The 281,543-nt window shown below is 48.9% G+C and overlaps 9 protein-coding genes and 1 long non-coding RNA gene across 15 annotated transcripts; 7 read left to right on the forward strand and 3 right to left on the reverse strand.

Moving 5' to 3' along the window:
* Positions 1–101,993: 101,993 nt before the first annotated feature.
* On the reverse strand, positions 101,994–134,110 carry RHPN1 (rhophilin Rho GTPase binding protein 1). Of its 3 annotated transcripts, none has more exons than XM_074898333.1 (15): positions 133,577–134,110; positions 123,609–123,727; positions 119,525–119,653; positions 115,246–115,321; positions 114,784–114,861; positions 113,643–113,767; positions 112,497–112,663; positions 111,109–111,296; positions 110,783–110,939; positions 108,587–108,706; positions 105,588–105,782; positions 105,218–105,294; positions 103,847–103,993; positions 102,746–102,904; positions 101,994–102,588 (listed from the first exon to the last, which is right to left on the reverse strand). In XM_074898333.1, the coding sequence occupies exons 1-15, from the start codon at positions 133,676–133,678 to the stop codon at positions 102,394–102,396; spliced, it is 2,034 nt and encodes a 677-aa protein (XP_074754434.1). In that variant the 5' UTR covers positions 133,679–134,110; the 3' UTR covers positions 101,994–102,393. The 3 variants fall into 3 exon arrangements, with proteins under 3 accessions (XP_074754434.1, XP_074754433.1, XP_074754435.1); XM_074898332.1 differs by having other exon boundaries at positions 115,246–115,339; XM_074898334.1 differs by lacking the exon at positions 133,577–134,110 and adding an exon at positions 123,848–123,975 and having other exon boundaries at positions 115,246–115,339.
* Positions 134,111–145,357: 11,247 nt separating this feature from the next.
* On the forward strand, positions 145,358–159,197 carry TOP1MT (DNA topoisomerase I mitochondrial). 2 transcript variants are annotated; one of them, XM_074897553.1, is made up of 14 exons: positions 145,358–145,582; positions 146,727–146,842; positions 148,943–149,064; positions 149,847–149,969; positions 150,468–150,655; positions 151,418–151,562; positions 152,428–152,571; positions 153,071–153,256; positions 153,893–153,961; positions 155,045–155,159; positions 155,357–155,484; positions 156,231–156,325; positions 157,235–157,384; positions 157,803–159,197. In XM_074897553.1, exons 1-14 carry the CDS (start codon positions 145,485–145,487, stop codon positions 157,903–157,905), a joined length of 1,782 nt encoding a protein of 593 aa, XP_074753654.1. In that variant the 5' UTR covers positions 145,358–145,484; the 3' UTR covers positions 157,906–159,197. The 2 variants fall into 2 exon arrangements, with proteins under 2 accessions (XP_074753654.1, XP_074753655.1); XM_074897554.1 differs by lacking the exon at positions 145,358–145,582 and adding an exon at positions 145,883–146,122.
* Positions 159,198–167,576: 8,379 nt separating this feature from the next.
* Positions 167,577–169,206, forward strand: LOC141956750 (lymphocyte antigen 6E-like). The gene is made up of 4 exons (XM_074897552.1): positions 167,577–167,653; positions 168,323–168,442; positions 168,809–168,960; positions 169,077–169,206. The coding sequence occupies exons 1-4, from the start codon at positions 167,602–167,604 to the stop codon at positions 169,086–169,088; spliced, it is 336 nt and encodes a 111-aa protein (XP_074753653.1). The 5' UTR covers positions 167,577–167,601; the 3' UTR covers positions 169,089–169,206.
* Positions 169,207–186,571: 17,365 nt separating this feature from the next.
* LOC141956752 (uncharacterized) lies at positions 186,572–189,152 on the reverse strand. The gene is made up of 2 exons (XR_012633013.1): positions 189,039–189,152; positions 186,572–186,899 (listed from the first exon to the last, which is right to left on the reverse strand). It is a non-coding gene; the product is annotated as an uncharacterized LOC141956752 (long non-coding RNA).
* A 2,941-nt stretch (positions 189,153–192,093) lies between these two features.
* Positions 192,094–195,853, forward strand: LOC141956753 (lymphocyte antigen 6E-like). Its single transcript, XM_074897555.1, has 3 exons — positions 192,094–192,145; positions 194,672–194,791; positions 195,369–195,853. The coding sequence occupies exons 1-3, from the start codon at positions 192,094–192,096 to the stop codon at positions 195,575–195,577; spliced, it is 381 nt and encodes a 126-aa protein (XP_074753656.1). The 3' UTR covers positions 195,578–195,853.
* Positions 195,854–199,408: 3,555 nt separating this feature from the next.
* LOC141956754 (lymphocyte antigen 6E-like) lies at positions 199,409–204,638 on the forward strand. Its single transcript, XM_074897556.1, has 3 exons — positions 199,409–199,511; positions 203,664–203,783; positions 204,430–204,638. Exons 1-3 carry the CDS (start codon positions 199,460–199,462, stop codon positions 204,636–204,638), a joined length of 381 nt encoding a protein of 126 aa, XP_074753657.1. The 5' UTR covers positions 199,409–199,459.
* A 5,637-nt stretch (positions 204,639–210,275) lies between these two features.
* LOC141956755 (lymphocyte antigen 6E-like) lies at positions 210,276–215,234 on the forward strand. Its single transcript, XM_074897557.1, has 3 exons — positions 210,276–210,327; positions 214,126–214,245; positions 215,023–215,234. Exons 1-3 carry the CDS (start codon positions 210,276–210,278, stop codon positions 215,232–215,234), a joined length of 384 nt encoding a protein of 127 aa, XP_074753658.1.
* Positions 215,235–228,693: 13,459 nt separating this feature from the next.
* LOC141957240 (lymphocyte antigen 6E) lies at positions 228,694–235,326 on the forward strand. Its single transcript, XM_074898335.1, has 3 exons — positions 228,694–228,849; positions 233,254–233,373; positions 234,501–235,326. The coding sequence occupies exons 1-3, from the start codon at positions 228,798–228,800 to the stop codon at positions 234,707–234,709; spliced, it is 381 nt and encodes a 126-aa protein (XP_074754436.1). The 5' UTR covers positions 228,694–228,797; the 3' UTR covers positions 234,710–235,326.
* Positions 235,327–246,962: 11,636 nt separating this feature from the next.
* On the forward strand, positions 246,963–257,345 carry LOC141956756 (ly6/PLAUR domain-containing protein 2-like). 3 transcript variants are annotated; one of them, XM_074897559.1, is made up of 3 exons: positions 246,963–247,439; positions 255,360–255,479; positions 256,358–257,345. In XM_074897559.1, the coding sequence occupies exons 1-3, from the start codon at positions 247,337–247,339 to the stop codon at positions 256,567–256,569; spliced, it is 435 nt and encodes a 144-aa protein (XP_074753660.1). In that variant the 5' UTR covers positions 246,963–247,336; the 3' UTR covers positions 256,570–257,345. The 3 variants fall into 3 exon arrangements, with proteins under 3 accessions (XP_074753660.1, XP_074753661.1, XP_074753662.1); XM_074897560.1 differs by having other exon boundaries at positions 246,963–247,406; positions 256,358–257,344; XM_074897561.1 differs by lacking the exon at positions 246,963–247,439 and adding an exon at positions 249,579–249,715 and having other exon boundaries at positions 256,358–257,343.
* A 15,856-nt stretch (positions 257,346–273,201) lies between these two features.
* LOC141956757 (secreted Ly-6/uPAR-related protein 1-like) lies at positions 273,202–279,993 on the reverse strand. The gene is made up of 3 exons (XM_074897562.1): positions 279,879–279,993; positions 276,665–276,784; positions 273,202–275,386 (listed from the first exon to the last, which is right to left on the reverse strand). Exons 1-3 carry the CDS (start codon positions 279,928–279,930, stop codon positions 275,175–275,177), a joined length of 384 nt encoding a protein of 127 aa, XP_074753663.1. The 5' UTR covers positions 279,931–279,993; the 3' UTR covers positions 273,202–275,174.
* Between the last annotated feature and the right edge of the window lie 1,550 nt (positions 279,994–281,543).

Genomic DNA, 281,543 nt, shown 5'->3' on the forward strand with positions numbered 1-281,543 from the left:
GACATGAATCCTTTTGGCAACTGAGGGGCTTTCATGCAAAGAAAAGCTTGGAAGGCCCCAGGCTCTGGGAAACCCTTAAGCATCTGCTTTAATGCTTTGTTGGTGCAAGGGTCAATGGCCCAGCCTCAAAGCTGTTCAGCTATGAAAACAGCTGAGGTTAAAGGCAGAAATGCTTTGGAAATGCTTTTGGGCACCAGGCAGGATGGAGTCGAGTCACACAAAACCAGAGGAAGCTGCCAAGGAGGAAACGACCCCTTCCCTGCCTGGGGAATGATGCCATGTGTGGGGTATTGCAGCCCACTACCCAGTGTGGAAATTCAACCCCGGGACTGAAATTTGCTGAAGGAAATCTTTGTCATTCCAGCCTTGCTCAGCTTTGTACTCCCCACTGCTCCAGCAGCAAGCCGGGGTCAACCCCACTCCCTCTCCAGCTGGGCATGGGCCTCACCCCCAGGATCCAGCAGGATAAGGCAATGCACACTGCCTGGACTGAACACATGCAGCTCTCCCATCCCACAAGGTCTGCTCCTATTCAACCAGCATGTAGAATCAAAGCTCTTAAAAACTGTCAGGGATTAGTACTTAGAATTAGTGAAATCATCGATTCCCTGTTGGGGCATTAGGAATCAAAAAGGCTCTCCCAGCTTGCTTTTCTCGTGGCAACATCCTCATGCTCCCCACATGGCCCAAATCCCAACCGCTGCCTGTTCGTCACATCTCAGAGTATCCAACGGTCCCCACAGCCCTTCTCTGGGGTTCATTTCCCTTCTGAAAATCCCACAGATTTGTAGGAAGAAATTGAGGGAGGGGGAAGAACCCAGGGCCCTCCCCATGGCTCAGACTGCGGATGCCACGTCGCCTGGTACGCTCCTAATTTATTGCTTCTGTAATTGGGGTTAATTAGTGGTGACCAAATTTATCTTCTCGCCTCTCATTAATCCCAAACACAAAAGAACCCTGTTTGCAATCAATTGCTGTTTAATTACAGCACAATAGCTGCCTCCTGAGATCGAAATCCCTGCTGACTTGAGGTCTTGACAGCGAGGATGGGAGTGGAGAGATGCAGCTTGGAGGAGCTGGAGGATGAGGATGCCAGCTAGCACTGGCACCGTGTAATCCAGGGGTCACAAAGAGTACGACGTGAGGTCTCCTTGCCCTGGCTGAAGGATCAGGCAAGTGGGTTTCAACTGGGGAGAAAAGGTTGGATTTTTAAACAGATCTTCATGCAGTGGAAGGATGACTCAGCCCAGGGTTTGGAGGTGCTGGGCAGTCCTGGGATGCCTCTTTGACTATTAAAATCGATGGCCAAGATGCAGCTTCAGCCTCCACGGTCTTGCTTGTCTAGCGAGCCAAGGTACAGGGGACGTCCTGCTTGAGATTTGTGTCCTCCAACAGCAGATCCCATTGCTTGGCTGTAGACCTCAGAGGCTGTGGTGGATCCTATCGCAATCACAGCAGAGGCAGTAAAGCTGCCTGTGAGCTATAAAGGGCCCTGCTGGGACACTGATGGAAAATGTGTCTTTTTCCAAGGAACAAGTGATAGAACAGGCGGAAATGGCCTCAAGTTGCACCAGGAGCGGTTTAGATTGGGTATCAGGAAAAATCTCTTCACTGAAAGGATTATCAAGCATTGGGAGAGGCTCCTCAGGGAAATGGTTGAGTCCCCGTCCTAGGAGGTGTTTAAAAGATGTGGTGCTCAGGGACATGGGTTAGTGGTGGCCTTGGTAATGTCAGGTTAATGGTTGGACTCGATGATCTTAAAGGTCTTTTCCAATCTAAATGATTCTACGATTCTATAATTTGAGCACAAAACATGTTCCTCGTGTCTGACCTTGGAGAAACTGTTGGGAGAATATTTGGTCTACTCTCCACCTGAAGGCAACGGAAATGGAAACACCTTCAGCCACGAGGGCAAGGAAGCAAGGTCCCACCATTGTCCAGGGCTTTGTTGTTCAGACTGAAGGTGTCTGAGGTGATCGCATGATTACCCACAAGGGCATGAAAGGTGAGGGAGAAGGGGAAAAAAGTGGGAAAGCTCTGCAGGATTTCTCCAGACAAGGTCTGATTTCCTATTCTGGACCTGAGCCATTTCTAGGGACGGGCTGACTTGCCTACCTCAGGACCCTACCTGAAAGCCCCAGATAGGTTTTTTGCAAGGAGAAACATTCTCTTGGCAATGGTACCTGTCCTGCCCCCTCATTTACCCAGATAAATGTATGCTCGGTTAATGCTATGAGTATTAAATAAACTCCCCGCCTAGCCTGCCCGCCTCTCCCTCCTCGCTCTTTAGATGCCATCAATCTGCAGGATTATTGAGCCCAGTTTTGGAGTTAGTGGCGTGTTGAAAATGCTCTGGTCTTCCCTTTATCACTTTCAGATCAGCTCATCGGATGGGAATCCATCAGGGAAAGTAATGGGAGAGACTGTGCTGAGATATGGCTCTGTGTTACTGAATCAATCAGGCACTCGCCTCCCCTCCAGCATGGGGGCTGTGGGGGTCCAGGGATGGTGCTACTTGACTCCCTTCTCTTAAAACACCAGATTAATTAACATTTCCTGTTCCTGTAAGGATTTTGTCCTGGCATGTGCTGGAGATGCCCTGGATGTGATAAAATATCAGCTGTGTCAGAAGCAAAGTCGAGGGCTGAATTCCTCTTGGGACCTCAACCCCTGACTCTTGCTGACGCTTATTTATTGCATTTAGTATTTGGGTGGATTTAGGGGTTAGACAGCAACAAGAAGCTGGATGTTGTGCTTTAAATCCACCGTGCACCAAAACGCAGCTGCTACTAGGGTGAAGCAGAGCAGGTGCTGAGGTGGTACAGCCACCACCAGGGCCAGGAGTCAGGACCAGGAGCTGGTTTTTGAGCTGTTTTTCCACTTGGACATCAATAATCACCCTCTCTCCAGACCCTGTGCAGATTCAGAGGGAAGAGCACCACCTACTGAGTTTCCCTTACCTCTTTCTTTCTTCTTTTTTTTTTTTTTTTATTTTTTTTATTTTTTTTATTTTTTTTTTAATGTTTTATTTCTGTTTGTGTTCTCAGATAGCCTTTGCTTCATTCTGGGAAAGGCACATTTAACTCCGAGCAACCCTCCTGATCTCTCCAGACGTTTCTGCTTGCATCGTTTTTCTTGCTAAGCTGCTTGTGTTAATGAGACTTGTCTTCCTTGGGATCTTTCTGCTTCCTGCCTTTGTGAACTAACAGCTCCTCCAGCCTGATGCCTCCCCAGACCCGGCTGGGCTTTCTCTTGGAGTATGGGCAAATGTAGGAAATTAAATAACTTAGGTAGCTTTTGATCCAAAATCTAAGCTAAATATCAGATAGTTTGACTTATGAGGCACAGCCAGATGCAGCAGTTTATTTGTATACATTCATGCGTATGTGGGTGTGCATATGTAGGAACATGTGCCTGTAGTGTTTTGGCCTTGGCCAAGGATTTAAGGAATTAGCTAAAGACTTTCACATCTGGGTTCAGTTTCTCACCCTGACACAGCCCTCTCTTTTAATATTGACTAAGCAGTTAAAAAAATCCTCAAAAGCAGGCTGGGAGAAACCCAGAGAAATCTCCTCTGGTGTTTCTTGCATGTTTTTAATGGGGAGATGATTTGACTTTTTAGGAATCAGACCACTGTTCAGCTTCTGTAATATTCTCCCCAAAGGCCTTCATTTGCAAGCGGTGCAAAATTAGATTAAACATTAAATGTTCTGTTATTATTTCTCCCTGTTTATTCATTTGCACTATGAAAGTGTTTCTCCCCAGGGATGGCACAGGCTATTTTGCAATGATTTACAGATGTGGAGTCCTCAACCACTGACTCACTTCACCTGCCCCCAACCAAACCATCTGTGGTCTCAGCACTGTGGATATCACTAGCAAGAAGATCAAGGTGAGAGCGAGGAGAGTCAGCTCTTTGTCACTCCACAACTTTTCTTATTTTCTTCTTGTCTCATGTGAAACTGAGGGCTACCGGACCTTTGTATTGAGGGGGAAAAAAACCCCATAACAACCCTGTGGGTCAAATCTGCCTGACGTGGCAGTGCCAAGGACTGGCTGCACCCTCAGACACCAGCTCCTAGCACTGCTCAGACATGGATGTTTTATCTCCCACAGGTGACCCACCCCAGAGGAATCCTTCCTGTGACCCTCACACTCTCTGGGCATCCCCTGTGTAAGGAGAGGGGGAGTCAGCCCCGCCTCTGAACCCACCCTTGGTGAAGGGAAGATGAAGACCTGCTAAGAAAACACCATGAGGTGGCTCAGCAGTGCCAGGAAGACAGAGGGGACCATACAAGAGCAGGTAGAGCAGAGGGTAGAGCAGGACATGGGTTCTCAACCCAGTATGCCCTCAAGTCTGGGGTTGCTGAAACATCTTCTGCCAACAACCCCCCAGCCTTGTGTGCACCCGCAACAACATACAGCCTTCTGCAAACTGGGCATTGAACTGAGGAAAGGAGGAAAATGCAGCTGAGGAGCTGAGGCTGGAGGAGCCCGGCTTCAGAGGCACCTCTCGGGCCATTGGCAAGATGCTGGTGACCAGCTAACCAGCCAACTTGTGTAGGAGCTTGGGGTTCTGTAGTAAACCTCCTCAAAACCCACGAAAATATGGTCTATGAGGAAGGGTTGAGAAGACATGAGATTGTTTAGTCCAGAGACTGAAGGGAGATGGGATAACAGCCTGCAATTATGTAAAAGGCTTCTGCGAGAAGGGGAGGGACACATGTTTCCCTGTGGATAGGACAAGTAATAAGGAGCTTAAAAGCCAGCAAAGGAGATTTAGAGCTGTGGGGATAGAGAAGGGCTGGGATTAATTGCTGGGAGCGGGGGAAGGGTGGTATCACCAGTGTTGGAGGTTTGGAGGACAAAAGTGTCAAGAAGAGCTTAAAGAAAGTGGATCCTGCCATGGGGCGGGGGATATGGATGATAAACATCCGCCTGGCTGTCTTTTCCAGCAGTTTGACTGACTCACCAGGCAACACGAGTGAGTGCTGAGATATCTACAGAGGGCTGGTGGGTTTGGCAGTACTGGGGTTTCTCCTCCACGATGCTCATGCTCATTCCTTGGTGTGAGCCATGTAGTCTCCAGTGTCACGAAGAGTTTCCTCTCTAACCCTTGACCATCATTTTGCTCATGTCTACAGGACCCAAGGCGATCTGGCAATGTGTGTTTGCAGGTGCTGCATCTCAGCCTCTTTTCCCACCTTGCCCGTGCTTCCACCTTGACCCGCACCTTGGGAGCTGGAGATGGTTTTTGGGTAGAAAACACCCAGCCAAGCAGTGGTGATCCAATCACCCCGGGGAAGCAAACATGCTGACTGGGCACAAGTTGGAAATAAAACAGAAAAACTTGAGAAAGCTCTTGCTTCCAGTAATTCCCAGGGAGAGGTGTCAGCCATGATTTCTGGAAGCCACACGCAGCAGAAAGCAGGGGATTGCTGGCAGCACTAATGAAGTTACTGCCATCCGGCGATTAGGTTAGGAGATCCTCCGGGACTGGCCTGCGAGGTGATGGACTGAAAGCAGAACGGGAACTAAATTGCATTTCATTTCAATTTGGCCATAAATTTGATGATTTCGTCAGATAAGGAGTAAAGGGGGAAGGGAGGCGGGGGGGAGAAGAGGAGAGGAAGGGCTCTCTGCCTTAGGCACGGTCAGAGCAGGGAGGGAGCAGGGGAGAGAGCCCGACACAAGAAATTACATCGTTCTAGTTTGTACCATTGTAGATTATTAATCAGAAGTGTCAAAGGCTTTATGGATAGGATGTATATCACCTGATTTCTATAGACTATTCACTGAAGTAATAAGGGCTGGGAATATAGGTTATCGAACTGCCCTGGGATTTATGGGAGAGGATGCGATGGGTGAAGAGAGATGGGCCATTGTTTCCACTTTCGTGGGATGCTCCACTTGGCGTCAGTGGTTTGTGTCACCTGAGTCATCTGCAGAAAGCGCGTGAGCAGATGTGTCGGCAGGACTTGTGGTGCTGTCAGGCTGCAGCAAAGGTGGCAAGCCATAGAGCATGAGCGAGTGAGGCTTCCCAGTTCTCACTACCCAAACTGATTCATGATAACCTCAGTCACCAGACAAAGCAGACCCCGTTGCAGGGAGGTTACTCAATAATTGCACAGACACAGATAAGGGGACAGATTCAAACACCTTTCCATCATTGGAGCCTAATACTGTAGACCTTAAAGAAATGATCATGGTTCATTCAGTTTGCTGACACCATGTGATGCCAGGCTCCGACAAAAATCCCAAATTATCTCCTGGGAATGAGAAACATCGTAACAGCAGTATTACCCTGGGACAATACACCAGATCAGCTCACAGCCTGATGTCAGTGTCGTCTTGTCGTGATAACACTGCAGAGTGCTGTCATGGCTGGATAGCATCAGTCTATAGGATAGATCAATATTTGCATTGAAGGGAAATGCTGCGCTACATCTGCTTAGCATGCTGATGCTTCTGTAGTGGAATAATCCAGTCTCTGATGTGTTGAAATTTCCTTCTGGATTTTAGGACATCATGAGGTCTTGGCACATGCCATTTTTAGGCCAAAGTCATGATGTCTCCTCTCATCATTTCTGTTTCCTTCTGACAGCATGACATCCTAGCTGGGTATAGGAAGGGCTCTGTCCCAGACTGGTGGCATCCTTGCATGATGCCATCTAGAGGGACCTTGACAGGCTCGAGAGGTGAGCCTGTGATAATCTCATGAAGTTCAACAAGGCCAAGTGCAAGGTCCTGTACATGGGCCGGGGTAATCCCAAGCACAAATACAGGCTGGGCAATGAGTGGATTGAGAGTAGCCCTGTGGAGAAGGACTTGGGGGTGATGATTGGTGAGAAGCTCAACATGACCTAGCAATGTGTGCTTGCAGTCCAGAAAGCCAACCGTATCCTGGGCTGCATCAAGAGAAGTGTGGCCAGCAGGTCAAGGGAGGGGTTTCTCCCCTTCCGATCTGCTCTTGTGAGATCCTACCTGTAGTGCTGTGTCCAGCTCTGGGACCCCCAGCATAAGAAGGACATAGACCTGCTTGAATGGGTCCAGAGGAGGCCACAAGGATGGACAGAGTGTTGGAGCACCTCCCCTGTGAGGACAGGCTGAGAGAGTTGGGGTTGTTCAACTGGAAAAGAGAAGGCTTCAGGGAGACCTTAGAGCGGCCTCCCAGTACCTATAGGGGGCTACAGGAAAGATAGGAGGGACTCTTTATCAGGGGTGTAGGGATAAGATGAGGGGTAATGGTTTTAAACTGAAAAGTGTAGATTTAAATTAGATAGAAGGAAGAAATTTACTGTGAGGGTGATGAGACTCTGGCACAGGTTGCCCAGAGAAGCTGTGGCTGCCCCCTCCCTGGAAGGGTTCAAGGCCAGGTTGGACGGGGCTTTGGGCAACCTGGACTAGTGGAAGGTGGCCCTGCCCATGGCAGGGGGGTTGGAACTAGACGTTAAGGTCCCTTTCAACCTAAACCATTCTATGATTCACTAAGGTTTTAGTCTTCTTATTGTGCTGTGGCAGTGCCTTGCAAGTAGGGAGATTTTGAACACAAGTGGATGAAGGACTCATGTTTGCTTGCAGAGGCAGTCGGTGGGATATCTGGCTAAGGCATAATTTGTGGTAAAAAGGTGGTGTGATGTACAAGTCTAATTTCCATTACCAGGAGCTTGCCATTCCTCGACAAATGATGGGTGGATCTCAGATGATGGGGTTGGATGTAAGGTGACTTTGTGCCCAACTCCACTTCAGCATTTCCCCAGGGCAGACATGGGAGGCTGAACCAACTTCTGCCAAAGCCTTTCTTCATGGCTCCTTCTCTCCAACTTCTCCTGGCAGATGGAAAAGAGTCTGAGACCCTGCTGATCCCAGGTTTCTTCCAGCCTTTCAGATGCTGAATGCAGCTGCCTGGCCCTCTGGGGCTTCTTTATGCATCTCTGGAGGACCCCACACATGAAATCTGTAGGAACATCTTCCTCCGTGAAGGCTGGATGGGGAAAACATCTTCAAAACAACTGACCAACCCCACTCAGAGATGTGGTAAGGAAGTTCCAGTTGGATGTTGATGGTGAAATTGTCTGGGACAGTACCAAGCCCTGGGTCTGCATGAGTCAAGCTACAGAGCTGTGCTCTGGACCGTGAATCTTGGATCTACGGTGGCTGTCGGTGATCTCACGGAGCAACACATCTGCACGCTCCCCTGCACCCGACTGCCGTGGGGAAGGGATATAGAGGTTCTCCAGGACTAGCTCTGCTGAGCCTAGGAGCTGTTTTGTGCTGGTACAGCAATGCAAAATGTGATAGGAGCTTGGCCCGCCCTTGAGGCCAAAGCTTTTAAACTCATGCGAGAGAGAGGGGAATGATATTACCCATAAATCTTAACCCAGGCGCAGAAAGCCGGGCTCTGGCCACGGCAGGAATCTGAAGGCATGTGGCTATCAGACTACTGCAGGAGTTTGGCAGGCGGTTTTGTGATCATAATTTATACATGCAGTTGCCAGGAATTCACGTGCAGTCATAGAAATTTTGCCCACAAGTGCTTGTCTAGAGGAGTGTGACTTGCTGCTTCTGTGCCCGATTCCCCCAGCTTGTGTGTGCCTGGTACAGGCGGTGCTGGTAAACACGAGCCTGCGTTGCTGTGTCTGCATTGTATGACACTGTCTCTTCATCGTCGTGCTTAGAAAGTAATCCACGCAATCAAGGTGGCAGGGATGACTTCCAGGAATACCAAGCCCTCTACGAATTCTTTGGAAGTTGAACCGTATTTTGGATACTCCAAAGAGCAGCTGTGAATCTGCTTTAAAACTACTAAAAAAAAAAAAAAAAGAAGAATCTTGAGCTTCAACATGTTCAAAATGAGAGATTACAAGTGTTAAGAAAATAATGACCGGGAGGTACAAGAAAAAAATATGCAGAAATCTATTTCACATGCACAATAATTTACTTTTAGATGTGCAGTAAAGTTTTTATATGCACAATAATTTACTTTTACATGTGCAATGATGTTTTTACACATGTAATAATTCATTTTTATGGGTAAAAGCTGACCAATTAAAAGCCCGGGTGCTAAACACACCTCCGACCAATCCTGAATGTCTTTGTTTTGGCATACGACTTCGCTCATGCCTAACACCAACACCCTCCTGCGATATTATTGTTTATTTTGCAGTTGGTTCTGACTGACTCTGTGTAATGTACCTGATTCTGTTCCCGTTCGTCCCTGCAGAAAATAAGAGCAGACCCATGGGCTGTTGAGAAGGGATGTAAGGGAAAGATCACCTGATTTATCACCTGGTTTTCTTCATGACCCATCTCGGGCAGCTACATGTGTCTGTGGGAGGAATATGAGCCCCAGCAGACAGATCTGAGGAATATTTATCCTACTAGAAAACCAGAAAAAAATTAATCCCCGTTGGCCAACCGAAGTGACAGCTCTGTCCCTCTTTGCCCTTCTCACTGTGTTTTGCAACTTTCCGACTAACGGTCTTGATGGGATGAAGTTTTACACACCCTCAGCTGTAGGAGGATCCAACATGGTCTTCTATAATGGTCTTCTACAAGTTGGTGGGATTTTCGGTCAGTGGAGCTGAGCAACTACAAAAGAAATATAAAGACCCCAAACGGTTCATACACCTCAAAGCAACCGAGCTGAGCCAATGGGAAACTGCATCAAAGGCTGTTGAAGGACCAGCACAGGATCTTTGTCCATTCAGAGACCTTAGATCTGCTCTCATCTTCTTTTTCACCAGTCAGTTCACTTGGCTGTCACTTCTGAATCAGTCAGATGGGGTTTGAACCTCCCTCCCTCAGATGATCAGATAGCACAACTTTGGGGGGGTCTGTGTTTCCTCACTTTCTCCTGCATATTTTATTCCATATTTAAATAAAACACTCTGGTTCCCTGCATCCAGGATGGATGTGTTAACCTCCGGGATGCTGACGGGAAAGTGAAATGTCTCCTAATGTCTTTGAGACTTCATCCCCATGGGAAGCCATCTGCTGCACTGACCTGGCGAATTCACCTACCATAGGTAATTTCAGGGTGATCTGAAGGAATAAAAGGACTGAAGAAGTAAAGAAATGCCTCTCAATCTTCTGGCATCCCCCAGATTAAATGCACCAGCTCAGGCCAGAGGGTCACCTCCAAGCACAGCCATCCCGGTCATGCAGACTCTTTGCCACGTTAGTGGCGACTCAGTTACTTTGAGTGTGAATCTCAAATTACTGCAAGCCTAGCGGATTCGGGGGGAGAAGCAGTGGAAGGGACTAGAAATATAAATAACAGTCACCAGGAAAAACAAAGTTCACAATCTTTTTATTTGGACTATCTGGGAGAGGATGAAAGGAAGGGAAGAGGGTCGATGGTCAAGTGTAACAAAGCAATGCAAGCCAAAACACTTTCCCTCTCGCAAAACCCAAGCCTGAAAAATAAACTGGCTTAGAGTTCATAAATGTTTAGTGGAAGCCTGATGCAGCAGTAAGTGGAAAAAAATTCCTTTTCATCCAAAATTTCTATTTTTGCAAGAAAAAAATGCTTCCATGGAAACTTTTTGGAGGATACTATTCCACCAGCTTTAACCACTGGTATGCTTCCGTCTCTGGTTACAATGTGTTTTGAGCAAGCGAATGGGGGGGAATGGTGAATGTGTCAAACCAACGTTATCTGTTTGCAAGCCATGGGCAGCTCGATGCAAATGGTCTGGAATATTATGGGTCAATGTCCTAACAGACCCAACAGGACCTGGGCTAGTTGGTGGTGTCTGCACCTTGCCACCACCACCAAGTGGGCTGACCAGCACCTTAAACACTTACCTGCCATGCATAGGTGAGAAGAAAGTGGCTGCTGAAGGTATTTAATCTGGAGCAATGTGTGCTGGAGTTGTCAGACTGCCAGCTTGCAGATAACTTTGGGATTTTTTTTCTGTCAGCAGCTAGGCACCACACAGCTGCTTGCTCGCTCCCCCCTGGTGGGATGGGAAGAGAATCGGAAGGGTAAAAGTGAGAAAACTCATGGGTTGAGATAAAGACAGTTTAACAGGTAAAGCAAAAGCCACACAAGGGAAGCAAAAGAAAGAATTCATTCACCACTTCCCACCAGAAGGCAGGGGCTCAGTCATCTCCAAAAGCCGGGCTCCATCACACATAACAGTGACTTGGAAAGACAAACACCATCACTCCGAACATCCCCTTCTTCCCCCAGCTTTATATGCTGAGCATGCCAACACGTGGTCGGGGATATTCCTTTGGTCAGTTGGGGTCAGCTGTCCTGGCTATGTCCCCTGTCAACTCCTTGTGCACCCCCGGTCTTCTTGCTGGTGGGGTGGGGTGAGAAGCAGAAAAGGCCTCGACTCTGTGTAAGCACTGCGCAATAAGGAAAACATCTCTGAATTATCAACACTGTTTTCAGCACAAATCCAAAATATAGCCCCGTACTAGGTACTATGAGGAAAACAAACTCTTTCCCAGCCAAAACCAGCACAAATGGAAAAATGTGAATGATGACAGGGGATGGTTTAAAAAAACCTAACAAATAACAAAGTGCCCCCAGAGTAATAATCTCTCCACTAAGAGTGACACGGGTTTGAAAAACTGGCTTGGCTTACCGGCAAAGGGGAAGTGGCAAGAGACACATCAAATGAAAAAAAAAAAAAGGAATAGAGGACATTGAATTTGCACTAGAAATGTGGAAAATCTGTAAGATGAGCAAAAAGACATGAGACATCTCTGGCCAGTAGAGCTGAGGACAGCAAAGAGTTTAAATACTTTGGGAACAGAAGGAGCTATAATAACCATGGTATTGATTCCTCCTTGGAAGGGAAATGTGCAAAGCATGCATTTTCAATAGATATTTGTTTTATATTTTGGGGGAAAAGCAGATTTGTATCTGATTAAACTTAAGGGATGGTTTACAGGCCAGCATTAACTGCAGAACATACCAAATAGCCCCTCTTAAAAAACACTAAAGTTTCCGAAAACAGGTCTTAACTACATCCAAGTGTTTTGTAGGAAGTGGCCAAGGAACGTTACTGTTGGTTTTCAAGATGCCTCGGAATGTATGGGCAATCCAGGGGACTAGAAGAAAACTAATGTCCTGCTAGTAAGTTAAAATGGTATAAACAGGATGACTTGGATAATTATTGCCTGCCATTGATTCTAGGCAAAATGAAGGAACACCTCACAAGGACTCGATTAATAAAGAATTACAGGAACATGATGCTAATCAGCAAGGGGTTATGGGAAATCGGTCTTGTCAAATTAAGTAGCTTTTATAAATGCAATTACAAGAGGGAGGATAATTAACCACCGGAGGAACTTGCAAAGGGGTTGTGGTAGAGTCTCTTGGGTAGATGTTTAAATCAAGAAGTTTTGTTTCAAAAAAGTCATTTGTGCCGTGTGCAGAAAAATGGGGGTTTTGCTCATTCCTGGAGGGGTTGGAGTCAAAACACTTTAACCACAGACACCACAACTGCAGAGAATATTCATTCAGGACAGTGATACCCAAGTCATATCCATTCAGGTTATGACATCCAACATCTTGGAGAAGCTGATCACACTGGTGCTTCTTGGCATTCAAACCCATGTGTTTGCTGAAGAAATAAACTTCACCATGGCTTCTGCTGGATCCTCATAATGAAGGTAGCAGATGGCTGGTGATGGGGAGATCTACGACACCTGTAATCAAAAGGGAGAATTAGAAAATATTTTGTTATTGTGGGGTTGCATCTAAGCACAGGGATAAATTGTCTTGTACAAGTATTTGTTGTCACTGGTTTCCTACCACCCCTCAGCTGGCTGGTACAGAAAGCATCCAGAAATCCATCTTTCATTCTTTTTTTTTTTTTTTTTTTTTTTTTTTCCAGCCCTCATATGGTGTTTGGAGAGTTAGATTTTGTTCTGGGAAAGGTCTTGTTGCAAAAGGCTTTGCTGTGCTGTGTGCTAGAGAAGTCAAGGTTTATATCCCACAGGAAAGTCCAGGATGAGAAAGTCCATGGTTAGTCCTGGAAAAACACCACTACATAGACAAGGTTTGCTCTCTGGTCCCAGGGAACTCTCTTCTGTGTTCTTTGCTGCGGAGCTGAGGAAGTACTCTGGCGTTAGAACGAGTTTTTTTGAGGACCATGCACCCAGAAAAGAGAAATCCTTTTTTTTTTTTTTTATTTTTTTTTTTTTTTTATTTGAAAGCTAAAAAAAAAGGGGAGAGGACAGATCCGCTGCTCTCTCGGGGTCTGCAGTCAGAAGATGTGGTGACATATCCGTAGGCGTCTCTTACTCTGGGAAGTGACTGAAGTGGTTTATGCCGTAGCGTTGCGCAACACCCTCTCAGAACATCCGAAAGGGAAAGGACTCCTTCCCACAGGCTGCAAGATGAACATGTTTCATACCAGGCTTTCTGAATTTTAACCTAAGACCTCGTTATTTTTGCTGTAGTGCCGAAGTGGCTGCTGACAGTGCTGCCTTGTTACTCTAGAGTTGGCCGTGACCACTGGACCACATCCTGTGGGCTATGACTGAAGGGGCAATCAGGAGTGTCAGGCTACGCCGCTGATTTCTTATCGACCTGTTTGATACGCTCTCACATTTCCATGCATCTTCCCCTCCTGCACTCCATAAAACGCAACGTGAAATGTCTCCTCTCAATTGAGATGCTCTGTTTTATTTGGGCTGAGAAATCCACTTAAACCTTTTTAATTTGTCTTGTTTGGATATGGGTATAATTTTGGTTGTGTTTTATGGGCGCCCTGTTCATTTTACTTCCTGTAAATCGTCCCTTTAGTTACTAGGGCTTCTGGGAAGTTGTAAATTCTCCCTCCCATCTTCTCCATAGAGTTTACGTTGTTTTACAGTTTCATTAATAGGTTCTCTCCCAGCTAGGTTGATGAAAGTTATTGACCTAATCATAACCTATTAATTATGACAGTAAATCCCACTCTTGGAAATGTTTTACTGAGCAAATGTTACTTGGAAAATCTGTGGGTTAAACAGGAGATCCAAGAACTTTAAATCTGCTGTTCACCGCCCCAGTCACGAAGCCATGAGCGCAGTACTGCCAACTTGGGACAGAGGGTAACGCATGCCAAAACTCCTCCACCTCTGCTCCATCCTGGGCTGATATACTGGGAAAAAGCCTGTCAGATGCTGGACTGCGAGTGATGTGGAGGATTGTTGTGGCATCCCAGACCATGCAAAAACAAAAAAGGAAAAAAAAAAACAAAAAAAAAAACAAACAAAAAGGCATTTCAGAAATTCTTATTCAGGGAACACTGAGGCTTCCTGAATATAGGTGTTAGATGTTTGGGTCTAACATGGCAACAGGGGTGCATTCAAGCTTCTTCTTGTGGCTGATGGAGGAAAAGGCGATCAATAAGCAATATACTGACTTCTCACCAAGGCTTCAGCCCATCAGATGTAGGGGAATATTCCCAGTGTCTTCCACAGGTGCTTCCAGCATCCAGGACAGGTTTTCTGTTGGATGAACACATCTCCAGAAGACAAGATACTGGTTTAAAGCTGGACGGGTATCCCCTAAAGCCAGGGGAAAGGTTTTTCTTCTCCAAGTCACTTTCCTTCAGAAACCAGTTCTGCCCCATTGACCCTGTTGCAAGTGCCCCGTTAGGAAAAACCCTCCCTGTAGCACAGCTGCTGAGCGAGCAGCTCCCTTCTGCATCCTCAAACCTCTCGGGGAAACCACTTTGCTTAGGAGGCAGAGAGAGAGAGGTCTCCCAGGAATGCGAGTGCTTGCGTCAGCTTTTCTGAGTAGCCATCCGTGGTAGGAACTGCCAGAGGTCTCAGCTGGGTTTTGGGGCCCAGTTTAAATAAGCATTAGGTGTTCACACGTATGCACATACGTATTATATGGAGAGATGCACATGGTTATCTGTTTATGCAGATACTTCCAGGTATATCTACCTATATGTACCTACCTGTGTGCACACGCACATTCAGAGTTCATGCCCTGAACACACCATTGAAAACAAAGAAAATGCTAATGGGGATCTTCCTTGCTGGGGACCCCAAATTCACTGATGGTTGTCCTATTGCTGGAACACAGATGGGGAAAGTGCAAGGGATGGTCCCAAAGGGAGGAGGCGGCAGGTGTGAAGGGATAGCTGCTGCCCCAAATCTCATCCCAAGCCAGTAGCAGCCCTGGGATGCTCAAAAAAAAAGCTTGACTGATCTTAAGCTCTGGCTGTTTTGGAAGATGCAGCCTTCTGCAGTCAGCCCTGATTGACTCGGTAGAAGATCAAAAAGAGGGAGGTAAGAAAGAAAATGACTTTAAACTGCCCCAGGGGAGGGTCATGCTTGGCAGGAGGAGAAAATGTTTCCCAGCAAGAGTGGTCCGAGAGTGGAAGAGGCTGCCCAGGGAGGGGGGAGTCCCCATCCCTGGGGGGTTTCAGGGCCGTTGGGATGAGCTGTGGGGGATGTGGGGTAGGGGAGAACTTTGTAGAGTCGGGCTGAGGGTTGGACTCGGTGATCCCGAGGGGCTTTTCCAACCTGAAGGATTCTGGGATTCTGTGAAAAGATGAGAAAGGCCACAGGCAGAGGAAGGTGGTGGAGTGGAAATAGGAAGCTCTTCTCCAGGGCTTTTTAAAACAAAACTGAGCATGTAAGCATGGAGAAGACATGAGTGTCATCCCCTTGGCAGAGCTGTGCTCTAACTGTTTGCTGCATTTAGGACTTTTAAGACTAATTAAATAGCAAAGAGGAAAGTAACATCTGCAAAGAAGCCAAGATTTCACTGTAAGGGGACTCTCTCCACCATTTCCTTCACAGCAACCATCACATCTGCAGGAACTCACCCTGCCAGGTGGGTCTCAGAGATGGAGATGAAAGCACTGGCAGCGAGGGTCTGTCAGGGATAGGATGTGTTGCTGATTCTTTCAGCCCTTCGTGTCTTCTTTTGTCTTGAGACACAGAATCTCATTTGGATGCTTTAAAATTAGCCTTCACAGGCTATAAATCTGGAAATTATCCCTGACGATCTTCCGCTCTCATTTGCAAGGATTTTTAAAAAATATTTTTAAACAGTTTTCAAAATTTCCCTGAGGATTTCTGGCATTTCAGTATCCTCCTGGAAAGACAAAGTCAAAGCATGGCCACAGCAGTTCAGCTCCCCTCACTTTTCATGCCGCAGTCTGATTTCTATACCTGCCACATCATCCTTTCTCTTCACGATTCCGCAATGCAAGAGTCAGACTCAGCTACACCTCTTCAATCACCCTTACCATTTTACCTCTTAATTCACACTGGAGGCCCCAAGAACATTTCTTTTTGGCGACTGCGTGCTGCAAATGCTGAACTGTTTGGTCCTTGTTGGACTTGTTGCCTGTTGTTTCATGCACTGTAACTCCGTACCACTCTCTGAATACATTCCTGTGAATTTAAGATCTGTTTCCATTATTGCAATTTGAATAACTGAACTTGCACACTTCCCGACTTTGATATATCACAGCCACATTGCAATTTGCATACAAAGCACAAGGCACTTGAATCAACCTGTAGGCACCTTCTTTACTTAAAGCCATATTTTCAGCACGTTCAGCGCAGCTGGTCTCAGGGAGTAAGACCTTGTCAGGCACGATAACAAATGCTGATAGTTTTTTTCCTTAAAAACTTTGAGTAGGATTCATCTCATCGGGTAGAGGAGTCAACAGCAAAGTCATCCACATCTGAACTGTGTATCCAGGCTCCTGTTCTGCGGAGCCATTTGATATTGCCAGTGGAGTTTAAGGTGCATTTTCCCAACCTGATGTAGGTGTCTGTTTTCAGATGAGGGAATTGCTCCCTAATTTCACTGACCTTATTGTGACATTTCATCCCATCTTCTCAATATTCTTATTTTTCCTGTAGATGTGAAAGCCTGCCGTGTTGCTGACGTGCTCCATGGCCTTCAGAGGTTTTGTGGAGATGTGAAGGACCTCGAGGGATATTAGATGGCCCATGGGTGGAATCCCAACTCGTAAAATGCAAAAAATATCAGGTAATAATAATCTGAAGAGTAGATACAGTGCTGATTTCTCTCTCCTGACTACCAACTACCCACATGGCTAATTCTTCCTAGAGGAGACATTGATCTGACTATAGGGAAGTATCTGCTGTGCCTTCACCTGGGCTGGTTACCTTGGGCTCTCTCCGGAGTCAATGCAGACTGAACCAAGAGCTGGAGTTCAGGACACAGTTCACCTCACTCGTGCGTTTGTTCAGCTGAATCAGCCCAGAGCTGGTTCCCTAAGGGGAAGAAAATGGTGTAGAGTTGCAGAATTAGACAGATTGAAACTCTCTGAAGTGATTAACTGCCACAGTCCCCACTCTCTGAAGAAGAGTTCTGGATATGGGTGTTGAAATGTAAAAGAACATCTTTCATGTTGCGCTTAGACAATCCCCAAAGCTCTCTGTTTCTCTCCTGTGATGAGGGAGATGAGGAGTCCTCTTCCTCATACAGGACCTCAAGATTAGAAGAGAGGATCAACAGTTATGACCTGCAGGAACAGCTCATCAGGAAAAATCAGCCTTCCTCATCAGCCCTCCTCCCACTCTCAGTTCCAAAGGAAGGAGGAGCCTCGCTGCAGAGCATGCTACCAGCTACCATGGGCTACTGGTCTACAGTGGGGCAAAAAGAAGCATCAGAGGTCTGGGCAGCTTCCAAGCCAAAGTGAAAGCTGGGATTTTGGAGAAGTTACTCTTACTTCTGTAGTTAGAAATGACTCCCAACTCAGACTTCCATCTCTTTCCCAACCAACATTCATTACCTTTTTATTGGTTAAAATATAATGTTAATTTAAAAAATAATAATAGTTTGTAGCCTCAAATAGATGAATTGCTGTCAAGAGGTTTCAGCAGATGCTGCAATTCTTTTCTGAGCTTCCTCATATTTTTCCTTCTTGATAGCAAGAGGTGAAAACACAATGTATGTTTCTGGGCATCTCACAGCAATGGCAAGGGCAGGATTTGGCCCTGGGGCACCACAAATGCCACCAAGTATTTCAGAGTCATCGTTGCTAGGTGTGGAGAGAGGGTAAAGCAAACCCACTGGGAAAGGATCTGGTCTTTAGGAGCAGGATGTCAGCCCGTGGAAAGAAAGGAAAGAAAGGGAGAAGGTGAGAGTAAGAGGTCCAGGTTGATGAGACTTGGTAATAAGACAAACGCGGTCCTGAAGGCACTGGTCTCTGCTTTATTTCCTCCACTTAGGCTGAGATCTATGCAGCCCATTGCACATAGATCACTGCATAACGCTGGGTTGACGAAAACTCTTGGGTTTTCCATAAGTAAGCATGTCCCCAGTGCCCATGATAGCTAGAGACCATTCCCCTGACCCCATGGGGTGGGATGTCTCCAACAAGCTCCACCCATGCCAAGCGACCCCGGTGGGCAGCAAGGAGGGAGCGAGTCTTTCACCTTTCTCATTGCACCACCTGGAAGGGGCTGTGGATGTGGCTGGAGGTCACAGCTGATCTTGGTGCTGATGCCATGGAGACGTGAGTCCCTGCTGGCCCCCCTAGCAGTGCGCTCCCCCCTGGTCCCCCGCTGCTGGCTCTCCCTGCGAGACACGCTCCTTTCCGGAAGCAGGACTGGTTGGCGCAGACAAGCGCCAGGGCTGTCGAGAGATGAAATCAGAGACGCCCCGGCTTGGGTTGCAGGGACCGCTTTCTTTTCAGATTAATAATTCAGGGTTCCCCTGGGGGTGGGAAGATGACATCATATCCCACCCTGTTCCCATCGCCACCCTGCCTTTTCTTCCCTTTTTTCTCTTCATTTCTCTGTACCTGAAACTTCATGGAGCAAAAGAGTTGGGGACACCTTGGCACTACGTTGTGTAACCCCCTAAGAACACGTCTGCTAAAAATAGACTTCCCAGCCCTCTTTAGCCAGGGGTTTGGTCACCTTCAGCCATCCAGAGACGGAGAAAACAACCTGGGCATCATTTTCTGTCTCCAATCTTTCCTCGATGAGTTTGATCATCCCGTGATGGTTTTGCCAAGTCAGTGAGAGCAGCTTGGTGTTAGCTCTTCTTGGAAAGGGTTGTAGGGCAAAAAAGGATAAAGGTCTTAGAAAACTTGATGGTAGAAAGCAAGGCCTGATTCTCACAGCCAGAAGACAAAAAGTTAGTAAAGGAACCTGCGGTGTGGAGCAGTGTTGGAAGTTTTTCCTGATGGCTCATGGTGGCAATACAAGTTGTGTCTGAGGTTATAGAGGTGCAGGTTGTCACTATGGAGGATACAGATAAGGACAAGTTGTCCCGATCCGATATCGGGGGAGGGTTCTTAAAAAATCCCGAGAGCGAGATTAAGACACAAACGAGGTCAGATGCTGCATAACCTTATGAACTTTATTTCTATAACAACTAATAAGAGCGATAGGACAGAGAGGAAAAGAAAGGGAAAGGTTGGAATCCCTAAGCAAGAACACGGTAGAGGCGCAACTAATTACCACCACCACGACTGGGGATCCGGCGATGTTCTGTCGGTCCGATGATGCTCCACGTTCCTGGCTCCGAGTTGGTTCCCCTCTTCTCTGGAGTATGCAGTCCGCCTTTTATAGTCCCCGTCCCCACAGTTTGTCCGCCCATTTCCACGGGGCTCGTTGCGGTAGGTGCCACCCCGTGGCCCTCCGTGCACGCATGCCTGGGTGTCCATGGTGGTCGTGCTGGCGAGGGGCCGATCTGTCTCGCCGCGGTTTCCCCTCCACCCGGCTCACACGCTCGCGCGTGTAGGCGCAGCTCGATAGATGACTGCTGACGTTCTCGTCTAGGGCGGATGTGGTTTTCGTCGGGGACTGTGTGTTTGCTCCTTTACGTTGAGACAGGAGGTGGTCGTCGTGGAGACAGCGATGTTGAGACATACTAAAAGTCCAAAAAGTTCCTTACACAAGTGTTTTGAGGACACCTGAAGTGTGGCTGTCACCAGTGAACTGTTTCCTTCAGGTCCTCCAGCTGCTGCCCAATGTCACCTCCAGCTTATGCAGACCGAGCACTACCAGTCCTGGAGCCCAGCCATCCCCAGACAATGCAACTGAACCTCAGGGAACAAAAAATTTCTTGGGCAAGGATGAGTGCTTACCCAGTGCTGACAACTCAGACATTCCCCGACGGCTCTTCTTCCACTAGTTCAGTGAAACTCATGGCCTCTGGTGTCAAAGTTCACCCTTCTGGAGGTATCGGCAGTGTATGAGGGAGACCACGGGTTTGCCTACACATCACAGTGTGGATGCCTGAACTTGCCCACCCCAAGAGGGATGCTAGCAGAGCTCCTTGTGTAACACACATGGGATAGAAAACATCTTGGCAAGACGCAGAGAGACCAATGTATCTGTAGATACTTTGTGAACACCTTGTCAGGGTTGTGAGAGAAACACAACAAGGAGCGAACAACAGCTTTTCTTGGGAGAAGACTGAAAGACGTCTCGCATGTGACTTGTTGAACACTTCCTGCATTTTTTGAGACACTTAGATACCCCAAGTTTACTCCCTACTTTCTTTTTTTTTTTTTTTTTTTTTTTTCCCAAAAAATATGTTTTTCACATGGTATCAAGTTCTGTGGAGCTGTGGGACCAACCTGGCTAAAATCGGTACCACCCTAAGCACCTAGCACCAACTTCTGCCATGGCCAGGGGTATGGCAGAGCACTCGGTACCATGTAGCTCGCTTAAATACTCCCCACAGCTGGGTAGGTACGCATCAAGAGATGGGCCTGAAGGATGGGCTTGGGCCAACCTCGCCATGTGCATGGATGAAGCTGGCTGTGCTCAGCCCCACGTGTCCAAAATGCACAGAGGGGTTGAAGGGTGACGGGGACTTCAGCTGCTCTGAAGTCTGCACCTTGGTGCAGTCCTGCGTCTCAAGAAGGTGGCTGAGGAGCTGCTCTAGATTTACAAAAGGGTTTGGAGCTGAGACCCTCATCCCTTCCTTCCCCAAAGTCTTTCCCTTGAAGCTTTACTCGGGAGAAAGGGGATTTTGCTACATCTCTGCCATGAAATATTTTTACCCCATCTTTCACCACAGCCCAGAGAAACATTCCTGAAGCCTCAAAAACAGCTGAACAGCCCCAATCTCCCCTCGTCCCGTGTTTTTACTCTCCTGAGTGCCTCCTGATTTAGCCTATGGCTGCACAATACCAGAATCAGGCCCTGTATAGGTCATTTTTGTGCCCTGTTTAATTTCCCCATCTGGCTCTTTCTCCCCCCGGTCAGGGGATTTCAAGTGTTAACATAAAGAAGCTCTGGCTGAGCCGTCTGATTTATCATCTCCTAACCTTGACTTTATTTCATGGTCACGATTCTAACTGCTAATGTTACGTTACTAGTTTAACTGTCTGATTTATCCACACTCACCTCACACATTACTTCATGGTACGGGTTTTAAATGTTAATTTTAATAATAAAAGTTTTACGCCCCTGGTGCTTTCTGTGTGCGGTGTGCTAACACGGGGACATTATTTCATAGGACGAGGGTTTTAAAAGCTAATGTCATAATGCTAGTTTAATTGTCGGATTTATTCCTGGTAAGGCTGCTTCTGGAGCCACGCATGGGTAGGAGGAAATCAGTGGCTGGTGACAACGTTTCATCTGGTGTTTGGTGGGAAGAGCAGGCTCCTGCACCTGGTTTGAGATGGAGAGGTGCTGCTTTTACTAAGGAGGTATGTGAGGCTTCCAAAAGCAACACGATGCATCCAATACAAGGGTGACCATGCACGAAAAGGTCAGAGTGCAGCCCTGCCAGTGCAGATCCAGCTCTCCCTGCGCCTCTCTTGATCACTCCCCACCTCTCCCAGGGGAGGATGGCTCCAGGGACCAGAGCAACCCACCATGGGCGTCACCCAGGCTTGCAAAGTGGTGTCTGCAGCCAGGAATGTCTAAAGTATGTGTGGGATGAGAGGGGAACACGTGGTTGAAGGGTGATACTGACTCCCGGCATGTGTGTGAGCGTGGTACCGGTGGGGTTGATCCCACGGACACGTACCAGCGAGGGCAAGGCAGGAGGGCAGGGGCAGGGTCCTCCAGGGACAGTAGGTGTTGCGTATCTGAGCGGGGGTGAGGACGTTGGTGGGCAGCGTGCCCAGAAGGAGGCGTGCGAACCACTTGGGAAATGGAGGGTCTTTCCCAGGTTTAGAGGATGGAGACAGGGTCTGCTCTGCATGGCCAGGACCGTGGCAAAGGAGGGACCAGCACCGTTAGGTGGTACCTGCCAGGGTCTGGTCTCCCTGCAGCATAGGTGGGACTAATGGAACAAATGTTCCTGGATATTCTGCACGCCCAAATGTCAGAAAGGAAGACCGAGGGCAGCAGGCTGAGTAGGAAGTCCACATCCAATGGCTGTCGAGCTGCACATCGCTGTCCATCACTCCCCACCTCTCCCAGGGGAGGATGGCTGGACCCACAGCCCTACTGCAGTGAGCCCCAGGCAAGCTGATGAGGGATAAATGTGGGGTTCAAGGCACAGCTGGGGCAAAGCGTGGAGTTGTTGGGCTGGGAGACAGCACTGAGGGGTTGTCTGGTGGCACCAAGGCACATTCACCCGTGGTGGCTTGACCCAACTGTCTTCTCCCAAATTGCTACCGAGGATGATTGGATTGCTCTGACGGGAACTGGGGAGCTGCTGATGCAGAGAACAAGGGTCCTAAACCTGCACTGCCAGCAAAAAGCCATCCTGATGTGTCAGAGAGACAGACCCAGCGCAAGGAGAACTTCTGCTTCAGCACGTTCACCCAAGCTGTCCATCAGGCTGAGTATGACCTTTCTCTGCCTCCAAATCAGCCAAGCCTATTTTTTTCTTCCACCAAAGAGGACCCAGACTTGGTGTCTGTCCTGTGAGGCTGGATGGTTGCTGCGGTGCCTGCATTTGGGCATCTAACTCATCCTGACACAATGACCCTCAGTGGAGGGAGAAGGTGTGTGTGCACCATCACAAGGGCTCGAGCACCGTGGTCCACTCTCTGCCTGCTCGTAGGCTTCGGAGGGCAACAACATCGAGCTGTCTGAATGTGACCTGTGCATGTCACTCACTGTGAAGGACTTGCCTGGCCTATTTTATTTGCTGCCACAGGTACAGAAAGCGCATGGGGCTGTGTGTGCCCCGGGGGTGTGAGCACCAGGGTGTGTGTGCACGAGGCTGCAGGTGTCTGAGCACCTGCAGATGTGCCGGTAGTTTTGAGACACCGGAAAAAGGGGTCGCACCCATTTCTCCGGTGGCACAGCTGCACCCTATGCCCAAGACACCCACCTGGGCATCAATATATGAGTGAAAATAACAAGATTGAGCCCTTCGCCTTCCTGTGACCTCTGCGTATTTGCTGTCAACATCAGAAAGAAGCAGCTTTGCTTTGGATCCTGTTTCTCTTTGTTTTCCCTTGGATTAAGAAATTCTCCCATTACCAAAGCCACTTAACGTGGAGGGGAAAGTAAGTGAAAATTCAATTGAATAAACAGTGTGGGCACTTCTTTCTTGCTATCTGTCGTAAAGAGCAGCCTGCCGAGGCAAAGAGGAAAAGCCAAACCAGCAGGAGTGAATGTTCAATTGAATAAATACCAATAACACTCATTTCCATCCTTCATTTTGGTTCATCTGGCTTACGGTACAGAGATAGTGAAAATTCAATTGAATTTTAATAACAATAGGCCCCATTACCAAAAATACAACCAAAAGGCAAGAGAGAGACCCTGACTTAAAATCAATGGCAGAAAAGATAGGCGACATCATCAAAATTATATTAGCCTTAATAGTCAATCAATTAATTAAATCTCCCAGTTATTAAAAAAATAAAAGCCCTTGGAGGTTTGTTGTTTGGTTTTGTTTGGTTTTTTGTTTTTTCTTTCCTGATGAAGTTTTCCAGCAGGATCTGAAAGCTTTTTGTCCCACTCCAGGACGTGGCTCTCCCCAGCTCCCACCTCCACCGCCCACCATTAGGGGCCGTTTATCGAAGTGACAGTTGCCTTTATAGTGAAACGATGGGGAATAACGGAGAGGTGGCTGCAGAGTGCTGAGGCCACTGGAAATGAAATGTTGCATAGATATGAATTTTGATAGCTAGTCAATACCCTCTGTCCGTTTCAATTAAAAAAGAGCAGCATACACCGAGGGCAGATGGGCAACATTTCAGAGCCCATAAAATCAAATGGGGGGATAGAGGAGAGGTCCAGCTGGACTTCAATCTCCTCTCCCTCTCTTTCATCCAGCTCTGACTGAGTGTATTTCACTGAGGTGGTTTCTCTTAACGCTTTGCCTGCTGGTCCATTCCTCCTCTGTCTGGGTTGCTCTTCTCCCCTGATGACCTGTTGTATGAGGTTTTCTAGGCATGCAGCTGGACCTCTCACCCATCTTTGAACCCTCCGGCCTGATAACAACATGTCCCTGTGGGGACAATCAACATGGTTACCTTGGTTGGCATAGTGTACTCGTCTGAGTACAGAGCTAAGTCACCCGTTTGCCAGGAGCTGGTTTAGAATCACAGAATCGTTTAGGTTGGAAAAGACCCTTAACATTATTTGTAAACCTAGCACTACCAAACGCACCATGAAGAGTGGCTCAACCTCTTCCCTGGGCAGCCTGTTCCAATGCTTGATAACCATTTCAGTGAAGAAATTTTTCATAATACTCAATTTAACCTCCTTTGACACAACTTGAGGCCATTTTCTCTTGTCCTATCAATTGTTACTTGGGAAAAGAGACCAGCACCGACCTCACTACAACTTCTTTCAGCTAATAGTAGAGAGTGATAAAGTTCCCCTCAGCCTCCTTTTCTCCAGGCTAAACAACCCCAGTTCCCTCGGGGAGTCTTCACAGAACTTGATCACTAGACCCTTCACCAGTTTCCTTGTCCTTCTTTGGATGTGCTCCAGCACCTCCATGTTTTCTTGTAGTGAGGAGCTGAGAAATGAAGAGAGTATTCAAGGGCAAGTGCTGAGTACAGGCAGACAATCCCCACCCTACACCTGCTGGCCACACTGTTCCTGCTACAATCCAGGACGCCACTGGCCTTCTTGGCCACCTGGGCACACAGCCGGCTCATATTCAGACACTTGTCAACCAACACCCCCAGGTCCTTTCCCGACAGGCAGCTTTCCAGCCGCTCTGCCCCAAGCCCGGAGCATCGCAGGGGGTTGCTGTGACCCAAGTGCAGGACCCGGCACTCAGCCTTGTCGAACCTCATACAATTGGCCTCGGCCCATCGATCCAGCCTGTCCAGATCCCTCTGTAGAGCCTTCCTGCCCTCCAGCAGATCAACACTCCCACCCAACTGGGTGTCAGCTGAAAACTGACCGAGGGTGAACAAGAGTTTGCCCTTGGATATCCTCTCTCAGTGCACTGCGGTGCTTCAGCTCATCACAGCCACACCAGGGAGCACCCCCTCTTCGCCTCTGCCTGAACCTCCCGTCAAAGGGCTGGCTTAAACCAAAGGGGAGGCTTCTTCATCCTCCCCTGCTAATTCCCAGCAAAAGATTTAACCCTTGGCTGTCACACATTTCAAGCTGTTGAGGAAACGCCAGCAGCAGGTCAGCTGCAGGAAATAAATGGCCAGAGGTCATCCGACCATGAAGGATGCCAGCTTCTCCCTCCCAGCCTTCTGTACCCACCCTCTCCTTGGGCTGCTCTTCTCCCCCTCCTCCCCCAGGAGTAACCCTATCTCCCCTCCTCAGTGTCACCTGAAAGCGGGGATCTGCTTTCAGCCCCATCCCGCCACCGCCGCTCTGTTACCAACAGCAGCGCATACTAAGTGTCTCTGTCGCCCTGCCGAAATCCTCAGCAGTATTGCTGGCTCCAGAGAGCTGTGCCCGGGAACTTCGGAGATACACCCAGATAACCACTGAAGAGGGTTAACTCTTTGGGGTCCTCCCTGCTTGGTCCTGCTCCCAGAGCAGGGGAGCAGGAGATCTGGCAGGGAGATGTGGTGAACAAGCTAGAGAGACGATTGCAAGAGGTGGGGAGATACCCCATGATCACAATGCTTCGTCCCGAGAGGCACAAAGGACAGGGGAGGACATCTCAAAACCAAAAAGGGAGATGGGAGAAGGTTTCATGGCATGAGAAAGACAACAAGAAAATGCCGTTTCACTCTGGCAGAAGATGCTCGAGGTAGAGAAGTGAAGGGATTGTCTTGGCTGGCACAATAACTTTATCTCCAGCTGTTTGAAGAAAGATTTTATGAAGCTGTGAAATACCTAATTTATGGATTCTTAAGGTTTTATTATTTTCTTAGACTAGAACAAGTGTTGTACGGCTTCATCCACGGACTCCAGTTAAACCAATGTTGCAAGCAGAGTTGATTTGGGAGTCCTAGAGCAGGATTTGAACCCATCTTCTTGCAGATGAGGCAGGAGCCTCAGTCAGCATCCATGGCACAATGTCATGCAAATTGAACAAATGAGTCTTTAGGAGTCACAAAACTACCCACCTAGATGGCTGCAAGGGAATTTCCTTTGGGCAATGTGTCTCTTACGATCCCCTCCATGCCATGTGCGTGGTCACTGACACCCAGGTCCACCAGCCTTTCCAATTTCCTTACCCCAAGGAATGAACCAGAGGGCCTGTGTATGTGTCTGGGTTGTCTCTACCCAGGAGGTGACGTGATTAGCCCAAGGTTTTGAATTCAAATGTATGGACCTCAATCTCCATATCCACCCAATCATGGAGAAAGAGTAAAGAGCTTGTCACTCACAACTTGTAAGTGAAAAACTGGACAGCTGTCAAGATCTATTGAAGACCCTTCTTGCTGTCATATCAGCTGTTCAGAGGATTTTCAGTGGCTCCCAAGCCTGGCAGTCCAAACTCAGCCAAGATCCCCTTCAGTGTTCAAACTGTCATATACTGAATGTCCCTTGGTGTTCATTGCCACCATCAGAATATGGTATATGTGTATTGCAGCCCCTGAGAGGACAGGTTTATGGTGAGGGGGGGGTGCAGAACAACTGCATTTGGTGGAAGTTTTCATTATGCTTTAAAGTTATAACATTTCCATTTTGAGGGAGGAAATGAAGAGATGGTTCCTGGGAGGGTGATGCTGCCAGCAGCCAGCATGAATGGGCATCTAGAAGTGCTTGTCATTCGTGTCTGGATGATCTGAAGTATCCCAAAAAGTCACATCCAGGTTTATCTGCTAAACCTGGGCTCCTGGCCCTTCTGCTACCCATTTGAGGGATGTTCTGGCTTCCAGCAAGTAGGTTGCCAACCGGACAGCAGGGTGAAGCCAGGGCACAGACCAGAGGTGGGCTAACACCCAGGGTGCTAGGGGTCACCCTAAAACAGAGATGGGAGAAGGCAGTGGGTGTGTGATCCAGTTTGGGCACTTGAAGCATTCCCATGACCCACAGAGCAAAAATAACTGAGGATCTCAGATACCAGTTGGAAGGTGAAAAGAACCCCAAAGCAACAAGAAAGTGTAGACACTTGCAGTCCCACTGAGCACAGCATGAAAATTTTGCATGGAGGATGTAGGAGCTGATGCCTCCTGTTTCGTTCATGGGGTTGCGCTGAGAAGAAGGGCTGTTGTGAACTCCAGACATTTCTAGCCAGAGTGTGATGCAGGTGTGGGGGTAAGACTGAACTAGATGTCTGCAGTGCTCATTCTGCAGCCTTTTGCAAAGCAAATACTCCAAGGATAGGAGGGAAACCAGTTCTGTAAAGATCTGCCTTGGCTTTTGGCCTGGAAATTAAGAAGAGCATTAACTCTAATGTGTTGGAGGCGGGGGGCAGGCACAAGGAATTTTGTTAAGTAGTTGATGGACACAGAATTTGGTCAGCTCTGTAGCACCGACTTTTGCTAACTCGGGGATTTTAGCAACCCTGTTGCAGGCTTGGATAGAAGTGCTCGGAAAGCAGACACCCTCTGACTGTGCACTGGGATGGCTGGGAGGGAAAAACCAGCAATATTAACTCAGAGACGGAGTCCCCTGACTGGGGAGCCTGTCCTGCCCGTGGCAGCGTGGTGGACATTAGCATCCCTTGCTCCATGAAACTCCACTCCTGCAGCATCCTTGGCTGGCATCCCTCTTTCGTTAGTCTGGGAGAGCTAATGAGATCACAACCCTTGGTGGGGAGCTGATAACAAGCGAGTAATTCCTTGGTTCCCAAGTCAGCAGAGGTTGGCATCAGTGGGTTTAAAGAAGACACCATTTGTGGCCAGAATTTTTAAGGATTCCACCGTCTTGCTTTGCCCTCCCTCCTTATTTTGTTCTGCCCCAAGAATTCCAGCATGGAGCAGCTGGAGAATGAAATGTGAACCTTTCTGGTTTGGTCTCCCAGGCTCTGCTGGAGGCTAAGTGAGGTTAATAACTGAACACACCGGGAGGCGTTGAGGAAAGAGACAGGGGAAAAAGCACCGTCCCTGATCTGATAGTGATAAACGATTGGAGATAGGATATCTGATTTCTTCTCTCTGGTGGTCTCTACAGTAACAGCTTCCAGGCAAGCATGTCAGCCATTCATTAAAGGAAAACGGCAAAGATTATCACTAATATCTTGAAGATTAGTTAGATAAATATATGCTGCAGAGGAACATGCAGAGGGCCAGGTCTTGTGGCTGCTGCTGCGAAACTCCCCGGCTTCATTGACTGAGCTAAACCAATTTGCATCCACCGCCGTGCACGGCGCTCATAAAGCTGATCCGCAGCGTTTGGATGTGTTTGTAAACACACAGCATGCACGCACTTAACGCACACCTGCTGCCTCCTTTTGCGGTTACAAACGCAGAAAATTTTTATTGGGGGAGCAGACTGCAAGAACAAAGTCATTTGTTAAATGATCCCCAGAAAGCCAACCGTGTGCTGGGCTGCACCCGGAGCAGGGTGGGCAGCAGGGTGAGGGGGGGATTCTCCTTCTCTGCTCTGCTCTGGTGGGACCCCCCTGCAGGGCTGGGTCCAGCTCTGGGGCACCAACAGCAGAAGGACACGGACCTGCTGGAGCGGGTCCAGAGGAGGCCACGGAGATGCTGGGGGGGCTGGAGCCCCCCCTCTGAGGACAGGCTGAGAGTTGGGGGGTTCAGCTGGAGAAGAGAAGGCTCCGGGGAGACCTCATGGTGGCCTTCCAGTACCTAAAGGGGGCTACAAGAAAGCTGGAGAGGGACTTTTTACAAGGGCAAGTAGTGACAAGACAAGGGGTAATAGCTTTAAACTGAAAGAGGATAGATTTAGATTAGATATTAGGAAGAAATACTTTACCATGTGGGTGGTGAGGCCCTGGCACAAGCTGCCCAGAGAGGCTGTGGCTGCCCCCTCCCTGGAAGGGTTCAAGGCCAGGTTGGACGGGGCTTTGGGCAACCTGGGCTAGTGGAAGGTGGCCCTGCCCATGGCAGGGGGGTGGGACTGGATGATCTTTAAGGTCCCTCCCAACCCAACCCAGTCTGTGAAACCCTGAGTGACATTTAGGAATGTTACAGATGACTAAATGAAGTGGTAAGTCAGCCAGGATGGAGCTAGTGGTTGCTGATGAAAACTCATCACCTGAATAACTTCTAGATGGTTGAAAAGTGTTGGGACACTTCCAAAAACACAGAGTAGGAGAGAAAGTTTTTCCTATGAAAAGTTGCAAATAGAAATCCTCTTGATAATTCTTTTTAACAGAACATTGATTTTTTTTTTTTTTTTCCCCCCAAGTAAAGTGCAAAACCCCTGCTCTAAGCTGGCGTTTCTTGAGAGGGAGGGGATTGGAGCAGAGATTTCCAGAGGTCCCACCCAACGTAAATCACTCCTGTGTATGTGGATAGGAAGCTTGTCTGCAAAGCAGCTTTCTGACAGAAAGGGATACCCAGCACTGAGTGTCAAATGTTGTTTTGTTTCCTTTTTAAAAACCAGCAAGCAGAAACACTCGTGGCGTTAAGTCTAAATGAGGCAAAAACTGTTGTTTCATATTGACGCAAGTGTCAGCTCCTGTTTCTCTTCTTTTAAACTTGAAAGCCAAAGTCACATTTTAAGTCAAAACAGAGGAGAAATGCAAAGGATGCTGGAAGGGAACCAGCGTTTGGAACCACCATTTTGCTGTGCAAGGAGAAACCCGGGGGAAAAGCTCCAGCCCTCGCTCTGTCCTTTGGCTTGGTTTGCTGTGGGAAAGGGGTGAGTGTGGCCACCTTGTTCTGGCACAGGCTGAACTCACCCAAGGATTTGGGGGATGAAACATCCACCCCTGAGCAAAACAAGATATTTTGTCCCCTCTGCATCCCTCTTGTCACAGAGGGATGTCCCTGGGAGAGTGAGACACTGATGTTGTCATTTTGGCCTGAGCTAGTTGCTAAACAATGCAGGAGGGTTCGTGGATTTTTTTTTTATTTCCTTAAATAATGAGCTTGCTGTTTTAATTATCATTTTAAGAGGTCCCTCCTTGCTCTTTTTTTTTTTTTTTTTTTTTGGTGCCTGACCCTCCTTGAGAGCGCACCCTTGAGCAGAAATTGTATCTGGCTGGCTGGAAACCCCTGATCTGGGGGGAGCAACAAGAGAGATTCAGGGCCCTGGGAGTTACCCCACATGTGGTCGCTGAGACCAGGGTTGTGGCTCTGTTGTCTCTTTACCCTGCTGGGTTATGAATTAGGTTGGTGAAGCATCTTAAGAAACCAAGAGAAACCATGGAGGCCTGGATTTTATGCCTGGCCAACCCTGTCCCCCAACCCATCTTCATCAATGCCCTTAAATATCCTAAAATAACTACAACCCGTTGCTTGACTTCTATCAAAACCACCAAATGGGGGGACGTTGTAAGGAAGGGAAAGGCTTTTCTTCAAGGTTTGCAAAAAAGAGGCTTTTGGGGGCAGAAATATGTATCCTCGGTAGACTCCAAGCACCTCGATAGCCCAGGGCTCTCAGAGACATCGCAGCTGCAAGGAGGGTCTGGTGGCCTCCAGGGTATGAAAACTGCTCCTGTGTAGGCACAAAATCCATGTGCTGCCAGCACAGCTGCAACAGAAAATAACCCACCTTTCCACAGCAAGGAATTTCCACTGGAGCAGGCAGGGTTGAAGCTAACAGGAAGATATGAGAGAGAAAAAAAAAAAAAAATAAAGAGGAAAAGAAAAAAAAGCAGGAAGATTAAAATGAAATAATGCAGTTTTTAACTTTTATCTCCCCCCACGTCTCCTCAGTGCTCCCCAATTTTCCTCCCCTACGCCACGGCCGCAGCCCTCCTTTCCCTGTGCAATAAATAGAGATAGCTGGAAAACAAAGAGCTGGCTTTTTTTTTTTTTTTTTTTTTTTCTTTTTTTTTTTTTTGCCACCTCTGCATTCAGATGGAGGTGGGATGCTTTGTGTATATGTGTGTGTGTGTGTGATGAAATTCAGGCCAAGCAGGCAGTGTACAGAATTCAGCCGCCCTCAGCAGTAAATACTAGCAGGAGCAGCAGGACTGAAAGAGCTGGCGGAGATGAGAAAAGAAAGGATGTGCGTAATTGCACACTCAAAATGCCACCTTCAATTGCGGCTGCAGATAAGCCAGCCTGTTCCCTGCCGCAGCCCCGCAGAGCATTGCCAGGGCACTGCCGATTCCCCGACACCGTCCTGCCTCAGGATATGATGAGTTCAAAAAATTCCATCATAAAATCAGCCTGTATAATTTTTTTTTTTTTTTTTTTTTTTTGTCCTCAGAGAAAGCTCCAGCTTCTGGAATCCTGGGATTTTGCTTTCCTTTCACTTACCTCCTGCCTCCGTTTCTAGCTACCTTCACAGCCAGCAGAAAAACAGTTTGCGAGATGTGACGGCAAATATTAGGAACTGCCGTGATTTTGTGCAATTGTTGCCTCATGTCTGTTTTTCTGGTGGATTGGGTGATCTCATCAGACGTGTAACAGTTCTCAGCAGACCGAACTGTCAGATACATGCACACTGGCCGGTTTGTTTTGGTTTGGTTTTTGGTTTTTGTTGGTTTGGTTTGGTTTGGTTTGGTTTGGTTTGGTTTGGTTTGGTTTGGTTTCTTTCTTCTGGGCTCCCTTCAAAAAGCAGAAAACTGCCCTTATCCCCAACAGAGTCTCTTCGCAGCACAATGGCTGCACTTTCTCCCCTGCTCTTGCTTTTCCAACCCCAAATTTAGATGCAGCCCTAGGGCTGCCTTTGCACTTCAGCACACGTTACGTCAATAAAATAAAGAGAAGGAGGGAAACTGAGGCTGGTTTGGGAGCATCCAGGGTATCTCTGCAGCCAGCCCTAGCTAGGAGCTTCACTTTCCGTGCCAGCCCAGTAGGTTTTGGCTCAGCCGTGGATTTGGCTCAGTCGTGCATGACCTTCATGTCCCTGGAGAGCAGTCATGACTCAGTCTCTCACCCTCTTGCTGTGGAATCGTTTTTCTCCTCAATTTTAGCTTTGGGAGATCTTCGTTTATTTTAAGGCTTTCATGATGCTGCTAGTCTTCGGCCAGAGCCCAAGCTCTGGACGGGCTCTCACCTCTCCACTGCCCTGAATTCGTCGCAGGTACCTTCCCCCTCCCCAAAGCGAAAACCTGGGAAAATCTTACAGTCCGTAGAGATGCAGCTTATACCCATCTCAGTAGTATTTGAAGCTGTGCCTTTGCGATAATGCCACAAAATGCTGGTCAACATTTTCTGATAGTGGAATTTTCTACCGGAAAACATATTCTTGTCAAAAAGCGTCTTGGGATCAGGCTGATTGTGGCGATTTTTTTTTTTTTTTTTTAATATTAAAAATACTGAAATGAGTTATTTCAACTGTCTCACTTCACTTTCAAAGCAACAAAATATTTTGTAATGCCAGGGGAAAACACACTGCTTCAGCTCTGCCAAGGCATCCTGGTTTCTCCGAGTATTTATAGTTAAACCTTGGATTTAACAATGTATTGGATTATAAAGTTGAGATTTCTGCCATGTTTCATTGCCAGTGAGATGGAACATTTTTATGTGACCGAACTAAAACAGTGTAACATCAGAACAAAATCTTTCCAGGTTGATTTTGTTCTGAGGATAAATTTCAAATTCTTATATGTATTTTGGCTTCAGAATGCAAACCCGTTTCCAGATGTCAGGATTTTCAAGCAGAATAAAATGTCATTTTCCAGCAAAATGCTGTGCTGCACACTTAGACAACTGCTCCAGAAATAATTCCAGGTTCCCGTGTGGGTTTTCCCCAGTCTTCTCTTGACAGGGTATTTTTTCTTAAGATGTTATTTTTTTCACGTGTGCACTTATGGGTGTGAGAGTAGTCTACATGCAAATGTGATTAAAAATCAGCAAAGGGGTCGATTGGGTAGAAAGGTCTCCCTGCTCCTCAGGCATCTCTCCTGGTGCAGTTGGACACTGCAGCCACTGCCTTGGGGCTCTCAGACACCAAAACCAGTAGGGTGCAAGAAAAAGGACTTCACGTGCCAGCTGGTTTGAAGTCCTTGCAAAAAGTAATCGAGCTTTTAATATTTCTTCAGAAGGGTCCTCGGTGTTTTTCTGCTTAATGTTATCTATATCCCAGGAGTTTTCGAGATGTGTGCTGGTCATCACTGCTTGTGCTAAATGAGAAAATTGGAGCCACGGTCAGAAAACAGCCCAGCACTTGGTGAGAGCTGAGCTAACCCTCGGTAAGGAAATAATTTCTGCTCCCAGGATCCTGCCACCTAAATAAAGAGATGGACCCTTAGAGTGGGAAGCACCAGGAGATGACACAGGACGTGCGTCTTACTCTGTGCCGTTCCCTCCCCCCTTGCTGGAGCGAGTCCCCTGAAGCCAAAACAGCTGAGGCAACAGAAAAGAAGAGCCAGACCCTACCTCAATGCTCAATAATTGATTTGCACTGTAATTATTTACCTCCTTGCCAGAACAAACCCAAAGTCCCTTCCCAGGAGGGCGATGCTCGTGTGGCCACATAAGCGTGCCCCCAACTGTGAGTGGGAAAAGAGCTCGGTGGGTTCAGTGCGAGGAGCCACACACACCAAATCAAGGTATTATTTGAGTGTTGGCAGAAACCAAACAGAAAATCCTTTGGAAAGGGCTGGCTGCAGTCAAATGCCAGAGCACAGAACGACTTTGCTTTTGTTGGGCGGGGGGAAGTGTGAATTTATTCTTATGGCAGCTCATAACATTATTATTTCTGTGCAGGGTCTGGACCAGGACTTTTTCTATCTTCCTTCCAGAAGAACAGAGAAAAGACACAGATTTATAACAGAATTTCCTTCATCTACAATACACAGGATTTATTTTACATTTTCGCGTGCATGTTTATTATAGACTGTACGGGTCTGTGTATAAAAGGAAAATCAGACTTTCTCTGCAGGAATTGTGTATTCTTATTCTACGTATATGATATCTACTTACATTATCTTCCCGTGACAGCACAGAGTTTAAAGGAAACCCTTTTTCTGGCAGGCTGGCAGTGAAGTCCCTGTTTCTACGAACACTTATGCACAAGTGTGGCTTTGATTGAATTGTGAAGCGAGGTACTACCGTTTTACAGTCACTTCTCATTCATTTTTCCCCAGCCACAAAATATTGCACAATTTAAAAAGGCAAGAGAGAGGCTGGAGCTCTGAATATCTGCATCAGACACACACACATGCTTATTTATACCTCCCGGTCTGGCAAAAGACACCCAGCTATGCTGGTGTAAAATCAGGAACGAATCCATCAATGTCAGCACTTTCCCATCGGTATAAAGGCAATACAGCTAAGCTCAAGCCCAGCCCCCAGCCTCCCGCTCCATCTGGATGTGCCCCTCGAAGGATACGAGGGAGCCAGAATTTTAAATCACCATTTATATTATGTCAAGCCTGTTTATTGCACTCGGTGGCTCCATAACAGTCCCATCTCGTATAAACCCAACATTATCCCTTTAAGATTCAAACTCCCTAATAAGTTTTATTTAAAGACGGAGCCCGTGCGTGCAACTGGAGCTTTTACCCAGGTGTCCGCAGCCTCGGCTTCTCTCTCCAGCCCCGAGTCCCTGTTGATGTGCTGATCAATTACTCATCAAATCTTAATGCGCGCTTTAACTCAACTGTGGCATCTTAATCAGAGCGTTGACTGCCGAGTGTCAGCCCCATCGACTTGGGGGATCTGGGACAAATGAGCCCATCGACTGCCTGGTTGGAAAGAGCATTTCTGCGAGCCTGACCTGCCGTCTAGTGGCTGCACGAGAAGAGGATGAATTAAGACATATGTGCGGGGTGGAAGGGCTGGTGAAGCCTCTTTGCAGGGTTGGGGTGGTGGTGGGTGAGTGAGGGGTGGGTGGGGGCTGGGAGGTGGGATCCTCACCCCCTTGATCTCCCTTAGGAGTAGGTTTTAGGGTAAGGAGGCTTCCCGTGCAGTTGGCTTCACTGGGAGCACTGGTAGAGCTGGGGGTGCGTGGCGGAGGGTGGAGGGAGTGTGTGTGGGGGTCTGTGTCCCCCGTGAGCAGGTTTGCCCACAGGTGTGGGACTGGATCAGCAGAGCATAGGGTGGGTGCTGGAGAATGTGTGGGTGCCCAGGGTGGAAAAGCAGATTATTTGGCATAGGGGTGTTTCTGTACAAGTGTCTGTGCGAGCCCGTGCGATGTCCGCACAAGGGTTGCAAGCCTGTGGAACAATTTCTGTTTGCACGTACCCGCCTGAGCATGGATGGGTCAGTGCACGTGTGTGTGTGTGTGTGTGTGTGCGTGAGCAGAGACTCCTGCCAGCACCCACAGGACTGCGAAGGCTGTCCCTGTGCAGAGGTACTGGTCTGTGGGACCCCAGGAGAGGAGGGACCCCAGGAGGCGCACTGCCTGGGACTGAGGACACAAGGCAGGGCTGGATGTGCGGGACAGAGTGCCCTCCATGGGGACAAAACTCTGTGCCGTGGGGCCTCATCCCTGAGCTGAGACCCTGTGGCAAACCACAGCAAGGACCCCAACCTGCTTTGGGCCAGTTTCCACATTGCCTTGCAAGCCTTTTCTGGTTGTTTGGGTTTTCGTTGGTTTTTTTTTTTTTTTTTTTTTTAGACTTTATTTCTCAATAGCATCAATTTGAAAAGCTGCTTAAAGGAACAACAAAGAAAAAGCTGACACAGACCTGAGCCAGTGAGAGAGAGCAGGTCAGGAGTGCTGCGCTCCTCTGGGGTGGCAATGATGTTTGCATCTGAGCTTGTATCTTAACAAGCCCTTGCCCTCCAGACACATCTCCTACAAACCTAGAGGAGACCCAGGGCACCTTTTTTTGCCGGGAGAGGGACTATCAGGTAGCAGGTCCAGCCCGTCCAAAGGAGCTGAGAGCACACCCTACCACCGAGAAGCAGCAGGCTGTGCTGGCTCTCTGCCTGACCCTCTCTGTTGGAATCAGAATTAGCTGAGGGCAAAAAATACTTTGAAGTCAGGTACTTGAGTTAAGTGCCGACAAGCAGGAGGGATGCGTCTGGGATTCTGGGCTATGTAATGCCTGGAAGAAGGATTTTTTTTAATTCTTTTTTTTTTTTTTTTTTTTAAGGCGCTAAGATGATCCCTGTGGGATGCTCTAGAGAGATCACAAGGGTTATGCAGCTGCTGTTTCAGTCCAGAAGGTTTTATGGGATTGGGTCAGTACCGTATGTGCATCGCTGCCTCCTGTCTGGAGCCCTGCAGGAGGTTTATTTTGGCTCATATAGCTGTACCCAACTCATGCCAGCGCTGTGTGGTGTCTCTGTACCTCCGGACACACCGTTCACAGCTGGTAGGTAGCAGTGTTGCTCATTACGCTTATTTCTTCATTTATTTTGCAACTGAGCTGAAGAGCCTGGCCCAGGACTGAGGTCTCCCCAGGACTCAGTGTGGTACAAATATTCTTCACCCCAAATCACCCCTTTTCCTTCCCCAGCACCCAGGAGACACTCGAAGGCTGAGGATGTCAACAGTAATATTCCTTTTCCACCCACCTGCCTCCTCCATGGTCACAGCACCCCCATGAAAACGAAGCAACTCGTTAATCACTGCTTTAAGCCATCCCATAAGACCTTTCCTCGTGGCACTGAGGGAACGGTGACAGCGTTTTGCTTGCAAGGATGCAGGATGCTGATGTGGGAGGGAAGAAAAGAGGGAAAGCACCAGGATGCATTTCCGAGGCAGGCGGGGAGTTGTGGCTGATGTAGGTTTTCTGCAGAGAACGATGTGAACTTGGGGCCCACCACCAGCACAGAGAGAGCAGTGTCTGAGCACTCCAGGTGAGACCAGAGCCTGGTAATTTTCCCTGTAGAGGAGCTCAGGGATGTCCATGTGCACAGAGATGGGGAGATGGGCCCTGTTAAAACTTTTCAAACCACCATAAAACAAACACTTTCTATGGCCTCATTGGTACAGCCACCCACCAAAGAGCTTACAGGCAGAGGAGGTCTTGCCTGGAGCTTACACTAAAGGGAAATGAATCCCTTTTGATGCCTTGGGCTGGTGCTTTATTGCTTTAACAAGCTTAGTGTGTTTCTGTGTTGCTGACTCAGATTTCCAACACTCGGATTTGAGGGGCTGTGAACCCTCGTTAAAAATAGCTCTACAAGTGGATGATGAAATGACTGTCAAAAGGGCCAAAGTCAGCATGGTCACTCCTGAGATTTATCCGTGGCCTTACAACATCATTGATTTACGAGAGCAGAGGGAAAGGGTCCATCCTGGCCAGAGCCCTCTTTCCAGTGGTGGCCCTAAGCAGGCTCTTTCAATGGAAAAATTAAGGAGAGGACAAATATCTTCCAACAATCTTCTGGGCTCCAGATGTTCTTAGCTCAGGGGATTTCCTGAGCCTGTTGTCACTTGTCCGTTTAATAACATTCAGTAGATATCTTTTCTTTTCCAAGAATGCGTGCAACCTCCTCTTGAAACCATTAACCGAATCCACAACATCCCCTGGCAAGCAGTTCCACAGCTCTACGATCTGATATGTGAGGAGCATCTGCCTTCTGTTAAAGCACCAGCTCTTAGATTTTATTTATATGTAATTTTTTTTAAAAAAATTATTATTTTTATAAGGTCATGTTCTAGATCTAATTGTCGACCTGACTGTAAACACATTCAAATACGGATCTTACCGACTGAAAGACATATCACATAAAAACTCAACATTTATTTGTTTTGTAAATGATGTGGTGTTTTGGGTAGATTCTTGATTTGGATGACTCAGTCCCTGATGTGGGGGCCATTGGTAGGGTTGTCAGGACTGCAGAAGGCTGCATGGTGATGCTTTAGCTTCATCCCAAACTGCCAGCATTTACAGACACATCCAACTGCCTAAACGCACATGATGCTGATTCAGGATTTAAGCGAGCGGGGTGAGATTGAGCCGTCAGTCAGCGTAGTGTCATCTCAAGGAAATGTAAAGACCTCCAGATCTGAAAAATTATTGGACAGGGCCTGCCACCTTGTCAATGAGTCCTTCCAGCCTCTTGAGGCACCCCTGGGGTATTGGGGCAGGGGATTAGAGTTAAAACCTTTCCAGCCCATGCTGCAGGAGGTGCAGGCACTTGGTGGAAGAGAAACCAGTGAGATGCCTGCTTGGGACACTGGGGCATTGAACCAAGCCCTGAAAGACTTGTGTCCCAGGTGCCACATCCCGCTCCACACCAGGCCACCCTGGGAAGCCCAGTTTCCTTCTCTGTTTAAAGGCCATAATCACCCCAAACTCCTTTACCTGAAGATGGGAGATCCGTGGCAGTCTTTCCCTTCATGTTACAATGCACAAGCCAAAGCCATGATCAACTCCAGGCTAAATTTGGAACATCCCGTACAGCAAAGGAGTAGCCAATATCCAGCCTCTGTGAACCAGATGACAATCACACTTGGTGCAGAGATAAAAACACAGTGATGCTGCCCAAAATGTCCTAGGCTGATATCTAGGTACCTTTTAAACCATGCATCAGCTTTCTTTTGAGTCCCACACCCATGGGGTGACTGCCTGGCTACAGAGCAGCAGCCACCAAAGCAAAACACGGAAGCTCACTGTTACATTGACTGGCAGCTTGGAGCGATGTTAACGCAAAGCGGCCCAGGGGCTCCAATCCTGCTAGCCAGGGGGAGAGAGAGACTGGACAAGACTGCTCAAAGCAATGGGAGGTTATACCAGCAATCCCAGGGGTAAAAACATCCCACCACTTCTCTTTTTGTAGTGGAAAGGGTGTCGGGGAATGGCCATAATGTCATCTGGGTTCTCAATGACTACAAGCTGCAGCAAGGGATAGTCCGATTAGATATAAAAAAACTAACCCCGAAGCCCCATGAGAGTGGTTAAGTAAAGAAAAAAGGATCCAGAGAGGTGATGGAGCCTCTGTTCCTAGTGAACTGAACCAACCAGGTCTTCAAGGACCTTTTTTCAGACTCCCATGTGCTTCATTTGGCTTCTTGCCCAGAATATGTAGATTCAGGAAAAAAAGCTCCAATTTTCTTCCAGAGACGTCATCATGCATAAAGAAGCTCTGAGAGTCTACTTCATGGATCAGCTCAATGTCTGAAGATAAGATGTCAAGAAAAAAGTTGGAGAATAATATTAAGAGGGAAAGAAAACTTCTACCTTGAGGAAGATCTTCAGTCTTCCTTGGTGGATGGATATGGAGACCCTTCTCCCGAGATGGGGTGAAACGCAACCAAAAATAAATAGGGCAAAGCTGGGGAAATGGCAGAAGCATCGGTTCCTTGGAAGAACAGAAAGGATACAGCGATTTCTCTGCTGTGGAGACTGTTTGTGTACAAAATGGAAAAGGAAGACGCGAAGCCCAGAGCAAGAGAAGCCACATCACATAACGGTGAACTGTACCCTGACACCACCACGTCTCTCCAGCTCCCCTGATAAATGGGGCCCTCAAACTCTACTTGACCAGAGATGCACAGGCAGATGAATGTCTCCCAGCCCCAGCCAAAGAGCTAATCTCTTCTTGCTCTAGATCTGGAGGCTCCTGGCAGCAGCGAGGGATAAGTGCACTCAGCGGGGTCCCAGGCTGGCCGGTGTGGAGGGGAGGCACTCAGGATGGCCCCGTGGGAAAGAAGCAATGGATTTGGAAAGAGTCCAAGGGGTCAACATGAAAAGTCTTTCCCCATGGGAATGGACCCGTGGGCTTCAACCACCCTTACCCAAGAAGACCTCTTTGCTTACAGCCTATGGGAGCAGGAAAGCAGACAAGGCAAAGGCTGGTGAAACGCTGACTGTCTTCATAAGGACGTGTGTAGCTGAGCTATCTATAGCTATATGTAATGAGGTTTAAACAGCCATGGCTTTTTAGTAACGTCTTTATACCCACCCATCCTGTCTCTGTGTTCAGGATCCTGTTCCTGGCCTAGGGAGACCTCTTGGCTGTGAAAGGGAGACACAATGCACGTCACAGCGACGGGTTTCCATCTCAGGTGGCCTTACGTTCTTGCTGCATTATAGGTGACAATATGGAATGTTTCAAGGAAGATACTGCAAACCTCTTGCCATTTGTATAACACATTGCCTGCTTTATTTTCAAGCCTTTCTGGTTAGGTTGGTATAATATCCCTGAGCTTAAGTAAGCAAAACCTGAGTTTAGGCTTGTCCCAAATCTCTGTGAAAACCTGAGCTTAAGTAACATGCCCAGTGTCAAAGAAGGAGTTTGGGGCAGACTTGAAAAAAGCATCCCAGGTGTTTGAATGTTGGTCTTTTGAAGAACAAGTTCTTCCCCAAAGTGTCCTGCCTCCATGTCTCCTTTTCTTTTCTTTTTTTTTTTTTTTTTTTAACACAAGGAGCAGTGGGTAAGGAACATTGCCCTGTGGAACCAGACAGCCAAACACCTGCTTTACCCAGGTATAAATATTTGCACTCATAGCAGTGGGAAATCGGGACTCCAAGGGAAGTGTGGAGACAGGCTGTCATTCTGCAGAGAGTTCAAAAGCACCTTGTTCCTGTTAAAAAAAAAAAAAAAAAAAAAAAAAAAAAGCATGGTTTCTGCTCTCTCGCTTTTGCAAGAAGAAAATTCAATTTTATTCCCTCTGTTCAAGTGTTTTCTTTTCACCTAAGCTGAAAAGTTCTTTGGATTGACAGTACAAGTCTGTTGGGTCTGGACAAACGCGGTGCTGGAAGGTACAGAGGTGCGATAAATTACCAGACCTTGTTCGTTAAGACATGAGATGCGTTAGTAAATCTGCAAACTGTCTCTCATAGCTTTCCCCCAGCATCCATCAAGCTCACCCTCTGATGGCAATTCGGATGGCTTCTCCTGTTTGTTTTGCCCATTGGTGACACCAGATTCTCCCCCTTCACAGTGCTTCTCTCCTGCCTTTTAGCTGGTTCATTACCTTGAACAGGCCAGAGGGATGTTCTGGGTGGTGTTTCAACAGCAACAAAATTCACAAGGTACGGGTTATTCCCAAGTTCATCTCCTTGCGGGTAGACCATCAATTGCAGCAGCAGAGACTTCAGGAACTCACACCGGCTCACGCACCCACGTGCTCACATGAATGCACACTCGAACCTTCAAGCTGCTGCAATTAACAGGACAGCTTTTAATTGGCAATTACAATTCCATTAAGCTGGGTCTGGCAGATCATTTGCTCTGTCAGGAAAGCCCTGAGGCAGGGAAGATTAGTGGCTGGCAGGATCCGGGCTCCTGCGCAGGAGTTGTGGAGGAAAAGACGACAGGTAACAGCTGTGCTTTCTCAGCCGGGGAAGGTGGGAGGGAGAATTACACTTGCTTGAAAACCACTTGTTTTCCCCACCCAGGGGAGCTGCATCCCACCAGAGTCCTTGGTAGGAAAGCTCAGAAGCACCAAGGATGGGGGAGGCAGATAATCAGACCAGGGTTCATGAAGCAGGATGAATTTCAGGCTCCAAAGCACCTGTAAAACCAATCCTGGAGCTTCTGGTCGGAAGGGGAAAAGCACATGTGGCTGGTTGTGACACTGTGGCCCCAAGGGATGTCCACTGTTGGAAGATTTGTGGGGTCTGGATATAACGTCTGGGCACTGCTGTGCCGTGGGCACCTTCGGGACATGGAGACTTTATCAAAGGAGGTTGTTCAGGAACTTTCCAAGTTTTGTTCCTGGCACTTCAGCAGACCATGGGTGTGGTGTTTAACCTCTCTGAGCAGCCACCTACACTAATGGAAATCCTGCCCTCAGCTTTGCAGAGCACTCTGAGATCCCACTGTGTTATGGTTCCCAAACCAGGGCTTGCACGGTCATCCCTGGTTTGCAGGACCCTGGCTCTGGTCCTGCCATGCTCCATAGATCCTGCTGAGCCCTCTGTCACACAGACCCACAGTCCCCTGGCTCTCCCTCACCAGTTGACCCAGCATGCTAAAAACATGCTCAGTGTGTCACCGGCATGAGCCAACTCATGTGTCAGGCATGGTGGTCTCTCATTTGAAGGCTTGACTTGGAATCTGGTTCAAAATCCTTTGGGCTTTCTCTTTAATGAGAAATATTCTTCCTCTTATATCTAAGTACTGCCAATATTCCCCTGGTTAAGAGCTTTTTTTTTTTTTCCTATAGATTGCCTGTAAAAACTCAGCTGTGATAACTTTATAACAGGCCAGATGAATATTGCCTGTCCAACCATCACCAGAGTTTGGGGGAGGCCGGAGGGTAACCCCAACCCAACTACACCATTCCAGGAAGAGTCCTGATTTAAAATAAAGTTTGGGAAGCAGAACAATACTTAAAGCTGGGCTTCAGGGCTTTCAGGATAAAGGCCACCTTAATGTGGTGACACAAGAGGGGTCATGGCACGGCCAAAAGGAGGGACCAGTTTCAGTCTCAGCAGAAGCTGTTGTCAGTTTGTAAGATGCAGACAGGAACCTGTTGTTAGAGTGTGTGAACTCCCAGGGCAACATTCTTCAGGTTTGGCAGAAAAAAGAGGGCTCTTAAAGAATTAATTTACTGAAAAACTGGTGAAAACACACAGCTGGGTAAAAGAGTCCACAGTGCCTCCATGGGGGTAAAGGCTGCACAGGCTCCACACAAAGAGGAAATGGAGAGGAGGAGGTTGGAAAGCAGAGGGACATCCGTGGACACGTGGATATTTCAGGCTCCCAAGAATCCCAGCAGGAGGCAGGAGACCAGAGGGAATGTTGACCACACCATTGTGGGACCGTCCATCAATAAATGACTCGCTCCACAAAGGCAGCTTGGTCCTGGAGCCTGTGGGCAGAGTTTGCTAGCCTGTGCGCAGCGCTGCTTTGGCAGATTTAGTGCATCAGCTACTTTTTTTCAGTCCGTTTGAGCTTTCAGCAGTCTGTCTCCATCCTGCCCCTCATCTCTCATTCACAGCCAGAAGATCAGTTCTCGTCTCCGATCAACCCAAGAGTGCAGATGCTATTGCTCCCTTTGCAGATTTTCATGCAGACAGATTGATGCTTTCTCTGAGATGGAAGAAACCTCACATGAACTTCTACAAAGTGGCCTCTTCGTTTTTTGTTTTTGTTGGTGTTTTGGGTTTTTTTATTTTTTTTCAGTCCCAGCACAAAATTCCTCTTTGATGAGATATTTGGAGAGTCCCCTAATTACTTGTGAGATACACGGTCTCTAAACTCTCCACTTTTATGTCATTGCTTTGAACTGTCCCGCCTGTCCATACCCATTGGAAGCCTTTTAAGGCCAGGACCTACTCTCCTCCATTTTTTGATTTGTTCTCAGCAGGGGTGTCTCTTTGTGATGGGCTGCTCACATGCTTATATACAAATAAACAACGATTTTCTCTATTGCTGGCAGATCTAACTCTATAGATGGATGGGAAGGAGAGCTACTGAGCAAGAATTCCATTTTAATACCTCTTTCTTGGTGTCTCTTGTGCTTCCTCACCTCTCAGGCACACAATTGTATGTTACCAACCCTCTGACAATATAAGAATATGCAGATTCTATTGACTTCTGCTATGGTCGGTTTCAAGATTTATTGACCTGAGAAGGGAATATTGACCTGAGATGAAACTGAGGTCAATGTGTGGATCTCAGGGGAGCATAAATTTCAAAATTGACCCACCAAACAGAAGTCAATAAATGAATGGTTAATATAAACATTGTCTTACAAAAATTAATTCTCGGTGACATGGGTTCACATGCAATTTTTATTGTGAAATATGGAAGGCAATATTGGTTGCCGTGTCTGAAGAATGTGAGTCAGTGTCTGATTATGGAGAGTAATGAAACTGCTGGGAATGGGGGGAAAGGAATTGGATTTGATTACAATTTAATCTCCAGTCAGTAATGGAGCAGCCTCTTGTTAGCTGGAGTGGGGATATGAAGATAACTCTTCAATGTGCTAGGCAGGATAAGGTTTAAGCCTCAGAGAGACAGTTTACAGAAGGTTGCGGCTCATGACATTGGTTCTCCTGAGCTGGGGCTCTTCACAGGCCTCAACAGAGCTAACGGGGGATCCTTCACTCCTTTCAGTGGAGATCCTCATTTGCAATCTGGTGTTTGTCAATTTAGACAGTCTTCAGTCAAGGTGGGCTATGGGAAAAATTGTGTTTCAGGTCTCCTGATGTCATCTGTGATCATGTGTGCATGCTGAGACCTGCAGAGCTTAATGGTCTCATGTACACTCTTGCAGTCCTTTGTTCCTAACCACCACTCCCCATCACAGACAAATACGTCCCACTTTTTAATCCATTTCCACGTGGAATTTCCATGGGAGCATCCACCAGTGGTTTTTTTGTGGCTCACAAATGACTGGCACATTCTGAAAGTGTTCAAAATCACCTGTAGTGGGAGATCTACAGACTTGATTCCTTCATCTTCTTCTACTTCACTCTAACATGGTCTCATGCCTTTGTGAGTTGGCAGTTCTTCAGCCCATGCAAGAGAGAACAAAATGCCACTTCAGTGTGGAAACTCATTACATGTGTAACCACATTTCTGAGACTTTGAATGTTGATAGATTTGGTCACAAAGGACAACTTTCACAACATTTGAAAAAGACATGAGAATTGGGACTACATGAGTTTTTTTTCACGATCTTCTTTGTCTTTCTTTAGGGTGATTCTCTCATTGCTACTGCTTATAGTCTGCAGCCAATAGGGTGGATATCTCATCGTGCTGGGGCTGTACTGGTCTCAGATCAAAAATGAGACTAGTAGGAATAAACAGTAACATGCAGAAAACAAAAGCGATCAGAATCTCGGGCGATTTCTATGGTGATTAGTATTAGTGGGAGAGAAATCCGTAGTGATACTGATCTGCTCTGGTACTGAGGATGGGTTTCATCTGACCAGTCGAGATACCTACAGTGTGCATATCTCAGGTGTTTCCCTCAAAAATAATTTGATTAATTTCTCTTTATATCTAATGAAGACTAGCACTATGATGGGGTGGCTCGTCCCACTTGAATGATCAAATAAATTCTGCCTGAGATGTGCCTGTTTCTGAACCACTAAAGCCATTCTGGTTTACAAAGCCCCAAGGTCGTTTTTTCACAGCAGAGAAAGCTGAGGGTTAGTCTGAGAACGTGGCCATTTGAATAGAAATCTCACTGTCACCAGAGGTGTCTCTCCATGGGCAGATTTTAGGTCAGGCAGCGACTGAAACTGGAGTAATCCTAGCACCTTCTGGTCTCTCCTTCACCCAGTCTAGAGTTGTCCTGGCAATGTCTCTGCGTCCCACTCCACACTTGGCCATCCACCTAATCACTGTTTCATAGGGAGATCTCTGGAGACTCTCAGTGCAAAGTGATGTCAGGTCCATGGGCTTCCAGGTCTGCAGTGCACAGCCAAATTGAACTCATCTATCTTGGCTTTAAATCACTGTCCAGATTGAACTTCTTTCAAATGTTTAAACCACTCCAAGGATTTGAATTGCACGACATATTTAAGAGTAACTTAAATTATTAAAGCCCTTAATGTTAGGTTGTTGTTTTTTTTTTTTTTTTTTTGTTTTTGTTTTTTTTTTTTTTTAAGATGCATTTTGGAGCTGTCAAGCGAACAATCTTAAATGACAGATTGATGAATTCATTGTCCCTTACCACATCTCCGGGAGGAGAGAGGAGTATGGCTCCCAGTGAAACCAGCTTTACTAACAGAGATACAAGTTGCTTTCTACTTCATGACCTTTTGGGTCATGAGCACACTTGTGCAGCAGGGTCTATGTCAGCCATGGACTGACTCAACATGCTGCTGCTGAGGGTTGACCCTGGGTAGGGCTCATCTTCTGGTGGTAGGGTCTCTGATTCAGTAAGACCCCCTGGGAAACTGCCTTTAGGGATAAGGGAGCAGAACAGAGCTGGCAGATCTTTAAGGACACTTTCCACAGAGCACAAGAGCTCTTGATCCTCAGGTGTAAGAAATCAGGCATGGAAGGCAATAGAGTGTTGTGAATGAGTCGAGACCTGCTGGTCAAACAAAAGGGCAAGAAGGAAGTGCACAGGCAGTGGAAGCAGGAACAGGTATCCTGGGAAGAGTATAGGGATGCTGCATTGTAGTGTAGGGATGGGGTCAGGAAGGCCAAGGCATGGCTGAATTTGGCAAGGGATGCAAAGAATAATAAGAAAGGCTTCTACACCTATGTCAGACAGAAAAGGAAGTTCAAAGAAAGTGTACACCCCCCTGATGAGCAAGAGTGGCAAACTGGTAACAACAGATGAGGAGAAGGTTGAAGTACTCAATAGTTTTCTGTCTCAGTCTTAACTGGCAACCTCTCTTCCCACACCTTTTGAGTGCACGGACCACAAGACGGGGACTGGGGGAGCAGAGTCCCTCCCGCTGTAAGAGAAGATCTTGTTCATGACAACCTGAGGAACCTGAACTTACATAAGTCTAATGGGCCAAGGGCTGGAGCAGCTCTGCTGGGGGGAAAGGCTGAGAGAGTTGGGGGGTTCAGCTGGGGGAGAGAAGGCTCCGGGGAGACCTTAGAGCCACCTTTCAATATTTAAAAGGGGCTGGTAAGAAAGATGGGGAGAGACTTTTTAATAGGGCCTGTTGTGATAGGACCAGGGATAATGGTTTTAAACTGACAGAGGGTAGTTTCAGACTGTATCTAAGGAAGAAATTTTTTACAGTGAAGGTGGTGAAACATTGAACCAGGTTGCCCAGAGAGGTGGTCGATATCTCCTCCCTGGAAACATTCAAGGTCAGGTTGGATGGGACTCTGAGCAACCTGGTCTAGTTGAAGATGTCCCTGCTCATTGCAGGGTGTTTGGAGTAGGTGACTTTTAAAGGTCCCTTCCAGCCCAAACTAGTCTATGTTTCTATGATTCTATGATGTAGAGATCATGTTTTCATTCTGTCAGGGCAGGCTTGTTCTGCCAGGCAAACAGCTCTGCTCCATCAGTGTAAACCAGTTCAGATCCACACACAAATGTCACATCCTCAAGACCTTGTGTTGACCTTCATGGACTGTTCCTCCTGCACGAAAGAAACTGGTCATATCTAAAAGGATTGGCGCAAACAATCGGAAAGAGTTTTGTGGAGTCTGTAGATATAAAAATCAGTTCTCTGGCTTATAGTTCAATTGCTTATTACCTTCAGCCTCTTCTTTGGGGTCTCACTTTCTGAGTTGAACATTTTAGTCCCATGAGTGACTTATAATGTTTTGGAAACATTCCTCATTCTTTGCATGGAAAGTAGGAGAGCCAAGGTCACTGGGACCACACTGGTACTAGTAAATTTAAGAGTTCCTGAGAGTGTTTCCAGCACTGGGACCCAACTGTTAAACTGGTCAGTTGTTAGAACAGTCTGGACATACTAATGACAGAGGATAAGTAGCCCTTTTTCAAATACTTCCCAGGAATCAGACACTGGCTGTTATCACCACGCAGTTGTGGACATCTTCTTTGAAGGGCAAGGGATTTTAATAACACAGCTGTGGGTTGTTCAGTGCTGGCTATCCTCAGTGCCAGGGGACCGTCCGGGTACATTTAATGTATAAGAGTAGTCTTGAAGTCTGGGCAAAGCCCCTGTTTGTTTGGGGTTTTTTTTGCAAATCTCAGCTCCCACTCTAGGAGCCACTCCATGAGCTGAGCCGCCTTCCGCAGCCTTCTGGAAATAACGAACAGCAGAAAGATCAAAAATCCCGGAGGGATGGCGGAGCTTCGACGTTAATGTATATGGAAAGTTGTGCTCATTTCTGGGCTTCTTCTTACCAGACAGATATTGTCAAATGGCAGGGAGTTCATATAAGAACAACCGACAAATGACTGAGGGCTGGAAGGATTGATTTACAAGGGCAAGATGAAAAGAGCTGAATCAGTACAGCAGTGATCAAGACGTGATGTGACATCTCCCTAAGTATCTGAAGGGCGTAAACACGGAGAAGCAGTGTCTTTGTGGGAAATGTCTTGTGTCTGCTTAACAGCCCGCTTCATTGAGATGTAGCAGGCTACTTAATGTCTATTAAAGAAGTGCCACTTGATCATTATCGGTGTATTTATGGAGGGTCTAATAGCTTTAATAAAGTGCGAATTGCAAAGGTAAAGAGCAGAGGAATCAAAGCCATGTCCCTCCCAGGTGAAAGAAACACAGCACCTGGTTTGGTTTTTCTTTTTTTTTTTTTTTTTTTTTCTTCATAGGTCTGTGCTCTGGGATGAAGTCATATGCCTGCAAGCGGGTTAGTTAACAGAGAACTAAAGAGAAGCTGTCGAGTGTGTGGTATGTCCTGCAGTGGAGTTCTTCATTCTTCTAATTATCTGTAAATGCCAAATTTTAGCTTTTGTACTTCAAATTCATGATGAAGCAGGGACTCGCTATGTCTCAGGTGAAACCGCTTTCCCTTCTAGCTGGGGTGAGGGGTGGGGAGTCGCAAGGGTGGAGGCAGCCTTTCCTAATTTTAGGTGCTCATCAATCCATTAACATGTCCTTGGGTTGAGTTTTCTGTGGACGTCGGGGTGTGAGTTGTCTCATCCTACTTGGGTCAGAGGAGCCCTGACCATATTTCACCGACTATCTTGGGAGTTCAGACAACTAACTAGCTTGCATGTTTTCTCAAAAATATTTTTAAGAATGTAATAATAATAATAAAAATATATTTCTTAAAATTAGGAAAGGTTAACTCCACCCTTGCCAGCTGGTCCCCATACAAGGAGAATAAGTTTTTTCCAGCAAAAGAAATCCTTCTTTTATCTGGATCATCTGTCCCTTGCTGTTGAAAGCTACAATTCAAATCTTTCTTTAGTGCATCCTCACTGTCCTCCTCTGCAGTATGAGGAGTTGGTAAGAACAGCAATGGGAGCTAATGCTGGCTGCTGTGAGAAAGGTTGATGCTGGGATTGTGCCATCTGACATGCCCATGGATTGTGCTGGATCCTTTAATAGCATGCAGAGGGTGTTAATTCCCTCTGGAGGTGAAGCTCATCTCTCTATTTTTCCCCCTCTATCCTTAGCTTGCCCCCAGGCTTTAAAGAGAAGCCACCTGGCTGTACTCCTCTCTTGCACCTGCTTTCCCCTGGATTACATATCGGCCGGAGTGGAGACACAAGTAACTTAAGAATGTTCCCTAATGGAGACTGTGCTGCCCTTATCTCCTCGCGACAGAGGCAGGAGTGTGTGAAATGTAACTCTCCGCTTGCCGCCAGCACGGGCAGACCCTTCGTGCCTGCGTGGAACTGGGCTGGTGTCGGGCGGCCAGAAGGAGACTGCTGACAGACACAAGAGCCAAGGGCATCCTGATTTGGAGCTGTCTCCAGCTTTTAAAGGACTAGGAACGGACAACAGCTCCCTCAGGCTCGTATCGCAGGGAGATGAAATCTCCTGTTACTTCTGCCCTGAGCCATGTTCCAACCCGTGAGCTCTCCTAGAGGACACCCAGCTCATTGCTGAGATAATCTATTGTTATTGTTGGAACAGCTGCATGCACACAGAGAACTTGTAGGCTTGGGATCTCATATACCCTGATCTACTTTGTAAGAAAGCCTGGAGAGTTTTCTCCACCGCAGAAGAGTGGTGCATAACTTGATTTGTCCACCTTCCCATATTTCAACACAATTTGGAGCAGAAGTCTCTTCACTTAGTCTTGAGGCAGTGGGAACTAGTGTCCCAAAGCAAGATCAGGGGTCCAGAGACTTTTCTGCTGTTGTACTCATTGTGTGTCCTTGGGCACATCACATATCTTGCCTGTATCTCAGTTTTTTGGTGATGTGGGGAATGGCCTGCGAATACTAGATTACACCTATTCCTACAGGAATTGTGAAGATCAATTCATTGTTCAACCATGACTTATTTTCAAACAAAGCTTGTGGGCATTTGCACTAAAAAGCGCTGGTCTCAAGCTCACTCAAAACAATCAAAGAGTCTCGGAGGCTGAACTGGGCTTTGAATCAAGCCTTAAGAAAAGCAACTTGGCCTTCTCCAAGTCTCTAACTAAAGAGCAGATGAACTGCACTCACTTGGTGAGTTCCCTGCTCCCCAGCACACCACGAGATCTCTTAAATTCCCATGATGAATCCCTGAGATTCTGGATTCTGCAGATGCAGAGCGAGGCTCTGAAAATCCCCGTAGAAGAGTGGATATTCTATTTCCAGCCTGACACTTTAAAATCAACCTTCTTGACTGCTTTCTCAGCCACGGTGTTGGATGGTTAGGTTAACCGTGAGCAGCTGAAGTGGGGGCTGCCTTTCTCTGAACAAACCATTACCATCTCCGGCGCTGCCCAAACCTCCTCCTTACCACGGCTTAGTTTAGAGACTGCCAGCCGGAAGCTTAGGGAGCTGAGATGTCTTCTCCTGAACCTGTGCACCATGTCATGCTTTGATCCATCCAAACCCAGAGTCCGGCCATGGGTGCTCAGGGCGGTGGGACCCCCCCGGGGGCTGGGGAGCAGAGCCTGTGGGCAACGCTCAGCACCACGGACAGAGGCAGGAGAAGACCCGGGGGGGGGCAAAGCCAAGCCTGAGGGTGAGGGTGAGTGGAGGTGAGAGCAAAGACCACAGACTTGTGTTGTAAACGGTGCTGGCGAGAAGCATCTGAACCTTGAAATACAGCCAGAGTGCACAATCACCCTCCCTTCCTCATCGACAGTTTCCTCTGGGACCTTGAAGGGGTGAATAAGTGGAAAACCACCAAGAGGGAAGGCTGGGGGGTAGGGCGCTCATATGTTTATGAGAAAGGATGAGGCTTCGTGCTTAAACCTGACAGTGATTCTGCTTATCTGTCTTCCTTGCCCCCATCCATCCATCCATCCATCCATCCATCCCTGTAAGATCACCTAATGTTCTCTTTCTCCATTCCTTGTTAGCTCATGAGCTTGTCTTTGCAGAAGCTGTTTGTAGGCCATATCAGCCCTGGACTCAGCCTCAGTAGGCTGCATTTCTGTCATTACTATAACAAAAACCATACACAAAAGCCAGATTCTTCCTGGACCCATCCCACTACTCTCCTACCCGTCTGATGCATATTTCTATCTAATCAGTCTGTTCTAACCCATTTCTGCCCACTCCTCAAGCTCAGGCAGTGAGACCGTAGAAAGAGACCTCGATGCTATGCTGAGGCCTGTGCCACCTTCTACCAGTGCTGTTCCAGTTTCCCCTCAGCTTAGCTCAGACTTATGGTCAACCTAAAACCTCCTTTCCCTCCCTTTCTTCCTCCCGTCACCCTCATCCTCTCCCTTTCCCATGCTGTCCATAGGGCAGCTGAGGGTGAGGAGCGTGAGATATGCTGAGGAAGAGCAGGAGAAGGTGGAAACGTTCAATTTCTTTACACAGCAACGCTCCTATGAGCTTCTATGATTCCTTGGAATCACACTGCTGACCTCAATACCAGATTTCTCCCATTAATTTTGCCGCAAGCGGGGTGGCTGCAGCCCCTGTTCATGTGAGGGGAAGTTGCATCGCCAGCACCTGTCGAACACCAGCCTAGCACTGGTATAAAATTTAATGGTCACTATGGGGAGAAAGGTACAAGCTTCCCCCCACCCCCTTTTTCCTTTAACGGAACATTATCTAAACAAACGCACTCCAAAACTGCTGAAGCGCAGGCAAATAATGACACGAGAGCAGGAGCCAGGCATTAAAAATTCATGTCGGCGAATATTAAAACTTTTTACTTCATCATGTCAAGGCACCAGGCAAATGCAAACAAATGAGACCCACTGAGCGCTGCCTGCATGGGCCAAGACAGAGACGAGCCACTCACACTGCTGGGGAGAGACCTGCATTGCGGTCCCTGTCTCTCCTGAGATGTCAGGCTCAGAGGGGGACGGGGGAGCCGACGGGGTAGTTAATTGCTTGGTGTCTCTAAATGAGCTCTGCAAACTGACAACTCTGAGGAAGGCAGCTCGCTGCATGAGCGGTGGGGCGGGAACGTGGTGGCCGGGAGCAGCCCCATCCCTTCCCACACGCTGTGCTGTCAAGGTTCCTGAAATGGGGGAACATTTGGCAGGGGGGACTCCAACCCCCTTGTTTATTTGGTCCTGTCTTTACTAATTAAGGCACCAACCCCTGCCTTTTCCTGACAACAGGCTTGTTCACCAGGGGTTGGGGTTGTGAGGGTACCCAGCGAACTCAAATCATGGAGCATCTCCCTGCCACCCTGGAAGGAGATGACTCTGCGTGCTGGTGTTTGCAGGCAGGGTGAGCCACCATGGGACCAGTTTGAATCCCCTCCTGGAGGGGATTATGTTGAGGAGGAAGAGGTTCCCCAGGAGGGTGAGCATAAACATCCACTCCTCTCCGAATATTGGTCTGGAGAATCTGAGCTCTTGCGCTCCAGCTGCAGCTATCAGCGCCCTGTTTGACCCCTGTCCTCTGCTATTTATGGCCCAGCTCACTTTTGCAGAGCTGAAGATCTGTGCCTGGGTCCCCTGAGGAGCAGGTGGAAGGATGCTCCAACCCCCAGCTGCTGTGTAACACCCGTATCGTTCAGACAGAGGCGGTGTAACGCGAAAGCAACCTTATTCAAGCCAAACGGTGATTTCACTGGCCACATTTTCAAGGCAAGGCATGAATCAGGCTGAGTAAAGTTGGTGAAAAGAGCTCTTCAATTAATCTGTTCCAGCACCATCCATCACTAATTAGGTAATTTTCCCTGTGTTATGCTGCACACACTTTTAGTGCACCCTGTTTACTTAATGACTCCTGTGATCCCCTTAACACAATTACTGGTAATAAGCAACTGATGAAGAAAAGGATTAGACCAGTAATCTCTTACTGTATGATGCTTTATTGGAAGTGCACCGAGCATCACATTTTGATTTTTAATAGATAACTTCTCTGAGTAATTGATTAATCATAAACTCACAGACTGCAAGAGCCAGAGATAATTTTATGGCACCTAAAAAAAGGAAAGGATCTAGATGATGTAATAACTAGCAATCTAGAGGCAAATAAAGGAGGAGAATGTTTGATTAAACATTCAATATATTTTTATCGCTTTCTGTGTTGCGGAACCGCCTTCATTGGTTTAACATGTGGGAAGAAACATCATAATAACAGTCGAGGCAGGTGTTCATGGAGCCAGATGCACCCTTCAGGGAGCGGGGCGCGAGGCTGGCAAGACAGTCAGAGCAGCGATTATGAGGATTATTTTAAATCATTCTGTCTCTGTAGCCCAGATAAGCTGTGAAAAATGAAGGCTACAGCAGGATGTGATGCTGTGTCACACCACGGGTAACATTTCAATGTGGTGGTGTCCCCAGCCCACACCGAGGCAGCCAGGTGCCCTTCAGAGTATCCTAACCAAAGTTTCCTGAATCTTTGCCAATGATTGTTGAATACTGGACAGTGAGTATTTAATATTGGAGGTAAAGTGGCCCTGCTTTGACAAGAAATACTAAATGGTGATAGACATGACAGAAAAGCTTAGACCCCTTCAGTGTAGACTGATCAAGGCTGAAGGACTCCTGGGCTTGTCCAGAAGCATTATCTGAACTATCTGGAGAACATCAATATTGGAAATCATGGTGTCTCCAGAACTTAGGTTTCTTCTAGGCCAGGCAAGTGCAGAGCTGCGGTTTGGAGAGTACAGATGTAATTTCTTCCAGGTTCTAACTCAAACCTTTCAAGCAGTGGAGAATCTCCCATTGACTTCAGGTGAGTCTCTCTCCAGGATTATATAGGTGTCCCAGAAAAGAAAAAAAAAAAAAAAAAAAAGCACTACAGAGTTATTTGGTGAAGGATAGCATTAGAAACGGGAGAGAGCGTTTGCAACTATGAGCTCTGACATGAAACAACTTGCCACACATCAGTCCTGGTAAGTGGTCCTGGACATACCATTAGCTCATGTGAATGATTTTTAATATTTTAATATTACTTATTTAATCTTTATTTTATTATTTATTAATTATTTAATATTAATGATTGTAAATATTTAAAAATCAAGCTGCACAAGGCTTGGAAAAGTGTTGTTTGGCCAACAGCCCTGTCCCTCACCTCTACTGCTACTGCTGCTGTCTTGGACCCCAGATCCTCAGTGACCACAGCCCGAGAGAGAGCAGCCTTGGTTGGGTTGCTGATGATGGCAGTGAGCGGTGAGCACCACACCATGAAGAGTCTCCTGGGATCCTAGGAAGGTTTTTCTGGGCTCTGTAGCCTGGCTGGTAGCTCCCTGCTGCTCCCTGCAGTCTCTCCATCATCTAGCAGGAGCTGCAGGCTTCTGGCTGTGTGCTGTGGCTCTTCCTCTCTGCTTCTCCCCTGAGCAAGCTCAGCAGATCCCCAAGAGCAGCTCCCTCAGAGGGTCCCCTTCAGCTCTCTTGTTACAGAAACGTAACACAAACAGGGAACAAACAAGTAGCAGAGAAAATGCCGGCTGCATCTTCTCACACCATCGAAGGTGAGTGGTTTCAGGGTGATAGAAGTCATTAGTTCAGGCAAGAATTGGGGAAAATTTCTCCTGGTTGTGCATACAGATGAATACTGATGCTCATACAGATGATACAGGCATGAATCTGATTGGCACAGGCTAATTTATATAACAGCACATGGATTTTTGTTCTTTTTGTACCAAACTTCCTCCAAAAACTTTCTTGGAGACTGCTCCAAGCACTTCATAGCCAGGCTTGAGGGCTGGACATAAAACAGGTCCCAGGCCTTGTAATCTTCTTCCCTAACCCTGCACCGGGGCTGACATGTGTCATGGGTACCATCTGATATGCTTCAGCCTTGGGAGCCTAATTCAGCCTTAGATGAAAGCCAGGGCTGAAAAAGAGTCTGTGAAAACCTACGTGCTGGCTCTGAGGACTACAGGTAGGAAAACAACCTGAGGCAGATGAAGAAGAGTTAATGATTGGGGTGCAGGGGAAGAGAAGGGGCTTGGATTACAACACAAATAATAGATAAATCAAACAGCAGGAGACAGTTTCTCCAGTGCCAGTTTATTTATCATTGTTTTCTCTGGGCACTGAGGGGCCACGGAAGATGGGGTGGGCAAGCAACATCATCTGACTTGATGGATGAGGCGTGGAAAGGGAAGAAGCTTCTGCCAGGCCTTGGAGAGGACAGAGGCAGGAGGCAGCCTGGGGAGGGGTGCACTGATGCTGGGGGGAGTGTGGCATGTTTGGCATTGGGTGGCCGTTCTCCTTCCCAGCCTTGACCTCGGAGAAGGGAGCAGCTGGTACAGCAGGCAGCAAACTGAGACCGGGTATCAGGTACTTGTCATTTCTGGAGATGTCCTGCAGAGAGAGGTCTGAGATCGAGGTGCTCTCAGAGCCAGGATCAGCATCCTCACTCCCTGCTGCCAGGGAGCTGGGCTTTACTTACATCTTTGCTGGACCCTAGAACTCTTCAGTGACTAAAATACCTTTCTACTAATTTTTTTCTTAGGTTCCCAGGAAACATGCTGTATTATGGCTTCAGGAAAAATGCTGTATTCAGTCTTCTGAGTGTTGTATACTCCAGGGAAAACACAAGAGCCCAGATCCTCAAAAGTCCTTAAGTCCCCTGTGCCTTTTGTGGGTATTCCTTCAGGCTTCTCCAGAGCAGATGCTCAGCTGCCATTTGAACCCAGAAAGGCTTAAATCCCAGTCTCTCAATGCATTCTTTTTCTTCTGAGCTTCTTAGAGCCCTGGCTCACCTAAAAACCTTGGAGGTCCAAAATCTACATACTCAGTCTTGGGATGGGGCACTGACCTCATGTGAAGACCTTAAAACTGGGCCTGCTCTCCAGTGAGGAGCACTCACCCAGAAAACCAGACATGGGAGAAGGGGCTGAAGGAAGGTGGGAGAGAGAAAAAAAGGCACATAGCTGCAAAAGTTCTGTCCCAGGAGAAAGACTTGGGATGCATACAGGTCTGTCTGCAAAAGATCCCAGGGATTTCACCCGTCACCTGCTGCTGCCTGGAGTGTGGAGTTAACATTGATATAACAAACCCACAAGACTGTGGCTGTTACTTGAGCACAACTCTTACTTGGTCAATGTTACTGTTGGCTTTTGTCTCTGTCAGGCATTTGTATTTTCTCCTTTGACCCTTCTCCTCAATGCTTGAGTGCTGGCTGGTTTAGCTGGCCACTCTCCAGAAGCCCCTCGTCAAGGATGAACATCCTGAGTAGGAGGCATTTAATGGCTTCTCATTGCTGTGTCAACCAAAGCAAGAAGTCAATGTAGCTCTGTTGGCCATGCTCCAATCCCCACGGATGAAATGTTTAAACTTGCCTGTCTTGGTTGCGGCTGATGCTCAGGACTCTCAAACTACACTTGGGATAGCTGTGTTTTATCTACCTGTGCCTATGACCCTCTACCCAAACCCTCATGGCACAAATCTCTTTTCCTCAAGACACTGACCTCTGGATCTTGGGGTTCTCTGAGGGGAACATCTGCCAGAAGGCCCTGCAAATCTTACCCTTGAAAGGGCAACTTCATCCTCTGCTAACAAACTAAAACCCATCTAGGCTTGTCAAGGCAAGAAAAATAGCAATGTAAAGAAGATCCAGCTACGACTGCAACAGGAACATGAGCCACCGCAAAGATACTGCTCCCTTTTGAAAGAACCAGGGTTACTTCCTCAACTGTATTAAAGCAAAGCAAAATTGGTGTAACAAGCTGAGTATCTTGCTGAAGGGAGCTGGTAAACACCAAGCGGGGCCTCTTTTTGCTCACTGTGGACCAGGCTGGATCTATCTCTCTTAAATACAGAGGTAATGAGCCATGACTGTAGCCACAGATTCCAGTCTTACGATAATTTCTGAGAGGCTCACAGATCCCTGCATTGGCTTGGGCTGACAAGGGCTCTGTGACCTTATAAACAATGACAATTTTGGTTCAGGTTCTGGCATTTTGTCACTTCAGTCTGTTTCTATTATTGGAACCCCCAAAGCAAAAATGATCCCTGTAAGGGACAAGGGGAAGGGATGGGGTGGGGGTCGTAGCAGTGAAGCTTCCAGACTCCTCCACAACTGTGGGGGGACTCATTTATTTAGAGAAATTCCCTTCTCCTCTACCAGAACTTTGCCATGCAGACCCCTAATTATGCATCTCTTGGCTGTGTTCACCTTTCCCCATCATTGGGAACCAAGCGAATCAATGCAGTCCTTTGGCAGAATTAAAAATAAAGGATAACTTTCTTCTAATGTCCCATTAAAGACCAAGGCAACACTGCCTGGCTTACTCCTTTTTCTCTCTTTTTTTTTTTTTTTTTCTTTTTAGTCAGCTGTGAGACAGCTTTCGGTGCAAAGAGGGATTTCAATAATTACCTTCCGATTCTGCCCCCGATACGGTACCCTATCCCCAAAGCGCAGGCCCTGCACGCCTGCCCTTCATCTAAAACTCCAAGGAAAGCAGTTTAACATGAAGCCACATTGATATTCAAATAGATTATCATGCAGGCAAATGGAGGTAGCATTCCAGCCAGCAGCGTGTGAAAGAGCAACTAATGGATTAGTATTTATGGTCGAGTATAATCCACATTTTAGGATACTGCATCTGGAAGGGACATATGATGAACTCCTTTTTTTTCCAGCCCCCCTCCATCCTTGCTTCACCCACCCTGTCTCTTCTTCTCTGCATCTCCCTCCTCCTCTCCGGACAGGATACAGCAGCCTCCTGGCACCGCTGAGCTTGGCAAAATTGATGACAGGACTTTAAGATCCATTAGAAAAACAAATTCTTAAACAGTGTCTTCTAAAATCAATCACTTTTACCTTTAGTGGAATTTATCGCTAGCCTGCCTGCCCCTTATTGCAAAGATTCATGTCTCCCAAGAAGAAAAAAATGACCAAATGGCTAAACTCAAGGCTAGAGGCACTGGCCTCTCCTTTTCTCCTCACAGAGGTTTTTTTTTCAGTGTGTGCAAGGGGGATGTCTGGGTTTACAAGGATTAGCAGTGGAGGCAGTAGATCCGGCTTTGTGGGGCCTGATCCAACGTAGATCTCCTAATAGAGATGTAGCACATCCCTCAGCTAGGCTCTCCGGTCCGGAGCTGGGCACCAGCAGCACTCCGGAATGGGGGGAAAGATGCTGCAAAGGTCGTAAGAATAGAGATATGGGGAAAATAACTACTGAACATTAAGGTGAGATGATTAGGAGCATTTCTTCCAACCTAATGGGTTTTCTGAATTAATCTCTGCTTGTACCAGAGAATTTATTTTAGATCAGAAATCTCCTGATGTGAAATTTGTAAGGGATGATAAATTCATGGGGAAGAAAAACAACCGGTTAACCAGAGTAGGAAGGGTCATAGCAGCAAGAAGAGGCTTCATGGCACTGGGTGCCATGTATAGGTGTAGGTACACAGAGCTGAAAACTCCAAACACAGAGACATACACAGGAGAGGGGAATAATGTCCCCAGGGATGGACTTGAGCAGCACAAGGGACAGCCCTGTGTAGATTTTGGGCTGCAGCTGAAGAGCTGCTCATGTCTTGTACCCCATGTGCGGGGACATTTCTTTAGGCTTTGGCTTTTATTTCACATTGCTGCATGTATGGCCAGGGGTATGTTTGGAGATTGTTTGGAAGAAAGGGAATTGTGGCCACCTAACACCAACACAACCATGTCAGCACGAAAAGCATCTCCCGAGGTCTCCTTCCGCTAAATATTGCAAAAGGTTTGAGATTTCACATCCCTGGGGAGGGAGAGAGTCTTGTTGGAGATACTAACATGGCTTTTCCCCCTGAACTGTTTCACTTAGTGGTCAGAGAAGTACGGACAATGTCTCCAGGGACGTGTTTTATGAAATATAAAAAGTTTACCAAAAGTATGACCTATTATTGAAAACTTGAAGGGACTAGGTTTGTTCCAGAGGTCCCTTGATTTCATTTTGCTTTGGACTCACTGATAAGAGAGATAACAAGGAAAACTCTCAGACATCTTTTTCCCAGGTGAGCCCGGCCTCCAGGCATCTAACCCAAGCTGGCACAGATGAGAGGTGAATTTAGCCCTTGGTTTTAACCTCATGATGTTTCGGTAGGGTCTTTTTTCTTCACTTTGATCTGGTCCAGCCCAGCACAGGAAGGCTGGGCTTGTTGGGTGACTTGAAATTGGAGAAGTTAGAAGAGGTAAAATACAGGGAAGAAGGAGGGCAGCATCCAAGAGGTGAGTCAGAGCCTCCCCAGCCCCAGGGCTCCGAGCATTCCCCCCCCCCCTCCTCGTCTTAGCTTCAGGGATGGGAGGAGATGATGCCAGAACATTAGTAAATTCAGAGAGAAGCTCATAATTCCTATCGATTCTCAACCAGCCAGTGCGAGGTGTATAAAAATGCTTGTTCTATCATTTAGAAAAATGGCAATGTTATGATAGAACTGATTGATTTTCCTCTTTAGGAATATTCATAAACACTGGTTCCAAGAACTGATAAATCTCCTTTCCCCTGCGCAGAGTAAATCACTCCCTAGTGCTTCCCAGAGCTTCAGGGGGCAAAGGAGGTTGTTATTTCGAATTCTTTTCAAAGGAGCTGTAAATGTGGTAAGTTCAGGGGTACAGGGGGTGTGGTGACCAGGTCACCCACAGCCCATCAATGCCAAACCTTTTTTCTAGGGGGATTTCAAAAGCCCATCTCTCCTGTTATGTCCGTGTCTGGAGAAGGCTAGTGAGAGAGGATGGAGAGCTCCTTCCTCGGTCCCCAGCTGGGAAGTACCTTTTACTCACGCTTCACCAGCTGCATGCATTTTTGTTTTGGCTGCAATTTCCAGTTTGCCCCCACCGCCATGTGATGATACTCAAATTTTTAACTCCAACTGGGATACAAATCCTCCTGCCTCAAGGACCTTGCCCTGGGGAGCATGTTATCTCATCGAGACCTTCGTTCCCTCAGGCACAGGACACTTTAGCTGTTCTCAGAGACAGGGCCACTGCCTGCATGTCTGGATTGAGCCACCCAGGCAATCCTGATCTCCTTAGATGGGATAGATAATAATGCTCCTGTCTAGGAGAACCTCCCTGAGCCCATCCAGAGGACCAACCCTGGGCACAACTTGTTCCCACCTCCCACTCCCTGCTCGGGTTTAAGCTGAGTTCCTTTTCCACTCCATGGCTCTACAGGCCACCTTCAGGCAGCTGCCCCCATCCAAGACCCATCATGTGGTCTCTGGAGTGGAAAAGATTTGGTGGAGCAACACTGCAGGTGCATCCCCACCTGAAACCCCTCCACTCTTAAGGGACTGTTCTCTGGGAGCTCACCAAGAAGAATTTATCCCAGTCAACCCTGTGAAACGCTGGGGTTTCAACCCCAAGCCCCACATTAAGGTTGACATGTGGGTGATTCCCACAGCCCTTCCCAAAGGGGGGTGAGTTTCCCTTTAGGCTTCCCTCCAGGGTGGGGCGGCCTTGCAGACAGAGCCATTGGGTCAGTGAGCCCCAGGGGTCCCGCAGTGAGTAACCCAAGGTCAGGTGTCCACTGAGGGGTAACAGCTGGGACCCCTGGCAGGAGGGGCAGTGTCTGTGTGTGAGGGGGATGCCCTGTGCAGAGTTCCCTGTTGGGGAAGGACCTCCCGCCTCCCTGGGACTGGGCTCCACTCAGGTCTGGCTTTTGTAAACGTGGGCTGTGTAGGGATTCAGTGTGTGGCTTCCTTGGTCTGATGTGTTTGGCTGGTTGACCTGGTTGTCTCCCGTCCCTTCTATGGGAGACTGCATGTCACTGGTTATCCCACCCATTGTTGGTCGTGCGGTGTCGTTGTTGGGGTCAGTGGCATTGATGTTGATTCTGTATAACCTGATTGACTTGTTTGTACCACCAGCGCTCACCCATGGACTGACCCTTTCGTATCAAATACAATTTGGTTATTGGTTCATCTTTATGCTGGCTGCGCCCTTTATGGCAGGCCTGATAATTGGCAAAGCACCCTGGAAATGCTGGGTCCTGCTAGACAAAGCTTGGTGGACCAAATAAAATATCTCCAACTGTGTTAGCTTGCTGTGGTTGAGAGAGACCTTACTCATCCTCTTCCCTGGGCTTGTGTGGTGGCATTGACCAGGAGGTGGATCCACTGTCTACTGGTGGTTTTGGGCTGCTGCTGGCTCAAGTGTCTCTGGATGTGATGGTTGTGCACACAGACAGTCTTTTCAGGCTGACGGAGACCACAGTCCATCACAAGTCACTGTGTTTGTGCCGCTTGTCAATTTTTTAGTCAAGAACCTGTGGTTACAAGCTGCTAAACAAGGCTCCTTGCGTGCCCTGGAGGTAACCCCAGAGGACACATTTCTCATGGAAAGAAGAAAAAAAGCAGTGGGGAAAACTAAAAATTCTTGCATCTCTTTCATCAAGGTATTTGGAGAGATAATAGCTTTTGTAGGACTTCTTGATACGATTAGAAAAAAAAACCAAGAACATTTTCAGGTTCATGACGTCTCTCCCTAGAAACCCAATCTTGCTTATGAGCTTTAGCTCATCTCGGCTGCAGTCGCATCACTACATTGCCTATATAAATTGCTGGAACTGCAAAAGAAGTAAAAATGAATGCATTCTTACTTTTCCAGGTCACTACTAACATCTTGCCTAGAGGGTAATACTGAAAACGTGGATTTTTTGATATCCAGAAATGAAGTTTTTCCACTGAGATACAGAGGGGGGGAGAAAATAAAAAAAAACATGTGTGTCCTGGTAAAAAATATTAGCAATTTTTATTACCTTTTAGATTTTACTTCTGCAGTAATCTATTTTAATGAGGTCAGCCTGCCTGGCACCAGGTACCCAGTCTAAGTGGAGTAGTTTAATGTCAGGATCAGGGAGGAGAGGAGCACCAAGGAGGGGGGCTGGCCGTCTGAGACACAAGGGCCCTATATCACATGAACTTACGGTGTAAAAATTGACTCGGTTTGCACATTTTTAACTGTGTTTGAAATCGACAAAAAGTGTAATTATAAAAAGGGATATATCTGCTGGGATAGGTGGGGAATTTGACGAAGCCACTTTGAAAGCCCTGGCTTTTCTGTTAGGAAAAATATGCTTATTAGTGCACAGTGAAGATTTATATGATTATTTATTAGAATATATGTTATGGAGAAGGGACTATATTATTTATATATTTCCTGTATCGTAGCTATACATAGTCAATATTAATGTTGCTGAAATTTAAGATTAGATTTTAGAAAGCCACTTTTACCTATGTTGTTCCTATCCTGTAGGGAGTAGTTATATGGATTGCAGCTGAAGATGGGAACATAAGGAAACTCTTCCTCTTTGTCTGCAAAACTGTAAATTTACACCAAAATGGTCTCTTCTACTAGAAACAGGGCTTGGAGCTGAGGCCGAAAGATGTTCACTGTGAGACGTGTAGGTTCAGATTTCTCCAAACTCCCTTCTGATCTTGGTCATGAAAAATGATTCGTGTCTACAGTGCCTGGAGTTATCCTGCACCCTCCTTGTTGTAAACTTTCAAGTAGGTGTGGACAGACCTTGAACTTGCTTCCAATGTGGATGGGCCAGGCTGACCCGGGTAGGACACGTTTGCCAGCATGCTGTCTTTCATCGTCAGCTGAAAGTTGTGGCTGCCCCCTCCCTGGAAGGGTTCAAGGCCAGGTTGGATGAGGCTTTGAGCAACCTGGGCTAGTGGAAGGTGGCCCTGCTCATGGTAGGGGAGTTGGAAGTAGATGATCTTTTGTTGGAACTAGATGATCTTTAAGGTCCTTTCCAGCCCAAATCATTCTATATGATTCTATGAACTGGAAAAGGACAGCTCCTTTGAGGGAAGTTTCTGCTCCTCCTTCCTCTCCTGCTTCTCTTTCTTCCCTTTTGCGCCCAGTTGTTGGCAATACAACTGCTCGGTGCAGGCTTGGACTCGCTACCCTGGGCTTTGGGGTCCACTTGGGGCTTTTCAAGCAGTGTGTGCCAGACCATGCGGGACAGGAAAGAGGTTTTATTGCCATTACTGTATGATATTTGCTAATACATCGGACTGTTCCTTACCATTGTAGGTCTGCTTGGTGTTACACGCCAGCTGGGACATGTAGAAGGGAGGGAGACTGACAGACATAAAATCTGATAGAGAAATTGATAGACATTGATAGTCAAGATAGGCAAATGACCGGAGGGAGATTTGAGAATAAATAAATATACTTGGGAGATAGATTTGGATGGATACTATCTGTCTCAGGTAAAGATCAATATATCTATAGCTCCTTTACGCCCATTGGTTTGCTATCGGTGACTACGTGACTTATCTTTTCTGTTTTGCAGGCCAAAAGAAACATTTTGCCTGCATCCACACGCATGCAAAGGAAAGTGAGAGCATCAGATACCCAAGAGACAGATGCCCCAGAATCCCTAAGCTATGCATTCACCCTCTGTCCTGTTTGCTCTGCTCTCCGTCGCTTTCTGCTGCCAACCTGGTGTTGACACCCATGAGGTGCCCAGGTCCCAGCACACCGAGTTTGGGAAGATGGGCTCCATCTATGCAGCAGTATTTTATCCAGGACTCTCATCCCCTGGCAGCACCAAGTCCTGCTGTTATTGTAAAGTCCAAGTAATAAGCCCCTGGGAATTGTGCAACAAATTGCTTAACTTGCTGTTTTCACTCCATGCTCTCCCCCTCATTTCTCTCACCCCCAGCCCCCATATACATGAGCCTCCCCCTGGGTTTGGCTGTTTATTGCCAGTGGAATCGATTACAGAGTGAAACCCTTTGGGATGGTTTCCTCCCCCTTCACTCTGCCCCCATCTCGTGCCCTCTCTTCTTGCTCCCATCACCTCTTCCAGCCCTTGTCAACACCCCCCCACACACCTTCCTCGAGCTCTGGTGAGCCCAGTCAATTCATCACCCTGTCAGACCTGTGTGACAGCCCTTCATAAATGCACCACAATGAGCCGAAATAAGCAACAGAGCAGCCCTCAGCCCAGCCAATTTAGCAAAGCAGGCAACATCTGAGAAGCTGAGTCCCAGCATGCCGGAGATTGAAATTGGGAAATTGGTTCTACTCCTCTTCGGCAGTGCATTTTTTTTTTTTTTTTTAAGTATACCTATATATTCTCTCCCTATATAGGTATATATTTAAGGTAATTCTCTCCCGCTTAAATCTCCAGTGCTTATTACAGACGGACGCTGCGGCCCAATTGCTCTCTCTCTCTCTCTCTCTTCCCTCAACAGTGGTAGATTATGAGAGGGTTTTATTGGTAAACTTGCTTAGTCTGCAGAAACGTGCTGGCTTCAGCAGATTGAGTCTGTAAGCAGGGCTGGACTCCTGGCTGCCACACTGAGCTCCCCCCAGCCATCTCGGGAGGCAGGTTGCTGGTCTTTCCTTCTGGATGCTTGCAATCATGCGAGGCCACTTCTCCCAGCGCTGCTGAGCCTTGCAGGAAAAGCCCATGTGGGGTGTGAGCACTTATTCCCACCCGGAGGGTAGGGAATGGAGTTAATGCACATTCTTTAGCCATCTGCAGTGGAGGCACTGATATCTGACCTCATCTGGGACCACTCTGTAGTCAAAGGGCAGCAACTCGGTGGAGATCATGTCATCCTGAAGCATGATGTCGGCACTGCTCGGATGAATGATGACCTGAGCCCCATTGACTTGATGGCCATCAACCATAATGGGTTCGAAGATAACTGGCATGGATGGACATACCCCTTTTGTAGGCACTTAGGGGAGATGAATCCCACATGCAGATTGAACTGAGAGCTTTTCAGAGCAGAGATGACCTTGTTAGAGTGTGGTTCTGCAGTGCTTGGCAGGAGGGGACTCTTGGTGTTGCCTTCTGGTAGCTCGCTGGTGGGTGAAGCTGAGGGTTTTGTGGTAGATGTACCTTGTGCATGGCACGGATGAGACGCAGATATTTGTTCTGAGTAGCAGAAAGATGAAGTGACAAAGGTAAGCTCAGAGCGGTGTTCTGACTCCAGATTAACTCCCCTGACACCTTCCCCCAGGGCTAGAGCTGCCCATGGCCTCTGCTAGTGGAGGGACTGTGCGACATGGCGTGAAATTAGCAGATGCCGGGGTTGAAACAGAACAGAAAAGTGGAGGTGGTGCTTCAGACAGCACATGGTTAAGCTGTGTCATGGGGTGTTGTGGGTGCTACACCTTCACAAGGGTTAAAAAAAATAGAAAAACTGGATAGATTAAGCTGGGAAAAATCTGTGAAGGGCTGTGAAATATGAGACTGCCTCTGGCTCAGGAGTTGCAAGCTGCATGTTTTCAAAGGCTGGGATGGTATTCTGGTGAGTTTTCACTAGGACCATCTTGTGCTTACACTCTCTGTGTGGTCGTGGTGGGAGATGAGCCGCTGTGGCCTTTCTTATGAGTTAACCTGAACGATGCGAGATGCTTGAGGTGTTTAACGTGAGTTCATCTAAAGGAGGCCACTTCTACTTTTGTTAGTTCTTGTGCTGTGACTCCTGGCCATGCCACCACATGTCAGACATGTGGACATCACCCCTCAAAATAATGTTTCATGGCCACTTCTGAACCAGACAGAGTGCAGGACAGCGTTGACTTGTGTTCAAAACAGGAGTTAACGTGCATCCATCCAGCTCTCCTCCCAGGTGCCTGGCACCAACTGAAAACAAAACCGCTGACTTTGTAAGTCATCATGTGGAGCTGACCTCCCACCGGTGGGGAGCACAGACTTGGATCTCACTAGGTCGTGGCTGTCACCTACATACAGGTTTTCTGACCAAGCAGGTACTTAGATGTGGTGTGGGTAGTTTTCAAAGCGTGTAAGACCTGAATCAGTTGCTACCAGAGCAGTGTCGTGCGAGGAAGCACCTCACCGAAACTGTAGAATATACCTCGTTCACCTCTTGCCACTTCAGCCATTAGATTATCAGCTTCCCTAAGAGCCCAGCGGCCTCTCCCTGGTGATCATTCATCCCAGCAAATTGTTAAGAGGCAGATAATTAATTGTTGCGAGTCACTAAAAAAATGATCATTCTTTTCAGAAAATTACCATGATGTTCTGCAGAAATGTTAATGCTTGCAGCCATAAAATGAATGGTGAGCTACAGCACCAGCTGCCAGGAGAGCTGTGAGTTATAATCCCACAATTGGATGCAAAGAGACAGAGCTTCCAGACGTTTCTGAAGAGAGGAAATGCATATTCACTGGATGGCAGTTTAGTTTTATGATTATTTTTTTCTGCCCCATAGTCTGGAATTGACTATTAATGACTGAACCAGGGATAAGAAATATTTTGCTGATACCAGCTTGGCATAAAGATAGTCTTCATATTTATTTCCCATCTGACTATTGGAATTTTACTCCAAACAGTTGGAAAAGAGGACTTGGAAAGTCAGGGCAATGCTGGTTGGACTATCAGAGTGGTATTCCACTGCCTTTTGAGGCTAAATAGCTCAGAGTTTAAGAACAGCAGGGAGTCAAAATTAAAATTACCGGGTCGGAGAATTAATTGTTGAGAGTTAACAACTCTTTGTATGTTCTCCAATCAATGACTAGCTGAGGCAGTTGGAAAGTTGGTCTGAACATAGTCCTTGTCCTGTCCTCATATCCAATAAATCCAACCCGATGAGGTTTAGGGAGCAATCTGGTAGGTCTCCAAAGATTTGTCTTTGGAGGCAGGATGACTCCTGACTCTGCATCGAGCAGAGAGCTCATCACTCACGATTCTAATGTTGCTTATTCAAGAACCTAGCCGAAGTGAACAGGTGTAAAGAAGGACACCGGGGTGTTTTTGCAAGGCATTTCTCTCATCCCTCTGCTAGATAAGACCTGACATATTTATTGATTTCCATTTGTTATGGACGAGCATTTGCATCACTTAGTGTTACTCCACAAATGGAATAAGGAGATGACTCAGGTCACAGCTGGTTTCCCAAATATGTTTTTTTTTTTTTGTTTTGTTTAAGAAATGTGCAGTTTCCAAATGACTAGCTCTTGGCCTTCTCTTCCATGCTTGTATTCCAGTGACCTCACCTCCCAGCAATGGGGTGGGTTTCCTGGCTGTCAGACCACTTGCCTACAGGAAAGTCTGCAAGTGATGCAGACACCACCTCCCTTCTCTTCCAAGCAGGGTTTTGTTTTCCCTGTTTTTCACACAGCTGGTTTTGGATTTATCTGTGGACAGCAGATCTAGGGTAGAAGGGAATGAAGGAACTAACCCTAGTCTTGTAGTGGAAGTGTGAGACCCAGCCTATCCTTGCCATATGCAAAGGAAAGGATATGCTGTTGGTTAGATAAAATTTGCTGAACAGAGGTTGAAACTTCACATTTCTGCATGGGATAAAGAAAAGTACAGAGAGAAGTGTTTCTGCTTTAGATGAACATTTCCACGTAAGAGTTCACCTCCTTCACACCAGTATTAGCCTCCCTATATCTCCAGTACCAACTGGTGTCTTTCCGACAGGGTGGGTACACCTGTAGGAAATGCCTGGCTGCTGAGGATACTGGTGGCGTGTCCAGTTTGGGGCTAAGGTGATGAGTTCAGAGACAAGCAGCCAGAATGATCAGGGAGCTACAGGGCAAGACTGCAAGGATTAGGGCTGTTTCTTGCTAAGAGAAGAACGATTGCCTTCAAAACAAATAAACAAAGCAGCAAGAGGGAGGGAATGGTTTGCTCTCTGTGTCCCTGGTGGGCAGGTTTAGAAGAGGATGCAGCAAGATTTAGGCTAGACATTAGGCAAAGCTCCCTAACTGGAAAGAGTGAAGCAATGTCTGGGGAGGAGGGGGATCTCAAACACGGGAAGAGTTCAAGGCTGGGTCAGGAAAAACACCTCTCAAGAGCAGCATGGGTCTTGCTACTCCTACCCCGAGGAGAAGGAACGACTCCATGACCCTACAGCGCCCATCCCAGCCCTGTTTTCCAGGGATTGCAGACTATGTTTCCAGGTAACCAGAACCCAACCAGAAAACAGCCTTTGCGCAGTCAGACCTTTGGTTTTTACTGATCAAAGCCAGACTCGGAGGACTGATTGAGAGCTTACTGACTCCATGGCTGATCACTCTTCAATGCTTTCAGCTTTAATGAGCTGTCTGCGAGGAGGAAAGGGAGACATGAAGGTGCTCTGCCATATTGAGGTGACACAAACATGTCACTGATGCCTTCTTTGATGGCCTCTTACTTGGGGGATGTGCTGCAGGGAAGCTCAGCTTATTTGGGGTTTGTATTTTCTGCCCCTTATCATTATCAGTCTTTGACATGTGACAGCCACGGGCATCACCCGATGGAAACAGAAATCATGCAAAGCCGCACCAGCAAAGAAGCAAGGACAAATGCAGCAGGAAGCCCACACAAGAAGGCCTTGTCTGCAACCCATCCACCTCCGTTCAGCACAGGCAGGTGGCACTGAAGATGAATAGCAACGGCAGGGCTGGCAGAGCAGGCAGAAATGCTCAAAGACGGTGACATCAACAGTCACAGCCAATTATAGCAGAGCTATTGAAAAGGAGCTTCTCTACTTACGCTGGTCTTCTCCAGATGGGGCAGCCCGCAGGTCCCAAGACTGTCTCCTCCACAACGTGTCTAGATCTCTTCTCTGATGTGGCAACAATCCGTGCAGATGTCACTTTCCTCTCTACATACACAAATCCGTCAATATTTTTCAGTAATTTCCAGCCCAGCATCCAGAGTCCCTGTACCAGGCAGCCTAAGGTAAGACAGAGATATGTTCGGGAGTTGAGGTCATGTCTTCCATTAAGTCCAGGAGAGACAGCACTCCCAGAAACCCACCCAGGGTACACCACGTGAAACTCCACCTATACACCTAAAGCATATTGGGATCGACTATGCTCCAGGCAGAATCTTGGAAGAGCTGAAAATAGGAAACAGCACAAGCTGAGTAGCAGGATTGTGAGTCTGAGTGGAACCATTTGATTGGAGACTGGCAGATGTAGTTGCTGGCTTAAGAATAGACTAAACTGGGCAATTACAGGGCTCTTAGCCTGGTCTCAGGGGCATGCAAGGAGCCACTTATCGAAGACTTGGAGTAAATGATAAGTGAAAGGAAATACATTTATTAAAGATAGGTAGTTGCCTTCTCTCTTGAGATCTTCCTTGGATAACAGATTTTCCAAGAAAAGCAGAATACAGCAGGTCTCGTCTACCCGGATTTAGCAAAGCACATGATGTGGCACCTCATGGATAATTACAGATGAAGCTGGAGAAGATAGGATCTGTATGAGAACTGCGAGATGGGTAAAGAACTTTCAGACAGTGAGAGAACAGTGGCTGAAAGGGAAAATATCAGGCTGAAGGGAAGAGAACTAGTGGAGTTCCTTAAAGATTTCTTTGGAACCACTTTTATTTCACAATTTCATGCATGACCTCATTTCAAAGAGGAGGAGTCTGCAGATGAAATCTGCTGATGATATGAGTTTAGGAGGCAAAACTCCTGTCCAGGAAAGTGCTGGATGACCTTGAGAGATTGAAAAAGGAGAAATGGGCTGAAATGTAATTATGCAAAGCACAGGATGATGCATATATGGACTTACAACAACATTCTCTGTTATAACCTGGAGAAAAAAAAAGAAAGGGAAAGCCTTTGGTTAGCCTTGACTTGATGCTATGAGATGGCACTACATGTGACCATGAAAAAAGGTGAATGTGACTGTAAGATATACCATGGCAGGTATTTTTCTTAAAATTGGTCAAGAAAGAATGCTTTTGCTTGAGGTTACTGTGGCAGAGCTGATATTGAACTGGGACAGAAGGATGAGATAGGGCTAGGGGAAGGAACAACTCAGCTTTAAGGAGTAAGCAAGAAGGTTTTGGCTTAATTAGTCAGCAAAGGGTGATCTGAGAGAAGTTGTGGTTGGTTTCTAAAAATGGAATGGGAACAAACATGAGGAAGGGAAAAGAATTGTTTGGACTCAACACTGTAATGTAAAGATATTAATATAAACTGTCCAGAGGGGTTACAGAGAAGTTGGATTCAGATTCTTCTTGGAGATACACAGTGATAGGAGGAGAGACATGGATGTTACAGTATAGGAAATTTTATCTTGATACTAGGATAAAAATTAGCTTGTGAGGGTATTCAGATGTCACACTAGGGACTCAGAGGAGTGGGATCTCCATCCTCGAAGGTATCCAGACCGCAGCTGGAGAAGGCCCTGAGCATCCTGCTCTGACTTTGAAATTGAATCCACATTCAACGTTGAGATGCTTCAAGCAGAGGTTTGGACAGGAGGTTGCCAGGGGTCCCTTCCGACCTCCACTGTCTTCAGATTCTGTAATGTCAAAAAAAAAAAAAAAAAAAATATAAAATTGGTTTTAATTGTCAGATTAATGAACTATTAATGGGCCTTCAAGGGTATCCTGCCTACCCCAGGTTATAACACATTTCCAAACCACCCGCCCACCTCAAAGTGTGATTCTGCTAATCAGTTTGCATTTCCTCAGGATGCAATCATGTCTTATTAATTTTAAATTGCACGGGTAGTTATTACCCTTGCAATTGTCTGCTTAGTAAATACACTGATCCCCAAGGGCTTCTTGAGGCTTATCTATTCCTAGGTGACCTGCGTGGGGTATTGATTATTTGCTTGTTAGTCCTCATTAAGTATGGTTTTTAATAAACAATTGGAAGATAATCAAGAAGCAAACAGAAGCTTTTCTTGGGAGACATTGCACACCTACTTCAGATGGGCTGTCTGAATAGAAGATCATCGTGTTCATTTGCAGTTCTTCAAGGGAGAAAGACTGAATCTTGGATTTGATTTCCTGACTTTTATTTTTAAATGACCTGGGCTTATTTCTGCTTTATGGTTTCCTCCAACAGGGTCCTCCCATCAGGAAAACAACCTGAGTCACACAGATTGTAGCCTCTTAGAAAATTCAACTCACTTTCAGTGGGATCCCTGGCCTCGGCAGGCTGGATGTGATCAGAAGTCACTGACACCCTGTATCTAACAAGCTCTGCTCCAGGATTGAGGCAATATCAGTGTTAATAAAGCTCTTTGTTCCAGAGATGATGTTGTAAGCATAGTGGATGGAGAAGATCCTCTGCCTCGGGAGAACGAGTGAGGTCCCCCTCTGTCCCTTGCCTTGTTCACCAGATGGTGAGACTGGACTAGTGCCCCTGAGTCTGCAGGACACAGAGGCACTGATGGTGCTGGATGTGACTTGGGAGAGGTGAACACAGCTCCTGCCTCTGCCTTTCCTCCCCAGAGTAGCTCTCTCACCTTTTCTGCCCAGGATTCTGGTGCTATGGGCTCAGTTTAGAAACACTGGGGTATCATGTGTCATCTGAGTTGCCTCAAGGCATGTGGGACACCCTCCTGAGGCTGGCAGATGTTTTATAGGACCTGTAGGGAACCCTCTTGACCCTCTCTGGATCAGAAGATGGAGGTCAAGCTGAGGAATGGAAATGGATAAATACTTGAGAGCCCCATCATTCTCACCCCTTCTCCTCTTGCCTGTTTCCTTCTTATGACTGGGGGCAGTTCTCCGACAGGCCAGCCTGCCATAAATTCAGCCCAGCTCACTGGGAGAGAGTTTGTATTTGGGGTGCACTTAGCTTATGAAAGCACGAGGGGTGCAGGATCCGTGTGCAATTTTTTTGAAGACGAATGGTTTGTACAAAACAGGTGACAGGACTGGAAATGAGCGTATGCACATGGGTGAGGGCAGGCGTAGAGGTGTCTGGGCATCCACATTGTGAACGAGTCAAGGGAAGGACATAATACTCTGCTGCAAGTGGAGCCGTGGCCTCTCATCAGAGCACTGCTGGACAGGGGTGGTGCAGCGCTTCCAGCCTGGAAGATGCGAGGGGGGGAATTCTGAATGTGAGGTTTCCACCTCTTCCTTCCCAAAGGCACTGGGAAGCACTGACTTGCCTTTCTGTCCAGGGGTGCATTTAAAGACAGAATTATGAAGGAGGGGGGAGAGAAAGAAAGATTTCCCTTTTTTTTTTTTTTTTTTTTTTGGGGCCACATTAATGAAAAATCAATTCAGCCTCAAAAATCCATTAATGGTGATAATGCACTTGTTACGTAGCAGGAGCAAGAGCTGCAGCGAAATCCAATAGTGCGAGTTAAAGTGGGTCTCTCACACCTTCCTGCAGTCGTTGTAATTTGTGGGGGATCATGCAAGAGGCAGCAGATTCAGAAGAGCACAGCAGTCTCTTCGCCTCCTTCTAAGATGTCCTGGCTTCACACTGTGGCCATGCACGAGCCTCCCGTGCCAGCTCCCGCCTTGCCCAGAGCGTGATGCTCTTGTGCACGTGCATTTGTGGGACGAGAGTCCACGTGCGAGTCCATGTAACATTGATGTGGGTGATATCGCAAGCAGAGGCAGGGCGAGGACTCCCATCCTCAAATTAGCTGCAAAAATTCCCTCACTCTGCAGAGCAGAGATTACTAACTCTGTCCTTACTTGCTCCTTACTTCTCATCATGGCTGTTTCCATGCAAGTAGAGACACCTTGATGACTAGTCAGTGTTCACAAGCAGGCTAATCTCTACTCCATGTCCCTCTCCTCTTCACTCTTTGCTTGGCTGAGTAAAGATCTCTCAGGGGTGTTTGTTCTGCAAGGCTTTGCTCCTCTCACCCAGCAGCCAAGTGGTCCATGGGTCACTAAAAGGAGGATGTGATTCATTTTCTAGAGGAGGCCTCTTCCTGGGTGTACCAGGATAGAGACAAATCCATCCTGCCCTCAGTTTGGGACACCCTGGGATCTGTGACAGGCTGGATCCAGGCTCTCCCAGAGTCCTAGGGTGCTCCAGACACCCTCATGGAAACAAAGCCTGGTCTGCTACTCCCTATCTGCTTGGCTGACTTCTCCAGGGGTAGGATCCAGGGGAAACAAGGTGGGCTCTGGACCCCAAGCTCAGATGACCTCCAGCCCCCACAAACCAGCATGTCCAAGTGTCCCTGCCCTTCATCCTCACTCCATTATGGACCTTTCCCAGTGCACATGCGATGAAAGCTGCCTGGCAGCTCCATCCAGACACATGGAGGTTGCCCCTTTCCCCCCTCCCTCCCCCAGCCCAGTCTGCTCCCCCACACCCCACCTCACCAGATCGCTGAGATTTATGAGCCAGACTTGCATTATGAGGTGAGTGACTTATCGGTCTGTCAGGGGGAGCGTTTTAAGACAGAATTATATGGGAGAGGGAAAAGATTTTTACCAAATTAATGAAAAATCAATCCAGCCTCAAAAATCCATTAATGGTCATAATGCACTGGTTACAGATAGAGAGATACCGCAGAATCCAATAGTGCCTGTTAAATACCTCTCCTGGAATGGAGCGTCTGGGATATAACTCATTCATTAGGCTGCCTATGTTTACTTTTTAAAGTGACACCAATCTCTGTCCCTACAGGACTCCATGCAGCATTTATAAGCCACGTTCCCCCAGTGCCCATCTCTGGGGCCAGACTGGCCTCTGCGCTGAAGGAATTGATCCTCTGTTCCCTTTTCTCCCCCTCCCTGGGACAATCCCTGCTGAGACAGTGCTGGGCTGACTCCGTTCCTATAGCTGATGGTTTCCACCCTTCCCTAAATGCTGGCTTTCACCCCAAATAGCTCTCTCGAGGTCCGACCTGCAGCTGAGTGTGTCTCCTCTCCACTTTCCAGGTCTTAGTTTAGTGCTTGACTTTATTTCTCCCCCCAGCCATGCCGGCAGTAGCAATACTGCTCATCCTGGGGACTGGCCCTGCTCCCAGCCCAGCGTCATCCAGCCACGGAGAGTGGTGATGGGTCTGGGGAGACGCAGTTGCCTCCTGACTGTGAACTGTTGCTGGTGCTCCCCCACCTCTCAGCTCTCTGAGGTGTGTGCTCTCAACCAGATGAGCAACTTGACATTTGGTTCGAAGGGTCAACATGGGCCACCTCATCTCTTGGAGAGCATTCTCTACCCCTTTTCTCCTTGCTTCTGCATGTGGGAGTTGCTGTGTACTCTTTGCCTTGCTCTGTCCCACACTTCAACCACCCCAGTTGTTCCAGCCCTCATGAGACTGGTGGGACTGGTTGTGAGGCCTCACGTCAACCCCATGAGTTGGCAGCCCAGACCATGCCAGCAGGTGGATCTCAGGAGGCTTCTGATCGGAGCCACCCTCTCCACATCTGTTCAGCTGCTCTCACTCACTGCATGGTGGAAAATTTGGCAGAGGTAAACAGCACAAGTCAGAGCCACAATCAAACTAAGAATTGCAAATGTCTGGAGACTTTCAAACCTCTCCAACATAAAATCCCCCTGCAGTGGCGAAGATATGTGTCTAAGAGACCTTAACAGGCAGCAGTATGTACCTTGAAAGAATGGTTCATACCATTCCTCCTCCCTTACTGAATCTCGTAGAGTGGTCTAATCTTCTACATGCTGCAGAGGGCACTGCAGAGGGCCCTAGTCATGAGAAAGGCATAGCACTGTGGTGTGTCATGGTAGCTTCAGGATCACAGAATCAAAGAATTGTCTAAGTTGGAAAAGCCCTTGCAGCTCCTCCAGCCCAACCATGACCCTCCCCCTGACCGTTCCCAACTCCCCCAGATCCCTCAGCGCTGGCTCAGCCCGACTCTTCAACCCCTCCAGGGATCCCGGGGACTCCCCCCTGCCCTGGGCAGCCCATTCCAATGCCCAACAGCCCCTTCTGCACAGAAATCCTTCCTCAGAGCCAGCCTGACCCTGCCCTGGGCAGCTTGAGGCCATTCCCTCTTGTCCCATCACTTACTACTTGGATGTTGAGCAGTCTCAGAGATGGAAGAGAAGATGTCTTCCTTCTGCAAGAGTGCTTAATCTCCCGAGTAGACAACTTGTCTAAGAAGATCATTGCTCAGCGTGAGGGGGAGTTGGATGAACCACTCCCACTGCCCAGTGTCTTCTGAGACCCCACCTGCAGTACTATGTTATAGCTCTGGAGCCCCCAACATCAGAAGGACATGGATCTCCTTGAGCAGGTCCAGAGGAGGTCGTGAAGATAATCAGAGGGCTGGAGCACCTCCCTTATGAGGAAGGCTGAGAGAGTTGGGGTTGTACAGCTTGAAGAAAAGGCTCCACGGAGATCTTCAGTGGCCTTGCAGTGCTTAAAGGGAGCTACAGGAAAGATGGGGAGGGACTCTATCAGGGAGTGCAAGGATGGGACAAGGGGTAATGGTTTTAAACTGAAAGAGGGTGAATTTAGATTAGATATGAGGAAGAAATTCTTTACTGTGAGGGTGGTGGGATGCCCCCTCCCTGGAAGGGTTCAAGGCCAGGTTGGACGGGGCTTTGGGCAACCTGGGCTAGTGGAAGGTGGCCCTGCCCGGGGCAGGGGAATTGGAACTAGAGGATCTTCCAGGTCCCTTCCAAACCCAACTATTCTATGATTCTATGATTCCATGTCCTGACCACAGACGGGAAAGGGGTGGGAATTCTCCTTTTCCCATGAAGGTGAACCACAATGCAGCCAAGGGTGCAGGTATTAAGCAAAGACAAACAAGAGGGACTCTGATTCTACAGCCTCAAAATGGAAACATTTCCCTTGAGGGGGGTCTCACTTATATCTTGCCTTTTGCTCCTGTTATGGGGATCCTCAGAGATCACGGGATCAAACGCATCCAGCTCCAGCTTTGCGCTGACATTAAAGCACAGCTCTGTGCGTTGGACACGTGTCATGTGTGTTGCCTTTATCAGGCCTCGAAAAATCTCTTCCTCCCACTGTCACAGAAAAGTGCAGAATGTTAAATCTTGGTCTGTCTATGAGCCAGAAGTGAGTTGTGCATTTGGTGCGGCTCTGATCTCACCTCCCTTTGCTTTATGGCCCTGGGATTCCTGCACCTGCCACTGATCCACTCCTGATTTATGCTGGGCTGAGCAAGGATGGGATCAGGACCCAGCATGTTTCGGTGTGATGCCTGGATAGAGTCAGATACACATATCGACCCTGCTAAATGTCATAATGCACCAGGGTTTTGTTTCCTTTAAATCTTTTAAAAAGCAATAAAAGGACCCAGAATACTCGAAGAACCAAACATCTAGCAAAGTGACAGGCTGTCAAAGCTGCCTCACCAAGAAACCCTGGGCCCAGCAAATTTTAAGCAGGAAAATTTATTCCTGTGTCGCTCATCTCTCCGAGTGAAAAATGGCCAGGGCTCCTCTTTTGCATGAAGTCTTGAAACCACCACAGTGCTCAAACAAGCGGATCGGCCTGAAACAGAACCATTCATCATCTGGAACAGGCAGCTGCGACAAGCACCACCACCAAAAAAGAAAAAAAAAAAAATTAAGTTGTGGGTTTTATCCAAGCTTAAATGATCCTGCCCATTAATATGACACGACAGGCTGCAGAGCACGCTTTCTTGGCCTGGCTGGTAAGTGGCTTCACTGATATCTAACAGAGGTCTCCAGGAGAGCATCTCTATTAACTGGTCACCTTTGCTTCCATGTGCTCTGCAAGGGGTTTCCCAGTTCCAATCCCCTTCCCGGGGAATTTTTCTAGGGAATTTTTGTTTCCCAAACAATGTCTGTGCTGAGTTCGTGTTTTGTTGGCTTCTAGGATGGGGCTCAGAGTATGAGGGCAGGATGAAGACTGGAGAAGATTTGGAGGGAGCACTTTCTGAGCAGAGCTTTCTACCCCTGGGAAATGGGTTGGGGTACTTGGTCTTGACTAAGCAGGTAGACTCCAGATTGACTTTTTTTTTTTTATTTTTTTTGGCACTGCTTGTGCCATACTTCCAGCTTGACTGCTGTTTGACCATCTGCAATTTGGGATGGACTGCTCTTGAGCTTGGAGGAGATGGTCTCTGTAAAGTAACTAGTTGTCATGGACCCTTCTTCTTTCCAAGGCTGTATCCTACGGGATTAATCCAAACTAGTCCTAGGTCTTCTCTTCAGATGTCCAGAGCTGATCTTGCTTTTTGTCTTGTTCTCTTCCCTCAAGAGAGAGGTGGTGATCTTGCTTTTTGTCTTGTTTTCTTCCCTCAAGACCTTGAGTTTCACCATTTCACAGCCACTGCAGCCAAAGTAAATACGCTCTCCAGCTCCCTCAAGAGAAAAACCATTTACTCAGAGGCTGTGTGTGTCTTCTCCATCCACCTGATCTGAAGCTTAGTCTTAGTTCAGGAAGGTGGAGGACAAACAAACCAGGTTTTGTTTCAGGTTCATGACTCCAGATGTCCTGTCACGGCACAGAAAGCAAGCCATAATATCGGTATGCTCTTGGTCTGGGCGCCGCATTGCTGATGGCAATGCCTGAGCTAAGCATACCATTGCCAGGACACTGGTTGGTGGCACTGGCCCAGTCACACAGCCTTAGGTGAAATACTGAACAGGTGATAGCCAACTGAAATGCTGACCTGATGATAAACTCCCCTACCCAGTCTGATCCCAGCCCCTAAGCCCAGCTGAAAGTCACAGAGCAATGTTTGAGGTGAGAACACCACACTTGGGTCCTGCACAAGTTGTTTCTACCTATTCCCTGTGTGTCCCTGCCAGCGAGCGAGAATAAACTTCATGGAGATGGGCCACTGATGGTGGATGATAGTGGATGGAGTTTGGCACGGTGAACACAGAGGTGGACTTTTCCAGGAGGTGACAATGATGCAGCCAGATAGTCGTGGCTGCAGCCTGAAGGTCTGACCTTTGTTCTGGGCAGGGATGTGATGCTCTCTCCTCCTGCCCTGCTGGGACTTTGACAGATCCTCACACTCAGACCCGTCACGTGTAACACAACTGTGGCCACTTGCGGGGCAGTTCCACGGGCTACAGGCGGATGTGGATCAGGTTTTAATTTAGAAATGCTGACATATAAGAAGATTAGATCCAGCATCATGGGCAAGTATATCTTGTGGATCTTAATTCCCCTGGCAGTTTCAAATGCAAAAATAAAAAAAAAAAATTAAAAAAATAGAAGGAAGAAACCTTCACTTTCTTCCCCAAGTCCCCTGCTTTCAGAGAAAGGTTGTGTTAAAAGCTGTCTTTACAAAACAGAATCCCCAAAATATGCTATTGGTCTGCTCAGTGTCAGTCATGCAAGATGAAAGGATCATAATTTTTCACTCCGTTATCTTCTCCATCTTTCTTTGTGGAAGAAGCCCTCTGGAAGCACGAGTGAGCTGAGTAGATGGGTATTTCTGGTCACTACGTGCCATCCTTGCCCAGCCAGTGTTGTGCAGAAGGTCAGTTGAGACTTCAATGTATCTTTCTGGCCTCAAAATCCATTACCTTGTCAGCATTATTTCTTGTCTCATGCAAGTCCCCTGCTAAAATCAGTCCCCAGCTGTGCCTGACACTGCACAAAACCCAGGTCCTGGCCTTGCAAGTCGTCCTGTGCCTGGTCACAGAGACCCGAGGGGGCTGGCAGGGGATTTGTCTCCTGCAGAGCTACGTGCCACGGATCTGCGGTGACGTGGAGCTACCTACAGCAGAGCCGTGGTGACTCTTTGTCCCCCAGCCAGCTGGGGCTGTCCCACGTTTGCAGCCTCGTGTGGTGGCCTCTCTCCCCTTCCACAACCCCACGTGCATGTAAGATACTTTCAGGGTCTTGCACAAGGATGAAAATCCCCAACAGGAGCCTAACAACGAGTTTGCCCATTGTGACGTGACCCGTGGATGCAGACAGATTCCCACCACACCAACCTGGGGAGATCCTGGCAAGGTAAAGGTGCGGCAGCCCAAACCTAGACCTGTCACACAGCCACACAGGCAGAAACCTCACAGGCTCACACTTCTGCAGGGCAGATCTCTCCCTCCCCTTCCCCAGGACTTTCCAGCTCAAAGAGATGTAGGATCCTCTTTAGTTCATAATCTTTTCCATCTCTGTCCCGATCATTGTGAACCCAAGGATTCACTGACTGTGTTTTTGAGCAGAGCCTGGCATCTCGCCCTTGGCTGCGCCCTGCAGGGTAGAAATGATGCCGGGAGAGGTGGACAGGGAGCATCAGCACTGGGAACGGCACCGGTGATGGAATTGCTTTTATAGTGCTCCTCTGCTGTGTTAAAGCACATAACAAAAAAAAAAAAACAGTCCAACCTTTTATTTTAAAACAAAATCTATACATTGGGCTTAGCCAGACCTGAGAAGACCTCTTAATTTTTCTTTAAATAACAAGTTGAGTGCTTGCCAAGACAAGAGGAGGAGAAAAGGGAAAAAATCAAAAGCATCTTCCTAACGTGTTTGGGAAGCCGAGAAGTCCCCTATTACACAGTCGCAGTATCAAACAGCCTTTTTCCCCATGCAGATAAAATAATTCCCTAGATCTAATTTTAGACGATTTGCCATTTTGTGTGGAAGCTTAAAAAAAAAAAAAAAATTTAACTGGTGTCTCATGAAAGTCAAATCGAGTTGGGTCTTTTTCTTTTTTTTTTTTTTCTTTTTTTTTTTTCTTTTTTTATTATTAAAGATGATTTTCCCCTTTAGATTTTAATCCTTCTTGGTGTTCGCACTAAGTGAAGCCATGAACAAAGTCCTTCAGTGCAAAGTGAGCTCCTCCTTGGCTGCTTTCATGCTGTGCTCAAATATGAGAAGGGAATACATACATATATATATATATGTGCATGTGTGTGAGCAAGAGATACTTAAGAGACTGCTTTTCTTTTTTTTCAAATATTAATACTTAAGCTGACCCACCACTACCATCCACCTCATTATTCATTTCATCCACTTTAGAGATGGGGAAACGGAGACGCACCACCTGTGCCCACATTATGAGGGATCCTTCTTGCTCAGCTCATGGCCTTGCACCTTGGCTCTGCTTTTTGGGCTGGATCCTGGTCTCGAAGCACTCTTGACAGGACGAGCATCCTCCGGTGATGAGGTACATCCCTGGGCATCAAGGGTGTGTCATGAGGCAGAACTGCTCGGTGACACTGGCCCCGCACAGGGAGGTCCCTGTGGCTCCTGAAGTAATTTGTAAGCAATTGCTGACCAGTCAAGCATTTAAACACTTTGCAGACTCAATTAAAAGGTTTGGGGGAGTTGCTGGTTTTTGGGTTGTTTTTTTTTTTTTTTTTCCTCAAAGCCTTTTAAATACCAATAAGAAGGTCTTTATTCATTTCTGCTAGTGTGATTGGGCAGAGCTAGGATGCTGAAAGCCTGAGGTCATTTGGTGAGCCATTAATCCTGCTGGACATAAGCTTTGTTAGCAATATTTTCTTCTCCAGCTGGGTGAGATCCGACTGTCACTGAAAACCCCGTGAAGTCAGGCCCACCTTTGGTCTCAAGCTGGGGCAGCAAGCGTTAAGGTCATCAGCACAACACCAAGTCAGGCATATCTTTATCTCTCCCTGTGAGAAACAGCCTAGAGCTAAGACACAGGGTGTTGTGACAGCAGTTTCTCCTTGCTGGGATTTTCCTTCTCTCTTCAAGCACTGTTGCCCTCTCTCTTTGGAAAAACACAAAGATCTGGGCAAGTCTTGGCTGTTGGTTAATGCCGGAGGAGAGATGCTTTGAAGAGCCCTGATGATGGGCAGGGCTCTTCCAGTTGCTGGTTTAGCTGGCAGCATGAATTTGGGTCTCTCAGGTGACTGCTTCAGTTTTCCTTCCAGACTGCCGAATCCACAGGAGACACTTCATCTGCAGCATCACATGTATTTCACTCTGGCTTCATAGAAATCAAAACCTGAAGCGCTACAGCTCTCGGCAGCTGCCCACTGCAGGGAGAAGGCAGGACATGTTGTGTGATGGCTCGTGCTACTGAGGTCCTCACAGTGGCCAAGAAGTTATTGGCTGGCCAACCATCCGCTGGGCTGGAGAGGAAGGCAAAGTCACCCCAGATCCCTGCCAATCTGCCCTGGTGAGCGAGGTTGCTCCTCCATCACCCACCTGGGATTGGTCTGTCTCTGAGCACCCGCCAAGTGGTGGGAGGATGCCCTGAGTTCACCTTCGCTTCCTTTCCACGACATCATCTTTCCCACTTGGGCTCGTTTCCTGCACTTCTGGCAGTTTCGGAGCATCTTCAGGAAAAGCAAATCTTGTTCTTTCCTCTCCGCCACCCTCCACCACTGCCATCATCCCAGTCAGCCCAGGATGCTGTCCATAGCAATACTCATCATTGTCAATACTGTCTTTGATGGCTGGGTTCGCCAGGGTCAATACGGTCAGAATTCACCCCAGAATATTTTACAGTGGTTATTACAGATAAAATCAGTCAATTCATTAATGATTCATTACCAGCAAGTATGGGTTGGGCCTTCTGCATCCCATTGTGGTGTGAGATTGCTGGAGAAATTAATTTTGCCTTTTTCTTGCCCCACCTCATTCCCCCTTCAATCCCCTTCCCCCCCCCCCCTTCAAACATTCATATTTCCCATCCCAAGCCTCGGAAGGTGCCTCTAATGAGCCAGCTGGACTTCATAAGCTCTTAAGAAGCTCTGGACACGCCCACGTCACAGAAGCCACCACTGTGATAGCAGAGGTGAGCAGGACAGATTTTCAGAGGAGCTCATCTTCCACCGGGATGCTTCAAGGCTTGGGCAGACGTTGGATTAGGTGTTTATTATCCTCCCCCAGTTATAGCAACGCATAATCCAGGGATGATGCTTTTGACAGGCGGAGATGAGCGAGGGGACCCATCCCTCCTGCCACTAAGGAGCTTCCAGGGGCTCTGTAGAACAACCAGGCTCCCCATCATCCATCGAGGATGCTATCCCGACCCTGCCCTGGGGTTAGCTTGCTTCTGGTGAGGTCTTTTGCTGCTGCTGGACCATCTCCCTAGCCTTCAGGTGGAGATACTAAGTCCTTTTAATTTCCCATCGGGTTTATGAAAGGGTATCTAGTGGGACTGGAGGGTTTCCAGCAGAGAGAAACAGGAGGGACCATATCTAGGCACCCTTACCTCCCACCCCTGGGGACAGTGGCTTTGGGACACAGCAGCAAGCCAGCAGCTCCTCGGATTTTTCCCCTAGTGCAGCAACTGACTTGGCAATTTTGCATCTGTGTACTAACGAAGCAGTGATTAATTCCACCCAGCCACACTGGGATCTTACTAAAAAGAGAGCAAGCACATCCCGAACCTGTCCCTTTCTTGGAGTGGGGCTGGGCTCTCTCCTCTCCCCCCTCCTTGCTTTTCCACTCTGCCTTCTCTCTCCTACTAAATTAATCTCCATTGCTCCAAAGGTCTCTCTCACACACACCGCTGACCCAAGCTCAAATTGATTTTTTTTCCCTTACCCCTCACCCCCTGCTGTTTTCTGCTAGCAAAGCAGAGAGAGGATTTTTTTTTTTACTAGTATTATTTTTATTTTTTATTTTTGGAGGTACTAAACTTTGACCTTCTGAGGTCTGGGAAAAAAAAAAAAAAATTAGAAGTGAAAACTAATTATTTCAATGCAGGAACGTGGAGAAGGAGCCTGGAGGGTGAGGGCCCTTTTTACTGACGGCTTAAAGGGTGAAGTTATCAAGCCAGCTGCTGGGGTTGCATTCTTTCTTGGTTGCTCCTTGCCTGCCCCAATTCAGCTGTGGGTTGGGACCACTTATTTCTTCTATTTTAGACAGATTGGGCCAGCAGTGCCCTGTCTTGTGGCTCTGAGATGTTGTGATGGTCCGAGTTTTGGTAGGTCCTTCAAATTTACCCTCTTTGGTGGAGATGTGATGGTGACAATTGGGTTTTGAGCGGAGGAGCCAGGCATGATGCTCTGAATTATAATGACGCTGATAGCGGTCCCTCGGGAAAGAGCTTGTCTCTCTCCCCCACTCTCCACCTCTCGTTAGCAAAGAGGGCCCTTGCAATTAGGTCATCAGCTTGGGACCTGGGGATTTGCTGTGTGTCAGTCTTGGAGCTACCTGGGAGATGTTGCTGCCAAGACTCGGCACCATCTGCAATCCCGGTGCCGGTCGGTTTATCGGCTCAGTGGAGCTTGTCTCTTACCGCATCCCTCCTCAGTATCCCACTTCGCTTGGGGGCTTCTTGACGTGACAAAGAGAGACTAAGTGCTGCTGCAAAGCTCCCTTCAAGCAAAGACACTCAGAAATTGCCATTCAAATCCTCTTGTTGATAAAAAAAGGAGGCTACCTTGGCAAGTACCCGCTTTAGATGAAGTTCTTCAGGTCTCCAGGAAGAACTGGCGGTGGAAATGTTTCCTGCGAGAGGAAACCAAAAGTTCACATGTCTTTGTGACAAAGGCATTTAAAGCTTTCTATAAAAGAAGAAATCATCATGCCGATGTGTGGCAGGATGGTGGGGATGAGGGCTTGTCAGTCTCTGCTTTCAAATCGTTCCTCCGCAGAGAGGAGAATTCACTGGCACAGGCAACAAATGTCTGCATGGTGGAGAAGAAAATCTAATTAGCAGCCCTGTTCAGTGTTATGGCCTAATGAGGAAAACAGCAGGTTCACGGTGTTTAAGAAAACCCACAGGTTGTTGGTCAGAGTTGGTCTGACACCACCACCAGCCTGAAGGGGATGGCTCTGGTGATGATGGGGCAAAGCTGTTGGTGATACACAAGTTGGAGGAAACCCTTCAAGAGGTTTGTCCTGGTCTATTGGGGTACCTGAAATGTCCCTACGGCACCGGCCAACAGCTCCTTCACTGTCCGTGGGTGCGTTCTCTCTGTTAAGGGCAGGGGCAGACTACTGGGTGTAGGGAGCAGGAGGAAGGAGGAAAATCAAGGGGTGACTCTGATCCACTGGTCTCTACCTTGGGGTTGAGGCACCAGGGAGTCTCCTGGGAAGTCGGAGAGGGGTAGATGGGGCAGCTCAGGTCACTCGATTCAGCTTTTCCTGGCTTGCCCTGTCTTGTGGGAAGACACCAGGAGGGGCAGCATGGCTGTATCTGCCCTGTAAGCATCCTCCCGTGAGTTCTCCATCTCTTGTGGGGTCAAAAGTAGCACAGGGCGTGCTGGATCCTCCTCTCACTCCTGAGCTTTGTTTTACTTCTCCACTGAGTAAAACATACCACTTGCCATGGCAGGGCCTTTTCCCTCTAGGCACAGCAGCCCCATAAGGACTCTTGCAGGCTGCTCTTGGGCATGCAGACAGGATGTTCTGGAGTCTGTTACATGCAATGAGAGGTCTGATCTCAGCCTTGTGCATGAAATGGTTGCCTCACCTTGGTCAAAAAACAGAGGAAAATATGTGCCCACCTCTAGGGGCCCTAGAAGTCTTTCTTCTCATGCCAGTGTTTGGACAAGGGAATGGTCGTGCTCTTGGCAGATGCACTGAGGGCATTGTTAGTTAAACTGCATCAAGGCCCAAGGGATTTTGTGCTGACGAGTCATTCTGCTCTTCCTTGGTACAAGTGGGTCTAAAAAATGGGTGGAAAAGTTTGAAAGCCTGGCACGCTACAGATAAGAGCTCTGGGAGAGCAGCATCCTGGCTCTCCGCAGTGAAACTCCTCCCTGGCAGGAACAGGACGGTCAGACTCCTTCCAAGGGTCAACCTGGTGTTGGATTTCAGCTCCAGGGCCCAGGTGGGGAAGCTGGCCCCAAAATGCCTCCGTGTGTGAGCGCAGCCAACGCACCAAGTCAGCAGCTCAGGAACTGGCTCCTCAGCAGCTTCTGGGGGACGCCTCAAGGACGATGCTCCTGCAGAGGCCACATGGGGCTGGGACTCCAGGATGCCACACACGGTGTGGTGGCAGGGATGGAGCAGAAGGAACAGGGCAAGCAAGAAGTTTAGGGTGGACTTGTCCCTGAATCTGGTCTAAGAGCAGATCTGGGATAGGTGACTACTGGGTGAGTGACCCCTCTGCACGTGTCTTGGGGCCATCTGTCCATCAGACCATTTGTCTTCCTGCTGAGGAGCACCTCGGTCAGGGAGTGAGAGGTTCAGGGCAGCCTTTACCGTACCCTTAAAGCAGCACTTCTGGGGACAGCCCTGCATGGGGACAGCCCCTGCTTCAGGGACACCCAGTGCTCTTGAAAAGAGGAGGGGGGATGTGACCTTCAGGAGGGAAAGAGAAGCGACTGACCCATCACACAGGGACTCTGAGGCACCAGGGAGCATCATACATGGGTCACCAGAGTCCCAGCTTGGTGCATGAGCAGATGGGGATGAAAACAAGCAGTGGGTTGCTGCTAATCTTGACGTGAAGATCTGCCCTCGTTTTGCTGAGCTCTAAAGCTCTGGTGCTGTGACGTTGTCAAAGACAAAAACAGTCCAATGGAAGGATGAGACTGGACTTTCTAAATATTGAAAACAGCCCAAATTCCAGGCTCCTTTCTAGACTCAGACACAATCAAAACGGGACTTTTTTTTTTTTTTTTTTTTTTTTCCGCACTGAAAAATCATGGAAAAGCATTTCCTGGCCTGAAATGATATTCACAGCTTCTCTATCTTTCTTCCTCCAAAGAATTCTCATGTGGTCTGGAGGGTTTTTGCTCCTTGCACTCCACCAGAATTACCTTCCAGCCACCTCCACCTTGCAGCAGCCCATGAGAGAGTAGGGGAAGCCAGGAATAAGAAAAAGGAAGATATGGGGAGCAGTGGGGATGGAGTCAGCCATTCCCTGAGCTGTGCAAAGGTCCTTGCTCGGTGCTGGAGGAAACCAGCTCTTTCTCCTACAGTTCTTTACTGTTGACACTTCACAGCCTAGAGGTCAGTGGTTTCAGAAAAGGATTGAAGCATTCAGAAAAGAAAATGCTTTGGGGGCTCATCACGCAGGGCGAAACAGATCCAGGTGGTTATGTTGTGTCCTCAGAGGCTGCTCAGGTTTCTTCTGCTTTGCTGTGCAGAGCAGCCTGGCACTGGATGGCAGGGGAAGGGAGAAGCGGTAGCTGGGGTGTGGATGCTTCCCAGCAGAGCTGCTGGGAGACGTGTCCAGCTGCTGAACAATATGGGGATGTAAATGCCTGTGTGCTGCTGGCCTACAAATTCAGGGTTCCAGGAGTCAGCAGGGGAGTCTGCAGGGCAGGATGGAGGCTGCGAGCCATGGGGGCACAGTGAGGCTGGAGGAGTGCGTGTCGTGGTCAGTGCCTGAGGGGCACCAGATCCTCTGGGCTGTGTCCACATCACAGCCAAGTGTGTCAGTGTAGGTTGGTGCCCAGCTACCCTGGACACATTCCCATTGCCAGAGCCATCAGAGGGGGCTGATGGGTGATGGTGGGAAGGCAGTCAGCCATGCGAGGTTAGAGCCGGTCCAGGCACGCCAGAGGGATGCTGCAGTCCTGGCAGATACCTCGGTGTAGACATGCCCTTCACCTGCCCGTTTGCCCACGGCTCTGCTGTGCCGTGCAGCCGGGGCTGTGCAGGGAGGCCGGGTGAGCTGATCGTCCCCACAGCACGTGAAGAGCAGTGGGATTTTGGTGTACGGGTCCCTAGAAGACAAGGCAAGGCTCTCCCGTTCCTTAACAGAGCAGCTCAGCTCGAGATGCCCACAGTGTGTGCAGAAAGGAGAAACAAAAGGAAAAAAAAAAAAAACAAACCACACAAACAACCAACAAACCCAGCAACACGTTTACCCAGATGAAACATTTATGTGCCCATTTGATCTTGGAAATGTAATTACTGCTGCTTGCCCATTGATCGCAGCAAGGTGTATTGACCAGTCCTGGTGCTCGTGGAGTCCTTATCCGACTCCAGTGAGCAATGTAATGCTGAGGCCAAGCCCGGAGCCAACTCTCCTCATGGCTACAGCCCCTTACGGTAACCCCACCTTGATGTGCATCACCCTAGGGACGCTAAATGCCTTTTTGCTCTCAAAAAGGGCTGGTTTAGGACATAGCGTTGTTTTTCTTCCATCACCAGCTTTTTTTTCCCCTGGGGCCCGGGTGGACTGAACCTGCATCTCTTTGGGACAGGAGGGTCTGGGATGAGCCTTGCTGTGAAGCTGCTCAGCTGGAACCAGGGCAGGAGCTGGGGTGATGGAGAACAGCTGGTAAACAACGTGGGGTGTCGAGCAGCGAAGCTGGGACCACTGGGCACCTGGGCTCTCTACCTGAGGAGGAGATGCCCATTGCCCTGGTCTCAAGGATTCAGGAACTATCAACCTTCTTGAGGGCTGCCCGTGCACTTGTGGCGTCTATAAATGCACAGGGGGATCCCACACGTGAGGACGTGCGTGAGGTGGCTCTTCCGGAGCACACGCGCTTTTGGAACAAGTGGAAGCATCACCCCTGCTACGTGCCTCCACCTCCCACCCACCGCCGGCAGCCCTGTGGGGTTTGTGCCTGTTCTGCTGAGCTGGTTGCACTTGCAGCTGCGTGTTGGCAGGGAGAACAGCAAGCTCACATGAGAAGGTTCTCACTCTCTGGACATCCAGGTGCATCACTTCCCTTGGGTTTGGGATGGAAAAACCCAGAGCGAATTCAGAAAACTCCCCTGCCCCAAGGTTCACCGACCTATATAATCCCTCAGCTCTGCAAGGGTGAATAGTTGCACGCGCACACACACACACACACACACACACACACACATTGTGTGTTTCCCACCCTCCCCGCAAAGTCACGGCGCAATCACAGACAGGGGAAACCCTTTAACACCACCAAAACCCAGAATTGATCAGATCAGCCACTTTTTTGCACCCTGTTTGGACTAGTGAAGTAGTTTGTAAATTCAGTGATAAGGGCATGAATATCCGTGGCTTTACCGCAAGTGGTGTTTTCTCTCGTTTCTGTTTATTTTCCTTGAAGTTCTCCGTGTTTTCACTGCGACAATTAAAACGCAAAGCCTCAACTTCAAGATTTTTGATGAATGAAAACACTTTTTTTATAAAGAAGCCAGAAAGTAGGCGGTTAGTTTTTAACAAATGTACATATATAATATCTTGAAGGGGGTCAGTGAGATTTGGGCTTTTAAAGACTATCCGAACACCACTTCTTCTGGAAATTTTTCTTAGGTAACTAACTTCATTTCCCAGCTCCTTCTTCAGGTGGAGGTTTATGAAGGCTCTGGAGGGTTTTAATCTTTTTTTCCCCTTTCGTTTTCCTTTTCTCTCTTTATTTTTTTTTTATTTAAAAAAATAATACTATATTCATTTAATATTTCTGAAGGAAACCTACCGTTAATCTGTCCAAATGCCACAAGTAAGGGCAGCCCCGTGTGCGGTAACAGCCATCTCCCTTACAACAATAATGCTGCAAATGGATCCCTGAGGGGAGGTGAAAATCCTGATATACTATCAGCCACGAATCCCTTTCAGCAGAGACGTAACCATTTTACAACCAGGTAGGATCGTGGAGAAAGGGAGGAATGGGATCAGAAAGGGATGAGCGTGTTGCTACTTCATAAATACGGGATCGGGGCACATGCCTGGGACCTCTGGCTCTGGGTTTTTGGGAGTACAGGAACATAAGTGATGGTACTTGTACGGTGAAGTTGGGGGACATCATCCACTCTCTTTAGGCTTAAATCCATCCGAATTTGGTCACGCCACAAAAATCCTTCCTGGTTGTCACCAGTGAGCTCCACATTAAGCAGGGATGGGCATAAAGTAAAGACCCCACAGAGAGGGGTCGGATGGGGGGGAAAACATGAGTCGGGCTGCTAAGGGGAAGAGGTCAGGATGCTGAGGTTCATTTCCCAGCAAGGCTGCCACTGAAAAATACCCCTTTTTGCTACTGAATGCTCTGGGAAATGGGGTTCACGCCTACCCTGCGCCTCGGTCGCAGAAAGGAGTTCAGACCCCTGGCACTTGGCAGTGCTGCGGGACAGAGCTGCGTTGGATGTGCTCTGCAGGCACCTCTAGGTCTCTGGAATCCTGAATTTGCCTCCTCCAAAGCAAGGCAGCCCCATGGTGGGGCACATGGGGAGGTCTGAGGGTGTGCAGGTCTCTAAGACCATTCCCGGTCATGATCGCCCCATTGAGCTGGACCTGTCTGGTCTTGCACTTTCTGGTCTGAGTCTTGTATGAGCACTTCATGTGCTCAGGATGCAGAGGGATGAGGAAAGGGTTAAGAGAATTGAGAGTTTTGCTCGGGCCTCCCTGAGTGGGGCTGGCTGCCCCCCACCATGGTCTCCGGGTGGAGAGGAGGGCTGTGGGTTAAGGAGACCCCAGGGAAAGCTGTCTCGCACACAAACCATTTCTAGAGGCTTTTTCCAAGCCGTGCTTTATTTACCTGTTCAATATCAGAGAGCAATTCCCACTGCAGCCTTAACATTACACGCTACAAATTGCTAACTCCGCGAAACACAGCTACCTCTTAAAGGAGCACGTTGCCATAACACCCTGCACCCACCAGCACCTGGGGCACCTTTGCACCCCCAAAAAAAACGCCCCACGAGGGGCCTGCAGGCTGCACAAGAGCACCTGCATATGGATTTGCACACACAGCATCTTCCCAGGTGGACACAAACAGTGTATTTGCACGCTCGGAGGTGGCTGGCAGCCCCACGTGCACGCCAGCAGCAAAGCTCTGCTCATGGTGTGTTGCAAAGATGCACTGTGCACACACACACACACACACAGAGCTGGAGGGGAATTCGTTCAGATGCTGCCTGGGTGGGGGCTCCAGTGTGCTCATCCTGTGCCCATCTGGCTCTGAACACGTCCCTTGGAGGCTACCGAGGCAGGTAGGGATAAAGGAGCCTGCTGAAGCAATGGAGAGCCCCGGAAAAGCAGAGGACAACATATGAAGGGGAAAGGAGATGCATCCCAGAGTCCTGTGTGTTGCTATTATTCTTTTTTCAGTGGGGTCTGGGTGAGCTCCAGGCAGAAAAGGGGTTGAGAAACCACTGCCAGGGCAAGAAGATGCTGCAGGGTGGAAAGTCTTGTGATGCACTTTGCCACCAGCAATGTTCCTGTGACCCACGAGGGAGAGACAAGTCACAAAAGACCTTGCTCAGCCCTGGGTGTTCCCTGGGGTACACCAGCCCCGAAGCCCATAGGCAGCCAGGAGCCTTTGAGCCATCAGTGGATCCCATCTTGCAGTGTGACACCCCTGTCCCTCTCCAGCCCACTGATTCGCACCACTCTTGGTGGCATCCGCTGTGGTAGTGGCTCTTGTGAAACTCCATCTCCATCCTCACCGTCAGCCTTGGTCGTGTCCCAACGTAGGGAGGGGGATGAAGGCTCGTGGGCATCCCAAGCTGCGATTCTTCGCTGCAGCTCCATCATCCCCCAAACAGGTTTCTCTCCCTGGGAATCAGGATATTACCCAGGGTTTTCTGGTCCAGGGGAGGCCCTGGAGTCCCCCCTGCCTGCTGGTGACAGATGTGCTCATCTGCTGGCAGCTCTTGCTGCCGGTGGTTTCCCTCCTTGTACCAGGGTGATAAATGGATTTACCCTGCAGGAAATTGCTGGCAGCAGCTTGGATGATCCATCAGCTGCTCCTTACTCACCACCTTTCAGTTCCCCAGGTGATCCTGGTATCCACAGCCTTTCCCCGAGGCTCAGGAAGCCTGTGGACAGGGACAGGGACGGGAGGAGTTGGGATCCAGGAGAGCAGGGACCTCCTGGTGGGATTCACCTCATGAGCTTCCCAGGGCTTGGCATGGGGTTTCAGTGCTTGTAGACCAGCCAAAAAGCATCTTCACCCCCATATTTTTAATTCCAGATTTTTGAATTTGAAACTCTACCGGGTATTATCTCAGTTGTATGATAGGTCTTGTCCCCACGGAGAGCCTCATCCAGTGGGAGAATCAGCTCTGTCCTCCATCCCCGAGGCTGGCAGAGAGGTGGGGACACAGACTGTGGGGTGGCAGAGAGGGACAGTGGGGCTGGGGCGAAGCAGTGGGTCAGGGATCATGCTGGGGAGCAGCTCCCTGCCCTGGGCTCATGCTCATGCTTGGCAGAGCCGGGCTTAGCAGAGCCTGAGGGTTAATGCTTGTCCTTGAATTTCTGATGGAAACCTGTCTGCTCTGGAGGAGCCATCTTGCCTGGTACTTTTCCTGCTGAAGCCTGGATGCTGGGATGGGGAAAATTCTCCCTGAGAGGATGCTGCAAGGCGATGGGGAAGGTGATGGGGCTCCAGCCAAGCCGGGCTTGGGTTCTCCTTACAGCACGTGGCAGCAGCCATGGATGTCAGCGCAGTGGGGACGTTGACTTGGGTGTGGATGGGGATGTTCATTCAAAGGAATGGAGATGGTTGACAGCAGGACTGAAACCCGCAGCCACAGCCAGGAGAAACGTGAAATAAATTGATCCTGTGAAATCGTGGATGACCAAACCCTCAGCCAGGGCTTGAGGAAGTTATAAATGTCTCCACCAAGGGGATGTGCTGATTCACTTCCCACCTCCTCTCACCCTACACATCCATCCAGATCCTGCCTGCCAGGGCTGGGAGCCATTTCTTTCTCACCTGCAGCAGCAGAAGGGAAGGAAGAACAAGGACAGGTCAAAAGGAAAATTGCAGCTCGTGGACCAAGCATTGCACAAAGTCCCAGTCCAGCTGTGAGCAAAGACTCTCCTGTTCCCTGTGGGTGAGGTTCAAAAGACCAGCTGGGCTGCTCTGACAGCTCACAGGGAGCATCCTGGTGCCTCAGCAAGGGTGTCCCTGGTGAGGGGACCCCCAGGGTGCTGCACCCACACAAGCATTGCTCTTCGCCACCGTAGCACGGCGTTGGGGCTCAATCAATAGCTCTGGATACAAAGAGCCACAGCAGCAGCATCGGCGTGGGCTTGGGCAGGGTAATGGATGGGAAAAGCCAGTTCATCGAGAGGAAAAAAATAAAAAAAAAGAAAAGGAAAGAAAAAAAAAATCAATGGGCAGGATTGAGATGACATCATATCGCCATTATTATATCATCAGCCCCGCGCTGCTGATTTATCGCTTGGGTAATCACTCTCCTTCTGCACCCGCTGGCCCCGGCTCAGCATTTCCTGCCCTACTCACACCAGAGCTCTCAAAAAGCAGCTTTTGGGTTAAAAAGCAGAGAGCGGGGCCATTATGGGCCCCGTGACATCCCTCTGGCCTCCTCATCCTCCGCAGGTGGCCCCAGAGGGATTTGGGGAAAACAACGCTGCTGGTTTTTCACTATTTGCCTTTTTGCCAGGGCACACTGGCGCATCCTTCGGGGATGAGCCTTTGCTCGAAGGCTTTCCTGAGCCTGTGTTAATCTCTTCGCTCTAATCATGTTTTCATCGTTTGCCTTTCTGCTGAGGGAAAGATGGAAAGGAGAGTCCAGTCCCCTCTCAACGGCCAGATCCTTGGTGGGGAGATCAGAATCCTTCTTTCAAATCTTCTGATGCGTCATCTGTTCTACCTGTCCTGGTACTAGGATAGAAATTCAGCTTGTTGACTTCCACACTTCCCCAGCCTCCTTTCCCATCCCTTTCTGTTGAGTTCTGGTGGAGGTAACATCACCACGGCACAATTCCTGCAGCCTTTCGCTTAAAGGAAAAGGCCACGGTGAAGGTGCCACCTCCAGCTACACTTTTCTCTTAAATCACAGAAATAACCACGCTGGCCTCAGTCTGATTTAAATAAAAGACAATAATAATAATTAAAAAAAAAAAAGTCAGGAGAAAGCAAACACACCCCAAATCAGGTAATTAAGAAGTTCAAGTCTCTGTAGAAACATTAGCTTAGTAGCATTACGCATCTATGGCAGTTTTTAATGGTTGTTCAAGCAGTTTAATCTGCACTTTAATACATCTGTGTTCTCCACAATAAGGGGCCTGGGCAGGGAGGCTGATTTCGGCTCAGCAAGGATTAAATGATTTGGTTATATCGCATAAGCAGCTGAGGAAACGCCACCTCCCATCCCTCAACCTGGCGATTAGAGAAGATAAAGGGGCAGCAGGAGGCCCAGCCCAGCCAGCTGAACCCATGTGCCTCAGTTTCCCCTTTCTGTAGAACAGACTGCTCCAAGCAAGCGCCGGCACAAGAGATTTTGGGGGCCCTGTCTGGTGGGCCAAGCTGATTAGATATAGGGAAAAGCAAAATTTTCATGTTGAACTGAATCCGAGCAATGCCCCGCATCCTTGCAAAGCACAAACCCCACCTCCCTGTTTTTCAGAGCTCAGAGGCACCGTCCCAGCTGTTCCCACTGCAGGGACAGGCACTGAACGCCCCAACCCTCCCAGTCCCGCCACCTGCTATTAATTTTTGAGCTTTGCCAGGCAGTGACTCACTGGTTTTGCTCACACCCCGCTACAGCCCTGGAGCAGCCGCTGCTTCCCCTCTGCTGCTAATTTTGTTGCCTTGTTAACAGTAAAAACAAACCCGTGCCAATCATGTTCGGTTTTGGCAGGCCTGATTTAATTGCTGTGCTCCTGCCTCGCCGTTAAACCTCAGTTCGTTACCCGATCCCAAAGCTCAGCGCTCCCAGGCTGCGCCGGGGTTGAGGCCGCACAATCTCGTTGCACCCGACTCCCTCCCCAGGCTGCGCAGCATCCAGATGTGCAGGGCTCAGTGTTCGGCTGCGCTGGATTCAGTATCCAGCTGTGCCAGGTTCCAGATCCCCGTACAGAGCTCCGCAGCCAGCTGTGCTGGATCCACAATCCAGCTGTGCCAGGCTCCTCGTGCCTCTGCAAGACTCAGCACCAACCCGCGCAGAGCTCAGCGCCAGGATGAGCAGCATCCAGATGTGCAGAGCTCCGCAGCCAGCTGTGCTGGATCCACTATCCAGCTGTGCCAGGCTGCATATGCCCGTGTCAAACCCAGCATCAGACCACACAGAGCTCAGAATCATCCAGATGTGCAGACCTCAGCATCCAGCTGTGTCAGAGCCATATCCAGCTGTGCAAGGCTCCCCGTCCCTGTGTGGGACACATCACTGGCTTAGCACAGCTCAGCATCCAGCTGTGCAGGGCTCAGCACCAGGCTGCCCTGGGGCATCCTGCCTGCGCAGGGGAGCGGGTTGGCCGTGCGTTGGCCGTCCCCACTAAGGCAGGAGGCCAGGGAGAGGCAGAGACAATTCACAGCCGACAGCAGGGATTCCCTCCAGGGAGAGGGCAGGGAAAGTTTTGGCGGAATGGAAATGTTTCATCACCCAGATAGCATTAGGCTGAAATCTGTCCTCGGGAGAAGTTTGCTGGTTTGGTTTTTTTGTTTTTTTGTTTTTTTTTTTTTGTTTTGTTTTGTTTTGTTTTTAACAGAACATTTCCAATGGTCATTGCCTTGTCTGCAAGAGTTACCTGCACGTTATGGGTGTGTGTGGGGGTGATGGTGTAGTTTGGTTTTCTTTCAAGAAGTCAAGGGCCTTATGCTCCTGGGTATTATAGCATGCGAGGTGCTGCACGTCAAGGTATTCATCCACGCATCTCCTCTTGGCACCTTGCAGCATCGTCAAGGGGTTAATGAGGGGTGCAGGGGAGGCAGAAGGGACCTTTGTGACCCCACCAACTTGCTGCCTGGGTGCTGGCAGCCTGGGCTGTGCTCCCCAGCTGAGCTGGTGGCTGGAGGTGGCAGATGCCACCACCCTGCCCTGACACACGGCTCTGGAGGCAGCAATTTCCCCGGGGCTTGGCAGCACAAGGTTATGGACTCTCTGATTTTTAATTAATGCGATTGACTCGGTGCGTGTTGGGAAAGGGGAGGGCTGGGACGGGAAATTGTCCCTTCGAGGGACAAACCCTGACAACCTTGTCATCCCCAATTAGTGGGTAATTACCTCAATGACGTACATCTTTATTAATCCAATTAATAGAGCGGGTGGCGTGACCTCGGCAGATCTGCTGACTCAGGGTGATGCTCGCCAGGAGAGGACGCAGGAAGGGGGTGGAGGAAGGAGTGAACTCCTCCTGTCCCGACCCCTCTTCCTCATCACTAATTAGAGTGGCTGTTTGCGAGCCCACATGCTGGCATGGTTTGAGCAGACAGGGTTGTCTCCCAGCTTGTTCCCAACTGTTTCCTCTTTTGTTCCTCCCTTCCCTGTTTGACACCCATCTGTCTTCCTGTCTGTTTGTCCCCTTATTCATCCTTCTTCCAACAGACACTTCACTGGGGAGAAATAACCCTATCTCAGGGTGTTTAGCCCAGTAGTGGTGATCCAGGATATGGGGATGTCTCCCAACCTGGAGTGTTGGGCTCATCCCTGGCGACTTCTTTAAAGGGCTGCAAAGGTCTCAATGTATAAAGCTTCCCTGGATGGAGAAAAGCTCAGTGCTGGGTGACGGGACAGATGGAGAGATAGATGGATGGACAGATGGATCAATGGAAGGAAGGAGGCGGATAGATATATGGATAGATAGACTGATAGGTAGATAGGTGGATAGATGGACTGGTAGATAGATGAAGGGATAGATGGATGGAGAGATAGTTAGATAGATGGATAGGCTGACTGATGGATAGGTGGATGGAGGGATAGATGGATAAATAGGTAGGTAGATAGGTGGTCGGATAGACTGAGAGAGGTGAATGAATAGATGGATGGATATTGATGAGGCTGAAGCAAATGGATTGATTACGCCGACGTGTATGTGATTAGGTGTCTAAGAGCCCATGGGAATAGGTGGACAGACTGATGGGTGACTCGAAGGCCACGTGCAGGTCGGATGGGTGGGGAGACAATCAGCCCGATCATCCAGGCCACAAGTGAGGCCACTGTGCAGCACTGGCAGCCAGTGCTGCCCAGTATGGGTGGCAGCGCTGCCTGCACATGCTGATGGGCTTTGCGGACCATGGCTGCTTGTCCAGGAAGGGATGCATCACAAATGGGGGTGTCACCTCTCATGCAAGGGACAGTCCCAGGGGGCTGGTGGCCTCTCCCAGGGAGGGAACACTCTGCAGGTCCCACATCCCCAGGGCCACCACTGGGGGTGGGATTTGCTGGGCACTACCTAGGCAGGGCAGGAGCGGGGGAAGGTGGAGAGAGGTCTTTTTTTTTTTCATAGCTCTCTTGTGGAGCGACCTCTCCTCTGTCTTTCCCCACAGATGGAGCCTCAATTAAATTCGGAAATACATTTTTTAATAGGACTTTCACCTCAGCTCCCTCCCGGGCTATTAAAGCCATTATGGCAGAGTTAAGTAAAGAACTAGCAGCCAGGCAATAAGCTTGAGAGCCTCTGTTGCTGTCATCATATGTTTATGGCCCAGGCAATGTTTGCTTTATTAAAGATTCAGGAGCCATTTCCAAACGACTCAGTTCTGTCCTTCCCATTAAAGACTGGACCCTGGAGAAGGAGGCCCTTCGTGACTGCAGGGAAAAAGAGGAGGAGTGCTCCCGAGATGGGGAAAAAAAAATAGGATGAGTTTGTTGGGAGAGTCTAGAGGAATGGCAGGAGTCACTCTGTGGCAGGAGAGAAAGAGGCAGAGCAGGGAGATGCACCCCCCAGCGCTGCTTTGCATCTATTGCCCCTGGGTGCTACAGATACGGGCCCCCCCATACACTGCAGGGTTTATTGGCCCCTGGTCCCCAGGAGTTGAGTAGGACCCGCAGCTCCTGGAGGGTCGTGCAGGCTGACGGCTTGGCTCAATTCAAGGGTAGATCCCTGCCTGGCCCAGCTGCTGCCTCCAGTCACACCAGCTGGGCTTGCTCCGAGCCATGAGGGACCCCCACTGAGCACCAGGACCTTGAAATCCCCCTTTCCCCTCAGCATGACCCCCCCATTGCCCCAGAGCATGACCCTCTTGCCCTGCAGCATGTCTACCTTGCTCCATAGCACAGCACCCTTGACCTCATGCTATTAAGCACGACACTTTCTCAATAGCATGACCCCATTGTACTACACAATGATGTTCTTGACCAATAGCACGGCACTCTTGCTCCGTAGCATGACACACTTGCCTCCTAGCATGAGCCTCTTGCTCCAGAGCACGACGCTCTTTCAGCACAGCATGACCTCTTTGTCCTATAACATGTCCACCTTGCTCTGTAACATGACTTTCCTTCATCACAGCACGATCTCCGTGCCCCACAGCATGGCCCTCTTGCCCTCATTGCTTGATGTAGACCCAGACTCTTCTCCCTGCCGTGCGTGAAAGCCCCAAATCTCTGGTCTGGCCTCAGTTTCCCATGCCAGTGGACTTTGTGCTGCAGTGGAAACTTGCCCATCTCTTGTTGCTGCTTTTGCAAAGAGATTGTCAGCGGCAGCTCCTCTTATTGGGGTGCAACTCCCAAACTGGGGCAGGGGACTCTGTCTAGGGCAAATATTTTGCAGATTAAAATAAGGAAGAGGGTGCTGTGTGAAAACTAGTGGCTTAGAAAAGGTGACCCATACGCTTCAGGACAAATTCTGGAGATGAATCCAGTAGAGGACCAGCATCCTCTTCCATCTTCTTTTGGACTGCAAAGAGCAGACCCTTCAGAGACACTCATGTCCTCCAGAACATAGAGCACAAGGGATCAAAGATGTAGCCAGACCAGGTCCACCCTGAGCCAGGTCTGACTTGCTCCCACACAGGGAGCACCTCCTGTGCATGAGAAGGTGGTTGGGCACTCCCCAGGGGCCACTCAGGGATGGGAGTGGGTATAAAAGCCACCGTTTTTGTCCTGGCAGTAAATAGCTGAAGGATGATGGACCCTGGGGACAGGCAGGTGCCTGGCAGGTCCCTGCCCATGGCAGTTTGCCTTCCCTCCTCTCCCAGCAGCACTTGACCCGCTGGGCAGACGCAAGATGACTTGTCGGGCAGCATCGAGGCAACTGCAAGAGCAAGAGCTGACTTGGGTGCGAGCGCGTAGATCGGTTTGCACAGTCCTGTGTGCATGGAGCTACACGCATGGGAGTAAATGACAACTGGGGACACAAGCACTATCCCACCCTGTGCTGGGGTGGCTTGGGGTGACGAAGGGCTGGCTGGGCTGTGGGGAGCAGGATTCAGCGTGTACTGACTCTGCCCTCTAGTGCAACACTGCCAGCTTACGTCTCCACCAGCTACCGAACCTCCCGGTCTCTCTCCCCTGCAGCCCCCAGTGCCTTGACCTGAAGCCCAGCCTTGGCCCACCCGGCTCAGCTGCTCTGGTGGCTTCACACCCCTCCAGCACAGACCCTCTTTTGTGGCCTCGTGGCTGATGAGCCTCCCAGTGCTGTTCGTTGCCATGCAAGGCCACGCAGGAGGGTTGTAGCACCTCCAAGCTGCTGGGGAGCCAGAGCCAAGAGAGGACCGTGCAAATCTCAACGAGCACCTTGGCAGAGCTTTTAGGATCAGCCCAGGGGACCAAGTCCCCAACGCAGTCCCAGTGGGGCCCAAGGGGCAGCTTGTAGGAGCAGGATGGGTGCTCCCAGTCCTCCCAGTAAAATTTCCCCCTTCCTTTACAGGATGGATGGAGCTTGCTACGAACTCAGGGTGCTGTGCCCCAGAGGGTGCTGCACTGCAACGCTTGCCTTTATTGCTTGCACGCTTCCCCCATAAGGGCTTTGCAGGATATATGGTTTAAAACTACTTTTTATGCCATGCTTTGCGATGGGCTGGTCTCCAAAGCACCCCAGGGACACCTCTCCCCTCTCTGGGGTGGCAGCGTGGGTCGAGGGGTGCCAGCCTCGCTGGGCAGCTGTGTGGGGTGCTGGTGCTGCGAGGAGGGGGTGCGTTGGGCAGGGTGCTGCTGCCCTCCAGTGGGCTTAGGCTGGAAAGGAGGGTGGCTGTGGGCACCCTATTCCACAGCCAGCACAGGGGTGCTTGGGAGGGTTAAGGTGGGACGCGGGGTTGAGGATGGCACCTTCCGTGGGGTGGGGTGAGCACCGGACAAGGGACTAATCGGGCACAGCATCATTCTCCCTCTTGGGAGCAGGAGAAAGCCTGCTCTGCCCCATCCTTCACCCAGACTGACCCGCTCCTGGCCCAGGACTGTTGGAAAGAAGCACCAGGTGCTGCTGAAGGGCCTGATCCCATGAAAAAAATGGCAAATTCAGTGTAACAAGCAGCGGGAGCACCTTGCGCGGCTGCAGTGTCGCCGTGCCCGAACCACATTAGGGCTGGGGGGCATCAGCCCAGTAGCTGCTTTGCTTCTGTTGTCCCCAGGGACAGGCAGGAGCATTAATTTGTAGCTGGCGACAACTCCAGAGGAGCCATTATGGGTTACGGTGCCAACAAGCCGTGAAGCGAGGAGGCAGGCAAACGGCAAACGGCCGTGGCTTCCGACACCGCAGGTACTTTCTCCTCTTCTATTAAGAGAGCCGTTGCGTGCTTAATGGAGGGGAAAATCAAAACACCTTCCCACCACGCTGCAAGGGCTGATAGATGGTCCGGGAGGTTTTTATTATCGAGCATGAAGCTCCGAGAGGAGGAAAATTTAAGCTCAAAGGCACTAAACGGGGCTGAAGCCCTTTGGGTTTGCTGGGTTCTCCCTGCTGGGGTTTTGCAGGGTGGTGGGCACCACTGTTTTCTGTCTCAGTGGCCCTAGAAATCAAAAAGGGATAAAAATGAACCCTCTTTGCACCTCACCTCTGGTCATAAGGTGCCCCTAAGAGCTGCATTAACTAGTCCCAGCCCAGGATGCCAGGATTGTTGCAGATGGCCTTGGCTTTCCGCAGGGACAGTGGTTGGAGAGACCTTAAGTTCTTTCTTACTGTATTTTTTTTGCAATGGTTCTTGCGCTTTCTACCCATGTTGTGTCCTCCCTCCCGCAAGATCCTGCAGGGTCCCTCCATGTCCTGGTCCAGATGGAAAAGACAATCATGGAAAGATCCAGCTCCGTAACCCCTCAGCAGAGAGGGAGGGAGCAGCAGGCTCCTGCTGATGGAGCACACGTCTCATCTGAAAATGTATCACCAGAGGGGGAGGTGATCCTGGCTCAGGAGTCACGAGTTTCCCACATCCACTGAACGTAGGTGGGAAAAGGATCTACTGCAGCAGAACAACTTACTGTGGGCGGCTGAAAAAACTTGGTAGGGCTTTGAGGTCGGTGTTGGCGCGGGAGGTTTGATGAAAGGGGAAACACCTTCAAATTACAAAATTATGTCAAAAAAAAAAAAAAAAGAGTCAGATGCTGTTTTAACCCTGGCTTGGTAAAAAAAAAGAGGCTCCCCACCACCCTTTTATGTATTAACCCAGTGTTGAAAGCACTAGCCTGGGTTCAATCATATTTAAGGGGGTTTAAACCCACTTCTGTGTTTCTGAAGGAGAGTTACTCTGTCCTCTCACTCCTGTTGGGTGCACGTTGCCTGAGCAAGGGACTTGTCTGGCTGCCAGGACCCATGGTCCAGCCCCACAGCCATGGGCTTGGTCATCAAAGAATCATCTGGGCTGGAAAAGCCCTTGCAGCTCCTCCAGCCCAACCATGACCCTCCCCCTGACCGTTCCCAACTCCCCCAGATCCCTCAGCGCTGGGTCAACCTGCTATGTCATCCTCCCAGGATGGGGCAGGACCCAGGGAAACGTAAACTCCCGAGGGAAAATAGATGAGGCGGGAGTCTCACGTGAAGGCTTTGCTGTTTCCCAGCTAACAATGAGCTCCTCCAGCACAAGCGATGCCTTTGCTCCCACTGATGTGCTCTTCCCAGAGCAAAGCGTTTGGGAATCCTTTTTCGGAAATCCAAAAACAGCAGATCAAAACACTGTATGAAGCAAAGATGATTTTCTTGAATGGTTTTCTTTTTTTTTTTTTTTTTTTTTCCCCAGGAGAAAACCCCCACAGGATTGAGCCTGAGCCCCGCTCCTCACCTCCCACGTTACTTCCATGAAATAATTCATGTGACAAAGCCACCAGCGCCCATTACACCACGCTGGAGAGGGAGACAATTCATAAAGGGTTAATGTGGATGCTTAGGACCTTGGTTTGCCTTGGATCAGGCCATACTAGTGTCAAATCATCTCTCTCAATCTCAACAACTCCAGATTTATGTAAATATGACCCAAAACCCAACCAGGGCTCATTCCCCCGCCATGGCTGGGGTACCCAGAGACGTGCTCTACGAAGTGGTTTTGAATCAGTGCTTTTTAATCCATAAAAGGTGAGAGTCCATGTACAAATTAAAAAAAAAAAAACAAAAAACCAAAACCAAAACAAGACAAAACCACCGGTGTTAGGGAAATCATCCAACTCGCACAAAACACAACCCCTCCGCCAACAGAGGAGGAGTTGGGTGATGCGGGTGGCAATGCGACGCGCAGGCTCGCCGCTTGTGTGCCCTTCGTCTAAATAAATACATCTCCAGCTCGGAGACGTCCGTGTTGGCAACACGTTTAGGATTGGGGGAAGATGTTGCCGGGATGCTTTAACAGCAAAGTGGCCTTTTCTGTGAACCTACCCCCTTCCCTCACCACTCCCAGGCCAAGCAGCTGGCAAGATGACACAGAAAATCTGACTGCACCAGATGGCCTCGCGGTGGCAGGCGGACCCGTAATCCGGTCTGGCGATGTCTCAGTCTGTGGAGAGGTGTCTCAGTCAATAACAGAGCTAGAAGCCTTCCTCTAGTTCTCCTTAAATAAAACCGGGGCCAAAAGCTTGGCACGTGGGCATTGAGCCACCTAGAAGTCACGGTACAACCCCGGGGGGGATGCTCGCGCGACGTTATCCCGCTGCCAGCGCGCGTTCGCTTCGCCGAACTACCGCTACGAATTCGTCACGACTTAAAAAGTACAAAAATACAATTGCATCTCTGAAGGGTATTTTATACCTACCAAGATCATCCAAGCACTGAAGACCAGACAGCTCTTTAGCCTTCAGAAAAATAATGCACAAGGCAGAAATGGGATTGAGAAAATTTTGCCAATATATCTAAGTGCGTATCCGGAGTCTCCCAGCATTTCCAGTACATTACCAAGATGCATGTATCCATCAGCCCAGCTCGGGTATGAATGCTGACAGCACAGTGTTAGGGTATTAGCAACGTGTGCAAGATCCAATACTAGCACAAATTTAGTAGTTTAATAATCTGGAGGAGCTATCTTCCTGGAATTTTAATCTCATACCAAGAAGAAAAAAACCCAAGGCTCTTAGCTATTAATCTACTCACATATTTAGGGCAATCCACCTCTACTGATTAAAAATCGAGACAACAAATGCACGTTAAGTCTTTCCCTTTTCTTCCAAAGAAGTAGGCTGTGCAGCTGGGCTGTACTGGTGGGGCCAACCTGGGTGTCCATTAAAAAAAAAATAAAATAAAAAGCACTAAAAAATGGTCAAACCTATCCTAACTTCAACCCATTTCACTGGGACATCCCTAACTGGTACCGTGGCAGAGATGCACAGCCCAGTGCTGCCTGGGCAGGTCTGCACTGGACCCCATGATGGGGTCACCATGAATCATCGATGCCCATGCTATGCCCTCTCCCAAAAAAAGGGGAGTTGAAGGTGACCTCCAGCTGGAGCTGCTGAACGATTCGGCTCTGCCAGCAGCTCTCGGCGAGTGGTGGCAGAGGTGCCATCTTCTACCTTGCAGAGAAAGCCTAGGAGATGCTAAAGAAGGTTACAGCTTTTGCTTTAATGGCTGGGGCTTGGTTTGGCTGCTCCTTGCACCGAGCAGAAGACACAAACCAGTTCCTGCTTTATACCGAAGCGCAGCTCCCCATGACCCCTTAAGAGCGAAAGAAAATAAAAATGTAAAAATGAAGAATAAAAATCAGTGTTTCGCCGTGTTCTTTAGCTGAGGATCACTTAACACAGGAGTTGGGAGATGGAGGAGTCTGGTACTGTACGTCGCTCGCCTCTTCGGAGAGGATCCGACCAGCAGCACGTCCCCGGGGCAGGGGGGTCCTTGCAGCACCGACACCAGCGCAGCCAGGACGGGCCACCGGTGCTTGCCAGGGTTCAAGGGCAGCCAGCCCCGGAGCTCGTGGGATACAACCCGGCCCGGTGGCCGCTTCAGTACATGGCCTCGTTGTCTCCCACCGCGGTGAAGGGGACGCTGTAGGTGCTCTTCTTGCTCCGCTTGCTCTTCTTGCTCCAGACCAGCAGCGTGCTGGCACTCTTGCTGTTCATCAGGCTCTTCCGGCTGTTCTCCTTGTTGCTCTTCAGCATCCCACTGCCCGAGGACATCGCCGCTGCCTTTTTGTCTGCCTGTTTGGGAAGGGGAACGGAGAGGGGCGTGAAGCTGGGAGCAGCACCTGGGCTGCAGACGTGATGCCTGGCTTCAGCCCGGCACCTCCAGCCTGGGAGCAAGGCACTGGGGAACCTCCTCTGCAGTTTCCCACCCCAGGCTTGGGACGTGACTTACGGTTTTCGAACCCTCTGAGCCCTGCAGGGTTATCACACTGATCTCCACTCCCTCCTCCCCAGTGCTCTTCAGCAGCTGCACCACCTCGGCGTGCTTGGACCACTTGCAGTCCTTGCCGTTCACCGAGATGATGTAGTCTCCCTCCTTCAGCCCAGCTTCCTGCGGGGGAAGAGAGAAGATGAACGTGTTTGAGCTCACAGGTGCCAAGGTGAGAGGTCTGCCTCATGTCCACTCCACTCTGTAGGTCCCAATCCTGTGGGGGTACAGGCCACAGGGAGTGGTGGGGCCCACCCTTCACCCTCCACCCTCAGCACAAGACAATCGATGCTTTCATCATCCTAAACATTTTGCATCTGCTTTGCAGATTTTTGCATCCGCGCACAGAAGTGGGATGCTCTACAGACTAAAAATCTCTTTTGCAGCTGCTGGAAATGGCCACACTCGACATCCAACATGCTATAAACTCCCAGCCCCGTGACTTTTTACAGCCTTGCAAAAAGCACCTTCAGCTCCGACTCTTCGATAAAGGTTAAATGCTGCAGGTCTGTAAAAAAAAATATAAACCAACGTTGCCTGCAAGCCTCAGTCCTAGAGAAAACAGGCTCAGCAAGGTTCTTTGCACACCCTTCATCCATCAAGGCATCAACAAGTGCTGAGGGAGCAGGGAGACCTTTCAGGCGTCCCACCAAGATGCTCCAGCAAGCTTCTGCTGGAAAACAAAGTTGTCCCTGATACATCAGAGAGTTTTCGCTGAGATAACTCACATTTCAGACCTGCCATCTTGTTCCATCCACTGTCACTTCCCAAAATGGGGGAGAAGGGAGCTGGGTGCTTGCCAAAGGGAGGCTGCCAGCAGTTAAAAACTCAGCTAACCTCTGTCTTTTTTTCCTTAGCTGCCTCCTAAAAATATCTCAATTCTTTCACGACACCCATCTGCAAGCCCCAGGCTAAGATCCGCGAGTGATTAGTCGCTACCTAAGCACACCAGTGCGGTTACCAACTGAGTGTTCAGGCCTAAAACCACCCGGTACCCCTCGAGGCAACCCCTGACACCTCACTTCCAGCATCCCCACGGGGACAGAAAGAACCCGGGGTACTCACGGCAGCGCAGCCCCCCGGGATGACACCAGCAATGAGGACGGGGGAGTCTCCTCGCAGTGTGAACCCAAAACCGTTCTCTCCTCTCATCAGGTGGACTCTCCGTGCTGGGTACCATTTGTTTTTGGCTGAGAAAACTGAAAGGGGTCCCTGGGGTAAGGCAGAAACATGGAAAGCACTTTTCGGTGCAAGAACAACTCCCTGGGGACGTGCAATCTCAAAAAACACGGATGGGGAGGGAGGAGGCAGAGCAAGAAAACCTGTCTTTTGCATTTCTTTAAGGATGTGATTTTTGCGCCTTACCAGCGTTTTACGCTGCCTGCACGCCCTTAAATGCAGATTTATGCACTATAAAGCTAGAGGTGCTTAAAAATCCGTGTCAGACGCTGGCTTTATGAACAGCAGCAGCAGTTTTGGGTGAACTGGGAAGGACCTCAGGAGGTCTCTGGTCCAACCCTCTGCTCAGAGCTTAGGTTGGGACATCCTCTCAGCATCTCCCCGCTCCTGCAAGGCAGGAGGAGGAGGTCTCGGCACAGTCAGTGAGCTGGCATCAGTTTAGATACTATAATCCTGGCACAAACAAAACAGAATGCTCGGGTGGGCAGAGGTGGCTCCTTAATTCCCTTCAGGAAAAAAAAATAAAAATCATCACTGCTGCCTGGCCCTAGGGGATGCAGCCTGGCTGGGGGGGTCCAGCAGCAGGGTATGAGGCGGTGGGACAGGTCGCCTCTTCAGGGTCAGATCCCTCCCACCCAGATCTTTCCTATTTTCCTATCTTTTTCCTACTTTTCTATTCCCACGGGACCAGGATATACCTGCCTGCCCTGGGGCTGTTCAAAAGCAGAGATGCCCAACCTCTCCCTGGGGTGCTACGCAGCCCTTGGGGTGCCTGGGGGAGGGGGACAGCACAGCCAGGTCCCACAGCAGCCCCAAAGCTCAGCCCCGCTCCCCGGGACCCTGCAAGCCTAAAGAGGGCAGGGATAAAGATCCGGTGGGATTTTCCTGGTGCATCCCAGCTGGCCCCATCCTGCCCCCAAAACGCTTCCTCTGAAGGGTCCCTTCGGTCCTTCTCAGGTCAAGCCCACCCAAAATTCCTGTGCCTGCTCCCCTGTGTGCCAGAGGAGCTTCACAACCCATTTTTTGGGGGTGTGCAGAGACAGGTCTGTGCCCTCCCAGCCCTCCTTCTGTGGTCGGTCCCTGCCTGCAAGGAGGTGGCTCATCCTCCTTGGAAAGCCGGCTGCGAGCGCGGCGGCTGCACTGGGAGAGGGAGAAGAGGCTGCGGGGAGGAAGGAAACCAGGCAAGCAGAGCATGCAGGGGAGGAGGAGGAGATGTCTGCTCCCTCGGGACAACCTCTGTCCCAGAGCTTTACGTACCAGCCTGTGGAAGAGGTCGGTCACCTTCACCTGGGAGAAGTTGGGGGATTTTATCTCTGGTTTCTGGTGCGTTTTGGCTAGTGGTAGGGAGAGAAAAACACATACACTGGGGTGAGGTAGTCACGGCAGCTGCTGCCTCTACATCGTGCTCCCCGAGGAGCGGATGGTATGACCTGTAAGAGCTGGGACCTGCTCAGGCACCTGCCAGACAAGAAACCCAGAGCCCCCACTCCCACCTGCGACGCTCCACTGCTGTGCAGGGAGCTCTGGGTCCACAGCAACACGCCCTGAACTCACCGTGGAGTTTTCCCACCCCGTGCAACCTGCCACAAATCCCCTCTCCAGCTGCACCCCTAAAACAAACACTTACGGTGAATGTCCGGGGCATCTCCAGTTTCAAAGAAGTCTTCCTCATGGTCGATTTCTGAGTATTTACTCAGCGAGCGTTTGTGGGCGAAGGAGAGGACCTCCTGGAGGATATCCATCTTCCGCAGGATCTTGCACAAGCCGTGAATCCTCATGGCTTCCTCGTGCTTCATGATGGCTTTCTTCAGGTGAGCTTTGCCTGCAAGGGAGCAGAGAGATGGCAGCCCGAGCGGAGCAGCCCCGCCACTGCCGCCGTTCCCTCTCCGCTCGCTCGGCTGCCCACAGCTGACAGCAGCCTCCGCGGCTGTGTCACCCGACGTGACTCAGGGACAGCCCAGTCACGTTCGCAGCCTGCCAGCCGTTCAACGTGCACTAAATGGAGTAGGTCCCAGCCGTCAGCTCCAGCCCCCGATGTAGGGACCTTGAAGGGTGACCTACTTCACTCCCCCGGTGCCGGCAGCGGAGCTGGCAGATGTTCCCGAAAACCGACGGTGAAGGAGCCGCCACCACGTTGCGCCGCCCCCGAAAGTCCCTCCTAATGCTTAACCTCAATCTCATCTGCAAATTAACTTCTCTCTATCACCTTGCATCCCCTGGGGAGGGACGCAGAGGACAACTGAGCCCCGTCCTCCCAACGATAGCCTTTCAGCTTTGGGAAGATGCAACACGTCTCCCTCTTTTCTAGGCTAAGCAAAGCCTTCTCCTTGCCCTGTCGGTCCTGCTTTGCATTCCTCTTCAGCATCTGCTCTTGCTTTGCTCCTCTCAACTTGCCTTCAATGTGTTTCCACCCTCCTGAAAACAGAGCAGTCGAAAAACGGCCAGAAGAGATGAAATCACGATGACCCATGGGTATCAGTGCAAACATCTCCTTCGCAAGAGACTGCAACCAAGATACCCGTATCCAACGCTAAACTACCGAAGAAGCTATATATATATACACACACGTATCATAGAAACACGTGTGCCTGCAGCATTTCCAGTTTTAGGACACACGGTGGCAACATAACCCAGGGAGATGGTTGGAGTTTGCTCCCGACTTAATGAGGACTGCAGCCAGTGGTGTGAAGACCTCTGCCTTTCTCTCTCAGAAGACGCAATCGAGGAAATATATTGAGGCTGGATGGAAACCAGAGGGGAAGAGGCTCTCCAAAGTAATTGCATCAAATGCATCAATCATAGTTTCTCAAAGCACTCACTGTCAGCGAGAAAGCAACGAGGTTTTAATGACTATCAATGACTCCTGCTATTTCTGAGAGATTATGGGGAGTAGAGGTTGGGCATGGAATTTGTGCAAGCTTTTGGCTCCGCTCTAATTGAAGATGTTGGAATATATTATGTTTCGTAAAACATAATGTTATAAGACTAGGAGACAAGGGAAGGGAGGAAAAAAAAATATAAAATCCTTCCAGGGAGACGATTTTAATGCTACAAGCTTCTTCCCTTCCTATAAACCAAAACCAGAGCTGAGGCTGTTGTCTGCATGTTTATTTTTCACCACCAGACGTTGAACAGAGCCCGTTCTCCCCAGGAAGAGCAGGCAGAGCTGGGAACGGAGCTAATGCAAATCGAGAAACCAGATGACAGAAGCTGGGGGTGTTGGAGTGGCGTGACCATAACACTCCGGTTTGGGGGTTCGTTTACGGAGTCTCCTCACACACACCTTCCACCTCCCATCCCCAGCAGTGAAATATGCCCGAGCAGCCAGAAGGACTTTGCTGGGGCCAGAGACGTGACAAACTCATCCTTGGTGGGAACTGTCTCCTTTCACGTGTGTGCAACGAGGGCAAAGAGCACCAGGAGGCAGCTCATGGTAGAGGCAAACAGGAGATGACACCCCAAAATCAAGCTGAGCTTGCTCTCGCTGCAGCTTTGTTAGGGAGGGGCTGCCAAAACATGACTTCAGCTGAATAAGCAACACCCTGTTTTTCCCCTGAAGCTGAAAATCCGCATGGGAGGAAGCTCTCGTCTCCCAGGCCTTTCGATGAAGCTAAAAAAGCCACCCCCTGGCATCTGCTGTGTCTTCTTGTCAGCAAGCCAAGTCAACAGCAAGACCAAGCCAAACAGCTTCCAGGATCTCCATGTCCCTGCGGATTTCTCCATGCTGCGTTGGGTGACGTTACTTGGCACAGAACACCTCGGGGCCCAAGGTTTTACTGTCAAACTCGCCTGGACAGGTTGGTGCAAGCACCGTGAGTTGGTCCTCAACACCCTAATAGGGAACCATGATGCTTTCTTGCCTTCCAAGGAGGGGCTCTTTTCAAAGAAAGCCCAAAAAAAGGTGTATTTGCATGGAGAGAATCCCCCCAACAGCTCATCACATGTCTTCGTGGAGACCATGCCTACATGGGTAGGGGTATGACGGACCTCACTACCCATGCAGTGAGGTTTCACAGAATCCCAGAACCATCTGGGTTGGAAAAGCCCTTGCAGCTCCTCCAGCCCAACCATGACCCTCCCCCTGACCGTTCCCAACTCCCCCAGATCCCTCAGCGCTGGCTCAGCCCGACTCTTCAACCCCTCCAGGGATCCCGGGGACTCCCCCCTGCCCTGGGCAGCCCATTCCAACGCCCAACAGCCCCTTCTGCACAGAAATCCTTCCTCAGAGCCAGCCTGACCCTGCCCTGGGCAGCTTGAGGCCATTCCCTCGGGGCCTGGCGCTGGGGCCTTGGCTCCAGAGACTCATCCCCCCTCTCTGCCCCCTCCTGGCAGGGAGTTGCAGAGGGCCAGGAGGTCTCCCCTCAGCCTCCTCTGCTCCAGACTGAACCCCCCCAGTTCCCCCAGCCGCTCCCCAGCAGACCTGTGCTCCAGACCCTGCCCCAGCTCCGTTGCCCTTCTCTGGCCACGCTCGAGTCATTCAATGGCCTTTTTGGGGTGAGGGGCCCAGAACTGAACCCCCTCAGCAAGGGGCGGCCTCCCCAGTGCCGAGCCCAGGGCTCAGATCCCTTCCCTGTCCCTGCTGGCCACTGCAAGAACAGGGGGCTCTGCCCCCACCAAAGTGCTTACCCAGCTTCCTCCTCTCCTCGGGGTCCTGCAGCAGGATGGGGAGTGACGGTCCCTCTGGCATGGTGACATGGAACTGTATAAAAGCCTTCTCCTGCTCCGGCAGTTCATCATCTGACGCCGCTGTGTGAAATAAATGGGTGGGGAGGGGCTTAGAGAGAAGTCAGGACACTGCTCAGCCACCCAGCCCTTTGTGGCAGTGGGGACAAGGGGACCAGGAAGCCACATCCACGTTCATGTGGCCCCAATAACTTCAGCAGCAGCTTCCTCTCACCCAGCCACAGCCTGCACCAACCAAGACATCACTGAAGGGCAGAGGGATGAGTTCTCACACTCAAGGCTGCACCAAGCTTTGAAGATAAGTGCAGGATTTGTCCCGTGCACAGCACAAGTATCTAGCTCTGTTGCCTCCTTCCCTCTGGTCTGGAAGCAAGATTGGAAATTAAGAGCCCTGCCTTCTCCCCACCTGAAGGTTAGTGACACGGAGCCAAGTCAGACAACAACTAAAGCACAAAAGCAGAGCAAGATTAAAGTGTAACCTGGGAGCTGAGCCCTCCTTGCTGAGCCCGAGACCCCTGCATGGGCAGAGAACTTGCAGGGCAACCAAGGAGGTCCCTTCCGTGGAGAAACTGAGATGGATACGGCTTGCACAGGCACTCCAAGCACCATGCTGGGCTCTGTAGGTGTGATTTTTACACCTTCATTTCCAGTCAAAGCTGTTCTGAATCCCCTCTGGCTCACAGGGAGCTCGGGGTTCTATGGCAGCTTCCTTCCCCAGGCACAGAGTGCAATAAGGAGCAACCCAGAGGGTTCCAGGGAGCTTTGTGAACTTGCTGGTCCAAAGGGAAGATCCCAAAGCTTGGTGAGCACCCTGGCATCAGCATCCAGAGGGCTGGGAACCAGCAGCTCTGGGGCTGGCTCTCCCCGTGCCAGCTCTCTTGGTGCCAGCATCCCCTCTGGCGATTAAACTGCAGCGTAAGGAGTTTATTTCCAGCTGGAGCAAAAGATTTGTTGTTCTGAACAAGGGGGGGGCAGGGAGAGGCAGCAAGCGGGCACAAGGTCTCAACAGCATGGTCTGGATGGAGCAAAAAAAAAAAAAAAAAAAAAATTCCTAAACACCCAAATTAGGCATCTCCTGCAGATTTGTGTTTTCCTCAGCACCTTAGGTAATGAAGAGAGGCAAACGGCCTCAAAATTTTAGGGGAAAGTTTTGCCCTGTCCCTTGTAACCCCATGCAAACCCAGCCCCATCACTATCCTCCGTTGTTTCTGCCTTTAAGCCACTCCAGCCCCGCAGTACCCCACTCTCTCCCGTCTCTGCCCCGGCATCTCTCCCTGCTCAATCCTGGTTCTGCCAACACCCACGCAGCACAAGCCCGACAGCAAGATTCTGGGCAGGCTCCGGAGCGGGGGAGGATGCTGGGACAGTCTGGCAGCTATCGCCGTCACAGCACTGCTTTTGGTAGTCATCCCTCAAAAAGTCCCCCAGCCTGTCCTCAGCCACCCCACCAAATGATGGGTCGGCACCACAGGTCACAGCGTGCGTCGCCAGCCCACCCCCAGATCCTCTGCTTGACCCAAAATTCCTTGCATGAGTGTCAGTGATGGCACAGATGGAGATCATGGGTTGCATCCCACGTCCGTGCTCCAGCTGGCTCCCTGGAGCCACGTAAGCCCAGCTCTGGCACAGCCAGACATACCCTGGGATGCTGGCCATGAGGTTGGCAATTAAATTCAAGTAGCCCAGACCAGTTTGTCCAGGGATATCCTGTAGGTTTTTTTGCTTTATTTTTATTTTTGAAGCCCCCAGCTGGCTCGCCACATGGATCGGGGTGCCTCTGGAGGATGCCCAGCCGAGGACACTGGCACATGTGTGGTCAGCTGGCAGCTGACCCCCTGTTCATCCACCCAGTCCCAAAGGGGACAGCAGGTGACATCCCTACAGCACCTTTTCGGATTTTGCAAGTGCTGTGCAAACCAAAAATACAGGGGAAATCTGCCCTGTGCATGAATCACTGAGTCAGTAAGCAAGATCAACAGCTCAGAGCATCACAAAAACTTTAGGTTTTCTATCCACCTACTTTGGGCATGCCTCCCTTCACCTTTTTTTTTGGATTTACAATCCCTCCCAAACACCAGGCTACCACGTGACGCCAGCATGTGGCTGAGCAGACAGCTCCCTCCAAGCTGTAACACTCACCGGGGCAGTCGCAGAGAGCGATGGCAGCAAAGTAGTGGGAGAGGGCTTTGAAATGTTCTGACTTGACGTGGACCATGGTGGTCCAAGAGAAGGGAACGTAATCCTTCACGTGGGCCTGGGTCATTGTCTGGTGCACCAGTGAGTAGACATCTTCCACCTATGAGGTATCAAGAGACAAGCTGCTAAGCCACGGGGTGAGGTGTAGGACATCCATCAGGAGACAGCGACAGCAGGCTGTCCTCTCCTGAGGGGGTTCTGCCAACCACACAAGGAGCCTCTCCAATGGTGACAGCCCCATCAAGTCCTCTCCTCTCCGAGCTGCTCACCCTTGCTGCCTCCTGGGCCAGTTGTAGCCGGGCAAGGAAGTCATGCTGGGCACGCAGCAAGGTCATCTTCTCAAAGACACACTCCTGGACCTGGGCGACCATCAGCCGCACCAGCATATTCAAGGAGGCGGCGCTCATATCCAGGCTGGGAGCGTTGGAGAAGTTTTCCTTCAAGTAATTAAAGGCACCTGCAAGAGGGAGAAGCTCCTGGTAGCCACCGGGCTTGTAAGCGGGAAGGTCAGACTTTTGGACCACAAAGGTTTCCCCACTAGCAGAGGAGGAAGAGAAGAGCTGTCAACCCAGCTCATACATCAAACATCTCGCTATAACTGGTGGATAAAAAAGTCAGGGGTCCCTCCCTTGCTGTCTAAACCATCACTGTGCCCACAGCTTTCTTCTCCAGCGCCCCAGGTGATGGCAGTCCCAGGGTCCCTTTTTTCCCCAAGTGCTCACAGATGGATTAGCATCTCTCGGCTCCCCAGCTGGGACATCCCTACTGCCACGTGGTAAGAGAGAGCCCTTTGGGTGGCTGTTGGGTCATCCCAGCTCTTCTTCATAACCCCCAGAAGCAACATGGTGCTAAAGTTCAACTTCACAGAATCCCAGAATCATAAAGGTTGGAGAAGACCTTGAAGATCCTCCGGTCCAACCATGAACCTCCCCCTGACCGTTCCCAACTCCCCCAGATCCCTCAGCGCTGGCTCAGCCCGACTCTTCAACCCCTCCAGGGATCCCGGGGACTCCCCCCTGCCCTGGGCAGCCCATTCCAACGCCCAACAGCCCCTTCTGCACAGAAATCCTTCCTCAGAGCCAGCCTGACCCTGCCCTGGGCAGCTTGAGGCCATTCCCTCGGGGCCTGGCGCTGGGGCCTTGGCTCCAGAGACTCATCCCCCCTCTCTGCCCCCTCCTGGCAGGGAGTTGCAGAGGGCCAGGAGGTCTCCCCTCAGCCTCCTCTGCTCCAGACTGAACCCCCCCAGTGCCCCCAGCCGCTCCCCAGCAGACCTGTGCTCCAGACCCTGCCCCAGCTCCGTTGCCCTTCTCTGGCCACGCTCGAGTCCTTCAATGGCCTTTTTGGGGTGAGGGGCCCAGAACTGAACCCCCTCAGCGAGGGGCGGCCTCCCCAGTGCCGAGCCCAGGGCTCAGATCCCTTCCCTGTCCCTGCTGGCCACGCCAGTGCTGACACAAGCCAGGATGCCGTTGCCCTCCTTGGCCCCCTGGGCACACTGCTGGCTCAAATTTGGTTTGTGGTCCCTTGGAGATGCCCTGTCCCTATCTGTCCTTGCACAGCTGCTCCCTCCCCTTCTTGCACTCATGTGGATTATTGCCACCGCAGGGAAATGATGCCTGCACGTTCCTGAGGAGCTGGGGAAGGGGGTGAACCCACATACCAGCTGCCTTCTGGAAGGCATCGATGGCCTGGTTGAGCCCTGGCAGGGATGCACGGTCCTGCCGTGCTCCGATCTGGGTGTGCAGGGCTCCGATGTTGAAGAGCACACTGCCCTTCTCGAAGGCCAGTGCCCGCTGGTGGGATGGGACACCCGTCAACGAGTCGTACCTGTGGAAGGGAAGAGTCAACGCCTGCCCATCTCTTGGTCCCCACTCATGGATGCAGGAGGAGCCTGGAGGGTCTTCAGTGCTCTACGTGGGCTTGCAGACACTGTTCCCATCATGGCTCATCACCTTGGGGCACACACTTTCCCCTGATCCCCCTAACCAGCCCAACCCAGGACACCATCAAGCCCAGAGCAAAGTGAAAACTCGGCTCCATCTTTCACAGAATCATCTCAGTTGGAAAAGCCCTTGAAGCTCCTCCAGCCCAACCATGACCCTCCCCCTGACCGTTCCCAACTCCCCCAGATCCCTCAGCGCTGGCTCAGCCCGACTCTTCAACCCCTCCAGGGATCCCGGGGACTCCCCCCTGCCCTGGGCAGCCCATTCCAACGCCCAACAGCCCCTTCTGCACAGAAATCCTTCCTCAGAGCCAGCCTGACCCTGCCCTGGGCAGCTTGAGGCCATTCCCTCGGGGCCTGGCGCTGGGGCCTTGGCTCCAGAGACTCATCCCCCCTCTCTGCCCCCTCCTGGCAGGGAGTTGCAGAGGGCCAGGAGGTCTCCCCTCAGCCTCCTCTGCTCCAGACTGAACCCCCCCAGTGCCCCCAGCCGCTCCCCAGCAGACCTGTGCTCCAGACCCTGCCCCAGCTCCGTTGCCCTTCTCTGGCCACGCTCGAGTCCTTCAATGGCCTTTTTGGGGTGAGGGGCCCAGAACTGAACCCCCTCAGCGAGGGGCGGCCTCCCCAGTGCCGAGCCCAGGGCTCAGATCCCTTCCCTGTCCCTGCTGGCCACGCCAGTGCTGACACAAGCCAGGATGCCGTTGCCCTCCTTGGCCCCCTGGGCACACTCTGGCTCATTCTCAATCCCCCCAGTCCCTCTCTGACTGGCAGCTTTGCTGCCAAGGCAGAGATTCTGTCGTGGAGGTTTGGCCCCAGCTCCCTCCGCACTCATGATGCCCCAGGTGGGATGGGGAAAGCTGCACCAACCAGTGGAAGAAGACACCCAGGCTTTTGGTGGGAGGGAAGAAACGGCTGTCGAGGAAGTAGAGCTGGTTGTAATATTCCATCAAGAGCTCAAGCCCCGCTTCGTTGCGGCTGGGGGTGCGCATTGCCTGCAGGGACAGGAGAGGAGACACGTGGGTGGGAAAACAGGGGAAAACAGGAAGGGAAATGACGGATTTATGAGGCTGCACTTGCTGGCCAGCCCAGAGGGAAGAAACTCCACCCGTCATTAGATCGATAGAATCAGATCAATAGTGGATGAGATGCTGCGAAGCTGTGGGAGACAGCCCCCCTCAGCACAGGCTCAGCTGTGGAAAAGGTTGGGGAGGCACCAGTTAGGTACTGGGGCACCCAAATCCAGAGCCAGCAGCCTGGGAGCCATGTTGGAGGCAACACTTATCTAAACCATGTTGGGATTTATTTTTTTTTTTAAGAGAAATTCACGCAAAGGCTGATGTAATAAATTCTAGGGAAGAAATATGATTTTTCGCTCTTGAAAAAACCTTTGAAATTTTGACCTGGCATGGGGAGGAGGGTCAGAGCTCTCCTAACACCTAGTTTTAACCATGAACCTTTTTCCATCTTCTGGCTTTGCAGGGCTCCTCTCCCACAGCCTGAAGAGTGCGATCAGGCCCTCCACAAGGACTGGAGCAAGTCTCTTTCCTTCTGCTCTCCCAGATTAAAGCTTCCCAGCAAGGTAAAACTTGAAGTTACATCTGAGAGCTATTTCATAGGAGAGGAGAAAATTCACCTTTATCAGATTGCTTTATATTTCCTCTTCTCCAAGTGCTAGCTGGAGAGGGAGCAGTCATTTAGTCTTGCCGGGGGTGAACTAACATTCATAAACCAGTAATGGATTGCATTATAGTTTTTATTGCTGTTCAGTTCTAGGTTAGCAAGACATTAAAGGACAGGGAAAGAAAACAATTACTAAATGGCCTGTAATATTTCGTAAGCTATGAACCGAAGCTGAGGTGCTCCAGCGCAGGAATCCTGCACCCTGAGACACAAGAAGTTGTTTGCAGTTTGGAGAGAAGCTGAGGGGACCCTGGAGCAAAATGTGGCACCTCCAGTGAGCGTTTCTAGATAAGCCAAAGCAAGACTTTGCAATTCAAGGGACACTGACCTGCCGTAGCTCCATGAACTCTTTAATTTCTTTTTCAAACAAGATGCCTTCCTCTCCATAGTGTTCACTGATGAGATCCTGCATGGGGGAAAAAAAAGAAAACTCTGAGTCACCATTCAAAACTATTTTCATGATTTAAAGGGTGACTTTGGGCGATTCTGTAGAAGTAATTTGCCAGCTGTCCCTGCAAGGAAACCTGCACCAGGGTAAACCATCTCCTCCCCTGCCTGGCTCTCCAGCATCTCCAGACCCTCATCTCACACTTTCCCATACTTTAAGTCCAGCTCCTCCCCATAAATTTATTTTTTTGCAGCTGTTCCAAAACAGAAGATGGTTTGCAGTTGCTGCAGCATCTCCTCTACAGCACCCAACCGTATCCCTGTGCTGAAACATCCCTCAAAGTGCACGGTCACCCCTCCATCATCTCGCATCGCATCAAGTGTGCAAAACCCCAACGCTCACCTTCAGAGGTACCAGCAAATCCAGCTCCTTTGTCTCCTTCAGGCCCAAAGGGATCATGGGGACGCTGATGGACTCGCTGGAAGAAGACAGCGACCTGTTTGGTGGTTGGTTTAAAAGCCTTGGAGAGACCCTGTGTGTCAGGGACTAAAATAAAGCAGCTTTTGCCCTGGGCTTCTGCTGGGTAAAACTAGAGGAGGACCTGACTCCGCACAGTAGAGGGATTCTCTTCCCAGTGTGACGTTGCTAACGGCAGCGTGTGAGAGGAGCACAGAAAATGAAACCATCACCCTTATTCCTCCAGCTTCTGCTTTTCTCTCCATAACCAGGACAATAAAACCAGAATTAGCTCCAGCGATGAAGCTGCTTTAATTACCAGCCCTTGGGAACCGGGTGTGATGTGAGCACAGGTCATGGATTCACCCCCTCCTACGTGCTGATCTGGGTTTCAGCGCTGATAAGGACTTACTCAGACTGCAGTGCTGCACCTGATATTGAAATTTTCTACCTCTATTAAAAGCAGTGGTCTAATAATAGCTCTTATCGCAGAGCCCGGTCAATATCGTAAAATGCTGAAGATGATGATGACTCTGGGAACACCCAGTTGGGGAGCGGTTTGTGTTTCGACATTAAAACAGGGCAGTCGTGCAGCACCGAGGAAGAAGCACTGCAGGATGACAGTCAGGAAGAACCATCTTTTGGGGGATTTCGCAGCTATTTTGATTTCCTGCTGCCAAGAAGTTAAGAAAAAGTCTGTATAAGCAGCAGAGCCTGGAGCGGGCAGAAAATTACAGCCCTGTAAAGAGCCCCAAAGCCTGCACACAAAGATGGGGAACAGGAGCCCACTGTGGTACCTGCAGCTCTCATCTGCTCTGCAAATGCTTTTCCCAGTACCCATCTATCCCTCAGGAACGTCCCCAACCCTGGCACCGAGCCATGTTACTGCATCGCTCCCTGCAGAGAGACCTGGGCAGGCTGGAGCCATGGGCTGAGCCCAACTGGTGGAGTTTCACTGAGGGCAAATGCCGGGGGCTGCCCTTGGGCCACAACAACCCCCAGCAGGGCTACAGGCCTGGGGAGGAGTGGCTGGAGAGCTGCCGGTCAGAGAGGGGCTGGGGGGGGTGAGAATGAGCCAGAGTGTGCCCAGGGGGCCAAGGAGGGCAACGGCATCCTGGCTTGTGTCAGCACTGGCGTGGCCAGCAGGGACAGGGAAGGGATCTGAGCCCTGGGCTCGGCACTGGGGAGGCCGCCCCTCGCTGAGGGGGTTCAGTTCTGGGCCCCTCACCCCAAAAAGGCCATTGAAGGACTCGAGCGTGGCCAGAGAAGGGCAACGGAGCTGGGGCAGGGTCTGGAGCACAGGTCTGCTGGGGAGCGGCTGGGGGCACTGGGGGGGGTCAGTCTGGAGCAGAGGAGGCTGAGGGGAGACCTCCTGGCCCTCTGCAACTCCCTGCCAGGAGGGGGCAGAGAGGGGGGATGAGTCTCTGGAGCCAAGGCCCCAGCGCCAGGCCCCGAGGGAATGGCCTCAAGCTGCCCAGGGCAGGGTCAGGCTGGCTCTGAGGAAGGATTTCTGTGCAGAAGGGGCTGTTGGGCGTTGGAATGGGCTGCCCAGGGCAGGGGGGAGTCCCCGGGATCCCTGGAGGGGTTGAAGAGTCGGGCTGAGCCAGCGCTGAGGGACCTGGGGGAGTTGGGAATCGTCAGTGCTGGGTGAACGGTTGGACTGGATGATCTTCAAGGTCATTTCCAACCTAGACGATTCTGTGATTCTGTGATCTTTGGACACTTGTCCTCCCCAGAGACTGGTTTAAAGAGACAAGAAAGTCTGGCAGAGAGTGAGATGGGAGGTGGGTCAGACAGGATGAAGTCCTCGCCAACCCAGGTTTGCACAACAGCCCCCTCATTACCTCCAGAAACCACTGATGACTTGTTAACACATCACTCATTAGTCCAGGGAGGAAAAGAGGTAGAGTTGCAAAAACCTGGGGAACGGGACAGGGAGGTTGCACCCACATTTTAATCTGTTCATACTGAATAAACAGCTTCAAGAGCTATAATTAGTGCAGAAAAGCCATTATTGTTTGTTCCCTAACAAGATTTCCGCTTGAATCCAATGCCTAGAGAAAACAAAGGGGCTTTTGTTTGGTCTGGGCAGGGTTTTGGGGTTACTGCTGCTGCTGTTTTGTTTTTAAACCAGGGCAAATAAATGGTGGGCTGGAAAAGCTGAGAATCTCTGATAGAGGAGAACTTGGGGAGGAGGCATGTAACTCAGGAGATGTTCCATTCATCCCTACTTCTAGCACAGAACAAGGACCAACACCTCATTCAGAGACTGCAACAGACCCTCTGAGAGCAGCAAACACCCAAGGGTGCTGGAGATGTGGGCCCCCCTGGCTTTCTCCCCATAGGAGACCCCACGACCCTAACACAATCCAGGTCATCCTGGTCCTACATTTAATGTCGTTGCATCAACCTGCAGGATGGAGTCACTGATACTCCCCTGGTTTTTGCATCTTTCTCTGTCCCCAGTAGCATAGGAATCCTCCCCCAAGGAGGACCATGAGCCAGGAAAAGCACATGGAATGGTTTGGGGTGGGAGGGACCTTTGAAGATCATTCAATCCAAAGCCCCTGCCACAGGCAGGGACAGCTTCAACCATATCAGGTTGCTCAGACCCCATCCAACCTGGCCTTGGATGTTTCTAGGGAAGGGGCATCAACCACCTCTCTGGGCAACTTGGCCCAGTGTTCCACCACTCTCAAAAAAATTTCTTCCTTAGATCTAGTCTGAATCTGTCCTCTTTTAGTTTAAAACCATTACCCCTTGTCCTATCGCTACAGGCTCTACAAAAAAGCCCCTCCCCATCTTTCTTATCAGCCCTCTTTAAGTGATGGAAAGCTGCTCTAAGGTCTCCCCGGAGCCTTCCCTCCCCAGCTGAACCCCCCAACTCTCTCAGCCTTTCCCCCCAGCAGAGCTGCTCCAGCCCTCGGACCATTCCCGTGTCCCTCCTCCGGCCCCGCTCCAGCAGCTCCATGTCTGTCCTGTGCTGGGGACCCCAGAGCTGGACGCGGGGCTCCGGGGGGTCTCGCCAGAGGGGAGCAGAGGGGGACAATCCCCTCCCTCGACCTGCTGGCCACGCTGCTTGGGACACGGCCCAGCTTACAGTTGGCTCTCTGGGCTGCGAGGGCACATTGCTGGGTCATGTCCCATGTTTTACCCACCAGCACCCCCAAGTCCTTCTCCTCGGGGCTGCTCTCCATCCACTCCTCCCCCAGCCTGTGTTGATACCGGGGATTGCCCCGACCCCTGGGCAGGACCTTGCACTTGGCCTTGTTAAACCTCATGAGGTTCACATGGGTCCACTTTTCGAGCTTGTCCAGGTCCCTCTGGATGGCATCCCGCCCCTCAGGTGTGTCAACCGCAACAGGTAGTTGGTGTCACCAAATGCCATCCACCCATTCATCTCGGGAAGGGAAGGAGCAGCAGTGGCTCCCACGTTGCTGCAGCATCCCTGGTCTGTTCTGCCTCAGGGATTTCTGCTTTTCTCATCCAGTGAAACGGCGCTGCCGAGCCGCCCCGGCATGTTGGTTTGCTGCTGGCAAGTGTGCTAGGATTACTGCTCTGGTGAGTCAAGCCCAAGGTGGCTTGGTAAGCGTTTCAAAGCGACAGCGTTTCAATTAACAAAAGGTCTAACCTCGGAAAGAGAGAAAAATAACCTAATACCCTCGGTGGGAAAAGAAATCAGGGAATAATCTGCTCTGAGAACAGCTAGAACAGGAGGCTGGGCGCCTGAGCAGCCATGCTTTTAATTTCTTCTGCTAAATAGCCTGTTTCACCTGGTGGAAAAAACTGATGCTCTGGTGGGATGGTCAGGAAAGAGGGATGATGCAAGTGAAGATGGTTGTTTCTAACCTATTCTTCCTGCTTTGGGACATCAGTGTGCAAAGGATGCACCGTCCATCCCCAAACATCTAAGTATCTGCTGGGAAAAGCTGTTGAGCTTGCTCTCCTTGTAGCTCTACGAATAAAACACCAGTGTTCCCAGGATGAAGAACCATTTCCAGCAAATTTGGCCCATGCCCAAGTCCTCCCCTTTCCCCAGCCACCACCTCATGGTCCCTGCCAGAGGGTCAAACCCTGTGCAGAGCAGGGAGGCAGAGGATTGGGTACAAGGAGAGAGGTTGGCTTGCTCCCAGAAAAAGCGAAAATGAAATTATCCTAATGATAAAAGTAAAATCCCAACAGAGCAAGCTGCTCTTCCCACACCACAGGCAGCTGCCCGGTGTACCTGTCGTTCTGGTACACGTCCACGCTGCTGTTCAGCTCCTCCAGCTCCTCCTTCAGCAGCTGCAGGTTGGAGTTTACATAGCTCAGCTCCAGGGCAACCGTCTCTTTGACCTTATGGTTACTGGTGGCCCTGAAAGACAACACCGAGTGGATCAAACCTCCCCCATTTCGTCAATGACTATTTATCAATGCTGGGTTGCATTAATAAATAGAGATGAAGTTATCCAGCGATGCAATACCACGTGCATCCATCCAAACCTTCCCGCAGAACCATGCCTCTTGCTGTGCACGTGATCATCCAAGGGTTTGGGTTGGGAGAGACCTTTGGCGATCATCCAGTCCAACCCCCCTGCCATGGGCAGGGACATCTTCAACCACATCAGGTTGCTCAGAGCCCCGTCCAACCTGGCCTTGAATGTTTCCAGGGATGGGGCATCGACCACCTCTCTGGGCAACCTGGTCCAGTGTTTCATCACCTTCATCATAAAAAATGTCTTCTTAGATCCAGTCTGAATCTCGTCTTTTTTAATTTAAAACCATTATGCCTTGTCCTGTCTCTACAGGCCCTGGTAATACGTCTGTCCCCATCTTTCTTATAAGCCCCCTCTAAGTATTGAAAGGCCACTCTAAGGTCTCCCTGGAGCCTTCTCTTCTCCAGGCTGAACCCCCCCAACTCTTTCTGCCTTTTGCGACCAGGGAAGCCAGAGCATCCAGCATGTCGTGGAGGTTGAGGCCAGGCAAAGCTCATTACAGTGTTGCACCCTGCTCAGACAAACCTGCTATTTGTGCCCCAGAGCAACCCTCCCCTTGCCAATCCACGCTCCCACCTCCAGTGCTGATCCAGATCTGGCTGTGAGCACTCAAGGTTCTCACCCACATCAAATAAAAGTGTTTAATGGTTGGGTTTGAGGCGGAAAACTTATTTTCGGGTGCGAATGACCCTTCTGCAAGAGAAGAGGCTTGCCGGGCTTGCCCATTAGTCGAGCTGGACCCTGGTCCTCCCTTCCCCACTTTTGCACGTCGGTGGATGTAAACACCGCGGATTGATTTCAGCTGCCTGCTCCCAGAAAGACAAGCTCCCAGGCTGATATTAACCTTCTTATCTGCTCCGAAGGAAAGCAGGGAGAGATAACCCAGAGCTGACAGTGCGCAGTCATCGGATGAAAGGGGTCTGGCTGCTCGTGCTAAATCACGCCAGGCTCCAGGAAAAACAACACGTGCACGAGCTCTGCTCAGCCCGAGCACCTCTTTCACCCCCCTTTTGCAGAGCATGTTGGCTTTGACTTGCTCTTTTTTTTTTTTTGTGGCTAGCATCCTTCAGGGGCCTTGCCCTGACCTGGCTCAGGGCAGTAGAAGGAGCTACGCTGTTTTTCTTTTAAGATCCTTTAGCATCTCCTCCCCTGACTCCCCTCTGCTGGGATTTCCCAAGACCAATGCATTTTTTTATTCTGAAAAAAACCAAAGCAGAATCACAGCAGATCTCTGGGGATGCTTGTCTAAACATCCTTCAGCATTTCTGCAGTTCCCCATACAGTACCAGCACAGTAATGACCCTCTTTCCATATAAACCATTATTTAGTCACTATTTTAGTCCTCCACCCACCACAACACCTTCGGGACACTTTTCTTCCAATATGAATTAACGGGAGTTTCCCCTTCTTGATCCCAGCTGGCAACAATATATGTGTTTTGTTGTTTTTTTTTTAATTTCTTTCATTACCAATAGCTGATTAGCAACCCAGCAACACCAAGGTGAACATTTACATATAGACAGGATATATTTCTGAGCAGTGTTTTCACCCCTGTTCAGCAGCAGAAATATCACCCTCCAAAGCCTGACTGTGCTCTGCAGGATTTTTCACACACGTGCAAGATTTTCCAGGACTTGTCACTAGGTTTTAAAGCCCAGTGTGGCTTTGGGACACTTCAACCTGCCCTCTGCAAGCGCCACGTGCAGCAGCGAAGAGCACAGCACCTCTCAGAGGGGTAATTTAGGGGAGCGCTCGGTCATTTCTGTGAGCAAACCTTCACTGAGGCACTTTGTGCTCCTTGTCCAGGGCAAGCACTGATCTCTGTAGGAGCACACAGAGCCTACGTGTCTCCATCAGCCTCCTCAGTGAAGTTATCGGCTGTTTGCTTCGCTAACCTCAAACAGATTTCTGATTTTTTTTTTTTTTTTAATTTCTTTTTAAGAAACTGGTTTATTGGCGACACCTTTATCTCCCCGATTGCTTCGCCCAGTGCCAGTATTTGAACAAGAAAGGAAACTCTTTCCCCCTGCCTCTGCCTGTTTATTTATTCAGCAAACAAACCCTCTTAACACCACCGAGCAAACACCACGTACATTTTTTCCAACACACCACTCACAGCAAACTCTCCAGGAAAGGAGACTGATACGCCGAACAGAACAGCTCAGGCGATTTATTTTTTTTTAAAGTATTAAGAGACTTTTTTTTTTTTTTTTTTTTTCCACAGAGGCAAAGAAACCAGCAAATCCAGCTGTAAACTGCTCCACACTGGGCAACCCACAACTTTATTCTGTTTGCGTTTGGCTCTGGCATAGAGAGATGCAAAGGAAGTTTCTCCGTGCAACGCAATTTTTAAGCAATAACCTTTAGACTTACAACATAATCCCCTCCCTCAGCCTTTAATTTCAGGCACAACTTTGATTTTCTTTCTTTCTCCCCCTGAGATTTCCCACATTTCATAAGCTCTAAGCACCACAGCACCCAGAAACCCACATTATTACTCAGCTGACAAGTGGACTTGTGGGAGGGAGGAAAAGTGGCTGCTACCAAAGGACATTCAAAATGCTGATCCAGCGAAAAAAAAAAAAAAAAAGCCCCATCAACGCTCCCTGGCCAAGTAATTAAGATGTGTTTTGCATCACATTTTTGCTCACTCCCCTGCACATGGCTCTGATTCCCACTGTTTGCACCAAAACTGTGGCCAGGCACGTTTCTGCTGAACCAGCACATTTCCCCTTATTTTTTTTTTTTTTTTTTTTTTAATAATAAAGGGGAGTCTCGTGGAGCAGCACACATTGGGATTTCATGGCCTTTTTTTAATTAGATGAAGCAGCAGGGTATGAGGGCTATAACCTCACCTACCCCAGAAAGTCCCACTGTCCTCATCCACCAGTAAAATACCATTTCTTCCTCTAGTTTAGTGCAGCAACTATTACTCCCTTCTTCCAGATGCAACAGGCACACGACACTGCTGTTAAATCACTCAAGTTCACAAGTGAAAAAACAATTTTATTTTATTGTGGGGGTAGGGAATTAAACTGGTAAAATATGCCAAAAAAAAAAAAAAGCTATTTTAGGGCAGTCTTATGATTTTTTTTATATTGACACACCTGCCCACCCTGCATGTGTGCTTCAATATCCTACAGGAAGATGAGATAGAGACAAAAGGTACAAAAAAAAAAAAGGTCATCTTCAGGTTAACAAAAAGATAAAATAGCTGAAAAAAAAATAAATAAAATCATGTGATTGCATCAGGAACAGTCCACAGGGGAAGGCAGTAACACGCTGGCTCTACTGGTGCTGGACCAGCTGCAACCTGAAAGCCAATTTTTGCTTTGCAATGGTGCCAATTTTTGCACCACCCCATAAATGCATCTTCCAAGAGCGTGAAGAGCCACCGGACCGTGCCCGTTTGCACAGACGTTCCTGAATTTTCAGATTCTGCTCTGGTGGAAGCACTGGGATGAGGATTTTTTTTGGAACTTAAAGCTGGATTTGACCCACTCACTGGGGTTATCCAACAGGAGCTCTGCAAGTCCAAGCTCAATCCTAGTTAAACGTTTATTCCCATTATTCCATCTGCTCACACGCTGCTTTGTACCAGTCTTCCAGGACACTAAAATTATAATTTTGCATTAAAATGCATAGCATCAGCATTACACTGAACAGAGGGCAGGTATTTCCAGGATGAATCCTGCAAAGTCAAGGGAAGACTGAGCAAACCCCAACCACGGCCACGGCAGTGCCAGCATCAGCTCCCTCCATCAAGACCATATTTCCAGCCCCCCCTCGCCAAATCCCTGGGCCAGAGGGATGCTCCTGGGGACCAGGACTCACCTGAAGAGGTTTTCTGCCCCCGCTCGCATCCTCATCTCCTTGTTGATCTGCTGGTTAATCCGCGCCCGGCGATGCTGCAGTTTGCTGCGCTGGGTCTGGGCGAAGGGGTCACAGCCCTGCTGAGAGAGAGGCGTAGAGTCTCACCCAAAAACCCACTATTTTGGGATTCAAAATGGCACTTCCAGAGTTCAGCATTCACTGGAAGTCAGTTTTATTATCTAATACCACAAGGTGCTTACAACAATTTATTTTCCAAGCTATTCAGAAAAGGCTTCCCAAACCCAACTGCCAACAGGAACTAAGCATCTCCTTCGCAGGGTCTCACCATCCAGACACAAGAAAAGACCCGGGGGGCTACAGATGACTTCAGTATAACCCCTGAGCTCAGGAACAGATGTGACGATGTCTCTAAGTGCTCCCAGCTCCTGCCAGCTATAGGGGATTGAGTGCAGGCAGCAAGTCAAGAGTTCACGGGGGTGGAGAAACGAGTTGTAAAGCAGTAAATTAATTCCATCCCTGCCTCCTTCCTTGGTTTCAGCTTGGGCTTTCCGCAGACAGGGAAACATGTTTAATCTCCGACTTCAGGAAATAACAGACAGCAATATCCCTCTGTCTGGCAGGGGCAAAAGGTTATTATGGGATGCTGCGGTGAGGAGGTTGCCATGAGTAGGGTCACTGAATCCAGGGCCACAAAAGCTCTGCCCAAGCAGAGATGATTTCCATTGTGAGAGAAGGGATTCAGATGGATGAAATGAGCCTCCAAAAGACCCCTGGATAAATAAATAATAATTTAAAAAAACCATGTGGGAGGGTACAATGCTTGGCAGTTTAAGAGGATGGAGACACCTGAGCCTGCTTCTCATACACCAGTGCAAAGCATGGGCAGAGTCCTCCAAGAATATATTATGATCCACTGTAGCACTAAAAGAAATTCCCCAAAGCCACTATTTCACCCTCTTGCTTCCCTTAGAAAACCTCCACTTGTCACGCATATCAGTCTTACCCTGCTCCCCACTACTTTCCCCACACATCTAGAAGAGGTTTTACCACCCAAGACTCCACAGAGCACCAACAGTGCCTGCTCCTGTCCTGGCCAAAACACCTTCTCAGCTCATTTCTTCCACTTAGAGATCTCAGTGGGCTTCACCAGGTCTCACTTCATCCTCCACGATGAGTCACAACAGTCTCAATTCCAACAAGCCAGGGCAACACTTTGTCACCTCTCCAGAAAACACTGTAGGTCCCAGTGTGACTCCGGGAAAACATACTCCTAACAAATTATTTGATTCTTCTGGGGAAGTAGGAAAGAAAAAAAAAAAAATCCTTGCTCAAAATATAAGACCAGCTTTGATTCGTAAGTAGGGAGTGGAAAACTTGAAAACTTTGCCTTTTCATGGACTTCAGCCTTCTGAAAATTCATTTGTTGTATTTGAAGTCCACTAAGCGGTGCCCCCTTTGAAAAGGGTCAGACAATAACACTGGCATTTCTATTTAAGGGGAAAAGTTGAGCTCCTAATTGGTATATGGGAGACTGAGGAATCAGAGTCACTCCATCTGGTCCATAAATCTATAGGCTTAGTGCTTTACAGTAATCTATGAATTTGTTCCAATTACTGAAGGAATAAGCTGGAAGCATGAGACCTTGATTATTCCAGGAAAGCAATTAAGTGGGACCTTAAGGCAAACACCCCAACAGCTGCACAAATCTTGGGACTGAGACATTCAGGAGCAAATATAGGAAAGGCTGATCCAGAAGTACCACTTCTAGATTTGCTCCGGGGGAACCACACCCATCCTGCACATATTGGTGGCTCCCCAGGAAAAATAAATAGAGAAATTGTGAAAAAAAAAAAAAAAAAAAGGAATCACAAATTGCAGAGCCCAAGAAGGGACCATGTCAGGTTTTCTCCAGTAAAAAGGAACCGGGTCATCACTGAACACAGCCTTTGGGGGGGGAAAGAAAAATAAAACAATCCAACCATGCAGGCACTACTCAAATCTGAGCACCCAGAGGCTCTCAAAGCAAAGGAGGCAGCATCAAACTCTTGTCTAGAAAGTAGCTGCTCATGCAGATGTAAGATATTGCACAAGTGTTTCTGTCATTAATTAAAACTGATTACAAACATTGTGTCTTCAATGATGTTTCTTCACACAGCGCAAGATATTAACCTATATAGGGAAGTTAAAGCTCAAGGGAGGGAAAAGGAGCTGTAAAGATAAGGTGGTGCTTATTAAAATTTCAGCAGCCCTTCAGGTTTGCAGAGCGTGCTGTGTGTACTTGTCAGCTCCGGAGACACACAAGCCAAATGCATATGCAAATATATCCAAATACATGCAAGTGAGCAGGATCCAGGCCCTCTCTCTACCTCCAGAGCCATGAAAACCTATCCAAACTCAACAGCCCAGGTAGCAACTGTTGGAAGTGGAAGGTACCTCTTCTCCGCTGCCAGCTCTTCCTACAGGGGCCTTCATCAGCTTTGAGATCTCTCCACTTCTTGTGAAGATTTGCTTGAAAGCTATCAGAGGATTTTAAGATGATTTTTTTTGTAGGGGGGAAGAATTCCAAAAGACTACCTGAATACACGGGCAAGAGGCCAGAGGAAATGCAGATGAGAGATGACGGAAGAAGCACAAGTAGGAGGACTATCTGAAACCACAGAGAAGGTCCATGAACGCCTCCTTGTCTGGAGGTAAGAAGAAACTAAATAAGAAATGAAATCCAGTGTGGCATGAGAAGACACTAGGGTGGCTCTGCAAGACGGTCAAACGCAGTTAAACCTCTTCACTACAAAAGCAATTAAGGGGTTTAGCTAATTGACTTGGTAGCTCCCCACTTCTCCCATGCCCAGCTTGAGACAACACCAAGAAGCAAAACTCAAGTCATGACAGCAAAGCTGATGAACAAGAACCTTCTCAAGCATGCAAACAGAGCAGCACTGATCATCGTTAATCACTTTATCCTTCCACAAGGGCACAAAGGAGCTGCCCCCCAGGAATATTTACAAGCCCTGATGCAGATGGGGACCAAACAAGGCTCAACAATATCCAGGACATCGTGGCATTCGGGTTTAGCCCAGACTTCTCCCTCCAAGAGACACTAAGCTATTTGTAGAGCTGTGAGGGGATTTTTTGCCCCCTCCATCTGAACATTGGGTGTCTTCTCAATCAGATTTAACACGATAGTTATCAATTCCCATCCAGGCTTCTAAGCCAACAGCAAAAAGGTACCGGAAAGTCAGGTATTGGAGCACCTGACGTAATACCAAAGCCTTCGGAGGATGTTGAGTCAGGATCTCAAGACTTGCTGCCCTTAGGGACTTCATATGATCTCCCCACACCTTGCTTTCCTCCTCAACCTTTACAAAGTTGGGTAACTGCAGTAACCTGTGGGATTGCAGCACATCTCACCTCCAGAGGATCTGCTGTTGGTCCCAAAGCATCAGCCCTGGCTGGCATAGACCAATATAACCATTATGCCAAGGCCACTGTGAGGAACAACCAAGCCTAGTCCATAACTGCTCCTGAAGCACTGCAGGAGGGACGTTATTTCACAAATATTGGAGCAAGAAGGGAATTCAGCTTCAGAATAAGATGGACAGGTTAAGTTATATATGAAAGGAAACACCATCACAAGCAAAAAAGGCCATATTTAAATAAAAAGGTATTACAGATAGGGGAGATAGTCAAGAGGAGAGCACGCCCATCCTCCAACGGCTTGCATTCAAAGGAATCCAACACTTCACCTGCAATCTCCAAGTTACAACCAAAAGCTAAAAACCACAGCACAGAGTTTCTAAAGTGGTGATAGATTTAAGCATGACTTACATAAGGGGGGCATACGGGAAAAACCCCATCAAAACCCACTGTTAGGTTATAAAAGGGATTTTTCCTTGCTTAATTCTTCTTCGTACAAGCTCTTGAGGTCAACCCTTTTAGGTCAGAAGAAAGGTGTGTTATTTCAACTAGCCTCTCGGGCTTTGTGGTGCACCTAGGGGCATCCACAGAAGAGTAAAGTTGGGTTTCGGAAGGCCAGGTCAAATGTGGCATTTCTTAGCCTTCCTAGTTAAAAGCTTTTACAAAGGAGAAGCAAGCACATAACTCTTCCAGTAAGAGGTCATAAATTGTGGAGCAGCCAGGAAACAGCACAGCTTGTATGTACACAGAGGACAGCATGTTAAGAAAGCCATGAAAATGAATGAGGTGTGGGTCATTAATTTATATGAGTTGTGTCCAGCTCTAAAGTTTATTGCTTAGGACAAAGCAGGATTAGAGCCAGTATTATTGTAGCAAGGCCATTTTATGCTCAGAAGACATCTGCCAAATAACACCTCGTTCAACCCTTGGCATGGAAAGATGAGAGCGCTGCAGAAAGTGCTCAGCCAATGCCTCCACGTAAGGAAGAAGAGGGAAAAGGCCGGGAGACTCCTTCCAGAGGAGGCCAAGACAAACAGATCCCCTCTGAGGGATATCGAGGCTTCTGTCAACTCAATCTTTGCAGGGGACATATACAATGATGTAATGGCGGTGTTAACTCCCCAACACGTCTTCCAGTTCAAGAGCACCCATCTGGGGTGTTAAACAGGGCAATCACGTTTCCTTCTGGAAGCAAGTCCTTAGGGAAGGTTTGTTTAGAGATGATCACCGAGTGTACTTTGCTCTTCACATCTCCAGTAAACACAAGCGGATGAAGCCTGGGTATGTCTTGGGTGACAAGGCACACCTAGAGCATTATCTGTGACCCCAGTGTCACCATAATGCCACCACCTCCCAGATTACCCAGACTAGTGACAGACAAAACTAATCACCTGTAGGAAAAGGCAGATGCCAGCAAGTCCAAAGGGCAAAGCCAAGCACAAAGGGACTAATTTCTGCTCTTTTGTTTCCGCTAGAGCAGGAGCTGAGTCAGTGAAAGCAACTGAGCAAAACTTAAAGTGTATGACATGATCAAAGGATGACTGTGAACTGTTACCGTGACACCCGTGAGCAGGGAAAACGCGATCTCATTAAACAAGAGAGAAATGGAGATGCAGATCTGATTGCTTAAGGGGCTGTCGCATCCCTGGCTGGAGGAAGAGACACAGATCAGGAGCGTGCTGGTAAAAGCCAGCATGGATCTCTTCAGAGAAATGTGGAAGGGGTTTGTAGCTGGGACTTAAGTTATTGCCCCAGTGAGTATGGCAGCAAGAGCTCCTAGATACTTTAAGAGCTTGGCTGGATCTCAGGAGGTGTTCCACAGCCCACCTGCTGAAGCATGGCCCAAGCTGTGCCATCTTTAAGACCAGCTTTAGCCACCCAACAGTTACCACCAGGACTTTTGCCAATTAGAGCTGCTGGAGGGTGCCCACGGGATAGCAGGAGGAATTAAAGCAGCTTAATTTGCATATAGACTGGAGACATCCAGAATACAGCAGTGGTGAGTTGTCACCTGGTGCTGATTGAGGCTCTACGTTCTCTCTTCTCCTACAATCCTCTGATTTTCACTGAGGGAATAACCTGGTTTGATGAAAACCAAGTTATCTGCCCTAAGATTTGTCATTAAGGTCACGCACAGCACGCTGGCAGCAGCGCATCTGCACCACAGCCCTGGGACCCCGTGTCACAGACTCAGGTCCAGTCTCACAACACGGAATCACTGACTGCTTTGGGTTGGAAAGGACCTTAAAGATCATCCAGTTCCCACCCCTGTGCCACGGGCAGGGCCACCTTCCACTAGCCCAGGTTGCCCAAAGCCCCGTCCAACCTGGCCTTGAACCCTTCCAGGGAGGGGGCAGCCACAGCTTCTCTGGGCAGCCTGTGCCAGGGCCTCACCCCCCTCACAGGGAACAATTTCCACCTTAGATCTAACCTAAATCTCCCCTCTTTTCAGTTTAAAGCCATCACCCCTCATCCTATCCCTCCCCCTTGATGACGAGTTGTCCCCCCACACACCCTTTCAGCCCTGGGGGGCCGCTCTAAGGTCTCCCCGGAGCCTTCTCTTCTCCAGCTGAACCCCCCAACTCTCTCAGCCTGTCCTCATGCTTGACACAGCACCACCAGAGCTCAGGGACATCGCTGAGGACTAACGGCAGGACTAAGGCCATCTCAGCTGCCACTGCTCAGACCAGCTCAGGAGGTGGTGGATACCATGAGTATGTTAAGTGTAGCCCAGCTGCATTTGGCAAAGGCACCCGTGATGCTCATCTGCTACGTCCCTGAAGCCTTGCACAGCCTTCAGCGTTTCCATTATCCCAAACTGCTGCGTATGTTCCTTAAAGCCTTAAGGATTATTTTGTTTTAATTTTGTAAATTATACTCTCCCGGGAGTAGACATCTTTTTGCTTTTTTTAAGGGAAGGGAGTGAAAAGGCATCAAAAAGTGTCATTCAATCCTTTCCCAGGGAAGAAAACGGACATGGTTCAACTCTTCTGTTGGACAACCTGTTGGGATTTCATTCATTTGACCTCCAGTGCTCCCTTGTTCCTTCAACCAGTGGCTGAGATTGGTTGCTCGGGGCATAGATACACCCCTCAGACAACATGGCAGGAGCTCTGCTGGAGCCTGGCTCCCCATGTCTCACCTCCACTTCTCCTCCTACCCCAGCAGTTCCCACAAGAGCCACCCCAAGCGCTCCTACGTACACAGAGAGAGAACTGGCAGTCAGAATAAAACAAACTCCAGAGCCAAAGGCAAAGCCAAGAAAGGCTTCAAAACAAGCCTGAGATATCTCGGTTTGACACCCATGAGGGCCACGCTAACCTTTGGACATGAGTTATCCCATCTACAAACTGTTCTCTCATCCAGATGGGAATTCCCTTTAGGTAGGACCAGGATTCATGGGCAATGCCAAATCCATCCCAGTGCTGGATATGGTTTGCTGCTAACGGTAAAGGTCCCCAGTTAGTCAGAGTTGTCTGTGAAGTGTGTCCTAGGTGGTGAGCTCCTACCAGCACCCAACACCGCCAAATTAGTGACCAACCCACCCACCCTTCCAGCACTACCAGCCTGAGCTCACAATGCAATGAAAGAAAACGGCACACAAAGGAGCACGAGGTGCTATAGCACAAGGAAATCATACGCTTGCACCCAAGAAGCCTTCAACCCCAGCAAGAATGGTGCATGAAGAGCTGAATTCAGACCAGCGCTTAGGAGGGTCAAGCACCAACCACCAAGCGTAATTCAGGCAGAGGTGGGCAAGTCTATGGGTCAAGTCCAAGCTGCGTTTGCTCTCCACTAATTCACCCAGCTTGCATCAAGGCACGCTCTAGAATATCTGTAGTAAAAGCTAGAGTAAAACACGTGCATAGAGACAAGGAACAAAGACAACGACAATTCCTACAGCTCTAGGAAGCACCAGCACACCAGCTACCCCTGTCATTAACAGATGTACCCTCGAGACATGACCCCAACCCTTTGCGTTGCGCACATGGTCTCCAGGTACAACTTCAACCTTCCAGGTTTTACCCAGTAAAAGTTTACAACTTCTCTCACTCAAAAAAAAAAAAAAAAGAGAGGCAAGCACTTATTTTCATGCACTCTCAGGAGTAATAATATTTCCTAACACAGAGTTTTCTCCCCAGAAAGGGAGTTTTCCAAGTGGACAGGTGATCCAGCTGCTGGAAAACTTGCTGTAGAAACAGGGTAAGAAGAGCATCAAGCTCCCAGGACCTGTTTTATTTCCAGAACCACACTGGTTTATAAACAATTTTGATAGAGTCAGAGCTGTCAACCAGAATTATTATTCCTCTTTGTAACCCACAAGTTTTTGAGTCAGGCCAGCACAGGACAAGTGGCCAAGTGACCCTGATTTAGCCACGTTAGCCTGTGGGATAGAGAGGAAAACAAAAGCCACAGAACCACTCCACGCACAAAAGCAGGCTTTAAAATTCTCCTTTTTAAAAGATTATAGATAATTTCCTTCTCCTCCCAGCCAAGGGCATTTCAGAAAGTAACATGGGCTGTTGCTGAACGACACCCAGTAGGTCACAACAAACATTTTTGCTCCCTGAGCATCTGTTTTTCTATAAAAGTTCCTATCATGAAACTAATCTCATGAAGCACTCCGGCTGCAAGCTGTTTTTTCTGTGGGAGACATTACCAGCTAAAACCTCTAAAACCTTTTATTGAGAATATGGTTACATCACACAGCCTTTTAACAAATGAGCGGAGGATTAAGGTTTTAAATTTCCCAGTGAAGTGCCCTCACTGTTGGCTAATGCACTCAGCAAGAGGAAAGAAAAATAAAATGGGGGGGAAAAAATAAAATAAAATACAAGGGATTGGGTTTTTAAACAGCAAAACCTTCACCCAGAGCTTGAATTTTAGGAGCCTGAAACAGCTCCGGGGAGCTGGGGGAGGTACAGGGTATCATGAGAGCTGGGGCAGAGCGCCAGCAGGAAACAGATGTATTAAATCTTCAGTCCCAGTGCATGAACCTTGGCAAGAGAAAAAAAAAAAAAAAAAAAAAATCACCATCACGGCAGCACTGAGGATTCCCTGCAAGGGAGCAAACATGCAGCGGCCCCCTTCCACAGCCCCTGATGCTCTCAGGGTGAGGGAAAATAACTAGAAGAGGCTATACTGAGAGTTTCTTTTAAATAAAAAAAACAGATATCGTTAAGAGGAAATCTAATCAGGTGAGTTTTAAATTAAAATAAAAATCATGTTATGACAGATGCTGCATATCCTCTGCCAGTTTTCCCCCACTACAGCTTCGCAACATTTTCCTATGTTGTTCTCCTCTGTGCTACTGCCCGATAGATCCAGAGTAAACCAATTGCTCATACAAGGGAAATGGTATGTCTCTACCCAGAATAAATTGGGAAAAAAAAAAAAAGTCCTGTTAATCTTTCCTTACAAGCAGCACCTGCTATTTAGACAAGGCCCTGGGTAAATGCCAGCCTGGTTTAAGGTTGCAGCCTCTTTACCTGCAGTTGGAAAGGCCAGGCTCAAGTGACTCAAGATCAGATTGATCCTTGCAACCTCGGCTGAACAGTCTCAACCCTCGCTCAGGAAAAAAAAAAACAAAAAACAAAAAAACCACCTCTAGAGCCTGACTGAGTTTTGTTATTTTGATTGCTGGGAGTTTTTAAGGTGTTGGGGTTTTGGTTTGGGATTTTTTTGTTTTGTTTTGTTTGTTTTTTGGCCAAAGGGCTGCAGAAAGGCAGCTCTCTGCTGAAGAACAAGTTTTGAAAATTATATACTTGCAAGAAGAGATCAGATTACCGGGCAAACTCACTGCAGGTTTATAAAGCTGGCTCCTAGGGGACAGACCTAACGGGAGACACACTTAAACAGCCCCAAAATCTTCTGTATACCCTTTTTTTTTTTTTCCAAGAAGTAACCCTTTCAGAAGCCTCCTCAACCCCACGAGCGTGCATTGCCACCCAAGGGACGGCAGGGAAAGTCGAGCAGGGGGTCCGTGGCAGCCTGAGGACAATCCCCGTTGGTTTCACCCCGCTGTTACTAATTAAACGAGTGACGCCAGCGGAGCTATCGGCCCCATCTCGCACGCACAGCCCGGCTGGATTGCACCGACTTTCCTCGTGGGCAGCTCCTGGGGGAGGAAACGCGGCCAACGAACATCACCCTGCCTGGTACCTCCGATGGTGGGGAGGCAGGCAGGGCTTGGCTGGACCATCTTCCGACAGGCAGGCAGGAGAAAAAGGCAAAATACAGGAGTATTTGGCTCAAAGCAGTCACGGGGAAGCTTGCAGATGGAGATGTGACAGAGGAGCGGAGTTTAAGAGTTAAGCTACGAGACAGCTGTGTAGGTCTGCTCATGGATGAGCTCTTGGATCCATTTGGATGCCACAGGACACACCAAGCCCTTCGCCATCCTGCCCCGTGACACCCCCAGCACAGTTTAGTGGCCAGGATGGCCCTGCACCCCCACCCACGGGCACCCCCATCCTCACGGAGCAGACAGAGGTACCCAGGGAGCATCACTCGGGTGCTTCTCCATCCCACGCCCACCCATGGCCGTGTCTCACCTTCCGGGCGCTGCCGTACTTCAGGGCTCGCAGGAGGACAAGGTCACTGTCCCTGTCCCCTTCCCTGCTGCCGTCGGGGCTCTCCTCCTCGGGGGGCATCATCTCCGGGGGTGCAGCATCCACGGGCACAGAGGGGTGGGCCCGCGCCTGGGGGGCTCCTGCCTGACCTCACGGGGGGGGGGCTCTGGGGCTCCTCTGGTTCTCCTGGCCCAGCCCCACACCCTGCTAGCCCCCGCGGAGGGGTTCAGAGCCCAGCCCAGCCCTGCCCTGGGTGGGGGCTTAAACCCCCCCACTAGTCCCTGCTCCCTTATCGCCTCACGACTAACACCTGCCTGGACGGGAGCCCACAGCCACCCCGACAGAGATACCCCCGCTCGGGGGGGTGAACCCCCAGAGACACCCCCCTGACAGAGATACCCCAGCGCGGGGGGGTGAACCCCCAGAGACACCCCCCTGACAGAGATACCCCAGCGCGGGGGGGTGAACCCCCAGAGACACCCCCCTGACAGAGATACCCCAGCGCGGGGGGGTGAACCCCCAGAGACACCCCCCTACAGAGCTGCCCCAGCCAGGGGCCCCCCCAACCCCCTCACAGAGCTGCCCCCGCCAGGGGCAAACCCCCAACCCACCGGGTGCTTCAACCCGGGCCCCCCCCAGGCGCTGGGGCCCCCGCTCACCCCTCGCTGCCCCCCCACGCCGCTGCCGGCCGGGAACGATCGCGGCGCCGGCCCCGCCGCGGCGCGGAGCATAAGCAGGAGGAGGGGGCGGGACGGGGAGCCGAGGTGACCAATGGGAGAAGGGAACGGCGCGGATCGGCGGCGGCGCTGCCCAATGGAAGCGCGGGACGCGAAGAGGAGCCGCGGGGAGGAGCGGAGCGGCCCGGGGAGGGGAGGGGCGGAGGGGCCGTCGCCCGTGGCAACGGGGGGAATTAGAACGCTGATGACGTCACGGGAGGGGCGGGGCCTCGCGGGGCGCCGCGCTCCTCCCACGGGCACATCTGGGCGCCCCCAACTCCAACCGAAATGTGTGTGTGTCCCCCCCAAATCTGGGATTCTTTCCTCTCCCCCCCGTCACATCTGTACGACCCCAACTCCAAATAGAAGCGTGTGTCCCCCCATAATCTTGGTGCTGCCCCCCCCCCGCCACATCTGGACAACCTCAACTCCAAACAGAAACCGTTCACACACCCCCCCCACACCCCACACCCCCCCCGGGCCACATTTGGACGACCCCAACTCCAAGCTGAAGTGTGTGTGTGTTCCCCCAAATCTGGGCTTCTTCCCCCCCCCCCCCCCCTTGTCACATCTGGATGACCCCATCTCCAAATAGAAGTCGCCCCCCAAATTTTGGGTGCTGCCTCCCCCCCCGCCCATCTGGACAACCTCAGCTCGAAGGAGAAACATTGCTCACCCCAAATCCGGGTGCGCTCCCCCCACTTCAGACACCACAATCCCCCCCCCCCTCCACGTAACATCTGGGCTGCTGTGGTGGACACACTCCACTCAGCTCCAAGCTGCCCCAGGCGCTCCCCTTTGTGTGCTACATCACCCCCCCCAAAAAAAAAAAACCAAAACAACAAAAAAAAACAATCAACAAAACATCTGGATGGTGACAGTGCAGCTGGCACAGCTGGCAGAGCAATTCTGCCACACCTGGGGCTGCTGTGCCCTCGCCCTGCTACAGCCGTTACACGCTGCTCCTGGGCAAATCGCAATAAAATACGAAATGCAACACAAAAATCAAGGGAGAAATAAAATCAAATCCGCTTTTTTGAGCCAGAGAGAGGCAAATCCTACCCCATTTCCCCACCTCTGAGCCGTATTATTGGACTATAGAATGATTTTACTCTTAATCACACCCATAAAATAAGAGCCCGGCTGGGTGGCAGCATTAAATCCCGCAAAAATTTTGTGGAAAAGTGTCCAGGGGTTGGAAAAATCCAGTTTCCCGGCGTGTGTCACCACAAAAAGGTCTGTTAGTCCTCACTGGGGCCTGGCTTCGTTTCTCTAACGAAGTTAATGAGCCCACGCTTGTGCCTGATGAATCTCAGCCATGGCAATGGGGAACACGGTGCAGATTCAGCTGTTCAACGAGGAGGAAAAAAAAAATTAAAAAATAACCTGCTATGCATTAAAGCTTTTCTATTGCATGAATTTATTTTATAACGGCCTGAATGTATTAGAACATTTCCACCTTTCCCAGACAATTTTTCCTCGTCGGGACTTCAAGGATTGCACGTGATCCTGGGGAAAGGAATATGTTAGGAAGGACTTTTCTCTCCCGTCTAGATTTCCCAATCTGAAAGGAGCCGCTGGACTAGAAAGGTGGAATTTCTGTTTAATCAGGAACGGCAGCGAGATTTTTTTTTTTTTTTTATTTTTTTTTTTTTTAGGAATATCGCGGCAGTTTACAAAGAAAAGTTCTTTTAAGCGCATGGCCGCAACTCTCTGCACACTGGGAAGTGTGGAGGAGGAGATATTTATTTTTCTGCTGACAAGGGAGCTGCCTCCAGCCAACAATTTGTGACATATTGTCACTGATATGGCCCTTGACAGCTCGCCGTGGTGTCACCAAACAGCACGAGAACCCCCTTTGCAGCCTGGTTTTCCCCAAAGGATGAGCCAAATTCCCTTTGTGGTCTGTGTTTCCCCGCTGCAGAGCCTTGGATGGAACCATCCAGCTCCCATCTCTCCCGTGATGAAGAGTGTCTGCAAAGGGAAAATATGCAAAAATATAGAAAAAAACCCACATCTTAACTATACAGATGTTTAACCCAGCTTGGGAAGGATGTATAGGCAAAGTGGAGCTCATTTAGGTGGGGACAGGTTTCTCCCTGCTCATCCACCCTACAAACCCCATCGTTTTCCATCGTGGGTAGCCCAGCTGACATGGAGGGCTTGGGAGAAACCTTCCCCAAGCATCAGGGCTGAATGAATCTATATGGGACCTTGGGTGAAAATGGAAAAAAAAATCAAATATAGGCTGGGTAGAAGGAGGCCAAGGGTGGACAAGCCCCAGCATGAAGTCATCCTCTCCTGCTCCCTGCCCCGCGGCTGGCTCCCATCCCTGGACGGCTTTTACTCATCCAGCAAGAAAGGTGGCTTGGATGCCTTTTCCCAGGTGGTGCAACCGGGATCAAAGAGGCTTTCCCAGAGCCAGCCTTGCCTCTGGGGTTTTCCGCTCCCGGCCACAAACCAGGTGGCATCTTCCCAGGAGAACATGTGTCCCCGCTACTCGCCCCGGCCAGGGATCACAGAATCCTTCGGATTGGAAAAGCCCCTCGGGATCATCGATTCCAATCCTCAGCCCAATTCTACAAAATCCTCCCCTACACCCTCTCCCCCAGCATAGGGATTTGTGTTTTGTCCCCAACACGAGCATTTTGAGGAAAAGCTTTGCTGTGCAAAACCCCCGAGTCCTGTTTGCAGCAGCCCCTTCCCAGCAGCGTTGCTTGCACCAGACTGGGGATGTTTGGGACCATTCTGAGGCTCAGCTGGGATGAGGTGCTTGATGACAACGTTGTGCAGGTGAAAGCAATAGACTCACCTGCATGAATAGGGCTGGAGAAGAGGGGGGTGGGAGAGGGTTTCAGGATGGGGGTTGTGGGTCACAGTGTGCAGCATCCTGGGGTGTCTGGTCTCTACAGCCGGAGTCTGGACTCACAGTCCTCTCTAAATCCAACCGTGGGGCTCTGATGGGTGAGAGGCAGGTGAGAAAGGGGTGATTTTTAGGAATGATTTATTCATCTAATTACAGAGAGGATATCTTCTGGAAGGGAGACTTTCCCCTGATGTTTTTAAAGCAATGTGTTTGGCCTCATTCTCTGCTTAAGCTATGCAAAGTATTTCTCCCCCCCCCCCCCCCCCCCCATGGAGGATCTCCTTGCTAAAGAGATGCTGGCTAAGGGTTCTCCTTAAATTCAGTTTTGGGGCTAAAACTTCATTTCCCAGGGTGCATCTTGGGCCAGGGGCCTCCAATCAGGGAGGAGGGAGTCTTTAAATAAGTTGTTGGCAATGGGGTATTGCCCTTCGGGAGGCAGCTGGGGAAGGAGGGAGGTTTTCTCCAGTTGGGGTGGCTTTGAGGGAGCATGGCACCCTGAGTGTGGTCCCACTGGCAGCTGCAAGTGCTCGTGGCTTGGCAAAGGCTGGTAAAACATGGAGGTTTTCAATGTCTTTTCTCTTCCTGGAGAAGTTTGCAGGATGTCTCATGGTGCTCTGTAGCTTGTTTTCTCTTCCTTGCAAAGTGCCCCCCCCCTTTTTTTTTTTTTTCCCTCCATGGTGAAGGCCCTTCATAGATGAGGACTACCTTGGTCTTTGTTGAAATTTGAGCTTTATTTCTTGCATCCTCTGAGGCCTTGAGTTTCTAGGGGGAGGAGGTGATCTGGGGGGACCTGGCTACCTTGGCCAGGAGAAGGGAGGGAGAGGTGATACTTGGGTGATGGTGGCCCAGCTGCTTGCTTTTGTGGGGGGAGACAATATCTCACTTTTGCTCATCGCTTTGTTGTGGTTTGTTTGACTTCCATTGTTGTGGCTTTCTGCGTGTAATTAGGGCCTGGATAATACTTGCTGCATACCCTGGGCTGTTCTGAGGGGGTGCAAATCCACCCCGGCACACAGCCTGCATCTACCTACCTGGAGTTGTGGATTCCTGTACTATATGAGGGGGGCTTTCTTTTTATTTTAGCAGCAATTTTATTTTTACCACCCCCAACAGCAGCTCAGGGACTGAGCTTGAGGCTTTTTTGTGTGATGTTCTACTTGGATCTTTGTAAGGCTGAGCTTAACCCTGTAGGTAGCTGCGAACTTCAGGGTTGAGCTGTGGAGCGCGCATCTGCTGGGTTTTCCACTGAGAGAAAAACTGGGGTGCTACTGGCCACGTGTCGTCTCTGTCTCATTGCAGGGTCCGTTGCTGGCAACGCTGCCTTAACCCCGTGTCACATCTCGAAGAGCTGGTGGGTGACGGAGCCATGGGAGTCTCAAGGGCCCATGGGACAAAGAACAGCAGCAGCAGGTGGGTGCCATGGGGCATGGCAGGGGATTTTTGGGGGCCTCCAGCATTATATTATCATGGCTCTGTCAGACAGCTCAACCCTAAAATGACCAGTGGGGAAATCCACCCAAATTTCCTTTTGGAAGTGCTGCTTTGGTGCTGGTGGACGTCAGGGTCAGGCAGTGTGGCATCACTCCGTGGCCTATTTCCACCGCGAAGGTTGTTGCTGCAGGCTTTACCTGCTTGGCCTTGGCGGGGTGAATTTGCTCTCGTCCTCAGGAAGCGAAAGAGTGAGTCGGGGCAGGGGGAGGAGGTGCAGAAGGCACCCAGGAGAAGGGCTGTGAAGAAGGAGCCGGAGGAAATACCATGCACGGTGCAGGTACCACCCAGCCCTCTCCATGCCCAGGCTTTGGGGTGACTCCTGTGGCTGTCCCCAGTGTTTTGGGGGCATCACAACCCCTCCGTGAACTTCCTTTTCTCTTACACGGCTCTGTCCTGATGTACAGTCCCCTGCAATAAAAAGGAAGAAGAAGAAGAAATTGCCAGAGGTCAAGGAGAAGCTGCTGGAGAAAAACACCATCAGCAGGTAACTCCTCAGCTGGGTGGGGGGTGATGGTGGCAGGGAGCAGATGGCATCAGTGGGGCTTTACCCCCGCCATATTGGGGGTCCCCATCTGGGTTCGCCCCAGAGTTGTTGTGTGCAGGAGCACCGTGTCCAAATCTGCTCTCCTTGCCTGCTTTGACTATCAAAAAGTTTTCTTAATTGGGAAAAAATTTATATTCCTTCTGTCGTCTTTTTGGCCAAGAAGCTGTCTAAAGCAAGAGCCTCCAGAAGGGGCAGGTCTTGGCTTGAGCCTGAAGGATGGAATCCAAGCAGAGGAGGGAGCTGCATCTGGGTTGGTACGTGGTGGCCCCTCCACCGAGGGGTGAAGGAGCACTCGTGTGGCTTGCTTCCAGGGGAGCTGGGAGGATGGTGTCCCACGACCTATGGTTCTGTCCCAGTACTTAAAATGGATCCTTTGGGCATCTTGAATTAAATTAAAGACTAAATTGACCGGAATTCAGATGCATGTGGCATTGGGGTTGAATCAGTCACGTTTTGGTGTTGCACCAAGAGCATGAAGGGCCCTAATGGCGAGCAGCAGGACGTGGGTGACTCTGTCACTTCCCTAGCACGGGGCTGGGGTTGGTCTCATCCTGACAGCATCCCTTTCCGAGGCATCTGGTCTTTGCTGCTGTTTTGGGGATGATGCTGGGGAGTGCAGATCCCGGCTGACTTCCCCCTACGTGTCGCTTTGTCCATGTTAACATATTGTTCTTGTCCTCCTGGTGTGTAAAACCAGCAGAGATCCTTTTTCCTTTCCCCGTCATGAATCTCCATCCCTGTTGCAAACACGGTCTGAGATATCAGCAAACTCTCCTGGGTGCAGCTCCAATCGCATCCCGCCTTCAAACCCCCCAGGGGTGCCTGCGCTCAGTGTCCTGGTGTTGCCAGTGTTCCTGGTGCAAACACCAGGCATTTGCATGCAGGGTTTTTTTTTTGGAAGATTGTGGCTGTCTGCTCTTGAATTTACCAGCCTGATTTCTGACAGTGGCTGAAGGATTGTGAATATGAGAGCAGGCGTATTCCCAGGGAACAGAAGTGTATATTGCCATAACCAACCTATAATTAACTCAGGGTTGTTTTCTTTCTTCCCCCCTTAATGAGTTAACCCAGCAGCTTCTCAGCAGCAGCTTTCAAGAAAAATCCCTGTGTGGTTTTGGCCTCCCTTTAAAGTCTTCGAAAGAGAAACTTGGGGAAGACAGAATTTATAACAAGAGCCTTGATGCTTGGCAAGCATCGGGTGAAGTTGGGATGGGTTTCAGGGTGCTGAGTGGTTAGACATACCCTTACACAGCCAGGAGCAGAAGAACCTGACTTCAGATTTGAAAACAAGAGTGTGAACAGTGGGATAATATTTCTGGTGGCCACCATGGGTCAGCTTTTAGGGCTTTGAGGCCCCTCTGAGCTTACTTTCTTCTAGGTTCTGTCCCTATTTTCTCTATGCTGTGTTTTTTCTTTCTCCTTGCCTCTCGTTCACCTTTGTTGCATTTCTCACCCTGTGGCTTTGCCCCCCACCTCTCTTTCCCCCTTGCCATCTGCTCTAAGGGTCATTTAATCTTCTAAGGACCGAGCTGGTGTGGATGCACATAAGCTGTCATACGATGCATCTTTGTTTTGGAGACTTTCCAGCCCTTCTGCTCTTCTGGACGGGTGTCCCTGAAAGCATCAGCGCATCTAATGAGCACGATGGTTGAGGAAGGGTGATAGTTTTCCTATATTTGCTCTATAAAATATCTTTTCAGTGTTGTTAGAAGTAAGATGGGCATTTCCTAACCCTGCGAAACCTCAAAGCTCTCCTTGTGCTTGGAAAATCCTGCTGGTTCGGGCTCCTGGTTTCTAGCCAAGGTGGCTGAGGAAGGGTGAGGTGGTATCAGTGGGCTGTGGGTACTGTGGCCTGGCTGGCTTGATTGTTTGGGGGTGATGTTGCTATTGGGGTACCCGTACCAGCTGAACTCTTCCAGCTCAAGACTGTTATTATCTTTCAGGAGGAAATCGAATCAGCCCTCCACCAAGGGCCATCAGTGGGGCTGATGAAAGACTCTTCAGGGTAAGTTGGGCTACTTTCTGAATGCTCTTTGCCCAAGGAACTGGAAATTTGTCCTTTCTCTTCTTTCCATGTGCTTGCACAGCCCTGGCTTTTCCTTCTGTATCACTGAGACCACCCTGCTGCCGATGACTTCACTGAGCAGCTTGGCCATGTCCCGGTGTCTTCAGTGACCTTAGAGCTTGCCAAAAACATTGCAAGTAGAATTGGAGGCCCCATCCCGGGATTTGAGGGTGCAAAGGGAGGCTCCTGGCCCCATCCAACCTCCCTGAGGATGCTCGAGTCAGCAGGGTGCAGTTTCTCAGATGCACATACCTACATAAATAGGGAGGTAGGCGGTGGGGGAATGCTAGTGGGGACAACCAGCCTCCCAAAGCCTGGGAAAAGGGTGTTTCTGTCACCCCATGCTAGATCTGGGCAGAGATAGGGAGCTGAATTCATAAAGCTGTCCCCTAGCAGGCTAATCCTCTCTGTGTCTTAGAGGCAGGGGCTTTCATGTCCAGTGAGAGGCTTCTAATAAGACTCTGGGGAAGGTGCTGATCCCAAAAGGTGGCAGGACTTTGCCTTCTGAGTCATGAATCTGCTGGTGCTCGACTGCTAATGAGATTGGAGGGGCTGAGCTTGTTTTCCCTGGCCATTTGCCCTGATGAGTTTGTGAGATTGTGTCATGTGTGCTCCAGCTGCCTGGAAAAAGGATCCGTCCCCTGTGTTTTTTTTTTTAAGAACTTGCTGTCTCCATCCCAAACAGACTCAAAGGCTTTCCCGAGCCCTGTGTAGCTCTGATGCCCCACAGCCTGGTAATATAGCATCAGCCTAAAAGAACTTCTAGAAATGGGACAAAAATCTCCCTTTCCCCTGCAGAAACTATGTCTGTGGGATGTCTTGGTTGAAAGCAAATAATCATGGCTCTGCTCTCTTTGTGTTCATGTGGATGTGCAAGAGACACATCACCACCCTCCTTGGAAGGAGAAACATGGCTTTGGGGCAGGTGGCCATGCTTCCAAAGTGGCCCTGCTGGGGGGTACCAGGGGTGGGGAGAGGCAGGCAATGTGTCCAACCCATGGGCTGGTGCAAGGGCCTGAGCTTAGCTCCAAGCTTGCCGAGTGTGGGCAGGAGGAATGGGGCTCTGGTTGCTTTTCACTTTGCTGCCCTGACCTGCTGGTCTCAGAAGTTGTTTTTTTCCCTGTGGTGGTGCTTATCACAAGCTGGGGATGTGATGCTCTGCAGCCTGGAGGGCATGTCACTCTGTTAGGAGGTGGCAATGAGCCAGCAGGGACAATCCCAAGTTTCCTTGTGGGCAAGGGGACATCATCACCTTGACCCTATGGAGATGTAGGCTCAACCTACAAGATGTAGGCCTGGTTTAGGCTGTACTTGCTACTCCCTCATTCATCTCTTGCTTTGCTTTTTTGGAATGTGAGCAACTCAGAGATGAGGTTCCCAAATCCCTGCCTCATTTGGAGAAGCCTGGGAAGAAAGTATTTTTCAGGGGCAGGTCGGTGCTTTATAATGTTTGCAATTCCCACAGAAATCCTCAAAATTCACCTGACCTCTCTGACCAGGGAAAGATTCCTGCATTCCTCATCCATACTGCTGATGGTGGAGGTCATGGATCTGGACACTCCTGTTGTCCAGCTCGTTGCTCAGGTTGCCTCTGGGAAGGGAAATGGGGGAGCCTGTCCCCACAGTCCCAGGACATGTGTCGTATCACAAGAACTTCTCCAGTGCGTCCACGATGCTCTCCCTGATGCATCTCTGTCCCATTTTCTGATGGTGCTGTCAGACCTTATGAACATCGCCCCTTCTCTGGGCAGACGTGTCTCTGAGGATGTTTCCTTGGGGCCTTCCCCCATTGGGTTTGGAGACCTTGTGGTCCTGCTCAATTGAGCTTCCTCATCCCATAAGCTGCGACCTGGGGCCATCCTGTTCCTACGGGGGCTGATCGCTGCTGCTCTGGGATGTCTCCATTCACCTCAGCACCCAGGGTGCTGCCAGGCTCCAAGGGAAACAAGGGCTTGTTTGGGAGCAATCCCCTAACTTTGCATGTAAGAGGTGGAGGTTGCTGCTCAGCACGCAGTGAGAAGTGACTTTGCTTTTCTTGTAGGTCACCGTGTGAACCCCGGAGAGTAGGATCCGTGGCAGGACAGTGGCTTTTGGCAGTCAAGGCTGGAGTTGGGGTAGGAAACCCCGGGGTAGCCGTCATCCCCCAGACACAATCCTGCATGGGGCAGATCCTTTAGATTCTCCTTCATGCACTTGGGGAAACTCCTTTCCCTTCCCAGCTTCAACCTTTCTTCCCTTCTGACTGTTTTCCACAGGTCCCCTGTTCAAATGATGTTGTTGCTGGTGGGGCTGCATCCCCCTCTGGACAGCCTTGGGCTCTGGAGATGGATGTGGGGCTCACTGCTAGGAGTGGGGGTGAGGAGAAGGAGCTGGACCCTCCTGTCCCACAGCAAGAAGGGGATGCCCGAGACCCAAAAAGAAAAAAAGAGAAGAAACAAAAGCAAAATAAGCAACAGGAAAAGGGATTGCTGAGAAAAAGAGGAAGGAAGAGGGATGAATTTGAGGAAAGCCCTGGAGATGTGGAGGAGGGCATTGAGGAGGAGGAGGGTGCTGATCAGGGCAGGAATTGGGCAGGGGTATGGGGCAGAGCCAAGCGAGGGGACAGCAACAGCAGCCGGGGACAGGGTGACAGGAGGGAAAAGCAGAAGATGATGAAAGCAGAGAAGCGCAAGAAGGTGAAAGTGGAAGGAGTGGAGAAGATGGGGAAGAAGAAAAGAAAGAAGGAAAAAATGTTGGAAGAGGAGCAAGAGCTGGAGAAGACAGATGAGGAGGAAGGAGAGAAGGGAGATGAACTGGAGGAAAGGGATGGAGTGGGAAAGGAAAGCAAAGACAAAAAAGGAATAAAGGGGAAGGAAGACGAGGAGGTAGATGAGAAAGATGAAAGATGGGGAGAGATGCAGAGCGTAGAGACTGGGCAGGAGGAAGAGGATAAGGCGGGGAAGGGAGATGTGCCAGGGAAAGAGAAAAAGCAGAAAATCAAGAAGAAAAAGCCAAAGGAGGCAACAAAAGAGAAGATGATCAAGGAGAAGAGTGAAGAGGAAGATACCCCACAGAAAACCCGGAAAAGGAAGTCTAAGGAAGAAAGAGAAGAAAATAACAACAAAAAAGCAAAGAGAGAGTTGAAAAAGGAAGAAAAGAAAGAAGAGACAGGAAACAAATGGAAATGGTAAGTGCCCTATGTGCCTTTGGCCTGTGGGCAGGTTCAACACCAATGCAGTTGGGGTTTTAGTTTTATTTCTTAGGGTAAAACTGTGAAAAATCTTTTTTTTATTACTGTTTTTAAATACTCTGCTATATTAAGCCTTGAACTCATCACTCTTGGCAGGAGGAAGGGGTTTGAGATATAATGGGAAGTTCTGAATACACAGTAGTATTTGTATAATAGTTTTTTTTTTTTTATTTTTGTAACGGTGTATACAATATCTATTCTTCCTGAAATAGCTTTGCTGGTGCCCAGCCAGGGAAGAGAGATGCTCAAGGCTGGTGGAAGGAGATGATTTGCTCAAAACCCCCTATAATAAACACCTTCTGACACAACGGGGGCTGTAGAGGATATAAAGGGGCTATTTTTTTTTTCCCCCGCCCTGTCTTCAGCACTTTTTAGATGATCCAGGCAAGCTTTCTGGCAGGAAAGCGTGGCAAAATGATGTGTGAGTAGGTGTGGCTGCTGTACTTTAGGGACAGTCGCTTTAGCCACTTGGTGTCACTGTCTCCCAGAGCACCCCAATATCTGGGGCAGAGAAGGGGTGTTTAGGGGGCTGGATGCTTTGGAGCCTGTTGCAAACCTGGGCTGTTGGGAAGCTGTTGGGGTGTTATCCCAGACAGGGGTGCCCATGGGTGCCTGGACCTTTGGGACAGCTCTAGTGGGGCGCAGGGTGGCACAAAAAGTGGGACTAGGTGGCTTTTTTGTGGAGCAATGCTTCGTGTGGGGGGAGCTGGCGCGTGGCACAGAAAAGGAGTCTGGTACGTCATACCAGGTTGATTTGCAGCAGTTTTGACCCCAAAATATGTGCAGGACTACACTTCCCATAAGGCTGCAGTGCCTCGGCACGTGGGCAGTGTCACAACCTGGACTGCGTGGACTCAAGTGGTGGCTTCTCATGGCCATGCCTTGGGCCCCACCACCGCCATGCCCCGCTGTTGGGGCAAGATGCTCGGGGTGAGTCGGGCACCCCCCAGCCTCGCCGTCTCTCTGGGTGGTCGGTGGCATGTACCGTCGTCTCGCCACCTCGGTCCTTGACCGCAGGGTCCGTCACCCTCGGCTCGATCCCATTGGCCTCCGGCCAAGCTCGGGGGGCTGCGGCCGGTGAGTGTGGGCGATGCTCTGCCGGGGATCGCGTGGGTCTGGGAGGAGAGACGAAGCCCTTGCACCACCCTGCAAATCACCCTCACGATTGCCTGTCTCTGAGAGGCTTTCAGCCAAGTTTTCTGCAGCTTGTTGCTTTTTCCTTTATTATCTTTTCTTTTTTTTTCCTATGTTTTCCCGGCACAAGGCGCGTTTTGATGCGATTGATTTATTCCACCCCACTTCCCGTGAGGAGGAGAAAGGTCAGAAATGCTTCCGGGGCACTGCTGAGCAAGGAAAACTAGAGTGTTTGTTGCTTTGTTTTTTTCCAGGGTGAAATCTTGCTATGTTTTCCCAGCAATCCTTGGTTTGGTTTCTTTTTTTTTTTTTTCCAGAGGTGCTGGGGTTAAGGGACCAGTGCCAGCCTGGCTGGCGCTGAGCGGCAGCGTGCGGATCCCATGTGCTGCCGTCAGCAACGCTCTTCCTTTGCCCCTGACCTGGCTTTTTCTTTTAATTTTTCTTTTTTTTTTTTCTGTTAATGCTATACTCCTGATCTTCAGGGTGGGTACTTCGACTTTTTTTTGCGTTTAAATTTTTAAAAATTCATTTCACAGCTAAGGCTTGCAGTGACTTTAAAATCCCGGAGGGGGGGAGAGAAGTGCATGAAGATCTTATTTGCATTCAAATCATGGATATAAATAATCATGAATGTTGTGTGTTGCCTGTGTGCATATGCACGTGAACCTCTGAACCTCCTTTTTTTGGGTTCTCTTTAAAAAAAGGGAGCAGTGAGGGCTGGGGAGGGAAGGGGAGGGTTTATTTCAGTGCTTGCAGCCCCTTCTGTGCAAACTTTGTGGCTCAGCAGTGGGGTCTCTCTGCCTGTGCCTGTGAGTTTGATCCATTCCTTCACTCTTCCCTTGTGTCCCTCCATGTGACCGCACCAAGCGTGTCCCCTTCCTCAGGACACCTTTCCCTGGGTTACCCTGCAGTCTTCCTTGTTTCAAAGAATGGGGAAACTGAGGCAGCAGCACGGACAACAGGATTTTTATCTTCATTTTGTGGCAACAGTTGCTGCTCACAGAGCGTCTTCCCAGGGCGACCTGGGGAGAGGGTTTCAGACCCCAGGGTTGGGATGCTCTCATAGGTCCTTGTCCATCTGTCTCAGGTGGGAAGAGGAGAAGAAAGAAGATGGGGTGAAGTGGACCCAACTGGAGCACCGAGGACCCTACTTTGCCCCCCTCTATGAGCCGCTGCCTGACGATGTGCGGTTTTATTACGATGGTATGTCTGCTTTGTGATGGGACGTGTAGGGGTATCCTCTGCCTGGCCAAAGAGCTGGTATCTTCTCTTGGATGGAGGGGAAGTATTGCAGACCACAAATTATTAAAGGGCTTAAACATCCCCTTGGATAAAGCCTGAACCCTGAGTTAAAGCTGGAATGTCTTGCACATGGGTTACTGGGGAGCTAAGGAGCCCCTGCTGGTTGCAGGGTGCTTCATGCATCCCCCACCCATGAGGAGCACCCTGAGCAGGGTGAGGGCTCCTGTGTGGCTGCCTGCAGCTGGTTTTAGGGTGTTGTAATGCCACCGTGTGCAGAGCTGGGATTTGCAGGTCTGCTCCCAGCCTCTCCTGGCTGCAGGACATGCAGTGGTAGGGCCAGACCCTAAGTTTCACGAGGGGAAGCAGTGCGTGCCTGGAATCCTTGCGTACCTCTTCCGAAGATGGACTGAAGGAACAAAAAATAATTTACTCATTAAGATGCCTTTAGGGTTTGAGCTTTAAGTCAGCTCGTGCATGGTTTCTCCTCAAAAGCACAACCACGTTTTCCCAGCTTGAGAGCTGCGGTTTGCCTGTTCCATGGCCTCAGTGACTGACACATCATTTGCTCATCAAGATGTTGCAGGGCTTGGCTGGGCTGCTCCAAGCTCCTGGTCCTGGCTTCTGATGTTGTCCCCAGGGCCACCACCCATCATCTTACAGCAACTCGGTGCATCAGTGAAGGGAGATTGACAGGAGAGGTCCAGGTCTCTGCTGTCCTCCTTAGTTTCCTACTGTACCTGCTGGCCTGTCTCCTCCCTCCTCTCAGCTTTATCCTTGAGCTGTTTTCTGACAGATCAAGGCAAGGAGGCAACAAAAACCTTGGGGCTTGACCAAGTGATGCTGGAGATAGGAGGGAACCACTGTCCTATGGGGTCTTGGTCTTCCTCAGCCCACTCGGTGGGGCTTCCTATATGTGGTAGGGTTTTTACAGTAGGCAAAAAAAGGCTGATTTGGGGAAATGAGGTGTCTGTCAAAGCTGTCACCAGAGGGCACTGCTAGGACAACGATGGGGCTGTCGGATAACTTTTTTTTTTGGCTCTGTGAGGAAAAGCCCTGGCAGTTGTATATAGTCCTGCGTAGGGTTTAGACCTTGTCTGTGGCCTCTGAGCCTCTGGAGACCCATCTGCATGTTGTGTGCACCAAGGCTGGTGCTTTGGGCTTGGGATCTTGGGTGATGTGGCCTCGTTTGCTAAAAGGTGTCACCATTCCTGGGGGAAAGTTTGTTGTGGACAGGCACCAACCCTAAGCAGGAGGGGACCACGACTGGGCTGGTGTATGTAGGTTGTCATGGGGCTGCTGTAAGGCTGTGACCCACCATGCCCTGCAGCACAGGTGGGGGTCAGGAACCCCAAAAAACCAGTGCAGGTAGGATTAAACCATCCACTGGAGCTCTGTGGGGTTCTTTTCCTGCAGTTTGCCTCAGAAAGCTGTTTCAAAGCACCGGTTTCCTAGGAAGAGCCAAGATGTTCCTTGGATTCATTAGACTTCATTGCTCTAGCCAAAGAGCTGAGGTGAGGACAGAGGCTTTGCCACCTCCAAGAAATGATCCAAGATCCACTGGACAAACACGAGAGGCTCTTGCATCTGTATCTGTTGCACAAATCTTGGCTTGAGGCTTCCCATGATTACTCCATCTGTGTGGGAAAGTATTTGAGATAAAACCTCTCCAAGTGGGATTCCGGCTGTGATCATGGTCAGAAAGCAGCCCTTTCTGTGTTGTCCTGTGGAGCCATTAATTTGAGACTTGTCATGGTATGGTGGCTGCTAAAAGTCCTGTGGCTTAGTGACCTTAACATAAATCAGGTTTTCCATTCTCCTGGAAAAGAAAATAAAGTGTGTGATTGCAGATGGGCTGTGACAGCATCCTGGTGTGCCACGTGCTCTGCGTACTGATCCGCAGATGAGGCTGCGCCTGCTGCAGGGGGGTGCCAGACTCTTACCAATGTCTGTTCTTAACCCTGGTTGTTGTTTTGGCACTGTGGTGAGCATGGGAACTCGACAAACAACTACCTGGGGCGGTGGGGTTGGGTAACTGATGCTAAAGGTCCCCTCCCTTCCTAGGTAAACCCCTGAAGCTGAGCCTGGCGACAGAGGAGATTGCCACCTTCTATGCTAAAATGCTTGATCACGAATACACGACCAAGGAAATCTTCCAGAACAACTTCTTCAACGACTGGAGGAAGGTACCATCCTGTGAGGGCTTCCTTGCTCTCCACCCTCCACATTAAACACTCAGCACTAAAGCTGTTGTCCCCAGGCAGACCCTAGGCCACAGTGTGGGGTGGAGAGGATGAGGGGGTGTTTTTTTGTGTCCTTTATTTATAAACATATAATGATGAGATTCTAAATTACATGATGATTTTTCTTGCCTCCTGTGAGTTTGGGCTGGGGCTTCCTGTCTGTAACATCCTTGAGGTTGATGCTCGTGCTTCTCTCTGACTCTTAGCGGTGCTCCTTAAGGAAGCAGGTGCTGGGTCTTGCGAACAGCTTCACAAATGGGTTGGGGCATGTGTCCCTCCGAAGGATTAACCTCCTGCTCCCACAGCACCCCAAATAAAAGCAAGACCCCTACTAGAGCAAGTTTGTGCCCCCCCCCCCCCCCCCCCCCCCAATAGTTTTGGTGCTGCCTCTGCAGTCCCTGTGGGCTGCTTGCAGGCGTGCCTGGGAACCACTTGCTTCCACAGCAGAGGGTAGAGGTGGCTTCACCCTAGAGTTGGCTGAATTTTGCTTCTCTGTGGGTGCAGGCTCAGGTGTCCAGAGGCAGCCTGGCCTCTTGCCATGGCAGCTTTCTCCGCCCTCGGGTGGCTGTGGCTAGGATGCCTGGGGTGGCTATCCTGATTTTTCTAAAGAACTGACATGTGGGTCTCCATTTCCTTTTCTGTCAAGGAGAGGCATAAGGCAGCAGCCCCGTGCAGAGTCAGTTTTGCCTCCTGGCTTAACCCAGCCCCTCTCATCTCTTCCTCAGGAGATGACCTCAGATGAACAGAAGATAATCAAGGACCTGGACAAGTGTGACTTCAGAGAGATCCACAAGTACTTTGTGGACAAAAGCGAGGCACGGAAAGCACTCTCCAAAGAGGAGAAGCAGGTGAGGACTGTTTCTTGTGACATCTGGGACCAGCTGATATGTTTTGGGACCAGCTTGGGGTATTTTGGCTCCTGCTTGTCTCCTTTTTTTGGTGTTATGCCCTTACCTGGGACCTCTTTGGACCAGCTTTGTCTTCACAACCATCACACCATCTTCATTAAATTGATCTGCAGATGCTGTGTGTTTCGTGGCTTTGCAGGTACCAGTCATCCTTGGACCATGGTTTGCCCAGAGGATGGAGGACCTTGCTGAGGGGCTGGTGGTGCACGGGTTGTTCCATCAGCATATCATGCTGGGACAGCATCATCATGAGGGTCTGCAAAGTGGGCAGGGATGAGCCGTTTGTTGGGAGTGGGCTCGGACCTGTGCTCACCTCTTCCTCCAGCCCTTTGAGCTCTGCCTTTCCAGCCTTACTTTCTCCAGGAAAAGGAACGTAGTGATGGGCAGGCACGAGTCTTAGGGTTTTGGTTTCATCCTGTGGGATGGTGCTTGTTTCAGAAACTGAAGGAGGAGGCGGATAAGATCCAGGAGGAATATGGGTACTGCATCCTTGATGGGCACCGGGAGAAGATAGGCAACTTCAAAACTGAGCCGCCAGGGCTTTTCCGTGGCCGTGGTGACCACCCCAAGATGGGCATGCTGAAGAAGAGGATCATGCCTGAGGATGTTGTCATCAACTGCAGCAAGTGAGTTGCCGTGGGAAGAGCTGAACTCATGGGGCTGCTTTTGGAACTGGGGCAAACAGCACGTCTCTGCTGCCTGGAGCTGCCGTGGGGTTTTGTTATCTCCTGCAGCTGTGGCTTTGCTACAGACCTTGAGGTTTGAGCTCACTGGAGCCCTTTTACCACCTCCTGGTCATCTCCAGATGTCTGCTTTGTGTTTAGGTCTGATTTTTAGTTTTTCTGTGGATGTACAATGGCCAGGAAGCTGGTCAGCAGCTCCCATCTCTCACTCATGCCCATGCTGTTCACCTGACATCAGCTGCAAACGCTGCAGTGCTCCTATGGCCCCTCTGAAGAAGGGACATCTCTATATTCCTCCTCCTGCTCTCCTTCCAAATGAGCCGTTTCTCCTCATTTTTGGGGTCCCTCATGCTGGCTAGAAGCATCAGGAAGAGGAATTATCATTCCTGGAGGGAAAAAATACAGTGATTGGGGTAAGAGTGTTTGACCTCCAAGTTACATGAGTGGGATTGGGCTTATGCCACCCATGTGAAGTCTCTGTGGCCTTGATTCAAAAATTCCCCCCAGTCCAGCAAGTTCTCCCATTGTCCCAAGCATCCAAAGGATAAAGAACTGATCATGTTGCGGAGCAACTTTGGGTGGGCTGTATGTTTTCTGTAAATTGTGCTCTAATGTGTTGACTCTTCTTGGCTTGCTGTGAAGAAGCGGTTTGCTGCTGACCAGTTTCTTCATGGTCTGAGGGCTGTAACCCTGCTCTGCCCGCAGGGACTCCAAGATCCCTGAGCCACCAGAAGGGCACAAGTGGAAGGAGGTGCGCTTCGACAACACCGTTACCTGGCTGGCATCCTGGACAGAAAACATTCAGAACACTCTGAAGTACATCATGCTGAACCCCAGCTCCAAGCTGAAGGTTGGAGTGATGCTGCTGTTTAGGCTGAGCTGCTGCCTTTGGGCCCCTGGCTTTTTGCCAGGTGAAAAGATCAGGGGAAAGCAGAGATGTGGCACATCAGCAAAAAATGTACTTTCCTCCCCCACCCCCCCAAAAAAAAAGGGTGTAAACAAAATGAATTTTTGTGGCATTGAATGGGGAAGGGAAAAGGACAGAGATGGGTATTAAGCATTAAACCTGTTCCGGGGGATGGATTGGCACTAGCGGAGCCATCCCTGTGCTGTGCTGGTCGTGTGTGTCCAGGGAAGGCTGAAAGCCAGGCATGGGCTGAGAGGGCTGGCAGGGACCAGAGTCTGTGGGGCTGAATTAATTTAAACCAGTAAATGGAGGGTTAGGGAGGGGTGGGACCACCATCTGTAGTGCCATAGGAGGAAGGGAGTGAACACCGTGGGGAGGGAAGAGTGATTTAAAGCTATTTCCAGTCCTCAAAGCAGATAAGGAAATTGTGTAAGTTGGGCACAAGTGAGCAAGTGCATTGTGTCAGTCCACGCTGGTGGTGGCCAAGAGGCAGTGGCCATGGCCATGTAGTACTTGACCACTTGATTCCTCACTGGCTGTGTGCTGGCTGCTAGCTGGTGGAGGATGCCTCAGACCATGAGCAGCTCAAACTTGGGCAGAATCCCAGGTCCAGCACAGCCAGGAGAGGGCACAGAAGCCCTAGATGAGCTGTTTCTGCTCTGATTTTTTTTTTTCTCTTCATGGATTTTTCTCAAGAAAACGTGGTTTAAGCAGCATTTAGATGCAGGAGGTGTTCTCGGAACAGGGCTTGACTGGCGGGGGTGGAAGGAAGATGGGCCACTGGGTGAAAATGGCTCACTCTTTCCAGGGGGAGAAGGACTGGCAGAAATATGAGGTAGCCCGGCGTTTAAAGGATGTTGTCCACAAAATCCGTGCTCAGTACCGAGTTGACTGGAAGTCCAAGGAGATGAAGAAGCGGCAGAGAGCAGTGGCCCTCTATTTCATTGATAAGGTATCTGCAACCTCACCCTGGCCACTGGGTCCCCAATCCCTGTTGAGGTTTGGGCTTAGCTTACCTGATCTACCCCAGCCTGTAGGTTTTTTGGTTGTACTAGCCAGGGTTGCTCCTCATGAGATTTGGCAATGATCATGGAGGATGGTGACTCCTACCAGCTGCTGACGCTTGTGTGGGGACAGTTGTGTGGAGTGCAGGAGCTCTACTGTCCTTCTTGGACTTTACCTGCATGTGTGTATCTGTGTGATGGCAAAGACCCTACTGGGGAGCTGGATAACTTCACTCGGGGGATATTCTGGGGTTTCTTAGAGCACTGCAATAATCTGCTGGAGGCAATCACTGCTTGGTTCCCATCGGAGTCCCTGCAGCCATTCAGTGAGGCACTGTCCTGAGAAAGCTCCTTTTTCTCCTTGCCCTGGGTGTCCACATCCACTTTAATAACTTGGAAAGGAAAGTTGAGGAGGGCTGGGATGGATGACTTGCTGTCTCCTTCCAGCTGGCCCTGCGAGCCGGCAATGAGAAGGAGGAAGGGGAGACTGCGGACACGGTTGGCTGCTGCTCCCTGCGTGTGGAGCACATCAGGCTGCACCCTCAACTGGATGGGCAGGAGCACGTGGTGGAATTTGATTTCCTTGGGAAAGACTCGATCCGTTACTACAACAAAGTGTCGGTGGAGAAGATGGTGAGTGGGGCAGAAATGGAGGCAGCAGCCCATCTTGTGATTTGGTGCTGGGTTACTTGGGTGGCTCCGTTCATTCAGTGGTTGTCAGTCTCAAATCTGCATCTGAAACCTGTTGTAAAGATGCTTCCTTGAGCTTTAACACCGTGCTGACAGCACGTGTGTGAGATGCAACAGTGCTGGGGGTTGAGGACACATGTGCTGACCCTGTCTTGGAGAAGGAGGAGGAACTTTGGGGTAGGGCTTTCAAGGTTGTTCTATTAACTGTGAGAGAGAAGTCTTCCCTCCTGCTGGAGCATCCTTAGTTGACAGGTGAGCTTTAGGACTTGAAATCTCCTCACTGATATTTTATGTTTTGTTTTGCCAATGGGATAAATGATTTATGGGATAAATTATTTTAATGGTGTTTGTGGGGAAACTGGATTGCCAGGGATAGCAGAGATCTGGGAAAACGACCTGTGGCACCAGTGGCATTGAGGGCCCAGTGGCAGCCCTTAAAGTTGAGAAGGTGGGTGGTGTGGTAGGGTGTGTGCTACGCAAGTCTGAATCTGGATGAGGAAGCTGATGGTGATGAGGGAGACGTCTGGGAGCAGTTTGCTCCTTGTCCCTGACCAGGGCCATCCTTTTCTCCTCTTCTAGGTGTTCAAGAACCTGCAGCTCTTCATGAAAAACAAGGACCCGTCAGATGACCTCTTTGACAGGCTCAATGTGAGTTGTCACCTCTAAACTTTTGAAACAGCACTGATGGCCCAGAGGGAGCAGGAACAAACCCATGACACCCTTGTCCAGCCTTCAGGCTCCCAGGCTGTGGTGCTGTATCCGTGTCATCCCTTACCCTGGTTTTAACTCCCTCCTCTCCAGAGACACCACTGTAACAGTTTGAACACCCTGTAGGGATGCTGTGATACTCTTTGTCATCCTCTTTCTGCACTGGTAGCATCTCTGCTTCTCTGGATGTAGGCTTGGCTACCTACCTGGACCCATGAGTAACCCGTGTCCCTGCTAAGGCTGTAGCTTCCTGCTCCTTCCCTCCTCTAACTCATCTGCTTGGGCTTTTTTTTTTTTTTTTTAGCTTGGGAAGGCCTGCCCACGAACATGTTGCTCGAGGCATTGCTGGAGATGTCAAACCTCAGCTGTTTGACGCTTTAGCGCTTTGCCTGGGCTCAGCAGAAGCATGAGAGCCTGCCGGAACACAGGGGTGCTGGAGAGATGTGCAGCAGCCTTCCCTCCTGAGCTATTCCCCTGTAAAAACCTTCTCCCTCCTCTTCCTCAGTATGGGATAAGGGGTGCTGCCACACACTCTTCCCCTCTTCCTGCATCCCCTACAAAGCCACTTGCCCATCTTTCCTCTGAAGAGGCTGCTTCTCTCTGGTTATAGAAGATTTATCTGCCATAGGTTTTCTTGGTAAACCTAAGGCTTCCTCCAAACACTGGATGACTCTTCTTAGCATCTTCTGTGTCCACTCCAACTGCAGGCTTACATACTCTGTAAAACAGATATCAGATGTGATGCGTGTGAGATGTGATATTGGATGCAAAATGGACACAGGCGGCCAGAAATTGTTGACTTCCAGAGAAATTTTTGTGGGTTTAGGTGGAATTTGTGTCAGTTTTTGGTAGATGAAGGCCTGACCCGCCAAATAGATCTGCAAGCTACACAAGATTATTTTTTTTAATACCTAATCTGGTTGCTTAGGTAGAAGATGGTCTGAAAAACAACTGATTTATTGTCCTGGCTTCTGCTTGTTCGCTTCCTTTCCCCCTCACTTTGTCCTACATTTCTTCCTCCAGACATCCATCTTGAACAGACACCTCCAGAGTCTGATGGATGGTTTGAGCGCCAAAGTGTTCAGGACCTACAATGCCTCCATCACCCTGCAGGAGCAGCTCAAGGCACTCACTAACTGTGAGTTACCGGCAGGGTTTGTGGTTGTGGGGCCAGTGGGCTCGGCGATGTCCATCACCGCTTTCCACAACCAGTATTGCACTCCCCAGAGAAAGGGATGGGAAAGGCAAATAATGTCCTTGCTGTCGTTCTGGTCTGTTTCCTGCCTTTCCCACCTTCCAGAAAAGAGACTTAATGCTGTTTCCATTTATTTCCAGCTGAAGACAATGTCGCGGGAAAGCTTCTCTCCTACAACCGAGCTAACCGAGCTGTGGCCATCCTGTGCAATCATCAGAGGTCTACACCGAAAACCTTTGAGAAGTCCATGCAGAACCTCCAGGCTAAGGTGAGACAGACTAAGCTGAGAGTCCCCAGACCTGATCTCACCTCTGATCTTTTTTTGATGGGTGAGGAGAAGGAGGGTGAATAACCTGATGCCTATAAAAATCACATTGATCAAACATGGCAGGGAAAGAACCAGTAATAGTGTTGGGGTTTTTTTAAATTGGTGCAGAGACATCAGCAACCCAGAGGTGAAGAGTGAGGGCTAAGGTCAAATGCTGGATGAATCACACTTGTTATAGACTTTGTCTTGTTTTTTTCATCGCTTGGTGACTTCAAACCAAGTTGGGTGCTTTTGTGATGGTACAGCTTTGACATGGTTGGCGTGGGACCAGGGGAATTGGCTTTCCTGTCTGGCTGCTCGCAGGAGGACAGGCTGAAATTTCATGGGTCTGCTATGGAAATTCCTCAAACGACCATTTTTAATTGTCCCCAGCTTTTGTTCACGTTCTACTGGTGAGCTTGGGACTTTGCAGAGAGCTCAGTGCTGTCATGAGCTGTTCAATCTCGGGCAGTTTCACCAGATGAACAGATTAGAGCTGCAAGTGTTTCCGGCATCTGTGCTGTGAGGATCTTTTGCAAGACGCTGAGAGGTGCTTGAGCTCAGCAGGTGCTGCAGGGACAAATTGTTGGGGATGGAGTAGGGCTGGTAAGAAATTGAGGAGTGGTGTGGCAAACAAAAGGGAAGGAGGGAGGCAGCTGAAACAGGGAGGGCAGGAGCACAAATTGACTTTGTATTTACCTTCACAGATCGATGCCAAGAAGCAACAGGTGGAGGAAGCCCAGGAAGAGCTGAAAAAAGCTGAAGATGAGTTTGAAGACACAAAAGATGCCAAAGCAGAAGCGTGAGTGACTCTTCCTTACGATCCTCTTTGGCAGAGGGCCTGCAGGTGGGGCTGGTGCAGTCCAACAGCCTACGTGCAGCTCATCAGGGCAGAAATGCCCGTGTTGGGTATTGGGTGCCTCTTGTCCCATGGCAGCCTGGCAGATGGGTGGAGATCTTGTGTATTGTTCCTTGCAACAGTAGGACAGCACAAAGCTCACTTGGGGGGGATTTCTTTGGGATAGGGCACACCTCACCGAATACTGAGACTTCAACCCAAGCTGCTGGATGGAAATTATCCTATAAATGCCTTGGTACAAAGGATGCTTAGCTTGAAGGTGGCCGTGCACCGACTGGCCTTGATGTCTTCCTTGTGGGGTGGATCTTGAGTGATGGGTTGTGGCCTGTCTGATCTCTTCCGTAGTCATTGTATAGGGTCTGTTCAAACAATGCTCCCTGTTCCCAGAGCCCAAATGTGACTTAACTGTCCAGAGACAAGAGAAGGCTGAAAAGGAGAAAGAAGGGTTGTATTTTAAGTTTTACTCTGGGGTTTCTTGCACTCCGCTCATGCCTGGCGTTGCTGAGATGCGGAGGAGGCTGTCGGAGATGGTCACCTCTCATGGAGCCTGGCTTTGAGGAGGTGGTCTCTGCTGGGTGCTGGCTTTTGTACTTGCCCCACTTTGGTAATAATTCTGCTTTTAAAAGTGTCTTATGAGGTCAATGTACTTGAGAAATGGGTTAGTGGTGAATGGTGTCTTGCACTTTGCCATTCTAGAGTATTTATAAGGCTTGAGCCTACAGGACTTTGAGTCTAGAGGCTGCTCTGTGCTGAAGCTCGTTGACTTCCCATTGTGCTCCCAGGCTGTATTTCACTTCTGCTGCTTCTTCCCCTTTAACGTGCTGTCTGTGTTGCTCTTCCTTCTACCCTCAGCAACGTGGAGAAGAAAAAGAAGCTGTTGAAGCGGCTGGAAGAGCAGCTGGCCAAGCTGAACGTCCAGGCCACAGATAAGGAGGAGAACAAGCAGATAGCTCTGGGCACATCCAAGCTGAATTACCTGGACCCCAGGATTAGCATAGCTTGGTAAGTCTTGGGCATGCTATGGGGAAAATGTTCCTTTAGAGACATGCAGATCACCTAGCACTGCCTGGGGAGGGCCATAAACATGTGCCTGATTCTTTGGAGGAAAGGAATAAACTTTGTTTCTGCCCACTGAACCTGCCCAAACCCTGGAGGTGTTGGGGGAGGCCAGTAACATTAGATCTAAGGCTTTCCTTGCTGCAGATAACTGTTTGCAGGATGTTCCTTCTGGGTTTAGGGCAGGAAGGGGTCACTTTGCATGTCTGTATTGCCAGTGGCCCAAAGTTAACTTTTTAAAGAGCTTGGGGCAAAGGGGTTCGCGTGGGTGAAAGATGCTGTGCCCTGAGCAGAGAGGAGCGCTGTGGTGGGAGCAGGGTGTGATGGGTAGCACATCCCCACTGCTCTCCCGTGCTCTGTACAGGTGCAAGAAGTTTGGCGTGCCCATCGAGAAGATCTACAACAAGACACAGAGGGAGAAGTTTGCCTGGGCGATCGACATGGCCGACGAGGACTTTGAATTCTGAGACAATGCCTCTTCTGTACATCCTGCTCGTTTGGTGCTATGGGAAAGCTTTTTTTTTTTTAATGTGCTGCTGCAGTCCCTGCAGGGGTGGGGCTGGGGGGGGGTGTCTGATACAAGCTTTTTGTGCCTTCTTGTATACCAAGAAAACACCCAGTTTCTAGTTGAAACAGGTATTGCTGACTTGTGACACTCACCCTGACTGCAGTGACTTTGAAGTGAACTTCTAATTCCTCTTCAGAGTTCCCGAGTGCTTTGGATCTTTTCCTCTTCCGGAGTCTAGGAAGAAGATTGAATGAGAGCCTTAATTGTGCTGATTAAACAAAATTAGATCTAATCCCATCTCCTTGATGGAGTGGAGCTGTGCTGCCCTTTTCAGACTTTGTGAATTGGCTTGGGGGAAACGCAAGGCAATGACAGCACCAAAGCAGGCAGCTGCAGTATAAAACCTGGGCTTAGGTCAGGGGTGTGCTGGGAGGAAGGTAAGAAACTCGGAGTTTTACCTGTCAGGGTATTTTGTGCTCTTTTACCTCCAGGAGAGGAGAAAATTGTGCAATTGCACAAACGTAATCAAAATGGAAAAAATGTTGTGGGAGGGAGCGGATCACAAGGCGGGAGGAGGGAGGAGAGGATGATGCTGGATTAAAGAGCAGGTTTCACATTGAAGGGATGAAAAAATTCACCTTGGCATGAGGTTCTCTAATCACCCCTGTGCGGTTAAACCTTGATCTGAAAGGTGACCTCTCATTTGGGGCTGTCTTTTTTCCTTCTCCTACTTAACTTCAGTTGGCTCTGGCTCAGCTCACTATCTATAGCAGAAACTAAACCATCCAGCCCCGGATTTATCACTGGGAAAGGATGATGCTGGTGGTGGGGCTGGGTCAGACTACAGTGGGCTCTGAGTGTGCTGAGGGGGTGGTACCAACCTTGCTGGAGCTGTGCCTGTGTGGGAGGACAGCTTTTCCATCATGCTGCATCCTTGCCAGTCTGCTCCTGCTGGGCATGGAGCAGGCAGGGAGGGGTGCTATAAGCTGTTGCCTAATTTGCTGCTTTTCAGAGGGGGGGAAAAAAAAAAGTATCAGTATGTACCTGGCAAACAGTTAACCTACATACCAGTGAATCTCAGGTGTAAGCAAGCGGTTGCATTGGCAGCAAAGCCTTCTGGCATCTTAGGGTTGATGTTCAGGTCGCTACAGCCCAGAGCTCTCGGTGCTACTCATGTGTTCACTTACAGCCACTTGTTCTTGTGTTTATTGCTATTTTGGTTGGAAGTCAGGTACTTGAAATGCATTTCATTAAAACTAAAAGTGATTTTTTTTTTTTTTTTTCTGAGTATCGGTGACTGGAAGCTTTTTGCTGCTCCATCCAGGATGTGGTTCTGCTGTGAGCTGATGGGCTCAGGTCTGAGCCAGGGCTCAGTCTCTATAATGGGGTCTGTGTATGCTCAGCTGTCTGCAGGGGATCAGATTTGTTAAGCAATCCTTTGCCTTCAAGCAAGGAGTCTGCTTGCAGATCTCAAAACCCATTTGTGCTTGGTCCCTAAGGGCCTGGATGCAAAAGTGAGCCACCAAAATTGAATTGCTGCGTGATAGCGGAGTCATGACAAATGGAAGGGGAAAAGTACAGGTGAAGCCAGTGCTGGTTTATCTCGCATCCACACTGGGGTGTGCTCTACCACTTGGCTGAGATGTGACAGCTTATGAAACTCTAACTGGACTGTTCCTGCGAGCCCCAAGAGCTCATGTTGGTTTTAATGAGGCAACTGACTCCTAAACCAGGGATCTAAATCAATCTGAATGGTGGCAAATTTGTTTTTCTGGCAAATGTAGACCAGTTATCAGCTGCACAAGCAACAGGCAGGAGCTGCCAAGCATGCCTTGACCCTTGTGTTGGATTTGTACCTGTGACACAAAGGGAACCAGTTTGGTCCCAGTGGATGGAAATGGTTTTTCTGCCCACCCCACTGAATGCTTTCTGGCTTTTAATAGAGGTGAAAGCGAATATTTGCCACTAACTGTGGTGGAAAGTCTGTTCCATCACAAATAAGGGAGTAATTCTAGCCAAGCCCCTAGTGAAACAGTGCTCCTGTTTTCCAGTAGCAGCAAAAAGGAGCAAGGTGCAATTGGATGAACACTATTGGTGTTTTCATTGAGCCAATAGATGTCTCTTTTTTTAAGTATTTCCTGGAGGGGAAAAAAAAAAGTCTCAAGCACCATGTGAGAGAGAGATGCTGCTTTAGTAAGAGCAGCTTCAGCAGTTTGAACAGCTGCTGGGGGAGCAGTGGAAAATCACCCCAGAAAGCAAATCCTACTGCAGCTTTTGGGGGGAAATAAGTTGGTCTTTGGCCTCTTTTCCATCAGTGCCGTGATCCTCTGATGGGTTAATGGATGGTAAGACTGGGCAGCTGCTGTCCTACATGGTCCTTCCCATCCTCACCCTGTTTTTGCTGAGGCAGTGGAACCACAAAGTAGGTGCTTGGTGATATTTCATGCTTCCAGGGCTGGGCTTGCCTCACTAGCTCCGCTGTCTCTATTGAAGCATCCTGCTTTTCTCCAAAGGGCCGTGCTTGGAGAAAAGTTGAAGCGGTTCAACTCCACTCAGAGCTCAGCTAACAAGGCTGGAGGCCTCATGTTTGCCTCCTGTGCTGCAGCAGATGAGGAGGGCCAGGCTGGCAGACAGGCTCTGTGCAATACTCAAGGACTCACCGTCCATGCTTAGGATGTCGGGGCTGCAAGGACCTGCCAGTGTCAGCTAAACAGTAATTATTGGCTATTCTACGGGAGCTTCAATGAAGCATCCTTTCCCCAAAGGGTGTGTTGCCCTGTAAACCAGTTCTGTAGGGCTTGACCGTTTCTGTCAAAAAGCTCAGCAAAGCCAAGAGTAGAAATCTGAGTGGATGAGAGGTATGAAGCAAAAGCAAGGTGGAGAGTTCATGTGTTTTGCCAAGTATCAGATAACCTGTACCGGGCTGGGTAACACAATATGTGAAGCTTTAGAGAGGCTGATAAGTCTGGGGAGTGTCCTCCTGGCCCTTGGCCATAAGCAAGTGAGGAACAGGTTGGAGAATGAGCTGCTCACCATTGACATCACAGGGGCACAAACCAGCAGTCTGGCCTAATGCCCAATCTGTCAGGGATTTTTTCCACTGCTCAGGACCCTGTGGAGCGGGATGATGCCCCCATCACAGAAACCTGAGTAGGATTCCTCTCCCAGCCCAGTTTGGGGTTATTTGGTGACTCCAGATAAACCCTACCTGCCTGGGCCTTTGCAGGGATGTTTTCCACTCAGCTTCTCCCACAAAGTGTCTTTTTCTGTAGGCACAGAAAAATCTGTGCTTTAATGCCCAAGACGCTTGGTAGACCAAAGTCAAGACACTAGCATTTTTGCCAGTATTTAACTAATGAAATGAAAAGTTAAAAGTTTAGCACTTTTCCTTTGTAATGACTTCCTTTTATTTTAAAGAAGGAAAAAAAAATATAATCGCAAAAACAAAAGATCTGGTTTTAGGCAGAACCAGAAGTGGTACTTTCCCCTGTAACTTCTTGGGTTACCAATGTGCTTTTCGTAAGAGGCTGTTGTTCATATTGGTTGGGAGGAGACCTCAAGGCAAATTTAGGAGGAACAAAGCTGACGGCTCATGCTGTGATACTGGGATGGGCTTGGGGCTGCTCTAGTTACATAATGATCCTTAAAAGCCCTTCTGGGAGCTGGAGGGTTTGTCTTCCTGCCTGCAGGCTGAGGGTGTCCTGCCCTGTGTGATGGCACAAGAACAGCTCTGATGCTGTGGCTGTCTGATAAGATAAATCTCTGGCTGGTAGGAAGTAGTGAGAAGTTCCTCTTGCCCTGTTTTGGTATCTGCAGCCCATGCCCAGCCTCTTCCCAGAAATGCTGAGGTTGGGAAGGTTTCTGGAGGGTTCGAGTCCAACCTCCTGCTCAAAGGAGGGCCAACTTCGGGTTGCTCAAGGCTCCAGCCGAACATCAATATCAACAGAGAGGAGGGAGATTCTTCCACTGTATCTCAGGGTCCCTGTTTAGGCAGTTAATCATGGCCCCGGCAAACTAATTTTTTCTTTCTTATATCCCGTTGTAACTTGTTGCATCTTGTAACCAGCTGCTTGTTGTTTCTCTGTGAACCTTCAAGGAAAGTCTGGCTCTGGCCTCCCTATAGCCACCCCTCATTAAATAGCTGCAGGCAACAACTCCATCCCCTCTTATCCTGCCCCCCTCCAGCCTGCCCTGTTGCGTGGGGACGTTCAGCCCCACGTCTGGGACTTTGAGCTTTACCTTCCGCCAAACACCAGCCTGCTGAACCTCAGAGGGATGCGGTAGGACCTTGCAGCTGAAGGAGGTAGGACCGTCTCATTCTATAGCTTGGGGGTGACCAAGCAATGCCTCTCCCTGCAGAAGAGGTTGGTTGAGCAGCTGGAGGCTCTGATGGAGCTCTGTCCCTGCCTGTTGCTTCTTCATCAGCATCCTGGAGAGATGGGAACATAAAGCCCGCATGCTGGTACCTTTTGCAGGCGCTAAAGCCCTCGGTCGGACTGAACTGTGCTCATCAGAAACCTTCCCACGTCGTGCTTTCTCCTGGGGATGAGTCAAGCTCTTGATGCATGGCCAACAGATTATTGATCCTTGTTGATGAAAAAAAGTGCATCAGCCTTCTGTTTCTCAGAGCTGCTTTCCATGGCAGCGGGGCTGGCAGCACTGCTTCCCTGCCCAACAGGGATGCATGGGGTGGAAGAGGGGTCCTGGCGGGTGATCTGAGGAAGGGCAGTCATCAAAGTTGTTTAGTTGCTCTTTCATCTGCTTAATGACAGGGCCTTTGCTCACCTGTAGGTGGTTCAGAGAGATGGGCTTTTTGGCTGATTCATCTTAATTGGTGCAGAGAGGGAAGTGGGTGTGATGAAAACTCCTCAGTGAGGAGCGTTTGCTGTTGAACTGCTGCTTATGCTCTGCCTCTGCTCTCTGGTGAGTGATCAGATTAAGGGGAAAACAAAACAGCTGTAGTCTGGCAGACATGTGAGAGGTGGGAAACTCCTGTGGGGATGTGAGGAAGAGAAATGTGAAAGGCTTCCAGAGGGTTTTTTCCTCACCTCATTTCTTCCCTTGAGGTCTGATGTTGCAAAAATGAGAAGGGAAAAAAAAAAAAAGGAAAAATAGAACAGAGATTTTAAAGAGGAATGCTTTTTGTCAGTATGGATGAAAGGGGTAGAACAATATTTAAAATGAGATTATCATAGAATACCAGGTTAGAAAGGAACTCAAGGATCATCTGGTCCAACCTTTCTGGCAAAAGCACCGTCTAGACAAGATGGCCCAGCACCCTGTCCAGCTGAATCTTTAGTGTCCAATGGTGGGGAACCCACCACTTCCCTGCGGAGGTTATTCCCATGGCTGATTGTTCTCCTTGTGAAGAATTTTCATCTTGTGTCCAATCAGAATCTCCCCAGGAGTAACTTGTACCCGTTACCCCTCATCTTTTCCGTCTGACTCCTTGCAAAAAGGCAGTCTCCATCTTCTTTGTAGCCACCCTGTAAATACTGGAGCATGGTGACAAGGTCTCCCCTAAGCCTTCTCTTCTCAAGGCTGAACAAACCCAGTTCTCTCAGCCTTTCCTCACATGGCAGGTTTCCCAGTCCCCTGATCATCCTTGTGGCCTTTCTCTGGACCCTCTCCAGCCTGGTCACATCTTTTTTGTGTAGCAGGGACCAAAACTGAGCACAGTATTCCCGGTGTGGCCTGACAAGTGCTGAGTAGAGTTGGGTAATGATTTAATCTCTGCTGGCGATGCCCTTGTTGATGCAGCCCAGCACCCTGGTCAATCCTACTGAGCTTATTGTCCAGCAGGACCCCCAGGTCCCTTTCCACTGTCGTGCTTCGGACCCTCTATCTCTGAGCAGAAGGAACAAGCACAAGGAATGAACACATGCATTTCCTTTTCCAGCACAGTTTAGCAGAAGAGAAAATCCATGCTTGTGGTTTGGCATAAATAAGATGTGCTTAAGGAGTTCTCTGGGTTTACACAGTTGTACTCGGTGTCCATCAACAGTCAGCCGAGTTCAGACTGCTGTAAAACAAGCTCAAACTGGCCTGACATTAGCCCTTGCCACGTGGTTGTAAATGCTGCACTGGTGATGCCAAGGAGAGTGGCTGCAAAGGAAAGCAAGCGATTAACCTATGAGAAATTGGATCCCGGTAATAAAATGAAGGACGGTCTAATGAGGGAGACAGAGAGGGCTTTCAAGGCAAGGATCAAATGCCAGGATATCAAGTTTATGCCCTCCAAAGAAGAACTGGCACTACTTCTGTGTAGCTGTGGAAGGGGGATGGCTGCCTGTTGTGGGTGTCCCACAGGGAGTAAGTAGATAACATATAGGCTGGTTCTTACTACAACTTCTTTTTAGTCATACTAGTGATATTTTTGGCTAGCTGAAGATGTGCTACTCAAAAGGAAATAAAGAATCAGGAAGAGCTCAGCTTGGCTTGTCCCAGGCTCTGAGAACGGCTTCTCTAGACCTTTAATCCTGAGCCCCACTGCAAGCTGGGACATGAGGAATTCCAATAAATTATTTAATGAATATCCTTAATCCAAGTCTGGATTAAGTGTCAATTATGAGTGATTGTCTTGACTCAGAGATAAGCCTTTGAATAACTACTTTCATAGCTGCAGGAGGGCTCATATGTTCCTTCTGCTGCTGTGAGCCCGAGAAGAGCATGATGTGAAGTCTTTGCAAACTGAGGCAGCTTCCAGTGGTTCCCTGGGGTTGTCCCTGTATTGCAGGATGGATGGTGAGGCAGACAGCTGATGCCTTTCAGAAAAAAAAAAAAAAGCTGTTTCTAGTTTGGGTTCAATACAGACTGTTGCTTCTCTTGTAAACAGGGCAGATTATTTATCTGACAGGGTGGGCCAGACAAGGAAGTATCTAATCCCTTCCCACAGGTCACCTATACTTGAATGAGCTCTTTTGGTTTCGTGTTGTTTGTGGGTTGTTTTTTTTTTTCTTTAAATCTGTTCTGTGTCATCTCTTCCATCTATTTCTTAAGCCATAGCTGCACTCTTCAGCTCCTGAAGGCTTAGTTTGCCCAGGCGGAGAAGAATGGGGTGGCAATTATCACAAGCGGTTTTGATTAGAGCTTGTGCTTCCTTCTTAGTTGTCCCCTCAGCAGAAACAGTTCCTCACTTTCCCTAGTTCATTCCTGGTGCTGCAAACCCCACTTCTGTTGGAGAAAAGACCTGGAGGGGTTAAATCTCCACCACCTCCTCTCCTGTGCATCTTTGGACCCAGCACTGTCCCCATGTTTGCGTGGAGAAGGATTCCCCACAAAACCACGCATGGGATGACTTTGAGTGCCTGCAAAAGTAAATTCTGCTGGTTGCCTTTCCAGGGATGAGATTTGAAGGCAGAGAGAGGAGGTGAAGAACTGAACCCAGCAGATCTAGCCTCTCTTCCTAGCCCAGGCATGTGGCACAATTCCTTTTTTTGTTGTTGTTGTTTTGTATTCAGCTTCTATTCCTTCTTCCTTGGGACCTTGTATGGAATGGCTACAGCCTCATATCTCAGTCAGCTTTCTGCTTCATCCCTGTGTCTTTCATTGGGGGGTCACCAACCCCAGCTTTGTCCTGATGCAGTGATGTGTGCCACATGAGCATGCGATGGGGTCTTGGCAATGCCGGTGAAGAGCTGAGCATCTTTACCTTTTGGCATGTGGTCTGTGCTTCGGTCATGATTCCTTTTATCCTCCTTTACCGCTCTTAGTTATGCTTGGTTTAGGCTCACTTTCCCTAAAGCCAGGTGGGCAGGACTTGGAGCATGGCCCCTTTAGCAAGTGACATGCCTGGGCTGTGACTGCAAAACCCTTGACCCCCTTACTGTGCAAATAAATCATTTTTCTTTCCCCTTTTTTATATTATTGCCTTTGAAAGAACCTCAACATAAAGTTGTGCTGAGTTGTCCCCACGGTGCCTTCCTGTGTGTTGGGTTAAAAAAACACCGGTCCAAACCAGGAGATATAATTCTACGAATAAAATGGAGAATAACTCCATCCCATTTTTTCCCCTTCGAAAGTCTAAGACAAGATGGTTTGATATCCTTAAGCACTTCAGTTTGGTATTACCACTGCTAGTAACAGTCAGTAAGTTTAAAACTGAGTTTGCAAGACCTCGGGATTGAGTCTTGTTAGGTCTGCTCTTGTTGAGCTTGTCTTGACCTGCCTGAGGCTTTTGGTTTTTTTTTCAACTTGGCTGAGTGGTAAGACAGACCCAGTGGCTGTGGTTAGTTTGTTTTACTTTTGTGTATCTCTGTATAGTGCAGCTGTAGGTTTATATAGACAGCAGTGGCAAGCTGTTATTTTGTTTAGAACGAGGTATTTATGACTCTGACCCAAGGATGTCGTGTAGAAAAATTCAGGCTTGGTACAAGACCAAAGGTCTTGAGAAGTGGAGGTGTGGGATGTGGTGCAGAGAAGTGCAGGTATGGGGTGATGAGATGGGACCTGGGCTGGAACTGGAAGCACCACAGCTATAAACCACTCAGCTGAAGAAATGCAGACCTGGAGCTGGACTAGGCTGGTTTTAGGGGTAACAAATAGTCCCAAAGTAGTACCTAATATATGTAGAAGGCGCTGCATAGAGTAAACTGAGATGTAACACGCAGCTGCAGACCAGTGAAAAAAGCATGTAAAAAAAAGTTACCAAACATCATCAAAATCCTGGTGAGAGGAAGGAGCAGCCATCACTGTGAACATTTTTTTTCCTGCCACAGATGTTGACAACTCAGTGTAATGCCACCAGCATAAAACACACGAGAGTGGGAAGGGTGAGCGTAACACCAAGAAAAGGGGTAGAAACCACTAAGTGCGTGTAATAAATTTAATAATAATATCATTCTTCATACAGTTATTCTTTGTTTTCATATAATCTAGACCAACACTCATTTTTGGATGACAAGATTTCAATTATACTAATGATGTATGTACACACATTCACGGTGTGCTTTCTCTTTGTCAGTGAGGAGATTTTGAGGTTATAGCAGTGGCACAGGGCGTCCTTCTCTGCTTCTCTTGGGTTCCCCTCATCTTGCTGGTACCACATACAGCTTAGAGTTGTGGCAATGGAACTGGTAGAGCAGCACTTGGGGCCACATCACATGAGGGAAATGTGTAGCCACAGAGGGAACAAGCTCTCTAGTGCTAATACAAGGCACTAGGCTTGATCCTGACTAGGAAACCAAAGATTGACGTCCCGGTCCTCAAAGGTGGCTCCTCCTTGTTGAACCCAGTATTCATATCCCCTTTTCTCTAGGACCAAGGCCCATCATGCAAGCCCAAGAGTCACCTTCCCCCTTCTGGTGGCCTTGCTTCCCCCTTCTGGTGGCCTTGCTTCCCCCTAGACTGGTCACCACTTCCTACCCACCTTTTATCTCCTGCTCTCTGTCAAAGAGGAACTGCTGCTATCCTTTGGCTTATTCTGAGGTATTATGTAACATTTAGCGTGCTGCCTTTGCCTGAGAATGACTCGGACAGCAGATGTGTGTGCTGTGTCCCTGCAAGGTTCTGCAAGTACGTGTCTGTCCCCTGCTCCGGGCTGTGCAACACGTTGATCTGTGTCATCCTCTGCGTTGGCCACCCTCTCAGCTACACGACCCTGCGGAGGGGCGGGAGCTGCTTCCCCTGAAGACTGTGCAGGCAGAGAAGAGCAGAGATGAGGGCTTTCCTGATGGCGTGTCTGGCCGCTGTCCTCTACGTGGACGTTGGTGAGTTGTTCAGGATTGCTGCAAGGCTTGGACTGGGCTGGAGAGAACTGGCATCTTCTAGGGAGAAGTCACACCTGGAGTTTTTAAGTCCAGTGGTCTTTAAGAAGTCAGTAGATAATGATAGATAAAGGGTTGGTCTCCACAGTCAGCTCTGCCTCTCCTTTGTGCTGTCACATCTGTCAGGATTTGTGCTATAGACACGCTGCCTTGGGCTGCCCACAGAGCAAGCCAAAATCTTCCCCAAATCTCACGATGTGCCACCGGTAAGAAGAGCCCTTTTGGGTTTCTCTGCAAAGCCAATTGCTTCTTGAGATCTGCAGCTAATGATATACTCCTTGGATGGGGTTGCAATTAAGCTTTGACCTAGAAATTGAGCGCAGCCTTTACTGCTCTTCTGTCCCTGTGACCGTTTGCTAAATGCTGTAATGGGGTAGTTGAATATCAACATCCCCAGAGAGTCTCTGCGTCCTACTCCCCTGGAAGGAGAGTTTTTCTACAGGGTAGTGTGTGCTTAGTAATTCCAGGCATGGGATAGTAGAAAGGGTAGAACTGGCTCAGCTAAATCCTTTGTCTTATTCTACGTCTGGTGGTCTGCACAGGCACATGTCCAGCTGAGAAGGGGTTTCTTGCTTTGACCTCATGCACATGATTTATGTTCCCCTCCTGTAGCTAACTCACTGACGTGCTACACCTGCACCAACCAGACCAGTAAAGATCAGTGCCTGACAACTTCCCCATGTACCAAAAATGAGACAGCCTGTGCGACTCTAGTTGAGAAGAAAGGTGCTGGTGAGTCCTACCATCATGAGCTGCCTGGGCTGTGACCTCCCAGTTCTGCTGCCCAACGCTCCCGTGTCCCAGCCCTGCTCCCAGTGGCTCTGTGTCCTTCCCCCCTTCCTGCTCCAGTGTACTCGGGTTTAAAGCATTTTCCTTCCATGGGGCTTTGGGAGAACTTGAATAGTGTTGGGTTACAGATCAAACCAAATTATTTATTTTCTTGAGCAGCAAGGCAGAGGGTGGTTAAATGAACACCACAACCCACGTAGACTTCGGTGATCTCACATGCTGCTGACAGAGTAAAGTCAGGATTTGATCTTGGGAGAACGATTCATCGGTTGGTTTTATTTGACTTTTTTTTTTTTTTTTTAAATCCAGGCGTTCACCAACAGAAGTTGATCAGCAAAAACTGCGTTTCAGCTTGCGGTGCGTTTCAAGACCTTTACGAATGTTGCAGTCAGGATAACTGCAATCGTAATGAGGCATCTGGGATGAGCCCTCCCACGGTGGTGCTGGGAACTGCAGTTCTGGTCAGTGTTACCAGGCCCCTTCTCTGGACTGGACTGTAATCAAGTCCCTGTTGCAAGCTTCTTTAACCTATCCTGGTCCCCCAGCACCTCCAGTCATTTTGTCCTTCTGTTCCCAGAATATCTTCTGAACATCTGCTGTTCAGGCACGGAAAGGCTAATTTGAAGCTAGCTTGAGTCTGATGGAGAAGAGATCTCTGTTTTTCTTTTATTACTTCTCATGCAACAGGACTCTGCAGCCACCATTAAACAAACAAAAAAAAATAATCTTGGAAATGTTTGAGTGCTGACTCACAGCAGGACTGGAGTTTTGCCAGCAGCATGGTCAGGTTGTTCATGCAATTAGACAGAGTGCTAAACAAATGGAGGTGAGTAGGAGGATACAATCCTGATCAGCACAGACCCAGATCAGAGTTTGTCTCTTACTGTTTCAGCCAGGCAGAAATTGCTGAACTCTTATAGAAAAGGTCTGGAAAATAATGAACTTGCAAATTCAATGGTGGTGTTCTAGTCTGCTGTCAACAATCTGGTCCTGACAAGGTCTGGGACAGCATAGGGAAGGCATGTTAGCAAATGGGGTCAGCTGGTGCCCATTGTGTAGCTGAGCTCTCTTTCTCCAAAATCAGGTGGCTGAATCCAAAATACCAGTAGATCTGAAATTGTCAGGGAGGGTCCTAGTTAGTGAGGCCAGGAATGTGCTGAGGAGCATACTAACAATTAATGTGGGCAACTGTACATGGGCTCTCCGTGTATTATTGGCAAACATAGAATTAGCTGCCTCTCTGAGAGCTCTTCTGCAGCGTGGTTTCAGCCCCGGGGCAGCTGGAAAGGCTGGTGACCTCCTTTGGAGCTTGTGACACCTTGACATTGCTGCTGGATACCCCTGTTAATGCCCCCAAGTACAGGTATGATCCTGTGGGTAACTTAATCCAGACCCAACTGTGACTTTGGAGATACAGGAGTCCCAGAGGCACCATAAAATCAGGTGATAGTGGTAAACACAGATTTAAGATGCCCCTGGGACACTAATTCCCTGTCATGCTTGAGAGGAAGCCAAAGGGCAGGTTCTCAGAAGGATTTCAACACCTTGGTGTAATCTGGCTGCTCGCACTGTGTTCTTGAACTTGAGTATTTTTGCCCCACAGTGGGACTCTCGGGGCCAGTACTTAGTCACCTTCACCCAGGCATGGGGTGTGCATGGGAGGTGGGGTAGGAGCAGCCACAGGGTCTGAGTCCTTCAGTGATTTGGCATGCAAAGGGTTTAAGCCCACGTGAGTTTTCAGTAAACCCATCGGTGGGATTAGCCCCAAATTCACCTTGGCTTCCCTAGGAGTTAAGCACTGAAACATCTTTGAAGGTCTGAGGTGGGGACAGATCTGTGTCAGGGTGATGGTGGTGACAAGCTGTCCTGATTCTGAGATCACCACGACCAGGAAGGATATGAGGAACGAGCCCTGCAGGATCATCTACAAGTAAATCCCCAGGGAGGAGAAAGATGGAGAGAAAGAGCCGGAAGGAAAAAATCTTTCTTCGGCCGCTGTCATTGAACTTAAGGCTGGGAAGAGCTGTAGGCTGCCCTCACCCAGAGGATGCTCAAAACACAGGCCTGTGTCAGCATTTCCTAAGGTAATGTACAATCTGTCGTATTCCCTGCCAAAAACAAGTGGTATCATGTTGACCTGGCTTCTTCCTCCCCCCATAATCCCACCCATATGGCTGGGGAACATGACAGTGTTAAATTCTGCAGTTACTTCAACGGGTTTTATTTAGGGCTGGGAAATCCCTGGTGGTGCAATCATGGGAATCACTGGGGCTGGGAAAGTCCTTTAAAATCATCAAGTCTATCACTACACCATGTCCCTAAGCACCACATCTACACGTCTTTTAAACATCTTCAGGGATGGTGAGTCTACCACATCCCTGGGCAGCCTGTTCCAGTGCTTGGCAATTCTTTCCATGAAGAAATTTTTCCTAATATCCCATTTGACCTCCCCTGGTGCAACTCGAGGCTGTTTTCTCTCATTCTAGCACTTGTGGGCCTTGATCTCTCTTCCCAGGTAACATTATGCCTGATGCTGAGAATCAGTTCTGGCCTGGTGTCTTAAGAACTGGGTGGGAAACAGCAATACATACAGATTGGGATGATGCTGGGATAGATGGAAATATTTGCGAACCTTCTGAGATGCCACCTAAGGAGCGATGAGACAGATGTCGTGCTCTGCCCACAGGGAAGCTGAGCAGCTAAAAACTTCAGGGCAAACAAAAGGAAGGGAACCTATGACACCAAGCTATGATGTTTCTGTCCCTCCTCACTGATGTGGTTCCATACGTGGACACTTGTCCCAAGGCCTTTCATGGGAAGAGCCCAGTATGCGGCTCCCAGAAGCTGGGCAGATCCCTGGCTGACTTCTGTTCGTTGACTTCTGATCTTTGTTTTCCATCCAGGAAGACTCAACAGCCAGAACAGTGCAGAGGACAGCCAAATGCAGCCATGTTTATTAACCAGCTCTAACGCAGTTGTGTAGTGCGGTGTGGCACAGCCAAGAGTAAAATCAGGGCCCAAGCTCTCATCCTGAAGGATGTGATTCGTGTGCCTGAAAGGGTCTGATCGCCAAGGCTGAACCGAAGCAAGGGAAATAAACAGTTCCTGGGAACAAGCCCTGACCTGTATTATCATCATCCACAACATCTAATTAATCATTTTAATTGCTAGCATGTTCCCTGGCAGAGCTTTAACATGGACCAACTGCCATAGTCCCATGCAATGTCTGGAAAAAAAACAGGGGAGAGAGCACAAGGGAAGGACTATTCACAACAGGCCCTGTTGATGTCCACCTCTTGGCCTCCGTGGTGGAGACGGTCCTGGATGCATTTAATTTACTGCCTCATTTCTGCTCTGTGATGTTGGATACTGGGGTAGTATCCAATTTTTTTGCAGCTCTCTGCTCTGACCCAACCAAGCACTGCCTTCCGTGCTGCTTCCATGTGTTGGCCACTCAGGGTGACACGACCACCCTCAGTTTCCCAAGTGCCTCTGAGGAAATTCCAGCCGCTGCAGTCCCACACCTCACACACATGCATCAGACGTACCTAAGGCCAGGATGGTAACTTCCCAACTGTCTGGCTCAGTGGGCCACTGGCAACCCTCGAAATGCCAAGTGACCCATCGTGCGCCCCTGTCCATCATCATACTTGTCCATCAAACCACTCCTGCCAGCAGAGCAGTGGTGGACCACTTCCTCTGGCCTTGCAGACCATCTTCCTGCTGTCAGGGAGGAGCAGATTTGAATCCTTGGACCAGGTGACTCTCCTCCAGCTCTGTGTCAGAGGAAATGTTCATGCCATCAGTCCTTAGAACTGAGGGAATAGACTGAGTCAGACATGTTCTTTGTTTAAAAAAAAAAAAAAATGTTTAGAAATGCACGTTGTTAATCCTACTGAAGAGTAACACAATTGTTTTTTCCTTCTGCCTCAAAAAAACCCTCAGTCAAATCTAGATATTAAAGCAAACTGCTTTATCAGTGTAGACCTTTGCCAACGTGCTCCTGATGCTTCAGGAGCCTTGGCTTCCCAGGCTGATTCCCAGACTCCCCCAAAGAGTCACCCCTGCAAGAGGACACCACGCAGTGGATCACACCGGGCAATCCTTATTCGCTGAAATAGCTCTTTGGTGGCTGCCTTGTGACACCTGGGAGGGCTGACACACCTTCTGTGGCATCCGTGGTGGCGTGTGGCGCCTGGGTCTGGCAGAACTTCATCTGTTGGGCAAGCGGTGTGGCTTAGCCTCTCCACGCCCAGAAGGTGTATGTCCATCAGCAAGGAATGGTTAGTGCTGGGGGGCGTTATCAGAGCTGACTTCACCATCCTGTTGATCTTGATTTGTGTCAGGTGTATTGGCAGAGCCAGTGGTTTAATGCTGGTGTCAGAAATATCTGCAAACCAGCTGAAAAAAATCTCACCTCTTTCTTTTCAATTAAAAAAAAAAAAAAAAAAAAAGACACTATGGGTTTTGGCGTCCCTTGAACTTCCTCTGGCCATGCCTTCATTGTGATGAGCAATGACTGGTCCCATCAGCTGCTCTAAATGTCTCTGATGAGCATCACCCCTGCTTCAGGGATGCCTACTCACCTGACTGAACTGCCCAGAAACTAATGTTGGCCCCCAAACATTTTAGCCTTCCCCTCCACCTAATCTCTTTCTTCCACATGTTTTCTGAGCCTCTGCCTCTTCTCCTTCTTCATCTCCATTTTCTAAACCCCAGGTTGTGTCACTGCATCTGGGTCTCTGTTCTCTTTCCTGCAGACTGTGTCTTGCAGGGTGGAGAAGGAAGGGGCAAGCGGAGAGCTGATTGTCCAAGCAGCTTTATTCAGAGGGGCTGCTCCAGCTTCACCCTCTCTGCTCTTTGGTGAGTGGTGACTCATGGAGATGTCTGCTGATATCCAGCACCAAACTTCCTGGTAACTCTTACCTTGGAAGCAGAAGTGGGACAGGCAATCAAAAGGAGGCCCTAGAAGGGCTGAAATTATCAGCTCCAGCTCCACCCACATGTAAGCAGGCAGAGAAATTGTAAAGGCTGAAAACATTATACCTGGCTGGTATCTAGCAGGACTTTGAATTGGATGCTGGACATAGAATTGGGACAAAGATATTTTTACCTTTTGCTCAGATGTAGCAAAGGAAAGCTGTTGCAAAGCTGGAAACCAACCTCAGGTGTCCTGGTCTCTGCATTTGAACCCCAAAGCTGTCGTTCTCTTGCAGCAGCTGCTCTCAAGACAAGGATGCAGAGCATTTAGGACTTTGTAGGGAACCAGCAGCTTTTATAGGCAAACAGGAAATTATAAGACATTTCCTGTTTATATTGCCAATCGTGAATACGTAGCTAGAGTTAACCTGGCTGTAAATATCGGGAGTTCTCCAGGTCTAACCCTGGGAACGTGCTTGGCAATAATCCACCCAGATGAAGCCATTAATTTATGCAGCTTACTACCATTTAGCGTTGAGTAGCTGCCTTCACTCAGCTATCTGGCCACAGGTGCGACAATCAGATTGGAGCTAAACAGTACAAAAGCCCCGCTCAGCCTTCAGTAGCACTGCTAGCCTGACCATAGATAAATTGAAGTATTAAAAGCAATAAATGGAATGAATTGCCTTAGTGCTTTCACTCCTCTCTGGACCCATCAGATCAGCCTGAAGGCGACACCGAGGTGAGAGAACAACCCACATGCATTCCTCACCTCTCAACGCGTGATCCCTGCCCACTCTTTCAAAATCGTCTTCATCATCACTCGGTCCAAACGCGGGGAAGATATATATCCCGTCCCCAGGTGAGGGTGCTTTTTCCGGACTGCGGGCACAACTGAGAAGATGAAGGCTTCCCTCCTTGCCGTGCTGGCTTTGATCCTATGCGTAGATCAAGGTGAGGTGTCATGGTTCGCTGCTAGACAAAGAATAGTTGTGTTTTTTAAAGCCAGGGAGGCCTTGTAGCCAGGGAAAAGAATCATGGGAGAGGGTGCCTTAGCTCTTGCAATGGTGCATCTGAAGGACAAAGTGCTCCTCTTTGGGTTTCTTATCTGTAGTCTCAGCCCGGATGTGTGAAACATTTATTTTCCGTAGGGAAATTTCCCTATAGATGCACGTCACTACTGGATTTTTATGAAAGCGAGACAGAAAAAAACGGAAGCGGTTGCCACCGTTCTGCCTTTGTTAAGAGACTTTCTAGTGAGTTTGTTGAGATGATGCAAGACTGTGGTTATTTCTAAATCTTGATGAAGTGCTTCAGACTATGATAGCACAATACATCAGCAACTCTGTGCACCTGGTTCCTGCTGCAGTCACTGACGCCGTTTCTAGCAGCAGCGGGATAGGGCCAGATCTACAACATCTGGCTTTGTGCAGCTGCCTGATGAATGCTCCTGATTTCTGCCCATCTCAGAGACCCGGCAAGCTTGCTGATTTCAGAGATTTTGGGACAAAGTTGGGGAATTAGGGAGAAGTTGGGTTGTGGACTAAATGGGTTAAGCAGCCTTACGCTGGGATATTGGGTGGAGGTGTATATTTGCATATTATTTGCATTATAGATTATGTATTTTATTTCACAGAGAGATTGCAAATGAAATCAGAGCCCTCTTTAAGTATATGATCTTACAGCCTCTACAGACAAGACAGTTAAGTAACTGGAGAGAATAAACATTTTTCCTCATTTTGTGAAGTGGAACAGGGTTTGCCAGCACTTGGAAATTTGCCACGTTGTCTGGTGCAGAAAATAATTTCTTGGAATAGTTATTTCTGTCTCATTGTGGCCTAAGAATACCTTTCTGCTACTTAGCTTTGTTCACTTACCAGAATAACGATTCTGACAAAATTCCAAGTGTTAACAAGGCCCGGGGGACAGAGAGATTGTCTTCAGTACCAAAACGAAGACTGTCCAATCTGCATGAGATAACCTAGGCAGTAAAAATGAAATGCTAGACTGCACCTGTCGTCGGGCTGAATTCACACAGCAAAGAGTTAAAAGACAGTATTCTCACTTTTTTTTTTTTTTTTTTTTTAATCCAGGTAATATATATCTACATTTGAGGGCATTAATGTCCCGCCCAAAGACACAGGCCTGGGAGACTGACTTTTTTAGGCTGTTGAGGTCCGAATTTACCCCATTCAACGGCCAATGCTTACTGCCCAATTAGGCTATAGTCCTCCTTATAGTGTCTCCAGCAACTATGAAGCATGATCCCAAGCCCTGGGACATCTGTGTAGACCCTTCCCAGCTCCCTGCATCACATCAAAGCCAGTGCCCTGGGCCCATCGTGCTGTTGTTTGGAGTGCAGGGCAGGACGGGCAGGCTTGCACCAGCGGTGCGTGTGTGCAGAGCTGTGTGTGCCTGAGTGTATGTGGTGGGTGTAAACGTGCAAGTGTGCGGGCAGCAGAATACATTGGGGGTGGGTCTTGCAGCCCCATCGTTTTCAGCAGGCCTCCACCTCGTGCATTTAAGAGCCAACGGAAAGAAGGTGGTAATTTTTGCTACCAGGACTGGTGGCAATTTTTTTCTCCATCTGCCACATCCTTTGTCTCCTCCTGCAGCAAACGCCCTGTACTGCTACACCTGTGACTGGGAACAAAGCAACTGGAGGTGTTTGAAGGCGGAGAAGTGCTCGGACAAGGATGAGTATTGTGTGACCAATGTTGCCTCTGTAGGAATTGGTATGTGCTGGCTGTGTATCCTCTGATGGGGACTCGGGAATGGGATGTGGGGTTTTGACTGGATTTGTTGTGGCTGCCCTGTGTTGATGGATGGGCTGAGGAGTCATGGACAAGCACGTGTGGGAGGTGGAGCCCTTGCTAGCCCAGCCTGGCAGCGCTGAAATCCTCCTCCCCATCACACATTGAGATTGTCCTCTTTGGCCTTTGTTTTATGCCTGCATGGGAAGGCAGTGGACACCGAGAGAAGAAGGACAAAGAGAGGATCCTTCAGAGGAAGAACAAATAAATTTGAACCTTGATTAGACACAGAGATGAAAAGAAGCAGGTAGCCAGGATGGATGAGAGATATAGAAGGGAATAAAATTATTTCCTTCAAGCAAAGAAATCAGAAAATGTGCTTTCGATTCAAGCATAAACAAGGATGCCATTGTTCACTTAAAAAAGCCTTGACAGGAAGGTCCATGCTGGGAGGTGCCAGCTGCTCAGCAGGGATTTTGAATGCCTTGTGGAGCTGGCCACCAACAATTACTGGGCTGTGGTGGGGTTGGGGTGGGTCTCACTGGCCATGCTGGTCCCTGGGGCTGTGGGGGACGGGGGGACTCGTTAGCCCATCTCTGTCCTGCACAACATCAAGGAGCACTCAACAGCCTCTCATTGCTAATACTGCTCTCTCCCTCCTTTGGGCAAGGCTCTTTGTCTTTCTGGAAGAGGATCACCAAGAAGTGCTCTGAGACCTGCCCACGTCACAACTTCCTGCTGGGCCTGGTTTCCTACACCTCGTATTGCTGCCAAACCTTCTTGTGCAACCTCAGCGCGTGCCCAGGACCCAGGCTAGCTCGGGATTGAGATGGCAGGGAGGGTCCTGTGCCTGTGTCCTCCTTCACCTGCTCAGCGGTGGTGGGAGAAAGGGGCTCCTGAAGGCCTGAAGAGCACGGCCAGATTCCCCGAGGAGGGTATGGACACCAAGCATGCTGCAGAGGAGATAAAGTATTATGGTCACGACCTTCTGCCCTGTGTTGCCTCCTGACCTGTCGCTTCTCATGCTTTAGCTCTGTCGCCCTGGTAGGTTGGTGGAGAAGCGGCTGTGCTAAACCCTCTGCGCCCTGGGGGAGGGAGATGCTGCTTCTGCATGTCCTGCAAACCTCTAGAGGGGTTTCTTCTCTAGTCTGATCTCAGGAGCTGCTGGGAGCAACAGCAGAGACGGCTTCCAGGTTCAGGGAGAGGGGTGTAGAAAAATAACACCCCTTTGGAGCCGGCTCAGGAGGGAAAGTGTGCAAATGCACGGGGTTGCTGCTGGGGAAGAGAAAAAAATGCAGCTCTGTATGTAAAAGCCTGAGTCTGCACTGGGTGCTAACCACGACTCTCCCCCCTGCACCCCTCACCCTCTCCATCCAGACTCCCAGCCCCCAACTAGGGACAATGACATTCCCCTGTGCCCCATTAACAACCAGGTGTCCCAGCCACATACTTTTTCCTGTTGACTTCACCTGCGTCGCCACATTTTTATCAAAAAGATTCTTGTCTGCGCAGCCTGCGCACCTGTGCGTATCTGCAGGCTTTGTCCCCACCTCCACTTCCAGCAGCTGTCTTGGTTCATCGCTTTCACCGTGTTGCCCCGCTTGCTTGTGGCTGTTCGAGCTAAGTGGCAGTAGCCAGGGCTAGCACTGCCCTGGACCTACAGCTTGGCAGTGTGACCTCCAGCAAGCCGTTCATTTACCCTCCGACATCCCCCAAAGTAACGGCAGCATAATGAAAAGTATTTGCAGCATTTGGGTCGAGCTGCCGGAGAACAGTGGAGGGGTTTGTAAGAGAAGAATACAGATTTCAGAGAAGCCAGATATTTCATGTAGATGTTTCCAGAGGCTGCGGTGAAAGAGGGTAAAAGGAAGCTGAAAAAAATGACACAATGATGAGACCTCAGAGATTTTTCATAGCCAGAGGTGCTGCTGAATGCCTCTCCCTCCTCCCAAGCAGCAATTTTTGGAGGAGTTTTGCTCTGGTAAAAACATGGAAATGCTTAAATTTGGGTCAGCCCCAAATCTGCGAAACATTGCTCATCCAAGGGATGACGCTCCACGCTGTGCTCCGAACCCAGCCCTGGTAAACAAGAGGGACAAAAGGGGTTTTGAGCTGTGCCGAGTGAGTCTGCCTTGGGCTAGCGCCCGTGGCTGCTCTGGATGAATGCCTTCTTCTGAAGTGCTGCATAAGGGATGTGCGCTCTCTTTTATTAATCGACTTCTACTTTCCTCTACCCCCTCCTTCGCAGCGTTACGCCGTGCTGCCAGGGCAGATCTCCGTGCCGAAGGAGCCGAGCTGGGTGATGCACCTCCCTTTACCTCTTCATTAGACCATCATTTCTTTCGTACCCTATTTAGGAATTTTTATTTTTCTTCCTGAAGCAATCCAATTCCCCTCCTACCCCTCAGCCTGAATGCTCAAAAGCTCTAATTTACTCCTCACACAATATTTTCTCATTAAAAAAAAAAAAAAAATATATATATATATAAATAAAAAAAAGGGACTTGGTGTGTTTTCTTTCCTGTGTGCCGGAATTATTCAGCTCTCTGAAAGCACTGAGGAATCCCAGTTGGACAGGCTCTAATAATTAATATTTCATTGCATTGGATTTACACGTCCTGCAGTAGTGGAGACAGAGTCCCCCACAGCCTGCAGGAAAACACAGTCAAGTATTTTTTGCTGCTTTAAAGCAAAACTGGCTGCAGGTTGGTTTTTGTTTTTTTTTTTTTTTTTTTTCTTGGTTTGGTCTGCCTTTGCTGCAGGAAAGCATTCTTGTATCCCATGGCTAATATAAGGGGAAATAAATCATTCTGGGCATGGTTGAAGAGCAAAGGGTTATTACCCTTGCCCAAAGGGCACTGCAGCTCATGGACATGAAAATCTGCCCTCCTCCCATGGTGCAAAGCTACCTTGGTGGCAATTTCTTCTCTCCAATACATCTGAGATGTGCAGTGAAGAAGAAGAAGAGGTGGTGTGATTCCTAACCACTGATTCTGACCAGGAATTAGAGCCAGAGAGATGGCAGTCATTAAAACGTGGATGAGGCTCTCCGAAAAATTACCCTGTGCCCCTTGCTGTGTTGTGCAAGGCGGAATTCACCCCATGGGTTTGAAATTTAGTTGGAGGACCCTAAACAGAAAGGGGTTGTGCGCTGGGTGGAAAGGAACTAGTTGTTATCATGGTTATAGACGGCACTGAGCTCCTCTGACCACATTCAAAGATGTGACGGTGATGGGAGAGGTGGGAGAGAGGTGAAGAAGCCCTTCTGCAGGGCTCAGGTGCAACATCTGAGTGGTTTGGGGCATCCCCCAGTGCAAAAGAAACAGCTCAGCTGGAGATGGTTCAGGGTTTGGAAGAAAGATGCTACAGAGACGGTGTTTTGGGGCTTTTGGGGAGGGGAAACCCAACCAGGCAGACATGGGGAGAGAGGGGAGAGAGGGCTCTTGTCCTCCAAATGGGCTACCAGACCCTGGTGCAAGGCATGGAGAAAGAAGCGCCCAAGCACAGCACTTAGAAGAAGCAGCATAAAGCAAACACAGAGTCCTTTTAGTGGCTGGAGCTGGCAGGCACAGGCAGCACTGAGATGAAGCAACAAACAATTACAAATGGCGCAATAAATGCGTGGTTGCAGATAATAACCAGCGTTTTAAATACCTAAGAGACCGGTTGGATGGACGTCAGGGGGAGTTGTGACGCGGTTCTTTCGGGTCTAGGCTGTAGGACTGTTGGGCTCGCTGTGTGTGGTTGTCACCCTTCCCTTCTGCTATCAGAGCTACCTCGAACAGCCAAAGCCACGTGAAAAATTTAGCCCTGCGTCGAGTGGTGCGTGTGGGCAGGGCTGGAGGAGCGCTGGGAGGGAGGCTGCAAGCAGGATGGAGCTGGCAAGCCTTGCAGAAAGGGGCAGAGGTCCCCATGGGTGGTGGCCACCAAGCCTTCCTGTGGCCAGACACCCACGCCACTGAGATGAGTATCACACCGGGCAGGAAATCTCCAAACCTCCTTTCTGAAGAACAGCAGCCCCTGACGTTGCCTAATTCTCTGCAAGGCTTGGGGCGAGGTGGGGGGGTGAGGTCCGTGTTTTGTTTGTGGGGTGGCCAACATCATCGGGAGGCCGGTGAGACCTGCTGGGTCACCCAACCCGGGGAGAGAGGGTGGGAGGAAGAGGGGAGAAGTGACCCCTGGCTGTCCCCAGCAGGTCCCAGGGTGTGCTGCAGGATGGACAAACACCTCTTTGGACTTGTGACGGCTCCCTGCTGGGGGCTTGGGTGGAAATGCTGCAGGAAATTCAGCTCTGGGGGAGATTCCAGCTCTCTGGGGAGACCAGGAGTTTTCCAAACCAAAGCTAGAAGCTGAAATGACAGTGTTTTTCAGGCAGTGTCTGGGGGCAAGACACATTGTTTGTGGTACAAATCAAACTAGTTTGTCTGTTTTGTTTTTTTTTCTTTTAATTTTATTCTCCTTTCTTGACTTTTGATTTCACAAAACATACTTGATTTCAAGCACTGCAAACTGAAATGGCTTTTGAGGACTCATGCTGTGGCCTTCGTTCACTTACCTAATGCTGGATGCCTCAGTCTGTGTCTGCCCCCCAGGGTGCAGAGAGCTGGACACTTCTGGGGTGACTCCCCCCTCCCAGGACAGGCATCAAAGACGGTGCTTGAAGGGCTCAGTGGAGACCCTCAACTCTTTTCAGAGGCTCAGGGCAAGTGAATCAGAGAGAACTACCATTTACATGGCTAAATTAGTTGCTTTGAATTGCAGCCTCAGTGAGAGAGAAAAAAAAAAAAAGGGTGGCAAAATTATCAAGAAAACACGCCTGTGAGAAGAAACTTGATGGAAGTTGGCACATTTCCATAAAACTTCCATGTCTGCTGCACTAACAAATATTCTGAATTATGGTGGGGGGAACAACAGGAACAAAAAAATCACTTTCTTGGGAAATCCTGGATATTTTCCAGCGCAGAGAGCCAGACTAAGCCCACGAGAGGGAGCTGGTGCCTCTGTGCGGTGCCGGACTGGCCACAAAATGCTTTCTGCTGATGCTCCTGGAGCAATTTCCAGGGAAAAAAAACCCAGTAGCCATGGTGGGGGGATGAGGTGGTTCGGCTGGAAGCAGCCCTGGGAAGGATGGTTGCGGGACCACGCTGCTGGTGCCAGGCACGCTGAGCTCTGACAGCGGGCTCTGGCCAGCCTCCAGCGTCTGCTCACTCCCACGCCGGGGACGTGCCTTGGTTTGGCTGTGCGGGATAATTCGGGTGTATCTAATATCAGCTCTTGGGGTGCCTGTGCTAGAAGAGGTGGCATTTGCATCTTGAACCCCAAAGCTGGTGTTGAGACCCGCAAGGTTTCAATCCAGAGCCTGGGGCTATGGGCTGCTGCTTGGCAGTGGGGTGCAACTCTCTGTCCCACCCTCTCCTACGGCTCGGTGCTCTTGGGGGGTCCCCAGAATTGCTGGGCTGATGTTGGGCCGGGCCTGGGCAGCATGAAGGGAACATTATTTTCTTGGCATCTATGAGGTCCTGGTGATTAAAAAGGGGGATTGTATTCGAGGGTGTTGTCCTTTTCTGTCCCATTATGGGTGTCTCTGTTCCCTTTTTCTGATTTTCCTTCACATTCCCTCTTTGCAACGACTCCTTGAACATCTTCCCACCTTTCTAATACTGAACTCCCCTAACTTCATTCCTCTCAGAAATGGTCTCAGCCAAAAAAACAAGACTAGCACCTACAACCCACCAGACATGCAAATCAAGGAAATTCCACATTTTTCCTCCTCACCCGTGGGTTTTAACCCTGTCTTCAACCCACTGCCTGATGGCCTCAGCAACTGTATGAAAGTAGAGACAGGAAAAAGTCCACAAAGGCCTTTGGGGAGAAGGTGGTCAAGGCAAGACTTCAAACCAAGCCCTACCACCTCTTCCCCATGTCTGACCTTGGGAGAGTCATTCGCTGTCTGACTCACGGGCTGAAGCTGGAGATAGCAGCGCAGGGCTTCTCGCCCTGACCTGGAGGGCTCTTTGGATCCCGGCACTCAGCATCTCAGTGATGTTTCACGCAGTTGGTCCAGGGATGTCCTTACAGTGGGACCAGGAAGGTCCAGCCTGCCCACCCACTGCCGAAGTCTGTGCACTCAGAGCTTGCGTCTCCCAGGCCCCCGCAGCACTGTGCTGCTATAACCGGTGTGAACACTCATCCTCTCCAGAATGCGATGCAGAAACCTGTCATGGCAAAGCCGGGGCTGCTTCCACGTCACTCACTCCTCCAGAAATGCTGTTCTTTGACTCACTGTGGTGCCGAGGAGCTTTTGTTAGGAGCTCTATTAGAAGCAGGGCAAGCAAACAGAGCAGAAAGACATCTCTCCCCCCACTTTCCCACCACAAGGGAGCTTTTACAATAGATGGGTGTAGGCACGGAGGTGAGGGCAAGGCTGTGGGCTTTGCTCGGTGCGCTGGTCACTGGGACACTGGCCGATTTGTTGTCAGCAGTGTGAAAGGACTCATGATGGGCTGAGGCTGCTCAGTAGGTCTGATGGGGTCCAGGGCCAACTTCAAGTCTCCTAACAGTGCAAAAAGAGATGCTCCAGGGCCAGAACTCGGTCCCTGGAATGAGCCCAATGCCAGGATGTGGGGGCAGAGCCCCGTGTCCTCAGAAAGCCTTGAAAGGCAGCAGGAGGGCTACATGCTGCTGCTGGCCTGCCTCTTCCTTCAGCAAGAAGTCTGCCCTCCTCCCCAGCACTGGCACAAGGGCTAAGCCCAGCACAGCCCATGCTACAGCAGACAGGAGAGCAAGGAGGCGGCTTGGGGATGTGTCCTATCCTGCAAAAGCTGGGACACTGCCTTGTCTGCTCATCACCCAGCTCCCAGCTGCATGTCAGCAGTGGTGAGAAGGGATGGTGGTGCTTTACCCCCTCCCCACAGCAGAAAAACCTTCCCAGGCTGCTCTGTGTCTCTTCCCCGTGCTTAGAGCGGTGCAAAGCTTCCTCGGGGTATGTGGACCTTGCTGCTGGGGTGGTTGTACCTGGAGACAGATGCTCCACCCAAGGTTTGCTGCCTGCTGTGGGGGCTAAAGGATTCAGAGGAAGCAGAGCTTGATGAATTTCTAGGTCTGACCTTATTTCATTTCCCAAAATACCCACCGTCGCCAAGGCGCGGTGGCAGAAACCCAGTGCTGCCCGAGATGCTGTCCTTGCTTCCAAGGAAACCGGCAGGAGTGGTGCTCAGCATCTCCCAGGCATTACTGAAATGGTCCTACCTGCATGGCTCCATCCTCTTCTTTGGAGCAAGAGGGAGCTGGGTCGGAGGCTGTCACAGCAGCGTCCCTGCAGATAATCTCACCTCCCACTCCAGAGCCTCCATGCTAAATGCTGCATGCATGGGCAGGGGTGCTAAGGAGCAAACAGGTGAAACCAAGCTCCTGAGGCTAAATGCTGCAGGGAGAGGCTCCATCCAGACAGGTAAACAGCACAGAGCAGGGTCTGTCCTCCAGCCCTGAGGCTAGGCAGTATGGCATGCTTGTGACACCCTCTCCACCCCCAAAATGGGGTGGCTACCTCCAAACGGTCGATTGGCCCTGGGTTGTCCCCTGGGCATGGGCTGGGAGGTGTTTCTTGGCATGGGTGAGTGCTGATGGTGGGCAAATGTGCAAGCCTGTGCCTTGTCCTTGATTATTTACTGGTGTAGCAGTAGGTTCACAGCTCTTTTTTGTTCTCAGAGCAGTTGGTGGGTCCAGCCGGGATCCCACCGTGGCGTGTGAAAGCCAAAGGAAGCAAAGCCTGACTCCTGCACACACAAGGATTGCTTCCCCAGGTGGTGTGTTGCATCCTCCCCTCTCTGACCGCCCTTCCCTGGGGAAAGGAGACGGGATCTGACTGGGTGGGCAGGACCCATCCCACCATCAGGCAGTGGCAGCGAGGGCACCGGTGATGTCACGGCCTGGTTTTGGCTGTGGAGGTGACACCAGAGGCATTGCTTGGTGCTGTGGACGTGTCAGCGGAGGCGAGATACTCTGTACGTCTGCTGGGAAAGCCATACCCAGAGGGCAGGGGGTGAGGTTTTGGCTGAAGAATAGGTCTCATGGTGCTGAGCTCACCCCAGAGCTATTTCTGTTGGCGCTTCCTTCATCCCATCTCCCTTCCAGCTTGAACAAAGGTGGGGTTTCCTCCGCACAGGTAGGCAGGAGAGAGCGGCTGTGAGCAAAACCAGGGCCTGATGCCAAGAGCTGTGCTTAAAGCCCAGAAATGGGAGGGCACGTCCTTGGGCTTTGCTTTCAGAGGATGGAAAGCTTTGTGGGCCTTTTATCCCATCGGCGATCCTGTTTTCTTCCTTCTGCCCTGCTCCTTCAGCAGTGGTCACATCGCAAAGCAAAGCTGGCAGGAGCAGCGACCGCGGCTTCTACGGGCCGAGGAACAAAAGCCACCGCTCTCCCACGCCCATAACTTTGGGCATGCCTCTCCTCACTCAGCCTCAATTTTGAGGCTCTGGAAGCCTTTGCTGAAGCATCGTAAACTCCCTTCAAGACACGGCTGTCTTTTTTTCCTGACATTTTAACAAGTTGGGAGTAGGTCAAAGCCTGGTACACGGTGTGCGCAATCGAGATGGGGTGAGTTGTTCCTACCGTGCCCTTTCTTTGGCAAGCAGGAGGGTGTCTGCAGACCCAGGGTGACTTTTCCACCCTGGTATTGTTCCCTGGATCAGTGTGGGTGGCTTTTGGTTCCCATGCCCCTCCCAGGCTATCACCCACGAGGTTTACAAGACCTTGTTTGCGCTGAGTGGTTGATGAGCTGGGCTCAGAGGGGCTGCTCTGACAGTGAATGGGATCAGTCACGACATGTGGGCTGCTCTCACCAGACCCCGCGAGTGGTGGAGACGGGCTGTGAGAAGCCAAAGCCCAGCTGCAGTGTGCAGGGGTGGTCTTGAGGTGGACCAATGCCTTTCTCTTCTTCTGCCCTACCACCAGAACAATTGCATCCCAGAAAAAAACGTGCCCTGCTTTTCCAAAATAGTCATAATTTTAAAAGCCCAAACTGCACACACAGCCTTGAATTTTTGGCTAACCCTCTTGGGAAAACGCTCTTCTGCTTGCCTAGTGAGGAACATGATTGCGTTCCCAGGTATCACCCTGTTTGTTTCTCTGCCCTGCTGAACACACCCGCCAGGTTGGGATGGTTTCAGCCAGGATATGTCCTTGATCTGCAGCTTCTCCACATGCCGTGGGCTCTCCTCCTCCAGGGACAGCCCTGCTCTCCTTGCCCTCCTCAGCCGCAGTTGCAGAGGTTTCAGCATGGCTATTACCTGAGGCGTGACAGGTTTCTAGACGTAACGAGGGATGGCCCAAGCTCTTTTTCTCACTATGCAACTGTGGGGTTTTGATGCCCTACTTGGCTGGGTCAGCAGGAGTGGGCCAGGAAATAAACCGGAGCAGCCTGATCTTCCCACGCATGTGCTGAGGTTTTCCACTCCTGTTGAGTTTTTCCACTCTCAGACGGGACCCCCCTGTAAAAAATCAGAACCAGAGTTTCTAAAACAAATTAAGAGTAGAGAGGCTGTCTATGGAGCTTATCACAGCTTTTTCATGGACAGAGAAACCTACTTTTCTCATTTTACTCTCAGCTTTCGCCTAACCTTGGAAGTTTCAGCTATTGGGTTTCAGCGCAGGAGATCACTTTCAGGCCTCAAACACCCATCATGCAAATAATGAATCAAGAACCTAAAGCAAATTTTTAAAAAAATAAAAGAAAAAAAAGAGCCATTTTGAAAACCGTGGCTGTTGCCTTGCCTTCCAGGGCAGGGTGTGCTCATCTACCCTATTTAATGGGTAAACAGGGAAAATTTTCTTACAGAAGAGAAAAGGACGAGTAGACTAAGGTTCTCTTGATGTCCCTGTGGAGAGCTGTGGAGGCTCTCACAAGGCCAGCTGCTACCACAGCTGTGCCACAGATGAGTTTCTTTCACATGTCACCGCCCTGGCAGGTTCAAATGACTGCTCTCTACACCACCGTGTAACTCCAGGATCTTTTTGGTTTAAAAAAAAAAAAAACACCAACCCACAAAACAAACACAAAACCCCCACAGTGATCAGAAAGACAGTTGTGAAGACAAACGTGACAGCTGTCACCTACTTTTCTTCCTGGAGAGGCTAGCCAAAATCTTCGGTGGCTTTTCATAAGCATTTGTACTGGTGTTGGGGGAGGAGACACTCAAGCACACATACCCCATCCTAGGGGTTGCACGCACACCACCCGAGTCTTTCCTGATAGGACCAGAGTCCCTTTGCAGTGGGCAACTCCAGTGAGCCAATGGATGCCCCTTTCTTCTCCTTTCACACACACATTGTCACTCTCGAGCGCTTCTCTTTTCCTGAGGTCCAGCCCTAGGTTTCCCATAGCAGAGTCTCAGGCATCGAATCTTATAAAAATAATTTATTCAGATGGTGCAGCGGAAAAAAACCATCACGAGCTGAGTGCCTCTGGAAAGGAAACTCCACCAAAGAAATCCCTGGGCAATTATACACTTAGAATCAACGTACCCGCCCCTCACATGCCTTTCACACGCCTTCTGGTCCAGTGGTGATTTCTGGCCTGGAATCTTCTAGGATCCACCTTATTGGATTCCTTCTCTGTCTTCAGGCAGGCTGTTAACTGTTCTTATCTTGTCAAGTTGCATCTTCTGCTAACGGTTGCAGCCTCCTTATTTTCGGGTTTGCGGTGGCTCTGGAGACCCTCTTTTGCTTGCCTAGGTAAAAAGTTCAGCATATCTAGGTGAAAGTTCACAGTTTGTGGCCTAAGGCTTCAGCAAATCTAGCTACTGATGCTAAGTAATGCCAAGCAGCATACCAAACCGCACAACATTATGCTGTAACCCCTGAGTCCTAATGCTAAATGATCGACTCCGAGCAATTAATTCTATTTAAAACTTGCTTATTTAAGCTAAACGACTAGTCGTTCTTAACACTGGCACGGTTCAGATGACTATCGCAGCCCAAGATTTTCAAAGAAAAGCAGAGACTTGCTTGTCAGGACCAGTGTGAACATGCAGCAGAGAGGACAGTTCCATGGTAGTGCTGGCACGTTGACTGCTCGTGTCACGGAAGAGGATCAGGAGGGCTGGACCTTGGACAACGGGAAATTTCCACTTTTGGTGAAAAAGCAGTGACAGACGTGGGAATTACTAACTGAGCTGTGTTACAAGTGCAAACTTAAATACACCTGTGAGGATTTCTCCCCAAACACGGTTGTGGCCAGTGGTGTCTTCCTTGGAGACGACTGGCATTAACTCTTTTGGGGAAATCCCAAGAGGTTACTGGGTTTTTCTTTCTCACATCTTCCTCCTCCCAATGAACCTTCTTCACTGCCTGTTTCCCTTCAGGTCTCTAATATCCCCGCTCCTGGCTGCAGAGATACCAACACAGAATAATAAACCTTGGCCCTGGATCCAAGAAAGGTGATTCACATGCATCACCTCTACAAACAGGGTGGCTACATCCAAATTGCTTGCAAGGAGCAGCCCCGCGTCAGGGCACTGTCTGGGACAATGCTGGTTGGGGTGTGCCCAAGCCACGTTGATGGTCAAATGGCACGGATGGCGTTGGGGCTGGGCTTGTGCCCTGTTTGGTGAGCTAGCCTTGATCTGGCCCTTCAGGCAGGGCATTGGCGGGGATGTGAATCATCGTAATTGACTCCATGCGTGGTGGTGCTGTTTGATATCTCCCCATAAGCTTCCAAGCTGATGGGACTGAATTATCTCTTAGGACCTTGGAGTTAATTAAGGGAATGTGACAAAATGGATTTGGTTCCCTGTTGGGTGGTACCTGTGGCCCAGAGGACTCGGGTTCACAGAAACACAGAATCACACAGAATCAACTGGGTTGGAAAGGACGTTGAAGATCGCCTAGCCCAACCGTTAACCCAGCACTGACCGTTCCCAACTCCCCCAGATCCCTCAGCGCTGGCTCAGCCCGACTCTTCAACCCCTCCAGGGATCCCGGGGACTCCCCCCTGCCCTGGGCAGCCCATTCCAACGCCCAACAGCCCCTTCTGCACAGAAATCCTTCCTCAGAGCCAGCCTGACCCTGCCCTGGGCAGCTTGAGGCCATTCCCTCGGGGCCTGGCGCTGGGGCCTTGGCTCCAGAGACTCATCCCCCCTCTCTGCCCCCTCCTGGCAGGGAGTTGCAGAGGGCCAGGAGGTCTCCCCTCAGCCTCCTCTGCTCCAGACTGAACCCCCCCAGTGCCCCCAGCCGCTCCCCAGCAGACCTGTGCTCCAGACCCTGCCCCAGCTCCGTTGCCCTTCTCTGGCCACGCTCGAGTCATTCAATGGCCTTTTTGTAGCGCGGTTCCTCACACATTGTGACTGATAGCAAGGCTCCTGGTGGCCGTCACAGCTGTCTCGCTGAGATGGAACTCTACCCAGATCACCTTGTATTTCAGCCAGACATGGTGGATCTGGGCTACCCCCATCCTTCCTAGCTGGAGGACATCTGCCACCGGCCTGACTTGAGGAGCTCTGTCCTGTTGCTTGGAGCCCACCAGAGCAGCGACAGACCCAGATGTGCTTTGGGAAAGGGAAGAACAGAGCAGGATGCCTGCCACAGCCAGACCTTAGGTGGAAAAAGCAAAATACCACGCAGGTCTTCCTTTTTTCCTGGGGTTTCTGGATCCCATGATCTACCCTCTTCTGGTCCTTCACCTAACCCTGTTGCCGTTGAATGGCCAGATGAAGCAACCCAGCCCTCCCTGACCTGCCAAGGAAGTAGGAGAGGACACGACCAGATCAGCCCGATGCTTTTGGGCGCTGGGCTTGACCACCTGCCCTGCGTGCACCACCTGCATGACTCAGGGACACTGGAAGCACGACCCATGGCTGCAGCCTTCTCACCTTGTCCCATGGCCTCTCTTTTCCCTGTTGAGGCTGCAGTTTACAACCTTGAGCCGAAACGGAGTGTTTCCTCCCTGCGCCATGGAGGAGAGCTGCGATTGGAGCCACCCTCCAGAAAGAAAAAGGGAGAAAGTGCAGAGAGCTGACATCAAAACATCCCTGGACCTGGCAGTTTGCTCCTCCTCGCTGCTCCATCACGGGTTGAAAACACGCTTTGTCTGGCTCCAGTTACACAAAAGGGACAGGCCTTGCACAACACGCTCCCAAGGTCTGGCACAAATACACCGGTCAGCTGCCAAGCTCCAAGTGGGTTAAGGTTTCTTCCTTAAAACTCCCAGGCTCTGTTAACTGTTTAATACTTTTCATAACATCCATCAGGTTAACACCCACCCAGCCCTGTTTCTGCAGCATGATTCACCCTGCTGCCCTCCCCTCAATTTTTTTATGTCCCTGGGAATGGAGCTTTATCACCTCCATGCTGTGTTCTTCTGACACCATCTGCACTTCCCACTACCCCAGTTGTGTTTGCCCAGACTTTTCTTCCAGCTTTCCTCACCCCTTGCTTGAAAAAATAATGAGCTGCTCTCTGCTTTAACGGACACCCGTCCCCCACCCCACGGCTGTGGTGCTGGTTGGAGTCCAGAGTCCTTGCAGTGGCCCTGGGCGTGATCACAATATCAACAGCACACAAAAATAGCTGGTTTTGGGACCTGGCCAGACCCCAGTCTGGGTCCCAGAGCTTTTGCAGCCTTCTCCTTCAGGACACAGGGATAGAGGCCAGGTGATGCCCCAGATGCTTTCCCCATCCAGGCTCCACAGGACACCCCCCAGTTTGACTCCAGTGACTGGTTAAACTGGGACTTGGGGAGCTGTAAAAAAATATTCTTCCGACCCTGAAGGGCTGTGGTTAATCCCTGAACAGTGTCTGCACATTTTGTGCAGAAATGCCACCACAGGAGAAACGGTGAAGCATCGATACTTCCCTCCCATCCCATCTTATTTCTTACGCTCACTTTGCCCGTCTTTAATTATTTCCCCCCAAGCACTGTGTGTTTGCTTTGATTTATTTTTGCTTTGCACCAATATTTCTCAGCTCCCTCCTTCTCTCTTTCCAGTTCTGGGTGAAATATTAATCTTGTTTATTATTATTAACCTCCCCTCTCTCTAATCTATTTAAATGCTTTCTCACATTTCCACTTCCTACAGCCCATTTCTCACTTGCAGATTTTCTATTCAGCTGCACTTTGCTTTAACAGTATCATTTATTTACTGTTCCTTTATTTGTTTTAATTTCAAAGCCTTTCTTCTTTCTTGTTGTGGGCTGTGCTCATGCATTGCTCCTTTCTTCCTGCTGAGGAGCTGCATTTTTCTGCTCGGTTGGCTCCAAGATGAGCTGAATTCAGTGTGATATTTCAGTCTCATTTCTGGATTTTTGATGTGGATGGAGGGGAAGGAAGTTTTGTTTTCCATTTCTCTAGCTGGCTGAGAGAAGCCTGGCTATTATACAGAAAACAAACATGTAGAGTAATACCTTCTATTTCTCCCCATGCTCTAGCAGATCATGTTTTCTTCCTGATGTCATTCATCCATGTATTTATACAAAGTCTTGTTCAGAGACTATGGCCTTTACACAGATTATTTCTGAAGTATAGTTGCTACATTAGCTGTCACGTGGATCTCTCACATCCTTTCTAAAAGAGGAGCTAATTAAAGATTCATGCTCAAGGTCAAGGCAAATCCAGAGAACAGAGTTGAAGACTTTGAAAACTCGATGCTCATCCCCTCCACCCTGCTCTGGGCACACAGAGAGACAGAAATAGTCGGGGGCTGAAGCTGCTGTAAAAAAAAAAAAAAAAAAAAAAAAAAAGCATGAACTGGGCAAAGGAAGAATGACTGGAAGCAAAAAACACATCGCAGGGGGTGAGCATGGGGCCATCTGCCCAAGGTCTTGCAGACAGGTCATCAGAGGAAGAGCCTATGAACCAACTCCTTGGGGAGTAATTTGGGGAAAACAAAGAGCAACTGGATCTTCCTTATTCTGTTTCCACACCATTTGTGACCTTACAAACCTCGACTCTCAGCTCCCCACAGTCATTTCTCTCTCTGAAGACGAAGGGTCCTGTTCTGCTGAGATGTCTTCTTGACCAGGACTTGTTTTATTTCTCAGTCATTTTTGCTCCCATTAACTCCTACAGCTGTTCCCTTGCGCTTTGTGCCTCTTCTTCATCCTGAGTCATTTGGCAAGAGGAGGCGAAGTGGTTGTGGGAGCAGAAGGAGGGAACCCAGAAGGACTCAGAAGGTCATGAGGGACTGGAAAAACCTGATAGAGTCCAGAGTTGGTCTACAGGTATCAACAAACATTGTCACTTGGAAACCCTGGATGCTTCTGTTAGGGCAGAGAAGAAAAGTAAAACAAAAGCATCAGACCCCATCCCTGCCTGGATCGTGGGAGCCTCTGAGTGACAGTCTCCAGGCACAAATAGTGTCACTGCAGGAACGATACAAGCTGGTTTTCTGCCTTAGTACAAGTGAGATAATTCTGAATGGCTGCAGACAAACCAGCAAAAATCTTTTTTGCCTCCTCTCCTACTTCCCACAGATATGAAACTCTCATATCATGGTAGAGAGAAATGACAGAGGATGCCAGGTGGTACCTACTATCTTCCAAGTGATGAGCCACCCGAGTGGCACAGCTGCCTCTGCTTTGCTCCAGGTTTCGCCATTCAACCCGATGGAGTAAGAGACTCCCATGTTTGAATGAGATAAATTGTTCCCCAAATTAGCAATGCACACATGGTCAGCGGGAGTAGGCCTTGGAAAAAAAAAAAGATAGGATCTGAATGGGATGTAAAAAAAAAAAAAAAATTGCTATCTGGAGCCTCATAATAGGTTCCTACGCACAAACACACCCATCACTGATCACATCTTCTGTGCTGTCACTCCCCAAACCTCAAATTACTGTCATCTAAGGAAGTTAAAGTAAACGTGGTTCCAGTATAAAAACTTACTGTGGTGCATCATCCCACATTGTTCAGACTCTGAGGGCACAACGACCATGAAGGCTTTTCTGATTGCCCTGCTGGCGGCAGTCCTGTGTGCCGAGCAAGGTAAGGAGCTTTGGAAGCTGGGAGAGCCAGATGGAGAGGATGAAAATACCAGAAGAAAAAATAGGGATAACACAGGGACGAGAACGTTTGACAGCTTTTATTGCTATTGGTGAGGTCTTGGTAGTGCAGTTTTTCTTTGGCGTCAGCTGCGTCAAGCAATATTTGGTGTGGTTGAGTCTCAGTTGAGTTCTGCCGAGGTGTCCATAACCCAGAGAAGATGAGCTCACCGCTCTGGTTTCTTACACCCTCAAATATCAAGGTCCGACCACTCACGTCTGAAGATAGACATGTGAGCTGAAAAAAGCTAATAGGAATTAAGCTGGGCTCACAGTTTTGCCTTTGGTTTTATTTTGTTCCTGAATGAAACCAGAGTTGTTGATTATGGCTCGTATTGACACCCCATCTTCTGCCAGCGTATCACTTTATTTCCTACAATGGCATTACAATTAAGAAATTAGGCTGCTGGCAGATATTTGAAAGCCTAACAGCTCTTTGCTCGTGTGTGTGAAGAGATTTTTTTTTATTTAATTTTTTTTTTTTAAATGTCTGGGAGTGTGTTTGTAATGGGATCCACAATGCTCTGTGCTTGTCCTCTTTCAAAAGAAGTGCAGATATAATCAGATAATTGTGCAGAAATATCCAGTTGAGAGACGTTGGCTCTGTGCATGTATTTGCAATCTCGAGGAGCACTGCAAGCCTTTTTGCACCGTTAAGGCTATTTCTGGCTGCATTCACCAAACTAGAGCTAATGGAGGGTGGAGGCCAGATGCAGGGAAGGTTTTATAGCAGCTATAATGGTTTAAGCTGTTATTGTTTCCTGACTCGGAGGGATTTTCCTCGCATCACTCAGTGAACACAAGTGCGTAGCAGTTGCTTTTGCGCACATGCTGGGGTCTCGGCTCCATCTGCAGCAGGAAGTGGTTTGAACAACTTTGAGTGATTTGGCAGAAAAGCAGAACAGAAAATGCTACAAGGTCTGTAAAATGCACTAAGACTTGCAAGGCAGCGTGTCTGGGAGTGCTCTGGCATGGTCTGTAAAAGGGCAGTAGCTCACAGCTCGGGTTGGGGAACCTCCAGAGGAGAGGGGAACGCTTAACTCGTCCAAGCGATGGAGAAACAGCGAGTGCTGAATAGTCAGTTAAAGAGAAATTAAAACCAGGATGTAACAAGGATTTTATCTGCTGTTACGGAGAACACCTGCGCTCGCAACATCTGGCACTAGAAAAAAGAGCAACTGGGTACGTCTCAGAGCAAGACAGTCAGCCATATGCTGGCTCCAGAGCTGTACCCAAGGCACCTGAGCTCCCCACATCACAGAGGCGAGGCCTTTTCTTCTCCTACCTGGGGTAATTAGGGCCTAAAACGGCTTTTGATTCTCTTTTAGAACTGCTTGTGGATTTGTTTAACCAAGCATCATGTATAGGTTCAACTTCAGAGATGAATTTGAATCGACAGCAGCTGGGCTTTGGAGAGTCCCTTGGGAGGAGTTTCTTTGTTACGACCGAGTTCAGATTCAATCAGAAGGTTCTGTGCACAGAGAAGAGCCTTCCTGGGTTGAGAAAGCCAGGAGGAACAGAACCAGGCATATTTCAGCCTAAGAGAGGACGCCCCGTGGTTTGCAGTTTGTCACCTTCAACCCAGAGCTCTCCCCAGTGGTGACAATGGAGCGGGCTGTCCTGAGCGCGGCTTAACTGCCTCTGTCACCCCTGCTCAGGAACGAGAAGCGTTTCATGGCACTATGAACAGGAGGGAAGCAGTTTCCCACCAGTTGTGAATCCACCTCCAGGGAATGAGATGGCACACGCCTGTGTTTCTAACATGGCCAGTTGGCCAGCCTGGAAATTTGATTCAGTTTTGTTCAGAAATACGTATCCTACCTCCTTCTGGCTTTGTAATAGACTTAGTTTAGCCCTGCTAATAATATCACTGAGAACACATTGTTCCAGGCGCTGATAGAAATAATCGCCCTCTTGTCCGGAGCAACCTCTCCCAGGGAACTCCCTTTAACGTGGCTCCGTGCTCAGTAATTTAGCTCACAGGGGTGTCATAGGCTTTAATTAATTCATGTCTGTACAGGGTTTTTTTGCAGATGCAGTCTGAAAATACTAAAACTAAGCTCTCACCTGAGAACGGTGCCAGTTCATCCTCTCCTTGCCAGAGCTGTGCTAGACCCAGCTGGGCATGTAGCGAGCTCTGCTTTTGCAGGTTGGCTCTCAACTAGGTCACTGTGGACCTGGAGAAAAAGAAAGGTCACCCGAGAGTGCTGCTCGGGCTGAAAAAAATGTGTTTTCAGGTTTAATCACCGAAAATCTCAAGTAAAGAAAGAAAACTTGGTTTGTTCTGTTTGTTTGCTTTTTCAGCTTCATTAATCAAAGCCAACCTCTTATTTCGCTTATCATGAAAACTTGTTTGTAACGTACTTTTCACCTTGTATTTTCCAAGAAGGGACACGGCTTTTGACACTTTCTTCCCAGGAGGGCATTGCTGGAAACCACTGACATGTGTCATGTGCACTCCTCTTTCCAGCTTCCTCGCTGTTTTGCTACACATGCGACAACGAGCACTCCAACTGGAACTGTCTTAAAACCTACAAGTGTGAGGACCATGAGAAATACTGCATAACCACATACAGCTCGGCTGGGTTTGGTGAGTACCAGCGATACCTTAAGGCTTTTTTTTTTTTTTTTTTTTTTTCCCTCCAGAGAAACTGATGAGCAATAGGTTGGGTTTTTTTTTAGGGCAGTAGTTGGTCTTGTTGGAAAGAACTGATCGCCGAGGTTTACAGATCACCACACGTAACGCGTGTGAAACCCTCAGCCGTGCTTTGGGGTATGTTCCTCACCGCCTCGTGGCAGGGCTGGTTGAAGCACACAGATTTCAATGACCACACCCTCTTGCTTGATCTGAGGGCTTTGTGATGGAGGGTGGAAAAGGATTGGACGGGAGTGAGGTGGTTTTAGAAACCAAAAATGCGTTGGCAGTGATTTTTTGCCATCCTACATGAAGCATGCTGTGGGTTTCTACCAAGGGCTTTCTGGTGTCATGCAGCCGATCCAGGATGGGTGAACAATCACCCAGAACTCATCCAATCCACCGACTGCTGTTATTGCTGCACTGCAAATTAAGCATAATGCAGTATATCTCCTCCTATCGTCCTCTGGTCAGCTCTTGCGGAAGAATCTTAAATCACAGCTCTCCCCCTTCTTGTCTATTCTCCATCCAGGCAAGGACACAGGACACCGCATCACCAAGAAATGTTCTGCAGACTGTCCTGAGACGAACGTGAACTTCGGTATGGCGGCTTTTTCCACCAAATGCTGTGGTACCTCCCTCTGTAATTTCAGTGGTGCCAACAGTGTAAAAATCAGCTATGCCGTGATGTTCCTGGGAATTGTGGCTAGTTTGGTGTGCGTCATCAGGGCAGGATTGTGATGAGGGGTGGGAGAAGATGTGACAACCCAAGAACCTACAAAATATTCCCCAACTGAGAAACCAACATCCTCTGTCAAGTGTCTCCAACAGGGTCTATGTCTACCCTGTTTTTTCCAAGACACTGTTTCAGATCCCTTCCACAAAATGTCACGGCAGTGTAGTTCCTATTTTGTCCCCTGTATCATTTGTTGTTTTGTACTAATTTTCCCTGGGAAAGCTCTTTTGATAGCATGCGTGTGACAATTGTCAGACAAAATAAAGATTTGTGTTATTCTAGAGTGTGTTTGCTATATCCACGCTAAGATCCGCCTGAGGAAACAGCTCTGCCAGAAAGGTCCTGTAGTCTGAATCTCAACTTCACATTGAATTCCTCTTTTTAGCACCTGGGAGTCTTCTCCTGGCTGCCTTTCTCAGTTGACTCAGTTTCATCCAACAGCTCAAGACAGACACTCCAGAAGGCCAGATGTTCTGCCTGATCATTCAGTGCTAAGGAATGAAGGTGTCGCTCTGGAAAGATCAAAGATGTTTGTGCTGTTTCCATTGCAAACAGCAACGAGAATTGTTTTGTAACCGCTAGCGCACAGGACTGGGGGTTTGCCAGGTGTTGGCTGTGCTCCTCGCTCTGCTGAGAACTTCTTGTGTGATCTCTGCGGGGTGGATGTTTTCAGCTTTTAAAATAGGTAAAGGGCCCACACCAAGGTGCTGGAGATGTCCAAGATGAGGACGGTGCTGCTGGAAGCTGTTCTCATGGAAAGGGGAACTCCGTGCCTGCTCGGAGAACGCGCTGCTGAGCGATTGCTCATGAATTCCCTGCAAGGGACAGGGCACACGGGCAGAAAGAGCCTGGCAGAGGCAACGGGTGTCTGATCCAGGTCTCTGCTCCCTCCCTTTCCTCTGTCGCTGCTGCATTTCCAGGCTTGGGGATGAAGGAGATGGCGTGGAGATTCCTCACAGCTCTTGGAGTAGCGGAGCTGTAACTTCGATGGGCAAAATAGGTGCGCCCTTGGAGCCGGAGGGTGCGTAACACCTGGTTGAGCAGTTTATAAATTCAGTCCTGCATTTTGGGAGGGCTTGTATCTAAGTGGCACCTGGGAAAAAGCCTCAACGTTTGCAGCCCAGCTGGATTTGAGGGGAACCCTGCTGCAGCAGCGCTCAAGACATGCTGCAAAGCGCGTGTGTTTCTGTGCAGCGGGGAGAAACCACGGCGCTGGCTGGAGGCTGTGAGCATGGGATTAGGTTTAGTCATCCCATAAAAATTAAATTTCTGGGCAAGGAGAGTGTTTTGGCGTTTATTTAAATATGAGACGGGCTAACTGAATAATGGTGGTGTTCTACCATTTCTGTGTTGAGGGACCAACAGAAACTTGGGGTTTTTGTGCACTTCTTTTTAACCATGTGTCCCATCACTTTTCCTGTATGTTAATCCTAATAATTTCTGAAGTGATTCTCAAAGCTTTTGGCCAACCTGAAAATCCACGTTTAGTAAAAACATCTGAGTTTCGCAGTTACTTTCAAATTTCAGCTTTTCTTTCACGAAAACTACAAGTTTTCACAAAAATAAACGGTTTGCCCGTCTCACATGACAATTTCAACCAGGTTTAGAACACGATGAGCAAAATGCTCTTCTTCCTTCTCCACTCAGCAACTGTGTCAAGGGAAATAAATCTTTCCACCCCATCCTCCACTCCCAGTTAAATCCCTTGTTACTCTTTCCAAAAATCTTACTGAAGTTCATAGCTACCAAATACTTGTAAACTGTGATATTATCTTCTGCTTTGCCTCAGTCCCTCCAGTGTGTTAATCATCTGTGTCCTTTCTACCCCTATGGGTTCCTTTCAATCTATCTCACCCGGCACCGGCGAGGGATGAAGATAACCTTAATATCAGGGGGACATATGGGACCAGTTGGAAGAGTGCAGGACCATCTCATGGAAAATCTCGACTGTCAGAAATCCTGCAATAACTCCTTTAAGAAATACAGCCTTGCCATCTCAAAATCTCAGCAGCTTGCAGGAAACAAGAGATATTTTAGTTTTTGCTTGGATGAGACTACAAGGGAGGGGAAAAAAAAAAAAAAAAAAAAGTGCCTGGCTGAGCTGCTATTTCTGTACCTGTTAATGGATGCTGTTGGCTGAAATAAATCTGAATGTGGGCTGCCTCTGCAAGCTGCAGAATGGCATCGCCTTGTGACTAGAGCCCCCTTTTCTGCTATTACCTTAGATAGTCAGGAATAAAAGTTGATTTACCAATAAAGACTCATGAAATCTCTTCTGGACTGGGGAAAATAAAATATTTCACAAGGAAGAGAGCGTCGCACTGCCTGGCATGGAGGGTGCCAGCTTCTGTTTTCCTCCTGCCTGGTGCCTCACAAAGGCATCGGCCTTATGAAGCCAAACAACGCCCCTCCTTTGAGCTTTCTTGGTTAATTGCCACCTCTGTTCCAACTGAGTTTCATTCTCTACCTATTGAGAAAGCAGAAATTTCCTCACCTTAGTCATGCAGGTCTCCGTACTAACAATATTTATACGTCCAATTGAGAGGTGTTGGAAAGATTTACATCACCTCAAGAACAAGGCATGCCTTTTCAGCGAGATAATGACTGTAGGTGGGTCCTGTTGGAAGCTCAAATATTTAATGGGAGATGGAAATCTGAGCAACTTTGAGACTAAGGGAAAAAAAAAGGAAATAAAACAGATGGAGAGCAGCAAGGGGCAGAGCTGCTGGCAGAGGCTTGGGGCACACAGGTTGCTCCTGCAGCTCGGAGTGTCATGGAAAAGGGCTCCAGCTGGACCATTGCTGGGACTGTGCCTCCATCCCCATGACTAGATGGCAGAGAGACAATGGTGGGAGGAAAAAGCAACAGCAATCAGAAGATGGGAAAGATTCTGATTTTATACAGGGAGATAGGACGAAACATGATTAAAAAGGAGGAATAAAGAGCGCCGTATGGAAATCCAGTGGAGTTCTCCTATTTGGCATTTCACATAATCTTGGCTGGTTATAATTTTTTTTTCTTTTTTTTTTTTCTGAAGACTTAATGAGTTGAGATCCTTGATCAGGCAATCTCTCATTCTCCATGCTTTAAGTGGTTTGGGGTTTTTTTCTCCCTGACATTTATTTTTTATAATTTGTGGGAAAAAAAAAATAAATCACAGCTTGTTTAATGTGATGGGAGTGGGTGTTATTTCTATTTTTTAATTCAAGTGGTCATTTTCATTGCTCAATGGAATTTAGTTTTTAACAAGATAACATTTTCCCTCATAGAAAATATCCAATTTTTTAACAGAAACGTTTATGGTTCTGAACTGCTGTCTTAAAAAGGCCCACAGAAAATTATGTCTGCTCCCCTATGAAATGCAGTGAAAAGATACTGCTCTTCTGATCTAGCTGTATTGACAATCCTGGGAGATATTTTGTAGATGTTTCAATCCCAATTTCAATTTTCAATTCAATCAGTTCCCATGTGCACTAAAACAGTGCGTGAGGACAGGATTTTTAAGGATGCAGCCTCCTCTGAGACCCAGGCTGGCCTGGAAAGGAGAACACACTTCTTCTCACAGGGACACTATTTTGTTTTTGTGTTTGGCTTTTACTCCACTTATCCAGAATTAGAAATTGTTGCATAATTGACACCAGATGAACAAGTTGTATTGTGAAACAACTAAGGAAAAGAAGTGTGTGTGGGGGAAAACATGACACTTGTTTAGATTTCCAACAAAGCATACTTCCACATGCAAGCGTTGACACGTTACACTCAATTATCCACCATCTGACACAGCAACCCTATAGTTATTATCCTAGCATCAAAGCAAACACTGCTGGGGTATAAAACCTGCCCTGGGAGAGTCCTGCTTGTTTTGGAGGCTGCAAGACCTATAAAGGATGAAGACTTCTCTTCTTGTCGTGCTCGTCATTGCCCTGTGCACGGAGAGTGGTGAGTCTCCAAGGATTGCTTTGTGCTAGCGAGACCCCCCCAGAGGTGGGGCTCATCTTTGATATTAGAGGATGACAAGGGGATTTTGCAGCACGAATCGTAAAACGAGGCTCTAGACAATATTCCAGTCCTCAGGACAAGAAGCCAGGGGACGTAAAACGTAAATGAGGCTCTAGACAATATTCCAGTCCTCGGGACAAGAAGCCAGGGGATGTATCCCCACCAGAAGTTGGAATATGCTGAGGAGCTGAAGTGGGGGATGAGAAACCCACCTCACCTGACTCGTGCAGTCCCAGCCCAGCCCTTGGAGTGGCTCAGCGTAGGCAGCTGAGAGCCCTTGGTGCAGCTCCCTCGGAACGGGGCGGGTTAGCTGAGGGATATACAGAGCTGGGCAGGGAGAGGGCAATATGTGCAATAAAGCTGCAGATTTGACATAAACCAAACTACAGCCTGATTTTATTTGTTTCTTTTTTTTTTTTTTTTTTTTTTTTCACTTGCCTGCTTATTGGTTGCAATTACAAACCGTCATTAAATCGTTAGAGCTGGTCATGCCACAAGAAGACGTAATTCTGGCTCCCATCTCCTTCTTGCAGCTTGTTGCTTTGAGGTGCAACTTTGCCCATGTTGATCCCAGGACGCAGAGTCCCATTCTCATCCTGTTTTCTTGGGGGGGGTTTTGTTTTGTTTTTTTGTTGGTTTTTTGTGACTCTGCACTTTAACTTTGTCTGGTTGGGCTCTGCCAAGGACAGTTGCCTGTGCCCCTGGGAGCTGACCCCTTGCACAGGGGCAGGCTGTGGGTCAGGCACAAACCAGAGGGTGCAGCCCTGAATATCCCTCTGACTATTCCAGGGGAAGAGTTGATCCCCTCAGCTCAGGGGGCTTTTGCCTTATTGCAAACTGAATTTTTCTCAGGCTTTGCTGTAGGGTTTTACCTGCAAATTACTGGCCATTCTGGTCCTGGTCTAGCAGAGCACTTAGGCTCACACTTAATTTGAGGCTGGAAATGTTCTTACTGTGGGACTTCAACAAGCTTTAAACTTGGCATGTGCTAAACCATCGTGCTTAATGGTGTTGGGAAAGTTGAGCTTAATAAAAGGATTCTCTTTTTTTGCAGCTTATCAACTGTAATCGCATATTTTTACAAAGATCACATAATGAGACAGCAAACTTATCAAAGGAGTCAGTGAAAATTAACACAAAAGCACCACTTTGCTGTGCAAACTAGCCAGAAGGGTAGTTGCTGTTCTAATTAATCCCGAACCTGACGGATTTTAAGGGTGTAAATCCTGCATCTGCGGGCACTTGCGCTTGTTAACGCTTTACATGTGTAAGCTGTTTATCTGGGTGGCTCGAATTGTTCACACGAAAATCTTCCTTGAGGACTGTTCTTTTTCAGTTAGAGCAGAGGTCTTGGGGGGTGCAGACAGGAGACCTCCAAAGGCAGCCTGGTTTAACCCCAGGTGTGCATCCTGAGTGGGGCACACATTGAAAGAAATACTGGTTCTTTCCCCACTCAGCCCTCGTTGCAACAGATACCTCAACAGATGCAATAAAATCAGAAGTGTTTTTCAGTAGCGTGAGCAATATTGTCCTACCTGACTTCAGGGTCTTAACCGAGCCACCAGGTTAGGAGCCCATATGCCTCCAAAGTCCTCTATAGTAAATTGTGAGTGAGGTAGAAATCTCCTGAGCACAGAGAGAGGTTGGCAAAATCACCCCTGAAGGGTGCTCACCCCCTCTCCTGGCTAGAAGGATCCCAGGGCAACCAGACTCTGAAATCAGCAGCTTTGGGAGGTTGAAACAAGACTTGGGCGTGCAACAAGCTCTACTGTTTCCTTCACACACTCAGGAAGTTACTCCTGGAATGGGCTTGATTAAAGAAGCTGTATTAATTAAGGAATAAAATGAGCTACATGTCTGGAAAACCCAGTCTGGGGACTCTGCTCTAGCGTACGGTTATTCTGGGAAGAAAGGGTGGTTCCCAGTGGGGTGGAGCAGAAAGGTACCTGTATGGGCTTTGCACAAGATAAGAGAATGAAGCCACACCACTTTGTGTGCAGATGTTCTAAAGGAGGGTCCCAGACCTTTAAAAAAAAAATTAAAAAAAAATTAGCTTGCAGTGCCAAGACAATACTGAATGCAAGGACAGCTGAGAGGTTCTGGAGATAGAAACGACCAAGGGAAGGAAGCAAATTGCAATAGTTTTGGTGTCAAGTCAGAGCGAGCCGGGTGCCAGGGCTGAGGTTTTTGAAACCGTAAGGGTGTCAGGCATGGGAACAGAAGGAGATGGGCTGTGAGTCACTGCAAACCCAATCGCCTGGCCTCTGTGTCCTCTGCTAACTGCTCTTCATGAGAGACCACAGAGGGACAACAGGAACTGTGAGGACTACAGACCGCAAGAGGAAAGTGGAAGTCTGTGCTGGGTGGCCATGGAAAGGGTGAAGGGGCTGCTCACTGGAGTGGGGAGACAAGAGTTTCCACAGAGATGCAGGAGGATGAATAGTGCCTAAAAGGCATTTTTGAGGCTTCCTGTGAAATACTGATCACCTGATCTTACGGTCTGACCTGGGGCCAGGTCTGGGCTAGTAGGACACTAAGGAGCAGAGAGTCTGTTTGAGCCAGACTGAGCTTGTCTAAGGTCAAACAAGGGCAGCAATGAGGTTAGGACAGCGCTGGTAAAGGCACTAACAATGACAGAGAAGCTCCGGCAGGAGAGAAGAAGAGTGAGACAGATAAAGAGCAATGAAGGCAAAGCTAAAGGACAGTGCTGGTATAAGAATAAAACAGATATTAACTGGCCATGGGTGGCCTGGAAATGAGACGAACGAGTCTAATCTCCAGTGGGTGACATTACTGCAGGAGTGTTTGCTCCAGATAAACAGACATGTAGGAAATCTCCCTTATCGTGCAAAGAAACCTGCCCCAAGGATCTCTTTGCTATGAATGACTGCTTTAGGTTCCTTGAGTGCAGGCTGTTCTCATTTATTCGTATTAGCACAGCGCCTCGCAGACGCTCAGTGTTACAGATGTACGCAGCGCGTAGTGTTAGGCAGTCATCACCCACCGACGGCTGTAAAAAAAAGGGATCTGCTGCAACCAAGGGGATGGTTTGCTGAGCCCTGTCTTCTGCAGGAGAAGCTCTCCTGACACGAGAGAGCTCTGAAAAATGAACCAGCCAAACGCAAGCATTCATTTTCCTGAGAAGCAGATCTAGGTCACTTGTCCCTCGTTTGAGATATGTTGTGCGGGCACGCAGCAAACAGCTGGAGAGGGACTCATTATCGGGAAGAAAAGTGATAGGACAAGGGTAATAGTTTTAAATTGAAAGAGGGTGGACTTAGAGTAGATCTAAGACAGAAATTCTCCCCTGTGAGCGGGGTGAGGCCCTGGCACAGGCTGCCCAGAGAAGCTGTGGCTGCCCCCTCCCTGGAAGGGTTCAAGGCCAGGTTGGACGGGGCTTTGGGCAACCTGGGCTAGCAGAAGGTGGCCCTGCCCGTGGGGGGGCTGTGACTAGATGAGCTTTAAGGTCCCTTCCAACCCAAACCATCTATGATTCTATGAAAATATTCATGTCTAGTGCGGCCAGGGGCGTTACTCTTAGACACGTGTCTCCCATTCTGTATTAAAATTTTTAAAAAAATAATTCACTGTTGGACTGTGTATTCTGAGAAAGGATGTGTAGGTGAGGACTCTTCAGATGACTTGAAGATGTGAAAAAATGTGGACAGGAACCCAGTGGTCTCTTTCCATAGAACGACCAGTGGCCAGCAACCAAGGCTTGGAGGAGCCAGGTTGAAAAGAAACCAAAAGAGTTTCATGCTGCCAGTGGTAGTAGACTGGAGCGCTCTTTCCAAAAGCATGCTGGGGATGACAGATGTTTCAATGGACTCAAGTTAGTATCCAGAAGGAAGATCCCTTGGGGGTTACTAAATGAGCACACCACATCAGTGTCAGGAATCTGAGCTTAAAGGAATTTGCGTCCAGGAGAGTCGCTGGGGCCCAGTTTCACACACCCAGGAGGTTGTTTGCCTGTGGCTGCTGGGCTTGGCAGATCCTCCATCTGGACCAGCACCACCAGTTTTGTCCTCCTATGGATATTTTTAGAGGTGATTGATGGGTGTTGTGTGCTTTTTTTTTTTTTTTTTTTTTCAGCTTTCTCCTTGACGTGCTTCACATGCCAAGATGCATCTTCCAATATAGAATGTCTCAAACCAGCCACATGCTCTGAGCACGAGAAGTACTGTCTCACAACCTACTCTACCAGGGGATTCGGTAAGTGTGAAGCTTTTCTAAGGCTCTGGTGACAAGATGGGGTTCAGGTTAGGCTGACTCCAGAGCCTCCTCCCACCAGGAGGTGTGGTGGAAGAATTAATGAGGATCAGAGAACAGAGCATACCTTGCAGCAGGTGGGAACTCGGCATAGTCTGTCTCTGCTGCAAGATATTGTAACAATACCACACTTGCTGATTAAACATAGGAAAGAGACACATGGGAACAAAGAATATTTCTCTGCACAAACCCTTTATCTCCTCTCCATGCTCAAATATATGCTCATGAGGTGGTGGAGTCAGAAGGGGCCAGGTACTGTGGAAGGAGCAGTCCCGAGGCACAGTGACCGTGATGTCTTCAAGTCTTACCCTGTAGAAATGCGTTAGATCTCCTTGCCCTAGGTCGCGCTCAATTGGCCCTGAAAACAGGCGAGGAGTTGTAAGGCCTGAAGATGGTCCCCATGGGTCACATACACACAAATAACGATGCAGCGTGACAAAGCCCAAGGGAAAACCAACAGCATTAAGTACAGAACAACATACTCCCCACTGGATATTGCCCGGCAAATCTGTCATTGAAGCCTGTAAAAAATACACAAGATAAAGACTCCCAACTTTTCTTCCTGTTTTCTCTCTCTCTCCCACTTCAGGCGACAACCGTAACCAGCGTATTAGCAAGAAATGTTCTGCATTTTGCCCAACAATTGACCTGAACATCGGCATAGCCGGTGTTGCTACCAGCTGCTGTGAGACTTCCTTGTGCAACATCAGTGGTGCCAGCAGTGTGAAAACCAGCTACGCTATGATAGCTCTGGGTGTCTTGGCCAGTCTCGCCTGCATCCTCCGTTTGGGTTTTTAAAGGGGCTGGGGGGGGGGGGGGGCGGGGAGGAAGAAGCTGCTTGGCTTTGCCTACAAGGGGTCAAACTCCCATCTGTACAGTGTGAATGCTGCCCTGTTTTCTCCTACCTGGAAGGTCACATCCCATCAGCAAATATTTTTGCTCTTTCAGTGCTCTGATGATAACGCCCAAGAGCACAGCCCTACCTCAGAGTGGTCTTTGGAAGAGAAAGGCACGATGTGGAGCCCTACACATGCAGAAGGGCACCATATAGTGACTATCTCTCCTACTATTGGCCTTTACAACTCCACGATTTTTTTTTTTCTCCCCTTCATTTTGTCCCTGCCATTCTCTTGAGCCATTTTTCCCTTTATAACATTTTCTGGCCTATATTATTTTGGTCTGAGGAAGCCTTTAATATTAGAGTTGTTAAATAGAATCTGGGCACAATAAAGTCTTGTTTTATTCTATTCTGTGACTCTGTGGTATGGTACATCGGGCGTAGCAGCTGGATGCATCCATGTTAGCAGCAACGAAAGCAGAGGCCTCATTCGGCAAGTCCAGTTGAAATAATGCTGAATTATATTACCGTTGCTTTGCAGCCACTTCAGGAAGCCTCTCCCTAGATTTTATTTTCATTTTCTGCATTGGCAAAAGCGTTGTTTTGGTGACTCAATTTCAGAGTAAACTGTACTCTGTTTAACTTGCTTTCAGTTTCTCTTCTGGGTCAGCTGCCTGAAGAGAAATGGCTGTTGAGCTCTTCAGCAGGCAAACAGAGGGGGACAAGGCAGGACCTGACGTGAAAGGATCTTGAGCATTAAGTTTTCTTTAAACTGATTTAAGGCCTTCCAGTGGAAATTGCTTTATAAGCATTACGGATTATTTTGAAAAGGGAGAGAAGTATCTTGCATGGTGCTTAAAGGAAAATCATCAAAAAAAGACAGATGGTTTCTACCGTGTGTCTGCTGGAGTCTGGAAAAAAAATATTAACTTTGAAAATAAATCTTTTATGTTTGCTAGTCCAGTTTCCTATTGTGGTTAAAATTGAAGGAATTCATTCCCCTGCACCGACCTTGCTTGTGGATAATCTTAGGAATGAGAGTTTCGCTCACTCAAACCCTTCCGAAGCGAGTCACAGGAGGCTGAAAGGCTTTCTCCTGAGCTGAAGAAGCTCTCCACCAGGATTACCCCAGCGAAGATGTCCCAGTGTAATTAGCTGGGTGCAGCTCACCCAGCTGGTTTTCTCTCTGTAGACTCATTGCACAGGGAGAGAAGCTATACACCTTGCTCACTCTGCTGGGTATTTGCCGAGAGCAGAGGAACCGCAACACTTGGAAACAGCCGGATCTGTAGAACAGGTTTGCAAAGGAAATGTGGTCTCACGGCTCCAGCTCTCCCCAGCCTGCTCCTACCCCTTCCTGTCCACCCTTTCTCCCATCCATATCCAACCCCCAGCTATGCACTCCTTGTCTGTTTTCTCTTCCAGCCTTCCTTGTTGGCTTCTCCATCCAATCTTAGTCTGGGCTTTACCTCCAACCTCTATTTCCTTGCTAAAGCTTCAGCTCATTTTTTTTCTCCTCAGTGCAAATGCAAGGTTGGCCCAGGATGCTCTGTCTCTAGCCATGAGATTCTCTGTTGTCCCCACGGTTTCTATTGCACTGGCATCCCCCAGCTGAGCCGGCTTCAGTCTTCTGTCCAACCTACTCTTTTCACTTTTCTTCCCCTTCTGCCAGATTTGGAGATACTCAAGTGGCACACACATTTGAACACCTCAAATGTGCCAAGAAGTGCCTTGGGTGGCCATACTCCGCCCCACACCCAGGGGCGGGTGGTAACAACTGAACCATTTGAAGGAGTCTTCAGCCTTTACTTTCCACAGGTTTAGGATTTCTTAGGGACAACGCTGCTTGGCACAGGCAAAGGCCAAGCTGGGGCTAGTCCTGGCTTATTTTTGTGAATACAGACCCGCTCTTGGCATCCAGGTTTAAAATAAGGTCCTTTCTTATGCTACGTGAACTTGGCAGGTGCCTTCGTTTTGGGTTGGGAGGGAATCTGGCATGCAAAGGAAGGTATGAAAACACACGGGCAAAGGGGGTGAAGGCACATGGTAGAGCCTGCTGCTGCCGTGGAGGGTTTTGTGGTCTGCTTCTGGCTGTTGCATGAAGTTATGAACAGCACCGGGAAGCGGGGAGTCCCATCCTCAAGGGAGCAGCACCATCCATGAACCCCAGCCTGTCTCTCTCTTGTCTGGTTTCTCCCTGTTCCCGTAGGTTTTCATTCCCTACCGCCCAGCAACACAACTGTGCATGTGGGCCAAAGATTGATCCACATCTCAAATTACATAAAAGGGTCCTTATCTGGAAGTGGGAGCAGCAATTGCCCTGAGGCCCAGGAGGTCCTAAACCCATGAAAACTTCCTTAGTGAACCCTCCCTCGGCAACAGTGTTGTGTAAGAGGAGACTCCTCGCTGCCAGCCCTCCTGAGAAATCCTGATACGACATCTCCAGCAGATGTTGCTGCCTAATTCCACATCCCTCTGCCCAGAGTTTCTTATTTGTTGGCTCCCATGGTTGCATAGTCCTTGGATGAAAGTGGAGAGCAGAGACATTTGGGATGCCTGGAGGGCTCTCAGGAAGAAGGTGAGTGTTTCATTCAAATAATTGGGATTGCTTCTGAGATGTAGCTGGCTCTCTCTCTGTGGATCATCTAAGAGCTCGGGTTTTGCTGCTCCTGAATCACTGCACCAGGACCTGAATCAGCCAAGGGGGCCTTGCCCTGCCTAAAATAGGCACCTGGAGGACGTGGTTTACTTTGGCCCTTCTTTTCCCTTACTCAGGGCTCCATCACCACTGATTCTGAAGGACCTATGCTGCCTTCTGCGGTCCTCAAATAATTCGGCTGCCTTTTCCCTCACAACATGAAATTTCCTCCCTTTGTCCCTGTTTATTTGCCGCGATTAACACACAGTGGATCAATGACAAAGCAAGAGACAAGATGGATGCAAAAGGTCAAAGCAAGGTCTTCACTGCGTCTAAAAAGCTTCTGAAAGCCATGGAATATGACAAAAGCATCCCTTTTTCAAAGTTACCTGCTGCTCTCTGGTCATATACCCAAATCATGGCTCCATTCTGAGGTCCGCTTTAGTTTTTCTGAATGACTAGCAATGAGATGTATTACTCTACGGAGGTGACGCAGCTTCCTTGAATTTTTTTTTGCAGTCTTCCTCAACCTCACTTGGTGTCCCTTGGCTTGCCTGCTCCGGGCCCTCCTGCAGTCTGAAAGCTGTGATGTTGGGTGTTAAAGGATTTTACCAGACTGTTGGTATCTCTAGACTTGCTTTATTAACAACTCAGACTTGGGCCATCACCTCGGTGAGTGGCAACAGCTGACAAAAAGCATCCTCTATATATACACGATCTAACATACGATACAAAGAGTCTTTGGTGATTTTCCAGGAACTTTCAGCTCTCGATTCATCATCAGTTTCAAAAGTCCACTGTATTCCACAGTTTTGGCTAGTTATTGTGTCATTCTAATTCCTCTTGGGACACCACTGTTCTCTGATGTGGTCAGCATGGTTATTTATCTGCAGTATTGTTCCTAGAGCACCTGTGCTCTATTAATGAAACCTATAAAACAATATCTATTTATTAATTATTCCGGCTATTAACAATATCCTAAGAGAAAAGAGTTTTCTAAAGCTTGTTCCTTTTACACTGGGCAGCAGGAGACACCCTCCCTGTGCTGGCTGCTTAAGCGTTGCCTCTGACTGCATTGAGTTTTGTAATCTGTCCTCTTGAGAAATAAGGAATCACTGTGACCCAGTCACTGTGCTGCAAACTGACTGCTCTCCAGATGTGAGAAGAAGGCATGCTCCAGCACCACAGCGCTCCTACGTACTAACGAAGATGTTAATAACCTGAGGACAGCTCCCAGATAACAGTTTGACACAGAAGAGCTTGTTTCCTACTCAAATTTCTCTCCTTAGTACACATTTGTTGGCAGTGCTGGGGATGTCTTAGCCACACCACAATCTTTCAGAGTTGACTTGCAACATCTCATTGCATGAGGGTTCATGCAGAAACAAATGGACGTTGGTAAAGTCAACACGAAGGGGTGTATGGCAATAACTAGAGTGCTCTTTCACTCACGGAGGAAGGGAAAATGAAAATCTATCACAGAAGTCTATAGGATAATTAATAACACCAAAACAAGGAAAAAAGAGTTGCTTCCTTCTCCCCTCATTGCAAAATACCAGCAAGAGGACACACCCACTAATTACAAAGAACAACCTGTTTATAATCACTCGGGCAGTAAACTGAATTGCCCTCTGCAAAGCAGAAGGTTTGATTTGATCATCACCAGCACGTCCCCTGCTGACCTCACAAACCTCCAAAAATAAGAATGGGGATGTCTATTTTGGTATCAGGCTTGAACAACTCTGGAATTCACCACCTGATGATGTCATTCTAGGAGTTTAGGAGGGCCTGAAAAAGTATCACACGCTCTCATGGATAAGGAAATCAGCTGGTGTTGGGATGATTCATATTAGAAACAGACAAAAACGGTGACTTCTAGGGAACTGCCTGTTAAGTTATTCCATATTTGCCAGCAAAAGGTGGGTTTGGCAATTTTTTCTTTCATGAATTCTGCTACCTGCTGTCCAGGACTAATCTCACTTTGAAAGAAGCTCTGTGAGATGGCAGCTTGAGCTCTTACAAGATGCATCTTGTATGAGGGTCTATTTCCCAGAATGTCAGAGTCAGATTTTAAGAAATTCAGAGAGAGTAACACAGACGAATGAAAGAAAAGAGATTGATTTAAGGGGAGAGGTTGAAAAGGAGAGTTTGAGAGATGGCTTTTTTTCGAAGTAGAGCAGCAATTCCAGGATACCAATTTGTGGTAACGTAAATGGAGGCTTGATTTCCAGAAACTGTTGAGTGCGGAGAAAAGCCGAGCCTCTAAGGAATCCCTAAAATGGAAGCAAAATTTCATTAAATAAAGACTATAAGGTATTTGAGAATTACAGCCAAGGGAGGAGCGAGCAGAGGGATTAACTACAGGGAATGGAAAACTGATGAAGAAATTAAGACTGACATGAAAATTAGAGGAAAATCTTCTGTTTAACTAACCATTAGCTAATTTCATTTAGTGTAAACCACGCCGATTTTATCGGAGATAAACCAGCGTAGGCCAGCTGAGAGTCTGACCTTCTGGTTCTATGGAATAATTAAAGAAAACGAATGATATGAACCCTGGTATATCACACGCTGACAATCCAAAGGGATTAGGAAAATGCAGTGTTAGGACTATCTCCCCGTGCCTCCGGGCTCTGCTATTCCATCAGCACAGCTGCTGCTTCTGCTGGGAGGAAGGAAAGGAAGAAACCTGGAGAAGAAGAGAGCAGATCCGATTTCCCATCACTCATATGACCGGAAGAACAAGAAATGCGTTGCCAAAAGGACTTTTCCCCAAGGTGTCAGCTTGTTCCAAGGGCTCCAGCATGGAGAACTCCCACATGCACATTACACACCCTTGGGTTGATTTCATGTCCACCCCTGAGCCGTCTGGAACCTGTAAAACTGCTGCCACTGTTCAAAGGGTATATAACCCGTCCTCCAAACATCCTCCTTGCCCAGTGGAGAGGATCTGGTGGAGATGAAGACTCCTCTTGTCACCTTGTTGGCTGCTGTCCTGTGTGTGGAGCAAGGTGAGCCTCTAATGCTGCTACTAGTTATGATAAAGTATATAGAGAAGATGGTGAAAATGTTTCGTGTCGTAAAAATTTAGAGGGTTTTCGCCGACTTTGCAATACTGCCGTTTCAGCCATGCTGCCACCAACTTCCTTTTGCACCTTGATTAACATTTTGCTGCAGAAATAAGAGCCTGATAAACTAATTCTGCTTTCCAGCAGCAGTACTGAGTGAGAGAGCTCGAGTTGTATGGTGCTGGGTGCCAGATTATAGCCGCGCAGTGACCTATGGGATCGTCCCAAATGATGCAAATTGGAAGTGCCAGAAACTGTAACAAAACATATTTTCTTATCCATATGGGGTTTTGAGCATCTTACAGACTTTTCTGTACTGCTGCTTCCTCCATTGTGGCAAGCCACGTGGTTTGCCATGTGTCTTGCTTGCTAGGAAATGCACCAGTGAGAATTTTTTATAGATTATATCAGAGGCAGAGGTGAAAGAGCTTTGCTGTGCTTGTGTCATGTTAAAGGCATCCTTCTCCCAAAGGGAAGTCTGAGGTACTCTGGATGTGTGTCCTTCTTCTGGGACTGATACACGTGGTGTTACGTCGCTACGTGCACGTAGGAATAACGACCAGATTGACAACATTTTCCCCACGCCTGATAGTTTCCCAGAAACTATGATACATATCAAGCAGGGGTTGAGAAAGAGGCATCTAATTAATTCTTGCTCTCTGATGTATCAACCCCCCTACTCCTACATTTTTTGGACAGAGGGTTCTGTAGCACACCTGGAAGATCAGAAGCTTCGGCCAGTTTGGGGGTTGGAAAAGGAGTATTCGGTTCTAAAAAAAAAAAATAAAAAGGATGTTGTGCCCATAATTCCTGAATGTAGCAACACAACATGGACAAAGGAAAGAAATTATCAAAGGCAATGTCCCCAGTGTTACCCGGGATGAAGTGGAAAGCTAATAGAGATCCAAGACTCTGGTAGCACATGTTCGTGGTGGGATACCTTATTGCTGTAGGAGGCTTGAAGACATTTTATTTTGGCATCAGCTTCCAAAAGGACCTCGGGGCAGTCTTTCATAGGGCACCTTTTGGTAGCCCAGTCTAGATCAGAGGAAGCCAGTAATTCAGACATCAAGGCTTTCCCGTTCAAGAGTCAGAGATCACAGGGGGGTACAAGGACAAAGGAACACGTGGAGATAGCTGTTATTTGATCCTTCTCGTCTATCTGGGGTCCAATTCAAGACCCTAATAAGCAACTTTTACTCAAAATTCTTGATCTCTCAGCCCACCGAAGAGAGTCTGTTGCCATTTGCATCCAGGGACTCACCATTATAGCTATATTATGTCCAGAAGAAACCTTAAAGGGTCGTGATCCTTTTCCCTGCTCCAATGCTGGACCAAACCAGGCAGATGTTTGTTTCATGTGTCCTTGAAAGTTTTCAACAAAGAAGACTCCACAGCCTGGAATTACTCAGACTCTCATCCTTTTAGAAAGTTAGTCTTAATATCTCTTAACATCTCTTTTTGTAGAGTTTGCCTGTGTTTTCACTGTAGGATGTGTAGAACAGTATATTAACTTCTTTGTAGATACTTTTTGCTCTCATGAAGAAGTTTACTGTGTCTTCCTCAGCATATTCTCACTATGAATAAACAAGCTAAACGTTTCCAATATTTTCTACAAGGTCATATTTTCAAGATCTCCGACCATTTCTCCTCCCTCTCCTCTGGTCTCTCTCCAAATGCTTTGCATTTTTTTTGAAGTGCCGCAGACAGGTTTGGTCATTAGTGTTCCAGCTGAGGCCTTGCCAGAGTCGAAAGGCCACTTTGCATATCTTGCACATGACATTGGTGCCTGTGTTCCCTTGCGTGACATTTGTTTTCATCGCTGTAGTGTGACATGGTTGACTCCTGCTGTTTACGCTGCAGTCCTTAATTGTAACTCAACCAGTTGTTCCTCATCTGACTTTTTTTTTTTTTTTTTTTAAATCTCGGTGTAATGTATTTCTCTTTGAACTGCATCTATTCTTTTTTTTCATTCTTTTATTATACTCATCTGTCAGAATCACTTAGAACTCTACTTACAGTGTGTTTTCAGCTATTTTGTCCTTGGCATCACCTGAAAATGTGATGTGCATCCTCTATCTCATCCCTACTGTCACTAGCGATGATATTCTATAGACCTGAGCCCACAACAGAGCTCTGGAGAAACTTATGAGTTGCACTGCTCCAATTGGTTTGACCAATAAGCATTGCAAACTACCCTGTGAGGGTGTTTTCATGTCCGGCTTTGCACCCATTCTGTTGTATTTTCACTAGCTTGTGTTTCCTGGGCTTGCTTGTAACAACATCGCTCGAGATTGTGCCAAAATTTTGTAATATCTTATTGCATTTCCTGATGAAGATTCACATTTTTAGCAATGAGTGAAGGAAAAAAACTACACGGCGTTATGGACCTCTCAGCATCAATAGTTGATAACTTCCCTTCCCTTCCCTTCCCTTCCCTTCCCTTCCCTTCCCTTCCCTTCCCTTCCCTTCCCTTCCCTTCCCTTCCCTTCCCTTCCCTTCCCTTCCCTTCCCTTCCCTTCCCTTCCCTTCCCTTCCCTTCCCTCAGAAACTTCTCATTTCATGATCTCTCTGACCTACATTGCCCTTCTACTTTCTTACAGCCAGCTTCTTATCGGGCAAAACTGCACTCACAGGAACGTGTCCTCTAGTTGCTTTCTGCCCTTTCCATACCGACAGACTGTCCCCAGACTTACCAGGAACTTAGCAAGCATTCTGTGCTGTGCTTGCTTCCCTTTACAAAAAATGTCTGAATTTTTAAAGTAACCCATCCCTTTTCCTACACACAAAAGCTCATACTTTGCTCTGGGTGATTTTCCGAGCTCAGAACCCAGCCACCACCATAAAACCTATAAATCAATTAATCCGCCTAGCTGGGGAGCGTTCTGCAGACACTTTGGTGTGGTTTCTCATCCAGACTGTGTTTTTGCTTTTCTTCTTTTCTATCATTACTTTCCAGAGGCTTTACAGAGCTCTGTCCTACCACCTTCCGGATTTGAGGTCAAGAGTGTACGTTCTCGACAGACAGCTCATCGCTGCCTGTCCTTCCTGTCAGTTATCTTCTGTATCTGTATTGCAGATGTATGAATTATCCCTCCAAATCTGCACTTACCAGTTAAACCAAAGTTTGGTTAAGACTTCCCATTTATTCTCTATCTCACAGTAGTATGCAGAAGTTTGACAGAGCATCTGACTACTCTCGACAGACTTCCTAGGACTGAGGTTAGGCCAGTTCAGTTAGTGGCGTTAGACCACAAGAAAGGATACGTGACAGTAGTCTCCGAGCCAGATGAAAGAGAAGTAGGACACCGAGCATTGTCCACCTCCTCAAAATGCTCCAGGCATCCTCAAAGGTCTCCCTGGCAAGCCCTGCTTAGGCTTGCTCAGGAGAAACGACTGAGCAGTAATTGGCAATTCACGTGGCAGAGCTCTCAGGACAGAGGAGCTATTGCTCAGCAATAATCTCCATCATAAAAGACCCCAAATCCTTGAATTCCACTCACATCTAGTGCTGCCAGAGATTGTAAACAGATCGATAACACTTCGCCGTCTGAGACATATGAGACAGCGAGGGATTTAACATTGGTGTCATGGGTCAAGGGATAAAGAAAGTCACCAGTCATTCACACACATGCATTCATCAGTCTATAGCTAGGAAAATGGGGCTATCTGGATTGTAGGTATTGTGGTTCCTAAACCATGTAATGTGCTTTTTTTTTTTTTTTTTTTTTTCCCCCCTAGTTTACCCATTTATGTGCTACGTGTGCCAAGAACAGGAGTCCAACAAAAACTGTTTGACCATTTCCATGTGCGCAAAGGAAGACAAATACTGCGTGACTTTCCATAACAATGTTGGAACAAGTATGTTTCTGAACAACACCTTGTTTGTGCCGTAGAGGAGCAGTCCCAGGAATGGGCTGTCATCCTAGTCATGGCCACGTATGGCAACAATAGCCCCCAGTCACCAACTGTTAGGAAACACTGACCCTGTTGCTCGCTCTGGCAGTCGCTGCCTTGTCAATACATACTTGATATTGCTACCTGGAGTTGGGGAAATGCTGAAGATACATATAGCAGCACCAGAAAGTGAATTCAAGCCTGAGGTGTCACAGTTAGCTCCCCCCAGCTTTCTGCTGACCGCTCCACCAGGCTCTGTCTATGGCAATATTCACTCCCTGCATTGTTTTCAAAAAATGTTTTGAGGAAAAGTGCACCATGGCTGACTCCCCCTGCTGTGCATGATCTGTCAGGTCTGTCCTTGGGGATCCTCAAACACCTCCACCACGTGCCCTCAGACCATACAATACATTCTCCCTGGTTTTATGCTGTAGGAAATACATCCTGGTGGGCAGCGACCCAGCCTGGGCATCGCTTCAGGTAGCTTGAACTGAAAGCCACCCATAGATGCTAATTCCACTTTAGGGACACGTGAAGCATAGATCCCAGAGAAGAACCAGCATCACACTGCAGCAGCGTGGATCTGGCCAGACTGTTAGTCCTGAGCAGAGGATGTATTTGCTTTGGGGACTTGTGCCTGGCCTTCTTTTATCCACCAATGCAGATTGAACCATGCAAAAATTTTAACAATGATTCTTACATTCTCCTCTTTCTTCCCCCTCCCCTCCTCTTCTGCATTAGAGCCCAACAAACCTAAATACGTCATCTCTAAGATGTGTTCTCCAACGTGTCCGGCAACACGTCAGCAACAAAACCAAACCTATCAGAGGGTTTCTTGCTGTGAGAAACCTTTATGCAATGTGAATGGAGTCAGCAGCAAGCAAAGCAGCTATGGAGTGATGTCCCTGGGTGTCCTAGCCAGTATCACTTACATCTTTGCATGTGGACTGTGATGGGTTAGGAAAAGCTCCCCGTGATGGCATTGTTGGCTGAAATAAAAGTGTGTTGCTCTGGGATAATTACCGCTCTCAAAGAATCGTGCTTTGCAGCTGAGCTTCCCCTGGGATTTTTGAGATGGTCTAATTGGGTGCTGAACTCCCATTGATTTCCTAAGCCTACTCGAATCCTAAGTGTCCTCAGACATTCAAGTCACCTAAGAAAACACATAAAAGACAGACTTTTTGACATGTTCGGGCTTCAAATCTTTACAGCTCCGAAGAGATCCTTGAAGACATATTTTTGTCTCTTTGAGTTTCAAAGCACTGTGAGGAATAACAACCCACCCTGCCTGAAACACAGGTAATAGCTCAATAGTTATGTCAGCACGGAGGGGATGTTCAGTACCTTCTGTTCACAGTAAGTTGGCTATCACACATCAGTCAAGCAGTTCATAAACAAGTAAGTAGAGGTAAAGCTTATTTCTGGCAGTATTTTGGACATTGCTTCAGCCTCAGTGGGAAACAGTTTCTGGCTCCGCTGGCTCTTTGCTCTTGTAGGGGTGTTCCGTTTTGAAACGAGCACCCTTTCTCGCCCAGCTCTGATGTGTTGGCTGAGCTTGGGGAAAAGGCAGAGAGGAGCAAACGTGGCTGAGAGAAAGGCAGCAGCAGGGCACCGATGGGGAGATGGGAGGGAGAAGAGGGAGAGTCAGCATGGGAATTGCCCACGCGATGCCTCCTGGTGGACCTGGCCCAGCTGGAAGACAAGACGTCCCCATATCTTTTTCCCTCTATTTTTGCAGGGCCAAAGCAACCTGACAGCTTTGTCAGTCATTTAGAGACTGTGAGATGGTTTCTACAAAACCATGTTCCTGGCATAGAAATGATTGATCGTTCTGGGCTTTGTTTGGTTTTGTACTCCGGGCACTCTGCTCCCTTCTCTCCCTGCAAGAGCTGCAGCTGAGGGGAGACAGAAAAGCTTTGTAGGAGGCCTGGGGGTGTCTACAGAGAGGAAGAAGGGCAGGCAGCCAGAGACTAACACAAACAGCCCAGAGCTTCTTGGTCATAGCCCCTGCTGCAAGCTCGCTTTTCTGAAAAACAAAACAACAACAAAAAAAGAAGGAAAAATTTGGCAGCATCACTAGCTCAGCTGTGTTCTGGAGGAAACCAGAGCTCATCCAAACAATTCAAGGATGGGTTGTTTTGGGGTTTTTTTGGGTGGGTTTTTGGTTTGGTTTTTTTTTTTTTTTTTTTTGGATGAGATGTTGTATTTGATGGCTAAATGAGTTCTTCAGTTTGTCTGAAGCATTGCCTTGGAAGGCTGCTATGTTTTGGTCGCACATGTGGAAGGATGCACGTTGTTGAGATGTTTCGCACTGCCCGGATTACAAAGCAACTGGTTTCCTAAGAGGACGATCAGCCAAAGATCAGCTTCATGTTTTGGACTGTGAACTCTGAAGCCTGGTGACTGTCTTTAAACATTTTGTTTAAAACAAATGAAGGAGGTGACACCACGGTGCTGGGCAGGGACAAGATGATCCATTGATCCGAGCATACTGGTGAGTGTGCCCAGGGATGAGATGTCAAGAGGGACAAATGTGAACTTGCCAGCAGAAGGTGCTGTTAATTTTCTCTCTCCAAAGACAAACACAAAAGGGAAGGAAAGCTGTAACAGAGAATGGGTAGAAGTCTTTTTAAACTAAAAGGAAAGATGTCCAGCTGCTAAGGGCAGGGGCTGGCAGTGCTGGCAGGGGATGTGATGGTCGTGCTGCACCCTGATGTCATGACCATGTGCTCCATGAATACCCCACGCAGAGGGAAGGTATTTCCCTGCGATACATCAGGCGCTTTCAAATTTCAAAAAAGTTGATCTATGGGCCAAAGCTATTACTGACTTTACCGCCAGGCAAGCTGACACAAGAAAGGGGAAGCGGGAGGCAATTTATATCTCAACAAGATTCACTGGACATGAGAAGGCAAAAACCTTGTGGGTGAGACCAGGTGGCGGGGAGGGAATGCGTCAAGGGTTGAGACAAGTCCACTGAGGCCGGTGGCATGCAGGGGACCAGGATGGACAGGGCGAAGGAGGGAGATCTCAGGCAGATCTTTTTGTAGAGCAGTAAAGCAGGAGTTGCTGCAGGGTCTGGAGGGAGATGTGGTCTGTTCAGAGCCCAGCTGAGCCCAGCAACCACTACTGAGGACTTCTTTTTCTGGTTTTCCACTTCTTCACTGGGATCCCTGGCAGTCGGACACTTTAAAAAAGCTGCTTGGTTCTGTTTGCAGGGACTTTCTCCTGCTGGCATATTTCTGCATGCATCGTGCCCCCTTGCAGGGCCTTATTGTCTTCCTAGCTCCCCCCCTCCTCTTCACCACGTCAGTTTAAGTGCTGCCTGCTGATAGCACCCACATGGATGTTGCCTCCCACAAGATAAAATTGGATAGAGGGCTTCTAAGATCTCCGTGTCTACAAATTTAGAGGAACCCATTTTCTTGAAATTTCTGGATGCCAGAGCACCTGACCGTACCAGGATTATGCTGATCAATCCTTTGCAGGTGAAATGCCTTAAGGTTTTCACCGTGTTTAAAAGGATTTACTGCTTGCATGGCCAGTCATACCGCCTCCACCTGAATCCTGGACTGAAAGCCCACAGTTATGAACGAGGAGCTGAAGGTCTCTGAAAAGTGAGTATGGGGGGTAGGATGATGCTCTGAGTGGGAGATCACTGAAACTCCTTCAAATAAAGAAGGAAGAGGGACACTTAGAAGCTGTCCTTCTTGTTTGGGGGTGAGAAATGGGGTACATGTTGGTCTGGCTAATGACAAGGTCACAGCTCCCTGTCCACACCGGTCCACCTGGGCAGGAGGAAGCTGCAGGGAAAAGATCAGGGCTCCTGTAGCCCAGGAGTTTAGACACAGCCAGCCAAGTCTCCTCTTGCTCCATGGGGGGAATCAGTCCCATTTGCCTTTTCAAATGAAGCTGCAGTGTGACGTTGGGTTGGTGATGCTCTCCAGGCTTAGCTGCGCTTGCTGGTAGAAGACATCCAGGTGATGCTTGGGGGTGCCCCTTCAGTGTAGAATTTTTTTTTTTTTTTTTTTTTTACAATGTCACAGCGACATTGAGTCGTACACCTGGAGTCAGGACGATTAAAAGGGAAGACAATGTGTGGAGACACCAACCATATCTAACACAAGAGTAACAGAGCCACTTTGCTGCCGCAGATATTCCTTACGTTGACATGGATTAGCCAACTAACACATCACAAGGAAGAGCAGTAAAATGAAGCAGGGCACAGGTCTAAGTTAATAAAAGGTGGTGTTTTCAATATGAATATGCACATCGCTGAGGGATATCAGTCAAACTAAGCAATGTTTAGGCAGAGGCATTGGGAAAAGAAATCTTTGGCATCCATCACAAACTACCAAACCCAGCCTGCTTCACCTGCTCCTGTTTCTTCACAATAGGGAAATCTGGGTCTTTCAGAAGACTGGATACTCCCAAATGCAGCATCCATCATTAAAAAGGGGATGGGAGAGACTCTAGGAACATACAGAGCAGTCAACCCAGGCCCCAGTCTTGGAAAAAAACTCTGAAAGAAATCATCAAACAGCTTGCAATGATGTAGGGGCTACCAAGGAGATGGGGATGTAACAGCAAGAGCTTTGTGACAGATGGCTGTTATTCCCACCTGTAGCAAGATGGTAAAATCTGTAGTTAGGTTAAAAGTGGTAGCTGTCACATAGCTCAGTGTTAATAAACCTTATGACACCGTATCACATGACAGTCTGATAAGCAAAACTAAGAAAACACAGTCTAGCTGAAATCATGAGCAAATAACTGTCAACTGGAACGATCTATTAAATGGGGTCCTCCGCGGCTTGCTTGGCTCTGGTATGATGCAATGTTTTAATTACCAGTTTGAATGATGGATTAGAGAAGATGTTCATTGAGCTTGCAGGTGACAAGCTGAGAGAATCTGAAGATAGAAGAATTCTGGGTCACTCCGATAAATCTGAGCAATAGTCTGGGAAAGAGGATGTGATTTAGGAAGGACAAGCACAAAGCTCGACAGTTAGTGTGGACCTGTCATCCGCACAAATACAGGATGAGGAAATCTCCCTTGCAGCGATCTGGCAGAAAGAGAAGTCGAGGTGGGTGTTGTAACAGATCACAAGTTTAATGTGTCAAACTTAGGGAAAAAAAATTATGAAAAAGAAGGCGGCCTTGTCGGAACTCTGAAATCCCTTGGAAAGTCTTACACGTTGCACTGGGAAGTGTCAACTGGTGTGTGGTGGGCTGAGATCTTTCCAGTCTCTTCTCCAAAGGGAAGGCCTGGGTTGCTCTGTTCTCCTCACTTTTTGCTTCAGGGTTCAGACAGCAGTAAAGGAGCTTTTAGATAGGATCAGAAAGTTTTCCTAGCATCTAATGTATAGTGAAGAGCTGGAGAACTGCCTCCAGCATCAGCAGCTTTAGCATCATTATCAAGATGCATCGAAGTATGATAGAAAAATACTGTGCTCAGCATTTCATTAGAGTCTCCGCTGGGGCTGGAGGATGAACTCAGTTGCCTCTCCTGATTTTCCCCCTTTCCTTTCTGTCATTCCCATGTACCTGTTGTAGGTGTTGGTTCCTGTCACTAGAGCAGAATTGTGATCTGCAGGCTTGACTTTGTTTTATCATAGAATCACAGAGCTGTTTGGGTTGGAAGGGACCTTAAAGATCATTTAGTCCCAACCCCTCTGCCCCGGGCAGGGCCACCTTCCACAAGCCCAGGTTGCCCAAAGCCCCGTCCAACCTGGCCTTGAACCCTTCCAGGGAGGGGGCAGCCACAGCTTCTCTGGGCAGCCTGTGCCAGGGCCTCACCCCCCTCACAGGGGAGAATTTCTGCCTTAGATCTAAGCTAAACCTATCCTCTGTCAGTTTAAACCCGTTACCCCTCATCCTATCTCTCCCCCCTGATGACGAGTCCCCCCCCCTTTCCCGCAGCCCCTTTCAGCCCTGGGGGGCCGCTCTAAGGTCTCCCCGGAGCCTTCTCTCCTCCAGCTGAACCCCCCAACTCTCCCAGCCTGTCCTCACAGGGGGGCTCCAGCCCTTGAGCATCTTTGTGGCCTGCTCTGGACCCACTCAAGCAGGTCCATGTCCTTCTTATTCTGGGGGCTCCAGAGCTGGTCACAGCACTGCAGGAAGGTCTCAGAAGAGCAAAGGGGGAGAATCCCCCCCCTCACCCCACTGGCCACCCTTCTCTTGATGCAGCCCAGGACACGGTTGGCTTTCTGGGCTGTAAGCACACATTGTTGGGTCCCAGTCAGTTTTTCATCCACCAATGTCCCCCAGCCCTTCTCCTCAGGGCTGCTCTCAATCCACTCCTCGCCCAGCCTGTGTTTGGGATTGCCCCAGCCCATGGGCAGGACGTTGCACTTGAACATGAAGTTCACTCCATGAGGTTTGCAGGGTCCCCCCTCTCAAGCCTGTCAAGGTCCCGCCGGATGACATCCCTTCCCTCCAAGCATGTCAACCACACCACACAGCTTGGAGTCTCCTTGCAAAAGAAATTGCTTTCGCCCAATAATCTGGGATTGAGATATAAAAAACTGTCTGGCAGCAGAGGTGACCCGAAGTTGCTCTTCCACTGACATCATGTAGGAACTTCGCTCCAAATGGTGTTCAACCCCCAGAACACCTTCAGGCTTCCAGGATCTCAGCAAAAGCAATAGATATGCTGAGCCAGTGAGTGGAAAGACAGCTCTGTATAATATGAACGACACGGTTTTCTCCTCTTTCACCTGATTTCTCACCTAGGCAAATCCCTAAGCATCACAAAAAGCATTGTCATCATGCATGGGGGTGACATGGGTTCAATCTTCCTTGGTCTAGGAGGGCCAGGAAACAGTCACTGGCTCCTTGCCTGGTTCTCACAATAGCTCATCTGGGACCTGCCTCCAGCTCCAGGGCCTGCTCCAGCATTAGATGTTAATCAGCAATTAGATAACTTGCAGACACTGCTCCTGGGAACAAAAAAAACTCCCTTCTGCAGTCTACAGGAAATTAGTGTAATAAAACTTACTGCAAGATCTTCCGGGAGAAGAAAGCGATTTTATCATACAAAATCTCTAATAAGTTGATTTTGCCCTCTCACGCTCATCCTTACAGATTTCGTTTGATCACAAGCACCGACATGTGTGTGCCCAGCTGATCTGGCCAGTGTCACTTCGATGCCACAGGTAGGCAAGAGATGACAGCTATGCACTTCTCATCATGCCTCCTAGATGCTTGGCAGAGCATGACAAACCCATTTTGGACCTGCCCTTTACAGCCTCCAGAGAGAGAGAGAGAGAGAGAGAGGATGCTGTTTTGACTTGCCTTCCCTTCTATTTTACCCCTCTTAGGTGAAATTCCTGAATCTCCCAGTTCTTTTGTTTCCTTTATGTGGGTGTTTTATGGCTCCCCCCACCTGTCCTTCAACCTCTGCAGACGCTTATCTAAGGTCATTTTATTCCTCCTTTCCTTCTGAATCAAGTCAGACACAGGGTGCTCTAGAGCAGTTACATGCCTTTCCTTTTTAACCCTTCTTCTAGTGTTTCTTCTTGGTGCTTTCACACACTGGCACATCCCCACTCCTTTGTCTTTCATACCAGACTTAACATTTCTGCCACAAATCTCCACAAGCCCATGACCTTGCCTACATCTTCAGCACGGTTTGTGCAGCCCCCCTGGAGTCTGGTGAATTCCTTGTTTATACAGAGGCACGGTTTTGGTGGAGGGGATGGGGAAGGGCCTGAAAAGCCTCTTCCCTCCCCAAAACAACTGGGAGATGAGGTGTCTGCTGGGGGAGAGGAGATGCTCCCAGGCACAGGAAGCTTTGCAGGTTGCTGCAGAACCTCACTGATGGTTCAAAAGAGGCCAGGACTGGAAACAAAGGCTACAACATAAGGTCCAAAGTTCACCCAGGAGATGGAGATAGGGCTGGAGATGGGTATACCTACTACCTAAGTCAAGAGCCATCCAGCAGATAGGGTTAGAGACAAGGTCACAGCCTGAGGCCAGAAACAGAGCTGAAGACAAACCACCTACCACAGGAGTCCAAGGTCCATCAGGAGATGGCTAGTGACAGGCACACTTACAGCATCGCCCTGACAAGGACAAAAGGCTCAGGACTGAGGTTAAATGGGGTTCCTGACCCATGGGCATAGTCTTGAAGAGAGGTCCCTGGTGAGACTGGTCAGGGCAAATAAGAATTAAGGCCTATGCATGCACTCAGGGCATGACAACGTGAGCCCGTTTGTAGAGTCAGGTTTTCATGCTGGAGCGCTCTACAGCAACCTTTCTTCAGAGGTAGCTGGTTGCTCCAGACACAGACAAATCTTCTTCCAGCAGCCTGGAGAGATCACGGCAGCAATCAGAGTTTAACTTTATGCTGGAGCCATGACCCCTGCTTAAAGCTTCACAATTATTTTCACGTCAAAAGCCTAGAATAAACAAGCAAGGCAGAGGGTGAGTCATGCGGACTCTGGAAGGAGGAGGTGTGAGAATACCGATTTCTCAATACCAACTGAGCATGCACCAGCCAGGGAACCACCTTCACCTTAACAGCTCTGCCAGAGAAGGAAAACAGAAATGTTGACACCAGCCAGAAATGAAAGTTCATAAATCTGACAGCCTGATTGTGACTGCAGGTTGTGGTTTAGGTGGGCAGATTAAAGTCTTATTCCATAAACAGAGCAGCCCAAAGACGTACCTGGATATGCGTCCACACTTTCATGAACCTCAGTGGCTAACTGAGAGCTATCTCAGGTCTGTCCCCGTGGGCTACAGCAGAGAGCGGCCTGTCAGGGCGATGGAGGACAATGTAGTGGCACTGTAGAAGGCTCAAAGAAGCGCCTGTGGCTTGGTTTGCTCTTGAAAAACCTATGTCTGGAGCATCCTTGAACGATCCAAAACTGTTCCTGAAGGTCTTCTGGGCAGCTCTGATCCAGAAGGGGCTTCAGAAGGAGAAACATGCAGGGCTGGGATGAAGGGGAAGGGTTGGCGTATGAAGTCAGCCCTCTCGTTCAGGCAGGTGGAGCAGGACGGTGGGAGCAGGAGCCTCAGGCACGGTGCACCAGGGCTCCAGCACTCTGCAGTGTAAGAGGCTGTGCCAGCACCTGGGGCAGTGAGGGACTTCATGCCATGGCTACCTTGCAGCAGACTGCTTGCTACGTCCCACTCAGATGAGGCAGACAGGTGACTTAGATTCTTAAATCCCCAGCAGAGCGGACAACGGTGAGACAAGTCTCAAAGTCCAGACATTTATTAACTTCCCACAATGTACTAATTAGGTAAAAAATAACTGGCTCGCTATATAACGAGTTGTGGCAAGCAATACAGAATGTCTTGTGTTGCTTAATGGTAGTGAAGGAAAAGGGGAAAAAGGAAAGGAGGGAGATAGAATAAAAAAATAGAGATCATTTGTCTGGGTCCCTGAGTTGATCCCGCCAGTGAGGGTTCCAGGAGGCATCTGTCTTCTTCACTTCACTTCACTTCACTTCACTTCACTTCACTTCACTTCACTTCACTTCACTTCACACTCCAAACCCCCCCTCCTTGTCCCCCCTCGATTTATACCCCCTTCCCTTGGGTCCATCCCCTAGGTCGACCCACATACCTACATATCCCATGGGTGGGGAGGGGTCAGGTGTTCCATGGGATGATGTAATGAGCGTGATCTTGTTAGTCTTCGTTAGCATACCCAGGGCTGTTAACTTTAACATGTATTTTGTGGATAATGAAGCAAAGGTCATTCACCGGACAGATGGCCCTTGAAACTCAACCAGGTTCACCAGAGCAGAACCGTCCTGTGTCCAAAGGGCTCCCCCCTCCACCTGCACCCTGTGTTACTGGGGCAGCCCCATCAGCTTCGACCTCCACACTATCCCCCCCGTGACTATAGTTTCATTAATTGTGAGTGTTTGAAACGTTTCACAGCTCCGAGGGCATCCACTCCTCCTGCTATCCTTTATCTCCTTCTCAGGCTGTTTTTCTCAGTCTTTGTTTCTCTCGCAGGCCGGTTTCTTTCAGGATCTGTTTTTACAATGTTGTCTCTCACACTGTCCTGGGCAAAGAGACTTGACTGAGGGAAAACTGGGCTCCTGCTCTTTCAGGTTGGAGAACAGAGCACGTCCTCCCAGTCCTCTGCTCTGCCAGACTGATACTCCACATTTTACAGTGAGACAGCTTTGGCAGGTGGAACAGGGCTCTGCCACAGAGCAGTCACAAATCCCAGAACATCTGGGTTGGAAAAGCCCTTGCGGCTCCTCCAGCCCAAGCATGACCCTCCCCCTGACCGTTCCCAACTCCCCCAGATCCCTCAGCGCTGGCTCAGCCCGACTCTTCAACCCCTCCAGGGATCCCGGGGACTCCCCCCTGCCCTGGGCAGCCCATTCCAACGCCCAACAGCCCCTTCTGCACAGAAATCCTTCCTCAGAGCCAGCCTGACCCTGCCCTGGGCAGCTTGAGGCCATTCCCTCGGGGCCTGGCGCTGGGGCCTTGGCTCCAGAGACTCATCCCCCCTCTCTGCCCCCTCCTGGCAGGGAGTTGCAGAGGGCCAGGAGGTCTCCCCTCAGCCTCCTCTGCTCCAGACTGAACCCCCCCAGTTCCCCCAGCCGCTCCCCAGCAGACCTGTGCTCCAGACCCTGCCCCAGCTCCGTTGCCCTTCTCTGGCCACGCTCGAGTCATTCAATGGCCTTTTTGGGGTGAGGGGCCCAGAACTGAACCCCCTCAGCGAGGGGCGGCCTCCCCAGTGCCGAGCCCAGGGCTCAGATCCCTTCCCTGTCCCTGCTGGCCGCGCCAGTGCTGACACAAGCCAGGATGCCGTTGCCCTCCTTGGCCCCCTGGGCACACTCTGGCTCCTGTTCAGACTCCATCCTCTCCTGCAGAACAGAAGTCTGAGCACTTCTCATCTCTACAGCATTAACTATTGAAAAGAAAGGAATTTGTCCCCTTCCTGCGGCACCTACACAAGGTGGTTTTAGCAGGTTTGCTCCACAGACCAACTCTGCTCCACCAACTGGGGAAACACCCCATTCACAAACTCGACTGGGGCCTAAGTGCCCCCAGAGACCCTCGTGCACAGCCCTGGCCAGGCTCAGGAAATCTCACCCAAGCCCTGGAACAGAAACGTGGTGGCAAAGGAAACTCTCTGCATGCCACTGGCTCCACAGAAGCTGAGCAAGACTTTTAGCGGGCCCGTGTTTCCAGCTCAAATTCCTACAGGGCTAATTCAGCACTGAAGTCTTGCAGACCTAATAATTCTAGTTTTAATTGCTGCACCCATCTCTGCTATCCTGCTCCCTTGACCCGTGAAGGGAGCTGCCATTCTCTTTGTTTCCTGATTTAAAAATTAGCCATTCCTCCCCATCCTTCAAACAAACCTTGAAATATTTACTCTAGCACCAATTTGCTTCCTGATCTACTTCCCTATCTTCTTTTCCCTCAGGCATGCTTTTGTACCTGTGTCCACCTTTCCCCAGCACAGACCACATCCTCATTGCTGGATCCTACCCCTGCTGCCTGCCTTACCATCTCTCTCTTTTTGTGAAGATGCATTTTTTTTTTTGCCTTGCATTCACAGTATGAAGCCAATGGTTCAGCAAAGCCCTCCGACAACCTCCAAACTTGCAAGAAGAGGCTGGAGTATTCAGTGTGGCGCTTTGCTGGCTTAGAACAGAAAGCCCTGCCATGGGAACTGATGTGTTGAGCTTTGCCATCTTCTGTCCCACACCGTAGCCTCGGTAAGGAGGTGGGAGACACGGGCTTAGGCCAGCAAGCGTTCACAAGGGCTTCCTTACCTGGTGCATCTTCTATCATGGTGAACTGGTCCTCAATCGCTCTGCCCACCCCTTCCATTTGCAGCATCCTGTAATTAATTCTGTCCCCACCCAGCCGTTTCGGTAGTATTGGGATGACTCCAGATCCCGTGGTGAGTTGTGTCCCTGGATACTAATTAAACTCAGACACCAGAGTGAAAAGAACAGGCGTATTTTATTCAAAATAACTAAATAATAGAATAATACAGGAAACATACGGTAAGAAAAGACAGAACAGTGCACTTAAACAGGAAAATACAGGGTAATGCATCAAATCATTACTACCTGAATGAGAGAATAGTGATTAAGAAAGATCCATCACCACTTGCACACTTCACCATCATCCAGATCCACCGTCGCTGGGCAGCCCCAGTTGCAGCCAGGATTTGTTAAGCCTGTCCCAGCAAGCGGGAAATCCTACGCGGTGCATCCACCCGTAGCTGAGACTTCCGAAGTCGCTGCGAGTGGGTCCAGCCTTATATACTCAAAATCAACAAGCCAGAATAGCTGGCACCTTTGTTTTGAGCGGAACATCTGGTTTCACTCTCTCATTAGATTCCCCCAGAGCCTGGCTGGGGCTCAAGGGAGAAGCTCAGGGAGTTTCCCTGCTTATCTCATTTATTTATGTTCTTTTTAAAACAAGGCCACACGTCTGTCCCAAGGCCGGACAGCTGGCTTTATGGCTTTGTTAACTTACCCCTGCACAGAGAAGAAGAGAGATACGTTCAGGATAGACATGTTTTCATTGCATCCATCACCAGTAATGAGTATATGATATCTAAGCTACATCTTTCATTAATGAGCATACGTATTTCGTTAATGACTACATATTAAGTTAGCAGCTTCGGCTCGGGGCCCGTTGCTCAGGCCTTGATACCTCCACCTTTTACATCAGAATAGGTGGTTTGTTATAACTTAGTGTAATACCTATTAGCGCAAGGGTTATCAGTTATAAAATATATTCAGGGTTCATCTATAGGTCAAGTCTAGCTTGGGCCTGTTGTCCAAGCCTTAGCACTTCAGTCCCATGTGACTCTTAGGTCTTCCCTCTTCCTTCCCACCAGCTGATAAGTCCTCTCCAGGAAAAAGTGGATCTGATAATGTTAAGTTTGTGTGCAAGAGGAAAGCAGAATGCTGGAGGCTCTGTAAACTTCTTGTAGGGATGAAGGGAATGTATAAGACATCAGGGAGAGCTGAAGGGACATGCTATGCCTTCCTGATACCCCGAAATTAAATCCCATGTGCTGTACCTCAAAGCTGAGATAAATCCTGTGAGATTGCTCACACGTTAAGCTACAAAAAGATGAACATACTCTTACATGCACAACCAGAACTTGGCCTGTACGAGACAGGGGTCTTGTGAGTGTATCCCAATTATGGTTGCTCAGGATACCACAAAGATGAAACTTCCTATTTTTTTTTTAGTATTTGAGTTGTAAACCAGAGAATGAAACAGTCCCAGCTGCCCATTTCAGTGGAAGATAATAGACCACAGAAACACACTGCTCACAGTCAGTTCCTGCTAAAATAACTGGCAGGGACAAATAAAAACGAGCCATCGGAGAGAAAAAGGGAAGTGGAGGTTTTCAGGATTTGTTTTCCAAGTAGAGGGCTCTGGCTGCACTCTGGGCAGACAGGAGCTGGAATTCCTTCTGACAGATGCTTTTGCCAGGAAACGCTGATTCTGCAGAACGAAACCCATCTGTGGCATACACGATTTGTCGAACCTGCTCGTTCCTTGCTGGCTCACCAGCCGTCTCCTCCATTCCCAGGCTTCCTTGACAGCCAGCTTCTCAGGGTCCCTCCCCCAGTGCTCTCCCCGCGGCTCATTTCCTAAAGGATTGAGCTATTTCTCGGGGCGCACCTGGCCCACTCCAGCAAACCTTTCTAGCGAACCATCCTACGCTCTCAAGATCCGTCCTGTGCCACCCCGGCTGCTGGGCCCTCTCGTACCTTCAAGCTTCCCAACCCTGTATGTCTGATCCTGTTTAGACTCTGGGAAACGTCTAGAGAAGTTGGTTCTCTACGTGCTCGGGTCTTGCATGGGGTCTGTGCACGTGTGGGGGGGTTTTACATCAAGGGGGGGGGTGTGTGTCTTGCGTGCTGGGGGCCTGTGTATTGGCGGGGGGATCTTGAGTGTGAGATCCACGTGTGAAGGGAGTTTTGCACGCCCAGGGCGAGCGTGTGGATGGGGTGGTTGTGAATATATGGAGGGGGGGGCTGTTCTGTGCTCGGGGGGGGGTCTATGAATGACGAACCCAGGAGGGGAGGGGGAACGCAGCAGGTCCTCGTGGGTGAAGGGTCATGGATGCACTTGAAGAGGGCTGTGCGTGAGTGGGGTCCGGCATGCAGGGAGACTCCCCCCCCCCCCTCCTCCTCCTCCTCCTCCTCCTCCTCCTCCTCCTCCGGGCTCTTTTCTTCGGGGAATAAAGGCAGGGGGGGGGGAGGATGGAAAAAGCCTTTTGGGCCAGCGCCAGGGGAGAGGTGGCTCAGCTCCTGCGGGGCTCCCAGCCGCTGGCACCATGGGGACTCTGTGGGTTTGTGTGTGTCCCCCCCCCCCCCCTCCACTTCTCCGGCCCCGGCTCTCCAGAACGGGGAAACGAAACCGGGCGGGGCCGGGGGGAGGCGGTGGGAGGGAGGTGGCGGGGAGGGGCCACCGGCCTTTCCCCACCCCCGGCCCTGCCGCCAGCCCTGCGCGCCGCTCGCCACCCTGCGCATCTCGCTGGCCCCCGCCGCCTCACCATGAAGGCGCTCCTGCTCGCTGTGCTGGCTGCGGTGCTGTGCGTGGAGAGAGGTAATGGGGGGGGGATACCCGCGCCCCCCACACCCCTCACCTTCTCCTTCTGGCCACCATCACCCGGAGGTCCCCCCAGACACCCCCCCCCACCAGCCCTGGGTTTGGGGACAGATTGCCGGGTAGGGAGGGGGGGGGGTGAGGGGGGGGGGGCGTTTTGCGGAGTGAGCTCTAGAAGTTGGACGGTTTTTTTGAGGGGAGAGGGTTGTAAAGAGGCTGGGGGGAACAGAACTGAGCCGTGCTGGGGTTCGGGGGGGGGTGGAGGGGTGTTTTATCCAAAACCTGCCTCGCGGCAGTGTCCCTCTTGCAGCAGGAACTTCAGGGCGTCCGTGCCTGTCTGTGTAGGTGTGCGGCTCCAGCTCTGCACGTAGATATTTTGGAGCTTTTCCCAGTTAACAGCTCGAACAAAGACCAGGGCCCCAGCTCCGCTCTCCCCCCCCTCTTTTTTTTTTTTTTTTTTTTTTTTTTGGGGCGCAGCGAACCCAAAGGGGCTGAGATGCAGCCGAGGGGAAAGGAGGGTGGAGGGGAGATGGAGCCCAGCCCTGGCAATGGCTGATGGAGCAAAGTCTTGGGCAGAGCCACTCGTGATCTTGGCTCCTGTGTGTACCCCCCCCCCCCCTCCAACCTCCCCAGCATCCTTCGGGGCAAGCTGCGGTACCCAAGGTATGGGGAGGTGACCCCCAAAAGGGGACCAGCATCACCCTGGGGAAAAAAAAAAAAAAAATTTAAAAAAAAATGGGGTGAACGTGTTTGTGCCTCCCTGTAGCTGGGTGTTAAAGCACCGCAAGTTGTCGGAGTGGCGGGGGTCTGCAGTCCCCGCCTTCCCCGCGCCTCCATTTCTGACTACCCAAACTCCAGGGGGCCCTGCCAAGCCCCATATTGTTTCCATATGTCGATGCTTGGAGAAGCCCAAACAAAGAACAAACAAGGAGAGTTTGGGGCCCTCGGAGCCTTCACTCGGGAAACACGGGCCCTTCTTATCTCCTGAGGATACCGGTGAGAAGAAACTAGTTGGTTGCTGCCCTGCCTATTCCCCCCCCCCCCCCCCCCCCCTTTCCTCTCTCCATCAGCCCAGCTGGCATCTGCTCAGCTCCAGCTGGGATGGATGGGCTGTCCAGGCCAAGGCACTCAGGGTTTTCACTTCCCACCCCCTCCTCTTCCTCCTCCTCCAAAAAAAAATTCGTTGCAAAGTAAGTTCTTAGCCAGGCAAAAGGTTTGTGTTGTGGTTTTTTGGTTTTTTGTGTTTTTTTTGTTGTTGTTGTAGGTAGCTTTATCCCCAGACGCTTCCAGCGCATCCAGGGAGTCTTTTGCAGAAAGGCTTTACCCCCTGCTCCAAGTACCCCGAAGGTTTTCCGTAGGGTATATAAGAATCTTGTCAAACAGCGATGGAAAAAAAAAAAAAACCAAAAAAAAACGTTCGGCATAGGGACCGGATGGAAGAACTGCCGAAGCAACAGCATTTTTCATTTTTCACCCGTGCGGGCTTCTAAAGGCGCTGCTTTTTCTTTTTTTTTTTTCTTTTTTTCCCCCCCCCCTGCATTGCCCTTTCCAAGAATGGATTCAACCTCTTATCTGAGGAATTCCCCCATATAATCTGCTCTGTTTTGGGAGCTCTTTGTTCCTCCGAGGAGCTGAGCAGCAAACGAATAAACACATAAATTCTTCCTGTGGAAGAATGCTGCATTTTCGAGTTGCTGAAAACGAGGCTTCCCTTTTGCATTGTTCAGTCTTGGGCTTTTTTTTTTTTTTTTTTCCGCTTTTTTTTTTTTTTTTTTTTTGTAGCCTTGAGCTCCAACTCTTTGCCCTGTCTCCAGCTGTGTAAAATAATTCTACCACCCCTCTTGTGCCTTTTGTCTAAAACACTCAGCCTGCTTGCTCTCTTTAACTCTGCAGTGGGTTATTTACTTATCTCTTCAGCTGGGGCAGAAAGTGGCACTAGTTATGATTGAGTATTTCCTCTCTTAAACTACGTTGAAAGACTCGCCTCTCCTGGAAAGATTTTGTCTGTATTAAAACAAGGGTAATAGGTAGGTGTGACAAAGAAAAAACATCGGGCCAAGTAGGAGATGCTATGGTAGGAGCGTAGATTTAGTCACGTGGCAGAGAATTTTATGCCTAAAGGCATTTTTATGTGCATGTACAAATATTTCTGGTGTGTTTGTATCTGGAACCTCTAAGCCTTAATGAATAGCAGCACTGCACCACTCGAATTGTCTGTTCAGCGTAATGAGCAAACACGTATGAGGACATATGTTCTGCCGTAATGCCCACGGGAAGCCTATAATCCACTTCATTCCTGGTTGCAGGCAGCTCCTGTGAAATGGGATGAGTCAATTTGCCTCCTCAGTTTGCTCTCGGAGTGGTTGCAAGGAGAAGGTTTTGGGACAGGTCACCCGAGACTGGAGAGCAGGAACATGCTGAGGATGAGGGTTTCACTCCGAGGTCCTAGACTTGAGTTTTGACCAACCCATGGAAACGCTCTTGAGGGCTCAGCAAGGGACAGTGACAGGCTGTCCACTCGGCACCTGGCTCCATCCTCCTCCCACTCGCCTAGATCCTCTGATGAATCTCTCCTGGGGCTTTTGACTCAACTGGTGGCTCTGTAATCCTGTGTGTAGGTTGTGGCTGCCGCGTTGGCAGGCTCAGGTAACCCGGTTCTGTTGCAAGGATCCTTGGCAGACTGATGGCTGTTGGGGGATGTGTGAGACAGTCCAGGAAATTCTTGCTTAGGAGGTTGCGGTGTTGGCTTTGTCTCCAAAGCAGAGTCCTTTGGCTGCCCTGATGGTGACATTCAGGATCCCCAAGTAACCCGCTTTAATCTACTTCCTTGAGATTATGTTTTTGTTTTCTTTCCCTCCCTTGGCCGTGGCTGCTCAAAAGTCATTCCTCTGAGAACAACTGGGGTTTTTTTCCCAATTTTCTCGTAAAAAGCTTTTATCTTCCTGAGAGAAACGGGATCGAGAAGAGGTCACACAGACCCACGGCAGAGTGGGACAGCCGCTGACCAATATTTGTCCAATTTATTCTTCAGAATACTCCATGACGGGGGCTGCTGAGCCTCAGCGAGCTCTCCTAGGGCTTCCCCAACTTCACCTCCTTAGGATAATCTGTTTGTAGCGGGGCTGAAAGAGGTAGGAGCAGGAATGATGCTGCCTTGCACTTCCCATCCTGAATCGGCCCCCTGTGTTTGCATCCTGTAAACACAGAAGAGAAGGGCAGTGCCTCGTGGAAGGACTTGCTGTCCGAGGGCTCCAAAATCAGAGCCCGTGAAACATCGGGAGCAGACCTGGTCTGTCTGTGTATGTAGGTCAGCAATTGCAGTGCAGATGTGATGTGCCTGTACGTAAAATACAGAGGTATCTGTCCACTGCAAAGTGCTTATGTCCCTGCTGAGTCACCGGTCCAGGCTGTTTCTGCAACCATTTCCCACCACTGAATGCTATTTTCCAATCTTTTTCTCTTTCTTGGACAGATTTGAAGGATGAGGGATGGGAGCTGGCTGATGCAGTCCATCCTGCTGATGTAGGAGAAAACATGTTAGGGGACCTGCCATGGAGGAAGGCATGCTTTTTTTTTTTTTTTTTTTTGCTATCCCCCTGCTCCAAATTAAAAAGTTTGGTTGTGAATGCTGCCTTTATGTGCTATAACTCCCTGGGTAGCTGGACAGTGCAAGTCCTTGCAGGTCTTGCTGCAATTCTGGGCTCGCTGTAGCTGAGAAATCATTTCCACCACGTGCGCTACATCGATCGTAGCCTCAGCGTTGTGCCCTGCTGCCAAAAGCAAGTCATGGAAAACTCAAACCCACGGTCACGCCTGGAGCATTTCCCATCAGTGTCCATGGCAGCTGAGATGAATAAGCCCAGATCTCAGGTTCCAGGTTGCAGGCCTGAACTTGCCTCCATTGTTTAGTTTCAAGTGGGCAGTTGTAGCTTGAACCCACTCGTGGTGCAAACAGGGACATGCTGTAAGGCACCAGGCTGGCTTGTGGTGGTGTGGAGGCGTTAGGTGGCAGTTCACAGAACCACAGAATCGTCTAGGTTGGAAAAGACCTTGAAGACCATCCAGTCCAACCATCAACCCAACGTTAACAGTTCCCAACTCCCCCAGATCCCTCAGCGCTGGCTCAGCCCGACTCTTCAACCCCTCCAGGGATGGGGACTCCCCCCCTGCCCTGGGCAGCCCATCCCAACGCCTAAATTGATGCTGCTAAGAGTGTGAAATGTATCCCTTATGCTTGAACCCTTCACTTGGCCAGTTTTTTTGGGAAAAAAAAACCCTATCACAGCTGAAACAGCAAGCGTGACTGTGACCAGATGGGGTGTGTGCCCTGTGTCAGAAGTGGGGACCACCACGTGAGGAGGTCTTCCCACCAGCCCCTAACCAAGGTGTGCCTTTCTCTTGCAGCCCACACGCTCATCTGCTTTTCGTGCTCGGATGCATCCTCCAACTGGGCCTGCCTGAAGCCTGTCAGGTGTGGGGAGAATGAAAACCACTGTGTGACAACATACGTCGGAGTGGGAATCGGTGAGTGGTGACGGGATGTTCTGCCCCTCTTGGCTGCTCTCCCGGGTCAACTGCTGAGCTGCAGGAAGGTTTTTCCTTCCTTTGGCTGGAAAAATGGCAAAGTTCTGCTTAGCAGCTGAGTGTCAGACCATCCCAAGGGAATTTTTAGAAGGGACATGCTGCCAGACGGAGTCACGTTAAAGCCCACGTGCCTGCACCAATGCCGGGAATCCGAAGGGAATTTCGTGCTGGGGGCGGGGAGGTTGTTGATGAATAAGTGAAAGTGTGGAGGATGCTGCAGGCTTCCTCTGTAGGAAGCTCCAGGGTTGCCCTTCCTGCTTTCACCCTCTGTTCAAGTCGTTCACCCCCCTGCCCCGAGTCCCACCGTTGCTTCTTTGCTGTCTGTGGACGAGGCGGGGTTGCCAGGAAGGGAGATGTGGAGGATGCCTCCCTACGTGCCAGAAAGGATGTGGGGCAGTCGATGCTCCCTGGCTCTGGCTTGTCTCCTGGCACTATTGCAGAGTCCAGCCTGGCTCCCCGTGCCCTCCCTTGCAGGAGGGAGGGGCGTTGCATGCCCGAGGTGCAGGGTCTGCGTTGTGGGTGGGTCCTGCGTGTACACATGGAGCCTGGGAGCTTTTCTAAACCTGTTGTCTTAGCACCGTGTTAGCGTTTCCTATTTCCTGCTGCTGCACCTCTCGCAGCCTCAACGAAATGCAGAATTTGCTCACCCCGCTGCTCCGTACGCCCCGTGCTCCCTGTCTCGTTTGAGGAGTCCCAGGGTCAAGCTTCAAGTGGGATTCTTTTTTTGATTTTTTTTTTTTTTTTTTCACTGGAGCCGTTGCGGCCAAACTTGGCCGACAGCCTGGAAGGGGCGACCCTGGGGTGTTGCATGTTCTCTAAGGTATGTGTGGGAGGTTATCTCGGGCGTTCCTTGAAACGGGGTGGGCTGGCTGAGATTACTGTCGTAGCCTGACGCTGAGAAGCACTTCATCCTTTCCCTGTGCCGCTTGTGACACTTGGGCTATTTCAGAACTGTTATTTCCTTTGCAGAACAAGTGATCAGAAAGCCGAGAAACATTCTAAACTGTTCTCCTTTTGCTTTTTTTTTTTTCCCCCCTTCCTTTCCCCCTGCCCCAACCTAATTTCAGGCGGGAAGTCTGGCCAGTCCATCTCCAAAGGATGCTCCCCCATTTGCCCCAGCGCTGGGATTAACCTCGGCATAGCGGCTGCCTCCGTTTACTGCTGCGACTCCTTCCTCTGCAACATCAGTGGTTCCAGCAGCGTGAAAGCCAGCTACACGGTCCTGGCCTTGGGGGTCCTCGTTAGCTTCATCTACGTCCTCAGGGCTCGTGAATGAGGGGGCTGGCCGAGGAAGAGGTGTCTTCCATGGGCCGTCGCGGGTCTCATTAGCCAATATCTTCTCTGTCGCTGTCTGCAAGGAGATCCTCTACTTCTCAGCAGGCTTCCAAGGTGGTTGTTTCCCAGACTTTATGCTCTTCCAGCATTGGAGACCTGGGTGGTTTGGCCAAGCTGTTGTCCTCCTTCTGTGGACATACCCCACTGCACTCTCACACCTCCTTGGCAAAGGTTGGATCGTTTTGGAAGGGTTTCTGCTTTTATACCTAATTACCCCCCCTCCCCCTTAATTTCTAACGTTTAAAAGAAGGCTGGGACTCACCGAGAACCGATTAACCCCAGACACCACCCGGTCAAGCGTTCAGACGTTCCTGCCTCTCGCCTCCGGAGGTGCCTGGCACCGGCGTGCTCCGGCGCGTAGGTTGCCCGGACATCGGGAATGCATGACCCGAAGAGAGACACATTCCCGGCCCCTTGCAGCTGCAGTCTCTTTTTATAAAATCCTTTCGTTTCTTCTGATCCTGGGCTGACTTTTCTGGAAAACAAATGACGTGTACCTTGTCCTTCCAAGCTCTGTAAGTGCCAGACCTGAATAAACATGCTCCTGTTGTTACCTGAGATGGGACGTGTGCTGTGTGTGTTTCCTTGCTCCAGAGAGAGAGATTAGAAACGCTCTTGTGGAAAACCCAAATATTATGCCTGGCGCGAGGGCCTCTTCCCCTCTCAAGGAGCTTTTGAGTGCTTCATCTCGGCATTCCTTCCAGTTCACCTCTCAGCATCAAGTCCATCTTCTCCCTGTTGCTGTCCTTTCTGATAAACACCCCTGGGCCAGCTCGTTTCACCTCTTGAGAATTGCCTTTTCCAGGTGCATTTTAGTGAAAAATGCCACTTATTGGGGTCTGAGTCAACCCTGTTACTCCTCACGGAGCAAGCGCACTGGGAACAGGAGCTCTAAAAATTAGTCTGCGTGTTACAAAGACTTGGTGCCTCGATTTCCCCACTTCGGACTTGTGACGGTGATAGACAATAACATCGACCTAAATGATCCAGGGCAACGGGTCTGTTTGCAACATGTAGTGAAGTCAGAGGCAAAGATATCGATGCTCAGATCTTTAGGTTCAACCTGCAATCCCTGGTTGTTGTTGCACGCGGACTGCAGAAGGTGACTTCCCCACCAAACCTGCCACTCCTGCTGTCCCTCAGATCCCGGGATCTTCCCGGGTCTTTTGGCAGCTTTGCTCCTGGAAGTTCTCAGCCGTCCCATGGGAGATGTGTCCTTCTGCCAGCTCTGCATCGTGCTGGTTTCCTACCTGCTTTTGCCTACCTGTGGACCTGCTAGACACAAAACAATCCAAAATTGAGCCTTAAACTGTCAGGTGAAAGCTTGCTGTCACTTCCACTGATTGATCAGAGGTGCACTGGGCTGTTTTTCTCCTCTAGCAGTGAAAATCGGGTGTAGCATCAGCACTCTTTAGCCATGCCCTCCTCATACATGGTTCTATTTTGTGTCAAAAAAACAAAAAGTCCCTCAAGCTGCATGTACTGTTCAATTATACCTCTGTCCCCACTTAAATGAGTGATAAGTGGCTTATTTTGAAAGATAGTTTGCAGATGTACAGAGAAATATTTGCAACAAAAGTTGTTACGTGGTGTTTCTTTTCTTCTCCTTCTCCCCATCTTTTAATTAAAATGACGCAGATGCTAATGGCAGCCTTTACATCAGGAGGGACTGGTCATTGCCGTGTGACCCGCAATTAGGTGATGAGTTTGGTAAGAACGCATCGCTTGTCTCGTTGGTCCTCAGATGTGCCTTTCTCTGGTTAATTCATCCTCCCTCACCTGCCGGGACCACAGGGCTCGAGGTGTGCCACAACCCTCTGCTATGCACGTGTAGCACAGGGAAAATCGGCAAAAAAATTACTGGCCACGGGATAAATATCCCCTGTGCCTGAACCTTCCTCCCAAGAGGGTTAGAAATCTGGTTTGCAGGGTTAATTTTTTCCTCACCGCTTGCCGTGAGTAGATGCTGTAGCGAGACCAAGGCAGCACGCAGAGTATTCTACCTTGCAAGTAATGGGGCTGCAACTTTTTTTTTTTTTTTTTTCTATCCACCTGGTAAAAGGTACCTTGGTTTTGGACTCTACACCACCTCTGCTGTGAGCAAAGAGCTAAACTTCAAAGCCATCAGCATAGCTGTGCCCTAATGCCCCCTTCATGCCTTTGCGAGGCTCTTGAGGGTGTCACACTGGACAACCCCTTGGGCTAAAGTTCCCAGCAGGGTTATGAGACCTTGTGGCCTCCTCCAATGGCCATCTCCTTCCTATCTTGGCATTTCAGAGTTTGCTCGTGCCAAGAACTCGTGTATGCAAGGGAGCAAGGGCTGGCGGGAAGAGTATTCAGCAGGCTGCTTACCCTATACAAATAACAAGTTATATTAATGGTATTGCCATGGGACAGATCTGAAGGTCAGTTCTCACGTGTTCCTGAGCCTAGAGATGATGAATAGATTGCATATGGAGATTATTATTTTTTTTTTCCTCTTCACTCTCTTTTTGTCTTTCCTCCTCATGCGCTATATTCCTTTATGCTTAGTATATGGAAGAAGAGATATTTGCAATTTTTTCCTTTCGAACGCGCAGCAAAGATCTCTTTGATAGATATATGTATTTTTGAGAGAGAGGGAGGGGATGACAGCTTGTCAAATGCAAGAGATGTTATTCCGCAGTTTAATCCCAAGCATTTTATGATCAGTTCTGCCAACTCTCCACAATTTCTGGTCCGACTATAGATTATTTTTATTTACCCCTCAGATCCCCAGCGCCAGAAATCATGTCAGAACCTCAGCTGTCTTAAAGCCCAGGAGTGAAAGGCTTGAAAATATACAGCTGTTGTAATTAAAAACATTAATGATAAGAAGAAAATAAATAGCAAGAACCAGAATTTATTATAGAGCATTACAACTGGTGGCTTGTTAAACCAAACGCCTGATTTGGAACTTGAGGGCCACGGTGGGACAGCCGTTAAGTGCTTTGAGTGCGTTTACTGTGGAATTAGAGATGGAAATCTTAGCAAAAAACTCCAATCTTCACCTTTTCTGACAAGACGAGAGGTTACAAGGGGAGGCAGCTTTACTTCATACAAGCATAAAATATCCCGAGATGGTTTTCACTGGAAAATAAGAAGACCTTAAGACAAATACCTGCCCATTTTGGAGCATGCTAATGAGAAAATGGTTTCTGTGCTTCCATCCTGGTCATGGCTGTATTTCGACGGCAGCTGCTGCTGTCTACCACTACACTAACGTCGCAAGGGCTCTCGTTTTTGTGTACTGTCTGTATGTGCTCAAAGCTTACTGTGGCACCAGCCCTTTCCACCCAGGTGCGCTGGGTTTGCCGTTTGCCAAAAAGGAGGACTTAAAAATAAATACGGTTCTTCCAACTGTTTTTGAGAAATTTTTTTTTTTTTTTTTTTTGCAAAAGGGCAAAACTTTTCCTCTTGGAAAACAAATCTGATGTGACTTCCTTGCACAAACAGCCAGAATGGATAAGGCCAGTTGCTTAATCATTACTCAAAGGATCCACATCGTTACTCAAAGGATGTCCTTGCTTAGTGTTTATTTACTCAAGCTATGGGTTATTGGAAATGACTTGTCTCCCAGGGACCCTATTTGCTGTGAAGGAGGCTGTGGTCCCACCTCCCCTGTGGGAACCTGGGTGGCTGTGCCTCCGTGCTGGAATGAGGTCTCCTGTCTCTGGGAAAGGCAGATGTGGGGCACATCTGGATGCTTGGAGATTTAGGGCTCCTGAGATCCCGATGCTTTTGCGCCCTGAATCTGGGCTGTGCTTTCACTGTCATCCTCAGCGGTGAGGTCCTGCGGGTCTCGGCTCTTTGACATGAAGATGACTCTGAATCCTTCCTTGACCCTGGAGGAGTTATTTTGCCCCTGGCAAGCTTCTGTCTGAGGCTATCAAAGTGGATTGAGGATAGAAACACACAATTTTGCATTTTGGGAGCATCCATGGTGCCCAGGGAAGCAAAGCCCTGGGTCGGTCCTGCCATCTACTGGTTTTTGCCAGACTTGGTAGAGATTCTTCGAAGCCCAGATCTGCCAAGTCAAGGAGGAACCCTTAAACACGTGAAATTGGGAGCAGGGAGCCAAGGGCGAGCTACCTTTAACCAGAGAATTGCATGCAAAGCAGAGAATCAGAAACATCAGAGGCTGATCGAATGTTTTAATTTGTCCAACTCTGATCGTGTGAATTGAGAAATGAAAGGCTTAACAGGCTTGCCAGGTCCAACGCTTTCTGAGGGAACACCTTTTTTTTCCAGCCCAAACGCTACCATTTCATCCCAACTGAAACACTTCATGAAAATATAATAAGGCCAATAAAGTGTTGCGGAAAAATATATCGACACATTTTATTTCAGCTTCATTGGATGATCTCATTTCACTGAGACGGTCACACCGAAATGTTGATTTTACTAATACATATATGTGAGATTTGTAACTGTGTGTTACCTTTATTGTAACAGAATAAGCAGAATAAAGAAGCATTGATTCCTTTAAATATATTAACATACGTAGAAGTGTAGTGGATGTTGCATATTGTTTCTTATACTCTAATAAAAATATATATGGAATTAATAAAAAAAAAAAGTACACCCGGAACAAAATTTTTGGATGGTTCTGCAGGTATTACAGCTGTTACCCCTTGCTTTGTGTGAAAAGAAAGTGCTTGGGTTGTATTCAAAGCCCAGGGCTGGGGGTTGCAGGCGGGTCAAAAGGAGGACAGACACGAGGCTGAGCCTATAGGCTGCACGGAGGGATAAATCCATACATGCTGTCTCAAGTCCATTGAAGTCTCTTCCTGGTGATGGATAAAGACCCGGGGATTGTCTTTGCCTTCAATAGTCGTGCTCATAAATATCGTTGACTTGCCCGTGACCCTACTGGGAATGGAGATGGGATTTGTCCTTTGAGCCTGTGCTCGCCCTTGTTGGAGAGGGCAGCTATTTTGGGCACATAATGGCCCCTTGTGTGGGTGTCTGTGGGCAGCTGCTCCTCTTCCCGAGCTCCCCAGGGCTGCAGGGTCTGCTCTGGCCCCTTCTCCTGCCTGTGGACAGATGCACGCAAGGACACACAGATAGGGGGCTGGTTGCTCTGGAGACTCCCCCCTCCTCCCCTCCCTTTCCTAAACCGAGGAGCATTCATGCTGCTTTGCAAAGATGTGTCATTCTAATTTTTGTTTAAAGCATTATTATTTTCGGGAGCCCAGTTGGATCCCGTGGGAGAAGGAGATTATGCTCCCTGGGGAATGTAAGACAAATGCAGAATAACAGCAATGGGCTCTCGGGAGTTTCTTAGGAACAGCCACAGGCTGTTTGCAACAAAGACATAAAAACATACTTTATTTTTTCTGGATAACCCCAGCCTGGATTATCTCCTTCCTGGGAAAGGGTCTTCTCCACTGCTCTCCCTCTTTGCTATCTGTATTTTGCAGCCTCGCTTATAAGTGGTTTTGGAGATGGGAGGGCACCAATAGTGACAGGGAGTATTTTGGGGACTGGAGGATGTTGCACAGCAGGTGGTCATGGAAGAAATCTGTCCCCAAGAGGCTATGCTTCCCTCCTGCCTGGTGTTCCCATCCTTTCTTCTCACGTTGCCGCCCATGTGGCTGCTCCTGCTGCTCCGTGGGGACCTGTCTGTCTCCAAACAGGCCCAGGATGGGCTCTCCCACATTTCAGATGTTCAGAAAGTTCAGGGAAACGGTGCCACTTCTCCACATCTAAGAGGGGACACCATTAACGTTTGGACACAGGTGACAGAACTGCTTCCTTCGTTAAGGCCGATATTTCCAGGTGAGCCCTGTTAAGAAATGTAGTAATACCAAATGCCTGAACGTATTTCTGGAAACTAAACAACACGGGCTGTTGCCAGTGTTTCTGTTTCAGTTGGCTCTGCAGACATTTCTCACTGGCATCCAAAGGTCACGCTGATAGACTCGGGGTATGAGACACCATGTGCTAGCAAATGGGTCTGAAGCAGAATTCCAGCTTCCCCATCCCTGTGCTTTACTGTCCCTCTGGACATGCATCCGCTCTAGCCATGGCAAACACAGGTGTTGGAGGAAGAAATAACGCTGGGGCTAGAGGGGACTCTCCAAAAAAATGAGTTAATTTGCTAGTTTTGACGTGGAGGAGTCAAGAAAAGTGTGTAGGTAGATAGTTAGCAAGTGAAAATTTGAGTGGTGCTAAAGGAAGAAAAAAAAAAAAAAAAAAAAAAAGACTGAATCAAGAGCTCCACCTTCCTGCCAGTGCTAACCCTCTCCACTTTACTTCCTCCTGGTTCCTTTCGTCCGCAGTCCGTGGGTATTGAGGTCCACGTGAGAGGCCACGGGGAGCAAGGGGGGAGATGGCACCTCCAGGCTGCACTGCTGACCTGAGCAGCAGCTGAGATGGGAGGAGGCTGGAAAGACAGGAGGTGCTTTGCATGGCTGTGGGCACATGTTCCAATCTTGCTGCTTATCATCTCCCAAGAAAAAGAGATTTAAAATGATTCACAAGGTACCTTGGTCTCCCCTGGGTTTGGCGCTCTGGCCCCTCCTGTGACATGGGGGACACTTCAACATCCAAGCTGCCACCGAGGTAATAACTCTTGTCCTTTGTGTAGAAAGAGTTAATCTAACACCACTAAAATGTAACAGAGAGCATCAAACTCATGGGAGAAGAGGTGTGAGTAGCGTGCCTTGCTCTCCTCCGTGCCAATTAACACAAAGAGCAACTGGGTGTGTTGCATTTCACACGGATTCTTGTCATTTCTGCATCACCGAGAAAGCAATGTCACGTTGTTGTCCCTGAGCACCAGGTGCTCCTGGCTCCCATTCTGTCTTCTCATTGCTAAAATTGCGGGGATACAATCACCCATTCTCGCGTGAGAGCCTGAGTTTCGCACCAGGACCCCTTCCTGAGCTCCGACCAGTTAAACCTGCCAGTTCCAGGAGCAGCGCCCATCTAGAATCACAGTCCAAACTGTTAGAGGAAAGACGATAAAAACCAGATACGAGCACTCGATAGATATGGGTGGGTGGCATCTTGTGTGTGAGCACTTCGAAGTGCTCAGGTTCTTTCTAAGGGCAAGGTGTTGCTACTCATGGTGGAATTCAACTCATGGTCTGTTCAAGTCAAGTTAGATAGACTGAATTTTTCTCCCTTTTTTATTTTCGCGGGAAACCATCTCATCCTAAATCTGGTTGGAACAAAATGATTACAAAAGCCGAATTTTGGAAACAGTGAAAATTAAAAACTAAAAATTCCTCCCTTCCTTCCTTGGGAGATGGGCTGGGACCGGGTGTTTGCATTTTCTTCTCTCGTCGGAAGGTGGCAGCGGCAGGCCCCAGATCTGCCACTGCGGTCTCCGTAGGGTGTCCCGGGATGGGTGTGGTGACATACCAGGACCACAAGCGCCTTCTACTAAGGGACATGATGCAGAAAGAAGCCCACCTGGAACCTGGAGATGAGTGGAAGTGCGTTAGCTCAGCATGCTTTTCACTACATCCCAAGCATGGAGACACCACAGTCTTGCTGGTCTCCTGTTCCAGTTTTTGAACACTCAGAGGGAGACATAATTTCTGACCAGAATTTCTCTTCCTGCAACTTGTGGTCAATGGACACCCTCAAGGAGAGTCCAGCTCAGCCTTCTCTTTGACCATTTCGTATGTCAGATGCTGTCAGACCCCATGAGCCCTCTCTTCTCAGAGAGTTTCCAGGCTGAACAAACCCAACTCTCTCATAACTCCTCGTATTACCTGTGGTCAAGTCCCTGGCCTAACCCCGTGAAAGCTTGGGATCACAGGGACATGGTGGGCTAGGTCACATCACTGAGTGCTACCATGGCTGGATACAGACTGTTCAGGAGGAGCAAGTCAGAAAGGTGAGGAAGAGGAGTTGCTTTGTATGTGAGAGAAAAGCTGGAGCGCATGGAGCTCTGCCTAGAGTAGATGAGGAGTCAGCTGAGAGCTTACGGGTCAGGATGAGCAGGCAGAGCAGCATAGGTGAGGTAGCGGGTATCCCGATACAGACCACCTGATCAGAAAGAAGGACATGACAACTGGAACAAGCCTCCCATTTGCAAGTCCTCATCCTCATGGTGGGCTTTTACCACTCAATATCTGCTGGAGGAACAACACAGTAGGGCACTAGCGATCTACGAGGCTTCTGGAGTGCACTGGTGACAACTTCCTGACACGAGTGACTGAGAAACCAACAAGGAGAGGTGCTCTGGTGGACCTCATATTTGCAAATCATAGAACGGTTTGGGTTGGAAGGGACTTTAAAGACCATCTAGTTCCAAACTCCCTACCATGGGCAGGGACACCTTCCACTAGACCAGGTCTCTCAAAGAACAAGGAAGAACTTGTTGAGAATGTGAAAGTAGGGGCCAGCATTGGCTGCAGCGACCATGAGGTGGTAAAATTCAAGATCTTGAGAGAGGGAAACAAGGCAAAAAGCAGCATCACAACCCTGGAATCAGCATGGATTCACGAAGGGGAAGTTATGTCTCACCAGCCTGATAGCCTTCAGCGATGAGGTGACTGCCTTGGTGGATGATGTGGGAGAAGTGGATTTTTTTTATTTCTACCGTATTAAGGCTTTCAACACTGTCTCCCACAACATCCTCATAGATGAGCTGACAAATTATGGGTTGATAAGTGGGCAGTGTGGTGGTCTGAAAACTGGTGGAGTGACTGGGACCAGTGGCCTCCAGTCGGAGTCAAGTCACTGGTGGGGTACTGCAGGACTCAGTGTTGGGGTCCACACTGTCCATCATCTTTATTAATGACCTTGATGATGTGGTGGAGCTCACCCACACCAGGTTTGCAGATGATACAAAACTAGGAGTGGCTGATATACCAGCTGCGTGTGCTGCCATTCAGAGGGACCTGAGCAGGTTGGAAAAATGAACAAAGGAGAACCTCGGGAAAGTCAACAAATGGAAATGCAAAGTCTTGCATCTGGGGAGGAATAACTCCAGGCGCTGGGACAGACTGTGAGCTGAGTAGGATAGAAAGCAGCTTTGCAGAGAAGAAACTGAAGGTCACGGTGGACATCAAATTGCGCATGAAACAACAATGTCCCTTGGTGGCAAAGAAGACCACCAGCCTTCTGGGCTGTGTTAGGCAGAGCGTTGCCACCAGGTCAAGGGAGGTGATTCTTCCCCTGTACTCAGCACTTGTGAGGCCATGTGTGGAGTCCTCTGTCCACTTCTACGCTTCCTAGCACAGGAGATACATGGACATATTGGAGAGGGTCCAACAAAGGGCCATGAGGATGGTGAAGGGACTGGAGCATCTCTCCTCTGAGGTGGGGCTGAGAGATCGAGGACTTTTCAGTGTGGAAAACAAGGCTCAGGGAGGATTTTATCAATGTCTATAAATAGCTGAAGGGAGGGTGCAAAGAGGATGGAGCCAGGCCCTTTTCAGTGGTGCCCAGTGCCAGGACAAGAGGCAACGGGCACAAACTGAAACAGGAAACTCCATTTAAACATGAGAAAAATCTTTCTTTACTATAAATGTGGTTGAATGCTGGGAAAACCTGCTCAGAGAGCTCGTGGAGTTTCCTTCTTTGATGATATTCAAACCCAACTGGGCACAGCCCTGGGCAACCTGCTGTAGTGACTCTACTCTGAGCAGAGGGGTTGGACTAGTCAGTCTCCAGAGGTCCCTGCCAAGCTCAACCATTTTGGGGTTTGTGTGAATTCTGCTGCTGGGGGTCTTTGCTCTCCTCTGACTTGTGACCAATGCCCATGAGCTGGTCTTGTCTCCCACGGACCTTCCCTTGCCCATTTGTCAGGACCGTCAGACAGGGCGAACTGCTCATCTGGCTGGGAAATGTCATCAGAGAGCTTCTTCCCTTACCTTTACCAGGGAGAAATGCTCTGGGAGCCAGAAGCTTTTGGGTCAGAAGCATCTTCTGAAATCATCAAGCATCTGGAGAGCAAACCTGGGATGTTTCTTGTAGCGGGTGGGAGACAGGCTGAGCCCATCGCCTGGGCAGTGGAGATATCTTCAGGACACTTAGGTTTTCTACTGGTTTGGCCAGACTGAACTTGAGAACACACTCCTACCCGTCCTCAGCCAAAGACATGTGGATATTTCCAGCCTCAATGCCAAGCACTGCAGTATTAGAGGGAGATGAAAAGGGCCTGGAGGCAAAGCTGCTTCCTTTCAGTCAGGTCATTTACTGTTTTACATGTGTTGTCCTTGTTCTTCCCTTCTGGGTCAATGAGAAGTGACTCAGATAGGAAAGTATCTCATGTTCAGTGGATTAAGTCTTGGAGTAACATAGGGGATAATTAAAAGCAGGTGACAGCTAAGCTGAGCAAGTGATTTACGTTCCTGCATCATTAACAATGCCTTGGAAAGCTGGATGGAGCAAATAATCTCAAACCAAGTGATTATTGCCTCACTCAGTCAGGGTTGATGGGAAGGGAAAAGATACCAGCTTGAAAGCAAAAAGAAAAAAAGGAAAAGAGAAAAATTTGATAGGGAAGGAACACTAATTCCCACTAGTTATAAATATATGATCAATCCTTTTTATTCACGTGATGAACAGAGAGGGAGAACACACTTTAGTAGTTATTAACTCTCATAAGATTCACCCACAGGACCACTGTATCCATATGCTGGCCACTGGCCAGGCAAGTGATAAATATGAAGGTCCCACCTAGAAAGAGTTAAGTGCTACACAGAGGTTAATCTAAATAATAACCTAGAGATAGGAGGTACTTGCATTGGATTCAAAGGAAAAAAAAAAAGAAGAGTTGGAAAAAAAAAAACCCAAACAACAAAACAAGTGAATCGTTACATAGCAGGAAGAGGACTCCTTATAAAAATAAATCATCTTGTTCCCCACCTTCCTGTCTGGGGCAGAGGGGAGGGCTATAGTGAGGTCTGGTGGGAATATAAGAAGAGCAGAAGAGTTAAAGAAACCCCTCGACCTCGTGGTCTGGTCTGATCTGTCTGCCCCAGGTCCCGCACTAACCTCCATCCCTCATGTCCCAGTCCAGTACCAAAGTGGAAACCAGTGTGGAGAGAGCTGCCAGGCTTCCCGTACCCATCTGCAGCTCCACTCTATAGCAAACCGACCTGCTACGAGGTGTGAGAGTCACAACCCTCTGCTCAGCAGGGCGCTTTGAGCCCGTGGCCTCTCAAATTGAGGGGACACATGCCCTTTCCCCCAGGGCACCTTCCAACAACCCAGTTCCAGGAACCACCTGACCTTTACATGCTTGAGAGAGGGCTGAAGTGTCTTGCAAAGCTGTGCCGGTGTAATGGTTTTAAAGCCAGGCAGAGACGTGTTGGATCTTGGCCATACATTGTAGGGAATTGTAGTAAAATCAATTAGTAGAAATAAGGCTGCTGTGACTAATGAGCTAATGAGCGATGCCTGAGTGGAAACGGCTCTAAGAGAGCTGCAGGGTTGGATTCCTGATGCATTATTCATAGGGATAGGCCAGATTCCGGCTTGGCACTATTTATTTTTTAACTTTACTTTCCCGGGTTTCTCTTGAACTTTTAAAGACGTTCCTCATCAATGGGGGAAATGAAGGAAGGCAAAGACATCTGCTTATTTCCTCTCTTCTAGGCGCAAAGGAGCTCTCATTTCTGGAGAGTTGTGAGAGACAGATGGGGTACATGATGTGTCAGACCTGAAGTTCATGGTGATTTAATCCCTGGCACTCTACACACCAGCAGGTTTAGCGATTAGCCTAACCCACCCTTTCTGCTGGCTTCCTTAAGTGGCTTTCATTGTTGTCACTGTTTTGAAGCTACTAGGAGAAAACTCTGAATTGTTTGAACAAATCTCCTCTTTCACCTTTCTAGTGGAGAGCTTATATTTCAGTTGTGATCAACCCTACAACATCCACTAACTTAATATCTACAATGGGGAAACGGAGGTTAATTTTTCAAGGTCAGCTAGCAAATCATTGCCAGAGTTTAGAATAAACCTGTAAGTATGTGGCTTTCAGGCCAACGCTCATTCCGTTGCTTCTCGTAACTCATGCACCTCCTATCAAGGTTGCACAAAAATAGCAGAAGAGCACCAATGAAAAAGGAGCATTAACTAGTTGTTAAATCATGTGGAATACAGTGCTGGCTCTATTTCTTGAGTTACTACCACCTTGCTCCATGAGCCTTATTAACCTCTTTGCATCTCAGCTTCCTTATATCTGATTTTGAGATAATAATATTTACTTATCTCACCTATTGTAGATGTGCAGCAAAATATTAGCTCTAGTATAACGATGCTGTCAGGTCAGCACCCTTCCAGACCTACCTCTGACTCCAATCATAGCTGGAAAGCTGTGGGAATCCCAGGAGATATATAAAGAGCTGATTAGAATCAAGAAAAGGGAGAGTTTAAAATGATCAAGTCAAGCAAACTCTCAATCAAACCCAGTGCCTGTGCTTCTCGAAGCACATACAGAGCCTACGACAGTCCGGGAAACTCCGCACTGGAGATGGGAGGGTGTATTTTAGGACTTCCCAGTGGGACCTCCTCAGCCTGGTATTCAGTGTGAGCCAGTCCAGTAGGAGGCTGCAGGATTTGGAGATTATTTCCAGCGTGGATGCAACTGTCGCAGGACCACTCGCATCAGATGAAGATGCCTCCACCCAGAGACTATCTCAGCGGGCCGGGTAGGGCAGGAGAGAAGGTTTCTCAGGCTGGAAGTAAATATTGGACTCCAAACTTTTCCTTTTATTTATGATAACAAACTCCGAAATTCAGATTTCTTGTACTAGTCTGCCTTTGAACACATATACTAGGAAATGTCTTTTTTTTTTTTTTTTTTTTTTTCCCAACCCATTTTGTGGTTTGTTGAGGCAGATTTATACAGCTTGTGTCTTTTTTTTTTTTTTTTTTTTTTTTCCCCTCTGTAGTTAATGGAAAACTCCCAACACAATAGGCTGTGATTACCCACAAAAGAATAAAAGGAGTTCAGCAAAACGCTGTTTGGACTTTCCTATTAATTCTTGTTATTTCTTTGGTGGCTTGCCAACACTGCAAGGCAATTGGATAGGGTGTGCATAAAAGAGGAAACATTTCAGGCGGTGTTTAAAGGCTCAGATAAGATCGACTGAAACTATAAACAAGTAAGGTATGTTGTCACCCCCCCCCCCCCCCCCCCCCCCCGCCAAACAACCCTCCAGACTGAAGAAGGGCACAAGATTTAAGCAGGGTGTTGGCATATATTCTTTCATCCAAAATCTTATAATGTAATGATGATCACATTTCAGATGTGCATGTGAAGCCAGTCACCTAACACACATTGTCTGAGGCCACTTAATACCAGAAACCAAAAACCACACCCCTTTTCATGTTTGTGTTTTGTTTTGTTTTTTTTTTTTCTTTTTTCTTTTTTCCCTAAGAACAAAGCAAACACAATCATCATCTTTCCCCTTTCCTTAATAGGATTATAAAATTCTCTGCAGAACATGAGGAATGCTAAACCAAGGATATACCAAAGTGCCTTTCCCTGGATAATTTTAGGCTGGAAATAACTGCTAAACTTTCCTAATCAACATAATGACTGTATTACAGAGGCAAATGTGAAAACAATGAGTCCAAATTCCTCAGGGTGTACATCACCCAGAAATGTTGCTTAGAAATGAGTCAGGGATTGCTAAAATGATGAGACCACCCCCACTGTCGCTGGAGCTTTACGTCTGGGGAGACAATGATTGGGTTGTTTATCTGGGAATAACAGATCTTTTCACATTTCAAGAATTTGAGTGATATTAACCCTGAATTAATTTCCTCTGATAGTGCAATAGATAAAGGTGGTGGGATTATCTCCAAGATCTTTGTTTCAGCTTTCCCTTCCTTTCTTCCCTTATTAACAGCCTGTGTTGGGTGGGCACCTGCCATAACCACACTGTTTTTTCTTTACAGTTTTTGCAATTCCGCAATCGGACTTGCTCATCAGCGTTGCAGGAGGATTTATTTCCTAGCATGGGGCTGGCCTGAGGCACAGGGCAAAGCAGGCAGATGCCTGGGGCAGTTTGGGGATGGGAAAACCAAGGTGTTTGGCAAGCAAAGAAGTTGAGGGCTTGCTGCCACTCTTGGAGAGGGTTGGCTCAGAGCAGAGGGGCTTCCTCATGCACCATCCTCCCGGAATGGCTCGGGATAGCGAGCCTGAGAGACTCCGTTGACCCAAACTTGCGTGGCCTGGTCTCGTTGTCTTCCCAGTGCTCCCACCACCTGTGTCCACAGAGGACAGGGAGAGGAGAGAGGGCGACAGCGTGCTCCCACCCACAGCCCCCTGAAACCCAGCTCACAGCTTGGGGAGAGGTGTTATGCTACCCAAACCCCAACCATGCTGTTTCCAGTGAGTAAGGCATTGCAAGTCAGCTTTCCATTTCTCCTCCTGGTGATAAAATCTGGCCCCTTGCTGAGGGTGAAAACACAGAGAAAAGTACACGAGTTCAGTGCCTTGCTGTTCACAGCTCCCGATGCGCTTTTTTTTTTTTTTTTTTTTCCCCCAGGATTTGTGGAAACCACCCAGGTCTCTCTAACCACTACAAAAAATAAGAAATATCACCAAGCCTCAAGGCAAGGCATAGACATTAGGATTTTTTAATACCGCTGAATTTACACATTGTGCCTAGACACAAAGCACCCGTCTTGAACAATATCTCAGTTATTGTCCACCACGCAAACGCTCATTTTCTTCTCCAAGGAACATGAAAAGAGATGACGGTATGGCGGGAGGTGGGGCCTGCTTTGTAGCTCATTCAACCCGTTTATAGCTCAATCAGACTCGTTTTTCCAGTAGAATTGGATCCGGGGTCAGAATAAGTACATGGCAAGCCATGGGGGAGGGGGGTGTGCCGTTAAAGCCAGCGGTGACAAGTGGTGGCAGCCCAGTGACCAGGAGCCAAGGGTCCGTGCAAGATGAAGGTGTTTATGTCTCTTCTGTTGGTTGCCATCGCTTGCGTTGCGTTCGGTAAGTTCTCGCTCTGATTTATCCCAGCTCCTGCAAGAGATGCAGCATGATGGGATGGGATGATGTCCGTGCCTCTCACTTGGAGCAGCTTTCAGAAAAAAAAAAAATTAATCTGCTTTTGGAATATTCCCAGCCTGCTGAGTGTTTAGGACTATCATGGTCTGGTTGGGTTAATTCAAGTTCTTTAGGAAGTGTTACAAAACAGTGTGATTATACCGGGTCGTTTCTTTAATGCAAATTCCAGCTCTCACTTTTTATGTGTTCTTGGTCAATCTCAATGTCATTTCTTCTTTTTAAAATTTTTTTTTCATTTATTTTTTAAAAAAAAAACCCTTTCTGTTCCCCTTTTGCTACTTAACCCTGAAGCCAGCTAGCCAGTTTAATGCAGTGTGTGTAGCGGCTCTCTCTAATTATGTGTTGCATGTGTGGTTTATTAAACTTCAGCCTTTAGAAGTGGGAAAGATGGGCTGGAACACAAAAGCTGGTGGCTCAGGTACTACAGATTTTTTCAGCTCTGTTTAGCAGCACACTGTGGTTTGCATGAAGTCAAAGACAATCTTGGCGGACCGCCTCGGAAAAGGAACAAGTGTGAAGTGTTTTGGGGGTTTTCCCCCACTTGCAGGAGGATTTGAGAGTCTGTCACCGCAGGGAGTGACCCCCTTCCCTCCTTTTTGTCTCTATTAGGCTATCTGCCACCTCGCTTGGAGGGGGTAGGCTTGAAGCACACAGTCAATGTGGGTAGACAGCAGCAGCCTGATACTGGGGGAGCCCCATCTGGGATGTGGAGGCCCCATGAGTCCAGTCTGTACAGGGATGCCGTGTAAATCTTACCACTCCGTTTCCATCAGTGGGATCCGGTTGCTTCTCCTCTATCACCATCTCCACGAAGCCAAATCTGGAGGGGTGTTTGGGATACGAGTGTTTTCCTTCGCTAGGAAGGGAATCCCCTCATCCCAGGCTGTCCTGCCTGAGTGGTGATGCCATAACCTCTAATGGTGGCAGGGGACTGCGTAGTGGAAAGGACACCCTGGCATAGACTCCCCATCCCTTGATGCTGCCACCAGAGTAACTTCTTGCACAAAAAGTTATTTTATACTGACAGTTCCAAGCTCAGAGTTTGTGTTAACCTGGGTGGCCAAAGTAAGTCCAATGTAAGCACAGGAGCTGTGATTGTTATTTGGGTTATTTGCATGCTCTGCACTACTCCTCTAGATCCAGGCAGTGTTGGGTCTGATTTTATCTGTGATTGGGAGGTGGAACTCCGTTAGGATTTTTCCCTCTGTATTTATTTCCTTCTTATGTTGTAAGCCAAAACGTGAGGATATTTTCCTTCCTCCATTTTTTGAGGTTGCACAGCAGATTCAGCAAGAGAAGGACAAATGGTTGGAGAAAGAGGTTTTGGAGGATTTTTTGGGAGAATACAACTGCTGTTTGGAGAGACAGACCCAGAGCTGGAACAGTAGCCCTCTCTTTTGTGTAGTGCACTGACTGACCTGTTATCTCTAAGACATGGCTCTGGTCACTAGGAGTTCGAAGCCTTGGGGTGCTTGTGCTTTGTCAGGATCAATGGGAGCTTCGTGTGCTCACCACAGCTGCTACAGTACAGATCAGTCATCACTGGTCTCTGGACCACAAGGTATTTCCTTTCATCTTTATACCTGCTCATTCTGAGGATTTGTGACTGCTTGCCAATGGAGAGACAGCAGTTCAGAGAGGAACATCGTTAATTAACAGAGAATGGCTTGGAGATCAGGGGACTCCATGGGCAGATGTCCTTAAGGGATGGGCAAGAATCTGAAAGGCAGAATGTAGCAGGAAATCAATGGGGTGGGATACAAATTTGGTCTAGGATTGACTCACCAACCTAAATTTTACCATCGTCCTTAACGAGACGTTGCCAGGAGTTGGGCAGCCGGGGAGCAGAAGTCCCTGCTGTGACCCAGCGCTGCCATCTTGTCCTTCCCCACTTTCTCTGTTCCATTCAGGTCAGCAGAATCAGGACGGATGCTTTGATTTGACAGGCGAACGTTGGCAAATTTATTCTACTCTCTCCTCTGCAAAACTGGGACAAAACCATGATGTATTTGCAGGTTTTTTTTTGTTTGTTTGTTTGTTTGTTTGTTTTTTTTCTGGACATGAATTTTGACATTTCCTGGAAAGACAGGCAGAGTTGAAAGATGGAAGATCTGCCAATATCCAAGCGATGCTAGTAAAATCCCTTCTAAGAAATCCCAAGATTTTCTTCTACTTTATCTCCCATTTTGCTTTCAGCAATCTAAAAAGAATGTGCTACAACTACATTGAAATATTTTAGCATTTTATATTTACCTCTTCTTATCAATAAGACTTCTAATACACCTCTATTCCTTTCTATAGTGTAATTTTATTTTCAAGCTACTGCAGGTCTGCTTGTCTATGTTCAAGTTCTTAAAAGGCTTTAGGCTCTTAAAAGAAAAAGAAAGCAGTACCATTTGTTTACGTTCATAAATATCTACCCTTCGCAAACAGGCCAGATAGATATTTTAAAGCTTGCTTAAAACAGGGCTTTTAGACCACAGGTCTTTAAATCTCCAAGTCAATGGTGTTTCCTTTCTGCTCTGTGAGATGACAGCTGACTGTTGCTGCTGAAGAGCTGCCTCATTTGCAAAAGTAAAGTTGTTTCGTTCCAGCTTCTGGTTATTTTACTGCATTAAACACATCCTGATCTGCTAGCTTTTCCACCTCAAAAAAAAGAAAGATATCTATAACTACTATTTAACATATTTAGCTGTGTTTGAACCTGTTAGTCTGAATCAGGTTAATGAAAAAATGGGGTTTTCACATGTTGGGGACAAAGATCTCTTAATCTGACCTCCCGTTAGTACTTATCTTTTAGTTTGTTTTGGGGTTTTTTGGTTGGTTGGTTGGTTGGTTGGTTGGGTTTTTGTTTTGTTTTGTTCGGTTTTGTTTTTTTCAAAGAGGAACACAAATGCTGCATCTTTCACTTGTCGGGTGACGAGTATAATGAAATCTGAGAATAATGACTAAACTTCCTCCCTAAAGATTGTATTTGATAGCTGTCAGACATAGAATTAATGCAAACAAAGCATCAGTCCACAATGGGCAAAACAGAATAATAAAGTTTGCTTTGAACAAAAGCAAGAAAATTTCTGCGTCTGTTTATAAAAGGGCTCTTCCTGGCTTGCTAGTTAGGGTGAAGTTGCATTATCCATTTTTATAAGGTGGTTTGCTTGCCTGAGCCTCCTGTTATGACACCACATTTTAGGCGTGCTGAGATGAGCTGAATTGTTTTTCTTTTTCAATGGGGATTAAAGGGGTTTCAGCAGGGCTGTCACACAGATGGGGTGAGAACTTCTTTCCAGAACTTCTTTCTGTGATTGTACCAAAATGTTTTGCTATGCCTGAAGCATACACATTCAGGTGCCTCCTGGTGGGTAGAAGAGAGGACCTACATCAAATGTTGGGTTCCTCAGAAAGACCTTTAGAGAGCAAAGCTCCCTGAAAAGCTTGTCCAGAAATGGCTTCCTTGGTGTTAGGAAATACCAGATGTTATTTTTGGCTTGAGATCTTTAGCTTGGAGTGCTCTGGAAATACTGCATCACAACAGTCTGGACTCTGAGGGTGCCTCTCTCCATCTCAAAAGTCTTTAGGCACTGAAAGACTTGGGCTGTGGTTATTCTGCGTGTCTAGGAGCCAGCTGGCATCTGCAGCCTTGCAAGGGCCTTTGCAGCTCTACAGGGAGCTGATGAAGAGCATCTATGAACTGGTGAGTGATGAGGCAGAGTGAGCTACCTCGGACTGGATTTGGAGACCTGGGTTCAAAGTCTGTTTCTATAGTCTCTGCCTAGAGTAGTACATATCCCCATGGATTCTATTATTGTGGCCACTGTCATCTTTTTAAAATAACTTCTTACACATTCTTCCCATGAAACCAGAATCTCAGCACAGGGGAAGGGTTGTGCTTAGTTTGTTCTCATGGCTCGGTAAATTTGATGGAGATAGTTTCTTCTCTCTGGGACACACTCCTATGCGAGAGCTCCCAGTCTTTGGAAAGAGATAGAAGAGTGGACAACACCAGATGAAATTCTCCCTGCTTCAACTCACGTTCAAGTCTGGCTTTTCTGTGATCCCGATCCTGCACCAAGGGGAAGTCATGCTTGACCAACTTGATAAACTTGCGTCATGAAGTGACTGGCCTGGTAGGATCCTGGAAGATCTTCACTGACAAGCTGTTGAGTTATGGGCTGGATGAGCAGTGAAGCGGATTGAAAACTGGCTGTATGGCCAGGCCCGGTGGGTGGTGATCAGTGGTACAAAGTCTGCCTGAAGGCCAGCAACCTGAGGTGTAACCCAGAGGTCAATAGTGGGTCCGGTCCTGTTTAACATCAGCAATGATCTGCATGATGGGGCATAGCTCACGCTCAGCAAATTTACGGATGACACAAAACTGGGAGGAGTGGCTGATACACCAGAGGGTCACGCTGCCATCCAGAGGGACCTTGACAGGTTGGAGAAATGGGCTCACAGGAATATCATGGCATTCAACAAGGCGAAGTGCAAAGTCCTGCCCCTCGGGAAGAACAAACCCATGCACCAATATATGCTGGGAGCCATCCATCCGGCAAACAACTCATCCAAAAAAGATCTGGGGGATCTGGGTGGACAGCAAATTGACCATGAGCCAGTAACATGCCCTTGCAGCAAAGAAGGCTAAAGGTGTTCTGGTTTGCATTAGATGGAACGTTGCCTGAAGGTCAAGACAGGTGATCCTTCACCTCTGCTCAACACTGGTGAGGCTGCACATGGGGTTCTGGGCTCCCCAGGATAAGAAAGCTGTGGACATACTGCAGAGAGTCTAACGAAGGGCCACAAGTATCTCTCCTCTGAGGAAAAGCTGAGAGAACTGGGGTTGTTCAGCCTGGAGAAGAGAAGGCTCAAGGAGGGATCTTACTGATGTCTATAAATACCTGAAGGGAGGGTGCAAAGAGAAAGAAGCCAGGCTCTTTCCCAGTGCCAGGACCAGAGGCAATGGGCACAAACTGGAATGCAGGAGGGTCCTTCTGAACATCAGGAAACACTTTATTACTGTGAGGGTGACCGAGCACTGGCACAGGTTGCCCAGGGAAGTCGGTCAGTCTCCATCCCTGGAGATATTAAAGCTTCAACTGGACACAGTCCTGGGAAACTGGCTCTAGATGGTCCTGCCTGAGCAGGGTGATGGGACTCGATGACCTCCTGTGGTCCCTCTGGCCCCCATCATCTTGTAATTCTGTGAGTCTGTGAGTCTATGATCTCTTTCTGATGCTCTGTTAATGCAAAGGCAAGGAGAAAAGAAGATCCAAAGTGAGAACAGAGTAGAGGTAAACCAGCTGCAAGGTCTTACCTGTATCACGGGGTCTTCTGTGTGTGTGGCTCTGTCTTGCTTGACTTGTTACAAGGGGTCTGAAGCCACACCTGAGGCTGTGCTTCGACCACTAGACCACCGTGTTTCTCATTCTTATTGGCACAGACACCTTTTATTATTCCATTCCTGTTCTCAGCATGAAAATTTTGGAAAGACACCCTCCTCAGAGGTACCTGGAGGGGCACGGACAGAATCTGATGGCCCACACTAAGACCAGCCTCATGTTTTTTCTCCTTGCAGTGCAAACCTTGCAATGTTACACTTGCCACGAACCGATTCCTGTTGATAAGTGTGTGACGGTCCAGAACTGCACGAAGAATGAAACCATGTGCAAGACTACTATGTATTCCCTGGAGGACGGTAAGGACAATTACTTCTTTATCTCTATTTTTAACTTGAGTGGGTGTTTCTACAGTGAAGACTGCTGGTGTGGGGGAGCAGTACCTTTTCTCAAATATGTAAAGCTGGAAGACGGCTCCCACAGGGCAGAAAGCAGTCTCCTGCTGTTACGGAAAGCAGTTTTCATAGGAGCGAGGACTTAGTGAATACAAGCTCATATTCAGGCTCAGTGTTGAGCGTGGTTAGAAAAAGCACGTTGACTTGATCTTGAGCCATGGAGCTAAAGAGTTCTGGCTCTCCAGACCGTCTGCATGACTCACACGATGGGTGTGGGTTAAACAGCGCTCTCCTGACCCGACAGCTGTTGGTGAAAGCTGGTTGGAGTAGAGAGGTCAGTAGAGATCAGCCAGACTCAGTGAGGTGGGGACACCAACCTCCGGTTATCTGGAGGCAAAACCAAAATGCCCTTGAGTTCTTTGGAGCTCTCAGGAAGGCCTCGTCAGTCTGACTGGTGGCCCTACATGTCATAACCTGTCCAAATCAAGAAATGGACTGTGAAGATGGAGGAAGATGAAGACCTCTTTTACGCGGTCCTGTTGATAAGGCTTTGGTTGCACGTGGGAGAGGCAGGAGATAGCGAGTAGAGTAAAAGCAGAGGCAGAAAAAGTGCCTAACTGCCCTTTTTTCAGGGTAAAGCTGATCCAGGCAGGACACAGAGGATGCAAGGTGCTGTTCAGCTTGCGGCCACTCGGTGGGAAATATTTCCTGGTAGGAAGTAGAACAATTGTGTGTCAAGTGGAGCTAAACCCTTGGTCTCAAAGGCAGCCAGCGTTTTACTAAGGACGAGGAGAGTTCTCCTCCATTCCTCCCATTTGCTAACTGTGCTTTCTTTGTTGTAGTTTATCCCTTCGTGGGAGTCTCGACCGCCACCAAGATGTGCTCTTCCGTCTGCATCCCGTCCGACGTGGATGGGATTGGCATGACACGCCCCGTCTCCTGCTGTTACTCTGACTTGTGCAACGTTGACGGCGCAGGGAGTGTGAGGATCAGCTTTGTGCCAGTTGCGATGGTAGCAAGTTCCCTTTGTTCCCTCTTCTGGACTAGACTGTGAGGAGCTGATGGGGAGGTCTTTCGCCACGTCAAGCAAGACAGAGGCACGCACAGAGAAGAAAGAACCCCATGACACAGGGTAAGAACCCCATGAAGAAGAGAATAAACCCCTGCCAGCCCAGCTTTCTGATTGGATGCCCCCACGGACAGCCCTCAACAGCTCCTGGAAATTGCTTTTTTTTTAGGACCAGCCCTTTTCCCACGAGCAAGAGAGAAGCAAAACTCGGGAAGGTCCCAACACAAATTTTTGAATTGACTCTTCAAGTCCCACAACAGTAACTGTGGAGTTTCTTCGCTGTGATGGTCTGCTTGGTTTTGAACTAAAGCATTCTGCTGTAAGAAGTATATTTAAAGCAAAAAACCTTGCACTAAGAGCCTCCCGTACCTCCTTCGAGCAATTTTCCCCCAGCTGATAGCCGACAGAATAGCTGAATTGGCCAGTCTTCCCAGATGACATTCGGTTAGGTGGCAGGTCCTCTCCACCCCACAGCTTTGTGCTGGCTCTTTGTCCTGTCGAGATCTCCTTCTTTGTACACAAGAAATTAAGGAGACACTTCTGGGTCCAAAGTATGAGGCAGGAGACTAAAATTCCCATGCCAGTGATCTACCCAAGGAGGCTAAAGTCTCATGTTCTCTCTACCCTGTTGAGAAGAATAAAAAGAATGTTGTGTTAAAACTGTAGTGAGCACGGAAATTATTTATAGTGCATCTGTCTTCTGATAAATATTTTATTTTATTTTATTTTATTTTATTTTATTTTATTTTATTTTATTTTATTTTATTTTATTTTATTTTATTTTATTTTATTATATTATATTATATTATTTTAATTCATTTTATTTAATTTTATTTCAGTTTATTTTGGTTTATTTCATTTTGTTTTGTTTTATTTCATTTTATTTTATTTTATCATTTCATTTCATTTCATTCCATTTCATATTTCATTTTACTGGGAAGATTATTTTTATTTCTGGGAAAACTGGGTGATTTGTGTAATGGTTCTGGCCTGAATTCGGAATTCAGTGGAACGACTTTCCCCCTTGCTTCAATCCTCCAGAGCATTGTCTGCAATTCCTTGTGTGTTGGTAAGGGCTCCTACATTTTGACGTTACTCATCCTGGTCTGGTTCTGCATTTTCCTATAATCCCCTTCTCAAGATTCAGCAGAAACATCCTCCAGTTATCGCTCTGCTCGTGATAATTGGAATAATCAATAACGATGTAATTTAAAGCCTTTCATGTAGCACATGTATTAGAGCAGGTTTTTAAGGGAGGTTGGATAATTTCCATCCCTGGAAGTTTTCATGACTCAGCTGGATGAAGTCCCGAGGCACCTTTGCTGACCTCACAGTTGAGAGCTTTGATCAGGAACCTGGATTCCTGAGGTTCCCCCTTCCAGCCTGACCTCCTGTAACCCTGTGATGCACCCACTAAATCATTATTTCCAGGCATTCTGCAAAGTCTGGCCACATATTTCTGCAATTTTTCACCTGTTTTGCTTCCCATTGCCCCAATGAGATCAAATTTGGAACGAGCTGCAATTCTGCGTTCACACACAGCTCCCACATTGCTCAGATATAATTATTTTGCTGAAAAAAAACCAAAAACATTGTGTCAGAGGTCAGGGTGCTGCAGTGGCGTGGAGGTGGCTGGGTGAACCACGTCCCTGGCTATGGAAGGACTTTGGGAACAAGCTGCAGGCTTGCATTAGCTGGCAGCCTGTGCTTTGCAGCGTCCTCTACCCGTGAGCCATGCCCACAGTTCATTGCTTTTGGCTTTCTGCCGCACAACGGCGGTACATGGAGGCTCTCTCTTTCTACCTGCCAGTTCTGGCAGTCACCAGTCTCGGGTTTTGTAGGCCCAGGGGCTGCATCAGGGCCACTGTGTATGGTTAACCAACAGCGAAACAGCACCAATATGTATTATGACATGTTGACTTTATTCCCACGTTCAGCTTTCACGGCACCTTTTTAGGCTTAATGCCACCGTTTCATTTGTTTTTCAAACCCTCTGCCTCACAGTTTCATTCAGACCCCTTGTTCTCGTAGAGGAGCAGTGGCGAGACAGCTCCCTGTCTACCTTTTCCACACCGTTTATGTTATATAGCTCTATAACCACCCTGGTAGCACTTTAGCGAGCCAAAGATCTCTTGTCTAAATCCAGGTATCACTCATGAATCCATGAGTAGATGAACCCGTCTGTACTTCTTTAATTATGTTTGACAGGCCCCGAGGGAATGGCCTCAAGCTGCCCAGGGCAGGGTCAGGCTGGCTCTGAGGAAGGATTTCTGTGCAGAAGGGGCTGTTGGGCGTTGGAATGGGCTGCCCAGGGCAGGGGGGAGTCCCCGGGATCCCTGGAGGGGTTGAAGAGTCGGGCTGAGCCAGCGCTGAGGGATCTGGGGGAGTTGGGAACGGTCAGGGGGAGGGTCATGGTTGGGCTGGAGGAGCTGCGAGGGCTTTTCCAACCCAGATGATTCTGTGTGATCCAGAAGCCCAGAGGGCATTTTACCGTAGCTGATAACTTTCTTCTAAAATCTGAAGAAACTGAAGTTTCCCTGAAAGCAAAACCAGAGCCCAGATACGTAGATAAGCGTTTCCTCACCTCTGCCCATAGGCACTTGTGACAAACCCTCTTTGACCTTCTTGCTCCAAACAAAGCTGAAGAGCACCCCTTTTACTTTGCATTGTTGTAACTGAAGGGTTTATTACGACCTGGTCAAAATACCCAGCTACTCACTCACTTGTTAGGATAGAAAAAAAAAATTAGACATTTCCTATTTACTGTTTGGAAGTGTGTGTATGTCAGCGCTTCTGCACATGAAACCAACATCAATTACATACTCGCACAACGCAGAAAGAAATACAACTTCCACAGATTTTTCATGGCATAGCACTGCTCTTTCTCAGATGTGAGTTACCAGACTGAGACTACCCTGTCCTTGCCCTGTGTTGGGTGATAAGTAGTGCGGTCATGGCACAGAACCTAACAAAATTATCATGTCAAAGAGCATTTGGAAACAAATACATCAGGAGCCAGATTATTGTGTTATATCGTCATCTTAGAGAACAACGCTAAAAATACCACTGCAGTCATGGACACAGAGGATAAGTCCATGGGCAGAGATACTGAAAATTCTTGAAGCATATTGCTGGGCTTGGGAAGGTGAGCAGAGCAAATCTGGCTGATGGAGCTGAAGTCGTGTCAACAGAAAGATGCACAGAAGAAAAATCCTTGGCTTCCAATTATAAGAGATGAAGATACAGCTTTGTAGCCCAGGAAACAGAATACCGGCATTGCTCATAATAGGCCACACTCTTTAGTGAGTTTGCAAGTCCTCAGGGCTGGGGCTTGTTGGGCTTGCTTTATCTGAACTTGTCTTGACCTGCCTTCAGCTTAGTTTTTAATTTGCTCGGCTGTAACAGCAGTTTTCCTAATTGGCCGGGTGGCTATGCCTAATTTGCTCTGCTTTTGTCTGTCTTTGTGTGGTGCAACTCTAAGTTTACGTAGAAAACCTTAACAAGTAGCTGCCGTATATAGAATGAGATATTTTTGACTCTGACGTTATAATGGCAGCAGAGGGCTCAAGAGATGGAGGTGCAGGATGTGGCACAGACGAGTGCTGGTGTGGGGTGATAAGAGATGGGGGCAGCTATAAGCAACCCCTCAGCTATAAGCAACTCACCAACAGCCAAAGAAATGCAGACCAAGAGGTGGACAAAATAATCTTTAGGAACAGCAAAAAGAACAAAGAGCAAATACCAAACCAACTAAAAATACCCCCTACATGATAAAATCCAACGTGAGGTGGACCTGCACCTTCTAACCAAGGGAAAATATGAAAGCGTTTTAGCAAATATACGTAATCAAGATGACTCCCAGCAGACCCTCGGTTGAGGAAGAAGAATCCCTTTCTACCATCAGACTCCTCCCAGTGGAGAACTCAGGATGCAGGTGACTCTGTACTCTAAGGCGGGAGGCAGCAGCATTAGTGGAAGAGTGAACGTAACACCAGGAAAATGAGTAGAAACTGGTCAGTCTGTGTATAACAATTTTAGCTGTATTATTATGGAAATTTTTTTTCTGTAATAATAATGATTTCATTTTTCTTTCTGTATCTGTAATAATTTGATCTTCTAAACTCTTTGTTTAAACTGTATAGATTTCTCATAAAAATAAATTCTTGGCTTTACATATAAGATGTGTTTCCTTTTTGCCCATAACAAGAATTGGAGCGTAACAAAACTATGGAGATTCCCAGCTGGGTACGGAGAGATGGCTGGGTATAATAGAGATGTTTAAGTAAGCCTTACTCCAAGAGCTGCTTATTTGGGTGTAGTTCCCATCAATAACTCCACGGGAGACTGTCAGTCTACCTCCTGACACTGAAGGCATCTTCGTGGTATCTGAGAAACTCATGCTCAAGAGGCATGTTATTGTGGGGAGCAGTGGTTTTGAAAACGACTGGATGTTGTGGGCAGACAGCTGAAGAAGAGCTCCTAGAGAGACATCAGAACCCTTTGGGTTATTGCAGTGAGGGTTTTCAGTGGGATGTAACGGCTGGAAATGGCCGTTTCTTGGTGGTGGTTCTTCAAGGAGCTTGAGTGAGTCGTTCTGGTGGCGCGTTCTATGTTACAAGTGTCCAGGGTTTGGTGAGATGGGCCCTATCTTCAGTGTCTTTTCATGTGTGTACCAAACCTGGCGTTACAAGCCAAAACAAGGAGCAAACACTGGGAAAGAAAGTAAACTCTGACTGCGCCGCGGTCCTTGGTGGGGATTTGTCCAGCTGTGCCAAAACCACAGAGGCAGGCAGGTGGTAAATTGGGCTGAGCACCAAAGGTGACACCTGGGAGAAAACGAGAAAGTCCCAACACCCAGAGTGATTTCGTAAGAGGTAAGCAGTGAGAATTCCTCATGCAGCTGCATTCTTCAGCCCTCCCTTTGATGAGGCGCTTGAACCAAGGAGATTTTCTGAGATTCCCACCAGCTAAAAAGCATTAGACACAGCTGATTGCAGCCACTTCTCAGTGCTCATGCTCCATGACTTTAACTCCTGCGTCTGTGTAGCTGTCAGCCCTTTGACGAGCCACATGCAGAGGCGGCTAATCTTCCCCTCCCTCCATTGGCCATGGATGCTTCACCTCTTTGATCTCTGCCCAGTTTGTCAGCATGTTTCCCACACTTTACATATTATGGCAGGGATCACAGCTCCTGGATGAGATCTAGTCTGAAAAGCATAAAATCTGTGTGGGTGAGGCATTGTGCTTCGTAGTTGCACCCCTAAACCTGATCAGAGCTCTCAAACCACAGGGCAATGCTATTTGGTTCAACATAAACCTGAACCTCTCTTGCAAGGAGCAGGTAGCATGGCATCACTGACCTGATTGTAAAAGTTCTTTGTACCTAAACTGCTTCTGGGAACGACATCTCTGCGTATTTATTTCCCCCCAACCGTCACAGAAGATCTTTTTTTTGTTCATTTTTTCTAAAATGTAATCACCTTCTCATCCAAGTTCACCTCTAGGTCCATCTATTTTATTTTTTTTTCTGGTCTTTCTCACTTCTGGAAACTGTTCAAGGCTTATGCTCTCCCTGAAGGTTTGCCTCATTTGTTTAGGAATGAGTCTTTTGCTCACTTACGACTTCTGCTCTTAATCTTTCTCAGTACCTTGGGTCTGTTGTCTCTCAACCTATCACCATGTGTCTTTAAGAAGAGTCTGGCTCAGTCTTCTCTATACCTTCCCGTTGGGTAGCTGTAGACAGCAATAAGGTCTTCCCTTCAGCTTCTCTTCTCCAGGGTGAAGAAAACCAGTCCTTTGCCCTCTCCTCATACCTCCTGGGCTTCAACCCTCTGAAAACCCTGCTGGAGTTGCTCTTGTTTTTCTAGTACTGGTGTCCCAAACTAGAAGTACTGGTTGAGTTTTTTAGTATCTCAGCTCCTCAACTGGAAAGCTAAATGATGTTTTTCCTTCTCATTTCCTTTTCTCACCTTTACTAAGAGAGTACACGGGTGTGCACCGCGTTGTCCCACCACAGCACCATCTGTGCCGTCCGTCAGTGCCTACTTTGTGTTACCCGTGACCATGGGTTTAGCAGCACTTCTGGAGTTGCCATGAAACCTGGTGGCAATAACACGACCCAGGTGGGCTGAGAGTGCAGTCAACCTGCTTTCTGATCTGCCAAAGCATTTGGTGCTTGAACTGGAACAGAAACATTGTCAGGGCAAGAATGTAATATCATGTACTTTGTGGGGATCGAGGGCACCCTCAGTCAGTTTGCAGATGACACCCAGTTGGGTGGGAGTGTTGATCTGCTCGAGGGTGGGGAGGCTCTGCAGAGAGACCTGGGCAGGCTGGAGCCATGGGCTGAGCCCATCTGGGGGAGTTTCACTGAGGGCAAATGCCGGGGGCTGCCCTTGGGCCACAACAACCCCCAGCAGGGCTACAGGCCTGGGGAGGAGTGGCTGGAGAGCTGCCGGTCAGAGAGGGGCTGGGGGGGGTGAGAATGAGCCAGAGTGTGCCCAGGGGGCCAAGGAGGGCAACGGCATCCTGGCTTGTGTCAGCACTGGCGTGGCCAGCAGGGACAGGGAAGGGATCTGAGCCCTGGGCTCGGCACCGGGGAGGCCGCCCCTCGCTGAGGGGGTTCAGTTCTGGGCCCCTCACCCCAAAAAGGCCATTGAATGACTCGAGCGTGGCCAGAGAAGGGCAACAGAGCTGGGGCAGGGTCTGGAGCACAGGTCTGCTGGGGAGCGGCTGGGGGCACTGGGGGGGTTCAGTCTGGAGAAGAGGAGGCTGAGGGGAGACCTCCTGGCCCTCTGCAACTCCCTGCCAGGAGGGGGCAGAGAGGGGGGATGAGTCTCTGGAGCCAAGGCCCCAGCGCCAGGCCCCGAGGGAATGGCCTCAAGCTGCCCAGGGCAGGGTCAGGCTGGCTCTGAGGAAGGATTTCTGTGCAGAAGGGGCTGTTGGGCGTTGGAATGGGCTGCCCAGGGCAGGGGGGAGTCCCCGGGATCCCTGGAGGGGTTGAAGAGTCGGGCTGAGCCAGCGCTGAGGGATCTGGGGGAGTTGGGAACGGTCAGGGGGAGGGTCATGGTTGGGCTGGAGGAGCTGCAAGGGCTTTTCCAACCCAGATGGTTCTGGGATTCTGTGCAGGTATTTGTGACTTCTCGCCGAGACTGCAGAGCCATTCAGTAATATCCATAGGAGGAGACATGGAGGTTTCTTTTTATGTGCTTGCGTAAACATGTACTTTGGTGCTGCTGACAATGTGAGCTGCAGCCTGAAGTTCAAGGTGCGCTTGTGCTGTCCCCCCCTTGGAAGAGCGTCACTCCAATTCCCTGCTGTCCACAGAGTTGCACAGCAGGACTTTATCTCATTACTGCTTATTTATTACTCATGGCTGTTCTCATTTGCTGTGTTTCTCTGTTCACCTTTTTGATCAAGCTGGGAGAGACCCACCTTCAGCACTGCAGCTCTACGTTACCCTCCTGGAACTAAAACTGGGTAGTTTTACCCAAAGCGGGCACCAGTTTGCAAGAAAAAAATTGTGTGTGTGTGCATAGGCAGCGAAGCTGTTCTGTACACTTGTACAATCCAGGAAGCTCTTTGAAAAACTTACTTTTCAAACAAATCCGGATGACTTATTTCAATCAGAGGAGACATGGTTATATAACAAGAAGATTATCTTTCACTTAATGGCTATGTAAATATGATTCATGCCCTTAAGGGGAAGGCTGTGTCATCGCTCAGTGGTTATGCTCTTGCAAATCTGTGCTCCCTATGGCAACTTTACTTTCCCCTTTGCAACCAAACTGTGAAGGACTTGGCTACAGCACAGCCACTGCTCTGTGGTCCTCTGCAGGGGGAGAATCGAGACTGCTGCTGACATTTGGAAAGATATCCAGCTGTACGCGACAGCAACTGGTGATAGCGAGAGGTGTTTTGAGGGTGAAGCAGAAAACAAGGCCCCGAATATGGATCCAAATCCAGACTCACACTACAGATGAGGTTGGAAGGGAGCTCTGGGGTCTGTGGTCCAGCCCCCTGGGCAAAGCAGGTCTGGTTTGGGAGCCAATCCAGCTGCTCTTCGCTATTTCACACACGAACAGATCCCGTATGAGCACAGATCTGTCTTCCCTTTTCCCAGCCTGAAGGCAGCAGCATAAGCAGTGGTATTGCTTTGCACAAACAGCTGGGAAACACGTAGATTAAAGTCCTAATTCAAAGCACACAGTAAATTATATAGGTTGAGAGACTTTCCCCAGGCGACAGTAGGATGAGGTTGCCTTGAGCCATCAGCTCACCCTGACTTCATGGATGAACAGTGTTCCTTGCAAGCAGAACTGTTTCTGTTTGTTGGGACACGTTTGCAACCCGTTTCTGATTTTCTTTGGAGTAATTAGTCATTAAAAAGTGTTTACAAGCCACGCAGAGCCTTTGGTTTTTATTTTTGCAAAGGGCTTTGGTTCAGTGTCACATACAAGGATGCACAGGCTTACAGCATGGCTTTTCTGGCTATAAAACGGGAAGAATATTTATCACCCAGCTTTGATGCTGAAATCCTTGTGTCTAAATTCAGAATCTGAGCTCCTCAGAGGGAAAGCTGCTATAGAGCTTCAAAAGCCCTATTTCTATGATTTGTTAGCTTGGCAATGAGTCCTTACCAGTGTTCCCGTTTAATTTATAACCAGACAGAGCAGGTTATTTTTCAGATGCAAAGGTACTAGTTTTCCTGAGAGAGGGATCTCACAGAAAACCTGAAGCTTTGTTGGAAAAGCTTCAGTCTTCATCTCCCGAAATCAGGGTCTGGATGCCCAGCTCATCCTTGTCCTAGTTATCAGACTGAATTAGAATATGCAGCTATTTATAATGGAAACCTACATCTCAGTACCAAAAATAGAGTGGAATAAAACCTCGTGAAGAATTTAAAAAAAAAAAAAATTAGAAAAAACAGTGCTGCGTTTCAAGAGCTGCAGGTATGCCGTGGACCTGGTTTGCTTTAACAGCTGTTTACTTCAGTGGTGACTAACTCTGCTGCATCTTTCCAGACCTATACTCATGGCAGGATTTGGCCCAGGACTTGGGCAGATATTGAGTTTCAAGGAGAGGAGAGATGCTATGAAATGAGGAACAGGAAAAATTTGGCCCTATGCCTCCTCCTGTGATCAGGAACAAGATGATTCCACTCTGTGCTGAACCTGCCTGGGCTGCAGAGACGGTTTGTGCACCCATGCAGCAACCTGCTGCCACTGATCCCTGTGGCATGGTCAGTCCCTTGGGACTGGGTGCACCCAGGACATGGCAGAGACATTTCCCAGGTCTCTTGCTACCCGAGTGCTGGGGCCAGGAGGAGGTGACTATGACACTCCTTCTCCCCAAAAAGAAAGCACGAGGATCTTGGAGACAATCAGCTGCAAACTTCTGGGGGGGTGTAGGTAGTGCTTGATGGCTAGCTGGTTCCTGACTACAAACAAAGCATATCCTAAAAGCCTTATTAATCTTAGATGCACCTACTCTTTAATAAAACAATCATGATGTCACATGTTATTTCAAGGTTTGCATGATTGCAGGATACCATCAAAGCCATTAACTCTCCCTTGGCCTCCAGGGCTGTCAAGATCATGCCAAAATAAATATTGAGCAACTAGGGAGAAACAGTAACACAGGCATATCCATCCACCCACACGTGAAGTCACACACGCACGTGCTCCTGCAGTGCTGGCGTGTCCAAAATACCCAGCCGCCTCCCATAGCTCCCAGCCCAAACACTGCTGGCACCATAGCTCAGAGGCTGGGAGATGGCTCTGCCCTCTGCGGGATGGGTCCCACCACCCTGGCTCAGGTCTCTGTGACTTCTTGGCTTGAGGAGAGCATCCTCGTCCTCCCCCAAATATCACACGGTGTGGAACCCAGCTTGCTGCTGGTGGCGTGGAGAATGGTTGAGCTCTACAGGTTGGTGGGCTGCATGGAAACATCCATGGGTCCAGGGCAAGTGGAGGAAAAAAAGTCTGAATAAAAGATGTGGATGAAATAAAGGGGAACTGAACACCGCAGATTAGACTGGACATTAGGAAACATTTCTTTACAGAGAGGGTGGTCAAACACTGGAACGGGCTTCCTGGAGAGGTGGTCGATGCCTCAGGTCTGTCAGTGTTTAAGAAGCATTTGGACAATGTTCTTAATAACATACTTTAGCCTTTGATCAGCCCTGAAGTGGTCAGGCAGATGGACAAGATGATTGTTGTAGGTCCCTTCCCACTGAAATGATTCTATTCTATTCTATTCTATTCTATTCTATTCTATTCTATTCTATTCTATTCTATTCTATTCCATTCCATTCCATTCCATTCCATTCCATTCCATTTTATTCTACCTGACTCTGTTACCCCTAAGCCATTTCCAGAAAAAAAAAAAAAAAAAAAAAAAAAATTCAGTGCATGAAGATCCATTTACACTTTTCTGCTATTTATCACGTGATATGGCATTTTCTATAGGGATTAGATGCAGGGAATGCTTGTCCCCTGACCAGAAGGTTAATGCTTGACTGCAACTTGATATTTCTTTTCCACAGACCTCGTGGCTTGTTGAAGCAGCAGCTTGACAATAATTACATTTTATTACATGTGGAAAAAAATGTTGCATGTCTGCCAGCATTTTTCTAAGAAGTTTTGAGAGGATTTTCACAAGGGAGCCTAAAAGCTGAAGCTCAGCTCTGTGCCCTGATCGTTGCAGTGCCAGTCAAGGGCAGGTTATCTGGTGTGTGCTCTGGGTAGGTGACAGAGAATGGCCTACTCATCCCCATTTCCCATTCGATGAAAAAAGCTTTCTCGGTCTCATTCAGGAAAACTGATGGAACAAGACACCTCCAGTGAGACTTTCATCTGTGTTTTTTCCATTGGATAAGGAATCATGAACTACCTTCATAAAGGGTTAATACTGTAGCTCACAAACTGCCTGATTAAAGCACCTCCCAGCTCCTTTATCCAACCCAACCATACCCCAGGAGACTGCCCTAACAACAGGTTGTCCAAGGATCCTTTTTGTGTTGGCCTTTTAGCTCATGAGACCTTGAACATAGCCTGGATCGCCCAAGGTAACCATGGCTTGAAGATGACATAGTCACAGAAAATGAACATTTCTGTGCTTGGAGATCTGATCTTCCAAGAGCAGATCAGAACAGGCTGGCTTGTTTAGGCTAACAAAACAGCTGAGACAGGACCAAGTGCCCATAGAAAGGCCATCTCAGAGCAAGGAGAAGCATAAGCAATATCTTATTACTAATGTGGTTTGTGACCATTGCAAGAGCGAGTGTCTGGAACAGCCTCCTGCCAGCAGAGCCACAAAGATGCATATACTTCAGATGATTTTTTTTCCTTGAAGGAAGTGATAAAAAGAAGTCAGGATAGGGGTTGAGGTTTACAAGCTGAGGAGACCCTTTGCATGTGCTCATTTTGGTTAGCAGTAAAAGCCCCTTGAGACACCTAGACTGGCATGAGGAACCCCAACTGGCCCATGGCATCTTTGCACAGAGCTGGCACAGCAGAAGTCAGCTTGCAGAAAGCCCTATCATGATCTGAGGACACCAGCAGGTAAAAAAAAAAAAAAAAAAAAAAATAAAATCTCAAAGTTGCATTCCCCAAAGTCAAAGATAAACTAGACCCCTCTCCCAAGCTGCCTGTGGCTGGTGGCTGGTAGCAGTTTGTTTAAAACCCCTTATTTTCTGGGGCAGAAGTCAGATGTCTTGCTGTTAATTCTCCCCTCCTCACCAGGATGGCTTTCCTCCTCTGCTGTAAGTGCGTCAGAGTCTGTCACTATCTCCTGGGTGTTTGTTTCTTTTTCAGATTTGGATGTCATCCCCAAACACAGCGACAGCTGTCTTTACGCTAAAAACACCTCTTCCCTGGTGTCCCCTCTCACCAGAGCCAAGAGATTGGCAGCAGCCAGGAAAGATTAAAAATATTCTGGCTTGTTTGTAGCTTTACAAGGACATGGCTCATCTGATCGTAGATTTGTGTGTGCACAGGTAACAACACACAGCTGCTGGTTTGGATTCACTGCATGGCAAAGGTTTGTGAAGTCCCGGTGGGTTTCATGGGAACAGATATTCAGGTGGAAGAGACTCTACTGAAGCCCTCACTGGGACTGAAGACAGCTCAACCCTTTCTAAAGCTTCAGAGGATTCATGACAAAGAGCTACATCAAAGCACATTGTTAATGAGGCTTTGCTGTTCTGCCGTGGTGAGCGTGTCCTGGTGCTACTGGGAAGCCGGATCCCACTGCCCGCTGTGGTTGTTGCTGCTCACTGGGAGTGGTGGCACATCCCTCTGCAAGCGTCTCCCATCATTGCTGTTTCACAGCCACCCTCTGAAATCCTGCCACTGCCCGGGGAAGAGTTTCGACTGGCAAAGTGCCACCCGCCCCCAGGATTTCATATAGGCAAGTGGAAAAGCGTTGTGCCTCAGTCTGTGTTTGTGCCTTGTCTGGGGAACCAGCCAAGCGGTGAAGGTGTGTTCATAGTAGCAGGGCACAAAAAAGGTGCAAAACTTCTTGCAAGCATCGGGGTGCTCCTCACCCCACTCCTCACAAGTCCAAAGGTACTGCAGAAGCAAATGCACCAACATGAGAACCATGACATCACTCAATCTCCTTTTCCAGCAGTTTTTTATATCCCAATCCCAGATTATTGGGCGAAAGCAATTTCTTTTGCAAGGAGACTCCAAGCTGTGTGGTGTGGTTGACATGCTTGGAGGGAAGGGATGTCATCCGGTGGGACCTTGACAGGCTTGAGAGGGGGGACCCTGCAAACCTCATGGAGGGAACTTCATGTTCAAGTGCAGCGTCCTGCCCATGGGCTGGGGCAATCCCAAACACAGGCTGGGCGAGGAGTGGATTGAGAGCAGCCCTGAGGAGAAGGGCTGGGGGACATTGGTGGATGAAAAACTGACTGGGACCCAACAATGTGTGCTTACAGCCCAGAAAGCCAACCGTGTCCTGGGCTGCATCAAGAGAAGGGTGGCCAGTGGGGTGAGGGCGGGGATTCTCCCCCTTTGCTCTTCTGAGACCTTCCTGCAGTGCTGTGACCAGCTCTGGAGCCCCCAGCATAAGAAGGACACGGACCTGCTTGAGTGGGTCCAGAGCAGGCCACAAAGATGCTCAAGGGCTGGAGCCCCCCTGTGAGGACAGGCTGAGAGAGTTGGGGGGTTCAGCTGGAGGAGAGAAGGCTCCGGGGAGACCTTAGAGCTGCCTCCCAGGGCTGAAAGGGGCTGCGGGGAAGGGGGGAGGGACTCATCATTACCCACATTTCTAAGTGTATTCAGAAACTTAAAGCTCAGTCAACACTAAAGTTGTGTTGCAGGACCATGCCCGGTGCTGCTGACGTGTGACAATTCCCATCTGTTTAATAGGGGCTAACTGGGGAAAGGGTATTGGCATCCAGACCAGCCTCGGACAGGGGACAGAATGATTAATCGACACACCTCGTGTTTTTTAAATCCTCGTTGCAAACCATAGGCTGGAGCCCCCGGGAGTGGCGATGAAGGCTTGTGGTGTTGGCAGTTAATGCACACACGGGCCATCTGCCCCATCCTTTCACAATACTCTGAGCAACACTCTTGCATTCAGGTGACCCTAAATGACTTTTGCTATATTATTATAAAATACCAACCATGACGTTGTGCTCACCTCCCTGCCCCCTCAACGTATCTGCTTCAGAAACCCTGAAGCTTCCTTTCACCTCATTTTTAGGGAATTTTTCTTGTTCTCAGACCTGGGGTGATACTGAATAAAGAGGCTTCAGATTTGTGCTCCTCTGGAATTAGGGATGTGAGAGTCATACAGGAGAGCAATGAAGATATCCAAGAGAGGATGTGCTGGCATGTCGGCGGCAGCCTTTCCAAGTCATCCAAGGCCTAATATGGAAAAATACATCTATTTTAAGAAGAAAAAAAAAAAAAAAAAAAAAGTGCACATGATAGGTTTTAGAAGAGAAATAATTTGGGAGTGATATTGAAAATGATATCACTCCTGCTGCACTTCAGTCCTGCCAAGTGCATTCTATAATTAATAACTACTTCAGATGAAGTGACTTTCTTTTGAACGTGCAGCATTAAACATTTAAATCCCTATCTGTAAATATAAGACTGTGGCAGATATCTCCATGAGCCTTGCAGCTACATGCTAATGTATATTTATATTCTAGATAGGTATTTTTAACCAGAACTACAAGTTCTTTCTGTATTTGATTACATCAGAGCTCTATTTTACATTAAATGTCTGGACTGCAAAAATATCTCCTTCTTTTTTCTTCTCCTGGAGTTTTGCATTATTTTCTGTCCTTGTCTCTTTTTCTTTCATGCCCACCTGGATTAATGCAACTTCCAAGAGGGCTGTATGTTTTTTTTTTTTTCCCCGCTCTCCCTTCCAAAGAAGACAAAATATATAAAATGAAAATAAATCAAGCAGCAAAACAGCTCCTGGTGTTTCCCACCTTGCAGCTTGAATGAGCCTGCAATCAGGGCATGCCAGGATTACTGCCACCACTCATGGCTACACATGATCTGACCAGTGTCCTGCTGTGGAAAGCAGCTGTAAATGATCCCTGTTGGAAACGCTGGTCCTCCAAGTATTAATCACACTGTGTAGCTTTGTTCTCCCACAGCACCAGCGATGCCTTTGTGGGAATCTTGCCCAAGTTAAAGCAGCGTGATTGAACCTGAGTCCCGATGCAGCGTCAGCCAAAGCTGGTTGCGTGTGCACTGTGTCTCCAGAGGAGAAACTACCCTTTGTAATATCCACACACAGACCCCATGAGGAAAGGCCGTGCAAGGCAGATATAGGCCCTGATGGCTGGCTGGAGGTGGGACTCAACAGGGTATACCAGCTTGAATATCACAGAATCCCAGAACCATCTGGGTTGGAAAAGCCCTCGCAGCTCCTCCAGCCCAACCATGACCCTCCCCCTGACCGTTCCCAACTCCCCCAGATCCCTCAGCGCTGGCTCAGCCCGACTCTTCAACCCCTCCAGGGATCCCGGGGACTCCCCCCTGCCCTGGGCAGCCCATTCCAACGCCCAACAGCCCCTTCTGCACAGAAATCCTTCCTCAGAGCCAGCCTGACCCTGCCCTGGGCAGCTTGAGGCCATTCCCTCGGGGCCTGGCGCTGGCTCCTTGGCTCCAGAGACTCATCCCCCCTCTCTGCCCCCTCCTGGCAGGGAGTTGCAGAGGGCCAGGAGGTCTCCCCTCAGCCTCCTCTGCTCCAGACTAACCCCCCCTAGTTCCCTCAGCCATTCCTCGTACAACATGTGCTCCATGATCCTCACCAATGCGGGTCTGCAAACACCTCCCTGAAAGTTGAGTCTCTGTCTTGCTTTGCTCTTTCATTTCTAGATGGACAAAAGCATTTGCAACTGAAAGCAGGTGATGCAGCCCTACAGATGTGCAGCCCCACATTTGTAGAAGGTGATGGAAAAGGCAACTTTTTGCATAAGGCAGTGAGGAGAGCCCTCTAGTCTGGAGGCAAAGCCTCTGGACGTGCACAGAATGACTGCTGGGAAGAACAAACCCCAGAGGGGCAGGTAAAATCCTTCAACACAGCGACAGCAGCTCTGCAAAGCCTCATCTTGCAGGGCCAAGAGGCTGCGGGTCTTTTTATGGCCCTTTGGAGACACATCTTTTTGTTCTACTTTATTCAGCCTATATTTAAACTTCTCCCTCCATATGTCCACTTGACCCAGTGACGCAAAACTCTGCCAACTCCTTTGAATCCCCTGGCAGTGTCCTGCATTTTCTGGGGCAGTAGTGCTTGCTGGGTTTAACTCCTAGGGACCAAATAGCAAGAATAAAGAAAAGCAATAACCAACGCAGCAGCAAATCAAACTTTGCAAGGGCTCCCAGTGCTGACTGTTCAGCCCGAGGCTTATGGCTAACACTCTGTGAGCAGATGAATATTAATGCAAAACAGCATTCTGTACCCCTGCCACTGTGTGAAGAGCTTTTCACCTCGCCGAATCTAGGAACATATTACAAGTGCTTTGAAGCTAAACCCCGTGTTTGACTGTTTTGGTTACAGGGGAAGCTCACTGCTCTGGCGATGGAGCCACGTTAACGGGTGAGTCCCAGGTGACAGGAGAGCTGCAGCGCGGTGGGATGCAGGATGCTCACAGCCAGCGACACACGGAGAGCAGTGGTCCCCACCCACAGCACCTTTGCAGCACAGAGCGGACCCTGAATCATTGCTCCCAGCTGCCTGCTTGCCTCGCTGTGCTGAGCTCAGCTGCTTTCTCTTTGCTTGCTGCAAGAGAAGCTGCGCTAAGAAACCTCCCAGTTCTCTGTGCATGCCCCAGATGAACCTTCTGTAACTGCTGGACAGTACTTTACCCTTCTGCTACCCTTCTCTCCCTCCTCTTGCAGTGGAGATAGCCTTCAATCTAGCTCTCTCAAGGAGTATTTTTGCTCTCCCTTTCTTGTCCCCTTCTGTAGCTTTTCCCCTCTCTGGCACAGGGCAGTTTGGCAGCTGCGTGACCAGGCAGAGCCATGCCCTCCCTGCAGCCCATTGCTGCCCCACACTCCCTTCCTTGGCGAAGGCTGAGCACACAAGAAAGATGCTACAGGCTGAAAACTGGAGGATCCAACTTTATTTGCTAGATTCTCACTCAAAAGGGAACCCTCACCCTCCCAGTCCCTTTGTATCCGGACCCTGCCCCATCTGCACGTGCAATGGCTGGAGGAAGGTTCAGCCCATGTTAGTACAGCACAGGAGGCTGCAGCCAGCGTGGAAAGGCCGCTGGGCACAGCGACTTACCCAGAGCTTGAACCCAGAATAGAAAAGGGGATCTGATCTAAGGATGGTAGTGATGGTGCCTTGCTTCTGGTCTGACACATCAGGCTGTTTTTGAAGGAGGGAAACAGAGAACAGACGAGTCGGAAGCAGAAGCTGGTGCTCTGTGTCTGCAAGGGGGTGTGTGTGTGTGTAATATCAGTATTCAAGTGACTCCCAATCGTTATCCTCTCAATGGCATTTTTCCTCCCGTAGACCTCAGCATTGCAAGGGTGTTTCAGGGAAGCTGTCACTGTTTTAGTAAAGCAGGGAACATCTCACCGACAGAACAAAGGGGATCATCATCCTCCTGAGCCCCAGGCCCTCTGCCAAGGAATGCGATGCCTTGTCAAAGTTTTCTTGCAAATGGTACTGAGACAGACCTTGAGAAACAATTACCTCTGTGCAGTGAAGAAAAAGGGCCCCCCTGATTATTCCTTTGGTTTCCTGGCTTATAGAAACAGAGTGGAAAATGGAAAAAAGGGAGGAAAAAAAATAGGGAGAACTAATAGACTTTGCCACAGAGGGGGTTGTAGGGGTGGCATGAGCACGCAAGGATGGTGCATGGGATGTACCCATGCTCCATTCTGTCCTTGCAGGTTGCCTTCTGCTCCCTGGGATGAGCCCTGGCAATAGGAACAGAGCAAATGGCAAGTTCCCCAGCTCTCCTCCACCGGAGAGGGCTACGAGCTGGGCATGCCTGGTTCATCTGTATCTGCTTCCACTCCATCTGGTTTTACAGCGGACAGAGCATCAAAATCAACCTTACAGCTGCTCCAAGGGAGAACAGAGCAAAGCCCCAGGTGGGACCCAGTAGCACAGTTAACCTGTGTGAGTAAAGCTGTTGGCTTTTCCTAGAGTTGGGGGTCTGGGGTAATCATTACTTTTCCTTTCCTGCAGTCTGTGCTATGAAGGGACAGGGGAGGTCAGAGTGACAGAAGTTGCTTGAAATGATCTATAAAACATCTGGGAAGGGAAATCCAGGAGCTCTGACTGCAACTTGAGCTCAGGCAAGGGGCTGTTGAGGGTTTTGGCTAGCCAGATTCCCAAATTTGTTTTTGAAGGTCTAACTTGCCCTGGCCTGTTAGCCCAGGGTGTGTTTTGAGCCTTCCAGAAATACATCCCATCTCAACACATGAAGACTGAGCCATTCTGAACCCATTCCATAGCTTATTGTAGACAGAATTATGGGCCAGCTCTCTGCAGTCGCAAGCCACACTCTGCTGAGCAGGTAACAAGCGGGGACCAACAGCCACCCACTACTCTGACTCGAGAGATGGCACCAAAAGTGGGAAGAAAATAAACCAAGCTCCTGGTGGAGTGTTGCAGGGGTTTGGGGGTGTGTGGGGGGGATGTGCAGAGGGATTTAATAGAGGCACATGGGCACAGGTTGTGTGGGAGCTTGGGGACACCTGGGAAAAAAGCCCTGTCCACGTTCAGTGGGGATACAGCTCCGGGTCCTGCTGAGGATGATGCCAGAACACCAGCCTTGATGGCACTGCCCGCTTCATCCACTGCTGCTCCCCGCAGAGGAAAGCTGTCAGGGGAGATGTAGGTCCCCAGGCCCAGAAGCAGCTGAAGGTAAAGAATATCTGCTTAGCAGATGGAGAATGGAAATCTGAGGGGTTTACATCCAGGTGCCCAGACCCTTGGCTTGAATCCACTGGAATTCACAGCACTAAAGATGAGTGGAGCCACACACCAGCGAAGAAGGTTGTTCCCAAGGCATCTACGAGTTCACGAGGCAGCTTGGCCGAGAGAGGAGTGGGGGTGTTTCAGCTGGAGCGTGGGCATTTGTGACGTTACAGAGAGCACTGGAGGAGCACGCCAAGAGCCATGGCCATCAGACCCAGCGCTGCGGAGCTGCTTCGCACCCCGTTGCTGCTCCTGGTGTCATCGGTGCAGAGGTCGGTGTAGCAGCATGACTTGGGTCTGGTTGCCCCTATCCCATCGTAGGAGAGGCATTCCTCCTCACAGCTTCTAGTCACAGTGATGTTGCCGAAAAAGGGGTAACCTGAAACAAGGCAGATTGGAGAGGGAGAGAAGGGCAAGAGGGAAAAGGAAACGGTAAAGGAAGATGCAGACAGCTGGCATCAAAAATTGCACTGAATTTGTGCAAAGGAGGGGCATTAAAAGTGAAGTGTTTATAGGCAAGTAAAGGCAAATAAGGTTTTGAGCATCTCTAAGTCGTGGGTGCCTGCAATCCAGACTTCCCTTTGTAGGAGCAGGACTTCCAGTTCTGCCTGGTGACTTCCTCTCTCCCTCCTGCTCCTTCCAAATTTATTCCAGCGTGGACAAAGGACACAAACCCCTGTTTATTTTGTTCAGGTGAGTTGGTCCTGCAATGGCTTTGCATCGGAAGTGGCAGGGCCAAGGAACACTGGTGTAACACTGGCATGGTGCCTGGTGAGAGGGTGTTAGAGGAAAGCCTCTACAAACAAGGAGAGAACCCCGGAGTTTCTGCTGTATGTTTGCACACATCTATAGGTTCAGTGTCCATAAGGGTGCAGGAGTAGGAAAACCAAAACAAACAGAGTAAACAGAGTAACTAGAGTGAGTGTATACTTGACTGAGAGTCTGAATCTGATGGATTTCTTTCCTTCCCGCTCTAAAGTTGGGTAACGCCACCTGGATACTTATAGAGAAGTTAAAAGATAATCCAAGCTGGGACTGGGAGGGGGAGAGAGAAGCATGGCCAGCGGGTTGAGGGAGGGGATTCTCCCCCTCTGCTCCACTCTCGTGAGACCCCCCCTGCAGTGCTGTGTTCAGGTCTGGGGGCACCAACATGGGCCTACTTGAGAGGGTCCAGCAGAGGTCACAAAGATGCTCAAGGGCTGGAGCACCCCCCTGTGAGGACAGGCTGAGAGAGTTGGGGGGTTCAGCTGGAGAAGAGAAGGCTCCGGGGAGACCTTAGAGCGGCCTCCCAGGGCTGAAAGGGGCTGCGGGAAAGGGGGGAGGGACTCTTTATCACAGTGTGTAGGGATAGGACAAGGAGTAATGACTTTAAACTGACAGAGGGGAGATTTAGATGAGATCTAAGGCAGAAATAGTTCCCTGTGAGGGGGGTGAGGCCCTGGCACAGGCTGCCCAGAGAAGCTGTGGCTGCCCCCTCCCTGGAAGGGCTCAAGGCCAGGTTGGACGGGGCTTTGGGCAACCTGGGCTGGTGGAAGGTGGCCCTGCCCAGGGTAGTGGTGTTGGAACGAGGTAATCTTTCCAGTCCCTTCCAACCCAAACCTTTCTACGATTCTATGATCTCTCCCCACAAGCACTCACAGCAAGCGATGAAGCCTACCCGTCTCTACAGAGTGCAGCGTTGTTGTGCAGACGGTGGATTTCGGGGGGCACAGGGTGGCTGTTCTGCACTTAGCAATGTCCGTTGGTTCTTTGCACGTGTAGCATCGTAAGGAGTGGGCTGCAGAGGGAAACAGAATGGGAGTCAGGTTTTGCAGCAGCGAAGACGACGAGTCTGCAGGTTCTCTGCTCTGTGGTGAGGACTATGTGATGGTCAATACTTCATCCCCCCCTTGGCCAGATGTGGTGGTCTAGGAAAATAAGCACATCTGGAGGCGATGGCAAATCTTGGATATGTCAGGGGGGAAAGACCAGACCCCAGCACCAAAAGATGAGGATGACTTTGCAGAGAGTTGGGCATGATCGCTACCTTGGGAGCTCAGCAGCCTGAAAAGAACAGGGATCTAGAAGGATCTATTGTCTGAGCAGCTTTGATAAGAACTTTTCATCCTTTGTAAGAAATGCTGGAACATGGAGCAAAATAGCTCCTTCTGTTGAGAGCAGCATTCACCATCACTGAAAGACTGGCAGTTCCCCCATCCCTCCACCCACAGCGACAGCTCCTCCGTGCTCGTGTAGAGGGATTTCTGCAGAACTTAGTAACTGAGAGCAGAATTTAAATTTCAGAGCTGTATTAGAGATCCTAAGGGCTGAACGTGGCCCCAAACCCACTTTCATAAGGGGATACTGCTGCTTTTTCAAAGAGACGATGCGATAAAGCTCTTGCTGGCTGCCTGTTGACAGAGGAACACCTTTACATATGTAAACACTGATCCCAGCAGTTTTTCAAAAGTCTCGGTATGAGACCCGTCCGTTCGCAGCCGGCAGATACCGAGTGTGCATATTTTTTGGAGCCGTGCTGTTGTGGCTTGATGACAGAAACCAGCGTGGTCTGATATTTTCTATCCTACCTGCCTTCGACCAACACAGCTATAAACCACCCAAATGTGTTCACTGCCATCTATTGGCAAAATTGCAGAAAGACGATGCTGTTCTAGGCCTGCAGTTAAATATTAGAAACATCTGGCACTTTGTGATAAGGATAAATATTTTTGAAGGCACTTGTTTGAACACCCGACTCGAGAAAGACTTTTCAGGGCGTCTACTTTTCTTAGCGCCTCCTTTGGAAAATTCAGCTGGGCGATAGAGCCTACACCATGCAAAAATCTTTGTCCTCTTTGCAGAGGTGGAAAGAACTTTTTAACGTGAGCAGTGGTGGTGTTCTTTTGGCCATATCCTTTGTAAATAAGTGTGGTGGAGCCACCCCTGTTTACCTGAGCTGAGGACTTGTGTAGATCCCTTTCAAATGACCCATGAGAGGTTGTTTTCTATTTTAACGTGTAGTGCCCACTGAGAGAGAAATGTCACCCTGACAAGCGTATGGATGTTTGTGAGTGTGTAGGACTGGCTAACGTCTGGGTGAGGCAGTACTAGCTTAAAATCTGAGAAACTGAGCTGCAACCTTTGGGTTTAGTTGGTGTCCAAACCTCACCATTGTCATGGGTGAACAGGGCAGTGCCATGGGCTTTGGGGGAATTACTTCCAGTTAAGTTCAGGTTTAAGGAAAAAAATCCTCAGCCCTCTTATATTTCACTGACTCTGGGTGGGGAACTTAGAGGACACTGGTTTTGTAAGAAGTGGAAGAGTAAAGGCCAAAACCATAAGAACCAAGACAGAAGAAGTGAACAAAGAGGACAATGCTGTGTCCTGAACTGAGGCCAATAATTCACCGCTCATCACTGTCCAGAGGTACCTTCTACCCCTGATATCAAAACTCTGGAAAATGAATGCTCACAGACATATTCCTCAGCTGCAAAAGCTGTGCCTAGACCAGCTTCTTCCCACTGGATCTTCCCAGAAAAAACATTTCTTCCTCCATCTCAACTATAAAGCAAAGCGTGGTGATGCCTCTCTGTTTCCATAAAGCACTTGGAGACCTGGTGGGTGGAAGCCTGCTCTGGCAGTTCCTCAGCAACCCCATCAAATCCAGGACAGGGGTAGACCCAGAAAAGGGAAAAGAAACATATAATACACCACCTGTGAAATACATTGAAAGAAAGAAAGAAAAAAAAAAAAAAACAAACAAAAAACAAACAGCAGGTTTTAAAAGGTAAAAAATTGCAGTGGCTCTACAGAAGTAACTACACCTGACCTGGGTCAGCCCTGTGGTGGGTTTAACCCAGAGCATGTCCCTCAGCCAGCAGCTTTAAAGACTTTAAAGACACTTGGAAGAAAGAACTGGGGACAGGGGTTTTAAAAAAGAGCAACGCAGCCTGAAGAAGAGATCCAACACATTTCTATGCATAAAGACTTGTGGGGTGTATGCTTCTCAGCCTTCTTCCATTTGCAATCCTCTGAGCGATCTCCATGTAGCCTCTGGATGGAGGTGTTCGACCCCTGCCCAGGCTGCTTTTCCCTTGAGATCTTTCAGAGTCCCGTGAAAGCAGCCTGAGGATCTCTGGGACCCATGGGCTGTAGGTTAAAACCCGCTGGGTTGGTGTCACCCCCAAGGATGACTCTGTCCCGGGTCAAAGGATGTATTTGCAATGGGTCACAAATAGGTGGAGTAAGAACGCAGTAATGACCAGACCCTGCTACCAGTTTGCCTGAGATCCAGATCCATCAGAGATCAAACCCAAACAGACCCAGAATTTCCAATCTCCACCTATCTCCTAATCTCTAAAACAAGTGAAAACCATGGAGAACCTTTCCAAATATTTCTGATACCCTCAGCCATACCTATAACGGAAGCCTCACCCTCGGGTTTTCTGTGTTTTCCAGCATCCGGATGGGAGGTTTTAGGGATGACAGGAGCTCAGGATGAACATACCCTATCCTGTCCCAGAGGGAACAGTTTGGCAGCTTACGGAGAGGCTGTTGGTTCAAGTTCTTGGCCATGCTTGGGCTGTCCTGTGTCATGTGGCTGTCATTTACACCTCAGTCTTATGAGTTGGTCCCCTCCATCCCAGGGCACGGTGTGAGCAGGTGACAAGCGACCACTTATGTGTCCGAAGGATGCACATTGCTCTCAGTCGGGTGTCACGGCTCTCCCCACCAGGCATGCATCTCCCCTTTCCCCATTCACCCTCTCCATTGACCTTCTCAAATACATAAAGGTGGTGTTTCTCCTACCTGGGGATCAACAGGTCTTTCTGCACCGATGCCTTTCCCCTCCCCTCCCAGGCATTTCCCAGGGGGTCCCTGCAGTGTCTTACCCAACTCCGCGTATGCCAGGCCAAGCAGGAGCCCAACCAGAAGCGTCTTCATGCTGAGAGCAGATCCGTGCAGCCGGGACAGCAAAGGAGAGCTGCTCCCAGGGACCTTTATATGTTCTCCCACCCTCCACCTCCTGTTGATCCTGTGGGCGGATTCCCTCGAGGTGATCAGGGAAGAGCTCAGCTCCAGTCTGGAATGGGATTCGCAGAGGAACAAGTTCCCCGAGGAGGTGATGTCACTGCAAGGAGCATACTTCTGCCATATGTCATCTCTTCTTCAGTTTTATGTCCTGGGGCTGGTCCCATGGAAAAGGAAAAACACAGTGTACACTGCAAGGGGTGGCCCCACGCCAGTGTTTGGATGGGGAATGTGACAAGGTATGTTTGTTCCTTCTAGTCTGGCTCCGCGAGCTGGGAGCTGGGTTGTGTCATGTGTGTTGCATTGGGCAACAACGGTCTAGATGCAAGCAGCAGCAGACTGGGCTTCCACACGTGTGGGCTCAGCCTCACCAAAGCCAGTACCATGTTTTCATGCCTACTGCTCTCTGGGCTGACGGGAGGGAAGCTGGTGTGGCTGGGTTTGCCCAAAGCGTGTTTATTTTCCTAAATACAGTGCAAAAGCAAGCCCGGTTTCTGTCTCCCAGGGGCTTAGTTATTAACTGAGTCCTGGTGCTGAGCTGCTGGGCATGAGAGTCATTGAAAGGCCAGTGGAGGTGAGCATGGGAGATGGTGTTTCCAAGACTGGGATTTGGATTTATTATTTTGTTTCAGGTCCCGAGTGATGCTGGCAGACCTGGGCACTGTGCCTTCCTTTGCAAACCTGTCAGTTATTTACCAAATTTTACTCTGAAGCTGGGAAATAAACCCAACATGGCAAAATGGATCAATTTTCCCCCTACAGTACCTTCCTGATAGAAATTTTCACTTTATGCATTTCAAGGCAACCTTTTCAAACATGATAATTTTTTTTTTTTTTTTTTGTAACTTATGCAATATTTGTGGAAACAGCTTAAAAAGCTTGCAGTTAGGGAGAAATGCTTTGCCTCTCCTGTTGACTGAGCCAATGTCATTTTACATTTCATAGGAAAAGCTGATAGACCTTTTGTGGGTTTTGTTGTCATCCAGGGTGGAAAATCCCAGCATTAAGCAATTGCCTGTAAAACAGCTGAATAAGCTGAAGATGAAAAGTTTGCGAAGCACTTGGAGACTTCAGGGATGGAAACAAGTTGAGTGCACAAGCTGATTTAATGACTGGGGCTTTGCTTGTCATGGGCTCGTTGGAGCGATGCACGTGGGCATTGCTACCATTCCCAGCAGCCTATCCTTTTTCCCAGTTGAGAACGGGGCTTTTCAGGACAGTGTTTCTCCCTAAAGGGTTCTCAGTAACTTGAGAAGCATTGCTAATGAAAATTTCTACAGAAAAACCCACCCAGCTGGGACAGTGAGATCAGCACTGTGGCATGGGAACGGAAGGGAAAGACATGCACCCTAATACTTGTTCAGCTGTGAGAGTGAAAATCATCATTTATTTTATCTTGCTGTGCTGTCATAGACCAGGTACATAAAGAAAAAACAGCACAAATATCCCCCCCCCCCCCCCCCCCAACCCGGAAAGACTCTGTGAAAGCCACCAGACCTGGTTACATCCAGATCCTTTCTTGTAAT

This window comes from Athene noctua, chromosome 2, assembly GCF_965140245.1.
Source record: "Athene noctua chromosome 2, bAthNoc1.hap1.1, whole genome shotgun sequence".
Taxonomy (NCBI): Eukaryota; Metazoa; Chordata; class Aves; order Strigiformes; family Strigidae; genus Athene; species Athene noctua.

Coding starts and splice junctions, on each gene's coding strand:
- RHPN1 (XM_074898332.1), bottom strand. CDS start 133,678: ATGATGCCCCCCGAGGAGGAGAGCCCCGACGGCAGCAGGGAAGGGGAC. Junction 113,768..114,783: donor AGTTCATGGAGCTACGGCAG/GTCAGTGTCCCT, acceptor CTGTCCCTGCAG/GCAATGCGCACCCCCAGCCG. Junction 105,295..105,587: donor AGATGCCCCGGACATTCACC/GTAAGTGTTTGT, acceptor CCCTACCACTAG/CCAAAACGCACCAGAAACCA.
- LOC141956756 (XM_074897559.1), top strand. CDS start 247,337: ATGCAACTGTCGCAGGACCACTCGCATCAGATGAAGATGCCTCCACCC. Junction 247,440..255,359: donor GAAGGTTTCTCAGGCTGGAA/GTAAATATTGGA, acceptor TTCTCCTTGCAG/TGCAAACCTTGCAATGTTAC. Junction 255,480..256,357: donor TATGTATTCCCTGGAGGACG/GTAAGGACAATT, acceptor TCTTTGTTGTAG/TTTATCCCTTCGTGGGAGTC.
- TOP1MT (XM_074897553.1), top strand. CDS start 145,485: ATGTACCGTCGTCTCGCCACCTCGGTCCTTGACCGCAGGGTCCGTCAC. Junction 150,656..151,417: donor GTTGTCATCAACTGCAGCAA/GTGAGTTGCCGT, acceptor CTCTGCCCGCAG/GGACTCCAAGATCCCTGAGC. Junction 157,385..157,802: donor CCCAGGATTAGCATAGCTTG/GTAAGTCTTGGG, acceptor TGCTCTGTACAG/GTGCAAGAAGTTTGGCGTGC.
- LOC141956757 (XM_074897562.1), bottom strand. CDS start 279,930: ATGAAGACGCTTCTGGTTGGGCTCCTGCTTGGCCTGGCATACGCGGAG. Junction 276,785..279,878: donor CCTGGCATACGCGGAGTTGG/GTAAGACACTGC, acceptor TTCCCTCTGCAG/CCCACTCCTTACGATGCTAC. Junction 275,387..276,664: donor GCTGCACTCTGTAGAGACGG/GTAGGCTTCATC, acceptor GCCTTGTTTCAG/GTTACCCCTTTTTCGGCAAC.
- LOC141956754 (XM_074897556.1), top strand. CDS start 199,460: ATGAAGACTTCTCTTCTTGTCGTGCTCGTCATTGCCCTGTGCACGGAG. Junction 199,512..203,663: donor TGCCCTGTGCACGGAGAGTG/GTGAGTCTCCAA, acceptor TTTTTTTTTCAG/CTTTCTCCTTGACGTGCTTC. Junction 203,784..204,429: donor CTACTCTACCAGGGGATTCG/GTAAGTGTGAAG, acceptor CTCCCACTTCAG/GCGACAACCGTAACCAGCGT.
- LOC141956753 (XM_074897555.1), top strand. CDS start 192,094: ATGAAGGCTTTTCTGATTGCCCTGCTGGCGGCAGTCCTGTGTGCCGAG. Junction 192,146..194,671: donor AGTCCTGTGTGCCGAGCAAG/GTAAGGAGCTTT, acceptor TCCTCTTTCCAG/CTTCCTCGCTGTTTTGCTAC. Junction 194,792..195,368: donor ATACAGCTCGGCTGGGTTTG/GTGAGTACCAGC, acceptor TTCTCCATCCAG/GCAAGGACACAGGACACCGC.
- LOC141956755 (XM_074897557.1), top strand. CDS start 210,276: ATGAAGACTCCTCTTGTCACCTTGTTGGCTGCTGTCCTGTGTGTGGAG. Junction 210,328..214,125: donor TGTCCTGTGTGTGGAGCAAG/GTGAGCCTCTAA, acceptor TTTCCCCCCTAG/TTTACCCATTTATGTGCTAC. Junction 214,246..215,022: donor CCATAACAATGTTGGAACAA/GTATGTTTCTGA, acceptor CTTCTGCATTAG/AGCCCAACAAACCTAAATAC.
- LOC141957240 (XM_074898335.1), top strand. CDS start 228,798: ATGAAGGCGCTCCTGCTCGCTGTGCTGGCTGCGGTGCTGTGCGTGGAG. Junction 228,850..233,253: donor GGTGCTGTGCGTGGAGAGAG/GTAATGGGGGGG, acceptor TTTCTCTTGCAG/CCCACACGCTCATCTGCTTT. Junction 233,374..234,500: donor ATACGTCGGAGTGGGAATCG/GTGAGTGGTGAC, acceptor ACCTAATTTCAG/GCGGGAAGTCTGGCCAGTCC.
- LOC141956750 (XM_074897552.1), top strand. CDS start 167,602: ATGAGGGCTTTCCTGATGGCGTGTCTGGCCGCTGTCCTCTACGTGGAC. Junction 167,654..168,322: donor TGTCCTCTACGTGGACGTTG/GTGAGTTGTTCA, acceptor CCCCTCCTGTAG/CTAACTCACTGACGTGCTAC. Junction 168,443..168,808: donor AGTTGAGAAGAAAGGTGCTG/GTGAGTCCTACC, acceptor TTTTAAATCCAG/GCGTTCACCAACAGAAGTTG.